This window comes from Ursus americanus, chromosome 18, assembly GCF_024610735.1.
Source record: "Ursus americanus isolate L20-20 chromosome 18, mUrsAme1.1.p, whole genome shotgun sequence".
In the NCBI taxonomy this organism is placed as follows: Eukaryota; Metazoa; Chordata; class Mammalia; order Carnivora; family Ursidae; genus Ursus; species Ursus americanus.
Genome location: NC_142144.1, coordinates 3,763,262 through 3,977,569, shown reverse-complemented (window position 1 = coordinate 3,977,569; position 214,308 = coordinate 3,763,262). Strand labels below are relative to the sequence as shown.

Sequence of the window (214,308 nt, the reverse complement as noted above, 5' to 3'; positions counted from 1 at the left end):
ATCCCTGTGCCTTGGGCTCGTTCCGGAACGAGGTATGAGGAACGCAGGGGGAGGTGATCGGGAGAGCAGCAGCAGGACGTGAAGCTATGTTCTCAGCAGGGAAGGAGCATGTGTTGAGTTCCTCAATGAAGTGCGGATCCGGCCTTTCCGCAGGGGTGCAGTGCGGAGCGCCGCCGGGGAAGCGGGACCCAGAGCAGGATGAGAAACCGAATACCCCCCTCGGAGTAACAGCACGACTGCTCGAAGTCACAGGCAAAGACAAAACTTGTAAGCAAAGAAAAATAAATTCCCTTGCAAGGAGCGGGAGTAAGACCCCAAGGAGGACTTCCGACGGCGACGGGCGCAGTGGGAAGGCTGCTGGCGCGGGAAGGAAGGAGCCGCCGCGCTAGAAGGCGGAGCACCGCCAAACGCCCCTCAAGAGTGAAAGTGACGATTTCGGGCGAGAGCGGGAAATAACGCGTCACCCGCAGACCAGCACCAGGGGAGATTCTAAAGGGCAGGTGGGTGGGCAGAGGGCAGGTCTGAGGAGCGGGGAGCACCGCAGGGCGAGCGGGCAGCAGCTGCGGACAGCACACAGGACACGCCTCGGGGGCTCGGCGCTCTGTTCCCTAAACGCCCGCATGGCCTAGGAACAGGAAAAGCGAGTCCACGAGACTCCAAAGTCTTCTCCAGGGTCGCCACTTGAAGAATAAAAGGGTCTATCATTAAGCTAATAAAGGGGGGAAATTAGAGCATAATTTTAAATAACCCAAAACTCAAGAAAGGAGAACAAATTAACATAGACTAGGCTGGGAAAATGAAAAGCAGGTAAGGTAATGGATTCACACCCAAACCCAGCACCGATTACATTAAATATAAATGAACAAGCAATCCCAATAAAGCAAGGGTTGTCCGACCGATAACAAACGTGCTGCTTTTAAGTGATCAACATAAAATACCTAAAAATTTATAAATATAAAAAATCCAGAAAATTTGAAAGAATGGAAAAGGAAGCTGATGTCCATTCGCGTCCCCAGGCTTCATGCCACACGGGCACGGATTTCTATCAACCCGACAAAGGTACTGTGTTTTAAACCCTCACTTGCCTTCGCCCTGGCAGCCGTGACAAAATACCATGGGTGTTCGGGGGGCTTACAAACACCCGAGCTTTATTCCTCACCGTTCTGGGGGCTGGGAAGGGCAAGGGCAGGGTGCCAACAAGACAGGTTCCCGGGCCCGTGGGTGAACAGCCGCAGGCCTTTACCGCAAGGGCCCCACCTTCGTGACCATCTAATCTTATCACCTCTCATCACATTGCTGGTGATGAATTTTCTCTGCTTTTGTTTGCCTGATAAATGTACTTTATTCTCTTTAAAAAAAAAAAAGTGGTTTATATGCAGTTCTTTCTCCAGTCTCATCTTTGGAGAATATTTTCACAGGATATAGTGAGGGGGAACAATTCTATTTCTCCCGCACCCCCCAGCACATTAAAATTCTAGTTCCACTGTTCTCTGGCCTCTATTGTTTGAAGTTATTTCCTCCCTACATGTAATGTCTTTTTTTCTCTCTGCTTCTAAGATTTGTATTCCTACTCCTGTCCCACTTGTCGGCAGCTCCAGGAACCCAGCGGAGGGCCGGCAGTGTAGCTTCCTGCCTCGGCCTCCATCGGCATCTGTGGCCCTGAGGCCGCTCTCCAGCTGCACCCAGAGGTGGGGGGGAGCTCCGCCCCCAGGGGGCTCGGGGCTCAGTCTCATGGCCGTGGCGTTTGTGGCTGCTCAGGCCTCCCTGGCATGAGCCAGCTTCTCAGACGGGTAACCAGCTATTCACCCCCCCATGTCCAGGTCCCCCCTTCCCCGCCTCACCTTTCCCCCTCCTCTGTGCTTCCTCAGAGTGCCCCCCAGACAACCTGCCCGCAGGGGAGCCCTTGCTCACAGCCTGTCCTCCGGGGAAGGAAACCGGAGCGAGCGGGCCAGAGGCGGCCCTACAGAGCCGGCCGTTGAGGGGATTCCGGAGAGACACAGAGGTCAGGGGTGGTACGGTGCCGGCGGTCTCCTAGCCTCCAGTCAGGCTCCTGAGACGAACTCAGGTGTGGGACGGGGACTAGAAAACGCCGGATGCCCAGATGCCCGGATCCCAGTGGCTCGCAGTCCCGTTCGTGCCCTGGCCAAAGGAGAGGATCTCCGATGGCCCGGAGGCCACGCTCGGGTCACCTACAGCCTCCCAAGATGGCATAGCCCCTCGTCTGGGCCCCCTCCCCCCTCAGCCCCTCCAGGCCAATACTAGGGTGAGTTTCAGCCTGGTCCACGTGGGGAGGGACAGTCCCTGCCACGGAAGGACAGCACCACCTCACCACGGGGCCTGGGACTGGTGCTGACAGAAACCAGGGGGTTGGGCCGAGAGGGAGAACAGTAGCCATGACACGGGGAGCCTATGTTGTGGAAGTGCCCTGGGGGCCTCGGGCGGGGACACCTGGATGGGTCCTGCGTAAGGATGACGACCGACTGAAGCCCGCAGACACGGCAGCCTCAGCGCTCAGCGCGGAACCACCTCCCCGGGAGGGCAGAGTCGCTGGCGCGCTGGGACGGGTTCTGCGAGGCCGGAGCCCACCAGCGACCAGCTCCCCAGGAGACCCCAGAGGACACTCCTCGGGCTCAAGACCACGGCGGGGCCCTGGGGCCAGTGACTGTCCCCTAGGCCAGGAGGGACTGTCGGAGTTGCTGCCAAGGAATTGGACTTGCTGGCATCAGAGAGGGTGGGATTCGGGCAGAGCGGAGGCCCGCCCGGCGGGTCGAAACCTCGGGAACTCTGCTTACCACACCCAGCAGGTGACAGCCTTGTCACACGGGCTCCGTGGCCATGGCTCATGGACCAGGAGGTTCTTACGGGTGAGGCAGCTGTTCAATGAGGGTAGGGTCTGATACGAACCAAAAATGCCAAGCCGCTCTGTGGTCCTTTCCCCAATCCCGGAGCCCACCTTCAGGATGGATCTCCTGAGCGGCAGCTCTCTGCCCCCTGCAGCTGGGCCAAGCTTCTAGAAGGCCCTGAATCTGCTGCCTCCAGCCGAGAGGTGAGACTCACCGGAAGCCACACGGAACTCTGGTGGATCGCAAGCGTGACCGTCACCCTAACGACGTCCAGGCGGTGGCAGTGGTGGAGGCCCGAGTCAGGGGTGACGCTCCAGGGACTCCAGCTCTGCTTCCCCGACTCTGCTCCTCTGAGCTCCACCCTCTGCACGTGGCCGGAAGTGGGGCCCAGGCCTGGCTGCGCGCACGGGGGCAGGAACTCGGGGCGCCAGCTGAGCCCATCAGCTCCTGCTGCCTCGTGCTGCCACCCCGCTCACGGGCTGCCACCGCACTTCTCCAGGTGACCCGGACCGGCCTCCACGGCGATGGCACCTTCCCCACCCTCCGTAGCCCTGCCGAGCTTCCTCCGCTCCACGTTCTCTGTTCTCCCAACAACGGGCTGAGCGGTCTCCATGTGTTGAGCTGATTCTTCACGTTTCCTTCTGCAAAACACCTGATTGCGTCGTTCTCATGTTTGTCTCGTCAGTCACGAGTGTGTTGCTACTTAAGCCGATTTCAAGTGTATTCCATGTTAAACATGAACATGTAACATCCCGCAGAGGCCACAGACCGTTAAGTGTGCGGCTACGATTTGAGTGTGACCACTACGCACCGTGACAGACAACACGGGCCTCACCCCAGGCGGCCCCTTGGCGTCCGGCCTCAGCCAGGGAACCCCCACGGGTGACTTCACTGTTTCTGATTTCTATTGACAATGGAGGGATCGAGAGGGTACAATGCTAAGCAGGATAAGTCAGTCAGAGAAGGACAATCACCCCATGATCTCGTAGGTGGAATTGAAGAAACTGAACAAATAGGCAAAGGAAAAAGAGGGAGAGACAAACCAAGAAACAGACTGTTACCACAGAGAAGGCCCTGCTGGTGACCAGAGGGGCGGCAAGAGGGGGAAGGGAAGCAGGTGATGGGGACTCCGGAGCGCACCTGTCGTGACGAGCGCGGGCGAGGTATGCAAGTGTCGAATCGCTCTGTTGTGCACCTGAAACCGATAGAACACCGGGTGCTGCTACCTGGGATTGAAACTAACACAAACCAATCGACAGAGACTTGTGTTGTTTCCAATTTGGGACCACGAACCTCCCTGCAGGAGACTTTTTGTGCTGTTCTCCTGGGGACAAGGGGACAGGAACCGCGGGTCTGAGGGTGGGCACATGGAGCAGGGAGTGGGGGGTAACAGCCTCACACGTCTCCAGACCGGCTTTCCCTCCCACTGTCCAGTTACCCAGTACCTTCAAGAGAGTTCCCTCCACGCTTTGCGGGAGGTGGGCTTGCGGGCAGAGCGGGTCTCGCTGTGATTACTGAAGAGTGTGAGCTTGTTCCCATGTTGATTGGCCGTTCCTGTTTTCTGCTAACTACCTGCTCCTGTCTGTTCGCACTTCTCTACTTGGCTGCTCGGGGTTTGGTGATCTGTAGGAGCCCCTTACCTATTCTGGGCCCCCAGCCCCGCTGTATTGAACACATTGCAAATCTTTCCTGCCCCTCTCTCTCCTGCCTGTGGGGACTCCGCGCTGTCTCTCCCGGCCTCCCACGCAGAGACCTTTTCTCCCGCAGCGGCTCCAGGCCACCAGCTCAGCAGACACATCCGGGGCAGCGCTGGCCTCGCCCGTCTCGGGATCGGTACTTTCTCGTCGCCTTCGGTCTCTATATTTCCAGTTTTTCTTGCCACCTCGGTTATAATTTTAGAAGGGTTCCCCCGCCCCCATATTTCGTTCAGGGTATTGCCACTAGGGCTTTACGAGGGGTCATCGGGACATGTCATCTGCCACCTTGCCAGAGACCGGAGTCTCCAGCTTCGTTTGCATGTTTGTGTTCTGTGACGATCTCCTAGAAAAGCAATGCAGCGATCCTCAAGGGTCGGGCCCACAGACACCGATCAGCAAAGGGATGTCTGCTGGAAAGACGGGTTTCCAGGCCTTCCGCACACCTGCAGGATCAGGCCGTCAGGGGTGGAGCCCCGGGCTGTTCACTTTAGCCCGCATTCCAGACGGTGGCCAACTGCCCTGCACAGGGCGCCCCTCCCAGGGACACGCAGCTTCTTAAGTGAGAGAGTGAAGGGGGCTCCTCCTCACGCCACACGGCACAGTTAACTCACGACGGCCCACTGGCCCAAACGTAAGAGCCCAGACTACAGAACTCTCAGGGGAAAAGAAGAGAGTAAAGTCTTTGTGACTTTGGATCCAGCAAAATCTTCCCAGATGTGACACCAGAACTGTGAGTGACAAAAAACCAAACAGAACCTGTCAACGTGAATTTTTGTGTGACACACAGTAGCCCATCCAGACGGGGGCAGACAACGCAGGAGCAGGAGCAATAGTTCCACGTCCTACATCTGATAAGGGACTTAGATCGGGAACATTTAAGGAACTCATAATTCAATCATAAAGACAACTCAGGGGCACCCGGGGGCTCAGTCGGCTCAGCATCTGCCTTCGGCTCAGGTCACAACCCTGGGATCCTGGGATCGAGCCCCACATCGGGCTCCCCACTCATCAGGGAGTCTGCTTCCCTCTCTCTTTCTCAAATAAATAAAATCTTTAAAAAAAGCTCTGAAGACCAGCTGTACAACTCACAAATACTGTATTGTACACTGAAAAATTCGTTAAGAGGGTAGATCTCATGCTTAGTGTTGTTACTACAATTTTTAAAACACTGGTGTTCATCCCCACCTATCTAGCCATCCGCCCACCTGCCCACCCACCTGTCCATCCATCCACCCACCCAAACTTCACTCAACTTATCTCTGGTGAATGACAATCAAGGGTTTTATCGTGGCAAGGGTGGGACTGCACATCCTATGTGATATGCTTCTCTTGTGTTGTTTGGGTATTTTATAAGTAACGTTGCAGTAATAAAAATATTTATAATTATTTTTAAAATGGAAGTATGTTCCATGGTCAAATATGTCACTGTCCCCGTTCCGGTGAATCCTCATATGAGCCTCAGCTCAGCTTCCGAGTCCCCTTCACCTCCCCTGGGGGGCTGCCCCAACCTGGCTTCATTTAAAGTCTCCCCTGCCCGCTCCACCAGCTCCTGGGCACCCGTCTAGTCTAGTCCTAAGCACGTGGCTACGCCCGAGACCCGGGTCTGGCGCCCGAGGCACAAGAAGGGGAGCATGCTGGGAGGACAGGGCAGAGATGGGGCTCAGGAACCATGGGAAATGAGATGGCCTCTCTTTGCCTCTCGTCTCTCTCTCTTCATCTTTGTAAAGCGGAAGCTTCGCAGTGGCAGAGTCCATCCTTGTGTGCTGTCTCCCCAGAGCCAGGCACGCAGGAGGCGCGCGCTACTGGCCGAGTGCACGAGGCGGTCGGGGGCCTGCCTCACGCTCTGTTGCCCCGCTGTGCTGTGCACGTGCCAGGAGGGCCCCATGCTCTCCCTCCTGCAGCAGCAAGAACAGTCATCAGCTGCCCTTGGTTCTCCTCCCAAATTCCCGGGACAGAGAAGCTGGCTGCCCGGCTCAGAGTGCCCAGCAGGTGTAAACCTGGTCCACCAGTAGAAGGCCCTGTGAAGGCTGCGGGTGGGGCCGGCAGACACCCCAAAGGGGCCTCGGCACCTCTGGATCTCCATGGCCAGGGGAGTATGGAAGGGAGGGGACAGGCACAAAGGCAGACCTAAGCCGCACTGGGAGCCGAGGGGCAGGGAGAGTCCGCGGTGACAACGTTCCGATAAAAGAGACTGGAAACCACCCCAGCAGCTACTTTAATGAAGACAAGGTGCAAAGCGATTTGTTCCCTGGCAAGTTACCGTTAATCGGACTCCGTGGGTAACTTCAAGCACAGCCACTGATCTAGAAATCAGCCAGCTGTTTGCCCTCCAGCTTCGGGACTGGGCCTCTCGGGGCCGGGGAGCCCCAGACCCAGCATCGCAGGGGCTGGAACTCGATGCTCACACACTCCAGGCCGGCCGCGCAGTTGGTCTGGGGGCTGGAGCTGAGGGCTGGTTAGAGGGGCCGGGCCCGCGGGCAGCCTCGCAGCGAGGAGCGAGGAGCGGGGGAAGCTTTGTATGCAAAGCAACACGAGGGGCGGCGGCAGGGAGGGGAGGAGGCCCTTTGCTTCGCTCACACCGTTTCCGGGGGAGCGATTTACACGAGCCCGAGCGTGTTGGGCCGACCCCGCGCTGCGCCCCAGCCTGCCGCACACCCGAGGGGCATGCCTGGGGCCCGCATGCCAGTGCATCTCAATGAAGCCCGCACTGTCCCCGCTGTCCCACAGGCTCCGGAGGAAGCCAGGATGCTGACGGGCGCGGGAGGCCGCAGAGACTGCAGAGACCAGCACAGCGATCCTGGTCCCCGTGGAGCCCCTCTGTGCGGCAAGCCCTGCGGCGACAGCACGGAAAGCAGGTGCCTACCCCAGGCTCACGTGGAGTTCAGGGACCCATAGGGCGCACTTGGGGGGCCGACCCCTCGCTGCCACCTGCCACGGGCAGCCTTGGGCAAGTCATTGAACTCCCAGCCCCAGTGTCCTCACCTACGGGTAAAACCAGCACTGACCTCTGGCGGAGTTGTGAATTAGGTGAGACAGAGCCAGGGCCTTCATCCTGCACGTACTCTGTGCCCTACCCTATTTTTGGCCTTAATCTGCATTAAGTAATCCCGCAATACTTCCTCAGCATTGCCTAGGAGGCAATGACTATTTTTCTCATCTTACAAGGATCCAGAGAGGTTAAGAAACCTGCCCGAGATCACACAGCAGCATGGGGACCCAGGCTGCTAGGTTCCGCGGCCCGGACATCTCAGAGCAGGCACAGAGCACGCAGAACCGCTCTGATGGGCAAGTGGCCGGCGGCAGAAGAAGAGCTAATGGTGTGGCCGGGCCCAGACAGCCGGGCGTCCACAAAATGAGCATTAATACGTGAATACGTGAATGTTTTGTGTCTTTGGCTAAGGATTTACATCCAAATGTTATTTCATGGGAGAGTTCTGGTAAAATGAGACCACGTTCTCTGGGATGCGAAACGACAAGCAGAGGAGTAGAGTGGGGGTAAGGGAAGCAATCCTAGCCAGGCCAGGGCTGGCCACCTCCCTGCTTTACTGTCTCCTCCAGTCTGGGGGTGCCGGGTATGAGCGGGCAGTCTCCTCACGCGTGGAGTGCTTGCAGCCTGGCCGTGTGGTCTGCAACTGGGACGACGGGCAGGAGCCCACTGTCAGGGAACTTTCAGGGTAGACACCCCCTTCCCTGCGGGGGTTGGGAAGAAGGGGGGTCTGGGAGGGGAAGGCCCCTGATGGAGTTTCAGGAGGTGAGACCCAGTGCCTGAACGGGGCAAGAAGAGAGGATTGAGGGCTGAGTCACCCAGCAGAAGGGAAGCTGCGGAGGCCAGGACACCACTCTGGAGAGAGGCCAGGACACCTGTGAGGCCTGACGGGGCAGGTCTGGGCTCGCCCTGCCTGCAGGAGCAAGAGAGCAGGCCCTGGGGCTTGGCTCGACCCCCACCAGCTGCTGGCTGCTGTGGTTACTGGCTGCCATGGCCGGGACCAGGGTCAGACCGTGGCTGGAGGGGTTTGGGCCACCCCAGGCTAGAAGGGGCCTGAGGCCTGCGGCCCAGAGTACCTAAACACCCTCAGAGCCAAGAGGCTGGAACCACAGTCTGGGGCCGGTCCCTGCCGAGGCCCCACAGGCAGAGTTCCAGAGCACCAGGTTCAGGGGTCGCGTGCATCCAGGGGACCTGAAGCAAGTCACTTACCCTCTGTGGCTTCAGGGTCCTCTTCTACGGCTGGGGAGATCACCCGGGAGGCGGGAGGAGGGGGAGCTCACGGATCAGCCGAGGATGTCGCCATCCTATCCCCCTGCTGTCCACGCCCGTGTACTGCAAACTCTGCAGGCCCCAGAGGCGCTGTTTCCCTGGGACCTGAGAACAGGCTTCTGAGTGGTTCTAGCACATTCTTTTTTTTAGAGAGGGAGAGAGAAAAAACCTTAAGCAACGCGGGGCTCAGTCTCACATCCCTGAGATCATGACCCGAGCCGAAATCAGGAGTCGGACGCTTCAGCCACCCAGGCGCCCGGGTTCCAGCACATCTCAAGCAACAGTTAAGTGTGTTGAGAAACGCGCTCTCCCACGCGGCAGCCAGGAAGCCACCTGTACCTATTTATATGTAAGTTAGTAAAAATTGAGTGCAGTTTAAAAACCATCTCCTCGTGGCGCTGGCCACGTTCCAAGCGCTCAGTAACCCCTGCGGCCCAGGGGCTGCGGGCTGGGCGGTGCAGGGAGCGGGCGTGCCCAGCACTAAGGGACGGGGCTGCTCGAGAGAGGGGGGCTTTTAAAAATTTCTTGAGCGCTTGCGTGTGCCTGGCACTGGGCTGAGAGCTTTCCCTGCGCCCCATGAGCAGGGACTGGCATGACCCCTGCTTTGGTTGTAAGTGAGGCTCTGAGGGTCCATTCGTCATCCGAGGGCGCACGGTGCGTGGGTCCCGGCGCCCTGCTGCACTCCGCTGCCTCCCTGGGCTTGGTCCGTCCCGTGGTCCCAGACCCCGAAACAAGGCCACCTTCTCGCCACCTCACCTTGAGGACACGCAAGACTGCACCCAGCACTCTTTATTGGCTCGGCCGAGGTTCCGGGAGGTTGGGGAGGGCACTAACTTTGCTTCCCTGCGGGATGCTCCCTGCTCGGAGCCCATCAGGGGACTTTCTTGGGCAGAGGGTTAATGATCCCACTCTCTATGTATTCAAACACTGTGTACGGGTCCTGGTCCGCGTTGACGGTGATGGCGCGCTTATAGAACTCCTCCAGCTCCACGGAATTCCGGTAGAACAGATCCATTTTGACCCTGACTTGCTCTTCAGTATCCTTTGGGTTCTGCAGGAGGCGGGCCTGGATTTCCATGGTTGCAGGGGGCTTGTACATGAGGTGGTACCTATGAGAGAGCGGGGGAAGCAGGTGACCTACGGTCTGGCCCAGAGGGCAGGGGAAGAAGGGGCCTTCCGTCCCCCTGTTGACCCAGTTGGTCACCGTCCCCACCACCACCAAACATTTACGGTACGCCGGCTGTGTGCACGTCCTCGGCCAGGCCCTGGTGTTCCACAGACGCAAAGCATGGCCCCTCCCCTGGGGGAGGATGCAGGCCAGGGACAGGTGGACAGAATAGAATATATTAAGTCCCCAATTCCTTTCTTTCTTTCTTCCCCTTCCTTTCTCCCTTTTCTTCTTCCCTGTGAAGAGTATTTATCAAGCATCTGCTATCTGTCTGAATTATCTGCTCCTGGCAATGCGAGGCAAGCAAGACAATGTTGGCTCTGTGCTCCTAGAGCTTGCAGCCGAATGGGGGAGTGGTCCATAGTAACAGCGACTGTGAGCAGAGAGGACAGGAAGGGCCACAGACGGTCACTGCGGGAGGGACCCCAGGGGCAGGGCGGCATGAAGGCCATTGCACTTGATTTGGGTCCGTGAGACCGTCCTTGGCAGCAAGGACGAGAAATCAGCCTCTAGTTTTGAAAAATCCTGGTATTTCTTTTCCCGCCCCTCCCCGCTTCACTCCTGAGTCCCCCCCCAGAAACGTGGCCCTGGGTGCGAGAGGATGGAAGCTTCTACATCGTGGGGACGTCCGACGGCGCTGCAGCCCCGACACGGGGACTGTACTTGGTGGGACTGCAGGACGAAACTCCGAGTTCGCCTTGTGACTCGGTGGCCCCAGGCGGGCCGGTTCCCACGCGGACCTTAGTGCAGCAGCTACGTCGGCAGCGTGCATCACCTCGAGAGGTGTCCGGAGGCACCCGCCCACTCCGGCCACGTCCCATGCTGGGTCAGCACTGCCGCTTTCACCTCGGACGTTCATTCCCTGGCTACTCTTCGGGCAGAGGGTCCACAGACACTGGCCAGAGAAACGGACTGGAGGGACCCCCTTTCTAGAGTCTTCTGTCAGCGTCATCCCCAGACCCATCCTGCTGTGGCATCATCAGTCAGCTGGACGGACGGGGCAGGCTCCCCAGCAGGGCCGGAGCCCCAGGGCCCTCAGAGGGCCAACCCCCGGGGCCGGGCACAAACCTTTCTCCCGTGACGGGATCGACTCTCCTCAGGGTCAGCCGCTCAATGACAGAATCGAATGGCACATTCAGGAAAAACACCCTACGGGGAGAGAACAGCACCACGTCAGCCGGAGGGGACCCTGGGCTGGACTCTGGGCACCCGCGACCAGGGCCGCGTCTTCCCCGCACAGGGGCGGAGCCTCAGGAGTCTTTCAGGGGCTCCGGGTACCAAGCTCTCCAAGGTCACCGGGGAGAGATGTAGGCAGAGGCCTCCCTGCCGTGGAAGCTCGGGTTAGACTCCACCTCCAGGGGTGCCTGGGGGGTTCAGTCGGTGAGGCGTCCGCCTTCGGCTCAGGTCAGGATCCCAGGGTCCTGGGATCGAGGCCCGCATCAGGCTCCCTGCCTGCTTCTCCCTCTGCCTGCCGCTCCCCCTGCTTGTGCTCTCTTTCTCGCTCGCTCACTCTCATTCTCTGGCAAATAAATAAATAAAATCTTAAAAAAAAAAAAAAGGAATCCACCTCCACCACGGACTTGCCATGTGGCCTTGGGCCACTCACACAGCCTCTCTCAGACTCAGTTTGCTCAGCTGCAAAATGGGCTAACGACAGTTCCCTGGTACTGACGATCTGAAGACAGGAGGCGCGGGCCAAGCCAAGTGCAGGGCCTGTGCACAGTCGGCGCTCAAATGCGGCAGCTAAGGCTGAAACATCATCCTTCTTGTCACAGGACAGCCTTCCCGAGAGTTCAGGCCCCTGGCTGCCGTGCCCTCCCGCAGAGCTGGGGTTGTTCTCAGCTCCCCCACTTTCTCTTTCACAAAGGAGCCCCGGACCCAAGGGAGCAGGGCCTTCAAAAGGAAACAGCGCAGATCAGAGCCCAGCAGGAAAGACACAGTGCCCACTGCTGACAACCCCGGTCTCTCCTAAGTCCCTACTGCAAAAGGCCAAAGCCCTGCTTTTTGGCAACGGGATCCTTTTTTCATATAAAACTGGAGGACAGGGATTCTCGATCGAGGGTGATTTTTCCTCGAGAAGACATTCGGCAATCCGTGGGACGTTTGTGGTCGTCACAAGGAGCTGGGAGCTACAGCATCTAGCGGCTGGAGGTCAGGGATAATGCGCAGCACCCTAGAATGTAGGACAGTCCCCGCGCAGAGAATTACAGCCCCGATGTCAGTGGCGCCAGGGTCGGCAGATGGGACAGAGGAGAAGGGCGGGCCCTCTGGGTGGGACGGGTGGGTGGGGGGTGAAGGGCCAAAGGTTCACGGCGCCTCTCACATGTCTAACGCAGGCCGTGCCTTCTAGTGTGAAACCATCCCAGAGTGTTTTTAAAGAATTAACTTCTGCAATATTCCACTGCTCGCTCACCCGCACTTATTCACCCTGTGATTGACCATACGTGCATTCATTGGATGCCTGCTGTGTGCCAAGCATTGCAGTAAGCTCCCGAGTTCACCGCCTGCCATGCGGAACCGACACACAGGACTCAATGGGGTCATCATCACGGACATCTGGGTTCGATGACTGATGTGCGCACCCTCCACTGGCGACAACATCAGTGACGACGACACCAGTGACAAGCACTCCCCGTGAGCCCTAAGCCTGTTCGTTTCACTTCCAAGTCAGTAAACCCAGGCAAGAAGCAGCTCTGAGTGCGCGAAGAACGCACACAAATGAGATTTCCGGCCTTCGCTCTCGGGGTGGAGCCCCCTCGGGATGGCTGTCCTGCCCCGTCCGAGTTAGAGAACAAAGGCGGCCTTCACCCCGGCCCAGAAATGCTGATTCGGCAGGCACTGGAGGGAGCCCAGGATGCCCCCGAGCCTGGGACCCGCTGGCTGGGGGAGCACCCGGGCCAGGGACTCCGGGCCAGGCACCCCTCCAGGTCCCGTGTCCCCTCGGAATTAGATGCAAATGGTTGACCACGTGTATTTGCTGGGAGGGGATGGCTCCATGGGTCTCAGATTCTCAAAAGCGGGCCATTTTTTAAAAATACGTCACTTTTGGGGCGCCTGGGTGGCACAGCGGTTAAGCATCTGCCTTCGGCTCAGGGCGTGATCCCGGCGTTCTGGGATCGAGCCCCACATCAGGCTCCTCCGCTATGAGCCTGCTGCTTCCTCTCCCACTCCCCCTGCTTGTGTTCCCTCTCTCGCTGGCTGTCTCTCTCTCTGTCAAATAAATAAATAAAATCTTTAAAAAAAAAATACGTCACTTTTTAAAATTTTTAACGGACGCATAGTTGACACACAATGTATTTTAGTTTCATGTGCACAACGTAGTGATTCGACAATTATATATGCATCATGAACCGACAATTATACATGCGTCATGAATCGACAATTACATATGCGTCATGAACCATTCCTACGATAAGTGTAGTCACCGCCAGAAGTGATCACAATACTATTGACTGTATTCTCTATGCTACACTTCTCATCCTGGGGCTTATTTATCTCATAACTGGAGGTGTGCACCTCTCAATCCCCTGCGCCCATTGCGCCCATCCCCCACGTCCCTCCCCTCTGGCAACCACCTGTTCGTTCTCTGTAGTCATGAGTCTGCTTCTGGGTTTTGTTCGTTCATTTATTTTGTTTTCTTCTGTTTAGATGCCACATATGAGTGAGATCATATGGTATTTGTGTTTCTCTGACTTACTTCACTTAGCATCATTCCTTCTAGGTCCATCCAGTTGTCATGAATGGCAGGATTTTGTTCTTTTGTACGGCTGAGGAATATTCCACGGCGTATCTACACACCACGCCTTCTTTATCCAGGCGTCTGCTGGTGGACACTGGGCTGCCTCCGTATCGTGGCCACGGTAAATAATGCCGCAGTCGAGGGCTCCCCTTTCGCCGCATCCTCGCCAGCACTGGCTGTTTCTCATGTTGTTGATTTTAGCCATAACGGCAGGTGTGGGTCGTATCTCACTGTGGTTTTGATTTGTATTTCCCCGACGATGAGTGATGTGGAGCGTCTGTTCATGTGTCTATCCACCATCTGGATGTCTTCTTCAGAAAAATGCCCATTCAGGTCCTCTGCTCATTTTTAACTGGATTATTTGTTTCTTTGGTGTTGAACTGTGGGCGTTCTTTAGACATCTTGGATATTAAGAAGGCCTGCCAATTCTTTTTTACTTTTTTTTATGATTTATTTATTTGCTTGAGAGAGAGAGTGGGGGATGGGCAGAGGGAAAATATCTCCAGCGGACTCCCTGCTGAGCATGGAGCCTGATGCAGGGCTCGAGCTCACGACCCTGAGATCATGACCTGAGCTGAAATCAAGAGTCGGTCCCCTAACCAACTGAGCCACTCTGGTGCCCTGAAGGGGTACCATTTTTAATTTTTTTAAGATCTTATTTATTTGAGCGAGAGAGAAAAAGAGCATAAAGGAGAGCGAGCACAAGCAGGGGGAGGGGCAGAGGGAGAAGCAGGCTCCCCCTGAGCAGGGAGCCCAATGTGGGGCTCAATCCCAGAACCCCAGGATCATGACCTGAGCCGAAGGCAGATGCTTAGCCGACTGAGCCACCCAGACACCCCAAGGGGTGCCAATCTTTAAAGATGGTTCTGGGTCACTGATGTGAGTCAAAGCTGCCTGTTTTACTGAGATGAAGGACATGCCGTGGCCGCCTGAGGAGGGGGCAGCTGGCCCGCTCCACGTGCTGCACGCAGGCACTTGCTGCTTCCCTGGGCTTACAGAGGCCTGCTGATGGTCCTGATTCCCCCTGGGAGCCACCCTGGTCCTCTCTCATCCCTGTGACATGGTTGAAGTTAACCCACCCCAAGGCTGCAAGGCTGGGCATGAGGAAGGCCCGAGGGGCGGCCAGTCTGAGTGCCAGCTCCTCCTGCCCACAGGAATTGGATCAGGAAGCAAGCTGATCCAAGCCAGGCCAATGAGAGGCTGCACCGTGGCATGCCAGAAAGGAGCTTCCTTTTTGCTGGTGCTGCTAAGCTGATGGTATGGGACCTGGTGCTGGCTGGGGCCTGCACCCAGATAAAGCCTACCTGAGAATGAAGCCCACCCTGAGAGAGAGGAGAGACACGGTCTGGGGCCCTGGATCAAGCTGTACCTGATGCCGACACAGCCCTCAATGTTTCTCTGACATGAGTACATAAATCTCTTCTTTTGCTTAAGCTGGTTTGAGCTGGGTTTCCTGCAGTTGTCCCCCAAAGGACACCTAATACTTCTCCTAGTCTCTTAGATGCCGCTTGCTTGTAGAAAATGTGTAAACTTTAAAAAACTGTGAGTCCCTGAGCCAAACACTCTCTCTCCTTCAAGGCAAGTTCTCCCCCTGCCTTTCGTCTCTCTGCCTCATTTTGCCCACACTGTTTGCTTAGGTTTGCTTCTGCCCAGCTGCCAAGAAGCCCCTCGCTGGTTCCTGATGAAAGCCGCAGCTGCCCCTCCACGGAGCGCGCGCAGTGGCTTCCCCTGCAGCCTGGGGTCCAGGAGCCACGAAAACCCACTTCTTCCTGCACATGTTCTTGATAATGATTTCCATTCACAACGTGCTGCAAAATAACAGCCACCGAATAAAACATGCGAGATCGGGGAGCGTCTGAACAGGGGAGCACAGGTGTTTCAACGAGCTTTTATCCCTCGAGCTCCAAACACGCTGGGCCCCCCCTCCCACCCCCGAGACTTGCGAGGCCCAACAGCAACACCAAAACACGGCTGTCACCGCGGCTGGCGGCGCCACTCCGGATGCAGACGCCAGTAGAAAGGAAGCCAGTTTGGAAATCCCTGATAATTGATGCTGTTTCGTAAACAAACAAGCCCCAATTGAAAGATTTTTTTAACCCAGCATATCAAGACTGCTTGTCGTCATTCAAGGGAATGGCTTGTGAAAGGCTGGCAGGATCAGAAGCGCAAGGACACCAAATTGGTACTTGAAACACGTCGCTGGGAAAAGCCGCACTGGAGAAGGAGCTGTGCTTCCACGCTGGAAGCTTCTGATTAGCCGGGCTCCTGGAGCCGCGGTGCCAGAGCCGGGGGCAGGGTGGAGTGGGGAGCCTGAGCAGCCCTGCAGAGATGCCCGATCCCATGAGTGCCTCACCTGGCCGGGGTTTTGCATTCTGCTCTCATTGACACGGTTACACAGCCAGCGGAGACAGAGTACGGAGACAGCAAAGACGGCCAAGACTACCCAAAGCAGGGTGGCAGGCAGCAGCACCCCCTGCGGGGAGCGCGGGGCTGCTAGGACTCACCAGGGGCGAGGGCTACACCTGCCTGGGGGCTTGCAGAGCTTCAGGCCGACGGAGGCCTCAGGAGGGAGGCGGAAGGCCCCCTGGGAGGCCTCTACTCCCTCGCTACTCAAAGTGGGGTCCCCGTTGAGCAGCACCAGCACCACCTGGGAGCCCAGCACCCACGGAACTGGGAGTCTACACTGTTACCAGATCCACAGTGACTCCTACACACGACCAGGTTGAAGAAGAGCTGCCCCCTTCCCATGTTTTCAAGATGTGTCTGGTGTTGAGAATCATGGGGAGGACTTGCCTGAAATACAGATTCTGGGCACCCCTCTCAGAACTATCAAACCAAAACCTCCAGGGGCAGGACCAGGAGACCCATATTTGTAAATCAGCAGCTCAGGTGACCGAGTGCTCAGGCGGGGGTGGGAACCAGGGCTCTAATCCCAGACGTCACCCTTGGCCACATCCTGGAACCACCAAAGGAGCTTCGGGAATACTGAGGCCTGGTCCCTGCCCCCTGGAGCTTCAGCTATAATTGGCCCAAGATGAGGCCTGGGAATGGAGACGAGCAACTACAGTAAGTAGTCAAGGCCGAGAACCAGTGCTCTGATCCGATCCGCTCAGTGTACAAGGGGGGAAACTGAGACCCAGAGAGATCAGGGCTCATACTCCGCCACCCAGGGCACTGGTGCCTGATACCCAATGGCAGCTGGGATCTCTTGACTCACCCTCATGGTGCCCCCTCTGGCCACGCTGCCTGGGGTTCTGTTTGGGGAGCAAAGGAAACCTTTCTCAAAGGCCTTGAAGCTTACCACCTGCTCCAGAACTAAATTCTCTGGAAGTTGAGGGATGGAACCTTCTCTGGACCCACACATGGATTTGGTAAATTGAGAGATACGATATATAACTGACTTGAAATAAAAATGGTTCCCACTACTGCCCAGAGGCAGGGCTCTGCCCTTGTTAACCCCTTGCAAGCCTCCACTAGGGGCAGAACCCTATGCAAAGCACCAGGGCATAACTACAATGAGACCACTTCACACTCATTTGGACGGCTGTTATAAAAAGCCAGCAAATAACAAGTGCTGGCGAGGCTATGCAGAAAGTGGAACACTCGTGCATTGCTAGTGGGAATGCACTGTGGAAAAGGCCGTGGTGGTTCCTCGAGAAAGTAAACATAGGGCCCTACGATTCAGCTATTCCACTTCTGAGTGTACATCCAAAACGAGGGAAAGCAGGCACTGGAACAGACATTTGCCTACCCAAGTTCACAGCGGCATTATTCACCATGCCGAAAGGTGGAAATAACCCAGATGTCTATCGATGGATGACTAGATAAACAAAATGTGGCGTATACACACAATAAAATATTCTTCAGCCTTAAAAGGGGATGAAATCCCGACAGCCGCTACGACGCGGATGAACCTTGAAGACATTGCACTAAGTGAAGTAAGTCAGACGCAAAAGGTTGACAATTGTTTGGCTCCATTTCTACGAGGTGTCTAGAGGAATCGAATTCACAGAGACAGAACACAGAACGGTGAGCGCCAGGGGATGGGGGGTGGGATGGGGAGTTAGTGTCTAATGGGGACAGAGTTGCAGATGAGGAAGATGAAAGAAGTTCTGGGGATGGATGGTGGTGAGGTCGCACAACACTGTGAATGTACGTACTGCTACCAAACCATATACTTAAAAATGGCTAAAAGAGTAAATTTTACATTAAGTATATTTTATCTGAATAAAAAATAAGTGCTATGGTGTAGTTTATAGACATGATGGTAAAGGCAGGGGGAGGGGTGGCTCTCTGGCCTTAAATAACCTTACAATTTAATGAGGTTCTTAATATACACATGTGTACAAATAAATGGATAGACCAAAGAATATGAACCATAGGATAGTACTAATTCTAAACTAACTGTAATGCCAATGCTACACAAACGTTCAGAAGACAGAGGAGGAGAGAATAGAATTTACCTTATTAGGCAGCCTTTCCCTGATATCCAAAACCAGACAAAGACACTACAGGAAACCATAGACCAATATCGCTCAAGAATGCAAAAGCAGGGGCGCCTGGGTGGCACAGCGGTTAAGCGTCTGCCTCCGGCTCAGGGCGTGATCCCGGCGTTCCGGGATCGAGCCCCACATCGGGTTCCTCCGCTATGAGCCTGCTTCTTCCTCTCCCACTCCCCCTGCTTGTGTTCCCTCTCTCGCTGGCTGTCTCTATCTCTGTCAAATAAATAAGTAAAATCTTTAAAAAAAAAAAAAAGAATGCAAAAGCAAAAACACTCAATAAAATGTTAACAAACTGAATCTAGCAATGTATAAAAAGGATAATACATTACGACTAGGTGTGGTTTTGCCTGGGAATGAAAGCCAAAACATGCAAAAATCAATCAATGTACTCTACTATATTAAAGAAGAAAAACTATACAATCATCTCAACAGATGCAGGAAAAGCATTTAACAAGATTTTATGTCAACTCCTGATAAATACTCAAAGCAAAGTAGAAATAGAAGGTAACTTCCCCAACCCAATAAAGGATATTTACAAAAAAACTACAGCTAACATCATATTTAATGGTGAAAGACTGAATGTTCCCTTAAGACTGGGAACAAGGTAAGGTTGTCCATTCTCACCACTTCTATTCAACATCCTACCAGAAATCCTGGTTAATGCAATATGACAAGAAAAGGGAAAAACGTGCATACAAATTGAAAGGGAAGAAATAAAACTGTCTCTATTTGTTGATGACATAATCATCTAAATAGAAGTACCAAAGAATCTTCAAAAAGGTTACTATAACTAATAAGTAAGTTTAGTGAATTCACAGGATACAAAATCAATGTACAAAAAAATAAATTGACTTTCAAGGTACCAGCAACAAACAATTAGAAATTGAAATTTTAGAGGGCGCCTGGGTAGCGCAGTTGTTAAGCGTCTGCCTTCGGCTCAGGCCATGATCCCGGCGTTCCGGGATCGAGTCCCACATCGGGCTCCTCCGCTGGGGGCCTGCTTCTTCCTCTCCCACTCCCCTGCTGTGTTCCCTCTCTCGCTGGCTGTCTCTCTGTCACATAAATAAATAAAATCTTTTAAAAAAAAAGAAAAAAAAGAAATTGAAATTTTAAAGTACCATTTACAGGGACACCTGGGTGGTTCAGTCAGTTAAGTGTCTGCCTTCAGCTCAGGTCATGATCTCAGGGTCCTGCGATCAAGCTCCATGCTGGGCTCCCTGCTCAGTGGACAGTCTGCTTCTCCCTCTCCCTCTGCCCCTCGCCCTGCATTCTCTCTCTCAAATAAATAAATTAAAACTCTTTTTCAAAAAGTACCATTTACAATAGTATAAAAATGAAATACATGTAAAGCTAACAAAATAAGATCTGTGTACTGAAAACTATAAAACAGTGATGAAAGAAATCAGATTTAACTAAATTGGGGAGTTATACCATGTTCATGGACTCAGAGATTCGATATTGTTAAATTGTCAGTTCTCCCCAAATTGTAGATTCAGTGTAATTCCAACCAAAATTCCAACAAGGTTTTTTTTGAAGATTCTACACCAGTTAACTCTCAAAGTTATATGGAGAGTGTTTCTGGAAAAGAACTGGATTCAGTAAAACAACGTGGAAAGAGAACAAATTGAATGCAAGGCTTACTACAAAGCTACAATAGTCAGGATAATATGAGTGTTAGTGAAAGGTTAGACACATAGACTAAAGGAACAAAAGAGAGCCCAGTAATAGACTGTCACAGATATGGCCAATTACTTTTCAGCAAAGGTGCCAACACAACTCAATGGATAAAGGTGTTTTTTCACCCTGTGGGGCTGGAACAATTAGACCCCCAAATGCAATTAATGATAATAATAATCTTGACCCATACCTCATACCATACACAAAATCTAAGTCAAAACAGATCACAAACCTAAATATAAAACCTAACACTACAGAACTTCTAGGAGATCTCTGTGACCTGTGTTAAAGATTTCCTATAAGGACACCAAAATCATAACCTGTAAATGAAAAAAACTAATGTCAGATTTCATTTAAAATTTCTGCTCTTCAAAAGACATTAAGAAAATGAAAGATCTACCATAGACCAGGAGAATACATTTGATAAACGTATACCTGGATAAAGGATTTGTACCCAGAATATGTAAAAACGTGAATCCTATACACAACAAGTGAGATAAGGAAAGAGCCACAAATAGATCCCCAACTGCCCTGTTATTTCCAAACGTGAAGTTGAAATTGGGAAAGTCTGATCCAGGAAAACAGTTTCCTGAAAAAGGCTCAAACTGCCCCCTCCTTCCGCAATTCTTTCAGAGCCTGGAGGGCTGTGGGGAGCCCACCGGAAGGCAGTGGTGCTATTCCAGCTTCACGTGAAGACCTGGCCTCTGCCACACGGAGCTTCTTTTGGGGGCTGGGACACTCGCAGAGCTCACGCTTCTGTGTACGCTGCAGCGACCCTGGGGCTTCAGTATAATCGGGGGGGTCCTCCCTCCGGGGGGACTGTGCAGTGGCCACCACTGATGCAGGGAACCAGAGGGAAAAATGCAAAACGGCACCACGCATCAGCACTTGGGATGGTCTGCTCATCTTTAACTCGAATTTGCGCACATGACACCCAGAGAGGGCACACAACACTGACACTGTTGTAAAACAGTCCTTGTACAACAGCAGCCCGCAGGGCGCTCGTAGGGCACAGAGCGGGAGTGACCACTTTTTATGGACTTGTCGGGACAAGACCTCCTGCCAGTCTAAGGGTGGAGAGCAGTGGCATCCGTGTCTAGAGACAACTGCATCGGGGGCTGGGGAGGAGGAGCAAGTGAATTATGCACAGACTATCAGGATATAAAAAAAGGAAATTTGGGCCACCTGCAGGAGAATTCACGCCGCGGAACACGGGAGGCGGGAGCTGTCTGAGGACAGGCGCTGGGGCTGCCTTGTCTGCATCCTTCGTGCTAGACACGTGCTAAGGGCCAGGTAAGCATACAGTGAGCGGGCGGATGTTGACCGCGATGCCGGGGGAGGCCTGACAGAGAAGCACCCCAGCATGGGGACCACTACCCCCCACCAGATCCTCGCGGCAGGTCCTGGGCCACAGGTGCAGGCTGCGGCTTCCCGGCACAGCTGTCGTGGAGACTGTGTGCAGGATAGCACGGTGCCGGAGAGAGTTTGGACGCAAGCCCTCCCCGGAGTCTGGAACGGGCCGTGGCCAGAGCTGTACAATTTTCACTCTGTGTATTTTTTACTCTGACATGTGTCCAATTTGAAAACTAAAGGCCAGGCCTTGCCGCCTCATGTGAAAAGCCCACGCATCGTGCCTCCTGCCCTCAGGCAGCAGCCGCCGGCTTCCCTCGCTCCCCGCTCCCCACTCCTTAAAAAAAGAGGCTCCCGCTGGCCATTTCTTGTTTAAAACTGTGCATAATTGATGATGGCAAATCTACCCTGGCTGGCTCTAAAATCTCTCCAGGGGCAAGAGGAACTCTCTCTGACTGTCATTAACTGGTAAATCAGCGGGCTCTCCTGGCAGTTTACCAGGCGCCGCACAAAATGCAGCAGTCTGGTTTGGGGAGAATGACCCAGGGATCAAATTCCTGCATAATCGGTCTCCATTTTAAAGTCATCTTAAAATTTCTGCCTGCTTCACCACTGGGAAGAAAGAGAGTCATTCCTTTGCACACCACCACCCAGACACTCCCTCGACATCATGAAATGCAAATCACCGGAAGCCAGAAAGTTCTGCAAACTTTTCCCAAAGAGAAAGGCGAATGAGCTGAAGGCAAAAATGACAGGAGGCGAGTGGAACGCTAGTGGGAGCGATGTGACAAGACGGGCCGGGTGTGTCAGGCCAGGACACCCTCCGGGCTAGCAGCTCTCCGCCTGCAGACACACAGACGCGGGAGCTCTCCACGGGGTCCCTCCAGCTGCAGGCAGTCCCCACGTCCAAACTCGTCCCGACGCTGCGCACACACCCGTGTCACCTGTGCCCACGCTCTCCCAGCCAGTCAACCACCTGCTCCAGGCACGCAGTGTGACGCAGCCACATGGGTCCACACAGATCACCCCCCTCCCCCCTGGCCGCCCTCCAGCTCCAGGTCTGAGTTTGAGAGGGGCGGGGCTCACGACCCAGCTGGTCTCCTCCATGCGCTCATGACACGAAGTTCCTGAATGTTCCTGGAAACGCACAGTCTTCCTCGGGCACTAGCCAGCCACACCACACCTTCTAGCTCGTACCCAGAGTGTTTGCTGGCCACACCAACAGCCTGCTGGCTCAGGGCCCCTCTGACGGTAGGAACGCTGGTCAACACCAAGCAGCACCAAAGTCCGCCAGTGTGGACACCCGTCCAAATCCACGGGTCAGCAGCAGTCCCGAAAGAACATCTGAGCTGGCGGACACTTCGTCAGTGGCCGTCGCGTGGCTGACACACAGGCGCTCCATCAGATCTCCCTTTAAGAAAGAATCTGGCTCAGTCGTAAGGAGTGTGGTCGGCTGACAGCCTCCAGCTATAAGTATCTTCTGGGACTCGAGCCCTGTGTCCATGTTTCTGACATATTTACTGAGATATAATTCACCCCTTGATGATTTTGACTATATTCACAGAGTTGTGCGACCATCAGCACGGTCTAAGTTTAGGGCATTTTCATCCCCTGCAAAGGGAACCCTCTGCCCACAGGCATCCCTCCCGTTCCCCTCCCCCAGCCCCTGGCTCCTGGTCTGCGGATTTGCCTACTCTGGACATTTCATATAAATATAACCATACCGTACGCAGCCCTCCAAGTCTTCATTTAGGAGACTAGAGAAAAACGAGGAGTACCCCACAAGGTTGTTAAACACGATAACCCAGATCCAGCACGTCAAGCACACGAATAACAGATTATCACGTGGGCCTGCGTGCCTGGCACCTTCCACGCAGCCTAATGTTCCCGAGAATCCCCGCACCGCAGCGCGCCTCAGAGCTTCATCCCCTCTTATGGCCAAGCGGTGTTCCACTGAATGGGCAGCTCTCGTTTTGGGTAGCCTTTCACCACCGGATGGACATTTTAACCCCAGCTTCTGAACAAGGGCATAGCGTTCTGGGTCTGGCTGTCCCGCCCGGTGCAGCCGCCCGCTGTGGGTGAGCCTTGCTCTGGAGCTCCTGCCGGGCTGGTGGAGCCCAGGTCGGGCCGGCCTCCTGACCCCACGGCTCCCCTGCCCCATCCCGCCCCAGCCCCTTGCCCTGGTTCAGCAGCTGGCTCCATATCAAGCTTTTGATGCTCCTGACTCCGTCTCAGTGTCTGCTTCCTGGAGAACCCAACCAGTGACATATGCCCTGCAAGGTATCAGGAGCCTTGAAGTCGTCAGTCCCCTCTGAGTGGCAGCTTCCCGCTCCCACGTGTGCCGCCGCCAGACTGCTAGTTCCTGGGGCAGGAGAGAGAGGGGAGCAGCAGAACATGGGCTCTGAGATCGGAAAGATCTGGGTTCAAATTCTAGCGTCATCTTCTGGGTCACCCTTTTACCCTCTGAATGTCCCTGTATGAGGATTACAAGGAAACAGGACCTCCCAGGGTTAGTTCACGGATTAAATATGATAACCCATACCAAGTGCTGAGCGTACGTAACAAGAGACTGTCCACATGCGCCAACATGCCAGGCACTCTTCTAAGCCCGACGCACCTGAGACCAGCTTCTCATCACAATCTTACAAGGGGGAACATTATCCCGTCCACGACAGCTGCTGAGAGAATGGAGGGACGGAGAAGTTCCGCGGCCTGCCCAAACTCACCAGCTCCAACGCGGCTCTGATGGTTGACTTTTTAAAAAATATTTTATTTATTTATTTGAGAGAAAGAGAGAGAGGCAGAGGGAGAAGCAGACTCCCTGCTGAGCAAGAAGCCCAATGTGGGGCTCAATCCCAGGACCCGAGGATCATGACCTGAGCCCAAGGCAGCTGCTTACCCAACTGAGCCACCCAGGCGCCCATGATGGCTGATTTTATGTGTCAACTTGAATGGGCCACAGAGTATCAGATATTTGGTCAATCATTCTTCTGGGGGTAGCTGTGAGAGTGTTTCGGAGATTAACATTTACATAGCTGAACGGAAGGCAGCAAACTGCTTTCCCTGCTGTGGGTGGGCCTCATCCAATCAGTTGAAGGCATGAATAGAACAACAAGGCTGACCCTCCCCTCAGCTGGGGAGACTTCCTCCTCTCTGATGGCCTTCGAGTGGGGATAAGGGCTTCTTCCTGTCTTCAGATCTGATGAAGTGGGGGTGGGATCAACATTTATACAACCCCATCCTCAAGGCTCTCTGGACCTCACTTCAGAATAGTTCAGACCAAAGCCCTCCTGTCTTCTGGCTCTTCCTGGGTCTCAAGCCTTCCAGCTTTTGCTAACTCACCCCACAGATCTTGGGAGTTGCCAGTCTCTCTATTGCATGAGCCAAGTCCCTAGGATAAATCTTTTTTCTCTGTATACAATATACATCCTATTGGTTCTGTTTCTCTGGAGAGTCTTAACACAGTGGCAGAGCCAGGACTCAAACCCAGGCAGGCCGCTCTGGGGTTGGTGCAGCTGACTGCCTCAATCTGCTGTGAATTTGCTAAAAGAGGAGAGAAGGATGGAAGGATGGAAGGGAGGGAGGGAGGAAGGAGGAAACGGAGGGAGGGAAGGGGGATAGGTAGGTCTTAGCCTACCCCCTCCTCAGCACAAACCACAGACTCCCACGTGTGGTTCAGCTGTGGCTCTCTGGGGTTGGGCTGCGCAGAGTCCCACAGGTTCAGAGCCAGCTGGAGTCAATGGCATCTTCTCCACTTCAAGCAGGCCAGCTCCAAGGGACTTGAATCAGGGAATGCAGCAGACAGCAAGGGGGCCTCCTCGTGCGCCTTTGCTCGCAGCCCAAACTGCCAGCCCCTGGCACTGCTCTAGGAGCAGGAATTTGCTTCAAGGACCAGAGAGCAGGGTGTGGAAGATTTGGACCCTTGGACCCCCTGGGAAACGAGTGCCTCTCCTTGTCAGCAGTCCCGAGACAGGGAGCAGAGGGAGGGGTAGGTGAATTCATTTCGAGGTTCCCTTTCTCAGAGCCACTCTCCATCAGTGACAAACGCTGTGTTAGAATGCATCCCTGGTGAAGCGTCCTCAGCCTTGCCGCTTCTCTGCCCACGGTCAGAACCTCCATTCTGGACTTTTCCACCCTATGTTTTAAGGGGCTACAGGGAAGCTTCTGTTTTAACCCCCTGCACAGCTGGGGTTTGCCTCCATGAACCTCTCCTAAATATGGTTTACTTCGTGGCTTCGATTTTAAGCCTTTGGCTCATATTAGCTACGACCCCCATCACCATTCCGGTCCCTGCCAATGTTTACGTACTTACTGCATGTATGAAGCGTGTTACACACATGTGTTGTCCCATGTAATCCTCGCAGGAGGCACATGACCCAAGTCCTGTGATCCTAACCATTTCAAGGGTGAAAACCTCTCAGGCCCCCGGGAGGTTAGGTGATGCCTGCAGGCTGGGCTCCAGGTCTGGCCACTCTAGGACCCTCCTTCCCACCCTCCCGGCTGCCTTCATATTTGTAAAATAATTCGGCTTCATGCCCTGTGGTTTTAGAGCGTCATGAGGCTTCTGCTGAGAATCAGGGCACGGGAAAGTGAACCCTGAAGCAATTTCGAAGAGCCAGTGCAGTGAGGTGGGGGCGGCGCCCCAGCCTCCAGGCTCGTGGGACCCCGCCTCAGATCCCCCGTGGGCGGAAGCCACCACCTCCTCTGTGTGGCCACCCGGCTCCCCAGGGCTGGGACCCCCTCCTCAGAGCCTCGCGGGGACGCCGTGCACAGCTGCCTCTCAGGGTTAAACATAAATCACGTGGATTCCAGAAGCTCCTTCATCCCCAATCACAGCTGCCTTGCCTAAGGAATCCGCCACCGTGTTTGTTAAACCCACACTTTAATTACTTCAAAATTATGTTAAATCCTTGCATAAATACTGTAGTGGCATCTCCCGAAGAATTTCATTACAGTAAGCTGGGCTGCTGCCAGAGCTCTCGGTTAAAAAGTAAGAGGAGAACAGACACATGCAACAAAGATAGATATTGTTTTCAAGATAAAAAGGCAAGGGGGTTAGCTTTGTCAGATCGCCCAGGTGTCAAAGAGACACAGACTCATGGGAGCAGAAATCTCCCATTTTACAGACTGAAGGGGAAAACCAATCCCCTTCCGCCCTCCAATCTAATAGGTGTTTACTTCTCGAAAAACCTAAATCTGATTAAATATTAATCACCAGTGGTATTAATTAACGGGGAAAAGTCCATCAAGAGAACCCCAATATGTTTACAGTGTCCTCGGGAAACTGGGAAAATTCACAATCAAGTGTGTAAATGTTCTAAAAAAGCGTCCTGAATATTTTATGAATATTTGTCATAAAACAGAAATAATAACCACTGTGCAGAGCTATTAGAATTAATATTTATGCTGCCCGCCATGAAATATTCATGGGGACAGAGAAAGGGGGGCCCGTAAGACAAGAATTAATTTACATTGGGCTCGGTTTACCCGCTGGCTTGATGTTTAAAGACGGTTGACAAGCCTCCGTATGAATCCGCCAGTCACTTCCCGCAGTCGGTGGAGTGGAGGGGGTGGGCGCCGGGTCCAGGCTGCTGACAGCTCACAGATTGAGTTTCTGACAGCCCTTAAAAAACCTAAACGGCCCCCCCACCTTTTTTTCCTTATTCCATTGCCCAAGGCGCTCTGTTCTGCCACCGTTCATCCGATCTCCCCTTCCATCTGCTGAAATTAACGAATTAATGAGCGCGATACGCTTTACAGTGGGGCCCTATGAATGTTTACAGGCGATTAAATTATAATGCGGGATGGCTGTATAATTCATGAACCAATTAAAGGAAGTGTTAGTTGATTTGATGGGATGAGGACGTACAAAATGCATTTAACTAATGGGGAGCCACGGGCTGCCGAGGGCCGGCTCCCTCTCTCGGATTACGCGGCTAATTGCTGCACTTTATGGGGCTGTCACTGATAGCCATGCATATTTCATTGTTCTCAAATACTTCAATTGTGTGCGTCCGTGTCACGGCTGTAATACGGAGAAGCTGGGCCAAACTTGGCTGTAGTTACAGTGGCCTGGCTGAGGCCTCGCCTTGGAACCTGAGCCCCGGCGTCGGATGTCCCCGCCATTAGGTGATTAAAAGGGCTCAAAATGCGACCAGCTTTTGTTTTACTTACAATTCCGGACGCTGGCTTCATGGCCATGGCAACACTGGGGCCCTGACCCCCTTCCAGTGGGGGAGATGGGAGGAGAAGTCTGAAGTCCCCGTACTGTTCCCATCATGCCCGTGTCCCGGGTGCAGGGCCCCCAGGGTCCCGCAGAAGGTGAATGCCCTGGGGGAGTCTGGGCCTTCTGGGTGACCCGGGGGCCCCTGCATCCTGCATGTGGGCGCGAGCCAAGGGTTTCCTCTGGGCCAACTCTGTCCACCCGTACAAGGTGACCACGCAGGGCTTCATTAAACACAGTGGCCAACTTGGACCCAAACTTGAGCTCTGCTCTCAGAGGTGGACGTGTAATCAGAAGGAAATTGCCGAGAAGAGGGAAAGAGGAGTGAAGTTATCCTGGTGCTCAGAAAGACAGAGTGTGCTCCATGATCCTGTGGCCGAAGGACAGAGAGGCGACCGCGCCCGACTTCCCAGCTGGAGCGGCGGGGTGTCTTGTTCACAGAGATAGCCACCTCATAGCAGTAACCCCGGTTACTCAGCAAGGACTGGGCGTACGTCCCCCAGCCCCCCAGATGGTCAGAGCCCTGCCTCAGTGGTCAGTGGATCTCAGTAGCCTGGCCGCCCGGCCAGTCCTCTGGAACGGCTCTCCTCTCTCCTCCGGTTTCGCAGGAGCTGGACGCACACACAGCGGCTAACACTGGCAATCGTTCACCGGGTGCCTCGAAAAGAATCTTTCTGCTCCCACCCTGGCGCCAGCGTTGTGAGGAGAGAGTGGCCAGTGACCACAGGCCACACTCCCCATCGACACCCACACCCTTGCTCCGTGCTCCGTGCCCCCGCAGCCTGGGCAAGCCTCAGGTTCCCCGTCGTTACACTGGGGGCGTGGATTAAAAGCACTAACCCGTGTGCTTAGTATGCGGCGGGCATGTAACAAGTGCTCACGTTGTTTTAACCTGTACTACCACCATGTGATCTCAGAGGTTCCGTGTGTCCATTACGGACTCCAGACTCACCCCTTCTCTTCCTCACGGCGCTCGGGGTCAGCCTCCACCCGCAACTGCACGTTGGGTGCCGAGCGGTGGCATGGAGCTAGCAGTGAGGTCTACGAGGAGGCCTGTGGGGCCCGCGGAGCCTCTTGTCTGAGGAAGAAGGGCTGCAGGGAGCACGGGGGAGAAGAGCACCCAAACTGTCATCACTTCAAGGATGGAAAAGGGCCAGTTGTAGATTAGTAGAAAGTAAGCTAACTGAACACCTAAACTATCCCCTTGGGGCCTAAGCTCAAACATGAACTTGCAACGGGTAGCTGAGCCGGATTTAATGCATTCCGGTTTAAAATGAACCCAAAGTATCATTTATCAAATGCCTACTATGTGCAACCAACAGTCCTAAGTATTTGACAGATGTGATGTTATCTTATCTCACAAGATAAAAATTAGTATTCTCTGTGCACAAATGGGGAAACTGAGGCCCAGAGAAGCCAAGCATCTTGGTTGAGGAATTTCTCCTGAGTAAATGCTAATGTAATTGCAAAGATAGGCAGGCAAGATTTCCTGCTGCTGAGTTACTTCTAACAGAAGAACACTGGACACCATGTAAATGTCCACAAACAGAAAGAGAGGAAGGCTTAACAAATCGTGGTCTACCAACTGTCTGCAGCTTTTAAAAGAAATAAGGTAGATCAAGGGTGTTGATATGGGAGGAAAGGGTAAGACACAACCTTAACTCAAAAAAAAGTTACATAACAACTCATATCATATGAGCCTATTTACATTTAACAAGAGAAATAAATCTAGAAGGATATGCAACAAATTGGCCATAATGATTATTTTGGGGGAGGGGCCAGGGGAAAGAAAGGTGGGCTTTACTTAGTATATGTCTGCATTTTTTTTACAACGATAATGTACTATTTCTATAATTAAGAAAAACACTACTTAGGTGGCCCAGTTGGTTAAGCGTCCGACTCTTGACTTTGGCTCAGACCATGATCTCGTGGTCTTGAGATCGAGCCCCACAGAGGGCTCCGTGCTCAGCCAGGAGTCTGCTTCTCTCTCTCTCTTTCTCTCCCTGTGCCCTTCCCCCCGCTCATGCTCTCTCTTGTCCTAAAATAAATAAATCTTTAAAGAAAAAAAAGAAAGATAAACACTAATTATAAAATCACAAGAACCAAGGTATTTTAAAAAAAGAAAAGCATCCATTTTAAACTACCAGACCAGTGTCACGGCGACAGCACATACGACTGGGCCAGACTTTCTCACGTGGCTCACACGATGCACCGAGGATCGTTTCGTGCCTGAGCCTGACCCCCCCACAGCATCACGGAGTCATCAGCACATTTCACAAGTGGGCAGACGGGGGACGGGGACACGGCAGGTGTTGCCCCTGAGAAGGACACACGGCAAGGTGACCCTGTGTATAGACTGCCCCTCTTACCCACAGAGCAGCCCTCCAGGTGCCCCCGTGCGAGAGGAGCCAGGCGACGGGGTCTGAATAGCAAAGCCAACGCCTCTGGTTTAGGAAAATCAACCGATGTTCATCATGCACTCAACAAATACCGACCCAGTCCTCCGGTGTGCCAGTCACCACTGTCGTACATACGCGGATCTAGCGGTGAGCGAGCCAGCCATGTCCCTGCCCTCACAGAGCTTACTCTGCACATCCGCGTCCATGTGGGTAAGGCTACCTCCGCGGCACTTGGGGTCGATCCGCCACTGACAGACGAGAATCTACAACAGCAAGGAGACGACATGCAGGAGTGACTTGGTACACGCGATCTGGGCAAGGCAGGAAGTGCACCCTAACGTCCCGGCTGGAGTGGGTACGTTTCCAACGGCAGGGCTGTCATTAATCAGATACTATTCACTGTGTTTGCTAGGGGTTAAGCACACTGTATACGGAACGTTATCCAGTGGAAGCTTCTCCAGTATGAGGTGGGTACCACTCTTAGGCCCCATTTGACAAGTATGGAAACGGGGGCTCAAAGCCATTAGAGAACTTCTCAAGGTCCTGTCCGTAGCGAGAGCAGACTTTGTAAGCTCAGGTGGGTGGAACGCCCCGGTCTGAGCTGTGGCCGCTGGGTACACTGCCTCCCCGCACACTCGTCGGCAGAGCACCTCGTAACGAGTTGTGGCACCTCACACAGTCCGGCCTGGCCTCACACCGAGCGCGTGTAGACATCACCTCACTAATCACAGCAAGCTGGGGACGTAGGTGTTAGCGGCATCCCCATTTTCCAGATGGGGCAACTTGCTCCCTGACCAGCTAGTGAGTGACCCAGACGGACTTGGGACCCACAGCCGCTGGACTCCAGCATCCAGGAGCATTTGCCAAGTGCAGGGACTTTTCTAAGGGCCCCACCCGTATTATCGTATTCACTCTTTTTCCGGAGGCAAGTTTGTTCATTTATTCTTAATGTTTCAATTGAGAAATTCACAGAACATAAATTAACCACTCCAAAGTGTGTGATTCAGGGGTATCTGGGACGTTCAGTGTCGTACAACCATCATCTCTCTGTAGTTGGAGAACGTTTTCATCCCCCTAAGAAGAGATCCCGTATTCACTAACTAGCCACTCCTGATCCCCTGGGTGGCCACTAGTCTGCTTTGTGTCCGGTCGATTTCCCTGCTCTGGACATCGTGTTGAGGGATATCACACCGTCTGCGACCTTCCGCCACTGGCTTCCTCACTTAGCATCATGCTTCCGAGGTCACAGTTTCTCTCATGAACAACCTTCTGAAGCAGTTCTGTAACTTGTGACCCATCTTACAGATGAGAAAATGGGCGTTGCGGACAGAGGAAGGAACTAGCCCAAGGCCATGATGGCAGTCAGGAGCCGAGCCAGAGTCCAACCAGGAGCATCTGGCTCAAGAGCCCATAATTCCACCGGCTCCATGATAATTTCTTAAAATGATTTTTTCTTAAGGTGATTTCTTTCAAAATGGATTGACTGAACATTTGCACATGCTTAGCTCAGGTCCTGGGTGTCAGCTGCTTGCAGACCTCGTCCCCTCCCATGCCCCTTGCTCCTGACTCCCCAGCCACATGGCCTCCTTGCTGCCTTGGGGTCCACCCTTTGCACAGGCTGGCCCTGGGCCTTGAACGTACATCTCCCCGGTGGCCACGGGGCAACGCTCACTTGGGTCAGGACTCTGCTGAGATGTCTGCTGCCAGTGCCCCCGTAAGGAGCGGCACCCCGGACTCTCACACGTCCGCTTTGTTCTCCTTGAAGCCCTCTTCCCTGGGAGACCATTATGTTTATTGTCTGACCCTGAAGGCACGTGATCTGTCCATGTTGTTCTCTGCCCTACTGTCAGCTCCTAGAACCACGCTGGCACACAGCTGGTGCTCAATAAATGTTTGTTGACTGAATGATGTTGTCCTCAAAAGCCTCACCCTCAGAACGGAGGGAGACTCTCTGAAGGGAAGGCTGGAGCTGAGGACCGTTGGAAGGGTGAGTGGGACGGCCGCTGCTGAGGCCACAGAGAAGCACCGAGGACAGGCTGCTGAGGAAGGTGGTCACGCAGGGCAGGGAGGGTGGGCCTGGCAGTCGCCATCCTTTCATGCCCTCCACGACCTACTTCCTCCCCTTCCTTCGCTTGCAGCACGACGCTCAGTTGAGTTTTGCCGCTGTGCGCAGGCTCCTGGGCCCCTCCTGGCCCTCCTGTCCCCTCCGCAGCTAGCCTGTCCTCTGCCTCTTCTCAGGGCTTTGACGGGCCTCCACCCCCGTCATTTCCTCCAAGTGTCTTTCTCTCCAGCATGGAGCTGCAGGATCTCTGCAGCATGGAGCTACAGGAGACATCTCTGCAGCCTTCCAGACACAATTCAAAGGACTTTCCAGAACATTCCGTCTCAGGGAAACCCTCTCTGAACTACAGTCCAAAAGGCCACTCTCTCTTCTCACATTTCTAAGGATGATAGCAAGTTCTTCCTTGTGGGCCAGCAAAGACAGATTCAGGTCCTACCACATCACATAGACTCCACCAGGTAAATCCATGGTGACAGTCCCGCCCCCATGCGAGCAGCTTCAGAGAGGGGCTTCCTCAGACCCCAGACCCTCCCAGATCCGTACCTCCCTTCCAGCTGCCTCCAGAGACGCCTGACGAACGCAGCTTAGGTACAAACCGCACCCGGCCCTGACCGACTGCAACTGGAGGACACTGCCCTGGGAGCCCCCCCAAAGGCCAGCCTTGCGGCGGTGCCAAGAGAAGACTCCCCTAATTGCCTACTGAAAACAAAGCCAGGGTTAAACTGTTTATCTGGGTACGCTCCTGGGTTAAACTTCCTAACGAACCTACCTAGGAGGTGAAACCTGAGTTTCTAGATAAAGCTTTTCCACGTCCTTGGCAGGGGACACAGGCCTGCAATTTAAAACTTCTGGGTTTTGATAGTTGTCTATGAATTAAATCTGTTATCCGAGTCCAGAAGCCTACCAGTTCTGCGGTACTCTACCCTGAGGGCATCGCTTGCCGTGATGCCGTGGCCAGGCGCTGGGGCTGACGGGTGCCAAGGCCCTCAACGCAGCGCTGAGAGCCGCTCGCATGGGGGCTGGGAAAGCGTTTGGGAGCGCAGCCGTGAGCCCTCCTCCGAGGGGCCTTCCCCAGTGTGGGACCTGCCACCTCACCCTCCTCCCACGCTGCTTTGGAGCTGTCCCTGGGCTCCCACGGAAATGTTCCTTTCCCAGGATCTGGGCCAGTGCTGGCAAAGAGCGGCCCGCAGCCAGTTCTTGTGCAACAGACAAAGCAGCACGAGTCCCTCCCTTGTTTCTCGGACTGGGCTCCCAGCCTCCTGCTCCACCGCTTTCCCGTGAGGAAGGAGCCAGTGTTCTTTTCCTCTTTTAGCCATGAGGAGGTAAAGTCACCTGCAAAGTCGCCCCCCCCCCCCGAATGCTCTAGTCCTTACCCCCTTACCCCCTGGGCCTCTCTTCATCTTGCACCTCTTGCATCTCTTGTGGAAACCCGCCAGTGGGACAGCAGGCCCGGCAGGACAGGATGGGAGCTTGCGGGGGGGGGGGGGGGACAGCACCAGTGGCACCAGAAATTCTATCCAGGAAGGGCTTCGGGTTGTGGCCTGGTTAGAAGTGCTCACGGGTGTGTGCAGAGCTGCTGGTGGCTTGGAACTCACGGAAGGAGGGGGCTCAAGCCATCTTCGAGTCGGCCCCAGGTGTGCTCCTCCTTGGAAGGTTGGAAGGGATGCGCCCTCCATGGGCTCCAGGATAAGTGGTCTCCTTGCAGGAGGAGAGGCAGTGACCCTCAGTCAGGTGGCCCATCGGAATGGGAATAACCAGCCTGGGTGAGTGCAGCTGAGAAGGGCTCCTCTCTTTAAAGGACCCACCGCAGGCACACTTGGTTTATGGCTCCCTGGGGACCCACCCAGCTCAGCACAAAATTGGGGAAGAGGGAAGCAAAGATATGACGACGCATCTCTGTGGCACCTGCTTCTGAATGGCCAACGGTGGGGGTCAGGAAATGCGAAGCGCTGAGCAGGTTACGTTCTGTGATGTTTCTGCAGGACCTGGGCCACCAGCGAGCACAAAGATGTATTTCAGTTCAAAAGAGCAATGGCTATTTGCATTTCATTCTCTTTGAGCGGGATGGCAGATACAAATGCCCCCCCCCCCGCCCATGGCGGGAGGTCCGGTCACTGCCAGGTGAGCAGGAGGGGTGCCACAGCAGAGGAGGGGGCACCCAGCTCCCTCCATCTGCACCGACTCACCAAAGATTCGGAATAATGAGTTTTTCCTGGAAGCTCAGTACACATGCAAATGAGGCATCCGCTTGGGCCGCTCCCTCTCCCTGATTGGACGCCGAGTGTGTCATTAGCCCCGCCCCCTTCAGAGCAGGTTTCTGGCTCCGGTCAAGGTTTGACCCCGGTCACCCTTGCCACCGCAAGCTCTCGCAAGCTCTCGGTGACCACTGCCCACTCCTATGGCTGCTGCACACAGGGAGCCAAATGCAGCTTTTCCTCTCCCTCTCCAGACACGCCGGCTCACACCAGGGTCCAACATTTTCCAGTTTGATTCCATTTTTCTCCAACCACTTAAGGAAAAAGGCCTTATGGCCAAAACATGACCACTGACTGATTAGCCATTCCTTGCTGATATTTTTATCAGCATCTGCCCGTCTTCAGCTGACAGGAGCCAGCGCTCGCAGTCCTGCCAGGCTCTTTGGATTACAACCCGGTTGTCTGAAATATTTAACAGGTTTTCCTATTTTCCATGCGTCAGGGAGCTGAAACGCCATGGTGTGCTCAGCACCCCCTTCCCCTCGACTGTTATCTTGTCGGGGGTGTCTCCTGGTGTTGCATGCCCTACCCTGCACCCCAGAACCTCCCCAGGAGACACTGCTGTGGTCAGCATCCTGGATCCCCTTCTGAAAGGGCAGACCTCAGGGGAGGGACCGCAGGAGGCAGGACCAGCCGCCACTCATCTTGGCATCTCTCGAGCCTCCCCTTGTGCACGTAACACCCATCCTAGGGCTGAACCAGAGTTCGCTGAGTGACTGGATGACCTTCCTGTTTGCTGAGATGCACAGACCCCCGGCTGTGGGAGCAGCAGCCCTGGGGACGGCTGCAGTGAAGCGCTCCCTGGCAGAGAGAGCCCAGGGCACGTCAGTTCTGCGGGTGGAATGGCCTCGGACAGTGATGGGTGCCACCGCTCAAAGACTGCCAAGGAGAGAGGTTTATTCCTCAGTCTCCTGTGGCTTTTTCTCTCGTGGCCACCTTTACAGACTCGACAAAAGTTCTTTTTGTCTAGACTCCTACTGGTCCATTTAAATTGTTTCCCTTTGTGTTCCTCTCATAGGAAATACCAAAGCAGCGGCTCGCTCTTGTGTAGAAAAGAATCACGGTCCCTAAAAGAAGCTCCCAGATTCTAAAAAGAAAGCTTCAAGGCCGGCAGCTCAAGCCGATTGCCTTCCTCAGCATCCACACAAAGGATGATGTTCAGCACGGTTACTTCTAGAGGGGTCCTCAGGGTGTGCAGCTCTGCTCCCAAAAGCAGAGCAGGGGTTGGGGGGAGGGGCAGCCTGAAACCTACAAAAACGTTTAAATAATTTGCATACTTTAAAACTTTCACTGTTCTTGGTAACAAGTTCCTTCTAACCCCCCTCTCCACCAACCACGAAGGCATGTCTTGCCACAAGGAGGACGGGGGTAGGTGGGGATCAGCTGCCAGGGGCCACACTCCAAAATGTAAATTGAACCTCAACCACCCTCTCACCGGACTCACGGGCACCCTGCTGACGTTGATTTCCAAAATCCTGCTGGCCAAGCGAGAGGGTGAAGATCATCCCGTCTTTGGACTTCTGTGCGCACTGGACGCTTATCGCCTAATTTATTTCTCACCACACTCACACCACTGTCATCATGCCCACTCTGTACGGTAGGTAAGTGACCTGCCCGAGGTCCCGTAAATGGCAAAACAGGATTTGAACCTGGCCAGTCTGGGTCCCTAACGCCTGTATCTAGTGGGGGTGGGGGTGGCAGGGGCTCTTTCTTATCCACGCAGCTGCCGGCCACAGGGATCACAAGAGATCAGGGGTTTCAAGGCATGTTCTCCACCCAGGCAGCCTCCCCTGCATGTCCCGGTGCACACGTGGCTGCTTGTGGGCTGACTCAGTGCTGTGTTCCACTGGTGTCCAGATAGGCCAGTCTGACCCATTCCCCAGCCAGCCGCACCTCTGCCCCCTTGCTGTAGGCATCTGAAGGGCAAATAGCTCGAAGCCTGGTGTGATGCAGTTACCCAAGGCGGGGCAGCCTTGTGTGCATGCACTCATCAAATTAACATCTGCACACCCATAAAACGGCTCACTCAAGATCATTACTGGCCCTACATATATAACTCACCAGATTGGTATCTGGAGAGTTCTGCCTGGCTGATTTTCTCTGTTCTCCTAACTACTCCACAACTAAATGTTTCACAGAGCCATTTCCTCCCCCAAATATTTATGTTCTCCAATGTTTATTAGCCTCTCTATCATGATCAAGATTTTATGAGCACTCTATACCAACTGTGAACTAAATACATAATTTCAGATCCATCAAATTCCAGTTTGGTGCTACATTTGTCTCTGATACACCATAGCAGTTGCTGTGGGCACCAAGCAAGCGACAGCTGACCACGTGTCCAGGGACAGCCAAACTGACGTACCACCGTGGGCAGGAGAGAAATTTTCATAGCTCACTGGCATAGTGGGAGGATTCCAGAGCAAAAGGCAAAACTCAAGAGGGCCTCCCCACCCCCCGTCTTCATTCTTCCAATGAGACTGTCTCCAACCCACCATCTCTGGGAGACAAGGGACCACCATATGAGAAGTCAGATGGGATAAGAGGAAAGACTGCCTTGGGGCGCCTGGGTGACTCAGTTGGTTAAGCGTCTGACTCTTGATTTTGGCTCAGGCCATGATCTCGGAGTTGTGGGATCAAGCCCCATGTTGGGCTTCGTGCTCAGCAGGGAATCTGCTTGAGATTCTCTCTCTCCCTCCCCCTCCATGCTTCCCCACCCCCGTTGGTGAAACATCTGCCTTCAGCTCAGGTCATGTCCCAGAGTTCTGGGACCGAGTCCCACATCAGGCTCCTTGCTCAGCGGGGAGTCTGCTTCTCCCTCTGCCTGCTGCTCCCCTTGCTTGTGCCTTCTCTCGCTCTCTCTCTCTCTGACAAATAAATAAAATCTTAAGAAGGAGGAGGAGGAGGAGGAGGAGGCTGAGGAGGAGGAGGAAAGACTGCCTTGTCCTCTGATGGGCAGTCCCGTCTCTCTTCCAGAACCACGGGGCTGTGCCTGGGGGCCTCCTCTGCAAAATATAGAGAGAACAGTTCACCAAGCCTATAGCAAAAACAGTCTATTACTCACATCGACCTGTACTCCCTCGTGGGACCTAATGGTGACTTCACACCATGTATGCTATCAATTCTGCTTTGCAAATGAAGAAAGGTGAAGTGACCAGAAGGAGACGGAACTACTTCCTGTCTCTGGGCCTTTGCCCTTCTGCTCCCTCTGCTTCCTCTGAACTGCTCGCAGCAGCTTCCCATGCACCTGTGGGGCCTCAGGGCTCAGTAAAGCGGTCTGTGTTATATCAACTTGTTTCCTGTTCATCTCCCCCTCTAGAGCAGGGCTCCTCCCCAGAGGCTAAGCTGCTGTCTTGCTCACTGTCCCAGCACATAGCACGTGCTCACTGATCAGCTGTCAACAGACACCAATTCACAAACTCTTGTCTCTTTGACCCCAAAGCTCCTGCGTTTAGCACTGAACCACCATTTCTAGAAAATGCTATGGCAATGCCAGCCAGCAGTTGGTCCGTGGAGAACTGAGTGGACCTGCTTCCCAACGGGGCTTGATGTCCGTGCTCTTCCCAGATGCGTATCTGCTCTCACAAAGGATGGGTGATCCTGGCATGCTTCTCCCACCTGGCCGCAGGACGGGCAGCCTGAGAGCCAAGGGCAGAGTATGCAGGGACCTCTCTTCCTAAAGGCTAAATGTCTGGGCCCCACCCCCGTCACAAGGCAGCTCTCCACGTCCCATGCGGCAGAGCTGCTGAGATACGTTGGCTTCCAGCCTCTTAAGGCAGCTTGGGTCTTTCGAGAATGACTTTCTTTCATGACTGGCCTTTATGTTCGTTCCTAAGCCTGTCATGTTTGAGTTGTGGTTCAAAGCTAAACACTGAAATAATTGTCATTACTTACATACTCTACGTGTAAATCAGGAAGTAACTGCTGTGGGCAATACAACCATTCTTAGAAGGAAACATTTAGGCATATACTTCAAATCCATTACTGATCCTAAGAAAAACATACGCTCCCTAAGAACTCGGTTACGTGATGTCAAGCATTTTCATAGCAGGTGCGTGGTTCACTGAACTATACCCTGAACTTGGGCGCCTCCAGAACTCCCGCCCATGTTGCTGTGTAGGTGCCCCTGGAGTCCCAAATTTAAATGAAACCTTGTTTCTTGGATGGCCTAGCTGTTCCCAAAGCACACGCCACCTTTGGCCATACAGTGTCTCGTCTCCACCCATGAATTAGGAGTTCTCGGGCACTTTGGTAGCGCCCACTGAAAATAAGTGCAACTACAATTCAGCAATGCCGCTTCTAGGATTTTACTCTGTAGGGAGAGTCTTCCGAATACACAGAGCCCTATACACATTGACTGTGGCACTATTTGCAAAGTGAAAGAAAGAAAACAATCTAAATGCTTTTTAGCAGGGACCTGGTTAAAGAAATGCCTGCATAGTCACAGGCTGGAAGACTACATGGCCGTTAGAAAGAATGAGGAGTGCTAGATGAAAAAAATCTCCAGACACAGCATTTAGAGAAAAGACAGTAAGTAGAGTGTGTAGCATGTTTCCATCTATAGAAAGTAAAAGCATATATTTATCTCTTATCTACTAATGCAGAGAAATTTTCTAGAATACCCAACAAACTATGAACAGTGGTTGCTTCTAGGGAAGGGAGTAGAGGTCTGAGATGAAAACAAAGCTTACTATTTCCCCATTTTTTTATACTGACACATTACATAAGTTACGTAGCATATAGTCATTCAGTCCACAAATATTTGTTGAGCACCTACTCTGTACCAAGCATTATTATTTTAGGAGCCTGAGATATATTGGTGAATAAAACAAGGACTGCATTCCTGAAAAAATTTCTATCCTATATTTATTAAAGCTAACCCCATGGGGGACCTGGGTGGCTCAGTCAGTTAAGTATCTACTTCTTGGTTTTGGCTCAGGTCATGATCTCAGGGTCCTGAGATTGAGCCCCCCGCATCGGGCTCCACACTCGGCAGAGTCTGCTTGAGATTCTCTCCCTCTCCCTCTGCCCCTCCCCCCATTTGAGCTCTCTCAAATAAATAAATAAATAAATAAATAAATAAATAAATAAATAAATAAATACAATCTTAAAAAAAAACACAAACCATGAACCCACCTAAGCAATGCATCACTCCAGTACTGATGAAATGCCCTACATGCTCCTAACCGATCCCATCTCTCTATTTCGACACCAAAGAAAACCACCATCATGAATTATTAAAGACGTATAAGGGTACCTAAACAATGCATGGCTTCACTCGCTTGTGTTGCTGTTGTGCTAAATACGTTCTTCTTCTCGCCTTTGCACTCCACGTTATTTTTCTAAGATCCCTCCATGTTGATACGCACGGCTGTAGTCCATCCCCTTCTGTGGCTTCAGTGTGCACTGCTGTGTGGCTTGAGGCAATTCACCCAGGATCTTCTTCACCTTTGAGAAGGTGGTTTGCTATCCCACCCAGTGCTGCCATGAGTGTTCATGTGCAGGAGTGTTTGGGGTAGGGGAAGGTCTCACTGTTACGATTCAGTGCATGGAATAGTTATAGGACCAACTGGATTTTCTATTTCTTCTTATGTCAATACTGGCAAGATTTTTGTTGTTGTCATTGTCCCCCTTTGGATTTATCCATCTTGTCCATGTTTCTAGACTTATGGTCACAAAGTTGTTCATAATATTTTATATTTATGGTTATGTCCCCTTTTTATGTCAAATGTTGTTCATCTGCACCTTCTCTATCTTGCTGGAGGTGTGTTGATTTCATTGATTTGGTCAAACAACAAACTTTTGGTTCTCTTGTCACTCTGTTTTCTACATTCCTAATTTCTATTCCTCTGGTCTCTTTCCTGCCACTTTTGTGTTTATTATCTTTCTAACCTAAGTCAGAGGCTTAGATGATTAATTTTCAGTTGTTCTTCCTTTGAGATTTCTTTTTCACTGGCTATCCGCTGGTACGCTCTCAATTTCTGACTCCTTTCAGTTAAAAAATTAAAACAACTTTTTAATTGTGCGGACCCTATGGCCTGGCAATGCCATTCCTTGAATTTTTCCTAAGAAGACCAAAACAAATGGACAATGGTTATGTCTGCTGCTTGTCGCTGTATTGTTTGTAACAGAAAAAAACTGGAAAAACTGTCTGCCAAACAGAGGGCATTTAAATACATTTGATACATCTGGACTATGGAACAGTGTATACAAACTGTTACTATGTAATAGTTTGTAAAATGTATACTTTACATTTAATGAGTTGTAGCTTTATGTAATGGTAAAGATGTCCAATATTTTATTAAGTGAAAGAGAGCAAGTTACACATAGATGTATACATGATTTTATTTTTTGTTTAAAAAATTATTTTTTAAAGATTTTATTTATTCATTTGAGAGAGAGAGCACGAGTGGTGGGGAGCAGCAGAGGAAGAGCGAGAAGCAGACTCCCCCCCCCCCGAGCAGGGAGCCCAACGTGGGGCTCGATCCCAGTACCCCAAGATCATGACCTAAGCTGAAGGCAGATGCTTAACCGACTGAGCCACCCGGGTGCCCCCAAATTCTTTGTTTTAAAATTCACTGGAGAGCAACCTGGGTTTTAGTCCAGCCACATATCACTTTCATGGTTCCTTAGTTGGTTCAACACCTAAGCTGTGAGCTAAGTGCCCTCTGCCTCATGGAGAAGAAATACAGGCCAGCGGGCAAGTGCCATGAGGGAGAAGTGGGGGCTGGGAAGCATGTGGGAGGGGCTCCCAGGCAAGTTCCCCCTGGAGATAACATTTAAGAGCTCAGCACACCATCCACAGGGGTAGAGAGAGGGGCCGAAAAGGCAGAGCAGTTCTGGGGGCAGGGGATGCGGGGCACGGCCAGTGGCACCCATGCCACCCCACCACTCCCTGCCGCAGGACGCAAGCTCCAGGCTCTCAGCCTCTCTGAGCCCCCATTCTATGGGGGTAAAATAAGGGACCTGAAGCGGTGATCTCTACGAACTCTTCAAAGTCTGAGATTCTCTGCTGACATTCACCAATTGCAAGGGTGACACCAGGCTGAGTCCAAAAGCCCTGGGGGCAGCTGGGAGCCTCTAGCCAAGTGGAACCCACTCCTTGAACACTCCCGAGGCAGGGGGCCCAGCCTTGCTCTGGGGAAGCGCTCTACATGTGAGTGGAACGAATGGAAGAGAGAGAGAATAAATGATAAAGCGAGTGAAGGAAACGTGCAGGGAGTATGTCAACAGAAGGGCCTGAGCAAGATTTTGCAGGAAGAGTTTTCTAAAATGGTTCTTCAAGGCGATCATGAGCTCGCCTCTAACACAGCCAAGTGCTGGGAAGAAAAATCAGCAGACAGGGCCCCCAACTCCCATTTGTGACAAAGCCGAGCCTTTCTGCCCATTGCCACTTGCCACTCCTGCTAGGTAATCAGATCGCTGTTAATTAATAAAGCTGTCAGGTGAACCATCCTCTCTGGTCATTAGTATCCTTCCAGAAAGAGAATCCTGCCGTCGCCACCCCATCCGCCCCTCGGCTGGCGGCTCAATTAACTTAATGCTATGCAAATGAGAGGCTCTTCTCGTCATTAGCTTATAGCCCACGAATGTTAATCGCATAATTGGGCCTTCAACAGGGTAATTAGACACGATTTCGTCCATTAGTCTTACAAGGCTAATTATTGTTGAGAGGAGAGGGGGTGCTCCCAGAGCTCCGCAAGAAGAGGGGCATCTGGTTGAAGCAATCACGGGGGGAGCTGCCGCCAGGTACACGATAGTCGGAACCCAGCCTCCCAAAGAAAAGGGGACCCTGGGAAGGCTTAGGTGCTGGGCAGGACGGCAAGGGGGCAATGGCTCACTGCCCTGGTGTGCTGGGATGGGGAGAAAGAATATGGCATTTAAAAGAACACAGCATTAAGTAAGACAACAGCTGGCCTGGGGCCAGGACGCCTGGTTCCAGGCCCCACTCACTCACAGAGAGACCTCAGTCAATTTGCTTAGTCTCTCTGGGCCTCAGTTTCTCCCTCTGGGCAATTTGGAGGATACACTAGATGGTTGACAGGGACCCCCTGGGTTTGACTTGCACGGTTTTGAGAGCACAGAGTTCTGGCCAGTCTTGGGGACACGGGCAGGAGTGATGAAAAACCTTGCCAAAGAGTGGGAGGGGGCACTGGGGGGAAGCCATGGGCTCCTTGAGCAATGCCTGGCTGTTCCTGGGGTGGCCACAAAGATGTGACTCAGAGACCCCCTAGGAACCTGGGTGAGTTTTCTTGGGCTGCCACAGCACAGGCCTCAGGAGGCTGTCATGGGCTGAGTGTATGCCCTAGAATTCCTATGTTGAGCTCCAGCCCCCAGTACCTCAGAATCTGACTGCATGTGGAGACAGGGTCTTTATTACTTTTTAAAAGATTTTACTTATTTATTTATTTAAGAGAGAGAGAGAGAGAGAGAGAGTAGGGAGGAGCAGAGGGAGAGGGACAAGCAGACCCCGTGCTGAGTGTGGAGCCTGATACGAGGCTCGATCCCACAACCCTGAGATTATGACCTGAGCTGAAATCACGAGTCAGATACGCAACTGACTGAGCCATCCTGGCAGCCCGAGACAGAGTCTTTAAGGAAGTGGCTGTCAGGGCGGGCTCTAACCCAGTCTGGTGTCCTACACCAGGAGGAAACGTGGACATATCCAGAGACCCTGGGAATGCATGAGGACAGAGAAAAGACAACGTGAAGAGGCAGCAAGTGGGCGGTCTGCAGGCCAAGGGGAGAGACCTCAGAAGAGACCAACGCCTTGATCTTGGACTTCCAGCCTCCAGAACGCAGAGAAAATCCATTTCTGTCACTGAAGCCCCCTGTCTGTGGGGTTTCGTTATTGCGGCCCTGGGACACTTTCACGGGCTCCTAACAGGCATCTCAACCTTCCCGTGCTCAAAGCCGAGTGAACAGCTCCTCCCCAAGCCCGCTGCTCCCACAACCCTGATCAGCAGACAGATGGCCCGTTCTTCCCAGACGCTCCAGCAAGAACGGCAGAGTTCTCCTTGATGTCTGTCTTTTCTCGCACGCCCTGCATCCAATCTGACGGCAACTGTTCTACCTTCGAAATATAGAGCCTGACTACTTCTCTCCACCTGCCCAGCTACCACCCTGGGCCACAGCGCCAGAATCTCTCAGCTGCTTCTTGCCAAGGGCCTTCCACCTACTGTCCCTGCCTCCAGCCTTGTCCTCCTGCATATCGTCCGCTATCTACCCACTCATCTGCTCAGCTCCCCCAGTGCTCCCACCTGACTCTGAGGAAAAGCCCAAGACCTCAGGGGCCCCGTCCATCTCTGATTACTAACTTTCCACTCTCCCCCAACTCCTTTGGCAGCAACCGCCATGATGCCTCCTAAGCTTGCCAAGCATATTACCACCTCAGGGCCTTTGCACTTGCTGTCCCAGGCCCGTACTGCTCTTCTCCAGGTCTTCGCATGATTTCCTTAAGCCTCTGCTAAAGTGTCCTCTCACCAGAAAGGTCATCCCTGACCACCTTCCACACAACACACCATCTCTTCCCCTCCCTTCCTGTTGCCAATCTTCCCGACTCCCCTTTACCCTGCTTTACTGTTCTCCCTGGAGCCCAACCTATTATGGATCTGTCAACTGTATAGGGCTTTTTTCACCCCAACTAGAACATGAGCTGCGTGATCGCAAGTGTTTAGCGCTCATTTCCTTCTGTGTTCCTAGAACTTCAGCTGTACCTGCACGTAACGAACATTCTGCGAATACGTGTTGCGTATCTGCACAAAGTCACACCATCTTGCACAGGAAAAAACTGACGCTCACAGACAGTAAAGGCCTGCCCAGCCTTACACAGCCTGAAAGGGGCAAAGCCAGGCTTCTAGAGCCTCTTGCTTAGGCACGATCCTGTTAAGCTGCTTCCTATCACGAGAACAATGTACAAAGTCCCAAGAAGGTGCGGAGCAAGGAGAAGCATCAGGAAAGGCTTCCTGGAGAAGGTGGAATTTGAGCTAAGCCTCGTAGAAAATATTTAGACAAAAACCCGTGGTGCTCTGAAAGAAGCCACATCATGAGCAAACACTGAGTGTTTAGGAAATGGAAGGAGGCAGGGGAGCTTAGGGCATTCGGAGCATGAATACAAGGGGTGGGTGGGAAAGAGAGACGGATCCCTCCCCTGATCCCCACCTTGCCTCTGCTCTGTGAGCAGGAGTTCCAGGCCTGGCAGTTCTCTTCTCGAGGCATGCAGCCCTCTCCTGGGATCTAGAATCCATGCTTCATGAGACAGAGGCCCAAGAGAGAAAGGTGGGGCAATGTTGGGGCCCCAGGATGGAGGCTCTGCCCAGGAGCTGCAACAGGGTGTCGGAGGGGGGATCCAGTGCACCTGACCCCGGGGGGGGGTGGGGTGTGGGATCTGGAATCTGCAGAAACCTCAAAGGCAGCAAGGCAGTATACCTAGAGTTTCACAATCTCGGAAAAAAGTAGAGCTGAACTTCTATTTGTAGAAGACTTTCTTTAAAAGTTTTCCTTTAATTAAATAATGTCCATGATATTTAGGAAGGAGAGCTTCAAGCTTTTAGACATCTGCCGCCTGAATCTGGCAGAGGCCCAGACTTTGACAGCACAATGCAGGTTCACCGGTTCAGCACTTTATTTACGCCTCTAAGGAAGATGGAAAATTGAAATACACTCTGATGTCTCCCAAAGTCTCCTTTGGGTAAAGAAAAACAAACATGATTTCTGCAAGTCATGCCGGCATCTAGGCCTCTTGCCTTTCTTGGGGAAATGACTTTAAGCTTCCGGCCGAGCATCGCACCTGCCAAAAATGGGGGCGTCTCCATCAGAACCAGACTCAAATGCCAACTACCCCGGGCTCTGCTCTGTTAAAGGTCACCTGTCATTCTCCACCCAGGCATGGAGATTGTCCCAGATCTCTGATCACCGTGGCGGGGAAGGCATGTTTATCTTCTCTGATGTCTTATTCACCACTGGCATGGGCCCGACTGTTACTGGTTGTGTAAAACCCACCGGACCCCTAATAAGAGCTTAGCATCCACAGGTGAGAAAGATTGAGATGTGCTTTGCCAGTGGACAGTAAGCCTTGACGCGGCTGGGGGAGAGCTGGACGCGAGGGGGGTTTTCTGGCCATGAAGGTTATCAGACGCTGAAATAGGAAACGGAGAGAAGTTGTCACTTTCTCCCAAAATGACACATTTACCTGGAACACTGTGCTAAACCTGGCGGGTGACAAACCGACCCTGGAAATCTTTCCTCGATCTCTTAGGGACAGCAGGGGATCTACCCGACGCTGCAGGCATGACCGAACACTCTATGAAAATTCTTGGAAAATTTTTTACCTGCTTAATAAATGAAGGGAATTTCAATATACTCCAGTAAGACTGTTACTGTCCGTCTTTAACTAACTAAATTACCCACCAAGAAAACAGCACGAGAACCCTGGTTATAGGTCTGCCCTGTCTCTTCCTAAAGATCTTCAAACACCCAGCGCGGACCAGCTCTCGACGGCTCCAGGCTTGAAGCTCCCTGGTTTCTGGCGGCCCACACAGGCAAGGTGCCTTCAGAATCTCCAGCTGCCGCCCAGGACAGCAGAGCCACGCCTGCGGTTGCCTGGGCTCACGCTCTCTCTGGGAATCACTGTATTTTTATCCTCCGAAAGACCCCGGACGCTGCAGGCAAAGGGTTCAAAGGTCATGTACATTTTTGATGTCGTTGCTTCAAAAGTAATTGCTCTTATGCTCTCAAAGACAGACGACAAACCTAGTAACAGACTGTCATAAACTAAGTTTTAACCCAGGAAGAAAGCAGCGCCGACCTTCCACATTTGCTCAGAATCATTCTCACCAGACTTTCTTACACAAACATTGGAAATAAGTGGTAAAATGTCAACAGTCCCCAGGCAGGAAAATAACGGGACAACCTTCCTTTTTCCACTTCAGTTCTTATTTCCCGGAAGATTAAAGTCTACAGCTGCAGGGGCTGTGGGCTGTGGCCCCGGCGTCATCGTTACTGGCCACGACCTGGGGCTCTAGGCCCAGGGGTGCACCTCCTTCCTTGCTCCTGGCCGGTGAACCCAGCCCCTGCCTCACGGGGATCACTGCCTGAACTCGCCTCCAACCCCAGCGCGGCCCCCAAATCCCCAGCACCCTCTGCGATTTTGGTGTGCTTAAGGAAGCACAGCCCTGCTCTCAGAGCCGCTGGTGGGCACGGTGCGCCGCCGTGCTGGGCGCCAGTGTCGGTGAGAAGCACCGTGGAAGATGACGCCTCCGTCGCACGGGGGGCCTGGGAGGCATGGGGGCGGGTGGAAAAGCCCGCGTGGACGAGGCGGTTCACTGAACAGCCCCAGGAAACGGGGCGCACTCAGGTGGTGCTTTCAGAGAAGCTGGCGGGTCGCCACACGGTGGACGGTGGACGAAAGGCCCACAGGGGTGGCTGGCCTTTGGGCTGAGCCTCGACCTCTTCAAGTTTGTCTGCAAAAGTGCTCCTCGACCACAGAAGATGGAGAAGGCGGAATCGGGCCAGGCTGGCCTGGTCAGTCCACCCCACACAGGACAGGTGCGACACATGTCTCACAAGCGCTGTCTTGACCCAGTTTCGAAGTCGTGGCTAGGAACTCTTGATGCCCTGCAGCCTGCTGAGCCCCCACTCCAACCATTCCCCTTGCGGGGCTCCCACGCTCCAGCTGGGGACAGCCCCTAGGCCCCAAGCCCCCGGGATTGTTTAAATTAGCCAATTCACAGAGAGCCTGTAAAACCCAGCTACCCCACCCCTCGCCATATGGGAGCTCCCTTCCACGGCTCAGCTGTTCTCATCTGTCCCCAGAGGGCAACCCCCAGAGGGGACCCGCGTGGCAGCCACCTCCTATTGGGAACTGTAAGCGACAAACGTCCTGCCTTGTATCAGAGTGTCACTGTGTTACGTCCAGCCATCAAAACAATCTTTAAATCGTGGAAAACAACAGGGGACAGGTGATAATGATCCCCATTTTTTTCAGGTTGGTTTCTCAGCTCCCATACAATCTGCCAAGCTGTTCTAGCCTGAAGATCTTCCTCTTTGCTGGCTCTAGAGCGTCTCCAATGAAAGTGCAATTTGTCTTTGTCTATTTGCTGGATCTTTCTCCTGCCCTCCCCCCACCCCGCCCGACCCCGTAGCGCCGGGGGAACGAGGAACTACCTTCCCCCAACCAGAGGGAAACAGTCCCTGCAGAGCAGACAGGGAGCCAGCCGGGGCCACAATGCCTTGCACCTGCTATTTTGGCGAGCCCCCATCTCTCTTCAGAAGCTCTGATCTCCACGGACAGGCTCCGGGTCCCAGGTACATTAGGAATCAGCACATACGGAGTCCCTGTAAGGCCAGGCTCTGCGCACAGTGCTTTCCTGCACCATCTCATCAAACTTTCCCACCCGATGCCCTACAGACCACTGCCCCTGTTGTCAGTGGAGGAAGCTGGGGCGCAGAGATGCTGCTGCGGGGAAGTCAGGTGTCGAATCTGAGTCTAGGGCAACATTATCTTGGCTGTACAGAGCATTTTCCGATCCACAGACCCCTTCCATCCGCGTTTTCTTAGCAAATACCTACGTCCAGCCAGCAGAGGGTGAGGTCAGAGGGCGGGCTTATTACCCCATCTGGCAGTGAGGTTCAGAAAGGTTAATTAGAGCGCCTGACAGCTGGCCTGCGAGCGGTGAAGCAGGGTGGTCGGAACCACGCCTCGAACTGTCAGGCACCTTCAGCAGGAAGGATGGGCACAGAAGAGGCAGCTGCCCAGTGTCGCAGGACAGAGAACAGCCACAGAGGCAAGGCTGTGGCCCGCCCCTACTCCCACCCACGCATGCCACTTTTTCTTTTTCGCCCTTGAACCCAGACACCTGGTTGAGACCACCGCTACTTCCTCTAAAGCTGTGGGGCTTGAAGCTAAAGCCCTAAAGCCAAGTGGCTCCCGCCTGAGGGGCAGGTCCTTGCCGCACCGCCCTCGTGAAACAAAGTCAGCGGGACCTGGGGACCCCGGTGCGGACAGCTGCGCAGCGACTCCGCTGCTAGGACGGGTCTGGAGGCTGACCAGTCTTTAAGGGAGATCTCTCTTCCAAAAACAAAGGCGCCCGCAGAGCACTCGGGGATGATATGTATTCCAGCCCATGTCTGGTAAACTCTCAGACTACGGCGGAGAGGCGGGGTCACTCGGGTTCTATTAGCTCAATTAATGAGGAGTAAGATAAGGCTAACATCCTGCTCGTCGGGCGGCTCAGCACAGAGCTGGAGTAATGGAGTTATTAACCTCAGTCAGCCACTGAATTGTGCTGCTGATTCCAACTCTATTTCCTGGTTCAGGCCTCCATTAATGGGCTGTTTATTATCCCTAATCCACGGAAGGATCAGCTGCAGTGATATGAGAGCTTCCTGGGAGGACCAAGTGATGATAAAAAAGAGAGAGAGCGGAGGAAGGCAAGAAATCCCCTCTATCTCGCATTTTAATTGTTTTCGGGTCCTACTGCTGTCCCCCCCAAGAGATCGTAGCATCCTTCTCACTTTGGAACACGCTAGGAAAGGCAAAGCCATTATCCAAGGGTTTCCTTGTGCTGTCCCCGAGCACAGAGTGTCACATGGAACTCAAAAGAACAAGCTTTGAAATCAAATTAGAGAGCTCCGGCCGAGAAACGATGTGCCCGTTCAGTTTTTTACTTTCATGACGCCATCTTATCCCATCTTATTCCATTCTCTAAAATTTAACATCATCAAAACCGAGAAATCAAACCAGCATTTGGCAGAACAGTGTATCGACAACGTTAAATGCCCCAACCGTGATTCTCCAGCTTGCCTGGTCCAACGAGGGTCTTCTGGACAAAAGAGAGACTGTGTCTGGGTCTATTTCAGGGTTGTTCTCCTATCCCACGTGCCATCAGCTGACTAAGGACTCACCTTCCCCGAGTTCAGCCCACCCCGACTCTTTAAAAGGTCTTCCATGGAGAAGAAAAGCAAACAGATTGCTATTAGAGAAAAAGCATTGTTAGGTAACAGTAAGTTGTATGTACCAGCCCGTAATGAGTAGATACAGCAAGTACTCCCTGACTGTCATCCCTTCCAAGGATTTTTGCCATTTTGGCTTCTTACGTAACAGGAATTTAGAGTCACACGAGTGACTCTCATATACGTTTTCACACCTCTGACCGTGTAGACGAGCCTGCAGCACACCCATCTGGGGTGTGTGTGTAACACACTATGTGGGAATGGAAGGGGAGACATATCCTACATTTTGAATGAGAGTTTGCCCCACCCAGAAAAGCTGTTGGGGACCACAGACCTAGCCAGCTCACAGCAGCTTCCTGTATCCGACCAGCACTTTCCAATTATAAATCACACACACAGACACCTTCCATTTACTCTCTAAGACTGTAGTGCCATAAGGTTGAAAGAGTAGAGTTTATTGCCCCATTTGACAGAGAGGAAAACTGAGATTAAAGGTAGCTTTTTCAAGCAAGGCAGCTGGGATAAATGCCAATCACACGCAGAAAGGATACAAAGTAACAGTTCAGAGCAAAGAGCTGGCTCAAGCCTGGTCTCTTCTAAGTGCTCCGACGCTTCTCCATGCCAAGTGCCTTTTACTGAACAGGCCTACTTTCTGGGTCTGTTGAACGGGTGAAGTGAGATGTAAAGGCGACACATAATATAGGCAGTCGGACATGATCATCATTCTTGTCAGGATGAGGATGACAATCCAAGACGAGGGGCAGGAGAACCGGGAGAGGAAGAAAGAAGGGGATTCTTGGCAGCGCCGGCAGCGGCCTGGGACCAGCCTGAGCACTGAGCAGAGATGTCCTGGCCAGAGCCACCAGGGCTGGCTTCGAGCGCCTGGCCCCCAGAAATCTGAAAAGCTCCCAGAGGCTGCACCTGCGTGTGGGATTCCCGGCGCCCACTGGCATGGTGCTGGTGTTTGCCAGCCTGCTCCCCTCGGCGGCCTGTCCTCCACTGCCTGGAGGAAAGGGCTGCGTGTTCAGCAAAAGTCGACAACACACCCAGCACCAACTGGGAGCCAAAGGCAAGGAGTAGAGATGGGTCGCTGCCTTCCCACGGACAATTGAACCTCCTCTGAGCTCCTCTGGACATGGGACACCACAACCATCTAGTTTAAAAAATAATAATGAATAAAAATCCTAAGGCACCGCGCTCTCAAAGGAACCCATGCAGCAGTTCCAATTCGCACAAAACGAGCTGGGACACAGAGGAGCTACTCAGAAATATAGCCCTTGGGTGATTTCTTTCTAGTCTCCGAAGTTAGTCCCCTAAGATAGAGGAAGAGACAGGCTGAGCCAGAGTCCCCCCTTTACCCTCTTCCCCAGGGATTTGTGAGAGATGTGGTGGCAGCTCTGACCTCTGGCAGGCAGTGCCGTGGGACAGGACAAGACAGGACAAGACAGAACGGGGACCTTGGCCACCCAGCCACGGCGGGGGGGGAGGGGGTGTCTGCAAGGTCAAGGCCAGAGCTTGCCCAGCCCCTTCCCTGCGGCACTGAGAGGAAGGAGGGTGCAGAAAAACCCAGCCTGTCTGATACACTGCAAACTTCTCAACATCAATCAGAATCCTATACTCCCTCTCTATAGCGAACATTAATTTTAAAGGGAACGACGGTGCTACAAACTTGCCACATGAAATGAATTATTTTACAGCTGGGCAGAGGGCAGCTTTCTGGATGCAGACTGGGATGGTTCCTTCTTTGTTTCTTTCTTCTTCTTCTTCCTTTTTTTTTTTTTTTTACTATTATTACGTTTTAACAAACTTTATAGCCCATTTTATTTGTTCTCAAATAACTTTTTCTCCTTCTTTGCAACACATCAATTACTTGGTCGGCTTCCCTCACCCTGTGATGTTGGAATCCAGAGATTGATACTGCTCGGCGGAATATAATTTAGTATTATGTGCCATGGGTTTATGAGGTAGGAGTCAAACAAAACATTGCTTTTGAACACTATCCATTCATTAGCTCTGAGAAGAGATTTATATCTGACAAGGAGACAATAACTTTGTTTTCTGATAAGCCAGAGAGGTCTATTTCTGTGTCCGACACAGAGCAGCTTCTCCTTCTCCAATAACTCTATTTACTAGCATGAATATATTTTAATAATAAAATTGATATATATGTAAATTTATTTTAATCTAATTTCATCGAACCCTCCTAAAAAAAAAAAGAGCTTTTGTAGATTGTTTTCATATCTGAATTATAGATTTCTGTATCGTATTCCCAGATTGATTTCTAGGCTATAATTCTGTCAAGATTTCCTCCTGGTGTCAAAAACAGCAACACCACAGCTCGAGCGCTTTATAATTGGCTCACAACCAAACCAGAATTACAGCCCTGGTATTCATCCCAGTGCCGGGTGGGCTCATTTTAGAATATTTCTCACTTTCTTGGCCTATATCTGGACTTGAAGGTTTATGGCTAAAATTACCTTCTGAATTAATCATAAAAATGTTAATTGAAAGCTAAGGTGGGGGGAATGGGATAGTGGGATGCGAGGAGGAGGAGAGAACATACCCTCGGTGGCGGAGGGAAATACGCAAGGTGAGAAAGGTGATTAAAACAGCGCGAGATTAAATCTATGTTGTAAACAAACATCTTTTTTCCTCTGCTTGTCCTCTGCCCTGGGGTCAAATAAATTAAATTGGCATTGTTTACTAAGTCTTTAGAAACTGATTTTATTCCATGGTGAATGGAGAAATATTTACTTGCAAGACTGCCCTAAATCAAAGAGGCTCTTGAATATTCTTCCCCATTTGCTTCTGAATAAACACCCCGCCCTCCCCTGTTGGTGGGTCTGCAGTCCTGGCACCGTGGGGAGGGCCAATAAATAAACTGCCGTTTTCTCCCTCAGGGCTCAGAGAGATGGAGCCCTGGATTCTCTCCTCCAACTGAGTCAGTGGCCCGCCCCAGTGGGTCACGGACTGTCCCGCATTTTCCCAGAGCCTTCCATCTTCAGGTAGATGGTGAGCATACACGGAAGCTAACCCACTGACACCGGAGTCTGGGACGTTGCCAGAAAACAGAGGGTGGAAACAGCCTCGCAGCCCTGTGGTCCCTGGAAATTTGCAGGCAACACAGGCAGTAAGACAGGAAGCTTGGGTCCTCTGCCCTTGGACTAGACGAATATCTCAGCCTGCCAGCAGGAAGCTCTCTGGCCTCACCTCTAGGGGTGGAATGAGACAGAGTAGAAGAGAATCTAGACGTGGAGGACAGAAGAATGTCCCCCACCCAGACGGCCAGCCCAGAATCTGGGACTATGTTACCTTACCCGGCAAAAGCGACTCTGCAGATAAGATTCAGAAAAAGACCCCGATATGGTTGGATGATCCCAGACTTTCTGGGCGGGAGGGCGTCCAATTGAATCACACTGGTCCTTAACCTGAGAAGTGTCCCCAGCTCTGGCCAGAGAGGGGACTACCGAAAGGGGTCAGCGTGTGCAACGTTGCTGGCTTTGGAGATAAAGGCATCCAAGACCCAAGGGTGGCGGGCAGCCTGCAGAAGCTGAGAGGCAAGGAACCGGATTCTCCCCAGAGCCTCCAGAAGGAGCGCGGCCCTGCAGACTATCGATTTTAGCCCCACGGCGCTGGCTGACGATCAATCTGCGTTATTGAAGCCACCAAGTTTGGAGGGATTTATTCCAGCAGCCACAGAAGCAAAACTAATACAACTCATGCCATTCTTAGGCAAAAGACAGGCCTATTATTCAAAGACAAATGGTTTGCAAAATACAACCATCTTGGGACCCACAGATAGACGTTGCCAAAAAAGGGTCATAAAAGTCAAAAAAAGGGGGGGGAATAGAAAGACAATGAATACGCTTTGGAAGAAAAATTACTCCAGGAAACATCAGCACATTTCCAATAAAGACTTATCAATACACTGCACATCATTTAGGAAGAGCAGTCTCTACGATGTAAGAAATCCGAGGGGAAATGAATGAAAGCTGAGAGAGTTAAGGGGCAAGGTGAAGGGAAATGTAAAAGCATCACAGAAATGAAAAGCCAGGGGCAGCGAGAAAGTAATGCAATAGAAATTAGTTGAACTTATGATAAAGGACAGACAGGAAAAAAACAAGAAGTAAAAGCTACTAGAAAAAAATCTTAGGGGCACCTGGGGGGCTCAGTCGGTTGACTGTCTTGACTCTTGGTTTTGGGTCAGGTCATGATCTCAGGGTTGTGGGGTCAAGCCCCGAGTCTGGCTCTGTGCTGGATGTAGAATCTGCTTGAGATTTTCTCTTTCCCTCTACTCCTCCCCCCCACTTGCGCACTTGCCCACACACACTCTCTCACTCGCTCAAATAAATAAAATCTTAAAAAACATATATTTTGTTTATTTGTCAGAGAGAGAAAGAGAGCGCACACATGCAGGGGGAGCGGCCGGCAGAGGGAGAAGCAGGCTCCCCGCTAAGCAGGGAGCCTGATGTGGGACTCGATCCCGGGACCCCAGGATCATGATCTGAGCTGACGGCAGACACTTCACCGACACAACCACCTAGGCGCCCCCAAAAATAAAATCTTTAAAAAAGAAAAAAGAAAAAAAATCCTAATTATGGAAAACAGATGGTAACTATCCAACATACACATAATTGGTTTCCTGGAGAAGAAAACCAAGCAAGTGGATCAGGAAAATAGTAAAGTGTCTACTAGAAGAATATCCTCCTGAAGTAACGTTCCAGAGAAAAGTCATCAAGAGAAGTAAGACTAAGGCCTGCCGGAGGCGCCTGGGTAGCGCAGTCGTTAAAGCGTCTGCCTTCGGCTCAGGGCGTGATCCTGGTGTACCGGGATCGAGTCCCACATCAGGCTCCTCTGCTATGAGCCTGCTTCTTCCTCTCCCACTCCCCCTGCTTGTGTTCCCTCTCTCGCTGGCTGTCTCTCTCTGTCAAATAAATAAATAAAATCTTTAAAAAAAAAAAAAAAAGACTAAGGCCTGCCGAGCACAAATGAACTTCAGGGGAGAGAGAGAGACCTCACGGGCACTCAGACAGAGGAAGCATACGAGCCACGATGGAAGAGCATCTCCCCACCCCCCGGCATTGCTACAGCCTCAGAGACATCAGAGGACGGTGTGGAAATGAGACAGGAGGCCGACGGGCAAGAAATGTGATCGAAGGGGCTTCACTTTGCTGGATGTTGTTCACAAACAAAGATAACAGAAGAGCTTGGCCGTCTACCAATGGGTGCACCCCAGCTGAAATGAATCAAAGACAGTCCTTCCAGAGGAAAGAGAAGGCGCGCCTGGGTGGCTCAGGCGGCTCAGCTTCCCACTCTTGGTTTCAGCTCAGGTTGTGATCCCAGGGTTGTGGGATCAAGCCCCACATCGGGCTCTGCACTCAGTGTGGAGTCTGCCTGAGATTCTCTCTCTCCCTCTCCCTCCGCCCCTCCCCCAGGCTCTTAAAAAAAAAGGAAAGATGAATCAAAATTGGTGAATGGGGAGGTTGAATTCTATAAACAGCTGGTGTTGAAATCTGAATCCATTTGAAGAGAGAGAATTAAAACCTCATGGAGTGTAGTAATTATTGCTAAAAACAACATAACTGTTATATTTTAGGAAGAAATGCTTAGTAATCTTAAAAATAAGAATATGTGTCAAATAGACTGGGACTAAACAACCTGAGAACGTGTCTGTCCCTGCCTCCCCCTCCCCGCAGCAGAGAGCAGACAGGCAGGGGGCGAGGAGGGAGCACACAGGGAGCACGTTCTCCTTCCTCTTCCATGTGACAGAGTCAAGCTACTCTGTTTCATTTGAAAATGGACAAATTGAGAAATACAGCCCAACCACGTATGTGAAACACGCAAACCGTGCTGGAGACCAGCAGGACCAGAGCCAGAGCACCTTCTGCATGGACTGGTGGGAAGGGGAGAGGGAGCAATCTCAGCAACAGAAGTCAAAGGAAACACAGACCAGAAAGAGAAGACGGGCACCGGCTGGCTCAGTCTGAGGAATGTGCGACTCTTAATCCTGGGGTTGTGAGTTCAAGCCCCGGGTCGGGTATAGAGATTACTAAAAAATAAATAAACTTTAAAAAAAAGATGGAAGACAAAGGAAACCATAATTAAGCATAAAATAAAGTGATAAAAGCAAAAATAAGTGGGATAATTTCAACTGCTCAAGGAATAAAAAAGAGTCTCAAAAAATTTACCGCCCAGGCAACCCTTCTCGGGAAGCTACTGATGGATGTGCTTGACCAAAAACGAGGTAGTAAACCAAGAAAAAGAAAATTGGGGTGTGTGGAAACAATCTCCCTCATGGGAGAGAGGCGAAGGGAATCTTTGGCAATTATTAACTTCAGGAAAGGCAATAACAGAAAGAAGGCAAAAGAACCCCGAAGGAGCTCCTTCCCGCACAGCTGGCCCCGAGGGCAGGTCTTCTGGCAGAACCACACGGTCATGTGCGTGCATCTCAGTGGCCAGGACCTTCTGCCGTCCCCGTACGGCTGCGCCAGAGACTGGGACACAGAATCGGCCTCATGGGTACCAGCGGGAAGTGTTGTCACTGAGGAAGGGAGGCACAGAGAACGTGATGAGTAACAGTTCCACCACGGACAATCACGCCCGTCAAGACGACTTTCCACAAGGAACACGTGGCTGACAGAAGCCTCGAGGAACTGCATAACCTGGCACCAAAACATATGGAGCAGAAACCGCAGGAAGTAAGAGAACAAGAGGAATTCATAAAAATACAGTCTGGGGGCACCTGGGTGGCTCAGTCGGTTAAGTGTCCGACTCTCGATTTCCATTCTGGTCGTGATCTCAGGGTCCTGAGCCCGAGCTCTGCGTCGGTCTCCACGCTCAGTGCGGAGTCTGCTCCAGATTCTCGCCCTCCTCCCCTCCCCCACTGGCGCACATGCTCTCGCTCTCAAAACATACATCTTTTCCAATACCTACTGAAAAATCATCCACAGAATGAAGTTCGATCATTTTTTTTTAAATTAGAGGTTGTACTTCAAGTTCTCCATACTTTGCACTAAAATAAAAAACGAATAATGAGAATTGAAATAAACAATGAAATGCCAACTACCCAGAAACTTAAAAATTCTCCTAAACCAAATCACAGTTTCTGCAACAATTAACCCCAAACAGCCAGGAGCCGTCCAATAACCAGCAGTGTCAGGTTAGGACCAACCAGAGAAAAGTCAAATGTGCTCCCTGGGCGGAGAACACAGGGCATCCCGCTTCCAGGTCCACTGCCCCAGGTCACAGCCCTGCGGGGCACACCCGCCACCGCCCCCTCGGAGCCCCTGCCAAACCCAAGTGATGCGGCGACTCCCTCCCCAGAGCAAGCCCTGGCTAAGTAGCCTTCACTTGTTTTTCTTTGGGTCTCCTTCGCTTACGTCCACAACATACACAAGGATAGTGTGCTCTCGAGTTCAAGTTAGCGGAAGAAGAGCAGAATATTCCAGAGCCCTAGACACTTGTTTTGGAACAAATGGCCAGCCGTTTAGGGAAAAGGTGTTCAGCTCATACTGTTTACCTACACGAAAACGACTATCGGTGCACTGAAGCTTCCGATGTACGAAACGGAAGTGTGGAAACAGTAGAAGGAAGCGTCCATTGACTGACTGGCACAACCATCCCGAGGAGGGCAAGACTGGCTGGACTGTCGCTCACAGGTGAGGAAGCTCAGGGCCAGCCATGCTCTGAGCCCACGCTTGGCTCCTGGTGCACAGGGCAGGGCGGGCGGGTGGGAACGGGGGCGTCAAGGGGCCTTCCACTTGAAGAGCATGGGGGCTTCTCGTAAACCGCAAGCTGTCAGAGGACTTCGTCAGCCGAGCCCCCGGGGAGAGTGTGCCAGCGGCAGGGACCTTCCGGGAGGCGGTGTGGGCGGGGCTGCGGCCCCCTGGAGGGTCGGCTTACCTGTTGGGCTGGTAGCCCAGGCTGTTCAGCAGGTGCGCCTGGTCCAGGTCTTTGGGGAAGCCGTGCAGCACCCAGCCTTTCTGAACGCAGTCCTGCTGGCTCAGGCGCCGGCTCAGCACCTTCATAATGATGCTGTCAGGGACTGCAGAGAAAGGAGGGCAAGCGGTCACTCTGTCACCCCGGCACCACTCCTGACCCAACAGGAGTCTGAGGGCGCGGTGACGGGCTGTGGCCCATGGGTTTCCAAACGCCCTGGACTCTGGGTTGAACTGGTGAAGAGTAGGTTTAGGTAGACGAGGCTGCGGGTGCCCAGGTCCCTCCGAGGTCCCAGCAATTGGAGGAATGTGGCTGCCTGAGAAGGGAATAGCATTGGGTGACCTTGACCCTTCCCCGACCTTGACAAGATACCTGCCCCTCCGGGGCCAGCGTAGTTCCCAGCCCTCCAGCAATATGTAGGCAGTCCCTGTCCCCCCAAGGATCCAGTTTTTGCAGCAAAAGACTTTCCTGGGCAGCACACCAGGCCCTGGGGGGAGGGTTTAGCTTTCCTCAAATGGGACCCTGTTGGTGCCCTGGGTGCTCTCTGCTAATCTGCAATGCACAAGCAACACTTGCTTCCCTCCTTCCTCCAGTTCTCCCCTCCTTGACGTCTAGAATCAAATCTCAAGAATTACAACTCGAGTTATAACCAGAGACTGAAATAGTCTCATGGAGGAGATATTGAGAAGCTTCTTGTTGACATACCGCAATTGACATTTTCCTGAAATTTATATCTCTCTTCTCAGACTCATTAAATGTCCTAAGTTGCTGATGTACTGCGTTTTAGCAATTTGCACTGCATTTCCTGCACTTTGCACTCATTTTTCAAGAAATACTTGGTAAATATTACCAGTGTTTGCTATGGATGTGGCCCCGACAAGCTGGTTTCCTAGAGTTGCAATGAGGGTATTTGGCAGCTTCTCTGGAGAGGCCCGGCCCCCCTCCTGCCAGCCACCCAAGGGTTGGGCAAGTGGCACCGGTGCACACATCTGAAACCTTCCAAACGGCCCCGAGGCCAACAGCCACATGAACACAGGGGTAAGAGGTGCAGAAACAGCTGCTTTCCTCCGTGGCAACGATACCCTGGTTACTCCCTTGTCACCAAAGGACGATCAACCTTATTCTGAGCGATTTGCATTTCCCTGAATTTGTTTTTTCTCAAGGCTTTCAGCCTTTCTTCACTAGTCTCGAGGAAAGAGCAGAAAAGGGCTTTTGTTCTAATGAGAATACCTGGCTACCTAACATGAGCGAGAAGTTGATGCAGCCAATCCTGTCTCCTCCCCTGCTTACACCTGCTGTGGCTCCCCAGTGCCGGGAGAATAAGAGCAGTCACCCTCCCCACAGCCAGCAGTCCCTGCGGTCTCTGACTCCTGCCTCCCTCCCAGTCCTGGTTCTGCCCCAACCCGCTCTGACACTCTGAACTTCGGTCTCTTCTGCAAACTGGGAAGATAGGTGGCCGTGCTCTGGCCGGATGGCGAGGAGAAGGGGCTACAGAAGGATTTGTGATACAGCTGCTCGTATAAGCAGTCCTTAGAATAAAACCCAGAAAACTCAAACACACCACTTAGTTCCCCTGGATTCCTTTCGCAGGGCAAGTGTGAGCTGAGAGCTCAGTGGACTCTGCTTGGCAGCAGTGGGACCTCCCTGAACCTCAGGGTCCTCCTCTGTGACACCTGCCTCACTGGCTGTTGTGAGGCCAGAAGATGGACTCATTAAAGCAGCCAGATCCATTAGCGGTCTTCCGAAGGGCTGGGTGGGTGTACTTTTAGTCCCTTCCCAAAGTTTATCCAGACTCCCATCAGATGACTGGGATGAGCCTCTGGCAAGAATATGTGACCCTTAGGTTTCAAACCTTTCAGATTAAATTTCAAAAATCCAACGCCTGAGCTTGAACCTGACTTTAGGAGAGTGCTATAGATTTGAGATGGGCTTGCCTATAGAGGAGGTCCCCTAGGTGATGGGCTTGCTGACCACTGATACCCTGGGTGCATTAAGGCCTCCGTTGTGGGGGGGTGAGGGCTGGATTGGGCCAACATTTGTTTCTCCAACAGTCAGGCCCTGTTGGAAAGCAAGCTATGCTCCAGTGAGGCCGCACTGCTGAATGGCAGCCTTCTTGGGGCAACAGGGGGCTTGCTCGTGAGGCTCGGAGCACTGGGGATTCGCAGACGGAAGGCCCTGGAAGGTCATCCCCTTGACCTTTCTGATTCCAAAGTTGAGAAACCAAGGCCTAAAAAGGTCGTGGCTTAAGAGACTTCTGTGACTCGAGGGAAAAATGGAAGACCAGATGGAAACACAAGGAGACTTTTCGAGGGGGTCAGTAGGGGCACGGGGAGGGGGGTGCTGTTTGCAAAGATTTTTAGAGGGAATTTCCCAATTTGCATTAAAAGTTAAAATGTAGGGGGGTGCCAGGGTGGCTTGGTTGTTAAGCGTCTGCCTTCAGCTCACGGTGTGATCCCAGAGTACTGGGATCGAGCCCCACATCGGGCTCCTCCGCTGGGAGCCTGCTTCGTCTCCCACTCACCCTGCTTATGTCCCCTCTCTCGCTGGCTGTCTCTCTCTCTGTCAAATAAATAAATAAAATCTTTAAAAAAAAAAAAGTTAAAACGTAGGGACACCTGCGTGGCTCGGTTTGTTGACTGTCTGACTCTTGATTTTGCCTGAGGTCATCTCAGGGTCATGAGATCGAGCCCCACTTTGGGCTCCACACTCAGCACGGAGTCTGCTTGGGATTCTCCCTCTCTCTCTGCCCCACCGCCCACTCACATTCTCTCTATAAATAAATAAATAAATAAAATCGTAAAAAAAATTTTTTTTAAAAAGTTTAAGTGTACATGCCTTTTGACCCAGCGATCTCATTTATAAGAACTCACACCTAAGATACAATTGCACAGACAGGAAGAGGTGTGTGCACGAAGACGTCCATCTCAGTGTCCCTTTCACTGGTGACGATCAGAAACAAGGTACAATGTCCGTCAGCAGAAAACAGGTTAAATAAAGGACGGTCTGTCTATGCGATGGGATCTGATGTACCCTTCAACAAACCATTTCTACTTTTACTAACTTGGAAAGAGGCCTCTGACAGAAGATCAGGGGAGAAAGCAAGTCAACATACTGTGTGTATGATGTGGTCTAATTTAAATACATACAGACACACGTATACACACAGCATACACACACCCACACATACACACACTCCACACACATGAGAGAGTGGAGGGGCCCCCTTACGCCCTATGAATCAGACCCGATCCCTCACAGAGCTCAGGGCCCTGGAGTCCAGAGAGGCAGGGACCCGAGCCGGTATCCCGGCCGGAAAGGCAGAGGACTCAGGAGACACAGGAAGTGCTGAGAGCTCCAAGGAGGGGAAGACACACATTTCCAGGAAGAAGGTGGAGGGCATACCGATTCTGACTGAGCCCCTCTTTTCAGGAGTCAGGGAAACACAGACCCTCAACTCAGCACTTCTCAGAAGGGCTCACTGTAATTTCAAACTGCTAATTATTGGTGCGTATTTGTTTGCTGCCTGTGTTCCCACCTTCACCCCATCCCCTGAGAGCAGGGGCCCCAGTAAAGTCAGGCACTGTGGAGAAAGAAGAACCCTCTTATACTTCTGGTGGGAATGCAGGCTGGTGCAGCCACTCTGGAAAACAGTATGGAGGTTCCTCAAAAGGATAAAAACAGAGGTACCCTATGACCCAGCAATTGTACTACTGGGTATTTACCCCAAAGATACAAATGTAGTGATCTGAAGGGGCACCTGCACCCCAATGTTTACAGCAGCAGTGTCCACAATAGCCAAACTATGGAAAGAGCCCAGGTGTCCATCGACAGATGAATGGATAAAGAAGATGTGGTATATATATACACAATGGAATACTACTCAGCCATAAAAAAGGAAACCTTTCCATTTGCAAAGATGTGAATGGAACTAGAGGATATTATGCTGAGCGAAATAAGTCAGAGAAAGACAAGTATCATATGTCTCACTCATATGTGGAATTTAAGAAACAAAACAGAGGATCATAGGAGAAGGGAGGGAAAATAATATAAGATGAAATCAGAGAGGGAGACAAACCGTAAGAGATGCTGAACTCTAGGAAACAGACTGAGGTTTGCTGGAGGGGAGGGGGGCTGGGGGATTAGGGTAAGTGGGTGACGGGCATGAAGAGGATATGTGACATAATGGACACGGGTGTTCTATGCAACTGATAAATCACTGAACTCTACCTCTGAAACTAATAATACACTATGTCAATTAATTGAATTTAAATAAAATAAAATTTAAAAAATAAATAAAGTCAGGCACTGTGCCAGCACGTGGCAGGTACTTAATAAACACACTGAATGAATAAATGAATGGATGATGATCGCAGGAGCCAGTGAGTGGTACCATTTCCAAAACCAGAAGGTTCTTTGGTCCCTTCCATGTTTGTGGCAGAACAAGGGATTGTCCTTTGGAGCACAGAACCAGGTCCCAAGGCAAGGGGAGACCACCACGGCCGGCTCTCAGCCATGCCTTTGGGCTATAGCACGGCCCAGCCTCAGATCAAGTAGGGAGGCCCGAGAATGTGAGCTGATGTCTGGGATATTTCAAAATAAAGTCCTGTCGGGGGCGTGGCGGGGGGGGGGGGTCTTCCAGGTGGGTTCAGACACAACTAGGTGGCATGAGCTTGGGTGGGTTCATGGCACTGGGATGGGTCCCTGTAGCTTTCTTTTTTATTCTCTACTTTTTACAAATGTTTAAAGGTTAAAGGCTTCCATTCAAAAAGTAAGGTTTTGTTTAAAGAAAATTATTTAAATGCCTAGAGGAGGTTGGAATGGCCACTGGGAAAGGCCGTCCGAAAGGGACAAATGATGCAATCTCCCCGGAAGGCCATACTTTCCCCCATTAGTGACTCTCCCTTCGGGGGGACCAGGGTGCTGGAGGGAGCCTCCACCCTCCCCTGTTACTGTACCAGCTCCCTGGCCGGCTATTTGCCCAGATCTGCCCTTCTCGGGTAATCTGGGAAGTTGCTCAGACCCTCCCTCCCAAAAGGCCGGCAGTCTCTGTCCCTCAATCTGGAGGAGCTTTCGGAGGGTCCTAGTGTGGACAGAGCTGCGTAAGCCTAAGGGTCTCCTCTACAGAGATGACGGTGCTCCCCCAGTGGGGGCTGGGAAACGCAGCCAGCCCCTGGAACAACCGCCTCTGGACACTGCCTCCTGGGCCTCCACCTGAGCAGCCCTCCCGCCAGCTGGGCAGGCCCTGAGTGAGGGGGGGGAAGCCCGCAGACCCCCGCCTCCAGCGCCTTTCCCGGGCCCACCCCTGCGCCCCCGGCCCCGTACCTTTGTTTGGCTGCTACCTTTCTTTTCCTGAAGGCTATCGACTCATTTTCCCAAACCCACAAGGTCTGACCAGCCAGTTCAGCAAAAATGCAGCTTTTCAGAACAGATCTCGCTGGCTGCGTTCCGCTGGAAGTTTAAAGTCTCCTTGATAATGCTGTCCATTTACCCTTTATCCTCATCTCAGACAGAGATTTTCAGCACGGTCTAAAGTCTTTCTCCACTGAGTCAGGCGCCTCAGGCTTGATTTCTGGGCTTGACAGTTAACATCTCACCCTGCCTATAAGCTACTGCCGAGGGCTACCTCTCCGGAAGGTCCTGTCAACCCTAAATTTAGCAAAGTGCAAGATATGAATATCCCATTATTTCATAAGGCCACACCACATGGTTTCAGGGTGTTTTTTTGTTTTTTTTTTTCCTGAAGATCTTCCATAAAAGATGGCAGTTCTCACATTGACCTAGAGGTGATTAAAATCTCAATCCATTTACTCCCTGCCGGCTGGGCATGCTTGGCACAGGGGTTGATGGGGAGCCATGGTCCCAGGTGAGAGGCTCCCCGGGCCCACACGGGTCCTACTGGTCCCCCACCACTTGACTCAGGACAGAGGGCCCACCCTCTGTCTTGAAAGGCAGGCATTCCTGTTAAAAACCCAGCCCAGCTCAAGCTCCCTATTGCACACCAACCCCCACAGGAGGACAGGAGAGAGTGGTAGTCGAGGAGGGGCCCCCATGAGATGCCCCCGGAAGGATGGACTCTTCTTCCCTGGCTGGGGGTCTGAAGTCTGTCATCATCTGTCAAGTCCAGCACAGAGAGCTGCTGAGTGAGTCAGGGAGGGCCTGGGGAGAGCACCTAGGCCACTCAAGATTTTCCAGGGGAAACTGGAGCCGAGCAAGGGGCAGAGGGACTGGCTCCAGGCCCTGCTCCATCCGGGCCCTCCTGCTGCGCCACACTGCCGCCTGCTGTCCTCGTCCTTGCATTCCTGCACTCACGGGCATGAGGGCCCGACCTGGGACTCAGCTGGGAGGGGTGGGGGGCACAAGGGGGCTGGGGCTGCTGGAGCTGGCCCAAAAAGGCCAGGGCAAAAAGTGGAGAAAAGGAAGTTGCTCCCTCAGTCAGGGCTCATAAGGGTAAAAAGACCCGAGACTGACGGATACGCCCAGAATCAGCTCTTGACCCTCCTTCCCCAGCAGGGCAGATCAGAAAGAGCTGAGGGCCTCATCACTCCCCCTACACACCGCAGGGACACAGCCTTATACCCACGCTCAGAAACCCACTTCTGTCTCCCACACACCCCCCTGCATGCACTCTACACACACCCCTACACAGACACGCTACACACACGCTCACACACTCACCCTACAACACCCCTACACCGCCCACACACCTATGACATGCCTCACAACCCTGCACTAGACACGCGCAATACACCCACTACACGCACATTTACACACACTGATATGGACCCCATGTACAGCACGTACACCCTGTACCCCACCCCCATCTACACCCGGTACATTGCACACCACCTACCCTTGCCTACACGCACCCCCCACAACTACCCCGTAGCTTCTTTCCTTCTTCAAGCCCCCCCCTTGAAATCGAGGTAAGGTGATATTTGGCATTTGTGGAAGACTCAGGATGTACTTCTCTTCCCCCTTCCGGACATCCCAATGTAGCTCCTGGTCCTGCTAGCTGCCGAAGAGGGCAGGTGGAGGGGGTCTTGGAAAGGAACAGGACTCTGAAGGAGAGGGGCTGCTTTTGTTTCTGATTTTCGTTTCCATCTCCTACGAAGGCTTGAAAGAAATGGGGCTCCCACCTCCCACATGCATTTCTTGGCCCAGGACGTGGGTGGGGCCCCTGTAGGCCCCAAATTACTATCACTGTAATTCAGCAAAACTAAACTGCCATTTCCAGGTGACTGTTGCCCGCCCACCCCCGACGGTACTGATTCCTGGCGGCCAAGGCCTGCAACCGCCCCTTGTTGCCACCACCATACCGGAAATCGGAGCCTCTGAGAAAGACCTGCGGCGCCAGCCCCGCCAGGACCCGGGGCCCTGTGTTCCGTTAGTGATGCCGTTTGTTTATTATTTACTGCCACCTGCTGGCCGATCGTGGAAGCTGCGCCCCAAGTGAGCACTTACAATGATAAACAGGACCTTTCCAAACCCTGCATGGGAAATAATGAGGAGAAACAGGATTGTTTGAATTGGTCACACCCTGCAAGCCTTCAGCAGGGAGCAGGCCCACTGGATAGTTTGCCTCCGTGGTAAACACAGGTCACTTGCTCCAGACAAGCTCTTGTCTTGGTGGCCACGAGACGGAACAGACATCTGAGACCCCTTAGGTTCCCAAAGTCCATACCCTAACATCTACACTGCTTAACAACAGCCTTTAAAACTGCTTGGCAGACAGTGATGCCAGGAAATAACAATTTTTTTAATATTGGATTTTTTTTTAAAGTCCGGAGAACTACATTAGCCCTGGGGGCTCTTACCAATCAGGAAGATCTCGCACACTCTTCATCCCTCGAAGGATGGCTGCCCCCTTTCTATCACTTTCTATCACTCCCCTCTCTGCCTGTCTACTTGGGCAAAAAGCAAAGGCAAGATGGGGGCGCCCACACCCCACGGGTGCATCACGGCTGAGAGGCACAGCCTCCCACAGTGCATACAGTTTGTCTACTGAAGTTGTAGATGAGAAAAAAAAAGACCATTTAAAAATAGACATTCCTCTATGAATAAATGGTGCTTCACTTAGCAAATGAATAGGAATTTTAGAAAATGCTCACTTAGGCACACTGTGGATAACAATTTGATAGTTCACCATTCTGATCTTAAAACACACTTTTATGTCTTTCAGTAGAAAATGCAAGTACCCAGGAAAACGAGGAGAGGCGATCAGTCTATACGGGGACTGGGCTCTTTTAAAAGTGCAGGGGTGCCTGGGTGGCACAGCGGTTAAGCGTCTGCCTTCGGCTCAGGGCGTGATCCCGGCGTTGTGGGATCGAGCCCCACATCAGGCTCCTCTGCTATGAGCCTGCTTCCTCCTCTCCCACTCCCCCTGCTTGTGTTCCCTCTCTCGCTGGCTGTCTCTATCTCTGTCAAATAAATAAATAAAATCTTTAAAAAAAAAGTGCAATGTACTAATATTTACCAAACAGCAGATGAAGGGACTTAAGGAACACAGTTTTCCTTCCATTGTAAAGAAGCCGGGGCTCAGAACCAGCTCTTTCCCCCACATCTCACGGAGGGGGCAAGAATGCCATTACCCATGTGATCTGTGAGAGCAAAATCAGCAGTTACGGAGAAATCGGGAAACAACCATGAACCCATTTTTCTGGGATGGAAAAGATACGGCGGGCACATTAATTAACAAGCATGTGAGCTCGGGTCTGTCTTAAGCATGTATTTGTTCAAATACAAGTACTAATTCACGTGATCTTCCTAATAGCCCCATTTTGTGAAACTGAATTAGCAAACTGAAGCCCAGAGAAGTCGTAACTTGCTCAAGGCCACACAGCTCATGGCTGAAGGAGCCCTGATTTAACCCCAGGCAATCTTGCTGAAGCTAGGACGTTTGCTCAATCTCTGCTCTTTACCCGCCTCTCAGGGGAAGGAGCAGCGTGGATTCTGCCCTCCGCTCTGCATCTCTCTCGCAGTGTGCCCTCGGGTGAGTCGCTTTATCTCCCAACTGGGGTTTCTTCCTCTTTAAAACAGAACTGGACTCTAAGGTCTCTGAGCGATCTGCAAGCTCCTACATAGCGACACGCTACCGCCCAGCTCCTGGAGATCTAGAAGGCTGTCTGCTGCACACAGTCCTGACAAACGGCAACGCTCAACTCAAGCCTCCCCCAGCGTGGCAGACTAGCGATGCCCACTCCTCCCATTGAGAGGTAGGCGCTAGTCTCTCCTCTTGAACTTGGGCTGGTCTTATTGACTGGCCTGATGAACAGAATCAGGTGGAAGTTCACTCCGAGACCTCTAAGGCTGGGTCATAAGAAGCCCCGTAGCTTACCCCACCCTCCACGCCTACCCTGGACTCCCTGGGACGCTCGTTCTAGGAGAAGCCAGGCACCACATAAGAAGACTGACCAACCTAAGTCTGCCATGCTGTGAGGAAGCTGAGGCTAGCTGTGTGAAGAGGCTGCGTGGAGACAGACGCCTGACCAGCCCCCCCTGCTCCCAGGGTCCCATTCCAGGCACCAAGCAAGGGACTGAGGACTCTGTCTTGGACATACCATCCCCAGCAGATGCAGGGAGAAGAACCAAGGAACCAAGCTGACACCAGAACCGAGAGCCAGCCGCCGTGCTTGGATGAGCCAGTCCAGTTAGCTCCAGCCATTCAAGCCACGCCAACTGAGGTCCAAGTCAGCACCGAGTGCGGTCATGCCCTCCCTGAAATCCTCATCCACGAAATCAAAAGCACAATAAAGTAGTCATCATTTTATGCCATTAAGTTGTCAGGCAGCTGGCAATAGATACCTGGAGCACCAGAGGTAGGGCGAGCTGGGCCTCTGCTGGTTCCTGGTTACCGCAGGGGCCGGCCCCCGAGGCTGGCAGCAGTCACGGGAAAAGAATATCCAAAATCCACCTACGAAACAGACGTGTGTAGCCCACGGATCTTGCTCCTACTACCATTGCTTCCAGTACAGGGGCGATGGCAACTGCTATCGCTATTGATACTAATATTAATTAGCTATTATTACTAATAGTAAGTATCCAGCATAGACACAAGTCCATTTTATATAGCCAGCAAACCCACGGCTTTGATTCTGTGGAAAGCTGAACCTACAGATGAGGGCACCGTGGCTCTGAGTGACTTGCCCAAGGTCACGCAGCAGGGAAGTGGCAGAGTCTGAACTGGAGTCCGGTGGTGTGAGTCCTGAGCCTGCACCCATGGCAGCTCCCCTGAACCATCTAGGAGTGACCGTGGCTGAGCACCTCTCTGGAAGCCGGTCAGGCTGCCTGCTGCCTTCTGCCACCTGCTCTCCCCTTCGTTCCTCCAGACAAATGGGGTCTCACCTAAATGGAAATGCAGGCAGAGAAGCTTCTGGGCCCCATGCCGTCCAGGGTCAATTGCTGTGTGCTCATTCATTCATTCATTCATAAACATCAGCTGAGCTCCTACTATGAGCCATGCCAGCGCTAGGGACTGCGGAGAAGACCACTGGCCAGGCAGAGAGAGCTGCTGGGAGGACAGACACTGGGGTAGGGAGAGGTCCCAGACGGGCCTCTTACCTCCCCATCCTTCAGCCATGACCAGAAGGCAGGGGTGTGAGAACACAGCTCTGGCAGCCAAGATCACAGAGGCAAAATCAGATGTGTGCACTCAAGGTCTGAGGTGGGAGGTGAGGAGGAGAAAGGCGTCTCTTCCCTCCCCTGCCGCCTCCCCTGGACCCCCTAGGACAGTGGGTGGGGACGGAATAGGTGGCCATGGGCACTTTCCTTTGTACTCTTCCGTCACCGCTCACCTCCCACCTCTCTGCCCCCACCCCACCAATCCCTTCTGTACCCCCACCCTTCTGCCCCCTTCTCAGCAGCACAGGTCGACAGGTGCAGTCCCTCATCTATCACGGCAGTGCAAAGCTCCCTGTGGGGACACCTCAGCGCGCCTTCTGGCTGACAAACCCCAGCAAGTCTCATGTCCCCGATCCGTTTCAGGGATGTGGTGACTGTCCAAAGTGTAGGACCCACAGAAGGTCACTGGGGCAACCTCCCCCTGGATGCCTCAGGTCCCACTCAGCCCGAGGAGAAAGAAGCCAGTGTCAGCTCCCCATCGAGCACATTCTGAGAGGGAAAGGGGCTTCTAGCTGCACCTGCCTCGGGGGTGTGAGTGGCCGCCCAGACGGCTGCACTGGGAGACCTCCTGGCTGGAGAAGGCTGGGGCCTCCGGGTCTGGCCTGTCGCAGACAATTTCACAGCTGAATGGGTTGGAAGCCACCGGGGCTGCCCGTGGAGGGGAAATGCTTCCAGAAGCTCTAGTCAGAGTGCGAAGGACACCATGCACCTCTGGGCTCACCTCAGACTTCGCAGGCATGTCTGGGTTTTGTTTCACTGCATTCTGTAATCTGGATACCCAGCACATCGCAAGTGCTGGATGAACACTCCGGCAGCAAAAACATCTGTGGCTGTCCCTCTTCGGCGACACAGCTAGGTGGTAAGAACGGCGCTGGACAAGTCCCACCCCTGGTGGGGAGAGGTTTTGTTGAAAGGATGCATGAAAGGGGAGAGCCCCTCGCTGCCTCAGTTTCCCCACTGGACCAGCCATTGAACAAAAAGCTTTTTGACCTTTTGGTGACAAACCTTTTGATGATGCCCTGGCAAAGCTTCGTTTTCATAACGTGGAGAGCCAATACACACTTCTGCAATGAAAATCCAGTTTGAAAAAACAAGGAGCCGGACCCTCTGGGGGCACGATCCTGTTGATAAATGGGAGCGCCGACCCCCTTTCTGGCACCATCCTCACCAGTGGGCCCTCTGGCCTCCGAATGCAACCACACTTTGAGACCTGCTGCTCTGTTGGGCTACCTCGGCCACGGCTTCCTCTCAGGCTGAAAAGGCTCCTACCTAGTTTCCATAAGGAAATCTTTGTAGCGGTCCCAGCGGAAAAGTCAAAAGTTTGACTTGAAAAAAGGAGCTACTTCAAAAGCATTGTCAGACCGAGGTGAGGGTTCCTTTAAAATGCATAAATTACAGGGGGCGTCCATTAATCCACCTATAGGCAGCCCCCAGCGGGAGAGCTCTGGGTGGGGGTGCCACAGGGACTCAAGGGGACACATCCGGGGGAGGCGAAGTGAATAAAATACACGCTGAATAAAAGAGCAAATTAATGTGTTTATTACTTCCTGCCTGGACTGCGTGCATGCGTGTGTGTGTGTGTGTGTGTGTAGAAAAATGAAAGAAAAATGCAGAGTTTTTTTCAATAATAAAAAGGGAGTTGCACCGCGGGGCCCCTAAAGCTTGTGAAAAATTAAACTCGACGGATTCAAACTGTCCTATTTCCACTTCAAAAGAGATGAGGCACTGAGCTCTTCCCAACTTGTCTTCAAACGCCCAGCACCCTAGAAAGTTTCTTTAAAAAAATAAAGGCTCCTGCTCCCCCAAGCACTGTACCGGTTACTGTACCCACCGTCTCTTCCTCTTCTAATTATACCCCTGTGAGTCTATTAATCAACTGGTAAATTATTTAGAGAGCCGCGCGCTGTCTTGAGCTGGTACAAACACGCCGCATGCACAGCCCTGCTGCATCGGGCAGAGGTCCCTGGGGTCCCGCCTCCGCCCGCCGCAAGGCTGCGCTCAGCTCGCCCAGGCTGCACCGAGCAAAACAAGCAATCCCGTTCCGCTTACCTCCTCAGACGGGAAGATTTACTTTGTCTTTCAACTCAGCAACTCCTTGTAAGTTTGTAACAAAAGAGAAAAGCTGGTCTATTGTCGAATCTTTAGTGTGCATTTAGTGCTGAGAATATTAATTCCCCCTAAAAAGGGCGGCAGTTTGGCGGAGCTCTGATCCGCGGCCCCTGGGAGGCGGATGCGTGGAAGGCTCCAGAAACACTCGTGATCATGCCGATTTGCGGCCGGTTTGGCTTGTGTGTGTTACGAGGGCTGCGTTTGCTGTGGCGAGGGCTCATCACCAGTAAGGGTGCAAATGAGCCTCGAATTGCCCCCAAATCTCCCGCCTCCGCTCGGTTCGCTCAGGCCAGGAGGGACCTCCTCCAGACAGCAGTGTTCAGGAAAGAGGAGGGCGTGTGGGAGGGGGCACAGGGAACACTCGCTAATGATCTGTCTTCCACGTTACTCTCCCCCCCACATCAGGACTGGCACTCTTAGGGGAAAGTTATTATACCAATTAAATAGCTGTTTTCTCACCTGGAAGTCAGCGTACGCCTGGCATGTGCACCAGGGAATTTGGGCCTTCGGGTAATTGAACTGCTTTAGCTGCTGGGGGTGCCGGTGGGGTGGGTTGGTGACAGAGGTGATGGGACTTAGGATCCCACTGTAATCTGACCCACAGCCCGGCGGGCAGGTGTTGGAAGGCACGGTTCTCTGTGCCTCTCCCGGAGAGCCTCCTAGAGGCTGCCTCAAATGCCACCACTGGGGACACACTCGCGCTGGCAGTCCCCTGACCTGACAATCCCAACAGGTTCTGAGGGCAACGCGGTCAGGTCAAGGCGAACATCTCACACGCTTAGGGCAAAGACTGAAGACTACAAGGACAAGATATGCCTTTGGCTGTTTCTACGCTCTTCCCTGGGTAGCTGTTCTCTAGAGAAAGCCCCAGCAACATTGGAGAAAGGAAACAATGATCAGAGCCAGGCGTAGAAGGCAGCCCTTCTGAACCAAAGAGTCGGTCGTGTACCACTAATTAGACCCAGCAATCTGGAAGGAGGTCGTATCTCCCACCCCCCGCACGCCCAGCCTCTGGACCATGAATTCTGGCTGAAATACCCAAGGAAAGGGGTAACAATAAAGCAGTGCAGGCTTCTTGCTGATGCCTGTTGAGGCCGGTGAGGAAGGCTGGTTTCCACGTGAAGTGAAAACTGGAGAACGGACCTTCCAATGGGCAAAGACGGAACAGGTGCCTTCCTTGGGACACTCAAGGCATCCAGAATGAAGAAATCCCACCCTCCACAAGACCCTTTGGTAGGAATGAAACCCCAGGGAAGGACCTGAGCACCTCATTTGGAGATGGTGACCACTGTCAGTCACCACCGATTTAGACAGGGTTGAGATCTCAGGGCTCCTTCTCCTGATTTCGGGGAGAAAAAGACCATCGGCACACATTGGCACCATACACTCTGGCTATGGGCTCCATCAGCAGCAACCATCTAATTTTAAATGGTATATAAACAGCTGAGAACTGATTTTTTTCCAAAACCCCAGAATAGTTTTTCCTTGTTTCGTACCCATGTGAAAGTGACAGGAGCTTCCCGGCAGCTAAGCCTGCATGATTTAAGGCCTGGCCCCACGTGTCGTGCGCAGCCCAAACTCCCGCCGCCCGTAATGGAGGTTGCCTGCATAAAGAACGCGGCGTGCAGAACCCTGGGGAATAAATTTGTTCTGTTCGCTGCAGCTAGAGTCGGGATGAGTTTAGGAGGTCAGACCTATATATTTCAAAGTCCGGGACACAGAGGAAGCATCTCCCCAACCCTCTGTCCACGGTGCGGTCTCCAAGAGCCTAGGATCAAGAGATTTAGGACGGGCTATGATGGGCCCTGGAGCCCTCTGCCCAGTAAATGTGGAAAGACGGGAAAACAACAGTTATTAATTCTGCTGCTGATTCCAAAGAAGGAGGTGTTGGCAGCACCTGTGAGGACGGAAGAGAACATAACTAATCTGCAGAGGTCACGACTGGGACATAACATCACTAAGTCCCGCAGGGGGGACTAAGAGGAAGTGGCTCCGTGGGGGGAAAGATGACATATCTGGATCTACTCTGCTGTGCTGACGATGGTGGTGACGGTGACCGTGAGCGTGGCCGAGATGCACCACCATCGCAAAGCTGCCCGTCTCTGGGGGCTGCAAGCTCCAAGGTGAGCACAGAGAGAGGGCAAGAGCCTGTGACGGCAGGGGTGCCAGTGAGAGCCGGGCAGGAGGGCTGGCAAGCAGGCCGGCAGTCAGGAGCACAGGGCAGAGTCCCCAGCGCGGGAGGTCTGGTACCCAGAAGGGTACTGCCCGGCATGCAGGGGTGGTGACATCTGCCAGCCCTGCCCCAGGGTGATGGGGCCTCTGAGCCCTTACAAGAATCTCCGCCCCTTCAGCCGAGCTCCCTGAATCTTCTGGATATTGCATGTGAAAACACATGCAGCATAGTGGCCAGGCACTCTCCCTGTTCCCAGGAATGCTGCTGACACCCAGGGCAGAGATATCTGAAACACATCTAGGCTTGTGAAGACAGACGTCCAACAGTCCTCAATAGGCCCCCAAGAACAATGGAGGACCATCACTACCTTGCTCTGCTGGAATTCTGCCAACGAGCTGCAAGTGTTGGGGGGGGCTTGTTGCTCTCAGTGTGGAGGGGACACCTTCTGAGCCCAGGGCAGCATGCTGGCTCCCCTGCCCTTTGCCTCACTCTTCCCCCTAGAGGAGAGTCATTGGCTACACTGGTCCCATCCCTCCAGCTCCCGTCCTCCAGCTGGCTGGCCCTCACCCCCAGCAGGGTTGGCTGCCCTCCCCACGCCAGCTTCCACTCAGTCAGGGTTCTTCTGGGGAAGGTCTGAGGCCGGTCTCCCTGTCCCCACCATTAGGGAGTGGCCATTTACCAGGAGAAGATGTCTCCACTAGCTCGTCCCCAGGCCTAGACTGGGAAGCCACGTCAGGAAGGCCAAGTGTGCCCTCACAGCCCTGCCGCACTTCCACCCGATGCCCCCAGAGAACGCTGGGTCCGCCTCCCACTGGGCTCAGAACTCAGGGTGCAGGGAGGTGACCTGCACCCCGGGCCCAGATGGATGATGCTGGACTCAGCCTCAGGGGGCCTCGGCGGGGCTGCCAACTGCAGTGACTCACAGATAAGCAAGGCTGTGGTGGGCTAAGCAGAGCCTCAGTGTTCAGTCTGACCTTCCCTTCAAAACCAAGTCCGGTCAAAATCATTTACATTTTCTTTCTGTTTCAGCTGCTGGCAAAGAGGCCCCTGCCAGACCTGGGTGGCTTGGGCACCCCTCCTGTGCGAGCCCCTCGCCGTGGCTGTCTCAGCAGCTTCTGCGCGGCCCATAATGAGACCCCGTTAGTGGCTATGAATGTGAATGCACTCTTTGTTATCCCTGCGAGACCGGAGATCGGGATTAGTGAAACGACAGAATTTATTGCTTCTGTTAGGAAGATACGGTAGTGGTTGCTGTTGTGTCTTTAATTTTGTGGGAAGTGCAGAAGCACAGAGCGGCAAGGTCAAGTAAGCGACAGGGCACAGAGGAGACAATGGAGAGCAGAGCCCAGCTTTACGGGACCGGTGCCCCCAGTCTCCTTTGCAGTCACCAAAGAATGTAAAGCAGAAACCAGTTCTGCCTCTTGCCCACCACTGGAAAGACCCTGGGGTTTATTTTCAGTGGTCGGGGAGCCAGGGATCTGAAGGTGCTCCAGTGCTGGCTGTGGAGATGGAGGAAGGGCCTCTGGGAGCTGGAGGGGGTGACGAAGCAGCCGCTCCCAAGAGCCTCCAGAGGGCGCACAGCCACACCTGGAACCCACACCCAGGGGCCAGAACCGTCAGGTAACAAACAGGGGCTGTTTTCAACCACTGAGCTTGTTGGGCAGCGACAGAAAATGAGAGATGGCGGGGACACGGAGGACAGCATCCAGCGCACCATGCAGGGCCGGCTCTCCCCCGACCTGCGCTCCACCGACCCAACCTACCGCGTCAGGGGTGTTCGCGAGCCGGTGCAGGTACGAGGGGACTCATTACGGTGTTTCTAAGGGAGCGCAAATTGGGAAACACCTAAATGGTTACTTCTGGTCACTCTTCATTTTGAAAAAAAAGTCAAAAGGACAGAAAAGCTGCAAGAAGTGTCAGAGCTCCTGCGTGCCCTTGCCGAGATCCGCCGGCCGTGAGCGTGGCCTCCTCTGTCCGGTCACGGTCTTTCTCTCCGAACCACTATGTGCTTGTTAGTGGGGAGATAAATTGTCCTCCAGTCTGTGCAGGGGACTATTTTGCAGCAAAATTTAAAATGATATAGATCTGTGAACTTACTACATTCACCCACTCATTCAACAAACGTTCGTTAGGGTGCCAAGAACCAGTGGCACCCACGCTCGTGAGTGGGGGGAGTGGCATCGAGGGAGGGAGACCGCTCGGGCGCGCTCGGGCACCAGGACTCTCCGACAGCACGCTTGCTGGTCCCCAGGTATGCACACCACGTCCCGCCCCGTGGGAACCCTGTGACCTAGGGTCTCCTATCCCATCTCACCGCGGAGAGGCCTCAGGCTCTGACAGGGGCTGCACGGCTCACGGGGCGGGGTGGGGCGGCAGCTCCGGGATCTGAACCAGACAGGGCAGCACCGAAGCGTGCACTGGCTTGCAGTCCTGCCTGGAGCTTCCGGCTTCCGCCGCCTTCTAGTTACACCCCCACGATGGAGGGATGAACAGACTCGCTTGTCCACCTGCCTCAATGCAGATCACTGTGTCCAAAGGAGCTGACCGCGCCTCGCCTGAACGTCACGCTGGGGGAATGGAGCATCTTACAGGGGGCTTGGGAGAGCCAAGCCGGGATATGGTCCCAGGGGGCCGTCAAGCTATTGGGTTCGGACAAGCTGGCTGCTCTTGGGCGCGCCCCCCAAAGTGCTCTACCCAGAAGATGGTAGGAGAAGACAACCAACAAGGGCTCTGCTGGGGGTGTCTTCATCAAGGCACGCATCCTCTCCACGGGGGGCAGCTTTTGTTCGGGGTTTTCTCCAAAAGGATGTGTTCACATCAGACTTGGTGACTGCACAGAGGAACGACAGCACTTTAGATAGGAGGGGAAGATGTGGGTGTGTGCAGTGCACTGCCCGGGGAGGGAACGCCGGGTCCAGAGGGGCTCAGATGTGAACCAGCCGTACGGCCTCAGCAGCCCGGCCCCTTCTCCCTGACTCATTTGTGGCCTCAGGAAATTGACCTAGAATGACCTCAAAGGCGCCCTTCTTGGGGGTTGACAGAGAACGCTTTCAGACGGTAGATCACAGAGGGGCCTGGAAGGAGGATGTGGCCCAGCCTCCCTCCTCCAAGTCCACTCAACCAGCGGCCACTCAACCCTGGTATCTGCAAAGCTGTCTGAACCTTCTGGCTCTTGACTTCTGATTAAATCAGAGTATTTGCCCACAGTACTTTTCTATGCCCAATAATCAAGGATGTGGGCAGCTGTGTGGCCTTGTGGCTCTCAATTTTAAGTGTTCTCAGTTATGAAAAGCATACATTCTTGAGAAACAGAAATACCTCAGCCTCCAGGAATAACACAGCATGTCTGCATTTCCCCGGCTCGGGACGGGGCTGGAAGCCAAGGGGCCCTGACAGGGAACAAGCGCAGAGCCTCTGCTACCGGGAAAGCCCAATCTCCATTTCCCAGCTACCGTCCCCGGCCAAGCCCCCCGGTGCCCGGCGAGCCTCACACGGAGCGATCTGCCCCCCGGAGCCCATATGGCCATGGCTGCTGAGCAATGTGTGGCCTACCTGCCATCTCCTTCTGAAAATAGGGCTGGATGAGCTCGCTGAATTTTGACTTGTCTGCTACGGCCTCTTTCAACAGTTGCCCACAGTGGACTGGGGGAGAGAGGAACAGAAAGACACCCATTAAATTTTAAACAGAAGGAAGAACAAGAAAAAAGAAGCCCTAGTGCTGCCTGCTGGGGGAAGAAAAGGTCACTGAAAAAAATATAAAAGGGTTTTTCTGAGTGTGAGTGTGTGTCCAAGTAAAAGCAAATATCAAAAAGGACCTGGGGAATAAAGGAGCAGCTGAGGGGGAAGGTACAGAATGAAAAGGAATGCATTTGGCAAGGAACGGATTAAAAATGGACGGTGCAGGGAGGACACCGACGAGACGTGCCCGCAGAAGAGCTCCCGCGGGGCCCCGCTCAGCCTGGAATCCCGATCCCATCTCTGGCTGGGGCTGAGGAGTGACGCGGGGCGGGGGGGGGGGGGGAGAGCCGCCTGTGTACTCGTGTCTACGCCATTGTTGCGCCAGGGAGACCGGGGGAGCTTGCTGTCCCCACAGCCCTTCCTGCAGGCCAGGTGTTTCCATGGGATGCTGGCTATGTTACAGGAGAGATGGACACACTCATAACTAAGGCAGCTCGCAGGAGCTGCCCAGCCAGTAGCCACTCACCCTCTTCGGGTGTATGGCCTGTGCAGATAGGAGTCTTTCTATCGTGAGCCCCATGGCATCACCAGACCCCAGCCGTGGCCACCACACAGGCACCGGGAGCCAGCGCGGCTGAACAAACCCAGCCTACACTGTGAGTCCTTGGCGATGAGCCGCTAAGAGCCCAGGCTGGAAGGTTTGGCTACATATCCATGAGGGACTGACAGCCCAGTCTTGCTCTTCTTAACTTTAAGACCAAGGGGTTTTCTTCATATATTAAAGAAACCAAACACTCCTAAAATTAAGTGAAAACGGTGAGTGTTTAAGACAATGACCATCACCAAAGACCTACCCCTCAGGGACGATGTGCTTCACTCACTGTGTGAAGGACAGCAGCGATCATATCGAAAGCGGCTGGCAGCGTCCCTCACTAGGGGAACGTGGGGGATGATGAAGGCCGATGGTGACTGAGACCTCTCCACACGCCAAGCGCTATGCTCAGTATGCAAAGAGCTAGAGCAACCTGTCCCAGGTCACAAAACCACTGGGTGGCCAACCCACGTCTGTGTGACATCAAACCCACACTTAGCTTCCAGGTCTCGCCAGATGTCATACGTAACTTCTGTCATAAAAAGCTACAAAACTGACCAAAATATGTGAAACAACCCTTTTCAGGCCTTGGACCGCCAACAGCATGGGGCCGTGACCTTGAGAGAAGGGAGACACCTAAAGAGAAGAGTCCCACCTTCCCCCTGGATTCCTACCTACAAGCACTTTTCAAACCACAGCACAGCACAGGACAAGGGGAGCCAAACTCAGTGCAGCGGGAAGCAAAGACTGGATTGAGAGCTGGGATTTGGGGAACAGGGTGATGGAGAGAAGGGAGCTGTGCAGGGAAGTGGCTTCAGAAATCCTCACGGGGACTCCCTGGGGTCTTCAGTCAGTGCAAAGCTGCACACGTGGCAGGTGAGACCGCCCCCCGGCCGAGGAAAGCTCCCAGGAGGCTGTGAGCTGAGGGGGAGGCACAGAGTGCAGGGAGATGTTGGCACTCAGAGAGCCAGAGCGAGAGGCGGTGCCGGGTGCCCCGTCAGCTGAGACTCCGGGCGTGGGGCACACGAGCCCGAGAAGATGCACGCTCTGGACTCACCCGAACAAACACTAGAAATCAGCCTCCACGGGATCAAGCTGACCCTACAGCAAACTGACCACCTGTTAGAACTCAACTCAGCACAATATTCTTCCAGCAGAGCCACACAATCCAGGCTCCCAGCAATGTGAGAACCACAATGTCTAGTGTAGCCTACACAACTACTCGAGATGCAAAAATCAATCCATCAGTCGGGAAAGTGTGACCCCTACAAAGAGAGAAAACAGGCTACAGAATCAGATCAAGAGATGACATGGATGTCAGAACAAGCACACGAGAACCAGGCAGCAGCTGTTCTACATGTGTTTAAAACTGTAAAGGAAAAGATCGTTAAAATGAGTAAACAGCTGGGGAATCCCAGCAGAGAAATGGAAACTATATAGAAGAACCAGATGCAAATTCTAGAACTGGGAAATATAATATCTTAAATGGAAAACATCCTTGGATAGGCTGCCATCTGTGAATCTGAAGACGGGAAAACAGGCCATAGAAAGTATCCAAACTGAAGCAAAGAGAAGGAAAAGGGAGGCCTAGAAAGAAAGAATAGGCCCTTAGGTACCTGGTGGACAGTATCAGTCAGCCTCACATACGTGTAATCGGAGTTCCAGAAAGGAGAGGGAGACAGAGGGAAGGAGAGAGGGAGAGAGCGGGAGGGAGAGGAGAGAGGGAAGTGGGGGAATGAGGGAGGGAGGAGGGAGGGAGTGAGGGAGAGAAAGGGAAGGAGTGAGGGAGAGGGAGGGAGACAGAGGGGGGACAGAGAGACAGAAAAAATATTTGAGTAAATAATGGCAAGAGAGTTTCAAAAATGGAAGAAAACTATTTCAAAATGTGATGAAAAATATCAATCCACAGATCCGAGAATCTCTGAGACCCGAGCAGAGTAAACACAAAGTAAAACTCACCTTGATACTTCATAGTGAAATTTCTGAAAACTAAAGAAAAAGAGAAAATACTGAACGCAGCTGGGTGGGGGAGATGCTTTGCATGTAGGGGAACAAGGATAAAAATAATCCCTGAGTTCTCATCAGAAGCAACGCGAGCCGTAAGACAATGGGATGACATGTTTAAAGCGCTAAGAGAAAAACACCTGTCAACATAGATTTCTATGTGCAGCAGACGCGTCCTTCAAGAATGAAGGCGGAATAAAGACATTTTCAGCAGATGAAAGCCGAATTTGTCACCAGCAGACCTGCACTACAAGAAATGTTAAAGGAAGTTCTTTAGGCAGAAGGAGAACGATATCAGATGGAAACGGAGATCTAAACAAACAAGTGTCGACATGTGTGGGTACCTAACAGAGCCTTTCCAACTTCATTTCCTCCCTTAAAAAACCAAATGACTAAAGCAAAAATAATTGCGATATATTGTAGAGTTTATAACATGATAGAAATAAAATGTATGACCAAAGATAGCACACGGGAGAGGAGCAAGGTAAATGGAAAGACGTCCACTGTGGGTTCTCCTGTTACTGTATAAACTCAAGGCCCGCCGAGAGAAATAAATGAGGCTATGTGACCCCTAGAGCAACCACTAACAGAAGAAGACAGAGGGATACAGCTGCAAAAGCAACGGAGGAGATAAAATGCATTCCTGAACAACATCTGGTTACTCCAACAGTTGGCAGGAAAGGAGGAACAGAGAAGAGGTAACCGAAGGCAAAAAGCCAGGATGGAGGCTTGAAACCATACTAAAAACTACTTAAAGTGGAGACGCACTGAACCCTTCAATTAAAAGGCAGAAGGTGTCAGACCGGATTTTTAAGAAAGCAAGACCCAATTATAGGTTGTATACAAGACACGTATTTAGAATACAAGGCACAGATGATTTAAAAGAAAAAGGGCAGAATACATACCATCCAGACACTAATCCTAAGGGAGCCGGAGGGGCTCTGTGACTATCAGAGTACCTTCAAGAAACAGTGCTACTGGAGAGACAGAGGAGCATTTCCTAAGGAGAAAGGGGTCATTTCATCAAGAAGACACAGCAGTCCTCAGTGTACATGCTCCCAGGAACATGGCTTCAAATGACATGTGGCAGAGACTGGCAGAGCGGCAGACTCGCCACAATCAGAGCTGGTAACTGAAATAATAGCAGTGAGAAATCATAAAGGACAGGGAAAAACTGAACACACCATCAAACATCTCACCCTGACACTGCTGGAGCCCTATATCCACCAAGGCCAGAGTACGTATTCTTTTCAAGTGCACATGGAATCCGCCGATAGAGACCACATGCTGAGCCATAGAAAAGTGTCAATAAATTTCAAAGGACTGAAATCATATAAGGTATGTTCTCTGAGCACAATAGAATTGGAAATCAGTACTCCGCCCCCAAATCTGGAAGATTCCCAAATATTTGGAAATTAAGCAATACACTTGTACATAATACGTTAAGTCAAAAAAGAAGCCACGATTAGCGTCTGACTCTTGGTTTCAGCTCAGGTCGTGATGTCACGGTCACGGGACCGAGCCCCACGTCGGGCTCTGTGCTCAGCGTGGAGTCTGCTTGAGAGTCTCTTTCCCTCTGCCCCTCCCTCTCATGTTCTCTCTCTCTCATAATAAATAATAATAAATAAATAAATGTAAGAAGAAGAAACCACGAGGCAGATAAGAAAATATTTTGAACGGAATGATAAAAGACAACAGATCAAAATTTTGTGAGATGCAGCTAAAGAAGTGTTTTGAAGAAAATATGGAGTGTTCAGGGCCTATATTAGGAAAGAATGGTTTAAAACTCCTGCCTACAACCACCTTGCTCCACAATGTCCTATGAAGAAAACACTATAACAGTCTCCTCTCTAACGCTTCCCAGCACCAAGGCTCTGGACACAGTCAGACCTGGACCTACACTGGGATAATCTCATCTCATCTTGTTCACTTCCCCCCGCCCCCGAGCCTGGCCGTGCACCTGGATCCTACATTCTTCTGGTTCTTTCTACACCTTCCCTGCACAGCGTAGAGCAGGCACTCAATGAGGACGATTACGATATATATGTATAAATTTAATTTTAATTTAAAAAATAGTTTTAAGTAACCTCTACACCCAACGTGGGGCTCAAACTCACAACTCCAAGATCAAGAGTCACGTGCTGTACTGACTGAGCCAGCCAGCTGCCCCTATAACTATGATAGTTTAACAAAATTCTTCATGGTTGTCTCGGGTTAGAAAATTCAGGCTCAGGGGTGCCTGGGTGGCACAGCAGTTAAACCTCTGCCTTCGGCTCAGGGCATGATCCCGGCGTTCTGGGATCGAGCCCCACATCAGGCTCCTCCGCTATGAGCCTGTTTCTTCCTCTCCCACTCCCCCTGCTTGTGTTCCCTCTCTCGCTGACTGTCTCTATCTCTGTCGAATAAATAAATAAAATCTTTAAAAAAAAAAAAAGAAAGAAAATTCATGCTCATTGCAATAAAAAGCCAGAGCTGTATAACATGCCCTGCACAGAGGTAACCATGGCTTCTGAGCGCACACCAACACACTTTTTAAACAAAAATGAGATCATCCCCTGAACACTGTTGAATGACTGGCTCTCCACCCCCTCCCTCATTAAACAATAGATCACATACATCGAGTCACTCTATGGATTTCTTTTTAATAGCTGCCTCTTCATTTTAATTAATAATGACATAATTCGTGCTCTAGTATATGGGTTTCCCACAGCTTCCCTAACCATCCCTCTTATTAAGAGAGTTTGGGTTGTCCCGACTTCGTGAGGCACCCTCGCATCTCTTGTTCAGGGTCCGAGTGTTTCGTAGAATCAAATTCACACAGGGAAGTCACTGGGCCCCAGGATTTGCGGGGTTCACACCAATGGTGACTCTGTCTTTCAAAAAGTGCCTTTTTATATTCTCACCAATCGTAAACACAAGTCTTCCGATCAACCTTGTTGGCGTGAACGTTGGGTTGCTTGCTTGTTCGGAGCTGTTTTCCTGTCCCCGAAAGATCCATAAATGGGGAGATGGGAGCGGAGCCAGGGGGTGGCCACGGGGGAGCAGGCAGCTGCCGGAGCTCTGGGCGCACACAGGCCTCTGCAGAGAAACCTCCGTGGAAAGCGCCTCTGCCAACCGGAGCTCCCTCAGGTGGGTTTACTGAATTCTCGCGATGTCTTGTACTTACCAAGAACACCTTCGAGAAATGTGAGCTTTCTGAGTTAGCTCAATTCCCACGGCCAGTCTCCTCGCCCTTGGGGCCACAGTCCCCTCCATAAACACGTGCAGCAGCAAGCAGATGGGTGCTCACTCTTACCAAAGGAGCCACGACCACAGCTGCAAATTCGGCCTTATAATATGGAAGAGGTAAAACCCAAGGAAGGCGTTACCTGAATCATTCAGTTTACATTTAAAAAAAAAATCCGTGCAGGCAAAATCCTTTTTCATCCTGAGGTGTCCAGAGTGTTTTTCCATAGTAATCGAACCAGAGTACTACTATTTAGTATTTTTACTACTAATACTACTAACAGGACTATTACTGTTTTTCATTACTAATCAGTTCCCTAGCTTCACATTATGGGTACAATTTTTGTTCCTGATTCCTGGCTGGCTAGTCTGTCCATGGCTTCGGGATTTTATATTGGAGGAGACCCACTTGAAAAGTATCTTTTTTGAAAACTTGATCCCTCCGGGGTGGGACCTACATATATTCATGTGTGTTTGTATTCACATGTATTTGTACGGTGTACCCGCAGAATTTGCAGGCATATATTTTTACAGTTGGGGCACAGGACTCCTTTTTCTCATAACTAGAGGTGACTTGGGCTTGCGGCACATTTCCTGGCAGTGGTGTTGGTGGCCAGGGTGGCTCTGGCGCTCCCTGCAGCCGCCCGGTGTGTCTGCTCCTCTTCTTCCTCGGTTCCCCACTCCTAGCCTCCGGAAGGCCGCCTGGCGTCCCCGCCCGCCTGGGACCACCTCGGGACAGGCCTGGAGAACTGATTTCAATATGTTCTCTCCTCCCGGTAAAATATTTATTGAAACTGTACGAGCCAGGAGTCCTCCTCTGGTTCAGAAATCATTTGCCTGCAAGCACGCTGACCTGGGCTGGGGGGAGCCAAATGGGACCGGAGAAAAGAAATCAACAGCAGCTCCAGATTATATAAGAGCTGTGGCTTCCAGGGAGGCCGCGGGGGCTGCAGGGGCGTCCCCCGTGCACAGCACAGAGCAACCACTGGTGCCAAGGCTAGAACAACTGACGACTGGAAAATGCACTGGCTCTTTGCGCTGCAGACACACCTTTCGTGGTTCATGTTTTTAGGGCCACGTTCTTTGTGAGGAACCAAGCTGACCCGTGCAAACATGGACTACCTGCACGTTGTCTGCCAGCAGAGAGCAAGAACAAGAAGCGAGGCTGATCTCCTCGCCACCCCCATGAGGCGGGAATGCCTAGGAGGGCAGGGGGGCCGGGCAAGGCTCCGGAAACAGGGCGCGGCTGGGACACTCACCGTTGACAAGGCCGTATTTCTGGGCCAGGAGGGCCGCCTGCAGACTTTTCCCACTGCCCAGGGGCCCGCAGAGCAGCACCCGTGGGGTGAACGGGGCATTAGATCGATGGTTGGTTTGGACATAGGTCAGAGCTGGAAAGAGAAGATGTGAGGATAGTAAACTCAGGTCCTTAAGAAAGGGAAACCAACTTACAGCGCCCATGCTCAGGCTCTTTCAAGGGCACTGATTTCTCTTGCTTGCAGCTGTGTGGAAATCCTCTGCGGGGCGGCTAGTGGCCACGGGCTGAGGCTGTGGGGAAGGGGAAGGATTTCCGCTTCAGGCCTGGGCATGAAGGCGAGGGAGCAGTGGACCCAGAGAAGCCACCCTCCGAGCCCTGTCCACTCTGCACCTCCCTCCTGATTGAAGGGGGGCTGGGTGTGCTGTCGGGGGGCTGCTCCCAGGACGCACACTCTTAGGTTGGGATGTTTCCAAACTAAATCCAGGCTGCACCTCTAGCCTGAAGCCTGGGACCAGGCTGGTCTCCCAGGATCAGATGCAGACTTTGATAAATGCATCAGGCCTTGCGGGGGCCTCGCGCATGGGGACTTCGAAAAGACTCGAGAATTGGTAGAGAATAATTTCAGCTGCGCTCCAGTGACACCAACTTTGTTGCGAGTCTCCAAAAGGCAGTGATCAGATAGGTCCCAGGAGTGGGCCGAGGCAGCCGCGTACCTGGCCTGTGGTATGCCCCAGCATTTGAAGAACAAAGAAGGGGCACAGGGACCAGAATCCCCAACACAGAGGCCACTGCGCCATGGGGGGCGCTGGATGCCAAAAGCTACGGAACATCCAACAGGTCACCCTCCCCTGAGCACGGAGGAGGGGCTGGGTGAGCAGCTGAGGAGGTCGTTACAAGGCAGTTGCTTGGCACCTGCTGAGGCCGAGGGCCGGTGCCAGCTTCCCAGCCGCTCACATCAACCATCCTCGCCTCCTGCCAGGGACCCAGACCATCCTGCGCAAAGTCAGCCATGCACCGGCCTCTGATGGCTGTGCTGTCCTCGGACGGGTTCCGCCCTGGCAAGGGGCTGAGCCACCAAGCCACCTTCAGGGACCCGGCTCCCCTGAAACAAGGGACAGGAGCTGCAGGGTTTGCCAGCCTCACACCCGGGACATCTGGGGCACATCCACCAGGTGCCAGGAGCACGCTTCCGAGTTGTGACAACCACAAATGTCCCCAGGGTGGGAGAGGGGGGCAAACGAGAAGCCCTGGGATGGTCTCTGTCTGGATTTTGACCTCCCAAATCTTTGTAGGATTTTTAAATTGGGAGGATCATTATAGATACCACAATCCCCCTCGTCTTCAGAACTCAAGGCACAGGTAAGTTAATCGACTATCTTAAAGGTTGTGCTACTGACCGTCATCATCATAACGTCACACACACCAGCTTGTGTTACCTGCTCAGCTGAATACTCTGTGGGCATTATCTCACTCCACTGGGGCAACATTCCCCCGAGAGATGGACTCTTCTTGCCCCATTTTGCACAGAGCTGGCAGGGCTGGGGGAGTCTCCCAAACCCGCTACCTGGGTAACATTTTCTGCCCCTGAGAATAAGCTGGGGGAAGCCGTTCAAGCCCCTCCATCCTCAGAACTGCCATGATGCGGCACATCGGAAATGCACATGCTCTACGGGCAAAGCAGCCTGCTTACAAATGATGCTTAATTTATAGTAAATAACTAAGTTAATTAGAAGTAATGATCCCCCAGACAGTCTCAACATCTAATTATTCTTTTTAAAAATATGTGGTTGCTGGATGCACTGCAGAGAGATTAAAAAAAACAACAGAGAGAATTTTGCATTCCGATTTTCAATTTATCTGTCTGCATTATTAATTAATAATAATTAATATGCAGACGCTCACATTTTTATTTACAATTCCAGGCATGAATTCTTTATGAACGATCATATGAACTTTTAAATTTAATTAAGTAATTTGGAAGTAATTAATGTGTAAATTCAGAATCATGCCATAAGATAAATGTTGTGGTTGTTTATCTTCAGAGCCCAGCGTCTGCTACTAAAGACCCTTCCGAGATGCAAAACCACTGGAAAACGGTACGGCATCCACAGCCTGGCTTGTTTAAAGTAAAGATATTTTCTAGACATCCCCCCGCCGGGTGACTGGCCCCCTCGGGAAGTGAGGCTGGGCCATCCCTGGGCTCTTGGTAAGGGGAAGTCACCAGCAGATGGGGGCGAAGGGGATAGCCAGGCCAGGGAGCTCAGAAGACCCTCCCCACCAAAACAAAACTTCTCCTAAAGTGATGTGAGAGAATATACCAAAAAGGGCCATTGCCAACTGTCCAGTGTCTTAGACATCTGCACCGGCATTTCTATTGTGTTATTTACCTGGCATTGCATAGAAGGGGATCACTGGCTGTGGAGACAATTATAATTCAGCCGCTCCGGGATAGACTCACTCTAACTCTCCCTGGCCTTTTTGGACAGGACGTTGAGTCCCAATAGCAATGATGTCTGACCTTACTGAGCTCTTCTCTGTACAGCTGCTGGGCTCACGGCGGTGGAAACATGATTTGCAGAATCCCATGTAATCCTCACCCAAGGTTTGAGGAAAACACGATTTTTGTTCCCATTTTAGGGATGACAAAACTGAGGCCAAGAGGGTAAGAGAGTTGCTGGAGACCACACAGCTGATGTGTGGTGGGATGAGATTTGAACACAGGGCCCCTGGCTCCAAAGTCTCAGGGCTCAACCTTTACCTACACACACACACACACACACACACACACACACACGCGCACACACACGCGTGCACAGGCACCTGCTCCAGCCACTTTCCAGAACCTTTGCTATTGCTCCAACGACAGTGCAGTGGCTGGAGTGGGGCTGCTCTAAATGGACTCAAGACCCTGAGATGTGCTGCGGGTTGACACTGGGATGAGGAGGGTCGAGGTGCACGGGGAACCCCCTGCCGTTTGTGTTTACCCTGGTAGAAGACGTCCACACACGGCTGGTCAGCATTGATGACTTTCAGGATTTGGGGGTAGGCGGGGAGGATCCTGACAATGTTCCTGTGATACTCCAGCAGTCCCCGCGCCGTCTCCAGCTCCGAGACGCCCCCCGGCACTAGCAGGCGGTTCTGAACGTCAGATTCGGAGGGCCAGTCAAAGGTGGTGTGGTAGATCTCTGCAAGGGGGAGAGGCACGTGGTCAGTGAGCCGCCCAGGGGCCGCCAGGCCACCGCTGCATCTGGCCAGAGGCGTGCCGTCTGCGGCCCGAAGCCTGTGCGAGTCGTAGGCGTCCTCACCCACCCTAAGCCGTGCCGGATGCGCTCTGGCTCTGGAGCTGCTCCTACGTCTCTATTAACAGCAACAAAAGGATGAGGGGCGCCCGCGTGACACTGTCGGCTGAGTGTCTGACGCTTGGCTTCGGCTAGGGTCATGATCCCAGGGTCTGGGGTTCTCTCTCCCTCTGCCTCTCCCGCTCGTGCTCTCTCTCTCTCCAAAATGAATAAATAAATCTTTTTAAAAAAGAACAAAAGGATGAGGATTCTCAGCACAACAGGAAGGACGGCTGTGGTTTTGAGGGCTCACTCTAATGGGCCATCTGGAACACACTTGTCTTCACAGCAATCAGACCACAAGGTACTTCTCACCCCAGGCACAGGTAAGGAAACCGAGTCTTGGAGATGTTGGGCACGTCTCCCACATCACACAGAGGGAAAGGGGCGGGGCCGGGGTCCATAAACCAGGGCTGTCTGCGGCCAAAGCCTAAGGCCAGAGGTCAAGGGCGCCGGGCCCCTGCTGAACTACCTGGTCTTCGCGAGCTGAGACCCAGCTCAACATTGCCAGCGCTCCTCCTTCAGCCCCTGAGGCCCCCAACTCCTCCTCTGCTGGAGTTTATCATCTCCCAAGTGACTTCCTGCTCCAAGCCCAGCCTGCAGCCTCTGAGCCTGTGCTGGCCTCTGTGGCCCCACGGGGCCCTCTGCACACACCCCAAGTGCAGAAGGGTTCAGTAAATGGTGGGCGGGCCTGTTACTCCAATGAGCTCTGAAACTCCATGGAGTGGGATGGGGGTGAAATGGCATACCTCCTGTTTGAGGGTCGATTCTCTTCCCCAAGTTTCTCTCAATCAGGACGGTGTCTGGAGCACTCAGCACAACTGGACAGAGAAGGAAGACAGCACAACCAGGCATGTGGGGCAGCAGGTCCCAGACATCTGATCTCGTGGGCCAATCACTCGTCTTACGTCTCTCTTGCTGTGGAATGACACTAACACAACCACCATTTCCCACCCCCAAGAACCCCTTAGAGTGGTCTTCTCAGCACCAAACCACGAAGACACAGTGTCAGGACAGCGGGCAGCCCACACTCGAGCATCCCACCTAACAATTTTCACTGTAATAACACTCCGAGGAACGTCTTTGCGTGTCATGCTCTTGCCATATTTTGGACTATTTCCTAAAGAGAGTTTCTCAGATGTGGGATTCCTGGATCAAGGAACCACCAGGGTCAAAACAAAACCCCATTTTTCTAAAAGCAATCTCCGAATGCCTTCAGCTTTATGAAAAATTCAACTATGTTGCCCTCCTCTCTCCTCCTGGGTCTGGGTCGGCACAGGGCTGAGGGTGGGTGCTAGAAGCCGGGGATACAGAGCAGGGTGCTCGCTCATGGGGTGTGGGGACTGCAGCCCGTCCGGAGGGCCCTTCACAGGCTACTCACTGACGTGTCTGGGGGTGATCCCGAGGGTCTGGATCATCAGGGCCTGCTCCCGAGTTTCAGGGATGCCATCCAGAATCCAGCCCTAGGCACAGAATTTGGAAAGGTGCTCATCTATCTTTACTTTTTAGATTTTTTTTGGAATTATAAAAGGAATAACATAGCTTTATAGAAAAACTAGAACTTTTGGGGCGCCTGGGTGGCTCAGTTGTTAAGCGTCTGCCTTCGGCTCAGGGCGTGATCCCGGCGTTCTGGGATCGAGCCCCACATCAGGCTCCTCTGCTAGGAGCCTGCTTCTTCCTCTCCCACTCCCCCTGCTTGTATTCCCTCTCTCGCTGGCTGTCTCTCTCTCTGTCAAATAAATAAATAAAATCTTAAAAAAAAAAAAAGAAAAACTAGAACTTTTAAAACAAAAGAAGTAAATGTTTCTAATAGCCACATCACCCAGCTTAACGCTCCATTATTAAGCACTCTCCATTATTACATTCCCTTCTGAATCTTACATTTATGACTATAATCACAACATACATGTTCGATGTCCTGATTTTTTCCATTACACATTAACAGCTACCAAAACACTTTCTCATACCGTCACGCCTCTGCACTACCGCAAGTTTCAGCGTCTACATAACGTCCCACCCAGTGAGCCCGCCATGGTTGCTTAGCCACTCCCCATGATGGAACATTTCAACTGCTAATAATTCTCGTGATCGGAATAGCGCTGTGATGAACAGCTTTGTGCGTACGGCTCTTTCCATGCTGTGGAGTATTTCCTAAACAGAGTTTCTTGGATAGGGGATCCTGGGAGGAGGAACCACTTGAGTCAACATGAAACCCCACTTTTCTTAAGAACAAACCTCAGGGCGCCTGCGTGCTCAGTCGGTTGAGCGTCTGCCTTCGGCTCTGGTCATGATCCCGGGGTCCTAGGATGGAGGCCCGCATCGGGCTCCTTGCTCAGCAGGGAGCCTGCTTCTCCCTCTGCCCCTCCCCCTGCTCATGCTCACTCACTCTCTCTCTCAAATAAATAAAGTCCTTTTAAAAAAAAAGAGAGAGAGAGAGAGAGAGAGAGAGAGATCTGAGTTCAAATTTCTGTTCTGTAGCCAATTTGTTCCAGGGCTGAAATCCCTCAGGCTTCAGCCCCTTCTGGGTACAGTGAGGAAACTGGTCTAGAATATTTATTTTTATTAACCATTTAAGTCCAATTGTGAAGGAAACACATGATCACTGTACACTATGTGGAAGACACTGGAAAGCTGAAATGACTGCCCAGTCACTGGTAACACCACTGGCCCAGCCTAGCCACAGCTGACACTTTGCTGTAGCTCCTTCCAGCCTTCACATATGGGTATCTTTCTCCTGGGGGGGAACAAATCACGCCGTGCATACTACTTTGTAGTCTGTACTCTTCATACAGCAAAAACATTTCCGGAACATTCTCCCATGTGACAAAATGCTCCCCTCCTGGAAGCTTCCACCGCTGCCGAGCACCGCATGAACTAACCTGACAAACGTTAACCAGTCCCACATTGTTGTTCATTTAGTTTTCCACCATTATTTTAAAAACTGCTGTAAGTACATCTTGATGCACACAGAAGGAGAGAGGGGCAGAGGGAGAGAGAGAATCCCAGGCAGACTCCCCACTGAGCGTGGAGCCCGACCCGGGGCTCAGTCTCACAACCCTGAGATCATGACCTGAGCTGAAATCAAGAGTCAGACGCTTACTCAACTGAGCCACCCAGGTGTCCCCCCTGAAAACAGATTCCTAAAAGTTGGTACCTTCTTTTGTGACTCTTGATGCATTCTGCCATGTTGCTCTCTAGAACTGCCCTGGCCGGTTTATGGAGCCAGCCTCAGATCACTTGCTTCCCTGTACCTTTGTCAAGGTCAGGCGTCATCTGGGGGGAAAATCTACCCAGCACGGCAGAGGACACCACTGCTGCTCTAGTTTACATTTCTCTGATCAGTAGTGAGGCTCCACATTTTTTCCACGTGTTTATTGGTTATTTGAATTTTTTTCGTATCCAAAATGTCAATGCGTACCATCTATCAAGATTCCTCTTGGGGTTTTGTCCTTTTGTTTACTTATAAGAGTTCTTTACATAAAAAGAATTAACCCATTTTGGCAAACGCTACCACAGACCCTTTGAGGCAAACAACGTTGCCAGCATTTTCTGCAGTTTGTCTCTGACATTCTAATTTTGTGTAGGGGTGTTTTTAACACAGAAGTTTTGGGCCACATCAATCCGTGCCGTTTCCTCTTTGGGTCTGGCACTGTGTGATGTACAAAAAACGCCTGTCCCATTACAAAGGCGCTAGATACTCACTTGCATTTAAATCGTGTTGTCTTATGATTTTACTCTTTATGTGTAAACATTTAATGGAGCCACATTTTATTTTGAACATGACACAAGGCTGTGAACTGATTTGTCACCTGGTGACCCACCAACTGTCCCGATCTCGTCTAGGAAACACCTCTCTTTTCCCCCCGAGTGTCATTCCTGTCACTGTCTGAATGCTGACACCATGTGGGCTCTGGCATCTTCCTGCCTGTAGACTCTAGAATCATCCTCATGCCATTTAAAAAAAAAAAATTTTTTTTAAGTAAGCTCTACGCCCAATCGGCAGCTCAAACTCACGACGCCGAGATGAAGAGCTGCACACTCCGCTGACTGAGCCAGCCGGGAGCCCCCTCACACCATTTAAAATGTTGTTGTATAATGTTTGTTACATCTAATAGGATATGTTCCTCCTTCTTTTTTCTTGTTCTCAAAAATGTGATCTTCCAAGCAAGCAGCAAAAATATTTTGCAAGTTCAAAAACAGAAATTCTACTAGAATTTTGGAATGACATTACATGTACGAATGTATGAAGAATTGACATTTTCACAACTCAGTGCCTTACCTTCCCGTTTGTTTAAGTCGATTTTTGTATGTCTCTCAGCAAGGTTCATATTAAACAATTTCTAAAGTCCTTTCAAGTGTCAGGAGTCTAGCGTCACACACACACACTTTTTAACCGTTCAGATTTGATGTCCAGATACATTAGGTAAAGAGAGCTTTGCAAGAGCGAAATAAAGCAGCCAACAGTTTCAGGTCTCCCCTCTGCAGTGAGGCGGTCAGGTGACTACCCGGGAAGCTGCGGACTCTGACATTGGCCCCCAGTATGGGACCCCCCCAGCCATAGACCCCTCCCTCGAATCATCAGGAGAACTTAGTTGTTTTAAGGTCATAGGGGTGAACTCAGATTCAAGGTCATTTATATAACACCTGATTTACAGAACACCATGTGTTCCTAAAAAGGAGCTAACCAGTAAAGGGCCTGCATTTCTTCAATATTAAAATATTTAGGTTCCAATGGCCTCTACTGACAGTTAAAAAAAAAAAGAAAAGCTAAACAAATTTATAGAGTAAAGAGTGTTGGAAAAAGCAGGCATGCTTTCATTAATTTCTTAAATTATGCAGGAAAACGTGCAGCCTACGGAACTCTGGTTTCTAGAACTAATGAAGCAAAAGTGCAAAAAAAATTTTTTTAACAGCCTTTTGCTCCCTCAAGTCCTTGTTATAGCCAGCCTGAGCTGGGCTGCCGCTCTTAAGACGAGCAAACACCCACAGATGTGCACACCACCGCAGGAGCCGGGAGGCACCACATCTGAGAGGTCCCCGCTCGCGGCTCCGGAAGCCAAACCACAACTTTCTGAACTTCAGCTACATTCAGACCCGCTTGTTTTTTCTTTATTTGGAGGGAGGGGCTGGGAGCCCACTGATTGCTTCTGGTACCAGGGCTGGGGATTGTCTCGAGTTCCTTTTTGAAGCTGAAAGAAGGTTGGAACTCCGTCTCCACTCAGCACCGAGACAGACCTCCGCTTTTAATATTGCATTAAGGAGCAATCATTATCATCTCGCCCATAAATTGCAGCTGATATCAGTATGTGGTCCAAAGCTTTTAGAACTATTCAGGGGAACAGCTCTCACCGACTTCTCGCTGGAGAAAGCAGGCCTTCCAATTACACAGGAAAAGTGCAGCAAAATGAGGAACATCTCCCTAATTAGCCTGGCCTCACTCGTGCATCATTCTGGTGCGGACGTGAAATTTTTAAAAGAAGGTGGGGGGCTCTGAAGTGAATCCCAAGCCGCTGGCTCTCCAGGATTGCTCTTTCAGACTCCAGGGGATGGTCTGATCACCCAGGTACTAAGTTCCCTTGAGGGACCCCTTAGGGCAGCACTCACGCCCTGTTCGCGCAGCCCACGCTTGGTGGGACAGACAGCCACGCAGATCCCTCAACCCCACACGGGCCCAAGTCAGTCCTCCTGGGAAGGAAGGCTAGTGACCGAGGCCTCTGCAGCAGGGAGCGTAGGTCCCGGGACATCCTTAAGATGGAAGCACCAGGCTTAGCGCTCGGGAAGAACCTTCCTTCCCAGAGTTCTGGCATTTATACAGGTTGTGTGCAGCGATCCGGGTGCAAGATGGACTGCACTTTCGAGGGAAGACTGCAGTTTTGGTTGAAAGCAAGTGAATGGCTGCAAATTCTGGCAAAGCCAGAAGTCATAAATCAGTAAGTAGCACGCAGCCAGTGCCATGGTGGCACCCCCGTTCGGTTCTGGGTCTGACTACCAGGAGTGGCTAGATGCAGAGGTATCAGTCAATCCCTAATTAGAATACATTATCCATCTTCCTGACACTTCAGTGAAATGTCTATTCCACTCTGGAGCCGCAGCTTTGTTCGGAGCAGGTTAATTGATATTCTGATGCCTTCGCTCGCCATACCCCCGTGGCTCGGTTCTGTTTTATCACACATCAAAAAGGCCGTATGCTCAGGGCACTCCCTGCACCCGCGCAGAGCTGGAGGTCTGCACAGCTGCGAGGGGTATGGTATCACAGGAGGGACAAGCACCGAGCAGATGTCACAGATGAAAAAAAGGGAAAGAACGCAGCCAGCCAGCCTAGGGAACTTGGCGAGGCCCAGCAGAGCGCGGCCCGACGCGGAGCGGGCTGTCCCGCTCTGTGTGAGCACTGGCCTCTTCTGCCCTCCTGACTGTTATTAAAGCGTAATTAGTAACTTCACGCCGTAAAACTCTTGTCCTCTGGGTCCTCTGCTTTCTGATGCATTGCCCCTGGTCTCCTCCCCTCTCCTCTGAAGACCAGAGTGGGGTGCTTCCCCCGGGAGGCCCCTTTTCTGGCTCCCAGCTCTAACTGCAGACGTGGGAGCCTCCACAGCAGACGTTCCTAGGAGCCGAATGCTGATTCCTCGCAGTCCTGAGGGGGCGATCTGAGGCTGAAGATTTGGACTTGACGAATCGGATTCCCTCAGCTCAAGTCCGAACCCGGGGAAGCATCCCAAGACGCACCATGGACCCACCAGCTATCCCTCTTCTTTCTAATGAAGTATTCCCCCGTGATTTCCCAACACAGACAAGAAGGAAAAAAGAGACATGTTACCAGCCAGAAATGCATCTGAAAAGGTCGAGTTTGGCAAACCAACGCGTTGTAAAGGCAGTTTGTGAGAACAAGGAGGCTGTTTTGATAAGCACGCAAAAGTTGACCTCAGATTGCCCCAGTTGCAGTTCCCTCAGTTTATACAAAACCACGGACACTCAGCCTGCCAGATCATCTCAGGGTGCCTTCCGTGTCCAACTCACCCGAAGGATGACCTACAAGAATTTTTATTTCAAAGTTTAACTTCAAACAAAATGCAACACGTGCCGGTGTTCCTGACCACACTCAAGTCCACGAATGCAGCACGACGGGTCATCCCTTAACTCGCTCCTATGCACAGGCTCCGCAGCGACAAGGCAGCCCCGGGCTCTGCCCCGCCTTCTGGGCACAGCCTAGCAGCCGTGCGCCTGCTCGGAAAAGGCTGAACATGCACGAGGGACTCCTGTCAATGACCAACAGGGCTGAGCCCCACTCTGGCTCATCCGTGACACAAGCATGGCATTCCATAAAAACGTACAGATCCAGGACAATCGGTACTCCTAGGTCTGCGGGTCAAAAGCCTAGCGAGCACCAGGGTGTTAAAATGTGGTACAGCACAGATGTGCATGTTTCCAAATAGCTAAAATATATATATATATATATATATATATATATATATATATATATATATATATATATATATATTTAAAGTCAAATTCCCATTCAATGCCTCTGGTGCCCCCGGAGCTGCTCTGCAGAGGAAACCCCAGTTTGAAGACCACCCGATTCTGTCCCCAAATGGACCAGTCCCTTCCCATCTCCGAGGCGGGGTGACACCAGATAGCCCACGACAGCGATAACACACTTTCTGGGCTAACAGCTTGTTCTCAGGCTCACACACAGTGGCTCTGGTTGGAACTGAATGACACGGACAATCCAACAACATCCAGATAACGGAGTCATTCCTCTCCAACATTTCACAGCGTGTCTGCCGTGTGGACCCACCTCTTCAGAAACAAGACTTGCCCTTTAGGGTGTCACATTATCTGCTGGGGAAAAGCAGGGGGTTGGAATCAGCCTGTGCTCCACCCGTCGGGTGACTTCCCACCAGTCACCTCAGCTCCCCTCCACCGGCCTTGCTCTCCTTATCTGCAAAGTGGGGCGATAATATCAGTCTAGCCCATAGCTGTTGGGGTAATTAAATAAGGACCCCAAGCAAACACCCACAAAACAAGTATAATGTCTGGCAACAAAGAGGTGGCTAGTTTTATCCTTACAATTTTGAGAAAGATGAGCTAGGTTCTTTTTCTCTACCTACTTGCAAGAAGGAATCCTTTTAAGTTTGTACAACTTTTTTGAAGATTTTTAAAAATATTTATTTATTTATTTATTTATTTATTTATTTATTTGAGAGAGAAGGAGAGAGTGCGCACAAGAGCTCGAGTGCAGGGAGGGGCAGAGGGAGAGAGAGAGAATCTCAAGCCGACTCCACCCTGAGCTGGGAGCCCAATGCAGGGCTCGATCTCACGACCTGGAGATCATGACCTGAGCCGAAATCGAGAGTCAAACGCTCAACTGACAGCCTCCCAGGCATCCCTTTTTTAAAGATTTAATTGTTAAGTTCTCTTTACACCCAAAGTGGGGCTTGAACCCATGACCCTGAGATCAAGAGTTGCACACTTCACTGACCAAGCCAGCCAGGTGGCCCAAGTTTGTGGAACTTAACATAAGGGGTTCATGTAGAAAGGTGATCTCTTGGAGAGAGGAATAACTGGCATTCCAGATAGGAACTGAGGAAAGCTTTCCAATTACAGAGGACTTGGGGAAAACACGTTTGGATTAGAATGAGGGGAGTCTGGTGAGTGGCCTCAGCTACAGTAGACCTGCTCCAGAGTGCTCGGGGCCATTTGCCATCGCCTGGCCAGGGGGCCCTCCCCCAGGGCAGTTTGCGCCTCTGGACACGGGCAGGAGCCACATGGGCCACAGGTGGGGGTCCAGCACGTGGGTAAACAGTCATCATGTTGTTACAGCGGGGTAAGATCCATTCACTTCTTCACTGCCCCATTGATTCATTAATTCGTGGGAGTGTTTATCCACCACGGACAGGTCGGAGTGTCTGCACCTGGGGGGCGAGCTGTCACCTGCAGCCCTAAGCCTTCTTACTCATCTCCTCTCCCAGCTGGCCCCTTCACTCGTACAAGGCATTGAAAATCCTCTGTGAATCAAGAGGGATGGACCAGGTGATCCTGAGTAGGGGAACTGTTGAGATCTATGGTCCAACAAAGACAGTTTAAGAGTGACTAGCACATTAACAATCATGCATGAAAAACAGCATCAACAGGACGAGTGACTGGCCTGCCTCTGACAATCTTCGAACATTACCACGTAATTTACTTCCAGCCATGCAGCCTGCTTCTACACGGTTCTACCAGCTCCCTAAAATCAGGAAAAGAAGGGGGGACCCCCACGGGGCAGTAGGGGCAGCCACTGGGGGATGGGCCGACAAGGAACCTCAGTCTGATGAACAATTAAAACCACTCCTCTCTGGGGAATTCCCGAGTACAGCGCACAGGTCGAGTGCTGTATCCGAGTTCGGGTACCAATGCTGGCAGAGCCCCTGCCCTCAATCTCACAGGCTGCAGGGTCCCCCTCCCCCCACGTCCACAGACCCCAGGCTCCTCGGACCTCATTCCTCCCTCTCCGTGCCAGTCTACTGAGCCAGGCACAGCCGCACACCAAGGTGGCCAGCCCTTGTTCCTGCCTCCCCGCAAGCTGGAGCTCTCCTCTTGTCCTGGGACCCCCACACTGCCCATCTGGACCCCGGGCAGGGAAGGCACTGGTCACGGATGGAGCTGTGGCTGGGTCTGAATCTTGGCTCCAACCCCACAGCTTTGTCATCTCAACGAGCTGGCCCAAGTCTCAGTGCCCTCGTCTGTACAGTGGGGGCAATATGACCACCCACGAGAACGTCACTGAAACGACGCACGAGGTCATCGATAACAAGTGTGATAGTTGAGTACCTGGCCCCAAGGAGGCGTTTCACACACACCTGCTCCTTCCCTCCCCTACCAGCAATCCAGGTGCTAGGGCAGCCGTATTTCCACGAGACTTAGAAAGGCTGAATCCACAGAGGGGTGACTTTATGAAGCTGTGAGGCCAGGTCCCACAAGGTGGGCAGCGCCCTGCACGACACAAGGCTGCACCTCCACAAGGAGCCGCTGTCCCTCCGGCTCCCCCACCCCCCTGTCCCCATGGGGTGCTGGCCCCTCTGTCCTGTCTCCCACGTATCGGTTCGCTTCCTCAAGAAAGTACCTTCCCACCTTTACTCCCTCTCTCCCAGTCAATGCGTCCTTCTCCCTCAGCTCACTTCCCCCAGGCATCCACTCCCAACACGCAGGGAGGCCGGGACCACTGTTCACGTCCTGCTAAACTCCTCTCATCTCGGTCCACGATCTTCCGCTTCCAGAGACTAGACCCCCTTCTGCTGCTGCAGGAAAACCTAACCAATTGTTGCAAAGGAAAATGTGAGAACATCTATCATGTCTGCAGAGAATGAGAATTCACCAGTCTTGATACTAGTGAATGCCACCAAGTGACAGTAAAGAAAATGCACACCAAGGAAATACACGCTTGCTCCTGTGTTCTGACCAATACCCTGACGTATCGTTCATGGTAGAGGCAGTCTGTTAATTCAAGTTGGGGGTAGTGACTATGCTACAGATCACAGCTAAAAACCACCCGCGTGACTTTCCACGTGTCTTTCAAATCCTACTGACTGACAGTATTGAGCCAGATGGGCACCCTGGGACCCCCACCTCCCAGCTGTGCGACTACTTCCTGTCTGCGATGCAGGCAGAGCTGGGAGCGCCCGCCCCGCTGGTGTCTGGAGTTAGATGCGACCACGCACACGAAGTGCTAACACGCCGTCTCACGGACGCGGCTGCTGGAGAAGTGGGGGTGCCCAGCATGTGTTCCCGCCTCTGGCACACACCACGCTGCTCTGAGTGGGAGCTCACTGAGGAACCGAGGAGTGAAGAGCTTAGGAATGAGGGCACAAGGCTCTGCCGCCTTCGGCTCTGCCCCCCTGGCCAGCGTTTCCCCACTCTCGGGAGGCGGGTCTCCGCTCCCCCTCGGAAGGGGCGCTCCACCCGGCCCAGGTGACGTGCTGGTGGCTCCACATCCAGCCCTGTTTCCAGCATTGCCGGGCCTCCCAGTACTCTCTGCTGGAGCCAAAGTTGGGGCTACTCAACATCAGATTCGGGGCCGCATCCCGTCCCGTTTATCCTCCTGACTCCAGTGAGAGGGATGGTCACCTGCACCTGCCACCCGCAGGCCACCCGGGTGCGGCTGCTCCACGGGCACACAGCTGGGCCCTGCACACCATCAGCAAGCCCCGCATCACGCCAATCGGCCAACCTCGGCCTCCAGCGAGGGGCCAGAACCCCCTGGATGAGGGATCCCTGCGGGTGTCCGCGGCGGCTCCCTCGGAGCCCTGCCTCGCCAGGACGCACGCGGTAAGTTTTCCTTCGACGCCCGGCAATCCTAACCGCCTCCGTGTGAGAGGGACACGCAGCCCCGGGCCTCCGCAGAGCTGATGATCAATAAAACCGCGCTCCTCGGAGGATGCCGTGACATCCATAAACCCGTGAGTGTCAGAACAATGGCACGAAAATCCTGCGCTCCTCCCGTCAGAGGATGAAAGGTGGGTGATGAATGGCAGCCCGACGGCGCCGCAAGGAGAAATAAAACAAACGGCCCGTGGTCCCGCGGCCCAGACTCGGGCTCGACTCCGCCAGCATTTCCACTGTAAATACTGACTCGCGTTATGGGCAGGGAAGCATAAATCTGTGCCTAAAAAGGGAGAAAGGAAAAGGCACCAGAAGCCTGCCAAGTAAATCCGAAACTTCAGGGTCCACGGTCACAAGTACGCTGCCTCATCCCCTCCTCTCTTGCGAAATAGCTCAGAGCCTCCAGGACACGAAATGAGATAAATTAGAGGTCCCCCTGGGAACACAGAGGAGAATTTTGCATTTTGTGTGCGGTGAACACCCCCTGCCCTGCCTGGTGCTGTTCGGGGCGGGGCCGGGGCTGTGACCTCCTCCCCGAGTGCCCAGATCTTCTCCCCAACTGGGAACTTGGGGAGCGAGGTCAGCGTTTGGCGGGCCAAAGTCTGGCTTCTGATGACGACACCCTCTCCTCAGTCCAAGGAGGGCGATGATGTGGACCCAGATGTCTTGAACGTGACGGACTTCCAGAAGGTCTGTTTTCCTTTAGACAGCACATGTTTCCTGCTTCTCGATCCACAGCACGTTTCTGGGGCTGTGGCCTCCTTTTTGGCCAGAGGGGAGGATTGCAGCGCTGGCCCCCCACCTGCACCGCCAGCCGCACGCCCATGAAAGGGGGCACTGTTTCCTTTGTTCTATTTTGTGCCCAACATGAACACTGAAAACGGGTTCCAAAGCACAGTAGGTGCCCGTAAGTCTTAGTTGTCGACACCTTCATGGGACAGTTGTGTGGCTCCCATCAGAAAATGCCTCAGAGCTTGGTACAGTGTCTGGAACATACCACGTGCTCCTACGTGCTGGCTAACCATTATTTGTGTCTTTACCTTGATGGGCCAGTTCCGCTCTCTGCTGCCGGTGCTTGGGCTTCGTTTTTACTCTTCCTGATCTCTACTACCACAAGACCACAGGCCTGATGAGCCATGGGGCAAGGTGATACTTCTGGAGCTCACTGAAGCCAAGGCCTGTTTACATCCCTTGTGGCTAACCACACGTCCTAGTGGACAGGCGCCGGTTTCCACTCTGGGCATTTGGTGAGGGCATTAGGAAGACCTGGCCAACTGCTGAGGACTGGGCAGAGTGGGCTAGAATGCGGTGACCTGGGTGCGGATGGGGTGGTGTCCCCGCAGGCTCCCCTTGGGCGCAGCAGGGGCAGACACAAGGATGTTGAGGTCTAGTGTCCGTTAGAGCACAGCGTCCCGTTGGCTGGGGCTCCAAGCATCCTGGTTTGGGAAGCAGAAAGACCATGCTGTGACACAGAACACGAATGGGGGACACCGACCCGCTGAGCCCAAGGGGGCCTGTTCCTGCCTCGCTCATGATAAAGATGCCTGCCCGACAGCCCAGAGCAGCCCTCAAGGGGGGAGTTCCGTGTGCTTGGCTTCTGCTCGGCCTCATGCTCTGCCATCTTTTGAGCTAGTCCTCACCTCCCGAACGGTAGAACTCCATCCCAAGTGGAAGCTCACAGAATCAAAGAAAAACCAAGGCGCATGGACAGAAGCAGAGATGGACTCCAGCTGATTTTCAAATTTCATTGATTTTTTTCCCCTCCGGCCCTACATTTAAAAGACTGCTAATTCTCATCCAGGCGGGCAGTGGGGATGTTCCAGAACTCATTTGAGTAATGATGCCGACGGCAGGCTGGGCGGCAGGTCACGTGCTGCCCCCAGAAGCGCACCGGACTCCAGGCGGTGAAGTAGGAAGGAGCAGTCTTCTCCCGCCCATACGTGATCTGTTTCCACCTGCTCCTCTTGCACGGGGAACACTGCCTGAGTGGACCTCAGAGCCAGGCGCAATGCTGAGCACTTTAGGATCTCATTCAATAGGGAGAGCAAGGCAGCCCTTTGGACCCCAGAGCGCACGCGACCTGCCTGTGACCTCAGGGAGCTCCACAAGGAGACGTGCTAAGGCCTGGGGGGCTCTCCCCACTGGGTCCCTTCTGCCTTTTTCCTAGCTGCTGACCCCCCAGCCCAGACATGCCAGGGACAGCTCCGGCCAGCAGAGGCGGACACAAGCCATCTGCAGAGCCCATAAATCACATCCCTGACCTGCAGAGGCCTCTGCTTTTTCTCGGGTGACAAACTCCCACTGTCTGACAGGCCATGGTAATTGGGTACAAGGCTTTCCCTCTCCACCACACAGCTGGGGGGGATGAGGGCGACCATACATCAAAACATTTCTTCTTTTTCTTCTCTTAACCAGATATTTTCTCGCCCGTGACCTTCCAACTTAGTCTGGTTCTGGTAACGCAGAAGTGCCTTTGTCAACGGGCCTGGCACGATATCAGAGACCCCGGCGGTAGCCGGGCCTGTCAGAACCTCAGTGTGGCAGGGGCTACAGTGTCCTGCTGTCCTGGCCACTGGTCCTCTGACTTTAGTTAAGTCCCTTCTTTCATCTGGGCCTCAATTTCTCCTTCTGTAAAAGGTTTTAGGTAGGATGACTTCTAAAGACAATGTTTTTTTAAAAAAATTGATAAGACGAATTGGAATTCCTCCACAAGGCACAGTCACTTTCATGATAAGCCTTCATTCAATATTTTAAAATCCAGCATCCTGGTGGCTGACCCTTGTTCCAGCTGATGAAAGAGATGACGAGGCAGGACACAGGAAGTCTCGGCAGAGGGCACCAAGATCGAATTGGAAGATGGTTCTCAAACCTTGAGCCCTGGGGTCTCAGGGCACAATGCTACTCTTGGGGCACAGCAGTTGAACCCGTGAAGCTGCAGGGGACCTTGAAAGCACTGATAATGGAGAACGATTTTGCAATGCGATGAGGAAAGGCACTAAACAGGTCTCCCCACCGGTTACATAAAACCATGCCAGGGCAACCATCAAAATATTTTCCCCAGAGAAGCCTTGGGACAAACACGTTCCTGTTGTTGAAACCGTCGTTAGGATGTTGGGACTCAACTGCGCAGTCACATTGTACTTTCCGCATCTTCCCCTCCTTGAGACAACAGTGAATGAGGATAGGATTTCCTTGCCCTGGTGGTACAGACTGGGGACTCATCCAAATGGCATTCTCTCATTCATGAATGTCATGAATATTTCCCGAGCTTGGCATCTAAGCCAGGTACCACGTGAAGAGCTGGGGGTTCTGCGCTGATTGGGACAGATGGGGCCCCTGCCCCCACACCGTGACTGTGGGCATCTGGAGGAGCAGGAGAGCAAGAGGCCGTGAAGGCACGTAACAGGGCACCCAGCCTCCCTGGGGCTCGGCAAGCTTGGGGACCTCCCTGAGGGTGTGACTCTAACCTGAGACTAAGGAATGAGGAGCAGCTGCCCGGCTGCGTGGTGGGGGCCCCAGGCAGTGAGAAGAGCGTGTGTGAATCAGGTTTCTATTGCTGTGTAACAAATGCACAATCTTAGTGGCTTAAATAGCACATATATTATCTCAGTTTCTGTGGAGCAGGAGTCTGCGTGCTGCTTAGCTGGTTCTCTGCTGGGGTCTCAGAGGGCAGCAATCAAGGAGAGAGTCGGGCTGCATTCTCATCCGGATGCTGGACAGGGGAGGAATCCACTTCTGAGCTCCTTCAGGCTGTTGGCAGAATTCCCTTCTGTGCTGCTGTTTGACTGGGGGCTCTGGTTTCTCGAGGGCTGGAGGCTGCCCACGTGGGCCTCCCCAACACAGCAGCTCACTTGTCAGGCCAGCAAGGAGACTCTCTCTCCAGTCCACCCAAAGTCTTAGATCATGTAACATCATCACAGGAATGACCTGTCTTCACATCTGCCCTCTTCTGTTGGCCCTAGTCCCACTCAAGGGGAGAGGGTTACACGAGGTGTGGACACCAGGGGAGGGAAACTACTGGAAGACCCTCCCCTCAGTGTGCGGAGGCCCTGGGAGGGGCCACGCAGGTGAAACTGGAGGAGGTGTGAAAGACAGCAGGCACGAGGGGATAGAGGGACAGAACTGGGCAGCCAGGCAGGGTGGGAAACAGTGAAGGTTCTCAGAGGGGAGGACACCATGGCATGGGTTTTAAAAAGACAACCACCTCCATAGACATAAAATAAAAACATCCTTCCGAGGGGTGTTCTTTCAAGGGAGCGCTAACATCAGTTGCCTCCAGGAAGGGAGTGGGTGACTGGGGGGCAGGAGGGTGAGGGGCCTTGGGCACCTTTTGGATTTTGAACCATACGAATGTACTGCAGTCAAGAAATAAATTCGTTCATTTTATGTTAAGCAGTCCCTGCGGCAGCAATATGAAGAAGGGGCCGGGAAGAAAGCAGGGTAGCTGCGAGGACGGATTAGGGCCAAAGGAAGGAAAGGGACTGCAGTAATCCAAACCCTGGAAACCAAATGTGACTCTGGAGAAGTAAGACTTAGCATCTCTCTGGTATTAGAGCCTTTTCCTCTCAAATTTCCTGAAGCCACTGCCTCATTTCTTAGCTTCCCTCTGCCCTCAGAGACGTGGTCTGAAGAGCTCTCAGATGTCAAGACCTTGGCTGTCGGGGCGCCTGGGTGGCTCAGTCGTTAAGCGTCTGCCTTCGGCTCAGGGCGTGATCCCAGCGTTCTGGGATCGAGCCCCACATCAGGCTCCTCCACTGGGAGCCTGCTTCTTCCTCTCCCACTCCCCCTGCTTGTGTTCCCTCTCTCGCTGGCTGTCTCTATCTCTGTCAAGCGGATAAATAAAATCTTTAAAAAAAAAACAAAAAAACAAAGACCTTGGCTGTCCCTAAAGAAAGGCCATGGGTCCCCAACAGGTAGAGCCCACCTCCTTTTCATCGTTCCAATACAAAGGGCTAATTTCTCTTTCTCTAACGCATTTGATGGTCACTTCAAAGAAATTCTTCAAAGAGATTGCATTAGACCAAAAAAAAAAAAAGGAAAAGAGAAGAAAAAAACCCCAACATTAACTACAGAATCCTGATGGGTTATGATTGCATTATTTTTCCCTGAACGCTATTCCCTGCTTCCTTTTTGTGCTCTAAATTACCAATTCTAGTCCCTGTGTAGCTAAATAATAATAATTACCATATAAATGAATATGCATATGTGTCATTTTTCTCCCTAAAAGCAAGAAAGCCTGTTTATTTTGGATGAGGGTTTGTTTTGTTTCTGAACAACCAAAGCACATAATTAGGAGCCTCACCTCTTGCTCTTGAAATCCTGTCTCCGCAGGGAAGAGATGAAAAAGGTACTGGATGCCCCTTGAAGCTCAGAAGAAATTTTACAACAAATTAAAGGAGATATTTCTCTGCTCCGCAGGTAACAACGGCCTGGACAGGATCCGAATCAGAATGTGAGGCCAGAAGGGGCTTCAAAGCTCAAGCCAAGCCTGTCCTTTGACGGACGGGAATGGAGGCCTCTTGGAGCGAAGCACTCCCTGGAGGGACACCGTGTGCATGGGTGAGACAAGAACAGAGTGGCCGAATCACGACCCCGTGTTTGCATTTCTGCTCTGGGACTCACCGTGGGACCCTGAGCAGGACACACAGCCTCTGCAAGTCTTAGATTCTGCAGCCCTCAACGCAGTGAGGGCAGTGCCTCCCCCACGGGGCTGCTGTCAAGATACATGAGGTCACGGATGCGGCCCTCAGCCCTACGCCCCCACCGCTGGTACGACTGCAGACCATCGACAGTACGACTGCAGCCTCGATGCCTAGGGCCCTGTGCCCTGCAATGTGGTGCAGTGAGCAAAGTGCCAGGCCAGGCGCCCCAAGTCCCTGGGGTCCAGACAACATCTAACCATCATAATCAACGTAGTAATAATGATGATCATTAATCTCATTATAAATACTAAATAAATAGAATTAAATCAACCAAGAGTATTACTTATAATGTACAATAAAGTCATACAGTACAATATAATTAATAATATCACTTACAATATAACTAATAACAAATATTATTACGATCTTGATGATGGTGGTAGCTATTGGCAGGGACCGGGGATGCCTGGTCTCACACTGTCACACCGCAGGTGCACTGTGCAGAGAGGCTGAGTGGACCAAACTTTTAGATAAGTTCAAGAAGGTTTAAGTAGCTAAATGCATGTGTCAGAGACTATTCTAGGTCACCGGAGGCAAGTTTGGGATGTCTAGTTGAAATCCCGGAGAGAACCACCATCTTTACCCCAGAAACCGTGACTTAGTAACTCACAGAGAATTTTAAAAGTTACATGAATAAACCAGCCCAGTCCAGCTGGATCCTGTGTCTGGATCCAGTGTCTGGATCTCTGAGGCATGAGTTCCAGGCAGTTCTCTCCCCCGTGGAATGCACCCAATGACCCAACCCCATGAGTGCAGGCCTCTGAATTCCAGGCTGAACGTTTACGCACTAGAAACATGCAGCAATTCTTGAAAAGCACTTACACACAATAACACTGTTCTGTATGTCTTAAGATTGGGTCATGGGAGGATGGGGTAAAGCCTAGCCAGAAGCCAAGATGAGGGTCTGAGTCGAGAGGCTGGGTTCCCCCACCTGCCAGACCCATCGCCTCTCTTGTTCCCGCGCTCAGCTGGCTGCAGCTCTGGGCCTCCCCTGCACCAAGTGAAAGCCAACACTTGACCTGTGAGCACAACAGCCAGGACGTGGCAGTTCAGGCTCGAGCTCCTGGATCATGAGGGCTTTGATATCGTAAGCATCTTAAAAGGAAATCTGAACCAGGCATGGGGAGATCCTGCAGCCTTTGGTGACACCGAGACGGAGCATGGAGCCGCCCCCACTGGGGCAGTGGCTTGGCCGGGCTGCGGCTGTGGCTCGTGAGTAGCCCACAGTCCTCAGGGCAAGCGAGATTCCTGGGGCAGGAACTGAAGAGTTACTGCGTTTAGAGCCACGGCTAACAGCACGGGCAGTCCTGGTTCCAGGAGCTCTCAGCCTACTGAATTTGCCTCACACAAAAGGATGGCTGTGTCTCTCCGGCTCTGCCCTTTTTTTAAAGATTTTATTTTTAAGTAATCTCTACGCCCAACATGCCGCTCGAACTCATGACCCTGAGATCAAAAGTCGCATGCTCTACTGACTGAGCCAGCCAGGTGCCCCCCGGCTCTGCTTTTAAATGCAGCCCCCATCCTGCTGGCAGGTTCCAGTCTGGGTGACTTGGGTACGCTCATACCAAAGGAGTAACACTTGATATTTGGCCAAATGGGACGAGCACTGCTGGTGAAGAGAAGAGAAGCAGACCCAACTGCTTCCAGCCTGGTGATCTGCAATGCACGAGTTTAATCTGACTTGGCAAACTCATGATCAATTATGGATTAAGGCATAGAGCGTTTTGTACGGGAAAGTGCCGGCCCATTTCCAGTCACCTAGGAGGCTCTCCCCTCCCCCTTTATTCCTGACAAATGATCATTTCTGCATCTCCCAGATAAAAGAGAGGAAACCTTCAAAAGGGTAATCGATTGATGGGTCAGTTTTAAGAAGAGTTGATCAGAGATTAGTTGAACTGAGTATGGAAGGGAGCCTGAGCCTCATTCTGCCTGCCATCCCCTCCACCTAAGACAGCCCCTCCAGAGACCACCCCAGCCCCATCCTGGAGGCTTCTGGAACAACCTGGCTCTCCTGGCCTGGTTAGTGGCCCTCATGGCCCAGCTCACAGCTGGTCCTGCTTTGGTCATGCGAGGCTGTCTCCAATTGCAGATGGTAAGCTCAAGACCAAGGGACCACCTCGCTTGTGGGGGGGCTGAGGCAGGGGGAAGGGTCCCAGAAGCAAGGACCATGCAGTGCCTGTAACAGGTGCCTGTGGCAGAACGCAGAAATAAAGTCCCAGCTTTCTGGCCAGAGGACCAAAAAGAGGAGCATCGGGGACCCAGAAGTCACCACGAAAATGGCAGAGAGAGAAGCTCAGGCAGGAACCAAATGAAACCGTTTATGGACTCATGGGCTCCCCCCCAGTTGTGCACACAAGGGTGTGATGACTGCAGACAGCTTTCTAAAGATGTGGAGAGATGAAGGAGAGCGAGGGCCGCTACCCAGGCCCCGCTGAGCAGCGCACACAGCGCAGAGCGCTGCACAGAACTCGCCAGGGCTTTGAAGACAGAAGCGAGATGGGAGCCACAGCACAGAGAAGGTGGCTGGAACTTGCGGCCTGAGCCCAAATGAGTCAGCAGTTGGCGAAGACAGAAATACCAACATCCACCATAGCATTTAAACAAGACCGGAGTCTCACAACAATATGAAAAGTGTTACATGACATGAAAAATGATACAAAATCATGCAACGCAAGGAGAGCTGGGAAAACCTCAGCTCACATGGGAAAGGACCTCAGGCATCACCGCTGACGTGACTCAGCTGTTGGAGTACCAAGGACTTGGAAGCAGCTGGGTTTTTTGTGTTTTTTTTTTTAAGCAGGCTCCACGCCCAGTGTGGAGCCCAGTGTGGGGCTTGAACTCATGACCCTGGGATCAAGACCCGCGCTGAGATCAAGACTTGGATGCTCAACTGACTGAGCCCGCCAGGCACCCCACTGAAGTGGCAGGTATTAAGACATAATAATAACAACGGAGCTCAGACAAGTAAATGCGTGGACAAATAGAAAGTCTCAGAACGGAAGAGAGCAAGAAGAAACACATGGAACTTTGAGAACTGAGAAACAGCAATCCAAATTAAAAGTTCACTGGATGGGCCCAACAGGAGAACAGAAACAGGAAAAGAAGGCCTCAGTGAGCCTCACGGAGCTTCAATGCACATTATCCGATCCACGACAGAGGGGAGAGGAACAGAGAATGGGGCCCCAGCGACCACGGGGGGAACCACAGAGCGAGTGCTCGCGGCTCTGGAGCCTCAAGAGATGGGGGAGAGAACGGCGCAGAAACTATTTGAAGAAATAATGGCCAAAAACTGCCCAAGTTTGGAGAAAAACATAAACTTATAAATTCAAGGAACTCAACAAACCCACAAAAGAAGAAATCCGAAGAATGCATGCCAGACATATGGTGATCAACCTGCTGGAGACCAAGAACAGGGAGAACAGTCTCCAAGGAAGCTGGGGGGAAAGGGACACGCTACTTGGGCGGGAGTCTGGGCAGCTGCCCTTCCACCAGACACCACGCGGGCCGGAAGGAAGCGGGACGCTGTGAGGTATGAGAAGAGCGAGCTGGGGATCTAGAATTCTGAATCCGGGGACAAACTTCCTTCAAGAATGAAGGCAATAAGACATTCTCAGCTGAAGGGAAACCACGAGAGTTCACTGCTGGCAGAGCTGCCGGGAGCTCCAGACAGAAGGGGCCACACGCAGCGTTGGGAACAAAGGGAGAGCATCAGCAATGGAAAAGCCTGGATAAACAGGTCAGACCGTTCTCCTCCTGAGTTCCTTAAAATAGGTTTGATGACGGAGAGCAAAGCTGATACGGCTGCCTGCGGGGGTTTTCAGTGTCCGCGCACGTGACACGCAGGGCGGGGCACGCACTCGAGGAGGGGAGGGGACTCTTGGACATTCTGCTCCAGATGGCACAGAAGTGACTCTAAACAGACTGAGAAAAGGTAAGTCTGTATACCGTCGATAACTAGAGCATTGCTTAAGAAGAAGCCATACAGAGATATAGTTAAAACACAAGAGAAAAATTACAATAGAATACTTTAAAAATGTTCAAATCATTGATAAATGGGACTGCATTAAAATTAAAACCATTCGCTCTGTGAAGGCTACTGATAGGAGGACACTAAGACGAGCCGCGGACTGGGAGAGGATGTTTGGGAATCACACAGCCAACCCTCTGTAACACCGGGGAGCCATGATGTTCACCCAACGGAGTTCCTCTGGGGACCCAAAGAGTCAGGGAGTGTAAAGCCCTCCCATGGCTCCCATCGTTCCTGCTGCCCGCTTTCTGCCCCTCCACCCCCTCCGCACCCCAGGAGGCTGACCTCCACAAATGGACTGCTTCACCTGGACACACTGCCCTCTGGCTTCATTGGGTTTGGCCAAAGGGGACGCTGGCAGGAGATCAAAGAGTGGCAGGAGAGAGTTTGGGGTACCCCCCAGTTCTCCCGCTGCCCCTCCAGGTCCAGGAGTGTCCAGCTCCCTGTGGGGCTGGTCTCAGCTGCTTCAGCAGTGCGTGTGGGTTGCCTCAACTACCCCTCACTTCTACAACCGCCCTTTCCTTAAAAGAACTCCTGTCACCCCTTGGGACAGGCCGGCTCTGTCCTGGGATCCGCAATGGATACCCCAGATTCCAGCTGGTGATTTGGCTCCATCCAAGGTGAAATCCACATCCATGGACTGAACTTCACTGAGATCGGGTTTGTCTGTTTTCCCCTTTTCTGCAGGTTCTGTGCTAGAACCTGAACCCAAGCCCCTCACCCTCCCTTCATCTGGTGACAGAGCCCCTCTCCCTGGGAGCCCCCGAGCCGCCGCACGCAGGCTTTCTTACCCGCCTGACGCAGTCCTCCTCCTTCAGGCGTTCCTGAATCAGTTTGACGAGCAGTGTGCTGGACAGTTTCTAAAGGAAAGACGACATGCAGAATGAGGGTCTCAACTTGCATACTGAGCCAAAAAGGACATAACTGTCAGGCCAGGGGGCTCAGCTGAGCACTGAGGAGCTGGCTGTGTTGACAGGAAGGTTCCCCAGTCCCCGACTGATGTCCAGTGGCCTCTGTAAAGCCCAGGCCCACTTTGCAGCCCCCACCCCTACCCTGAGCTTCATTCTGCACCAACCACCCCTTTGACGGCTCCTGACCACACGTGCATACCAACCTCCACACTTGCTTTATCCTGTGCCCCCGCCCAGATGCTCCCCCCACCCCACTTGAGTGACTCCAGGATCCCTCAGAGCCTTGGCCCAAGCGCCACCACCTGCAGGCAGTCCTCCCTGACCCTCCCAGGGCTAGGCTGGGGGCTGCCATAATCTTCAACAGCAAACTGTTATTGCTCTAACCACAAGGCCTTCCAAGGGTCTGCTCACGTGTCCAATTCCCCAGGAAGTCTCAAAGTTCCTAGAGGAAAGGGACTGAGTCTAACTTTGTACCCCAGACAGTATGCAGGAGGGAGCCATGGTGCCCATCTCTTCCTAACTCCGCACTCAGAGACCTCAAGGGGGTAGCTTGAAATCAGCCATGGGGGGAGTATTTATACCACGGAAATGGGCGAACGCCGCAAAGACGGGCTTTTTTCCCCAGAGAGCTGGTTGTTCAATATTGGCCAGCACACCTCTGCCCCAGGCTCAAGTCAGTGTCAGGGAAATAGGATGCCCTTGCCAGCTGATGAGTTAATGAAACTTCATGTTCCTGAATACGTTCAATAAATGGTAATAATGACCTGTTGATTATACCCTTTGTGCTGGGCACTGTGCCCAGCTACATTGTTCGATGTTTACAACTCTGGACAGTCTGTACTATTTTTATCACCTTTTTACAGATAGGGAAGCCGAGTCTCAGAGAGGCCAAGCCCCCTCTCCTGGGTCATACAACCAGGGAGGAGCAGAGGCAGAACTTGAACCCACGCGGGGCAGCCAGAGCCCTGCCTCTTAAGCACTCCGCTCTCCCTGGCCCAGCAAAGGCAGGTGGGGGGGGGCACAGGTAGGAAGTTAAGGATGCCCAACCTTCTGTCTCTCTTCTGAACTCTCTCTGGCCAGAATCAACATTCCGATTTTCACAACCAAGTCTGATTTTTCTAACAAAATCTCGAACGCCCCAGAGCTCATGCCTGGAAAACTCACTCCCACGTGTCCCCTTGACCCAAGATCACTAAAAGCTGGTGCTTCTCCACAAACAACCCCAAACAGTTGGTCAAAGCAGACTCCCACGCCAGCCCTGGACAGCACATCCCGACCTACGGCAGGGCTGCACCAGCCCCCGGGGGGGAGGGGCTCCTGCCAGGTGCAGAGGACGGTCCGTGGGTGTGCGCTGGCTGCACACAGAGGTGCCCAGCTGAGGTGGCGGGAAATCTACCTTACGCTCCTTTTCCCAAGCTGGGGACCCCAGAGTGGGGCCATGTAGGCCTGGCAGGAGGTGGGGGGCAACTTCCCAAAGTATCCTTAGGGCTAGTGGTGGCCCTGGTAACATTTTAGTGACACTGGAGACAAGTCTGGGTCTTTCATTCTAGAGCCAGCATCTGTAAGGCTTTAAAGACCAGGTCTTGCCTTGGGAATGCTGTCACGTCTGCCTGGAGTGCTGTCAGAGCGCCTAGAGAGAACGAGAGCCGGGACACCAGAGCCCCTCCAACAGGCTGCACACTGTCGGGGCTGGCTTAGAAATGGTGCACACGGCCGGATGTGTCCATGCCTCACATTCGTTGCGTCCTGGCAGCGCGGGTGTGGGCAGTGGACAGAGCTCAACCACTTTTGACTATGGCTGTTCGCCATGTTTCAGTGAATGGGCTTAGGCCGGCTCTGCCACAGAGTAGTTCAGAGACAGGGAACAGGGTGTGGGCACAGGCACAGAAGCTGGGGGTGGGGGAACAGTCCCCAAAGGGGCTCAGCGCCTGTGTGCTCAGATCCACCCAATCTCTGAGGTAGGGTTGCTGACGGGGCTGGTCCAGGGACGACATCTGGAGAACCACTGTCTTAAAAGCAAACTCAAGCACCCAATCCCTCCCCCACATGGGAGAGGTTGCTGGAGAGGGTGCCTTTCTGCCCTACCCCTATCCTCCCAGCTCTCCTGGGAAACTTCCCCAGCTGGTGAGGGAAGGGGGTCAACAGGGAGCAGCCCTTTCCTGTGCCCTCATGTTCCCTCCTGACCCCAGGCAGAGCTAGCTGCCACCCTGAGTCCCGCTTCCCTTCAAGATTACTCTCCTGTCCCTGCCAACACCCATTCAGGAGGCAGCACTCAAACAGGTACTGGGATGGGCAGGGGTGGGGTTGGAGGGGAAGTTGGGGTGCGGGGGTGGGGGAGGTGCCAGCCAGTCAAAGAACACGGTTGAAAGGAGACAGGTCCAGGTGGGGTACAGCACCCGCCGGGGTCTGCCCTGCGGGGGACAGGCCCTTGACTTTGAGCACAGCCCCTCCCAGGTGCACCCCGCCGCTCCCCGCCTTGGCGCTGTCTCAATGCCAGCTTTGATGTGTCACGTCAGCAGCAGGGCTTCCAGGGGGTGCCTCTCAGAGTCCTGCCAAACTGTCTTTGTAGGAATCAGGCTCCCTCCTCCCAGAGCTCCGCCATGCTCTCCCGTCCCAGCCCCACAAGGCCTGGCTTTGTGGGGAGAATCAGGGACAAACCGGTAAAGCCCGGTGATGCCCCCACTGGTCACAGAGAAGGCCCAGATCAGATGCAGGGCCCTGGCTCCTCGTCTCCCTGCTTCCTTCTCATCAAGGGCAGAATCGGCCGCATCGGCTCCTGTTTGGACTCTCTTCTCCATCCAGCTCCCAATGCCCACTGGTCTGCTGACCTCAGAGCTGCCACCCCCACTGAGTGACACGCTGGTTTGCTGCCATGCATAAGCAGCGGCAGGTGGAACCCTGCCTCTGCCCCCCATCCCCGCCCCGGCACCTCCCTTCACTTCTCGCACCTGGGCTTCCTCACTGGGATGACACGAGCCGGACTGGTCCCATCACCAGGCCCCACTCTCAGGTGCCCTACTGTTCCTGCGTCACCTTGGGTGACACCTGCTCAAGAGGCAGAGGGCATTTTGATCTCCAGTATGAACTCCCACCTGGAGCGGAGTCAGGAGGGGAACAGTTGAGACTCCTGGTCTGCCCAGTCCAGCCTCTTCCTCCTACAGCTGCAGCTGGTGGGGGTGGGGAGCCTGAACTTGGACTTGAGCTCGCTTAAGAACTGGTCAGAGAATCTTTAAAGGCAACTCTCATTTCAAAGTTCCTACCATTTCCAGGACTGTCAGAGCAGATCTGGATGGCGGGCACGCTCACAAGTGCTGAAAGACAGGGTCCGGGCGACAGGAGGCAGGAGGAGGGAGAGAATGGGAGACGAGGCGTTGAAGGAAGAGCACGGCCCAGACCACATGCCACACAGCAGGCCCACAGAGGGAGGTGGCTCAGAGGAGACCCTGCAGTGGGAAAGGCCAACAAACTTTGCAGGGAGAATGGTCCTCGGGCTTAAAGGTCCCTATGCTGGGCCGCAGGCAGTACCTCCACTACCCCGAACCTTCTGCAAGGCCCGTTCACACGGCCGCCTGGAGGAGCGGAAAGGGGACACGAGACAGAGGGAGGGCTTCAGCACCATGCACTTTGTCTCAGTGTGGCCTCCAGGACATGGAGCAGCAAGCCTGGAGAGGGCATGGCTGGAGCAGACGGAGACCACCCACAGGACTGGGGAGATTCCAGAAATCCTCAGCGACACTGGAGAGCCCTGTGTGTACCCGGAGGCAGGATGAGACGGACAGCATAAGTTCTTTTCCTTGGATGTTAAAGAAAATGGTGGCCCTGGCAGCTGGGCACTCGGGTGCACTGGGCTCCACCAGATTTTAACTTTGTCAACAGAACTGAAAGGAGTAAATGACACTGGAGCTGGAAAGAACCCAGCTCTGGCTCCTTGCTGTCTGACCGGCCTTCAGAGCCGGGGTCACTTATTCATTCAATAAACACAGGCTGTGGTGCCCTGATATGACAGCTGCATGCCCAAGAAACCTTGATTTGGCGACAATTGGGCTGTAGGAGTAACAACCACAGTGAGAAGGGGAGTGGCGGTTGGGGGGCCGGGGCCACATTAGAATTCCCTGGGGAGCGTCTGAAACTCTCAACGCCTGGCCCTACTCCCAGGGACTCAGACTAATCGAGTCTGGCAGGGCCCAGGCGAGTCCTGTATGCCACAAAGACTGAGAACTTCTGGGCCAGGCGGTTTCTCGGGTATGTTCTCCCTGCAGGGATTCAATAATAAAGTTCTTTAGAGGTAAAACATCCCAGAGCAATCACACCCAGCTCCTGCTGCAAAGAAACACCCTTTCACCAGGGACCCTCTTCTCCTTCCTACCACCTCCTGTGTGATTAGAAACCCAGAGGACTCGGTTTTCCCCAACTCCAGCAGGGCCTGGACTCGGGTGAGGCTTTCCAGAAGCCCTGGGCCAGAATCGAAGGAGGCACGGACTCTCTGGCTCATACAAGTGCAGGGTCAGCACCTGACAGCTGGTGTCTCCTTCACTTTTGTGCCCTGGGCTCCTGCTGGCCTCCCTGTGCTCCCCACCCTGCCACCAGGGCTCCCCCACCCGGTGTTTGTGACAGCGGATGGGGGCGGGCTTAGGGAATGGACTAGAGCCTGCAGATGAGGGAAAAGGATTTGACGTAATAGGATAAACTGAGAGCAAATGTGGCCTTGGTCAAGGCGGAGAGGAGATGAGAAGAGGAGAGGGCCCTGGGGCCTGGCGGAGTGGGCGAGGGGCTGGAGGACCATGAGAAAGGTGCCTGCTTAGGGAGAGGTGTGGTGTTTTGTTTTGTTTTGTTTTAATTTATTTATTTGAGAGAGAAAGAGAGAGCATGAGCAGGGAGAGGGGCAGAGGGAGATGGAGAAGAAGATTCCCCACTAAGCAGGGAGCCCAATGCAGGACTCAATCCCAGGACCCTGGGACCATGACCTGAGCCTAAGGCAGACGCTTAACTGACTGAGCCACCCAGGCGTCCTTGCTCAGGGAGAATTTAACCCTGACCTGATACCAAAGAAAGACTGGTGAGTTTTCTAAGTATACTGTGTGTGTGTGTACACGCGTGTGCACGCGCCTGTGTGTTTAAGAGAAACGAGCCCTTATCTTCTGGCAAGTGGAAATAAATGAAGGCCAACCCAACGAGAAGCAAAGGCTACTTAGCCAGGGCTTGCTCTGGGGAGGGGTCATCGCATCACTTGGGTTTGGCAGAGGCTCCGAGGGGGTGGCGGAGTGGGAAAGCCTGGTGGTGTGGTGGACCAGCAGCCGATGGCAGGCGTGCCCTGCCAGGGCTGCGGCCTGGGGGAGCGGGAGGCAGCCGTCGGCAAGCGGGGCGTCCTGCGTGTTTGGCTTCCTCTGCTTGGCCATAAGCTGGAAGTAGGGACAAAATTTGGGGAAGCTGTCCACGATGAATCAAGTCCTGGCCACATGGGGCTTACTGTGACGGGGTTAACACCGGCTTCCCGAGCTGGTCACGGGAGACATCGAGCTGGTTGCCTAGGCATGTCGCTACAGGTTGTGGGTCAGAGCTCCATCTTTTTTTTCTGATTTTATTTATTTATTTGAGGGAGAGAGTGAGAGAGAAAAAGCACCAGAGAGGGGAGACTCAGAGGGAGAAGCAGACTCCAGGATCGTGCCCTCAGCCTAAGGTGGACCCTTAACCGACTGAGCCACCCAGGTGCCCCAGAGCTCCATTTTTATATATGGTCGGGTCATTGTGTATTCAGTGTCTCAGCAGATAGAGACTGAAACAACTCTGGATGAAATGAAATGCCAAATGGGTTTGCTCCCATAAACCGGCAGCAGGGAGGTGCAGGGCAACACGCGGAAGGAGGCTACTGTGAGCCGATGCTGGTTGAAGCTGGTGACGGGCCTGTGAGGGTTCTAATGCCTTTCTCACTGCCTCTGAGTCACATTATAATATTTCATAATAAACAGTAAAAAACAAAAAAGCTGGTCCAATCCTTCCCTGCCCACATCGTTCTGTGGCCATTTGCCTGATTCTGGGCTCTTCCACATCGTGAATCCTGCAGTTAGGCTCTCTAAGAAGGCCTTTCCTAGCACGACTGCATGACTTGGCCCCACCAAGCCCCTGAATCTTGCAGTCTGCTCTCCCAGCCGCGGGCCAGCGCCTGGGAGTCAGTCAGTGCTCAGAGAACACTTCAGCGGGTGAGTGACTTAGTCAGCCAAGGCTTCCAGGCCCCTTAGCCTGGGTACCCCCACCTGCCCTGGAGTTCCTAGCGGCCAGGAGAAAGAGTTCATCTTTGGGTCTCCCGTGGCACTGCAGGAGAGCGCAGGGCACACAGGAGGGGATGAGGGAAGTATTTGGGGAACCGTCTGGAAATGGCTACAGGGAGGAGGTCTTGGTTAACACCAGCAACCTTCTCGGAGAGAATTCTGAGTAGGAAGGCAGAGCCGAGATTAACCGGAGAAGACTAGGGATTTGAAGGTATTATTGCTACTTGCATAAGAGCTGTAAAAGGCTCCAAATCTGAGACGATTTAAAGACAACCCTTACCGAGAGGCCATGCCTGGCGACGGCCACCTACAGCCAGGCCACGCGCAGCCGCCCGACGCACACCCAGGCTGGCTTTTCAGAGCCTTTTACTCCTTGATCAGCCCTGATGGCCTTGTCTTTTATCTTCCCTCCCCCGTGTTTCTGAACCACGGAACCCCATCCAGACACCCTTGAAAGCACTTCGATGTGATCTGAAACATGCTAATTAGAGTAATGAAACCCAGGAGGAATTTCCTTAAAATCCTCCCCTGTTTAATTCAATAAACCTGATAAAAGTATCTTTATCCTAGAAATATGCCTGCCTCCCCTGCCCTGCAAAGCTATCTGAAAACGAGAGAACCACTTGCTTTCTGAAACCATGTTCCCTCCCCAAACGCTGGTGTCCCCCAGCCATAAGCACACTTTGATTCCTGCAGGACTGCAGGGCAGGGGGCAGGCGGGGCGTCACTTGCTCCCCGGAGCGCCCCCGCCAGACAGTGGGGGGCAGGGAGTGCTCTGGACTGAGCATACTCAGAGTCGCTTCACCACGGCCGTGGCCGACCTCGCTCAATGAGGTCTTCCTCCCATCAGGTTGCCGTAACCGGCCAACCTGGGGCTGGGAGTCCCACACCGCATCCCTGAGAACTGCCCGCACCCCTGCAGGGCCCTCCCAGCCACGTCGGTGCCCAGCGGCCTTGCCGAGCCCTCTTCGCCCACCCCTCACCAGAGCTGCCCGGGCCCCGGGGACACCTGACCAGCTGGCCCGTGCAGAGCCCCTTTCCTGAGGCCTTGGTGCCGACTCTGTGGGGGGCTGGAAGCAGGGAACAGGGTGGGGATCAAGAAGGACAGAAGAGAAACCTCGGGATGGAAATACAAGAGGAAGTGGCCTCAAAGAGTCAGAGAGTGGCCATAGGTGGTGCCCGATTCTGGCTGCAGAGCCAAGGAAGAAGGTGCTGCTTCCATCCGGGCCCCAGGCGTCACTGTGGCCCCCTCCCCCACCCACAGCTCCCCACCCCAAATGCTGGCCTGGCTCTGGGTTAGGCCTGAATCTGCCCTGGCCCTGGGCGGTTACTTAACCTCCACAGGCTGGGGAGGCCGGCACCCGCACACTGTACATGGAGGTCACAGAGGTTACGAGGTAAGGAGGGAGGCCTGGAAAAGACTCAGCAAACACAGGGATTCCTACCCTTCCCAGCCAGCTTCCCTCACAAACAAGAGGCAGCGGAGTCTCCATAAAGAACGTCCAAGAAGGCACATGCCTGCAGCTATGGTCTGAATGCTTGTGTCCCCCAAATGCACATGCTGAATCCTAACCTTCGAGGTGACAGTATCGGGCTGGGTGGGCTTAGGGAGCTGATTTGGTCATAAGAGCAGAGCCCTCGTGAATGGGATTAGTGCCCTTAAAAAAGAGACCCCTCTCCACCACGTGAGGACACAGCGAGAAGACGGCCCTCCCCAGACACCACATCTGCTGTGACACCATGACCTCGGATTCCCAGACCCCAGAACTGGGACGAATCAGTCCTGTGCTGCCAAGCCAACCAGTCTGTGGTAGCTTGTGACTGCCACCCAAACACACTAAGAAATCCGATTATAGTCCAGAAGGGATTATGAAGAAACATTTCGAAGTTTCTATTTGTATTAAAGAGAAACAACATAATCCAGCTCTGTATTTCCTATTTTAAAAAAAAACTTTCAAATATGGGGTTAGTGAGATTTTAGAAACAGAGCACTCAATGCCCTGGGATGCCACCCACAGCTGTGTGTAAGCAAGACGGAGGGGATGGAGGGCAGCCCTAGCACTACTGAGAGCCAAAGAGTGCCACAGAGTGCCACAGAGCGCCACAGAGCACCAGAGCACCCAGAGTACCACAGAGCTCCACAGAGTGTCACAGAGCTCCACAGAGCGCCACGGTCTGCCGGAGGAAGCCCCAAGGTGCAGAGTGCTGGTCTTTCCATGGCAGAGACAGCTGGAGGACCGCCCTTAAACCCCCTACCCGTCTGGATGGGGGCTCCATCATCTGTGGGTGGGATCCCCTGGCCCCGGGCACCCATGTGATGGGGATGACCCTGGGAAGGAGCCCAGGCCACTCCCTCAGCACAGAGTGGCCTCCTTGCTCTATGAACGACCCTTTCTGCCACAAAATCCTCACCTCCATCCCCACCAGGACACACCCTCCTTGAGAGCTGTCTCCTCCCTTCCATCACACTGTGCCTGCATCTCATCTGACCCTAGCACCTCCCTCACTTAATCCACAAGGAAAGAGAAACTAGCAGGAGGTGGGGGGAGAGGGGGAACCTGTAGGATCTGTCACCCCGTCTCCCCTTCCTGCCCGCCACCCCCCGCCAGGCCCCAGGGCCAGTCTTACCCTCATTTTCTGATAATGCTTCCTGGCAACTGCAGCCAGCGAGGAAAATTCTCTGGCTATCAAGTTCTCCACCGTGAGAAGATTGCTGCTCAGATGTTTGCACAGCCACATTGCCTGAAGAGAGGAAAGAGGACAAGAACGATTTAGTGAAAGCTGTAATGGAGGGAACTCCATTCAAATGCCCAGGTCCTTCCACATTCTACTAGAAAAGGCCAGTCACGGGGAAGCATAATGATTTCCAGAGGGGAGGAGGCCACCAAGGGGGACAAGCCCATAGGGTCCCTCCCAGCCCAAGAATGCCGTTTGAATGCTCTCTCCTCTTCCAGCAGCCAGTGACTACACGGAGCTAGAAAACCTACAGACAGGCCATGCCTGTAGCTGCCCTTTGGATGCCTGTCCCAGCTCTGCGGGCCTCGGAAGGTTTACACCAGGAAATGCAGGGACAGGACCTAAATATGGGTCCCAGCCATACTCGTTCATTTTTCCTTAGATCAGGACATGACCTAGTCTAGCCGAATGAATGTTTAGCTCATTGATGGCTATGTATACTCTACAGGGATGAACACCTTGTAGGGAATAAGAATGCAATAAAACGTTCTTAATGCCAAGATTATACAGATGACCATTCCAGCATCGGGATGAGTCAGAAGGCCCTGAAGTCCCCCGGGGCAAGTATGAACCTTAAGTCTCCCTGTTGCTCGTGCTGGGAGATGTCAGTGATGATAGCCCTTCAGGGCTCTGTCTGGATTTTACTGTGTATCATCTTCCTGCAAAATTAGAGTCTGTGTGTCCCCAGGCAGCGGTCGGAGGCAGGGATACTGAAGTCACCAAAAGGCTTGTAGCTCGAACACCAGCCAAGCGCTGTGGGCCCTGACCTCACCAGGAGGCAAAGTCAGCTGCCTCAGCCACGCTGGGCCTTGATGAAAGAAGTTGTCTGTGTTCACAGCGCTTCAGGAATTCCACCCAGCAAATTCGCCAGAGGTCAGGCCAGAGCCAGAACTGGGGGTGAGCACAGTGGGCCCAGAGTGCCGAATGCCTCAAAGACAAAGGCCCTTTGCCGAGGAGACCCCTCACCCCGAGTGACCTGGCTCAGCCTTACCATGGCGTGTCTGTCTAGTGCAGAAGCTGTCACCCTGGGAGCGGCTTCTAGGGGCTCCCTGGGCCTTTCCCCAGGAGACTCTGATCAGGCAGGTCTGGAGAGGAGTCCGGAACCTGCATTTTCCAGAGCACCCTGGTAATGCTTGCGACTCCCGGGCTTGGGAGCCCCTGGTTTCTAGCTGTACAACAGCAGACAGATCCTGAGGAGTACGGTAGAAAAACTACAGACAGACTGACAAGCAGAAGGCTAGAGGGATGGACAGATGGTTGGACAGAGAGACAGACAGAATGCTGGGATATAAACGGTGCCAGAGTATAGCAGGTGCGGGTTCGCTGGGGCAAGGCTCGCCACTCAGCTCCTCTTTTTGTTTTTTAAAGATTTTATTTATTTATTTGACAGAGAGAGACAGCCAGCGAGAGAGGGAACACAAGCAGGGGGAGTGGGAGAGGAAGAAGCAGGCTCCTAGCGGAGGAGCCTGATGTGGGGCTCGATCCTAGAACGCCGGGATCACGCCCTGAGCCGAAGGCAGACGCTTAACCGCTGCGTCACCCAGGTGCCCCTCGATTCCTCTTCTTAATACAGCAAAGTACTAGCTCATCCAGGACGAGTTAACTGATGTTCACTAGCCAGGCCTTTAAAAGACCGAGTTCCACCTCAGATGATAGCCATTTTCACAAGTGTCGACACTTACAGGAGGTTAAGATCAAAACTGCAGGGGCGCCTGGGTGGCACAGCGGTTAAGCGTCTGCCTTCGGCTCAGGGCATGATCCCGGCGTTATGGGATCGAGCCCCACATCAGGCTCCTCTGCTATGAGCCTGCTTCTTCCTCTCCCACTCCCCCTGCTTGTGTTCCCTCTCTCGCTGGCTGTCTCTCTCTGTCAAATAAATAAATAAAATCTTTAAAAAAAAAAAAAAAAAAGATCAAAACCGCAGGCAGGAGCCGGTGTACCAGTGTCAGGACCGGGGCTGGCTCCAAGGAAAGACAAGGAGGAGTGAGGCGGGATGACGTATCTGCTGTACCTTTAAAGTCGAGAGAGAATCATCGAAGCAAATATGGCCAAATGATAAATTCTGTAAAATCTGGGAGTTGGGTCCTTGAGTAGCTCTGGCGCAGTTTCTACGCCTTTGGGACTGAACTCTTTCGTAATTAAAGCCTTAAGAGTGAATCTGAAAAGCCCGTGTCAAAAGTCTCTCGACCCTGGTCTGCTTCTAGAAGCGTGTCCTAAGGATGTAAACTAAGGGTGTGCAAGGACGGTGTCCGTGCAGCCCGAGAACACCCTGGAAGGTATATCCCAACTGCTAAAATAATGCTCGTCCCTGGGTGGCTTGGGAATGATACCGTTGTGTTCCGTGCTTTCTAGGTTTTCCACCAGCGCGCATGCCGCCTCTTGAAATAAGAAAATAAGTTAAGAAGCAGGAGCGGGAAGGATGAAGAAAAGCTCAGTGGTGCTGAAAACCCGCTGAGGGGCGGCCTCATGCCAGCTCCGCAGGTAAATAAGATATTACGGTATTACAACACTTCACATCACGCACTTACTATGGTTGTTTTCCCCGAGGCCGGTGGACCTAATATCACGATCTTCGGCACTGCGGAAGACAAAGATTTGAATGTCACCACCCGCTATGACAGAGCAACCTCCCGGGCCTGCAGTGCTCTGGGGGTATTCATTTCCTTCCTCCCCCAGATTTCATTTTCTGCGAGTGACACGGTCGTTTGTAACCCAGGGGCTCAGAGATGCTCTCACCATGGAACGTACTCTCTATGTTTAGAGAGGTAAGTGATCACTGAGATGGTTTATTTTTCCGTCTCCGAGGGGACATGGACACGGTAACTTGTTTGCCAAACTAATAAATATCAGGAACAATTGGAATTTCAAACACCATAAAGCATTTTAAACAGGGACTTTGTCTTGGGGACACGCTCTCAAATAAAGCTGTATTTTATGTAAATCGACCTTCCAAGCTTTTTTTATATCTATATTTATGCCTTTTTATTTAGCAAATTGTATTCCCCGTCATTTTACAGAGGGAAATAATGGGGAAAAGCCTGGCGCGTATAGGCCAGATTTATAAGACCCCAGATAGGAAAAGTCTTTGTTTTCAAATGTGGGCATTTCTATGCAAATGGCCTGCTTCTGTGGGAGACTGCGGGCTCAGGGAGGTCGTCGGCCCCACAGAATTCCTAACGCGGCTCCTGGACAACTGAGTAGGCGCCGGCCCCCTGGAGAAGACCGGACCAGCATCTTTGGAAAAGCGCTGGAAGGCCTGTGTTCTTGGGTCCAAACAGGACTCAGAACGTGGTGTCTAGACAGATGAATCCATGCTGATTCCTCCAAGCAGCACCTTGACTGAGCCCACCCCCCCACCCCTAAATGTGGGGAGCCAGGAACACGGAACAGACATCGGGAAAGCAGACCTCTCCCCTCACCGCTATTGGCCTGACCCTGAGCCAAGCGGACGGTGAACAGGTGTGTACTCCAACTCACTTGAGCCTCTGATGTCTACATGCAGAGCCCACTCCTGCCAGGCTGCCAGGACGGGACCTCGTCCATGCAGCGGACGAGGGACACGCAGGACCTTTTAGTTTGGAAGTGGACACAGAGAAGGAGCTAGTGTCCATTTGGCCCATGATTTAATCATCAGCACATCAATGACCTGGCCAGGCTGCGTGGGTATAAATATAGACCTTTGTCCAGATTCACAGCACCTTCTCGTTTTCAGGGAAAACATGGAGGGAAGGTTTCAGATGATTCACTGATTCACTCATGGAGCACCTCGTCCTTGCTCGGCACCCGGAGGGACGCTGCCCAGCAAAGCAGGGTGGAGCATGGGTAATTGCGTCAGACGGGAATTGAAGGGGAGCAGCCTTCCTCCGTGCCCGTCCCCAAATGGGGAACTGCTCTCTCCTCGAGAACATGACAGCCTGGACACATGTCATGGCTTTCCACTGCTGCTTTGATTTTTATGTGTCCCCGACTAATTGCTTTAGAGCACTGTTTTTTCCTATGTCTCTAACACTTATAAACCTGGTCCATAGCCCGGATGATGTGTGAACTTGCTTCTGAGAAGCCCCAAATCTTTCCTGTTGGTGGTGAGGTGAATCGGGGATGTGGGGGCAGGAGGGCTCTGGACAAGCCAGCACCAGGGGCACCTGCTCCAGCCCGGGCTACTGGCCTAATGTTGCCACTCTCCAGCTCAGCAACCCCCTACCTTCCTCTCCAAGGCAGGCTCAGCTGGGGTGCTTCCCGCCCTCCCCGGTATCCTGTGGGCCAAAGCCACAGGAAGGGAGCAGCAGGGGGACCGGTCCAGCTCCTGGCCCTTCGCCCAGTGGCCTCTCTGGGACTCCAGCCACAGGCCTTGGCTCAAGTTCCTCAAAACTCAGGCCAGACCCAACGGGACTCAGGAGCTGGAGCCCGAGGAGAGGGGGCGGCACCTCGACAGGAACATTTGGAGAATGAGTTGACTCCCAAGTCAGGCGTTCATCTTGACAAAGTCGCGGGGCTCGAAGGCTGCTGAGGGAACCCTCCCCTTCCAGGCTCCAGTAAGTGGCGCCCAGACTGTACGCATCTATGAAAATGCTTTAGAAGGGGAACATCCACGGCCTTTCTCCCCACCTAATTTCTCACACACATTTAGGTGATTAATTTCAGTTTCTTAAAATCTAACACCTTGAAACTCCAGCTCTGCTCATGAGTAATTATTTATAAACAGTCATAAAAGGCTGCTTGACTGCCAAGAGTAATCAACTTCTTCAAACCACTTCAAAGGAAATCAAAAAACCTTTCCATCCACAGATCCTTTTGAGGTTTAACTAGGAGCATGATTTAAAATTCACAAGAAAACCCTTAGGTATTGGAGCTCTAATACACAGCTTTCTTGGACAAACGTTTGATAAAAAACGCAACATACCATTATATACACCATCACCTGCTTTAATATTGCCCAGGGCTACTGTAAATGCTCACTTTGTACTAAATCTGCTTTTCTCGAGGCAAAGGGGCTGCCAGCCATGTGCCGGGGGCTCCCCTCATTCCTTCCTGTGCGTGCTCACCGGGATGAGTCTGGAGCCTTCTTTCCCTCTACACCAGTCACTGGCCATGTGAGCCACTGCCCACCCCACACCATGCCCAGTAAGCAGCAGCGCTGAGCGCCCAGCTTCCACTAAACACAGGCCCGTGTGGCTGGAAGGAGGTGAGACAACCTCACTCACTGGCCCAGGGCAGCGGAAATGCTCACTGGACTTCAGAGGGCCTCCCCTTGTCCAATGCCCTCTTCCAGAACATACCAGGGTGGGGTTAAACTGTTCTCGGCTTCCTCTACTCCAAGAAAACTCATGAAAGCATGCTCTTCTGCCCAGCCTCCCCTCACTTCCCCCAGGTTTTGCTTCACTTGTTGGCAGAAGCCTGGGCACGGTGGGGGGATGGGGAGGGGGCACCTCGCAGAAGTCCCTCTCCACTCTTCATTTAGTGGTTCAGACTGGAGCAAAAGGGAAAGGTGTTCCAACATCCATAAGAGCGGCCAGCCCAGGGTCTGGGAGAGGCGGTGGAGGGCTGTGGGAACCAATCAACCCCCCAAAACAGTGGTTACTGGGATCCAATGCCTCCATCCCTGAGAGAGAGTTGGGCCCCAAACCCTGACTCCAGCTCTTGAGAAGGCCAGGAGGCCAGCCCCAGCTAGCGCCAGACGAGGCAGGTCCGTGCTCTGCACCCCGGCTTGGGAGCAACAGGGCAGGTTCGGCCCAGAAGGAATCAAGGCTCATGGCAGGTGGCCTTGGAAAGCAGACCGTGAAAGAATGGAGGGGATGCTAAGGAGGATGGAAGGAGGTGAAGGGAGAGAGAAGGTGGCAGAGGTGGTGGCAAGACCAGCCCACAGTGTCGTCAGTGGCACTGAGTCTAAAATAGACGCTGGGAAGTGGGCAGTTTGACGCTGAGAATCAAACCTGCACACAGAGGAGCGAGGCGAAAGCATAATGACAACCAGCCTCAAATTCCAGCTCTGGAATTTCCACCTGGGGGCTGGCTGAGCTTTGGGGCTCGGGGTTGGAGCACGTGCGGCCCGGGATGCATACCCCAAAGCAGAATGTTTCAAACCAGCAGGATGAAGTGGCCCCCGCCGCCACCCTCCCCGGGGCCAGGCACCCTGACTGGCCAGAGCCCCGCCACCTCCATCCCAGTTACCCAAGCACGAAGGAGGACACCGAGGCCCAGAAGGAGCCATGCTCGCTGCTCAGGGCTTCTTTACATTCTGGCAAGAGTGGGGACACGCAGTGAGCCGGAGGACCCCCGGTGGTGGTGGCCTGGCAGGAAGGGGGCCCTTCACTGAACTCAACTTTGAAGCACGCTTGCTCTTGCATTGCTCCTGTTTTACTTTTACTTTGCTTTTTAACTTTTACTTGACTTTTGCTTTGTTTTTCCTGTACTTTGGCTTCTGCTTTCACTTTGCTTTGCTGTTATTGGGTGCAGTACGAGACAGCAGCCCATGGATAACAGCAACGCTGAGCCCCCAGCCAGACTCAGGTGGAGGAGGTGGGAAGGCAGACAGACACCTGTGCCTCCAAGGCCCAGTGCATTGGCGGGGGGGCAGTTGGTGAGCTGCAGTCTGCAGCAGGACCACCAGGAAGGAGCGTGGCCACCTTGCACCCCCAGGTCAGGTAATAAACAGCCAATCAGAGAACGGGGGCCTCTTGGAACCCCACCACGAACACAAGGAGGCCAGGTGGACAGCCGAGAAGGTGGTTCTCCCAGCCCTCTGTGCTCACGGCTCCATGTCCACGTGGGGCATATGGGCTCACAGCCCACATCAATTCTCAATTCTGCCTGACCAGAGGCTCAGAAAGGGGCACAGCTGTGCCCTCCGTGAGCCACTCTGCTTAGGTTGGTGAAATGGCCCTGGGACCCAAGAAGCCCTTCATTCTGATGCTCTGCAGCCGAGCCTGAGACAGGTCAGGATCTGGGGGCGGGGCACGCCGAAAAGGCCAGCTGTGCCCAGTGCACCTGCAGGCCTGGGGTCTCCTCCTTCTCACCTCTCCTTGTGGCTGTTTTCTAAACTGCTTAGTGTCCTTTCTCATCTTAGGCACGCGAACCCCTCCACGGGGCATTTCGGCCCTCTGCCCCTCTCAGCCGCGCCAAGTGCTAATTTCACTGGTGTGCTGGTATCTCCTTCAAAGCGGCCGGTGCTCCAATGAAAGAAACATCAAAGCTCCCAGATACCAGTTCTCCCTGACAGCTCGCACAGGACGGGAATGATCCTCCACTTGGCAAATCGACCGTGGAATGGAGCACCCCTCCCTTCTCCCTGGCTCTGGGCTCTGGCTTTGGGTCCAGCCGACCTGCATTTGAGCCGAGGTTTGGGGGAGCTCTGGCAGTCACTAACGGGCACCAGTCATGAGACCATCAGGAAGACCCAAGTGCTGTCTGTCTAGACAAGAAACCCAATGCACACCTGACAAGTGGAGTCATCACAGAGCTTAAACCCAACAGGCGAGATCAGATGGGACCCACGAAAGCATTAATAATTGATTCCATGGGCCGTTCGGGGGCTTTTGCTTTACTAACTTGGCAAGAGAATCTTTAAGCTGTGCCCCCCAAAGAAATTAAGGCATTTTTCAATCAGCCACGACCCCAAGTTGTCAAAACCCCTCCCCACCCTGTCCAGCCCTCCCTTCAGACACAGGGAGGACAGAGTGGTTCATAGCTGTCAGGCAGGAGGGAGGGAAGGGGGAGAAGTCCCTTTTGAATGCTCACCGTTATCGTTGTCTTGTTGTAGGTGACTGATCATGAAGGGGATGGGGTCCTTGGGCTGGTGGATCAGGAGTTGCTCCAGCAAGTTCTGTGGGCACAGAGCAGACATCCAGATGGTTAACACCTGCATGGGCATCCAGAGCCCCGGGCTCAGGTGGCCCAGCACCCTGGTCACTACCAATACCAGTTATGGGGCACGATCTCTCCATCACACCCACCAAATGCCTTCAACTTGGGATCCAGCCCCTGCTCCAGCTGCCATCTGCTTGGGTCCCCACGAGCAGAGGCTTGAGGGAAGAGCTGTGCGGGTATCGCTGGGGAGTCACCTGGAGGGACTGCACCCAGGACTCAGAGCAGGGAGGCCCAGGGTCCTCTCCCCTCACAGTCCCTTTGTGCTTCCCAGACCAACCTTCTCTCAGTTTTCCTTTTGCCCCATGTTCATGTGCCCCTCAGAGCCTTAGCAAATGTTGTTCCCTCAGCTTGGAACACTTGTCCGAGTCCTCCGGTCTCCACGGAAACATACATTCCTGATCGCACTCACTAGATAAATCCTGTCATATGCTCCTGCAGTCCCCATGTGTCCCTGTTATTGCCTCACCCTCTTCTCAGTACTGGGTATCCTCACAGTAGGTGCCCAATGCCAATGTCTGCTGGGGGGTATGGCCATCACCACCACCTGTGTCCCTCCGGGATGGGACAGAATATTTACCAGCCAGGTATCTAAACAGTCCTGGGATAGTCTGGCCATTTAATTCCAAGGAAAAGCAGCATCCGTGGTTCAGAAAGGAACTGGGTAGGTGACAGGAGCTGCACGGGCACAGTAAGAAGCATCCTTCAGGGAGAACCAGGGAAGGGCATTTGCCCTCTGCGGGGTGGGTGTGTGTGTGTGGAAGGGTAGAGCACTCGGGGCTGCGAGAAGTCCTAGCTCTGCTCTGTGCCTCACCAGCAAGTCCCTTCCCTTCTCCAAGCCTCAGCTTCCTCATCTGGTGGAGGGCCCGACCGGCCAAGGCCTCTTGTCAGCTCTCACTGCAGAGACAGCATGAGAAGATGCTAGCTGGTTCAAGATGAGTGTTTCTAATTTCACTTTTAAACAGTAGTGTATCTCATGTGTATTAGGAAACCTAGAATTTCAAGGATATTGCTTAGAAAGAGGTAAAACAGGTTAATTTTTTTTAAGTGGGTTGATTTAAAGAAATGACTAAGTGAAAGTGGAATTGTGGTGGTGGTTGTATGAATCGATACATGTGATAACATTTCATTGAACAGAAAAAAAAAAGTGCAGGTAAAAACGGATGAAATCCAAATAAGGCTTCCATCTGGTTAATTGTCTTGTACGACTACGAATGTCGAGTGACATTAGATGGTCTTAGCAGGGGGAGCTGGGGAAGGGTACATCAGAACTCTGTACTATCTTGTAACATCCTGTGGGTCTAAAATTATTTTTAAATAAAAAGTGTAAGAAATGAAAATGGTAAGCTCCATGGAGGGCACACACACACAAGACTAAGGACTGGAAATACTAGACTAAAAGCTTCTGCGGACGGCTCGGTCCAACAATCACTCTGAAGTACAGCAAGCTCTCGAGAGCAGACCACAGCGCCCCCGGGAGCTGGCCCCATCCTCCCCACCAGCCGATGACTTACAACTCAGCTGGCCATTTTCTTTTCTTAGACTGGCCCCTCGGTTTTAGAGAAACCTTTCTCCCTCTCTCTGCCAGTTAACACTTTCCGAAGGAAGCATATGTTTACTGGAGCGACGGCCACAGTTTAGAGTCTGAGCCCTGCTCTCACATGCGTAGGTCAGAGGCTCAAACGAGCACAGGCGTCACCACAGGGGTGCCTCTGGAATTACGGTGGACCTGGAGGAGCAAAGGCTCTGGAAACGGGTTCCAGCTTCCCTTTGGTCCTCACAACCTCTGAGTGGCAGAGAGCTCTTTCGGTCCAGCTCCTGGTGCAGAAGGGCAACCAGAAGGGGCGGGGCTTTGCCAAAGCGCGCACAGGGAGAGAGGGCCCAGTCAAGTCAGACACCCAGGAGGAGAGGTTGGGAGCAGCCCGAACTCTGGGCCCTAAAAAAGAAGGGCCATGTGGGAAATACTGCTGTCTGAACCACAGGGCTGCTGTCCCCGGGAGGCAGCTATCTCAGGGGATGGTGATGTCACCTTGCACTCGGACACTCCCCAGCTCAGAAAATAACACTGCAGACAGGCTGGGGGGCTGTCAGCGCGGGAGGGGCCCCCTTGGAGACCAGCTCTTGCAACCTGGTATTTCACAGCTGCCGGACTGAGAAAAGAATGGGACTTCGGTCCAGGCCATTGAGCGGGCCGGCCCAGAGCCATGACCAAATCCTGGTCAGGTGGCCTGCCCTCTTTCCTCCCTCCTGGGTCCGCAGGGCAGGGACAAGGGGCGTCCTCCGACCGAGGCATCTCTCGCGGTCCTGTGGGTACAGGACTCGGGTACCCCCCAGCTGCGGGGTCGCCACCGCGCACCCTGCTATCCCGATGGAGGCTCCCGGCCGGCGCCGGGTGTCGCGACAGAGCGGGGCTGCCACGGTCACCTGCATCAGCTCGAAGACGTGGTACGTCTCCCCGTACTGGGGCATTTCCGGGGGTATGTGGTGCGGGGCGGTGGTCGCGTCCATGCCGCGGTGCTGCGCGCCCGCTCCCTGGAGACAGCCGTCGCTAGGGCCGGCGCGCCGGCGCGTCATCAGCACGCGCCCGCTGCCTGGAGACCGCAGTCGCTAGGACCGCCGCGCCGCATCATCAGCGCGCGCCGGCCCGCCAGGCTGGAGCTGGGCCGGGTCCCCGGCTCTTCAGCCCCGCGCGCTCAGCCGCCGGGGGTCAGGCCCTTCCCCCGGGGCAGGTGCTTCCCGGCGCCGGCCTCGCTCCGCAGTCTGCACGTCTCGGCTGGACCTCTCAGGCCTCTCCAGCTGTGGCCTTCTAGGACCAAAGGTGCCTCGGGAGGGCCCCCGGTGCTGGGACGCCCGGGGTCACGTCGACCCCCCCCCCAACCGTGGGGACGGGAGGCGGGTCCTTCGCGGGTTCAGCCATCGCACCCCGAGCCGGGCGTTGGGAGCTCCGAGGGCCGGCCCAGCTCTGCTCTCTGGGCCTCAGTTTCCCCATCTTTAAAATGAATAGAGGTTGGGGAACGGTTTGAAAAAGAAGGGGAGTCCCTCGGGCGGGCGGGAAGGCCTAGGCTCATGGGGTGGGGCGGGGCTGCCACGTGACCCGATTGCTATGGCACCCACGGGAACAATCGGGTCCGCGGCCCCGCCCCTTCTCATCGACCTCCCCACCCCACCCACCCGCCTCCCCAGCCCTGGGAAGGGCCTCCCCGCCCCTCTGGGGCCCCAGACACCCTCGGAGGCAATCCAGCTGCGGGGCGCTCTGTAAGTGAAGGCCGCTCTAGGACCAGTAAGGGTAAAGCGGGCCGGGACCGGGCCAACCCGAACCCTGGGGGTTGGGGAGAAGGGAATGGAGAGGACTGCCGCTGGTGCCCTGGGACCGGGGTGGGGTGGGACATGGTGGGGGGAAGGAGCGCTTCGAGTCGCGCCAATCCCCAGTGGGACAGGGCATCCTGGTATCAGACACAGCGCTGAACTGGGAGCTCTAGCTTTTGTCTGTTGCCATTTTTAGGACGAGCTACTCCTGGTTTTGAGCTCTCAGTGTTCTTAACAAAAGTATGGGGTTTGTCCATTATAAACAGGACGTCGGGCATTGTCAGTACAGATTGCTCAGAGTTCAGCTCCTGGCTCCACCTAGCCTTGTGAGCCTGCTCTGTGCCTCACTTTCCTCCCCTGTGAAGTGGGGCTTATGGAAACATTCCATGAGCTAATATTCCTGAAGTATTGGTGACGGGCACGTAGTAAGTGCACAATGCATTGCGGCTACTATTGGCCATATTATCTCGTTTAATCTTTGCCCCAGCCCTGAGAAATAAGTACCTTCATTCCCATTTTACAGATGAGAAATTGGAGGATCAGAATAGTGAAAAGTAGTCGGCTGAATGACTTAACAGCAAAAGTAATTTTCCTTTTCTGGGCCTCTTTCCTCATCAGTTGTTGATCGTGAGGCATTAAAATCAGAAGTCCCCTTGAAGATCTTCTAATCCAAACCCCCTGATTTTACCGATGGATAAACTGAGGCCCAGAAAGGGGGAAATTTGGGGCCAAGTTCACTTGTTAAGCAAAGGCAGAGCCAGGGCTGGTGTCTTGACTCCTAGCCAAAGCCGTTACTGCCAGCCACTCGCCCAGAAACATGCCCTCCAATATAGAAGGCTGCAGTTCTGCCTCTTCCCCTCAGAGCCGCCTCCTCAAAGCGTGCGCACCTTGGTTGGCTTGTGAAAGCCAACTGCAAAGACGGCTGGGGAAGAAAAGGAAGCTGCCTCCCCGTGAGCAAAGAACACAACAACCAGACCCGCAATTTGCACTGAAGAGGTTCAGTTTGCTTTCTGGACATTTCTGAAATGACTTGCCTTTCTCCTCATTTATTTTAAGCCTTAGGCACTTTTCATACCACGATTTAATCTTCTTTAGCAGCCTGGAAAAATACAAATCAATTAAAGCCTAAAACCTATTGGGTAATCATTTTTTCCTTCCTCCTCCCCCAGATCGAGAAGTGCCTGTACCCTGTGCCTTTCATCCACACTAATTTGGCTGCAGTGACTCGTTCAAGGGACGATCACTTTGGATAGCTTATTACAGCTCTTCTCACGACATTCCTGGCGCGCATGTCACAAGTCGCTAGGATCAAGAACCAAGTCAGTTTTGCTCTCAGGGGCTCTTGGGGCCACCAGCCAAGGTAGTGCCATAGCCTTAGAGAACTTGACAGCCCCAGGAAGTCCCAGGAGGGTGGCAGGGAGTCAGACACACAGGACAGCCCCCTAGGGGATGGGGAACAGAGAACAGTCTCATGGGAGTAGAAATGAGGCCCAGGGGTCCAGCCAGTACACGACCCCTGGGAGGGTTCAGGCAGCTTTTCAGGCCTTTAGTATCCCCTCCACCCCACCCACCCACTCCCAGCCCTGGTCAGTCTGATGTCTGGCATGTCTGTCTCTATGGATCATCACAGAGGGAGCTATCTGAGAGCACAGACTTCATAAAGTCAGGCAGAGCTGAGTGGGAAATCCTGGTTTGCTCACTTCTAGCTGGGTAACCTCAGCTTCGTCATCTGTCGTGGGGATAATCGTGGTACTTTCATAGGTGAGGACTTAATGCATGACCAGGGTTTTCCTAGGACCCCATGGAGAGTAACTGCTGTTAGGAGGGTTGGGGTGGGTGTTCAGGGTCTCCTTGAAGGCTGGAGCATGGCTCTAGTTCGCCCTGCCCTGCACCCACCCACCTCCTGCAAAGGCCCTCTTTCAGACTGAAGCCCTTCATCCCGACATGCCCGTCCCACTGCCCTGCTTTCTTTTCTCTTTAGCAATGCCCTTATCTAAAACGTGGTTCGTTCACTCATCCATGTTGTCTGCCTCCCACTCTGAAAGATGAATCTCTCCAGGGAAGGGGATCGTGTCTGTTTTGTTCAATGCTGTGTATAGCCCAGCACTCAGGATGGCGTCTGGCACATGGGAGGCATTGCAGAATGAATGAAGAAACGAACAAATGAACACGTGACATGCTTCTTAACGCTTTTGGCCTTCAGTGGTCCTCCTAGCTTTGTCTGGCACTAGGGGTCCCTCGGCCTTACCCTGTCCACTGCCTTCTGTGCTTGCTCACGATATTCCCACATAACACCCTCCCCGCCTCTAGCCAGGGGCCCCAGCTCTCTGCCCACCCTCCCCACATCTCCTCTCCCGAAGGTCAAGCCCTCAGCAGTCTCTGCGGCTTTCAGGGTGGACGCCGTGCCTGTCGTGGCACGCTCCTGTGGCTGTGTGCACACCGTGTAATCACAGAAGCTCTGAGTGCCCTGACAACAAAGTGCTGCACGTTCCAGGCCCTGGCCCCACACTTGCCACCTGCCACCTCACACAGTGCCCACCCCAAAGCTGGGAGGCTGACCCTGTTCTCTCCTGACAACGTGTTAGCATTCGGAGGCTCACCCCAAGGCCGGCAAGAAGTAGTGGGACCAGGATTTGAACCCGGGACTATGGGACTCCAGGGCTTGGGTTCTTAACCACCCACCCCAGCCCTGAGCGTTAATGGGGGAAGGCCTGCGCTCCCCCTCCTCCCCAGAAACCCACCTGTATGCTGGGCTCCCACTTTTCTAGGCCTTCAGCCCCCCTCATCACTTGTAAGCCCTGGGCCGAAACTAGGTGAGGCCAGAAAGGCAGCTGCCTTGGCACAGAATGTGAAGGGGTGCCCCAAACCCCCGTAATCGGGATGAGTAACATTGAAAAACATCAAATTTAATGCAAAAAAAATCCATTGAGAGTAAACTATTAAAAATTTAAAGACAGGATCAGTATGACTTCTTCCTTTTGCCTCGGGCTCCAGGACGGTGAAGCCCCCACTGGATCCCCTCCTGTGTTTACTTAAAATTCAGGTACTGCATGGACTTTTTGGTATTAAATTTATTTCTTCAAATAGCGCGTTAAATATTTTTACCTGGCTCAATCGCTGGGTTTTGTGGTGCCCCCTTAAATTTCACGCCGAGTGCCTCGCCTGCCTCACCTGCCTGGTAAGCCTGCGCCATCGGACGCACAACCCGAAACCTGCCCCCCTTTGCCACATCCGCCTCTGGGCCTTGGCAGGTGTTCCAGGTGTCTGACAAACAGTGGGTCCCCACTGCATCCCCACAACGCAGGCTCCCCTTCTGGCTGGCCTACGGTGGGCAGGGGACTGAGTGGGGAGGACACCGGCGCCCTGCCGGCCCTGGCCCAGGCCCGCCCCCAAGGAGCTGCAGTTGCTGTGAGCAGACAGGCTTCCGGTGGCCAGGGCTGGGCACTGCTGCTGAATGTTCCCTCGACCCACTGAGGTCCACGTGGTGCCATTGTCAGGGCCCATCCTGGCGCGGCTCAGCTCCCGGCCCTCCCTAAGTCTCTGATGTGCTGCCCCCGTCGTGTCCTGGAGGCCACCTTCTCATCTGTTCTTCCTTTTCCTTTCACCCCTCTTCTTGCCATGGCTCCAGCCCTTCTTGCCTCACTGCTCCAGCCCTGCCGTGGGCCTGGGATGCTGAGGGAGACACAGCAGAGAGAAATGCCTCCTGTCTCCCTTGGGCTTGGCTCCTTTCTACCTGGGGTCTGCCAGGAAGCCTGGAATGTCTTCTGCCCCACCCCGGCCTAGCAGCGACTCACTCGCACCCTAGCTTGGCTCAGCCTCCCCTGACCCCCGCTCATGCAGGGCGCGTGAAGTGCGGGTGCCTCGAGGTAGAGACACGGTGGCTGGGGCAGCTTTGAGGACTCTAGTTAGATGTCAGGAAGCCTGGGACCTAGGGTGTCTCCGAGAAGCTCGCTGTGACACCCTGGAGTTCGGTTGTCCCCCCGGGAGTTAAGGGGAGTTCACCGACGAGGTCTCTTCCAGTTCCAGCATTCCGTAAATCTGGAACGTGGCATTTTGCACGGGCTCGGCAAAACTGTGATGTCACAGAGAGCAGAACCCACAGCCTTCCCTGCTCACAGAAGATTCTAGACGCCTTGTAGACTACCTGAACCACACCAGGGACAGTCTGTGAGGCACCAAAAGAGAGCAGTCCCTATGGCGTTAATGTTTCCCATCTAGCTCATTCCTGCAGTGGACGTGGGAGGCAGGGAGGAGTCACCGAGGGCCAGCCCCTGCCCTGACGATGTCCCAGCCTGAGACCGGGGCTCCTGACCCAAGCACAGAGCAGGAAACTGCATCTGCTCACTCTCGGCGATCCAGTACAGGCGCTTCCGCTGCTTGGCCCACTGGAGACAATCCCTAGACTTTCCCACCAGTTGCAAAGAGGCAGATGATTTAAAATGATTTGGTCCAAACTGATAAAAATCAGATTTTATTTTCTGTGACATTTTCCGTGATCCCCTCTGTCGCTGGCAGCACAGCAGGGCCCTGGAGGCCGTGTGTGTGTGTGTGTGTGTGTGTGTGTGTGTGTGTGTGTCCACGGTCTGGCGAAACTGAGGACCAGAGTAATCCCTGTCCACGCTTGAGGGAAGGAAGTCACAGTTGATGGCAAAGAACGTGTCCTTCGGGGGTAAAGGGACCTGGGTCAGGCTCTACTCTGTCTTGGACGGCCTGGGGGTTCCGGAGTGAGTGTGGTGCTCCCCTGAGGGGCCTAGACGTGCTGGTCTGGGACTCCAGCGTTGGGTCTGCAGTCTGTGCCCGGGCCTCACTCCTGCACTCTTCTCCCCGTAGATCCGTCTTCTCCTGTGACTGCTGAGGAAGACAATGAATGAGGCGAAGGAGTCTCTTCGAAACATCGAGCAGAAATACAAGCTCTTCCAACAACAACAGTTCACCTTCATCGCCGCTCTGGAGCACTGCCGGGAGAACGCCCACGACAAGATCCGGCCCATCTCCAGCATCGGACAGGTGGCGTCTCGTGGGCTGGCGGGCGGTGGGGCCGGGCGCTCAGGGGCCTGCCAGGCCCACAGATTCCTGGCGACATCTTGCCTGAAAGATGAAGCTGAGGCCCAGAGGGGCCAAGCACCTTTGTGCCAGAGTCAGGACTCAGAGCCTAACTAGCGGAAGGAGCCAGGTGTCCCCTCCCCAGATACGTGAGTCAGGACTCAGAGCCTAACTAGCGGAAGGAGCTAGGCGTCCCCTCCCCAGATACGTGAGTCAGGACTCGGAGCCTAATTAATGGAACGAGCCAGGCGTTTCCCCCCCCCCCCCCAGACATGTGAGTAAATAACAAAGTGGTTACAGACATGGGCTGGAGACTGCCAGCCAGGGTTCAGGTCCTGGCTCAGCCCCACACCTCCTCTGTGACCTCCGGCCGGGAGTCACCTGTCTATGCCCCAGGAGAACCTCCGGGGAGTATGAGGATTTAGGGAGATCATGAGGGAGACTCTGAGCCAGCGTCTGACCCCTGTGGTCCCGGCTGTCGGATCCTTCTAGAGTCTGAGAAACTACGAGGTGCCAAACACATTGCTCCACCCCCCACCCCACCCCCTTCTGCAAACATTTTCACTTAACCCGGGTGTCCTCGTGAGTGAGCTGCTATCCCAGTTTGCTCTGCAGAACTTGGAGGCCTCGAGACCGAACACGCCTTCCAGGAAGGGGCACACACCTAGGTGGGACCCTCCCAGCTGCAGCCCTACTGCGGGCCCACGGAGTCAGCTTGTGGAAGGCTCAGCTCCCGGGGTGGGGCGGGGGTGGGCCCCAGAGCTCGGAATCGCTTAGGAGAAGCGCACGGGCCCACACAGAACAGCACCCCTGCCAGCAGCATCCTTCAAAAAATCCCTTCTTCTAATATATGTAAAAGCCTCTCCCGGTTTTTTAACTTGAAAACTTTTTAAACCTTCAGAAAATACCCTCTTTCCCCTGAACTATCAGGAAGTCAAATTAGTTACATCCTTTTTCTAGCCCATTCCCCAAGGGCACTGGACAGGTTTTCAGTATCAGGAAGGAGATTCTGAGACACCCCCCCCCCACCCACGCACAAGGGAGTGGCCTTCTCGCCTTAAGCCCAGCAAAGGCTCTTGGTAAACAGCGGCCCCAGGGTTTGAGTCTCCATGGGAAGTGTTGATTCTCGGCCCTCACCCTGCCCTCCCTGGACCTGGGTTATCCAGAGGTAACCGGCACACACACCAGGTAGCCCAGTGACTCTGCTGTGTTGTAGTTACACTCCGGGCAGGCCCCGCCTTGGCCTCCCGGTGCGGTGCCGCAGCTGCAGCCAGTGTGGAGGGTGCCAGAGCCCCTCCCCCCCATACAGAGCTGCTGTCCTCAGAACCCCTCGGGTCATTCGGGAAGACGTCCCCTAGCAACAGAAAGGCAACCAGCAGCAAGAAAACCCTGGTTTAGACTTAGAACTTTCTGGCTTTTAGAGGAGGGAGCCGGTGCTTCTGGCCACCGGCCCGCCACGGGTCGGGCCTGCGTTTGGGAAATGGGCCAGTGAATCCTGCCTGGACCAGAGCCAGTTCCTCCTCAGCCCAAGGCCAGGCCTCCCGCCTTGTCTGACCTCAGATCCAGAGTGATGGGGGGAGGGCAGCCCGAGGTTGCCTGGAGAGGAACAGCCCAGGCCCGGGAAGGACCTCCATTCCCCCCAAGGAGCGGGGTTGAAAAGTGGATCAGCCGTATCACCATTCTGAACACCTTTAATGACTTGAGAAAGGTGTCCCTACTCCTGCATCTGGAACACGTTCACATGGGAGCTTTCGTTTTGTTTCGGCATTTAAGCTCTTCACCCTAGAGCTGATGTCGGTGTGTGGTGTGAGGTAACGACTACCTTCTCTTCTGTGGACGATCCCTCTCCCCAGCTCCCCGGCTCCCCTCGTCCCTCCTTCATCTACCTTGGAAACACAGGACAGTGAAACTTCAGAGGATTCTAGTGCCTTCTCTTTGCTCCTGAGCGGGACTAAGGCATGAAAGGTCAGGGAGCAGCCCTCTTTGCTTTAGGTGTCAGCTGAGGTGCGTGGGGCCTGGTGAGGGCTGGGGGCTCAGAGCCCTGAGCTGGGGGTGAAGTCCAGCCTGGCCACGTCCACGGCGGGCCGAGCAACTTATGTCATCTCTCTGAGCCCCTGCTAGTCATCTGCAAAATGAGGACTTGGAAAGGCACCCGGCGCGTGGGGTTTAGGTGAGCGAGTTATGAGGTGTGAGGTCCCGCCTGCACCGCGCTCGGCACGGCGCCTGGGACACCCCACGACCATAAGCATACGTGGGGCATACAGGTGCCTTCAGATGCTTCGGTGTGGCTGGCGTCTGCCCGGGACTTGGCGGGGGTGGGCGGGAGGAGCGGGGCGGGGGTGCCTCCCGAGCTCCCAGTGTGCGGGCCCGCAGGTGCAGAGCTACACGGAGCACTACTGCAACAACTCCACCGACCGGCGCACCCTGCTCCTGTTCCTGGACATCTGCGCGGAGCTGAGCAAGCTGTGTCAGCACTTCGAAGCCCTGCACTCCGGCACGCCGGTCACCAACAACCTGCTTGAGAGATGCAAATCCCTGGTTAGCCAAAGCAACGACCTCAGCAGCCTCCGAGCAAAGTACGTCGCTTCGGGCCCTTCCGGAGGCCCCAGGGCCACAAGCAGAGGGCAGCGGGGCGGGGACGAGAGGAGGGGCCCCGCAGGAAGGAGCCCACCGGGAAGCCCCAGTACCGCCAGCAGGGCTCCCTGATTCTGCGCCCGGGCAGCCCTCAGCACAGGTGCCCGGATCTGGAGCACGCTGTTCAGTTACGGGGGGAAGAAGAGTCGCGGGGACTAACCGGCAGGTTTTGGAGCAGTTACAGCAGGTTTCCAGGCCCCTGATGCGGGTTTCTACAACCCCAGGCGAGTGGTTCACAAGTCCTGCCCCTCCCGCCCGGATCAGCCAGGGCTCGTGGGCCGCGTGGAGTGCGGCCCTAAGCCTCCCCAGGGGGTTCGGAGGGGCGGTCAGGACTAGAGCCTGCCCCCGGTCTGGACAGAGCCCCTCTGGCCGCCCCGCAGGTACCCTCACGACGTGGTGAACCACCTCAGCTGTGACGAGGCCAGGAACCACTACGGAGGCGTGGTCAGCCTCATCCCCATCGTCCTGGACCTGATGAAAGAATGGATCGCCCACTCGGAGAAGCTGCCCCGCAAAGCCCTGCAGCATGTGAGTGAGCCCCCCGCACGCCAGGAAGCCACCGGGGCGGCCGCTCGTCCTCCCTGGGCCAAGGGCGCCCAGCCTCGGTTAAGAGAGCACCAATGTAGGCGGCTTACCAAAGACAGCCCCAAACCTAGGGGGAATGACACAGGCTGCTCCAAACCTCCCTGGAGACCACCTGGCGGGAAACTGTAACTCAGAGCCGGCAACCTGCTGCGTCCCGCACGGTGCGTGGTCACTTAACTTGGCCTCCAGCGGCTGAGCCATTCTCTGGCGCCCACAGTCCCCGCCACAGATGAACCCCAAAGGGGCCTGCCCAATACACTGTTGAGAACCTCGCTCCCTCTCTTTCACTTCTAAGCTCTCCTCGCCTTTGAGGGTCAGGCTCTGTGTCAATGAAGAGGACCCCCACTTCCAGGGCTGTTGGGGGGGGTCCCGGGGAGGCTGCTGAGCGCTGGGGCCACTGGCCTGCCCAGGTGCTCTGGGAGCTCCCGGCCCGCACCCTGCCAGGCCCCGCCACGCTGCAGGTCTGGCTTTCTGGGCTGAGCCGCCGCGCCGGAGGCCTGCCAGCTTCCTTCCCGCCACAGCGGCAACCATAGGCAAGGCCCCGCTCCCTGCGAGGCCCGGCTGCTCGGCCTGCCAGGATGCTGAGGGCCAGCACGGCGTGCTTCCTCAGTGTGATTAGGTTTCTGGACCAAAACCCAAAGGGGAACGAACCTGCCTTTGCTCTCCTTTACTTGGGAGAGGGAGACCATGACAGAAGCCGGAAGAATTCTGATTTTATGGCTCCTGTGCAAGGACCGTTTCCTGATTTTCACAACACAGTCAAGGCCCCGACATTTTAAAATGTGTCTTTGGCTTCTGAGCTTGCTGGAAATTCTGACTGTTGGCTTTTCCCTTCACAGGGGGCGACTTAGCTTCTGTATTCTTGCTTCCTCGGGGGCGACCGTCAAGAATAAAAAGTGTTCTCCCACCTCTCTGCCTGGCTTGGTTTCCTGGGAGTTATCCCTTAAAGAAAACTACATTTATCCTAAGACCTCAGAGGACACCATCCAGTAGCCTCACAAGCAAAACCACGAGCAAAGAGCAACCGCTGTAGACATTTGCTCTCCGGGGTCCAGGGGTTCATGCCAAAGACCCAGAGGCCGGCTCGTAACTGGCCTTCCGTAGTTAGAAGCCATTCAGACAAGAATCTGAATAGACATCTGAATTTTCCAGACGAAATCAAAAACTGCCACCCCTGAGTCTTTCTCTCAAAAGGCTGCTTCCGCCATGAACATGAGCAGAGCGCCCTGATTTCCAGGGGCAGCTGGAAATGTCTGTTCCAAGGAAGAGACAGTGAGGCGGGGCTGGATCCAACAATTGTTTGAGGTAGTTTCCTGCCTTCCTCCAAACCCCTTGATGACATAACGGAAGGAAGGTGGTGGGTGCTGGCTGCACTTCTCCCTGACACGCTCACAGAACATGCCCCGTAAGCTCTCGATGACCTCGGTGTCACCTGGGCGCCACCAAAAGGACTGTACTAAATAAAGCCAATGGCCAGCCAACCCATAGGGAGGTGAGCACACTCCGAGCATGAGGCAGGACAGCAGTGCAGGCCGCGCAGGCCGTCCGGCTTGAAGAGTCACCCACCCCGTGCCACCAGGCCACCCTCGGGGGGAAGGCAGGAATCAGAGACAGGGAGAGGGAGGATCTGTGGCTGTGGGCCAGAGAACTGGCTACAGCACAAAGGGCTTAGAGAGACGAAAGCCAGATCCTATTTGTCAGCACCTCCTCCGGCCACCTGGGGTAACCAACCAAGCCAGGCCGGAGCCTTCTGCATCCATGGATGGGTCCCTACTTTGCCTAGGAGCCCCTCAGGGGCCAGTGTGAGTCACTCCATGTCAACACAGCAGAGTAGTGCAAAACAATAGATTTTTATTTGTTCACAGTTAAACACAAGCAACTGCCTTGACATTTTAGAACATTCTAAGAAGGACAGCAAACCCTTTTGATTCCAATTCCCATCCACTAAGATTGTACCATTTTCTCTCGCAGTTCTTGTTTATGGCGTCTGACGTGGATCGTTTGACATGCGTTTAAGATCAAGGTGGGAAGGTTTAAACCTTTTGACAAGAGAGGACTTTCTCAAATTTAACTAAAAGCAGTCAGTAAAAAAAATCTTTTTTTCACTGATGGGACCCCTTTAACCTGCAAGTTAGCCACGTGTGGCTGATCCATGATTGAGTTACAAAACTAGGTTACGTCTTAACAAAATCTGTTCCTCCGTCATATACTTATTATGGTCCACAGAAGTCTTCTGAAAAGTGATCACTGATTCTCCCTAGTGCAAAATGCCCGGCCGCCTCTTTGATCAGAGTCTGTGCCGCCTCCAGCAGCGCCGTCCCCTCCTGTCTAAACACTGCAGCGAGGTGGGGGGAAGGGAGGAGGGGTGGATCTGGGGGGTCTCAAACTCTCAGGGGTCTCCTCTAAAACATCTATTCCAATGGTTCCACTAGCCTACTTATCGCAGATGGACAATTCGGTGGCGAAGGGAAGGGAAGGGGGGCAGAGGGCTGCTCTGCAGTCGCGGGCGCAGGGGCTCACTACCCCGGGCAGGCTTCCCTTGTCATTACAGCCCCTCTTCTCTCAGGTGAGCACGTACAGACCGGAGCACGGCGTGGAAAAGACGGGAACCCACTCTCCCTGCGCACATCAGAGTCACAGATGGGGACACGAGCCACATAGGGACAAGAGTCACAGCAGCAGCCTCGGGGCTGGGCCCCGACCTACATTTGCTCTTTGACCTATAAAGAAAATCATCGAGGGCAGCCGATTCCTCTGCGGTGCCAGGGGCGTGGGGGGAGGGGCGGCCTCACATTACACAAGTCTGGGCAGAAACAGATAGACACGCTGGGGCTGGAGACGTGGCATTTTCCAGCGTGCACCTCAACAGTGGAAAGGAGCAGAGGGAGCTGCACCGATGGGGGTCATTCCACGAGCCCCTCTCTTCCCCGCAGGAGACATGGGTGGGACCTCTGGGTGGGATCGGGCTCATCCCAGGAGCACTCTGGGGGCTGGCCTCTCTGAGCACATCCCCAGGCGGGTGGCCCTCCACCTGGACCACGGCTCGGAAGCAAGCCTCCGCTCCGCCCACACTGTCCTTAACCTGCGCAGCTTCCTCCCACCTGCTCTCCGTCAGAACGGCCATCTGCACGTGGCACTGCCTCTCACTCGTTCTTCCGTTTTTCTGGCTTTAAGTGGCACGTTCTAGTATTTGGTACAAACTCCCACTGGCTAGTCAGAGCACATGCTATATTCTCTACACAGAAACACTCAAGTTTTCGTTCAGTCCTACGCCCAGCTCACGGGGATCCCCTCATTGCAGCCACCGTATCAGCCACCCTCTTCTACACAACCATGAGACTTTGGCCTTTTGTGACAAAACCACGGGAAACCACATGGGCTATGGCAAATGGGGACGGCCCAGGGTCTAGATAGAGTTTTGTGTCTTGGACCACGGCGGCATGGTGGGCTCGCCGTCCGTGTCGGTGGCTCCCAGGTTCCCTGCTCAGAAGAGCTGGCCCTTCCCCTCCACAGGGCATACGCATTCTGGCTCACACAGCTGCTGACCTACTGCTCCTCTCTGCACTCACGGAGTCTGGACAGAACCCCCAGCAGCCGAAACACTCTGCTGACCAAGCTACGGAAGCCACCGCCGCCCACCGGCCTCCCACAGCTGGGCCTAGCACTCGACTGCACGGAAGTCTTTAAAAATCTCCTGACCCAAGAGACGACCTGTCTCCTGCCTTTGGATTCGTTTTCTTACTCATGACTAGATACTTCTTCCAATGCTACACTAACAACTTCTGTAGACTTTATGGCAGAACCCTGTCAAAAGCTTTTAAAAAATCCCTCAAAGTGCTGTCTGAGAGAGGTCCACGTGCTTCTGTCGGGCAGCGGACTCGGGGATGTGCTTTCTCTATGGAGACCACGCTGCCATCTCCGCCCGCCCCTGCCCTGCTGCCCCCCGTGACACCGTAGTGCTCCTTCTGAAAACAAATTTCATGCTCCCCAAGAAGCAGACCCCGACCCCAGGGTCTGTGCTGACTCTGGTTAGTGTCGGGTGGGGATCAGAGCAGGTCACACACACTGGCCACTCGGCTCTGAGGCAGGAAGGCTGCTCCGAGGGGCGGGGCAGAGGCTGGCAAGCCTGACCTGTGTCAACACCACGCTGGGCTCGAGCGTCTAGAGACAGGCCCTGCCCCGATGCTAGCTGTTCTAATACATTTGCCCTGCCGGCTCCCAGACTCGAATCCTCTCTCTAGTGTCCCTCTACTATCACCTTTCCATCCTTAAAAAGACTGGCTGTAGTGCAATCAAGTGACCTGTTGACTCCTGGCAGGTTCATTGTTTTTAAAACCAAACTAAACCTTGCTATTGCCTTGAGTCCTTTGCAACATAAAAGCCTAAATGTTTAGGCTGGGTAACTTCACCACTCACCAGGCCTCAATCCCCTAGCCTTGGCTGAATAAAAAGCCTGACCCCCTAGAACCCAAAGGAAGCTGAGCGCAGCTCCCCTGGGTCGGCCGCTCCCCTGGGTCTCCGTGGTGGTCAAGCTGAGCAGCCGGCTGGCCCGAGGGATGTGCCAAGGGCCCTGAGCCCAGAGACCTGCCCACGGGGCCTCCGGCGCAGCCCACGTCACCACACTGCCTCCTCCTCCCGTGTTTTTACAATCTCATGTTTTTAAACATGTTTTTTTCTTTCTTTACACTGGCCTCGGCCTTTGCCAGTTAATCAGGGAAAAGGCTTTGATTTAAACGCCGGGCGTCTGTTCTGTGGCACAGGTCTCTTGGGCTGGGGGACAGTGAGCATTCTGACCTGGTTTCAGTAGGAATCCAGTTGACATTTTTTTTCCTTTCTGAGTTTGTTCGTGTTTTCCTTTTCTGAAACTGAACTAGGAAATAGGACATACTTGATTTTAAGCTTTCCTTTGGACAAAGCTGAATTCACCACATGGGGTTATCGCTAGTCCACACAGGACATCCAGCGGCCATTGCCGGGCCGGGCACAGTCGGGCACACCCGAAGATCCTGTCCTGACGAGGCCTCGCGCCAGTGTAGCCGTGCTGACACAGCATCGCGTGACCCAGCCGCCTCTGGCTAGGAGTGCTGGAATACTTACTGCAACACTAAAGAGAAGAGACCTTTACCCTCACGTGCTGCAAGCCTCTGTAAGCAGTAAGATTTCGTACCATTACAGTCTGTCTTTTCCCCCCTCACGGCTGAACCCTCGTATACTTTTAACTAAAAGAATAAAAGAAAAACCAAGTTCATCAGCTCTTTCCGACCAGTCTCTCCTTGCCTCGGCTGGGACACTAAGCAACCACTCCTAGGCTTCTAGCATCTACCTCCGGAGCCTGTGTTGAGTTCAGATGCTGTGCTGGGGGCACCTCGCCTGAGCTGTGTGTGGGCAGCCCAGGGTGCACGTCAGACCACCTTTGTCAACGCTCGCCAGGACTCTGCTCCAAAATGCTTGGCCACTACTACCGTGCGGGGGGGAATAGCATCGAGCCCCCTGGAGGGTCGGCCCCGGAAAGTTAGGCGGTGTGAGAAAGCTGTTACCTTTCTGGTGGTCTAGAACCAGCAACGCGAGGCGGCTCTACCAGCCTGAGAAGCAATGGTCATTTAAACACTGAAGAAACTCTTTGGACCTTCGGAGCCTTTCTGCGGCAGCATCACCAAGAAGCTGACATAAACGAGAGGCTCATGGGAACACGAAGGGAGAGAGGCAGACAGACCGGGGTGGGGGTGAACCCCAAGGCTCAGCTAGCACAGCCCTGCCTGAGGGCAGCTCCTCGTCCACAAGGGCTTCTCGCGCAACTGCTCAAGCCACCGACCTCCCCTCCTGCAGAGAGCGGGTTTTACTACCCCCACGCCAGCCTGGTCGGAGCAGTCCCAGCTTTCCAGCAAACACCAAATAAATAAGAGGTAGCGGGGAAGGAGGGACAGAGCATTGCCAAAAGGGAAGGATGGTCTCCGCAGTGCCAGCTCCAGACTCCGCTAACAACAGACGTTTGTTCACACAGAACTTTCTAGGAAGCTTATCAGAACCGCCAAAAGAATGTTAAGGGTGAAGAAACCATTGTTACCCTAGATCTGCTGCTTGAGGGCCCACACTGCAGAACCAGAAAGCAGTGACAGTCTCACGTGAAAACCTCCCACATGAAGTCGACCAGCTTCGCAAGCTACATCCCCGTGGAAAGGGACAAAACCAAACTTACCTGCAACACCACCAATTACTCGGGCTAACGGAGAGCCAACCCATTCTCTGAGTTTCAGGAAAGGAGAGAGTGGTGTGTTAGACTCAAAGATTCAATTTGGCCTCATATTGCACAGGTTCGAAGGGCGCAGCCATTGTGGAAGGAAGAAAACACAGCTACTGAGGAGCGCAGACCGGCCCTCGGATTAGTCCACACCGCGGGGGAAATGAAAGACAGGCCGGGAAGTGGGCTTAGGGGAACGTTAAGAGGCATTTCAATGCCAGATCCAAAAACCGTTCTGCGTTCAGTCAACTGTCAAAAGGACCTCCATCCCATTTCCACCGCATGACCTAGCCACCCAGACCCCAGAAAGAGGAAAGCCGGGCGCGTGCGCTCACGCCTCCCGTTCTACGCCAACAACCTGCGAGTTGACCCGGTCGGCCGTCACCCTTCGCTGTGCTCCTGATGAGTCTCGTCGTAGTCCATGATGTGCAGCTGTCCAACACTGTCCGGGCTCGGGGGGGAGGGCTGTGGGCCGTCGAGGTGCAGGGGGGGTCTTGGCTTCTGCACCCGGGTCTTTGCCCAGTTCTGTCTTTAGCGTCTCAGAAAGGCTACTGATGGTCACACTGTCCTCGTCACACTGGCTCTCGCTCTTATTACGAAATAACTCTCGCGCCTTCATGCCTAGGAAGCTTTTTGAACTGGGAAAGGAGCCGACAGTCGTGGGGATGCTGGTGGCGGACTCTCCCACGGTAGTTTCCCACCGACTGCTGAACAGGCCTGCCCTCTGGGTGGGGGGTTTCTCCGGGGTCGAAAGCTCGCTGCCGCCGCCACCCCCTCTACTCGCACCGCCACCCCGCGCGCCACCGCCGGGTCGGGGGGGCTTGGTCTCGCCATTGTGGCCAGATGCCTCTTCGTTGTGCCCTGTTACAGAATCCGAGCAGCCGTCCTTGCAAGAGGCAAGCCTGTAAGAAATCCAGGGAGAAGAGGGGTGGTGTTGGCAGGGCCTGTGCGTGTGGGAGGCGTGCAACTACACTGGCTCACGCAGACACCGAGCTCTGCGCTTTCGAGCGGGGAACCCGAGCCTCGACGAGGGACGGGAGATGGAGATCGCACGTGTGAGCACTTCCTGTGACCACGGCCCGCGACTTGGGGCCAAGGACAAGGACACAGAGAGATCCCTGGGTGCCATGAGCAAGGGGGAATTGGAGTGCGGCAGCCCCGCCTAAGCCAGCGGGGATGGCTTCTCACACCCCAGATGCGGGCCCTGTTCTGCCGCTGGCGGGTCAGGGACAAGGCTGCTGCTCCCACCTCTTTGCTCCTACCTTTCTTCTGCCGCTTCGGCCGCTTCTGCTTTTTCTTCTTCAAGTTTCTTCAGGAGGCCATCCTTCTCCAACCTGCCGTATAAATCTAAGATCTCCAATTCAAACACTTGGGTGATCCTTTTCTGAGCCTCATACCTGCTCTCTGCCGCCTGCAGCTGTCCTCTGAAACACAGACCACCCCAGAATATAAGAAGCCCCACCGACAAAAGAACCCCTCACTGCAGAAACCCGCACCCACTGGAGTTACCTTGCCTGGACTTTGACATCCTCTAAATATTTCTTCTGCTCCAAAAGAAGGTGGTCTTTCTTGGCCAGGTGAGATTCCAGTTCCAAAATCCGTTTCTGGGAGGTATCGAGCCTCTGATTCTGCTGCAGAACGTGGCTTCTGTTTTTTTCTAGTTCTTTCCGACACGCAGCTTTCATCATCTCTACCTCCTACAAGAGGGGCCGGAGTTAGTCCCCGAGAAAACGAGCGTGCTACCTGCACTGGGCGAAAGCAAGGCACTAAGCCCTGAGAAGGCCCTTCAGGGCACTGCTGCTGGAAATCTGACTTTGCACAACTGGCTGCGAGGTAAGCTGGCAGGAAGTACTCATTTAGTAGCCCCTCCTTGAAATCTGCCCCTGAGGAAATCATCTGAAACACGACTACATTTTGGCACAAAAATAATCACTGTATCATGTTTAGAAGGGCAGAAACCCGGAAGCATGGTGAAGTCTACTTCCAGGAGAACAGCTGAGTTAAAATACATGTTATAAGTTTTTAGTAAACTCATAGTTTACTAAACTAGGGCAAGTCCTGACAGGTTCAAGGCAATGACTGAGCTAGGGATGGGCACAAGACACAATCCTGGCCAATAGCGACGGTGGGAAGCCTGGTGGAGGGCTCCTGGCAAAGTTTCCTCACTGAGAAAGACGCGTAGAAAGCGACCTCTCCTCTCCCAGGGGAAATTGTGGTGTCTGTCTACCTGTGACCGCCGTTCCTGTGGCACATACCTTGCAACCACCGGCACAGCTAGCCGGAGCACGGGGAGCCGGGGGACAAGGGTGCCGGGACAGCTCAGGTGGTACAGGAGAGTGGAAAAAACTGGTTTTTTTTTCTTTTAGGTAATCTCTATGCCCCGCATGGGACGTGAACTCACAACCCCGAGATCAAGAGTCACATGCTCCTTCCTGTCCGTGCTCTTGATCTCAGAGCTGTGAGCTCAAGCTGTACATGGGATACAGAGACCAATTAAATAAATGTTTTAAAAAACTTAAAAAAAAACTTTAAAATATTAAACAATTTCTAAAAAAAGAGGGGCATGCTCTACAGACTGAGCCAGTCAGGCACCCCAAAACTGGGCTCCTGGATGCTGTCCCTAAAGTGCTGACTTGACCAGCCTGGAACTCACCTGCTGTGGGACTTGTCAAGTGAAATAGCAACACTTTTTGTTACGCCGGGTTAGTGGCTCTGCAGTTCTTGCTTACAACCGTAGGCATCCTAACTGCTACAAGTCAGGGTCATCATGTCCATTTAGGGCCCGTGAAGCAGGGCCCGAACAGGTCAGGTGGCTTCGGCAGGCCCCAGGAGTCCAAGTGTTCCAGCTGAAGGCAGCACCACAGAGGCCAGCCCAGCCGACTTCTCTCGGGAGACGTTAGGAACGCATTTCAGTCAGCATTTTCAGAGGTTCTCCTATCTCTTAAGTCTGTTTTCCCCTCGTTGTTTTCCAAACCCATTACACCTCCAAAATGAGTGCTAGCTGGTTTCTAGAAAGTTCTACATTTAACATCCTTCTAAAGGGAGTCTGAGTCTGAGCGCTGAGAGGAGCTGAGAAATAAGGAGTAACTCTATTATGAAAATTACATCTCTCCACTTCTAAGACTACTTTCTACATTGGGCCAAAAAAGAAGCTTTACAAAGCACAAGCCCAAGAAATCCTAAAAAGAAAGCCTGTGTGATGGAGAAGTTAGTGACAGGAAGCATCTAAGCATTGACTATTAAAATTCCACCCCAACTCGTTCCCAACTCATTCACTAACATTACCCGAGGCTATTTATAAAGTGACATGAAACTTCTCCCTCAAAGCCACTGGTGAGACACTAACTAGTGTAAGATCATCCCGATGCTGGCCTTGTTGCCAGGACTGAACCACCATCTGCTGAAATTAAATTCAATATTAAAAGGAAAGAAAAAAATGTATACTAGTATCTACCCACAGTCCTGAGAGTTATGTTCAACAGAACGGGCTCCCTATCCTTTGTTTCTCTGTCTCTCTCTTGAAGCGGGCACCAGTAAGAGAAGACAAACCCTTTATCAGCTGCTCTGTACCAATTACCACGAGGTGCTTTTACTTACCCCTGACTTCATTTCAAAGCAAGCCAACGAGGGGAAACAAGCTCGCGCGATGGCTGAAGAGTGCTCATCCACCAGGCCACATCTCGGGACACATTCCGCGCGTGCCGCGGACGTGCTGCCTGCGGCCTACGGGCTCCCCGCCCCGCACTGTGGCTCCCTGAGCCCCCACATACCTTTGTGGTGTCTGAGTGCTTGCTCTGCAGTTGTTCCAGATACAACTCGTTGACCTCCCCAAGGACCAAGAGCTGCCGGTTCAAGAACTCCATCTGCTGCTGGACCGACTCACTGTTTGAGAGCTAACCGAGACACAGGGCGGGCAAAGTGAGGGCCCCTGTGGCACACATCTGGCAGATGGGCATACACAGGGGCCGGCTAGCAACTCAGGGTTTCAGTGCTAGGGGACAGTAAACTCCCACGGTTTCAAATCCCCTAACACGACGGCTGGTAGGGAGGAAGGCGTCCAGGGACAACGACAACGCACAGAAACGCACTTCAAAACGGTGCCGTGCAAAGTGGTGGCAGTGGGGACTCACTGCATCAATGTGGCCACCCACAGGACACCTGCGGAGGACGGGCATGTGTGACCATGACCGTGGCGACAGGAGGTCCAGGGTTAGAGCCCAGGAAGCCTCACTTGTTCATACATCAACTGTACAGAGTGCGGTGAATCCCAAAAAGGGAGGGATCCTAGCTCAGAAGATTTTGTGAACAAACTTCCCACATTCATGTAACCGAGGATTTCAGAAAGAGCTCCCTGGGGCGCACACAGGCCTGGGTGCAGGCCGGGAGTTCCTTGCTGCAGAACCCGTCCTTGTGGGGCATGTAGCTGCACTCAGGCCCCCGCCCACTCCATGTCAGAAGCACCGAAAATGCCTCCACACATTGCTCCTTGTCCCCCGGGGGGTGGGGCGGAGAGGCCGCCTCACTCCTGGTTGGGAACCCCAGCCGGAGGCACACAGGTCACGCACTCGCCCCATCCGAAGGAAGAACATCAGCAAGAGGTTTGAGAAGAGGCTCAGCCTGCCCCGTTTCTTACCTTCTGGGACACCTGACTGAGCAGCAGCTCGGTGTGACACACCTTGCTGTTGGCCTTCTTCAATTCCAGACGCAGCTCTGCGATCATGTTCCTGCAGTCCTCTAGCTTTGTCTGTCCAAAGACACACGCCAGGAAGTTACACAGCAACCGCCCCCCAACCCCGGCCAGGGCACCAGCCCACCTGCCCATCGGCCCACGGACAAGTGGGGAAGCCCAGTTTCTCAGTTGCTGTACTCTTCTTGGGCCACTAGGATTTAGCTTCTTAGTTTTAAAAATTAAGTTATGGCTGATTTCTGAGTTCCTGATTTGTTTAGCAAAAGAACAAAAAGATCTTAGATCCACCGTCCCCAAACCGTACATCAAAGCCCTGGGGCTACACAGCCAACTCACAGGGGAGCCACAGGGAGATATTAAATTTATGAGGGAAACACAGCGACACCTGTCGGTCATCATGTGAACTGCAAACTGGAGGCAGCTGACGTGAGGCGCAGATGTGCCAGCGCGTGGGGACGATGTCTCCACAAACCAGGGTTCCGGGGTTTGCTGGGGTACAAACCACCACGTGAACACCCGTGTGAAACGGGTGACTCCAATGTGACTCCAAGGTCTGACCTTTGTGCAGTGCCCAAAGGGACACATACAGCACTGCTAAGTCACTGTGGTCGTTTAAAAACAAAATCCAAAGAAACCTTAAATTTATGTGTATTGTTTCCAAACAGCTGCTGAGCTGTCGGGACGTAAATATGAAGTTGTTTCGATCTGCTTACCAAGCACAACCATCAGGTGCTTCTTTTGGCTACAGAACGCCAGGGAAGTGACTGAAATGCCATGGGAGCTACGTACAACCCGAGAGAGCTGGGGGACCTCTGCCCTAAACGCCATCTATGTGCCGCTGCGTCCGAGAGAAAAGCCCTTCGTGTCCACCGGGCTGAGTGAGGCGCTTCCATGCCCTCTCCTGGCTGCCTGGGCCCGGGGCCGCCGCCCGTACCTGCAGCTCCTGGCTCTGGTTGTAGAACTCCTCCCGGTCGTGCTGCAGCTGGCGGATCTGGCTGTGGAGCTGGGTGACCATGGTGTCTCGCTGCTCCTGCAACTGGCTGTACCGGGCCTGCTCCTTCTGCATGCTAACCTTCCAGATCTGGATGTCCTTCTCTTGTAACTTCAACTGGTCTTTCTAGCAGAGACCAAAGATGTGATCATTTTAGCTGCCTTCCGAGGTGCCAGCATCACCTGTCCTGACAGTCACACACCGCCCTGAAGCCATGATGGCAGCCCCTGCATCCGCCAGCCTATGGCTGTCCAGCTTGACTTAAGGGCAAGGGTTACCAATTTCACAGTAGCACATGGATCGTAAGCTGCTGGAAGAACTTTTCTCGGCGCCAATTACTCCCAACACCTTCCACAGTCCTAACCACCAGTGCTGGCCTAAGACCTCTATTAAATGCTATCCATCCAGGTCACTCAAAATGAGGAACATTTACAGGCTGCCTACCCAGGGGCTGAGCAAGTAGTCACGTGACTTCTTTGGGCACCAGGGTTAAAAAGTGGGTGCTGCTGTTATTACAGAATAGGTAACACAGGCTGCAAGAGGCTAAGTTATTTTCCTAAGGTGAGAAGCGGCAGAGCCAAGGTCCAGCCTCCGGGTCTGACTGGCTTCTCCACCGTGCTACAAGATTTTTTGCCATAAAATAACTTCAGGGGAGCTGGTTTCGTATTTGGAGAAACAAAAGAATGCCTCTGACTCTGTGAACATCGTAGGCAATTACAAACACACCTGAAAATCCCTTGCCCCACGGTTTCCAAGAGCAGCAAGGCCATTCGCAGAGCCGGCCGGTCCCGTGACCCTCAGAGACTGAGCCCCCACCCCGAGCCGCAGCAGCGAGCAGGGCTAGGACTGAACACCTGGGCCCGACTCGGAGGCCGCTCCTCACGAACGGTCACGCTGGCACCTTCCCGCAGCCCCCGCGACACTCACCATGGCCGCGTTGTGCTCCTCCAGGGCCGCCGCCCTGATCACCCTGCGGAGAAGCCGCCTGTTCCGGAGCGCGTGCTGCTGCCTCTTAAAACGCTCATAGAGCAACTGGTTGTGCAGTAAAAGCAACTGGTTACGGAGGGTGCGGATCTCATCTGAGGGAGGAGAGCCTGATTTTAAAGCAGAGGGAGGGTGGCAGAGAGGCCTTTTACAGAGGGTTCCATCAAGACCCTCCCACGGTCAGCTAGCTTAAGAAACACAATGCTCTTAGAAACAAGTCACCACTCCTCTTGCAAACAGTCACCTGGGTCTCAGCGATGGTCATGCATCAGGAGAGGGGGAAGAGGATTTACTACCTAGCTCCCCTTTCAAGGAACACAAATGGCTAGAACGTGGGAGGACTCCTGAGAGCTTCCCCGACTTCTCCCCACAGACCCAAACCATATGTACGGTTACTCAAGGCTCCTTTCTCCCTCCCATGCTGTGTCCTCCCCCAGGAACAGCTCCAGCCACTGACCTCACTGGGGTCTTTTCTAGGAAAGCCTGGCACGAGGTTGGCACTTTCTGCACTTCCAGCCTCGGGCACCTGCTACGTGCCACTTTTCAAAAGTACAAATGCTGGCTTTGCAACATTTGAGATATCAGAGGCCAAGCAGAGACGCTGGCTGGAGCAGCAGCAAAGGGGGGACCTGTTCCTACAGGACACGCCTCCTTGGAGGACAGAAAAGGTGACAAGCACTCAGGACCCACACAGGCTGGTCTGGAGCACAAGTGACAACTTTACCTCCAAAGTGGGTCCAGTCGACAGACTTGCTGGGTAAGGACAACCTAGGAAGAAACGTTTGGGGGAACAAAGTTACCGAGCTCGCCTGGACAACCTTCTCTGGACTGTTCATTGCCGCAAGGCTAAATTACTTCCTTGAGGTCAAAAGCAGCAACGGCGTAAGAAAGTTTCAATCCCCAGGTCCATGGGGAGTGAGAGGAGGCAGCAGGCGTCGGACGGAGGGCCGGCGCCCGCACCAAGCATGACCGGAGTCTCCAGGGTGCAGTTGCCCTCCCTCGGAGCTCCTGCCGGGGCCGATCTTTGCTCGGCTCTCTAAGGCGATGGAGTGATCAAACATACTGCCAGCTATTTCCAGCCCTCTGCACTGAAATACACAGCGGGTAGCCAAATTTAAGGAAAAAGGAGGTACTGTACCTGAGCCCATTACACCAAATCTCAGTCAAAAGGAGAAATCTCTGTCACATTCCACCTGAGGTTATTACATTGAAGAAAAATTAAAACCAAGACCTTGCTTAGCAAGAGCCGAGGATTCGAACTCTGGAACTAGCGATTCCCTCGTCCGCCTCCTAGATAACTGCTGAAAAGGGCAGTACAAGAAGGGTTGGAACAGCGGCTCAGATAGGGCTCTTGGAGGCAAGCCTGTGTGCGAGCGCACACAGGGCATGGAGGAGGGGCAGGCCCCTCTGGATTGCCCTGCAACACCGCTGACTGTGCTTTCCATCTGACGAACTACGTTACCTAAACAGAAAAAACCTGTAGCGGAGAAGGACACACCAGCGCAGAGATTCCTAGGTCCCCTGAATACCATACCCTCACCCTCACATTCTCAGCGCACGTGTGAGTGCGCCCTTGCAGGACAGTAGCAGGGGACTGGCAGCCGCGTGCAGACACGCACAGCCACACGTGTGCAAAGGCAACGGCCGCAAGGCCAGAGGGGAGCCAGCTGCCTCCGTGAGCTCGGAAAACGAGTCCCGATCCCCTCCTGCACTTGCCGGATTTCATGCTGAGGGAGTGTCGAGGGAAGAGACAGGGCCTTACTTGTTCAGCTCCTTGCTGTGCGCGTCTGCTCCCTGCTGGATGAGTCTGTCCAGGACTTCCGCGGGGGAGGTCGAGGGAGGACAGTCTTCCTCTGCGTTTCCTTTTGCTTTCTTTAACAGTTCCTTGGTCTTCTTGCTGACAAAATGATGGGCGGTCTTTGGCAATGCCACCTCAAAAAGATGATCGTAAGGGGGAGGCTGCCCACTTCCAAACCCCACTCCCCTCTGAGGCGGAATTTTACAAGGGCTGGGAGTGAGGATGTCGGTCTCCAGCGCAGTCTGGCGCTCCCTGCTCCCGGCAGGGCTCTGGTTGGCGCCTCCACAGGGCGGGTCTATGGGAGTAAAGGCTTGCTTCGGTGTGTCAGGCCCAAGCTTGTCCAGGGAGGAGTTTAAAGGCTCAGGGTTCACACTGGCGCCCTGAGCACCAGAGGCGGCCGAATGGTTCTTGCGAGGGCAGCCCGGGAGACTGTCCCGGTAGAAGGGGGAGTCAAAGCCTCCTCGAGGAACCAGGGGCTCGGTGCCGGCTGTCGTGATCTCGGAGAGTTCTTTAGATATCGCCGCTGGGAAGAGGGAAGGAGACAAGAGACACCGCTGTGAACAGGCCATCTGGGTAAGGGCAGGCCGTGCAGGGCTGTGTGCTGCCAAGGGCCACCCCTTACCCTGGCACAGGACCCAGAATAAAACTCCCACCTCCTTCCCCCAAGAGAAGAAAAGCCAAGCAAGCCTGGCGAGAGTTGACACTAAATCCTGGTTTCAGGGTGCAACAAGGGCTTTACCGTCTCATAGCAATCTCAAACAAGCCCAGAATCCCACACACTACCTTCTTCTTTAGCTTTCTCAATGCTATCTTCTTCGGAGGCCAGGTCCCCTAAAAACCCTGGAAGGTCACTCAGAGGGACAGAACCTTTGCTGCCAGGTAACTCTTCTAAAGAGAAACAAAGACAACTCCAGTCAAAGAACCACACAGGTAACCCCCACGACTGAAACCACTCGCCCTGCAGTAGAAGGCATCCGTATGGGTTCTTCTGCTGGGGAAAGAGAGGAGGCTAGAAACGGCTCTCCCCTGAAGCGACCCCAGAGAGCGAGGCTACCACAAGGCGTCTAAGTAAAGGCACCAAAAACATAATCCCACAGAAAATAAAATCCTCCATTCTTAACGTCTCAGAGAAAGATAAACACCACAGTCTGACCGGCTCAAAACACAGGTTACGGGTACATCACTGCAATAGCTTAAAAGCTTTTTTTGATGTTATTATCAGGTTGGTTTTTAGAATTAACTACACCTCATTATCTCTGGGCTTCATCGTTTTGTGGTGTTCCTGAATTTTCTCGTTTGCACACATAGCTAAGAGGAGACAAGCAAAGTCGGGGGTTACCCAGAGACTTTACCTAATCCTCTGTCGTTCGGGAGATGGTGCTGTCTGTGTAGACAGGGCCTTGCTGAATCTGTTTTCTCTTCCTGCAAAGAGAGGTACCATTTACATCACAAGGCAGGAAATTGTGTATGTGTTCTCTTATATAAGAGACATATCCTAAAAATCTAAAATTTTAACACATTATAAAGGAGTTTAAAGTTTAGCTCAGTGGTTCTCAAACTGTTTGGTCTCAGGGTGCCTTTAAAGTCTTAAAGTCTTATAAAGTCTTACAGTCTTAAAAACCTAGAGTCCATGAGCTTTTATTTATGTGGTTCTAACTACTGATAGTTACATTAGAAATCAAAACAAACGTTTTTAAAATACTAATTCACTTAAAAACAGCAAATCCATTATATGTAAACATAAATGATACACATTCTTATGAAGAATCACTACAGTTAGAAAACAATAAAAACAAACTTAGAGGAAGAGAGGCATTGTTCCACATTCGTGCTACCTCTTGCGTATCTGGCTCAATGGAAGAAAGCCGGACGCTCAGATCTGCCCCGCTCTCAATCTGCTGCAATATGTTATTTTGGCTAAAGTATAGAAGGAACTTCTGAGCCCCAGCGTTGGGTTATAAAAAGACTTCATCTTTGATGACCTGACAAGGAGTCATTTCCCAGAGATTACCATGTGGAATGTGAAGCCAGGGCGCTCCACCTTTCACGCTGTGTTCGAGGCCACCGGTGAACTCTGTGCCCTGCACCCTTTACCCACGGCGGCTGGGGAACATCACACTGGACATCTAGAAGATACCGGCTCGCCACGTCGGGCAGGGCTTCCCAGTGCGGAAATACTCACCGCATGACATCAAAAACTCGATTATTCACCCAGCTCCCCAGAACTTTTCAATCTCTTCATAAAAGTCTTGGGGATATTATCAAGCTCATGGTGACAGAGATCAGGTTTTTCATATTCTAATTTCACCTGAAAACTGAATTTTACCACCGGCCGCAAAGACTGTCCACTGTTTATTGTGAAGTGGCATCTGGTCATGGAAGCAGCAGCCTACCCCATTCCCGGGTCTGAATAAGCATCCTTTGTCAGTCAGTTGTTCCCTCACATCGAACTGGCACACCACGAAAAATGCAGCTGGCCTAGCAATCAACTCAAGTCACGGCACAAGGGTTTGTGATGGATCTCCCATTTTATCTCAAAGAATATTCAACATGTATGTTCTCAAGGAGCGCAGTATAATAAAATGAATCATTTTTATTGCTTTCCATGGAACAGTCGTAAGGTACTGGTGTTTTGGGTTTTTTTACCTTTAAGCTGAAGACACACGTCAAGGAAGAAGGCGGCATGCACCGGACAGTCTGGTGCCGGCCCTTCTCCCCCACATCATTCTGTACCACGAGTGCAAACGCCAACGTGGTCAAGAGGGGAAGAGCAGGTTAGTATTATGACAAAAGCAGTCCAACTCCTGGGTCCCCAAAAAGGCTTCTGGAGCCCCAGGGGTAAGCAGATCACACTCTAGAGCTGTTGGCTAGTCTATTTTCAGTTGCCCAGATCCAAACCCATCACATCTCAGGTCCAAATTCCAGCTGACCTAACGAGCTTCCTTCCCACAGTGAGGCCGCACGCAGGTCACCGTGCTGGGGCAGAGGGAGTGCAGACACGCCTGCACATACCTTCTTGGGGGGTGTGGCTGTGGCCTGCCGGAGGGAAATGTGCACGTAGTCGTCTGAGTGGCAGAGCGGGGCGGGAGGAGGAGACGTTGCTGGGGTTCCCAGAGGAGTTCCTTTCCCACCTGCTCACAGGCAAGGACAACATATATACCATCACCAAGCCTATTAGAAAACTATGAACTTTTTCAGCCTGCCTAGGACAATGAAGAAAGCTGCTACAGTGAACCTTCTAGGGAGCTTGAACCATCTTTTTCTGGGGGGGGGGGGCGGGGTTCACTTTCTAGGTTCTGAAAACCCCAGAGTTTTGCATGAAGTGTCGAAAATAGGCTGACTACAGTAAGCAGCCCCAAACTCACTGTTGGATCTAAGAGACAGTTCCTTGTCATATACTGCGGGCCCAGACCAACCCACCAAATACCACCTCACACATACATACCAGTTGTACCAAAGACTTTACTGTAAGGGTGTGACAGATCAGGTGGGACATTTCCAGGAGAAGTTGGCGGAGTGGTCATACCACAAACCATAGACGGGCTCCAAAGAGTAGCCTGGGAAGTTAATAAGACATGTCAGCAATGAGAAATGAACACCAAATCATCCCCAAGGCTTATATCAGAATGGAAAAAAGCATCTTATTAAAGCTTCATTATGAGACAAGATGCTTTTTGTAAATCTAGACTCCAAGAGAAACCCAAGTGGCAATAGTAACTAACCTTCCTAATACCACGTATCCTTAAAAATAACTCCTAAAATGAGCAGTGTGAGATTTTCCCAACCATATGTTAAATCCAACCCAAACAGTCAGCTTCCCCAGAAGCAGAGGAGCAAGCAGGCACACTCTTGAACACCATACTTGTGGCGGCTCAGTCAACAGCCGTGTCGATGGGGGACTCAGAGACTGAGGTGGCTGCCCGGGTGTACTGAACAATGTCAGCCGAGAGCTGGAATAAGGGGTCGAGGTAGCACTCCCTAAAATGAAAGGGAAAGAGCACGTGAGATTAGTGTGTGATTTTACGTTACTCTGGAAAAAATAAAAATTACGGCCCTCTAAACCACTCGATAATGTTCATATTTCAAAAAAACTGAGGGGACTCCTGACATCCCAGGGACAAAGTAACACCTGAATGGCTCTTTGGGAATAAAGTTCAGTAAGGTTGTTTATTTTGTTTTGTTTTTTAAGATTTTATTTATTTATTTGAGAGAGAGAGCGCGCGCACGGGGCAGGCAGAAGGCAGAGGGGGAGGGAGAGGAAGAGGGAAAGAATCTCGAGCAGACTCCCCGCTGAGTGTGGAGCCCAGCACAGGACTCAATCCCAGGACCCTGAGATCATGACCTGAGCCGAAATCAAGTCAGACACTCAATCGACTGAGCCACCCGGGCTCCCCAAGTTCAGTAAGGTTTGATGTCAAGTTAAGCTTCAGGATAACCTGAAAAAGTGCAGCCTGGATGACACCTTTAATGGATACTACCTACAGATAAGCCTGCCTTTTCTAGAAACCAATTCTAAATTGTCCAGACTCACGCAAACTCCATCAGTGAGTGCTACAGCCTGGGGACCTCACTGCAAGCATCTGAAACATAGAAAGACTCCCCAGTGGGGTGCTGCCGGGAAGTCGAATACTCGAGTCCATATTCCTTTACCTGCATTAAAAACCCACCCCCGGGGGTGCCTCGGTGGCTCAGATGGTTGGGCGTCTGCCTTCAGCTCAGATCATGATCCCAGGGTCCTGGGATCAAGCCCCACATCAGGCTCCCTGCTCAGTGGGGAGCCTGCTTCTCCCTCTCCCTCTGCTGCTCCCCCTGCTCGTTCTCTCTCTCAAATAAATAAAATCTTAAAAAAAAAAAAAAAACCCACCCCCAAGTCTGCTGGCATATTGTCAGGTAGGAGACCAAAGATGCAGGGCTCTGAATTAAACTGGAAAGAGGGGTTAATCAGGAGAAACTGTAGGCAAATTCTAATTTTCAACATTTGGGAAAAGTTGCTAGTAGCTGCAGTGAGTCTTATCCCAGGAAAAGAACATAAAGTTGACACAAATGAGCCATGCTTTCCAGAGACGAAGGTGCGAAGCAGGTAACTGCCGATGTTACTCTTACCACAGCTATTCTGCATGTCGACGTAAGGGCTGGCGGCCACATCAGCCGCACGATGAGGAAAGCGCGCTGACACCTGCGGGGACACGGAGTCGCCATCTTCGTACGAGGCTTCGGCGGGGTCCAGAGAGATTTTGGCACACTCTATGACAACATCATGTGTTTCTAATCGCTTCCACCTGGAAGAGGCAACGACAGTTAAGAAAGGCAAGCTGTAATCCCTGTAATCAAACAGCCGAACCCTTAAGAACGCTAACAGAAGGCCAGGCACGGAACTAGGATTAGCGAAGGACAAGGCAGAACCCTGCCAGCCCGTATCAAACAGTACTGGTGTATTAAGAATCAGCCACTCATTTTACAAAGCTCTACCTTCCCTATTTCAATTGGTCATGTCAGGTTATCAGAACCTAATCTGAAACAAAAATGGCATCGACAAACGACTGGGCATAGCCGCCAAAGAGCGCACGCTACGCCAAGCAGTCACCAGGGGAACTTCTCCCTCAGAACAAAGGTAATCAAAGAACAGGGAGGCCTGGAAACTGCTGGGTAGCTGAGGTGGATTTAAGGTCTCCTATCAGAGCCTCGGGGGTTCTAATCCACCTCTAGACCGGAACTACGGCGCAGAAGGACTCAACCCTAGAGAAAGCCCACGAGGACATTTGTTACATCGGCCAAAGATTCCTGTCATATGATCCACAGTTCCACCTAAGATTCAGCCTGTGGAAATCGACGGACGTCACGACGGACGACAATGCTCACCACAGCTTGTCACAGAAAAAAGAAAAGAAATAACCCAAAGTCACACCGAAGGGATATACGCTATAGAAGAAAAACTGCTACACCACCATGAATGAGCACGCGCTCAGGTCACTGGCTGCCAGGTGTCAGGAAGGAGACTGCCCGCAAAGCACACGCAGGAACCTTGTGGGCAAGGACACGCTCTTTATCTGAGTGTGACTTTTGTCAAAACTGAACACAACTGATGAATCTTATTGTATGTCAACTATACTTTCCTAAAGCTGATTTTAAAAATCATGTTTTCAAAAATTCAGCAACGTAAGATGGTCAGGGTATGAGCGTCTATGACAAAGGATTCAAAACTACTCAGAGATACGCCCACAAAGAGAGATGACGACACTTAAGTGTTCGAATCAAAAGAACTGAAGTTACGGGTGATGTTTTCTTTCTTCCCTCTCCAGTATTTGCCAAATGTTCTACAAAGCCCTCATAATTAATACAGCATGCACCTGCTCGAACATAAATTTTTAGACAACATAATTTCGCTGTCCAGGTTTCTAAGTAGGAATCCAGCAAGACTGGATCCAGCAAGATGAGAGTCTTCATGCTTCAGATTTCACAGAAAAACAGCCCAGCACTAAGGGCACACCATGGGTTTACCCCAACAAAACATATGCTCCTACACAACTGTTCTAGAAAACTCATCATTCGATCTGAGATGCTGAAAATGTGATATCAAATACAGAACGAGAGAGCCCCCAGGGCAGCGGCAGCACCCGAGGGGAAAGCCCTTCGACAGGAGCACGGCACCTGTGGTCGGCATGGGTGCTCGCTGCCCAGGGTACCTGTGTGTTAAGGGCAGTAGCCTCCCCAAGTATTCTTGGCACAACCGGCAAGGGCTGAAGGAGAGCAAGGGTCGGGATGCTTATGTACACACAGGAGCATCGCTTTTAGAGAATAAAGTGAGAATCACAATACAGCGCCAATACATTCAAATGTCTGATTTAATTGGTAACACATGTACTTAAGCTATTTCCTTGATTCTTAAAAGGACTTTTCACATTTAATCTCTCTGAAACTGGGAAGTCCTATCTAATCCGTGTGTGTTAATTTTTGTGGCATTTTTTTCTTTCTCAGACGAACATAAAATAGAAGTACTCCATGGCATCTTGCATTTAATGAAATATGGTAGTTTAAAAGTCAATTAAAAGGTCCCTCCCATGCCATTCCCCTCGACCACTTTGGCAGCTGCTTCCGATCTGCTGGCGGAACTGGTACCCTGCCTGCATATTTTAAAGAATACGCTCTATGCTCTGAATTTCCCAATATACAGACTGTACCCATCACCTACTGACTTCCATTACGGTCAGTGAGGATGTAGGCCACTTCCGTATATCCTTCTCCCTCCTCCCTGAGCTCTCAACAGGCAGGTATCATAGTTTTGTTTTCTTCATAATCCGTTTTCAGTGATTATTATGACTATGTACATACTATGCATGGCTGAGCCAGAGTGTGCTAATAGATTTCCTTTTCTGTTAGATTTCGTTTGTCCTGGAGTTTGGATTTTTCGGTTTCTTTTCCTCAGTCCTCTCTGTATCTATTGTAATTCTTCCTAAACTTACTCTAACAACAATGCCTGATATAATTTTTATGTAACGATATGCAAATAAGCTACTGGAATTACCCACCGCCCCCACCCCAAACTAGCTCCCTTCTGGAGCCCTCTCCCACTTCTGTCGAGACTGGTTTGTTCTGAGGGCTGCTGTGCAGTGTTACCGAAGACTGCCCGTGTCCACGATCCTAGGCCGGGTCCCCTTGTTTCCCGGACTCTGTCTCACCGGATCTGCTCTCATTTTGGTGGGACACATGCCCCAGTAGTTAGCTGAGAAGGGGTCTATGGGAAGTAAATGTGAGTCCTTGCATATCTAAAAGTGTCACACTTGACAGGCAGTTCGGCTGGTTCTAGAATTCTATGTTGAAGACCTTTTTGTCTCAATTAGTTTCAGAAGCTAAGACCATTCTGACTTGATCCCTTTAAGCACTGTGGTTTTCTCTCTAGGAAAGGTTTACCCCCGGTGTTTTGAGATTCACCACACTGAGACTCGGTAGCATTCTCTCTCACTGACAGAGGCTGGGCGCCAGGTAAGCCCCTTCAATCTGGAAATGGGTGTCCTTCCATCCTCCTACTGTTATATTTCTTTGTATTTTTCACACCTATATTGGAAATTTTCTTCTATTATGTCTTTTACAATTTCTTCCCCCAAAAGTTTTCTCCTTTCTAAAGCTCTTTTTTCTTGGATGTTGGACTTCCTAGACTAAGTTTCTTATCTCTCTGCTCAGAATACTCATCTCTATCGTTTGATTCTGCTTTCTGAGATAGTCTCAACTTTATCTTCCAGTTCTTTTGTTGAAGTCTTGACTTTAGCTCCCATTTTTCATTTTCAAGGTTGTCTCTGAATGTTCCCCTCCATGGCACTGTGACCCCTACATGTGCTCAAATGCCCCATCTCAGGGGCTACTACAGATGCTTTCCTCCTCTCTCTGTATTATCAGTTTCTTTCTAGCTCCATTTTCCCTCTTTATGTTGGTCACTTTTTTTTTTTTTTTTTAAGATTTTACTTATTTGAGAGAGAGAGAGAGCGTGCGCGCTCACGAGCAGGGGGGAGGGGCAGAGGGAACAGCAGATTTCCCACTGACAGGGAGCCCAACATGGGGCTCGATCCAGGACCCTGGGATCATGACCTGAGCCAAAGGCAGACACTTAGCCAAGTGAGCCACTCAGGTGCCCTTATGTTGGTCTCTTGTCTTTTGGGTCAGAGCTTTCTTCAAAAGCCAGACGACCTCTGCCTAGCCATGGGAAGCGAGGCTCTCTGAGCCGGCCTGGGAGATTTCCGAGTTAGTGTCACAGACTGAACATACACACCCAATTGTGTAACCTCCCAAACCTACCAAATCTACAGTAATGGATTTGTTTTTAAATATAAACCTATGAGAAGGAGAAGAACGGGGGAAGACAGAACGGCACTACAGACTCCTAAAACTAGGAAGCAGACAGGCCAGAGGCAACCTATGCGGCAAATCCAAGAAAGCAGAACCCTAAGCTCCCCTTGTTTCAAACCTAAAAGTCAACCTTTTACTGCAGAATCCTTTTTTTTTTTTTTTTAAGATTTTATTTATTTATTTGACAGAGATAGAGACAGCCAGCGAGAGAGGGAACACAGGCAGGGGGAGTGGGAGAGGAAGAAGCAGGCTGATAGCGGAGGAGCCTGATGTGGGGCTCGATCCCAGAACGCCGGGATCACGCCCTGAGCCGAAGGCAGACGCTTAACCGCTGTGCCACCCAGGCGCCCCTATACTGCAGAATCCTTAAAACGCTAAAAAATGTTTACACCTCAAGTACTTCTGGAACTGGAGACGAGTGACAGGTAGATGAGGACAGCTAGCATCAGGAAGACAGGGTGAAAACTATTTGAGGGTCAGAGTCCCAAGGTCCCCTCCCCTACTCTATGCTCCCGGCAGCAGAAATCTGGGCTATTCTCTGGAGAGAGTAAAACAGATTTTCGGGACTGAGCTACTCCAGAAATAGTTGAGGGCATGAGTACCATTCAAACAAGGGAATTAAGTAAGCATGTACATTCTGAATGCCAAGACCACTAACCTCTCTCACCACCAGCCTCTTCCCTCCAGCAGCAGCCAGACCCTCCCCAGGCTGGAGAGTAGAAGACCCTTCTCTACAAAAACTTGACCAGCTCAGGAGGAACACAATACTGACATCAGGATCTCCAACAGACGTTCAGATACACACACACACACACACACACACACACACACACACACACACAGGAAGCACAGAGGTGACAAGTCCTTGTGAAGAGAGCTTTTTGGTCTCCCTACCCAGACACAAGTGGATTATCAGATTTTTGCAGAATGCCTCAAAGACTTCAAAAGAACAACAGTCCATGGATTACACGGGGAACAAACAACTCTCAGCATTCTCAAAGATGTGAGAGGTTGCATCTGTGAAACCCAAGACAGGCTACCACGAAGAGGAGCATTCAGAGACGCATAAAAAAAACTCTTAGATGCTGAGAACACAGCCCTAGGAAGGAAACTCACAACAGCATTAAAAGCTAAAGATGAGAAAACCTTCAGAAAGAACAAAAGAGCAGAGAGAAAAAACAGTGGAGCAAAGAAAAGCAGAGGACGCTCTACGGCCTCTACATACCAGCAGTTTCAGACAGACAGACAGACACAGTGGAAGGAAGGAAATCAAGCACAAGGTAATTAGAGAAAATTTCCTAGAGCCTGAAGATAAGAGTTTCCAGATTAAACAAGGAGAACAGATTGCGACTAGGCAATGTCAGAATATGAGGAGAACCAAGAGGGGGCTCTACAGGCTCCCAGAGAGAAAAACACAGCAAATACAGACGTGAGAAGTACAAACAGCTTTGGATTTCAACAGCAATACTGGCAGCAAGACGCAATGGAATAATGCCTTCAGGCTGCAGAATGAGGGGGACTGGAAGTCTGTAACCAGCCACCTAACTGCTTCCTTTCTCTGAGAGCTACTAGAGGGTAAACTCCACAAAAACAAGGGCAAACCCAGAAAAGAGACAGGAGACACGGGGATGGGAGGTCCTGCACGGGAGAGACGCAGAGGACCACCGTGCACAAGGCATGGATCTGAGAAGCAGGCCAAGAGACAGGCATGTGGCAGGCTCTCACTCTCGTCTCCACTGGCACCCCACTATCTTCTTAATGGAGGGACGCAGAGTGCAGGTGACCCTGGCCCAGATACATTGTCTGTGCTCAGTCTGTCCGGAGTAAGCAATGATAAAGGCCCCACTCTCCCTTCTCCGCCTGGATCAGCCCCACAGAGGGACCCTGCTCTGGATCAGACCCACAGGAGGGGCCCTCCTGGAAGTGGGCCACCACGAGCCGAGAAGCAGCAAAGGAGCAGTCTTCGTCTCCTGCCACGTTTCGGCAGCACACCCAGAAGCCGGCCTCGCTCCAGGCCCTGCCAGAGGCTCTGCCTGGGGTGAGCATTATGTGTCCCAGGTCTCACGTGTGAATGACCTTGCCCACTGACACCTCCCCCCCACCCCTGGGGCTCCTGTAAACTCTCAATGAAGGGAAACCCGATAAAGATGCAAACACTGGGCCCTTCCCCTTGACTCCTGAGAACCTTCATCTAAAAGCGACAAGACTGCCCTTTCCTTAGCCTGGCTTGGCTCCCCAATTAGCTTTCCAAAGCACAACAATACACATGGTAAAACTCTAAAAAAAAGAAAGAACGATTAACGTAAAAGCAAGAATGGTAGTTTCTCCCAAGTGGACAGGGAATAGGGAGAAAGATGTGTAGTAATGTTTCAGCTGAGAAGCTGGACAGCAGCTGCGTGCACAGGTATTCGTGTGATGTTATTACACTTTACAGGCACACTTCGTATACCTCTCCACGTACCATCTCTCTCACATGAAGTTGTTTTGAGCCAACTGAGGCTCCGTGTGACAGAGGGAGGGCCCGTGAGGTGAGAGCGGGCAGTGAACCAGCCTTTTTAGTGGGAGATACCCAAATGTCAGTTATCTGTGGACTGGTTTCCCCCAAAAGGGTTCAATCCTCTGCCAGGGGGAGCATCAGCCTAGCTGCCAGCCACAGAAGGTGGAGGAGGGAGCTTCGCTTCTCACAGCTCCATGCAGAGAACTTCATTCCCTTCTCAGCTCCGCCCGCCCCACGCCTGGCATCCTCGAATAGGAAGCCTGGCAGGTGCACTTCCTCCAGAGAATAAGCCTGGAGACTTCTCAGGGTCCCCTGGAGGACGGCCGGCCGTCGCCTGGCTACCTGCAGGGGGAGGCTCACCACCCGACATCCACACTTCCCACAACCCGCTTGTTTTCAACCACACGCTGCTCGGCCTGCCTCAGGCGATCACCAGTACCACTGAGCCGGACGCCTTTCTGGGGCTCTGCGAGGCAGGTATCTGCACTGCCACCGCCTCCGCTCCCCTGGAGGAGCTGTTAATTCTCGGGCTGCAAGGAGCAGGTTTCAGACTGTACAAAGTTCTAGCTGTACGAGTCCTTCAAAACAGAGTGATTCTGTAAGTAGAAGAACCCGTATCCCCGAACAATACCTCAGCAGGGACATCACCTAGATCACATTAATCCGTCAAGAGACACTGTAAAATCCTGAGTCGCCAGCCCCATGTCTATACCTTCGCGGGTCCAGTTCGTGGTCTTTGGATCCAGTCACTAATTCCGGGTGAATCCGCACGTGCTCCATCATTGGCTAGAAGAGTTTGGGTTGACAAATCATAAAAGGCTTAACTTCCGTGGCATCTCCCCACAACAGCATATTACTTGACAATAAAAAGGAATGGAGTCCTGACACCTGCTACAGCACGGATGAACCCTGAAAGCTGCCACCAAGTGAAAGAAAGCAGTTACAGAAGACCACGTACTACATGAGCCCGTGTCTGGGAAACGCTCATCAGGAGAGGGAAGTCTACAAAGGCAGAAGGACATCAGTGGTTGCCTAGGGCTGGGACTGGGGGGAGATTTCAAAATACACGAATACACGAGTATTCGGACTGAATTCACGAGTCCACCCACAGCCTGTGTGCACGGTGTGCGGGCTATCAAAGGAGCAGTCTTCACTTACCCTGACAACTTCTTCGAAAGTGTCCAAGTTCTCCTTCATACTGTAGTGAGAGCGTAGAAAGGAGACAAAGTTGCAAGGGTACATTCCGTAGAGGCGATGAAAGAGAGCATAAACACTGGCATGGAGATGGACAAGATAGATTTCTGTCACGTGGCCTAAAACAGGAAATCACGGACAGGAGACTCAGCCAGACACAAGATAGTGTGCGCAAAGCAATCGTGACCACGTGGCCGCCAGCACGACCCGCGGTCGACTGCGTCCACCTCGCGCCACAGATAACGAGTTTTCTCTAAAATGCAAATCTGAACACACCAAACACCCCTCGTTAAAATCCACCAGTGGCTCCCTACGGCCTTTGGATAAATTCCGATCTACTTAGAACGACCCATAAAGGTTCCTACGCATCCAATTCTCTCTAGTCTTCACCTGACACTCTCACCATACTGACCTTTCTCATGACACTCTCCCTAAAATTTGTTCTTGTTTTTTATTATCTTAAGTAAACTCTGCGCCACACATGGGGCTCAAACTCATAACCCTGAGATCAAGAGTTGTATGCTCTACTAACTGAGCCAGCCAGGTGCCCCCCAAAAATCTGTAAAGATCCTTCTCCACTGTCCTATTCAGCATGAATTTCTTGAGTATCTTGAATAGCACTGTCTTACTCACCTCTGTACCCTTAGTGCCTTGCACGGTGCTTGGTGCAGGACAGGCATTCAAATATTTGCAGAACAAATGGGAGAGAGGCTTTTGAAATCAGTGTGTAGTCTTAGCTATGCAGATTTGTGACTCAAGAGTGAAAAAACTATCATCCAGAAACTAGCTTAAGGAGCTGAGAGTGGGAGAAACTGAACACGTTGTTCATCGAGCCTCACCCAGACCCCACGGAAAACCCCCGGTCCACAGGATCCATACAGCTCCTCCATAATAAGGGACGGACCACTCCTTCCTCCCAAGAAGAGCCTACTAAGTCACCAGCAGCACGTGGGTCCTGCACTTGTTATTTAATCCCGTACAGGAAGCCACAGTACCTGGCGTGACACGGCTTACACGCTTCATCTTTTCAACATGAAAACATGCCAAATACCACGTGCTTATAGCTGTGGAATCATTTTGCTAAGAGCCGGACTCCCTGCCAGTATGGGGGGAAATCCCAGCACGTTCAAAACAAGGACACTAATTAGGACCCACTGCATTTTCCCTCCTCCTCCAGGAACGAAAGACAGGTTCTCGGAGCCAGAGGCTGGTGTTCGGTCACAATATGGTAAGACAGAAAGGTGCCCCAGGCCTAGTCCTATATCGCTACAACACGGATTGAAGGCATTTTGATAGACTGAAGTTTACCAACAATTAGGAAGTTTTACAACCCACCAGCTTCTCTGACAACTAATCCTCTTAAGCCAACACAACGAGGAAGCTATCCAACAGTCACGCTTCTTATTTGTGTTTATAGTGAGTACACCCAAGGAGTCCTCACCCGGCTGGTGACAACCACCCATTCCAGCTACAAAATTCTACACAACCTTCCTTTACAGCTCATGACCTGTCAATCACTAACGAAAGCATTCACCTGGTAGGGAATGACAGGTATATAAGGACATCTTTACCTGGTTTCTTCAGGCACCACGATGAAAGACGGCCAAAAATATCAAAGAAATCATGAAGGTGCTGCTTCCCCGACTGTGGAATCATTGGTAGCATGGTTATCAACACTAAGACACCTGTCGTGAGGACGATGACATCGGTGTCCACCTGTGGAAGGAAAGGTCAAGCACGGAGAAACACCTGTCAGACACAGCATCGGGTCAGCACTATCAGCACACCAAGAGGCTGCTCTGAATTCTAAGGCAATCACAAGTTAGAGGTCCCCTCAGAGACTCACGTCCCTAAGCCTCAGGTTTGGGGGAACAACACGGATCAGACTCGACCATAGTGAATCTGCGAAGACCACTTCTGCTGCCCCCAGATAAACCTATCTGGGAGAGAAACTTCAACTTGACCTGGGGTGGCCAAGTCCTCCAGCCAGAGGACACTCTAGGTATGGCACTTGGACAGAAGCATCATGAGCTGCCTCTAACAGAACAAAGCAACACGACAATTTCTTTCTTTCTTTTTTTTTTTTAATGATTTTTTATTATATTATCTTAGTCACCATACAGTACATCCCCGGTTTCCGATGTAAGGCTCGATGATTCATTAGTTGCGTATAACACCCAGTGCACCATGCAATACGTGCCCTCCTTACTACGCATCACCGGTCTATCCCATTCCCCCACCCCCCTCCCCTCTGAGGCCCTCAGTTTGTTTCTCAGAGTCCATAGTCTCTCATGCTTCATTCCCGCTTCTGATTACCCCCCCTTTCTTTATCCCTTTCTTCCCCTACTGATCATCCTAGTTCTTATGTTCCATAGATGAGAGAAATCATATGATAGTTGTCTTTCTCTGCTTGACTTATTTCACTTAGCATTATCTCCTCCAGTGCCGTCCATGTTGCAGCAAATGTTGAGAACTCGTTCTTTCTGATAGCTGAGTAATATTCCATTGTATATATGGACCACAACTTCTTAATCCAGTCATCTGTTGAAGGGCATCTCGGCTCCTTCCACGATTTAGCTATTGTGGACAATGCTGCTATGAACACTGGGGTGCATAAGGCCCTTCTCTTCACTACGTCTGTATCTTTGGAGTAAATACCCAGTAGTGCAATTGCTGGATCACAGGGTAGCTCAATTTTTAACTTTTTAAGGGACCTCCACACTGTTTTCCAGAGTGGCTGTACCAACCTGCATTCCCACCAACAATGTAGGAGGGATCCCCTTTCTCCACATCCTCTCCAACAATTGTTGTCTCTTGCCTTGTCTATTTTTGCCATTCTAACTGGCGTAAGGTGGTATCTCAGTGTGGTTTTGATTTGAATTTCCCTGATGGCTAATGATTTTTGAACATTTTTTCATGTGTCTGAACACGACAGTTTCTGTTCATTCAACCAAATCCTCAAATATTTACTTTTTGTTAATCAATTTAAAAAACACTACACAGGGGCGCCTGGGTGGCTCAGTCGTTAAGTGTCTGCCTTTGGCTCAGGTCATGATCCCGGCGTTCTGGGATCGAGCCCCGCATCGGGAAGCCTGCTTCTCCCTCTCCCCCTGCTGGTGTTCCCTCTCTCACTGTCCCTCTGCCAAATAAATAAATAAATAAAATCTTTAAAAATAAATAAATAAAAATAAAAAACACCACACAAGTAATGTCAAGTAAGTCAGTATTTTTTAAAGGATTACAACAGAAGTATAATTTAAGAAGAAGTTAGCAGAACGCTAACAAGTCTCCTTAACGGCTCACCTTTATAGCAGCATTTATAGATCAGCAAAGAGAAGCAGATATGGTGACCTCTGACCGTGTATATAGTTTAAATATCAAGTCATATAACTTCAGGCTAATTGAAGATACTTAATACCCAATGGATAATGAATCAACTCAGGACAGCTACAGCAGCTCACCTGACCCATAATTAAATCATGAATGTTTGCCAAGTAACTGGAATTCAGATTTAAGAAACAAGACATTAGGGGCGCCTGGGTGGCACAGCGGTTAAGCGTCTGCCTTCGGCTCAGGGCGTGATCCCCACGTTATGGGATCGAGCCCCACGTCAGGCTCCTCCGCTATGAGCCTGCTTCTTCCTCTCCCACTCCCCCTGCTTGTGTTCCCTCTCTCGCTGGCTGTCTCTATCTCTGTCAAATAAATAAATAAAATCTTAAAAAAAAAAAAAAAAAAGAAAAAAGAAACAAGACATTAATCAAAAGACTACCACGCAGGCTAAGACGTTCATTATTACTGTTAAAATAAAGGAAATCTACAAGTCTGGAAATAAAGCCTTAAATAGATTTAATTTTTACGTTAAGCACTAAGCCTTTTGTCACGGCCGACATCTATCTAGTAAGAAGAACGTAAAATATCGGTAGGAGAATTAAGAACAAATAACCAGTTCCAGTAAAAAGTATAAACCCTAATTTTGTTTATGGTAATATTCTAACCAATGGCTTGGGTAGCAGTCCATGAGTAATTGCCAAAGTTCACCAAGGGAAAAAGGGAGTGTTTTACAATCTGAACTGAATTGTGTGGCCTCAAAATTGAGTTATATTCTCAGCAATCCATTCACTCAAAATTAAGTTGTTCCAATTGTTCCTGTTTTTTTCTCAACATTGAATGCATGTTTTTATGATGCCCTCCCAAATGGGACTCCCACCTCTAGGGATAATGAAACAGCTACCCTTGCCGGCAGAGACAAAAATCAGTTTGCAGGGTGCTGTACCAGAGGGCCCAGAAGCACTGCCATCCTGCAGCAACTACTACTGGGTATTTTCATGTCTCTGTGAGGCACAGGCACTTAATATTAACCACATTTTCTTATTTTATAGATGGAAAACAAGTCCAGGAATTAAAGAGATTAAGCAAATAGCCTGGACTATTTCAGCGAGCCACTGTCAAAACTAAAACCATGAAGTTCTCTTCAGGTTTTGACTCACTGTGTAGAAAAATACTCTAAATTTAGTGCAAAAGTCAGAATGCGATTCAGTAGGCCTTGTATCAACAAAACCTTAATTATGACTGTAACCAGAACATGCTCCGAAATGGGTGAAAAGGGCTGTTAGCCATTTTTCTCCCACCTAAGAGAATCTGGGCTTCCCCCAAGGAGAAACCAGATGTTTTAACGGAGGGAAAACTGGACAATGATGGAGTCAAAGAGGGTGGGAATAATGTCACGTTGAACATGACATGAACAAGTATTTGCTTGGACAAAAGACACTCGCCAGTCACCAGGACGCACTGAGACTTTACTAAGTACCAACTCGGGACATGACATTAGAAGAAAGCCAAACACTAAGCTTCTAAACTCTCAAAGTTCAAATCTAGCTTGCTTGCTTTAAAGTTACCCAGAATTTCAGAAATGATATCCATAAAGGCATTTCATTCAAACCCTTGCAAACATCATACCTTGAGACATTTGAGTAAAGAAGGCAAAAGAGGTGCTTGAGAGAGTTTGTGCTTCCAAGGCGGCTGCAGCCTGATGACGTGCCCCAGCAGCGACAGCGCGGGCAGCCGAGAGGCGGCTCTGCCCATACAGTCATTCATTTTGTCCAAGAGGTGCTAAACACATAAAAGAACAGGGAAACACGTCTCAGTAAGGCTGGGGGAAGGGGGAGGCAATCCAGGGAAATCCTTATGAGAACGCGGCAGGTGACACAGAGGTAGCGATGATATATGCCAGTCCCTCGAGTCGCCATGGACGTGAAGCAAAGGCCATCCAGGTAAAGAGATCAAACAAAAGATCTTTAAAAACCAACCGCGCTGACACAAAAAACACTGTTGCACTGGGCCCGAGAGAGGGCAGCCAGCTGGCAAGTCCTGAAAAAGGATCCCATGATACACATGGCGGGGGGGAGGGCAGACTCCCTCATGGACCCTCTTGTTAAGTACACATAAGCCACTTCTTCCAATAACCACTGGTCTCAAGCCTGTGGCAGGCTGTTGAAGCTGTGAGGGGATCCTCCTAGAAGCAGGGGCTTATTGCTACCATAGCCCAGTCTACATTGTTTGGCCCCAAATACAAATCAGGTAGTCAAGAAGTTAAAATCCAGCCTAGAAAAACAACAGAACAAGATATGCTGGAAAACGCACGTAGTGGCAAGGCCTTCAAATCCTAGTGAAGCCACTAGTATTTAGAAACTCAACACTTAACCAAAGTATGCAACTACAATGCTTTGTGAGTTTTTTACCACCAAGAAAAATAAAACACTAGGGAGCCCTTCAAGTGCCTGGTGCTGGGTAACAGGACTCGTCAATTAGTCCCATTAGCTGTCTGGACATTCAGATTTTCCCACATTGATTAAGTCTAAAATCCTATTCAAAGCATGGATTTAAAGACGGGCACCTTACGGGTCAAACTGTCACTGTACAATGATAGCACTGGAATTACAGGATTTCTTACAACAGCAAGAGCTTAAAAAAAAAAAAACCCTGGAATACATTTTATTTTGTAAAGTTTTCAGGACACCTGGGTTCCGCAAATTATTTTTCTACGCAGTTGCCATCTGGGAACAGGATCATCTGTGGCACAGAGAAGCTGAGGGAGCACGCTCTCGACACACGGCACAGGGCGTGTGCACAGAAGCCAGCACACCGGCCGGGGCCCGACTGAACGGCCCAGCGCGACGTTCCAGCAGTTACCTTGTCGTGCGGCTCTTGCAAGGTAGTCAGGATGTGCAATACCGGCTGAGACTTGGTTTCCAGGTAATAATCCACCAGGGTGTTTACGAGCATCGGACCACGGTCTGAACAAAGGAAAGGGAAAGAGTTATTTCCTTAACATTCTAAACTTACTTCAAACGGCTGCCGGTCACGAAATCCAGAGAGAGTTATTCTATATGCTCCCCAAAGTCACGTGAAGCATTCTATTTCTACCCTTCAATCCATTTAGGTTTAACAATAGGGTAATACCAAATTAACCTGCCTAAATACCCAGAAAAGCACTGAAATGCTATCTTCTTTTTTTTATTGCTTTGATTATAAAATTGTAACCATGTCCACTCAAAATGATTCAGATTATGTGAAAGCACATAAAATGAAAGTCCTCCTCACTACTGGCCTCTCTCAAGCCACTCTTCAGAGACAAGCATCCCTGAGTTTGGTACGCGTCCTTTCAAATCCTCTCCTACTTGGATAACCACACACAGAGCCCCCACACCCACATACACGCAGTCTGTGTGTGCTTCCTTCCCCGTGACGTGTTGTAGACACCCTCCCGCGTCGGCACCTCTGACCTTCTTCAGTCTCCTCACTGACCTGGTGCCCTACTGCTCGGCTCAACACGACTCCCTGAACCTGTCACCTACAGAAGGACACTTGGGTTTTCCCAGTTTTCACTAGACTTCATTCAAGGCTATGATGAAATGCAGACTCTTGTCAATGGGACACACGGTACATGCTTTTTAAAGGATGATGGATACTCCAAAACAGGCTGAGTACCGGTTTATTCTCCCGCCAACAGTGCCCATTTCTGTAATCAGTATTTGATTTTTGTCATCCTGGTAAGCAAAGAAAGGTACTGTTGAAACTCCTGTTTCTCTGATTAAAGAGAGGTCACGCATTTTTATTCCAGAAATCACATATGTGATTTCCACATAGCATTTGCTTGGAAATACTTGGGTGGGGGGAGCAAGGGAGGTGAGATGAAACAAGAAGGCAGTGACTTTGAAGCTGGGTCGTGGGTTCACTATGTGATTCTTACTTAATAAGTTTGTGTGTCTATTTGAATATTTCCATCATCAAAAGCTTAAAGCACACAGACAGAGAATCTGGCAACAGATGCTTTTTTCTCAGTGGCTTCAGAGAGCAGACTGCTGTCACCCCCAGGTCAGTCTCTTCTGACGCGCAGCCGAGCGAGACAGGAGCGGCCCTGCTTACCAGAGCTGAGGTTCTCTTTAAAGACAGCTGTCACCTCGTCGCGCACACTCAGCACAGGGGAGTCCAGCATGGACAGGAGCTCCCCGAGGTTTGCTTGCTGGGCCATTATCTTACACGACTGTGCTGCGCCGGGTCCGGGACGCGCACTAGCGACTCTGCAGGCTCTTCATTGGTGCCACTACCAGACTGAGAAAAAGGAAGACACACAGTGTGACAAAATGGCCCCACTTCTCCCCATAAAAAATGACCTGCAAAGACAAACAAGCGCATGTGTTCAATGCAGTGAAAAGCCTGTCTGGAATTCTGCAGATGAAAGAAGCTAAGGTGTGAGAATAATTCTACATTCGACAAATTTGTGAAGACGAGGTCTATGGAACGCAACCACTGGAGAGAGACTGGAACACTGCTACCAGGCAGAGCCATCATGGCAACTTCATGCCAGGACCAAAGCAAAGTGTTTATTCTTATTCCTACCGCTGACTCTGCCTTGGGTTTTGGCTGAGACTGTGTCTACGTTTCAAATCATCGATCTAAAAAGTAGATGAGGGATGCCTGGGTGGCTCAGTCGTGAAGCGTCTGCGTTCGACTCAGGCCATGATCCCGGGGTCCTGGGACAGAGCCCTGTGTCCGGCTCCCTGCTCAGCGGGGAGCCTGCTTCTCCCTCTGCCTGCTGCTCCCCCTGCTTGTGTACTTTCTCTCTCTGTCAAATTCATAAATAAAATCTTTCAAAAAATAAATAAATAAAAAGTAGATGAACTATTTTCAGAAGAAGAACTAAAAACAAGCTATTTTCCTCTTGACACTCCCATCAATGTCTAAAAGCTGGTCTAGCTTGTTAGGTCACAAGACCATACATTCAGTACCTCATTTGAACCAGGGACCGTGTCTCGATTTTTCATACAAACTCCTCCTCCCAGACATCTGCCACACTCAAATGCCATTGGTCACAGGCAAGAGGCACGAAGTGGGGGCACAAGGGTGTATCTGCCCCCTTCAAAGACTCCATTCCTCCTAGTGGTAGAGCCGCTGCCTTATCTTTACATATTAAAAAAGCGGCTCATTCTCCAGGTGTCACTATCCACATTTACAATTATTTCTTTCTCTCCACTTGGGTCTCTAAAGGTGTATTTTCAAAAACAAGCAAAACCAATGATCACTTAAGAGGCAGGAACTGCACACCTTTTACAAACATCAGTGAATACAGTCCTTAGACCAGTATCTTGCGGTTGGTTCTTCTGCCCCATTTTACCGGGAAAGAAACAGAAATGAAACCATTTGCCCAGGGTTGCAAAGCTAGCAAGAGGCAGAACCAGAGAACTGAAATTTGAACCCAGATCTGCTCGACTGCAAAGCCCTGAGCCCTTCAGGGTGACATCAAGAGAACTCGCGGTTTGATCCTCGCAGCAATTCTGCGAGGTAAGCAGATATCCTCTTCTACAAATGAGAATATGGAGACTCAGAAAGGATAAGTAACTTTGCCAAGGTCACACGGTAAAGCAGAACTCAGATGGCTCAACTCCCAGGCCCATGGCTGCATCTGTCCTTGGCGGCCATGTTGCTTCCTCCACAGGGCTTTGAGTGGGGGGAGTAGCAGCCCCCCTGCTTCAGTGTGGACCCAGACCACCCAGGGTGCCTCTTAGAAATGCAATCTCCCGGGCGCATTCCACCGCTGACTTTGGGGCTTAGGAACCTGCATTTTAACAAGCACCCAGGGAGGAAACATTATGCTAAAGAAAAAGTCCACTAGAGAGTTAAGCTCCTCCTGCAAGAATGCCAAATGGAAGCACCAATGGCCCCAGAAACTGGTGAGTATTAACTATTATCTATGCTCTCGTTTAATTATAACCCGGCAGTAGCCACTGACTTGGCTCTTGGTGAATAGAAGTTCCTGAGCCAAAAAAAAAAATCAATTAAAATGTCTACATGCATTTTTGATAGCTAATCGTGATGTAGGAAGTTGCTGGCTCACACCTGTGAATATAAATCTTCTAGGTAATTCACGAAGGGAGTCCATTTCGAAGGGCTTACAACTGGTTAAGATTTTCTTGTAAAAGAGTTCAGAGCTGAAAATAGAAACAAATTTCACCTTGTGAGTTGGATTAAATTAAATTTACAAGTGAAGAAAATACCAAGCAGTCAGGATTTATCGTCCATGGAGAGAATTAAATGAGGGAACATATGCATACACTCGGCACAAATAAATACTCCCTGAGCAGTCCCCATATACTATCAAAAAGAAAACTAGTAAAAATCTTGGGGCCATCACTTTCAAGATGACTTTTTTTTTAAAGTTTTATTTATTTATTTGAGAGAGAGAGAGAGAGCATGAACGGGGGAGGGTCAGAGGGAGAAGCAGGCTTCATGCTGAGCAGGGAGCTGGATGCGGGACTGGATCCCCGGACTCCAGGATCATGACCTGAGCAGAAGGCAGTTGCTTAACCAACTGAGCCACCCAGGGACTTGTCAAGATGAGTTTTTAGTAGCATATTTATCTGACTGGCCCTCACATTCCTTTCTACCTCAGATAAATCACAAATGATTCTCAGGTTTAAAAGCATTTTTGTCCCTAAGTTTGGTTTTGTTCCAGCAAAATTGCTACCCACCTAGTCTCAGTCTAGTGAGACTCTGAGTTTATATTTTGTGTATTCAGAAGGCAGTAACATCAGAGCTGGTTCCCCAACTCCAGGCAGCCCAGAACACATGACAGGAGTTCAATTCCAAACAAAGATGGCGCCTATCCAGTCAACTTGGCCATAGTCAGGGCTGACCAGCTTGGGCTACCTCATTGGCTTTTCAGTTTGTAAATGTCATTTTAGGTGTCAGAGTCTGGTTTCTGGAGACTGCTCCTTCCAGATACTTTACAGAAAGCAAAAATAAGGTTTCATTCTAAAACACATTAGTACATTTCTCACAACAAGCTTTCCTCTTTGGTTCTAAAATTCTACCTTTCAATCATATTTTTTAATCCTCCCCAAAATTATAAATCTTAGGTTTCATGTGAGGTTCCTCATGTAAGTGCCCCAAGTTCAAGGATTCTGACATTCAAAAAGGCCCTCCCAAGAGTTTAATCATGAGCTTCAAGAAACATTCCCATGATTGGAATATCTCTTCTTTTAAAACTCATTCAAATATTTCTCGGGGGGCTACATGCAGGGTGCTGAGAGGGAAGAGCGACTTAGCACTCACAATGGAGAACGGACGTGGGAGGAAAAAGTGGGCAGGGCTCAGTGGGTGCACCGAGCGGGGAGGGGGCCAGCCCCACCTGCACGTGGGGGGGGCAGGTGAGGCACACCCACGTTAGACACACTTTCCAGCCCAGGAAAGATGGGCTGGGCAAAGTCACGTGAAGGTGAGCGCCACAGGCACAGGCAGCATCGACTTACAGCTGTGAAAGCCTCTCTTCCATTCTGGAAATACCCAAGTATAGAACACAGGGGTCAGGAGAAGCCGAAAGTCAATACCTAGGTTAGTACAGCTCTGAACCCTACGTGCCAAAGCAGCATTCCACTTAGGTGAGTGTCATCGTCAGTGGCCGCGTGTCACAGTACAGTGCTACAGAGGACACTATTCGCATAGGGAGCCACGACTTTCAACAGCCACTCCCACTCCAAAACCTGTCACTCTGCTGGTCTTCTGGATCGCAGGAAAACACACGAACATCAGTCTACAGCAACACCGAGCCGACGTCCTCGACTTCTCCACAGCTCTCACCCTCCTCTCTGATCTGTCAGCAAACCCCCTGGTTTTGCTATACCCTTTGTTGGGGGCCCAGTCCAAGCCCCATCACCTCCCATCCTGCTCCCCTACGATGCATTTGCCACCAAAACACCACAAAGACTCTGAAATATGGAAATCAGAATCCATCCGTCTCCTGTTTAGAATCATGCAATGGCTCCCCACGGAGACAATAAGAGCCGAACCCCCAAGTGGCCTAAAGGCTCCACGTCCTTTGGCCAGTTGTAAACCCCCCAAGCCTCCATCTGCTTCCTTTTGAGCCACTCTGCCTCATCATTTCTCTGCTCTAGTCCCAGTCTCCCAAAAGCCAGGAAAACTGGTTCCTGCTCACGGCCTCTGCCCTTGCTGCTCCCTCTATCTCTGGAATGCTCTCTCCCAGATCCGTGCGCGGCTTACTGTCACTGAGGTCTCTGCTCAAAATGTCACCATCTCTAAGAGGTCTCCCCTGACCACCCAATCGAAAGCAATTGGGAGGTTGCTGGCCACCACCCTTGACTAAAAGAAGTTTCGACTTTACAACTGGTTTTCAGATTCAATTGAACAGAATACTTAGTATGATCTCAACATGCACGGAAAATAGGGATTCATGCAAGTTTGATTTTAGTCTCTATATTTGGCCAACATCTGGCCTTAGTCTGTAGAATGTTTGAAACTTGAACTGTCAACTGCCTATTTCAGCAGCCTCTCTAGCACCCTGAGTGTGTGCGATTAACAACTGTATGTCATTACCAGGATACCTAATCTACACGACGTCTGTAATGTGGACAAGGCATGAGTCTAGAATGATCGTTAAAAATCTGAATATTCACTTTTGAATAAAGGTAAAACACTCCAGCTGTAACATCCAAGTTTTGTGTTTTATAAGTTGAAACTCTGTCAGTTTAAGTACAGATGTATACTGATTAGGAAAAATAAAAGCTCTTTAGTGGATCAATGTGACTTTTATGTTCAAAAACAATCAAGAACTTTCAAATGGCTAAATATGTTAACTAACAATATGAATATTTAAAGTAGATTAGATAGATAACTTTACAAATAAGAGCAATTACTCTTTGAGCCAAATGTTTATAAAAATTTTAATAACAGATGGCTAAAAAGAAATTAAATTATAATTCTAAATTTTATAGAATTGTCTTGTAGCATTTATTACAAACAAAATAACCTGTTAAAACTGCATTTAACTTATAGTCTTAATTAGTAGTCTGTCTAGAAAAAGTCATATTTGGGAATACTTCACATGTTGTGAGAATAATTAAAAAATAAAACGTCGACCTGTCACCTCAATTTTATGACATGAAAAAATCCAAAATCAGAGTCAACAGCATCCATGATAAATCATCTTTGAGCCAAACCTTGTAAAGAATATAAAAAGTATAAAGAAAACAATGTTAGTGAAAAACTGAAATCCCCTAACACATTTTACAGTCACCAAATTTCAAAACAGACCTTACAAAAATGCTTTAGGAAGACAATGTCTTGTAGTTTTGTGTCTATGAAGGCTAAAAATGTAAACAAAAAGCTTGTCAAAATGATGGCTACAGGTTGCCAGCAATTATTAGTAGCTAAAGACGAAGGATCTGTGAGGCTTACTCAACCTCTGAATCCCAGATACAGGTTCCTTCTAGAAAACATCTACCGGAAACTTCCCTAAATTAAAGGTTAGTGATGGGACTGCCCACGGCAGCCGGAGACGAGTGTCTCTTCAGCGTCACACACGTGACACGGTGACCACAGGAGCAATCTGGCTCCTAGACCTAACAAAGTCATTTTCCTACATTAAAACTCCAAACTTTCCAAATCTAGCTACCAAAATGTCATACAACTGCAATTCTGAAAATGTGAAATAAAATTTGAGATTTACAACGTGTGTTATTCAGCTTGGGCCTCGATGATATGAACACAGCCACTGGACGCTGGGTTCAAATTCACATCCTGCAGACTTCTAAAGAAGGGACAGTGTGAAGCACACAGGAAAACTTTGAGGATGAAAAGTCACACTCAGAATGCTTTCTCTCCTTGTAGGAGAACGCTGCTTGAGCCTTCCTGTTAGACACTCTATAGGCTGTACCAAGTTTCTGTGAACAGACATCGATCTTGAAGGCAAAAATCCCTACTTTATTTCACAATTCCTATGAGGTAAGGTGAGGCAGGCAGTGACAGAGTATAGTAACTAGCAACCAGTGACCCATTACATGAACCCCATTAGCTAAACACATACAGAGAGAGCAAACCAAACACCTTCCCTATCTTCCCCACACCTTCCCACAGACACACAATGCTGCTGCGTTGGGCACGCTTACCGGCAAACTCAAAATCACAGCTCAGCGATAAGTCACGTCACTGAGACCAAATTCATATCCACGAAAGTGCCAAAGGCTCAATATTTATGAAGGAAATATTCGGGACCTTGAGAATCCTCCAATTGCTAGAAACTGTCACAGCATGTAATTCATCCCAAAACGCTAATTAAGACAATTAATAAATTAAGCCAGGTTAAGATATAAATGCTAATTCCCTAGCTCAGGGGCTCTCAGCCCAGGATGTACATTAGAATTACCTCTACAAAATCCTGAAGCTCAGGCCCCACTCCAGAGCAGGTTAAGGGGTGGGGTCGAGAGAGCACATCTGGTTCCAAGTGCATTTCCACAGCCACGGTTGACAGCCTCTCTGCACTAGTCAAACGACTCGCTCCAACACAAAGTCTTCGATTTCATTTAGTGGTGAAAACCACACCTCACTGCTGGTCAGAACTGATCTGAGTCACAGGTCCACCAAGTGCAGCTATACAACCTCAGGAAATTCAGCTAATATCTCAGAGCCCCATCCCTCACCTGTAAAATGGGGCTACATCAGAAGTGTGGCTCTGAAAGAGAGAACGAGTAACACACACAAAGAAAGCACTTAACGGTGTCTGGCACTGACTAAGCAACTAATAAATCACGGGTGATTTACCGAATTACTTCGTGCCACAGAGGGACCAGTTCCTAGCAAAAACCAGAACCGTGAAATCCTGAGTGCAAAGAAACACACATACAACCGTACAGGTGAACAATTCCCTTCTGTCTCCCCCCGCACTGGACTGAGTTTGTACCTTACCTGTTCTGGGGACAACTGGTACTTCGGTTTCCAGTGCTGTCAACCTGGTGTCTCTCATGGTCACTAAAGGAAAAAACACATATAATGTATACAATAGTCTTACAATGAAGTGAAATCCCAGATGCACCCAGGGGGAGTTTAGGGTTCACCTGGTTCAACCTCCTTCCTGCCCCAGCCCTGACAGGTGGCCAGCTAGTTTCCACCAGAATGAACACTGACAAGAGTGGGCGCACGTGCCTCTCCCTGTCTACATTTCTGAACAGCTGGTTGCTGGAAAATTCTTTATATTGTGCTGAACTTGTAATCTCTGCCTTTTGTTAGCTGTTTACAGGAGCTATAAACAAATGGGCAGGATGGGCTCTCAAATCCTGGAATTCTGAGGTACGATCCCAGCTCTGCCACCTATTAGCTGGGCCACTTCTGGCAGTTTCTCTCAGGCGTCTAACGTCTGACCTTGTTACTTCAACTGGAAAGTGAGAATAGCGGCCTCTACCTCAAGACGGCTGTGTGGGGTTACACGAGACGATGCATCCTGGAGCCCTGACACAGCACGGGGCACAGGGTCATCACTCAAGCAGCCCTGAAACGCACGCCCCGACAGCAGGAATGGTCCCGGGTGCAAAACACTTAGTGGGCCTACATCTGGTCGCCCCCCATGCTCCTCTCCCTCCCTCCAGCCCTGCCCCTCCAGCCTCTCCACTCCCAAGCTAGGCATTCACCCCTAAAATCTCAGCTTAAACATCTGCCCCATCACGCCTGGGTGGCTCAGCTGGCTGAGCATCCGACTCTTGGTTTCAGCTCAGGTCGTGATCTCAAGGTCATGAGATCGAGCCCCACATCGGGCTCCAGACTCAGCAGAGAGTCTGCTTGAGATTCTCTCTCCCTCTGCTCCTCCTCCCACCTGCGCACGGGCGGGCACGCGCACTCACTCACTCTCTCTCTCCTTCTCTCTCTCTCAAATAAATAAATCTTAAAAAAAAATTTTACCCCATCAGAGAAGCCTTCACTTCCCTCCACTCCTGTGCCCCAGACTAGGTCAGGTCCCCTGTTATATTTGCTTAGCAGCCTATATTTCTTTGTGTCACTTACCGCAACCCAATTAAATAAGCGTAATTAGTTACTGAACACGTCTCCGTCACTAGAACAGAAGCTCAGTCGGTACCATAGCTCTAGCAGCAACCACGGTGTCTGGTACTTGCTGACTGCATGGAAGCCGTTACAATAGTTCTTAAATAAATGTATGAAGCTGAATCCTGCCTTCAAAACAGCATGACCTTAATCTGATCCTTCCACAGGACAAGCGTAAAATATTTGTGGACAGCTATCATTTCTCTACCTTCTTCGCCTCTTTACCATACTTTCCGTCTGAGTGACCTCATACTAAATAACCATGTTAAATATGAGTCTCTACAAATACATTCCAATTTGCCTTTAAAATGTGAGCCGTCAAACTATATTTAGGTATCATCCGGTCACGAGACGGTAAGTTCCTCGAGGACAGGGACCATCTGTTTGATCCCCCAGTGGACACCCCAGGCCTACTGCAGCGTCTGGCACTCAAGAGGCAGATACGCTCTGTGCAGGCCAGCAAAGGTTTCACCAACGTCCCTGGTCGCCATTCCAGGATGGGATGTAGAGTATGGAAGCTGAGACTCACGCACTGTGTCGGTCTAGTGAGTGAACACGGGAAAGCTTGCCAACAACCCTTCACCATACTCTGATGCTCAAAGTCGAACTTGTGGACGGAGCAACTCCCTAGCAATTAAAATCTCTTGCCCCAGACGACCGGGGAATTATATCTCCTTGTGGAACACATTCTAGGCATTAAACCCCAACGGTCCTCGGCGGCATACTGCAACCGTGCGTCCACTGCTAGGAGGCGGGCTGGCCTCTCAGAAAGGCCAGCCAAATCAGTCAGACGGGGAGTGCCTGCCTGGCCACAGTCAATCAAGAAAAGAACTGGAATTAAAACACAGACGCCTCTAATACTCAGAACCTTAACAAAAGCTGTCAGTCCAGTGAGTCATATAGACTTCCTCTTAAAATTAATCCTAGTTGAATCTTTTACCTGAAAAGGAATACCCAAGGCAAGGGTCAAGTTGGAATATATACCAGATGAGCTCTTGTAGCCACCCAGCCAAGATCACTATCCTAGACAAAGGCACTGGCACAGGAAAGCAAAATGTTTTTTTGTCCAATGCTCAACATTAAGACTTCTTAAATTCTTTATCGTTAGGCCCAAAAATGGTTAATGGTAATAAACTGTCATCAATCTAATGCTGGCTTGTCAAAGGCTACTTGACGTTATTTATATTTTTAATTGTTCATTTACTCATTCATTTCTATTTAAATCCTGCCCTATGGAGTACTACTAGGTAAACCCTTCCGGTCAGTCAAGTGAGATATGACCTGTGAACTTCTGATAGGAAGTGAGGAATGAAGAAGACCCCCTTCAAAGATGTGTACCCCAAAGGGGTGTGGATGGATGCACTTGTCAGGGCATAACAGCGTCAATCCACATTCTTATCTTCAAGAGCCAAATTAAAGAAGAAACATGTCCCCAGATCTAGATTTTTCCTCTTTCATATCTGACCCAAAAGCTGTGTTCTCATCTAAAAGCAACATTGTGATGGCATTTCCTATGAGCAGTCTTTTTGAAAAAAAAAATAAATAAAGGTAAGTCTGAGGAAGAAGAGGGCTCTGCGCTGTTATTATTTTGAGATTAAAGAGAAAGAGCACAGGTCAATTTCACCTTAATTTCATTCTTAAGGTGTTTGCAGATAGATAGATGGCTTATATACCTAGGATTACACATGAACTCTAGCTTAACAGCCACGGACAGCTGTCATTGGCAGGACCCATACACATGTTTTCACATCTCTCTGCCCTAGGCAGGATGCATTACAAGCCGTGAGACGGCTAACAGCTATCGACCCCTTTATGAAATGCTAGCGGCAGGCACCGAAAATGCCTTTAGAAAGTATTTTATCTGAAAATATCCGCTGAACATTCAGACTTTTGGAAGGCCAGTACTGTGTGTGGCCTTCTATCCTAGGACTCCTCGGAACTGCAAACCACATCGCCCGAGACGATTTCACGCACACCTGTCTGTGATGTATACATGCAGGCAGATGCCCTTCGCTGTAACCGGCTGACCATACTCAGGTTTTTCATCTAAGAATTCAAAGACAATTCAGAAGCGCCTGGGTGGCTCAGTTGGTTGGGCGTCTGCCTTCGGCTCAGGTCATGGTCTTGGGGTCCTAGGATTGGGACCCGCATCGGGTTCCCTGCTCAGTAGTCTGCTTCTTGCTCTCCCTCTGCTCCTCCCCCCTGCTAGGGCGCGGGCGCGTGCTCTCTCTCTCAAATAAATAAATAATCTTTAAAAATAAAGAAAGAAAGAACAAAAATTAAAAGACAATTCAGATACGGGTTTAGTCACAGTCGGACTGTTTCAGGATCAAGTACAGTACAGGTAGAAGAGAACCGTTACACCATCACGTTAACAACAAAGATAAGAGTAATAATCAAACACTAGGACACTATTGTGTTCAACTCTGGCTCAGTAACGGTCTCAGATGATTTCTTAGAACAATATTCTTTCAAGTGAACAAAGCTACCTTCAGCACAAACACATCCAAAAAGGACAAGATACTAGCGCCGATTCCCTCTTCCCACGGACACACAGAAGGAAGAAGGGGGTAGGAGACACTACTTTGTATGTCAGAGCGAAGCAGCTGATGGCAAAACCTGCCAAAATGTGTAGTCGTGGGTGACTTCCACGGTCTCGCAGCTGCAGGCCCTCTCAAGGTCACATGAACTGGGGCAGCGGAGCTCCAGATTCGCCATTCAGAATTTTGGCCATTAGGGACCTTGAAGGACAACTTGCCGAAGCTTATACCAGATTTCAAAGGTGAATCTTGTCATACGTGCCTGTAGGGACAGAGCTCGATTTCAGTAAGATTTCTCTCTTCTATAAATACTGTTTCTTTTAGCCTGAACAAAATTATTTACCAAGAAAATACTGGTCAGACAGATACCATGTATGTTTCAAAGAAACTCTACAGAGCTTCCCCTAAAAGAAATCTGAGCAAACTGTTAAGATTTAAGTTTCAAGTTCACAGAACTAAAACAGAAATACCCCAGGGAATAAAGGCACAGGGTTTGACTGACAGTCTAGGACAGTGGTTCTAAGATGTGATCCTCACACAGCAGCATCACCTGGGCATTTGCTAGAAATGCAGACTCTCGGGCCTGGCACCACACCTCTGAATCAGAAACTCCGGGGGTGGGGTCTTCTCAGTCATTCTGATGCCCACTAAACGTTGAGAACCACTGGTCCAGGAAGAAGAAGGATGATGCCAAGAAACATTAAAAACATATATTTAATACATAATTTTATAAATACTTTGAGGTTCAAAGGGAAAACAATACGTAGTGCATAAACCCTGGAAAAAAGCCCAATGGAATTCTGCCAGGTGCTAAAGGTACCAGCACAGACCGAATGCCAGGCCTGACAAGCATTTAGCAAGTTCCATACCTGAGATCTCCACTTCTGATTTTTTAAAATGTGGCATTTAAGGTTGAATTCCCACGGAAGTGTAAAGAATCTTTCAATGTAAAAATTTAACAAGATGATTTGTAACACAAACAGCACACAGGTCCATCTTTAAAAGGCTTGGGCCTTTCCTACCTACCAGTTTAAAAAAAAATGTTTTAATAAAGCCCAAGTCCATTTTTAAGAGGAGTAATCTATCTAGAATAATCAGTTGGGCTGCAAGATGGGTCCCTAAAGTTCCTGAATGAATCTGTATGAACTGTTTGGTAGTGATGGGACAGGAAGGGATATTTGGTCCAAAGCTTCCCACAGATTTTCAGAGGGGAACTGAGGCCCCCCAAAAGTTAAGAACCACTGACCTATGAATCAGTTTATGAGATTAGCAGTTCATGTCGTTTATCAAAGTGAAAGATGAAATATTTGGGCTCTGAAGTCAACTAACAGGGTTCAAATCCCAGCTCAGAAGCTGAGTAAGTGACCTTAGGCCTGTTTCCTCATCTCCCTATCCTGTCTCCTAAGGCTGTGGGAAGAGTCCACAGGGATCATGCAAGTCAAATACTTAGCACAGTACTAGGCACATAAGTACTCACCAAATATAAACTTGACTCTAACAGTACTGCTACTAAACAAAATGTATTGCTGGGTCCGTAAGGCTTAGCGGTCTCTCCATGTAACAACTTGTATGTGAAACATTGATAAAACCATTCCATAACTAAAAATGGATACACTTCCAGTTTGCTACTGTGCTCTGTGAACCATTCAAAGTAGCACAGGTCTTACCAAATGCACGCAGACGTTAAGGTCACTACATCTGTTCTTCCTTATCACTCCCTACTGGGCCTTCCATCACCGACAGAAAGACAAAATTGTCCCTTGTTACTCAAATACTTCATGCTCTCTTTACTTTAGAAAGTGACCTGTGAGTTCTAGGCCAGTAACTACCACGCCTTGTTCTGTATCAAAGCTAGGTTTTTAAGGCACTTTACTGGTTAGATGACAATCTGAATTCATTCATCTGTTACCTTTTGCTACTTCCCTGGACAGAACAAAAGTTAGCACTGCACAAGGGACAAGAAGAAGCTAGCAAGGTCCTAACATCATATATCTTTTTTATATTAAAAAAAGGTATTCATCCTTTGGGGGGGGCTCTTTTTTAATTTATTCACCCCCTCAAAAAAATAGACATTAGATATTAAATGACTAATTTCTTGTAACTATAGGCTTTAAAAGTAAATCAGAAAAAGAATAATCTCAAATTGCTGATGGTAGACCTTTCAGACCAATTTAAATGACAAAAAATGAGTATTGTCATGCAAACCAAATTATACTAAGCACTGAAGGAAGAAACTCAAGTGTGAATGTATGCTAATTATACACACATTTTTTAAAGCAAAAAGCTACAGGTTTGAATGTTACTGAGTACATTTTGCTTTCATGCCTAATTTCAGCTACTTACCTGACAAACAAAGCTAATATAAATAAAACTAATCTTTCAAAGAGAGACTTATAATATAATGAACTTATAGGGAACTACCTTTTTAAAAATCATGTGATATAAAGGAAAGGACAAACAAGTCATCACTCGATGGGTAAGGCTAAGAAACACCAATTTGCTTAGTTATTATAAAGCCATTAACACTTGGATTCAATCAATTTAGTCAGAATGTTTAGCTGAAGCCCCAGGAGGACTTGAAATCCCAGAAATGTATCAGAAATCCTCTAATTCACAATCCAACTCTCTTATTTCACAGATGAAGAAACCGAAGCTCAGTTTCAGAACTTCAATGGCTTGTTAAAAGTTGAAAGCTATCCGATTTTTAGGAAAGCTTAAAATGGTTGATGTGTTGTTGTCTTTGGCTCATTTGCACCCAAGAGTATACAATTAATTCCAGGAAAAGCTAATTTTAGTCCACTATGGCTCTGGAATCCGAAAAAGAACATCCCTGTACCCTAACAACTGGTACAAGAAGACACAGCTACAAGATCAAGTCAGCTGTAATTCAGAGCCCAAAATTCACCCACCACTACCCACACCAGAGGTTAGAAACTATTTTAGGAAATGCCTCCGCAATAAATTATACATTAAAGGAAAAATAGCCAAATTGATACTTGAAGCCTCCGGTCTTCAATTTCTGGTGTACATCTGAATCACCTATGACTTACTCCAAAATATATATCCAGAGTATCCCTGAAGACCAAATATGTAGGTCCACCTACTGTGAGGCTGGACATCTGTGCATGGAGGTTCTGATGAACAATACTGCTTGAGATCTCTTGTTCCCGGCAATTTCATTATTCTGTAAACACTCCATAGACAGGTATATATTTGATTTGTCCTAGTAAGACTCTTCAGTTTCAGCTCACAACTGAAACCAAGCATGCACAAAAGGCATCGGATTACACCACAACAGTAGCAGTGTGGGATGTCTTTGCTCTTAGCCCAGCGAGGGAGAGTACAACTGAGTCACAGGATCTGAGACACTCCAACTTAACCGAGATAAGTAAGAAGGCTGGTAGCCGCCTAAGAATCTGTCTAACTAGGAATTTAGAAACATACCAAGTCTTTATGACACCAGGAAATGCATGAAGTGAAGAAAGCTTACATCATCTACCCTTCCACGCACGTGATGTAAGAGTGTTTTGGATAAGATATTAACTTTAGTAAGGGGATATTTTCATTTTACATCTTCTATAAATACCCCTTAAGTTTACACCAGGTGGTTAGAGGAAGATTCTGCAGCTCCCCAGGGCAACAGCAAAGAATGTTTCAGTGTTTCTGAGGAGCCTCATTTGCCTGATGCATGACTGTTACAGGTACATTTCCCTGCACAACCCTAAATCAGCTTTCACATTTGCATATTCCAGGTTTACTCAGGAATGTTCAACTTAAGAATCACAGGTGGTTGCTCAGTAAATCAAGGGCTCCCAGAAGATTCGGTTTTATAATGCTTCTTGAAATTTACAGCTCCACTTTGCCAGCATGTTTGAATTCAGATGACTCCAAGTTGATCCCAAAATTACAAATCAAAGTATCTCAGAAGAGTATTATTCTATTTTAGTACTTTTACAGCTTACTCTATGTAAAGTGAAGTGCTATTTCTATGCTTTCTATAAAAAAACCAGCAAGGATTTTAGTAGGCCTTCTTTCTGCAGTAAACGCATCAGTTTTATAAAAACACCAAATACTTGCCAGCCTAATTTAGACTAACATATTTACGAGCACAGCACTACCATGCCAAACAAGGCTGAAGTGTATATGCACTTACAGCTATGCACCTATACAGCTAAGGTATACCCCTCTTCAAAATTAAACACACACACACAGAGGCACTTGTGCACAAACTCTGGCCAATCAATTCATTCTAATCACTTAATTAGAATGACAGGCTGGCTTTGGTCAAATAACATCTAAATAAGAGCATAAACAGATGAATGTAAGGATAAATAATGACAGGAGCACAGTCTTGGAACCCATAGCAGAGTTCTAGACCCCAATTCCAGCCCTGGCTCAGATAATCCTAGAAGTGTGACCTTGGGCAAGTAACCCTAATCTCTCTGGGCCTCAGTTTCTTCACCAGGGAAATGGAGGTATTAACAGTGGCTGCCTCTTCCCTTTGTTGCAAGGACTAAAGGGGGTGATGACTGCAAAGCACTTCCATAGTGAGTACTCCATAAACTGAGCTGTTGTTATTAGGGGGACCGCGCCCCCTCCCAAGCTCCCCTACCCCCAAATCCAAAACACACGAAGCAAAACTCTTTAACAGGAAACACAAAGAGCTTTAATTCTAAAAGGTCTCTCAGACTGCGGGCTCTTCATCCTCCAGTTCCTCAAATGAATGAATGAGCGTCTAGGAGTGGCTCTGCAAATAGCTGTCTCTTAAGGTTCACCTCCGCTCACTTTAAGGTAACTGTCTTTCACCATCAATTAAACACCCACAAGCACACCCGGAGCGTGGCACCCTAGTCCTGCAAATTTCAGCGGAGACACCGAGTCCAGGCGAGTCCTCGATGCCCACAGGCAGCCTCCATTCATTCTCCTCCCCACCCTTGACCCCTCTCCTGAAGCCCCGGGACCAGCCGCCCTCCCCCCACCGGCCCTTCCCCTCCGGCCGAGGATCTCTCCCCTGCCCTCCGCACCCCGCGGGAACCTGTCACCCCACCAAGTGAGGGGCTGGCGAAGGGGCCCACCTCACCCCTGCCCTCGGCACCGAGCCCCGGGGCTGCAGCCGTCCCCTCCGCCGCCGAGGAGGGGCGAAGTGCCGGTCCGGCCCGCCTCTCCTCCCCAGGGACTCGCCAGCTCTGCGGGGCCCCGCCAGAGATAGCGCGTAATAAGAGGGAGGGGAAAGCTCTCCGAACACCCCTTCCCGGGGTTCCCTCTCCAGCAAGTGAGCCCCTTGCCCCAGCCCCTCGGGGCCTCCCAGACCGGGGTCATGGTGCCAGGGCTGCCCCGAGAAGCCCCCATGAAAAGGAGGGGGAGACATCCCCATACTCACCCACCGTCTCCTCCCCCTCAGCTGTTTACCTCACAGTTCCTCCAGCCTACAGGGCGCCGCCATCTTGGACGTACAGCACCTCCCCCCGTCGTGAAATGTCCACGGCCGCTGCAGCCTCCGCCACGAAAAAGAGTGCCCAGTTGGGTCTCGCCTCCCTCTCGACCCCAGTGACAGATGACCGCGGCCGGCAGCCCCGTTGGACGGAAGAGGCTCTCCTGCTCATTACTGATGATGCGAGCCAGTCGAGACAGGACCCAGGAGAGTTTGGAAGGTAGGGGGGCGGGGACGGGCGGAAGGATCCCGAAAGGAGGCCGCTGAGAGATCTTGTGACTCCGAAGGAGGCGAAAAGAAGGGCCGGCGGGGCGGGAGGAGCCACGCGAGGGAGCGAGGGGCGGGGCTGAGGTCACGTGCCCGGTCCGGCGGGAGGGGCCGTGCGAGAGGCGTAAACAAGGTGGCCCGGCTGGGTGTGGTTGGGGTGCCTCCTGCCTTCCCTCGTGCCGTTCCTGCTCTTGCAGACCCAGTGACCCCCTAGGATCTCTCTCTGCCCCGCCACAGAGCTGCGATCATGTTTCCCAAAGAGCCACGGGGGCCCGCGTGGGTGAAGGGTCCGCCTTGGAGGAGTGGCAGCTCGCCCAGGCAAGGAGGGAAAAGCTGCACCAGGGCAGCCTTCTTTCCTTTGCAGAATATTTGCAAAAGCCCACCTTGCTGACACTACGAACATGGTCACGACAGCTATGAGAAACCACCCTAATCAGACCAGACAGCTTTAAAAGAAGCAGCCTTAATTCTGTTCCTTCTACTTTTAGCTATGTGAACCTAACAAGTCTTGAAGTCCTCTAAGCCTCCGTTTCTTCCTCTGTGAAATGGGCATAATAGCCTTCCTGAAGTGAGAATTCAAGTCCCCTGCATAGTAAATGCTCAACAGGTGATGTTCTTCATCAAAGGCGGGTGCAGTAAGGACTATGGTACAAAGAGAGTGAGAGAGCAGAGAGTGAGATGAGTCTAAGGGTGGATTTTGAAAGGTTTTTTTGAAGGCAGTTTTTTTTTTTTAAAACGGCTTAGATTTTCAAGGAAAGATAGGTTTTATGAAATAGAAATGGAGAGGTTGGAAGGAAAAGGACATTTCAGGCCAAAAGCACCAAGGAAGCAAGATCCTGGAGGCAGTAAATGCTGGGTGACTTAGGGAAAATAACAAGTTTTGTCATGGGAACCAATTGGGTCACAATGCAAGTCAGCCTATGATTTAAGGGGCCAGGTGTGTGAGTGGCCAGCACGTGGGTGCTGTCAGAATTCCAAGGGGCCCAGAGTGGTCCCAAGTAGGGCTGCTGCTAGCTTATATGGTGCCTTTGTAAGAATTAGAAAGAGACACCCCTTCTGGGCCCACAGCCCATGTGAGCAGAGCCCAGGGTGTATTTCAGCCCCTACCCTCCTACCCCCAACCCTCCTGGGGGCCCTTGAGCAGTGCACAACCTTTATAACCATGCTGGCTCATGGAGGAGGTGGGCATTGAGCTGGGGATTCAACCAGTCTAACACGGGGAAGGAGGCAGTGGGGGGAAGCCAAGAATTCTTGATTCAAATGGATCAGAATTTGAATGCAGGCTTCTGCCATTTTACCAACTGAGTTAGTGTTAGTTTCCTCATCCACAACATGGGGAATAATAATGCCTATGTAATGGGGATTTGAGGTTGAATCAGTGAAACATTAAGACATAACTAGGGTAAAGCCTACTTCAATAAATGTCACTTTTGTTACTGTGTTAATTGTGCTCTTGGGCAGCCTCCATCACTCCCAGGAGCTGGTCCACCAAATGCTAAATTCTGTGTAGCTACCCAAACATGGTCAGCTCGGGGGCCAGAGATGAAAAGGTTGGAGGAGAATGGGAAGGATCTGACTTCTTCCAGTTCCGCCAGTCCACAATCCATTTCACAGGAATGGACTACTGCCTTTGCATTCATACCAGGGCAGGGACCCAAGTGCATTCGCAGATTTCTGAGTCCAGTGATTGGAGTGCTCAGGGTAAGGGGTGGAGTCGGGGGCCAGGCACTGCTCCAGAGCTCTGACCCAGGAACTTCCCTCCCTACCCCCAATTTCTCTTGGCTCTCTGACCTCATCCAGCTGGAATGTTCTCCTCCGTGGAAGGGAGCAATGATCCATGGAGCTCATCAACTGCTGGCCCTCAAGGGGGCCATAACCACATTGTTACTGTTTATACAGTGTCTGGAAGAAGAATGGTAATTGTTCTCTCGATATGGACCACCAGGGGCTTAAGAGAAGAGGCCAGAAAGAACAGGCAGAGGCAGCCGGGCCACCATCCTTGCCACTCTCAATTCAGGCTGCCCAGATATTTCCTCCTTCTCTGGCATTAAGTGTTGTAATTTGCCTAATAGATGTTAAGGAGACCACTACTTTCCAGACACCACCCTGGAGCCTGCTTGTGGCAAGAGCTCCCCATCTGGGCTTTCTCCGATAGTCATGGTCCACCTGTCTGAACGTGACAAGAAACAAAGGAGCCTGTGTTGGCAGGTGGTGCTGACTTAATGTATGCATTTGTCTGTGCAGCGTCTCCCCCTCCCCTTCCTGGGGCAACAACAGTACCACGCTCAAGCCGCAGGCACTGGGCCCAGCCTAGCCAATCCCAGATTCCCATCATCTAGCCAAAGTCATAGGCCATCGGACATGTGACTTGGGCTGGACCAATCAGGGTGCTTCCCTGGGTCTATATATGGATGCTGAAAGAGAGATTGTGTCTTTACCCTGGGGTCACTAAACTGGGATGAAGGAGCTGTGACCCTCCACCCTCCCATCTCCTACATCAACTCTGAGAGAAGTCCAGCCAAAAGATAGAAAAGACCTACCAGACACAGAGAGGGAGATGGAAAAAGAAATATAATTTGTTATCTCCCGGATTTTCAGAGTCCCTGCAGCCAGATTCGTGCTGGCTTCCCAAGTTCCATGAAGCAACAACTATTTTTACCGATGCTAGATTTGGTTATAGGTCTCTCTCTTTTGCAAACAAAAGGCCTTCCAGATGCAATGAGGTCTGAAGGCCTTTGGAAGGACACCACTAGTTCAAAATACTTCTCCCTCATCCGTTCGCGGGGTCCTCTTGCTTCGGCTTTCAGCTTTCCGTATCGCAGTCTCATGCCAGTGACCTCCCGCCAGTGGCCACGCATCTCCTGCAGGGCCAAGCCCATGTTTCTGGCAGGAGCCTCCACAGCCCTGGAGCCCGCTCTCACCAGCGGCCCCTCGCTGTCTAGCACTATGTCCAAAAGACAAAGATGATATATGTCTACACTACATACGTATACGACTATATACATATATATGCATGTACTTTTAACTTATGTAAATGGCTTATGTCTCAGATGGAATCTGTTTCTTACATTTTTCCCCACTCACCATTATTTTGAAGCTCCGTGCACGTTGCTTTGTATTCCTCTAGCCAGTAGCTTCTAACTGCTTACAATTATTCAATGATGCAGACCTAGCCTGATTCTCCCAGGGAATGACACCCACAGTGCCACCAGAAACAACACTGTGAGAAACACCACTGTCCTGTTCCCTTATGGATACGGCTGAGAATTTCTTTGGGTTGCATATCTGGGAGTAAAACTGGTGGACTTTCTTTTTGGGGGGTTGTTTTTAGAGAAATTGTTTTAGCTTTATTGGGATATAATCGATATACAAAAAATTGCACACATGTAATTGTCCATATCTGGATGGCTGTGAATATACGCATACCACCCGTGATGCCATTGCCACAACCAAGATACTAAACATACCCATCATCTCCAAAAATTTTGCACAGACTTACCACCACATTGTTCCCCAGAAGGGCTGCCCGAGTCCACTCCCCACGAGAAGTCCACAAAAGTGCCCACATCCCTGCCAATACTTGGCATTTACTAGCTCTTTCATTTTTTTTTTTCAGCATAATAGGGCTATAGTGACATGTTCTTGTTTGAATTTACCTCTATTAGTGAGATAGAGCGTTCCTTCACATTCTTGTTGATTTTGTGGGTTTCTTCCTCCATAAATTGCGGACTCTTATCTTTAGACCATTTTCGTGGTAGGGTTACTATCTTTCCCTTGTTGATTTGTGGAAGCACCTTCTCTGCTCTAGCAATGTGCCCTTGCCGACTACAGATATTCCCAATGTCCCCCCTGCCCAAGTCTGTTACCATCCTAACAACTGTATTGTGCTTCATTGGAAAGGAGACGTTACTCCTGATGTTATCAAATTCATCTCCTTCTTTTTTTTCGGAGACTTACACGTTGGCTTTTTGAGGTTTTGTTTACGAATGCCCTTCCCAACTCTCGTCTTGGTGAGAAAGGAGAACTGGCCGCAGGTGTGCAGCGCACAAGCCAGGTTGTCCAGTGAGGCCAGAGAGCCCCAAAGAGTTGGGATCCTGGATCTACAACCCAGCCGTGTGGCCTGGACGCGTCGCTGAGCAAGTTCAGTTTCTCCACCCGGAGAATGGGGATGACGCCCATACCATAACCACCTGATTCAGAGGGTTGCTGGGACAGTGCAGCGTGAGACACAGAGCACCTGCCACCGTGTGGGCGTCAATAAACATTGTTTTTGCTCCTACTGCCATATGAGTGTCCTCAGCTGCCCTAACAAATGACCACAAGTGGGGCGGCTGAGAACAGTAGAAAGGAATTCTCTCACTGTCCTGGAAGCCAGAAGTCTGAAGTCAAGGTGTGGGCAGGGTTGGTTTGTCCTGGAGGCTCTGATGGAAACTGTGTTCCATGCCTCTCTCCTGCCTTGGGATGGTGCGGCCGACTTTGACGTTCCGGGGTTTGTAGCTGTGTCGCTCATTTCTCTGTTTCTGTCTTCATGTGACCTTCTCCCTGGTGTCTTCACATGGCCCTCTTCTCAGTGGGTGTCCGCTTCTCTTCTTATGAAGTTACCCGTCATTGGATTTAGGGCCCACATGAATCCAGCCAGTATGATTTCATCTGAACTGCAGGATACCTGTAAAGACCCTATTTCTAAATAAGGTCACATTTTGAGGTTCTGGGTAGACATGAATTTGGGGGGAGGACACTGTTCAATCCCCTGTGCCTGCTTTCAAGAAGCATAGAATCCAGCAGATGAGTTGGAAGAGGGACCAACCATACTGTGACTCAGAGTAAGGTCCAGCCCGAGATCAACCTGCAAAGTGCTACAGACAAAGAGTTCATACTCAGAGTGACGAGTGCAGCTCACTGGTGGGTGTTTTGCTTCTGGTTCAATCAGGAATTTGCTAAATGGTGATGGGGCAAAAGGGTGGTACAGGAGGAAGACCCAGCTTGAGCAAAGGCATTCCAGCAAGACCACCTAGGGCTGTTTGCTACATAAACGGTCAGATTTAAGATATGCATGAAATAGAAAATAAGGAAGTCAGCATATGGAGGGCCTCAAGCTAAAGAAGAAAACTGAATTATATCTGGAGGCAATGAAGGGCCGCTGAAGGTTTGAGAGTTGTCTGTTGAATATTGTCAAAGGTTTAATCTTGACTTAATGCCTGTTAATTTAACTGAAATTCTGGGCTGGCTGTCTCCTTGGGCAAATCCCCATCACACATCCATTCATCCCTTGCAATGCAATGTGCAGGGCCACATTCCAGAGTGTTCCATGTTAGTCTCATGGTCACCATGAGACACCCCCCACTGTGCCCCACCAAGCACAGGCATTCACAATTAGAGGTTCTATGTTAGTTGTGCCTCCTCTGAAGAACACGCAGTGATCATTTGGAAAATGATAAATTTAGATCCCTACCTCACACCCTATGCCAGAATAAACTCCTAAGGGACCGGAGCTCTAAGTGTCAAAAGTGAAACCATACAAGTGCTAGAAGAAAACAACATGAGGGGATGCCTGAGTGGCTCAGTCAGTGAAGCGTCTGCCTTTGGCTTAGCTCATGATCCTGGGGTCCAGGGATCGAGTCCTGTGTCCGGCTCCCTGTTCTGCAGGGAGTCTGCTTCTCCCTCTCCCGCTGCCCCCCCCCCGCCCCGTTCTTGTGCTCTCTCGCGGTCACTCTCTCTCTCAGATGAATAAATTAAAAATCTTTAAAAAAGAAAAGAAAAGAAAAGAAAACAGCATGAGTGAATTTTTTGTATTTAGGGGTTAAAAAAAAAAAAAAAAAAAAAACCTTTCTTAAAATTGTCAAAAAGTCAGAAGCAACAAAAGAAAAGGCCAACAAATTAGATGACCTCCCAAAAGGAAACAAAACAAAACATCTTTTGCATGGCAGGAAGAAAATAAGCAAAGTCAGAAAATAAGCTGACAGGGGCGCCTGGGTGGCACAGCAGTTAAGCGTCTGCCTTCGGCTCAGGGCGTGATCCCGGCTTTATGGGATCGAGCCCCACATCAGGCTCCTCTGCTATGAGCCTGCTTCTTCCTCTCCCACTCCCCCTGCTTGTGTTCCCTCTCTCGCTGGCTGTCTCTATCTCTGTCAAATAAATAAATAAAATCTTTAAAAAAAAAAAAAAAAAAGAAAATAAGCTGACAGAAAGCATTTGCAACTTGTAGCACAAGCCTAATATGTACAGAGAACTCTTAAGAATCTTTTAAGAAGGGGCGCCTGGGTGGCTCAGTCGTTAAGCGTCTGCCTTCGGCTCAGGGCGTAATCCCAGGGTCCTGGGTTCGAGCCCCACATCGGGCTCCTCTGCTGAGAGCCTGCTTCTTCCTCTCCCACTCCCCCTGCTTGTGTTCCCTCTCTCGCTGGCTGTTTCTATCTCTCTGTCAAATAAATAAATAAATCCTAAAAAAAAAAAAAAGAATCTTTTAAGAAAACACAATTATTTCATAGCCAAGAAAAGGGCAAAATGCACAAACAGAAAGTTCACAGAAAAAGAACTGTAATTGAGTTCAGACTTCTGGCCTCCAGAACCAGGGAGAATAAGTTTCTGTTGTTTGAAGACACTCAGTTGGGATCATTTGTTACGGCAGCCCTCAGAAACGGATACACTGACCATAAAAAGGAACTCCTGGGGCGCCTGGGTTGCTCAGTCCTTAAGCGTCTGCCCTCGGCTCAGGGCGTGATCCCAGGGCCCTAGGATCGAGCCCCACATCGGGCTCCCTGCTCAGCGGGAAACCTGCTTCTTCCTCTCCCGCTCCCCCTGCTTGTGTTCCCTCTCTTGCTGTCTCTCCCTGTTAAATAAATAAATAAAATCTTTAAAAAAAAAAAGGAGTTCCTGTAATTGCATAATACGTTGAATAAATAAAAACCACTGATTTTATAGTGACATTCAAACTTAAGGGGAAAAAAGAAGAGAGAAGAGCAAAGAGATCAAATTATGCCCACACCTTATGATGAAAATCAACAATAAATGAGAAAAGAGTAATCGTTTACATTCTCACTGTTGGAAGAACTGTGGTTCATTCACAGCTCACGAAGGAAAGCTCTTCTTCACAGAAAAAATGCCAGATAACAAACACAGGAAGAATGGTAGGCTTCAAAGAATCACGATTTGCAACCTCCAGTTAAGGGACTGACTCAGGCAAGGACCAGCAATGGGTACCAAGGCCATCTGGGGAAGGAAGAGGATGTTGCATAAGGACAGTCGTATCCCACAGATTGCTTCTCAACTCACCCTTACGATGGAGAGAACCGGCTGCCACCGCTTTAACCAGCTGACCAAACTGCGCGTCATTAAGCGGGGACAACCTGACGTTAGGGTCGTCTGATACCACACAGCCCACAGCATCGCGGGGGAAGTAGCCACACCTAAAACATCCCATCGGAATCTACTCAAGCCTTGGCCCCGGCTTCCAGTTGGCATGGCGTGGGGGTACAGGTTAAATGGCACCATGAGGAATCAGACAAAGCCACAATGCAGGACCTTCCACCAGACTGGTCTGGGCTCTTAGAGGGAAAAACGAAAACCCCCAAAACAACAACAACAACAAATCAATGTCAGAAGAAAGGGGTAGTGGGCGCTGTGGTGTCACAAAGGAGACTAAGGAAACAAGCCAACACAGTCCTTGAAATTGGGCAGGATCCTGATTCTAAAAGAAAATTGGGGGAAACTGCAAAAATGCGAACATGGGCAGAATATTCGATGGGATTGGGGAATTACTGATAATTCGATAATTGAATTATGTGATGCTGCAAGAAATATCTGTTTTTCAGAGATACACACTCAAGTATTTACAGGGGAAGCATCATGACATCTCTAATACACCTTCGGAATATTTTATCAGAACAAAACGTATTTAGACAAACATACATATTCAACTAGAGAGCTAAACCACACGCGGCCAGCACAACTCCTGTTGAAGAACGGTGGTGGTTATGTATGTGTCCATTAGACATGCCTCCTTTGTTTTCCTGTTGGAAATTTTTCATCATAAACACTTGAAAAAATATTTGAAGATCAAAAAATAATTGGAAAAGGCAGTGAAGGAAAATCTGTGATTCTGACGGTGAAGTCCTCTGGACTCCATGTCTGTCCGGACCTCCCTGCACCTCCACTTTCCCCATCTGTGGAAATGAGGGGCTGGGCGGGATAGCTTGTCCATAAATTGTGTCAAAATGCACATAACACAGCATTTGCCATCTTAAGCCCTTTGAAGTGCCCAGTCCAGCGGCACGAGGCGTAGTCACACTGCTGGGCAGCCACCAGCACCGTCCCCTCTCCAGAGCTCTTTCATCTTGCAAAACAGAAACTCTGTCCCCCGTACACACGAACTCCTCCTTTCCCCTTCCCCAGCCCCTGGCACCTGCCACCCTGCTTTCTGTCTCTATGATCTTGACTTCTGTAGGTCCGTCAGATGTGTGGAATCCTACAGGATTTGTCCTTCTGCGTCTGGCTGGTTTCCCTCAGCACCATGTCCCCCAGGCTGATGTGTGCTGTCACGTGTGTCAGGATCGCCTTCCTTTGAAGGCTGAATAATATTCCACTGTATGGAAAGACTCTGTTTATTTGTTTATTTTTTTAAAGATGTATCTATTTACTTGCCGCTTGCAACAACGTGGAGGGAACTAGAGGGTATTATGCTGAGCAAAATCAGTCAATCAGAGAAACGTAATTATATGATTTCACTCATACGTGGAATCTAAGAAACAAAACAGAGGAGCGTAGGTGAAGGGAAGGAAAATTTAAACAAGACAAAATCAGAGAGGGAGACAAACCATAAGAGACTGTGAACCATAGGAAACAAAGTGAGGGTTGCTGGAGGGGAGGTGGGGGGCAGGGTAACTGGGTGACAGGGATTAAGGAGGGTATGGGTTGTAATGAGCGCTGGGTGTTGTGTAAGACTGATGAATCTGAACTCTACCTCTGAAACCAATTATACTACATGTTAATTAATTGAATTTAAATAAAAATAAAACCATTTTTAATAAAGAAACAAAGATTTATTTATTTTAGGGGGGACGGGCAGAGGGAGAGGGAAAGAACCTCAAGCAGACCCCTGCTGAGCAGGGAGCCCGATGCAGGGTTCGGTCTCAGGACCCTGAGATCATGACCTGAGCTGAAGTCGGATGCTTCACTGACTGAGCCCCCCAGGCGCCCCATAGACTATGTTTATTGATGCACCTGTGGTCGATAGACGCGTGAGTAGTGTCCCCCACTTGGTCGCTGTGAGTACTTCGGCTGTGAACATGAGTACCATAGCTCTGGGAGTCCCCCACTTTGCATGCTCTCAGGTATATACTCAGAAGTGCAACGGCTGGGTCTGGGCAGGGTGGTTTGTAAAGAGCCTTCCCTGCTTTCCAAAGGAGGGCATGTGTGTGTGTCCTTTTTAATCTACAAACCACTCATCTTGCAGAAATGCGTGGACATCCCACCTTTCAAGGACATACTGTCTGAGTCACAGGGCACTGGGTCCCCCGCTCCACCCCGCATCTAGATGGCTTTCTTATAGGCCACTTCTCTGCAGGCTCATGGGGTGGTAAGAAGCAACGGGAGGAGAAGAATGCTGGTCCTTCAGTGGGCTCTGATAAAACGGTAGCTTGAACAGCCAGCACATGCAAAATAGATGTAAACTGAGTGCCAATCCCAGGAGCTGGAAGCCTCTGTCCTGTGGCTTCCACGCAGTGTAGCCTGCAGCACGCTCCAAGTGTGGAGGGGCCGTGGAGAGAGGGTCTTTCCGAGACCAGTGTGAATTTCCAGTCCTCTGCGAAGGTGTGTGCCTGCTCCCGAATGTCTTTCCTCTGTCTCCCTGCTTCTGTGCTCCCTGGAGGCTTTGCTTCTTGCGTCTGGAGGCTGCAGCAAGGCCCCCAGCCCCAGGTAGGGTGTTGGGGGGAGACAGGGCCTCTCCTTGCTCAGCAGCCTCGGCAAGCTCCTCTACCCGGGCAGCAAGGCCGTCACTTGCACAGGGTGTTCCTCGCTGGGGCTTGACTAGGGAAAGGAGGACCCACTGGGAGCTCGTCACCCTCCTAAGGCTGGCTAGTGGACACACACACACACACACACACACACACACACACGGCTTGCACAGACTTGCATTCGTGCAGCCCACGCTTAATGATCCTGTGATGTGCCAGGCGTGGCACTGGGGAAACCCTGGGGAGTAAAAGTGGGGGGTCTGTCCCAGTGGATCAGACACATCGCCCCACTTACAGCTTTGTGGACTTGTCAGTGGTACCAGCCGCACCTGGGGGCTGGTTCTCGGTTTCCCATCATCCAGCCAATAATTCCAAGTGGCAAAATGCTCCCCCAGACTCAAGGGCCAAGGCTTGTGAGGCCCCTCCACTCTGTCTGGCCCAGGTAGATGCTCGCAAGCTCTCATCCCGTCCTCCAGTCTGCAGCCTCTGAGTGAGCTTCCGGCCAGCATCAGGGGACATGAACGCGGAAGTCATCAGGAGTTGACGGAGCAGTAACCAAACGTCAGGTGTTTCATTAATAATCAACGTGCCATGTAAATTAGCACGGCCCACCTGATAGCCGCCAGGCTGACACTGCCCTGTTTTTCTTTCTTTTTTTTATCTTTTCTGTCCCCAGCAGCTAAGGCTGCTCCTGACTGTCTCATTGAAGAGAGAAATCGAAGAATCCTATCACCAGCTATTAAATATTTCCGCTGAGAAATGATAACTCACAGCTATAGAGCATTTTAACACTTATAAACGTTTTTGCATTATTTGCTACCCACAACAACCCCAAGGAAGCACTGTCCTTAGCCCCATTTCACAGATGTAAAGTCTGAGGCTCAGGGGAGGGTAGTGCATGTCAAGGCCAGGCTGCCATCCCAGGTCTGGACGCCACATGATGCTTCCATTTCACCCCAGGGACTGGAGAACTAGACATCCTCTCTGGAGTTATGTTTTACAAGACACAGCTAACACACCTAGCTTGGAGGTGAGGAAACAACGGTCCCCGTTATCAGGGCTTCCAAGAAGATTGGGAGGCCAGGGTCCCACTTCTGGATCTGCTTCTTAGGGTTCTCTTTGCCTCAGTTTCCCCTTCTGAAACTTCAGGTGGCTGAATGGGGGGATCTGTGGTCCCCCTGCCTCTCCAGTCCTCAGCACAGGGTTTCACATTTGCTCGAGAGGAATTGTTGGAAACTTTCTGAGGCGTCCCGGTGAGAAGTCACCACTGAGGTGGATGGAGTGGGTGGGCTTCTGTCGTCTGTTATTTCCTAAACCTAGGAACGGGGTCCCCACCTACCCTGTTTGACATCCCTGCCAGGGTTGCTGGGAGGCACTGGGCAGGAACTCAGGCCCTCAGGCTGCTCGCCCACACCCCCTGCCTAAGCAGGGCACCCGGCCTTCCGTGCTTCTCTGAGGCCAACCGACTGCCCTGTGAAGTGAGTGCACCCCGAACCCGGCCTCATGGTCTTCCAAAGGGTGTGTCCGGACCCCATCATGAGATTCATGGAGGCAGGACGGGGGAGCTCACAGATTGGGGGAGGCATTGCCTGACTGTGTGGAACTCAATAGCAAAGGGTCAGTAAAGATTTGTTCGAATTGAAAAACATGATAGGCACATATGCATTTGTGGAGAGGGGAGAGGGAGCCTGGAGGTCCAGGTCAGAGAGAGAGGGAGGGAGGAGGGCGGGGGAGAAAGAGGAACCAAAAGAATACACATCAGGGCCAGATGAATACTCTTTTACTTTTTTCTTTCTACTCTGATCGTATATCACTCTTGTAATTTAAGCAGTAATTAGGTGGTTGTGGGTGGAGGGATGGATGGACTGACGGACAGACGTTTTCAGGCTGGTTTTTGCCGAAGAAAAGGGAGAAAGAGCGCCACCGTGTGGCTATGTGGTGAATTGCTTCCTCCGGAAGCGCAGGGGTACCTGGGTGGTGGGGTGGTTGGCCCTCAGGGCACTGCCCTACGCCAGGGCAGTCTGCGTTTGCAAGCGGGGCTCCCGCCACCTCAACTGCCTGCAGCTCCTGGCAAGGAGCCTGGGCTGGGAAAGAGCTCCACAATCTCCCCGGAACGACTGAATCGCTGCAGGGCAGAGAATGGGAGCTTTTCTGGTAGAAGAGGATCGCCCTGGGGCGCAGCGGCCCGCTGGGCGCCCCCAACCCCAGAGTAAGGGCCACCCAGTCCATCCTCATGTCCCGGGGTGGGTGGACTAAGCTCATGTGTGTTGCATTCTGCATTCTGTGGCCATTCTCAGCCAAGGCCAGAAGGGTACCCAAGATCACACAGCTACCGCCCGCTGGAGCTGGGACCTCCGCCTGGACCCCGCTGCTGCCCACCCCCCCACCTCCCTCGCCGCTTCCGGAGCCCGCCTGTACTTGCCTGGGATATCTCCACGGGGGCAGGGGCCTCTGCACACTGCCAGGCTCTAGCAGCAGCTCTCCCTTATTCGGCCACATCCCCGAGGTCAGTCTGTGCTGTGCCCTGCCCGCCCCCCCCCCAGCACTCCGCAGCGTTCCTGCCCGTAGTACTTGCTGATCCCAGCAGGCAGCAGCTGAGTGCCCCCTGACAAAGAATCCAAGGGCTGTCCTGGGTGGCCCCAGAGATTGCGGGCATCTAGGAAGGCTTCCTGAAGGAGGTGAGAGCAGAACTGGGCTGCAAAGGAGGACGTTGAAGACAAGGACGTTCTGGACGTTGGGAATAGGAAGGGCAAGGGCAGGGGCTGGAATTCGGTCTCCAGCAGGAAAGAACGCAGTATGTTTAGGTGACAATAAGAAGACACTTGGAAAGTGGAAAGTGGAAGCCATGGCCCAAACACCTTTCTGGCCTTACTCATGTGGTGACAACTGCTCTTTCCTCCCCAAACTCAACCCTGCCTCCTCCAGGTTTGGGCAGGAGGGTGAGCCAGTCCTGGTCAATGAGAGACCCATTTCCCTCCCACCGGCCACCATGATTGGTGCAGGGATGATGCCTTGTGACTGGGCTGGGCCAGTCAGAGTCCATCTGGGGCCTCCCAAGATGGAGCTTGCTTTCCACTGCTGTTTCTAAGATGATAGACGACAGCTGCCAGTGTTTGTATCTCAGCCCCAGAGCAGAAAGGAAAGCTGAGAGATGGAGACAGAGAGAGATGCATGCACGGATTCATTCATTCGTTCATCCATTCACTCTGTAGAAACATCACTAGTGCTACCATACACTGCTGTCAGCCTTGGAGACTTGGCTGTGAGCCAGGCAAACTCCACCCCTGCTCCTGTATGGCTTACGTTCCGTGTGCACAGTCAGGACAAACAAGAGACCAATAAAAAGGTAATAAATCAACAGGCCGTTTTCAGATAATTATGATTGCCAAGAAGAACAAAGGGTAGGATGATGGGTCCAAAAGTGGCTGGGGTGGGAAGGTCCTGCTTTAGTTAATGGCCAAGGAAGTCTCTCTGCGGAGGTGACATTTCAACTGAGACCTGAATGAGTCGGCCATGGGGAGATCTGGAAGTTAGGCCATCCAGGCAGAGCGGACAACAAATACAAACGTCCTGAGGCAGGAACGAATGAGATCCAGACTATTATCTGAGCATCTGGATCCAACCATGCCTGAAGCTGGAACTTTTCAGTGACATGAACTAATTGTTTTGTTATTGTTATTAAACTAGTATAAAGTGGGTTTCTGCAACTTGCATTAGAAAAAGTGCTGTCAGGGGCTCCCAGGTGGCTCAGTTGGTTAAGCATCTGCCTTCAGTTCAGGTCATGATCCCAGGGTCCTGGGATTGAGCCCTGTGTCGGGCTTCCTGCTCAACAAGGAGTCTGCTTCTCCCTCTCCCCCTGCCAGTCTCCCTACTTGTGTGCTTTCTCTCTGTGTCAAATAAATAAATAAAATCCTAAAAAAGAAAAGAAAAGAAAAAGTGCTGTCATTTGAAAGAGGTCTGACCCTGTGAAAAACACTGAATGCTGATCTCTGAAGCTGATTTTGTGTCCTGTTAGGTAAAGGGGAATCACTGAAGGTTTTTAAATCAGGAAGGAATCTTCCTGATCACGCTCCTTCTTTCCTCTGTAGGATCATCTCTCGCTTCCCTTCTTCTGCCCTCCACCATCCACCGGTACTGAACTTGGCTGCTGTCAATTCCCCGAAGGTCCTGCCTCCAGCTCTTTGCTCATGCTGTTCTTTTTAGACATTCTTCCCTACTTTCCGTCTCCCAACTAAGTCAGCCTGGCATCAACCTAGATGTCACTTCCATTAGTTTCATTAATTCTCATTACTCTCCAAGTCCGAGTTCATTTCCCCACACTCCTTTGCATACCATGATTACATCACAGCACTGATCAGTCCGATTTGTAAATTTCAGGGTACTCCATCCCACCTGCTAGACCAGGACGGCACTCACGATGGCTCCCATCTGGCTCTTGTTGGAAACCCCAGCATCGGGTACCTAGCAGGCACTCAATAAACAAGTATTAGCTGAGAGAGTTAGAGACTGAATGTTTTTATCCCCCCAATTTCATGTGGAAACCCTAGCCCCCAGTGTGATGGTATTTGGAGGTGAGGCCTTTGGGAGGTAATTACGTTAGATGAAGTCATGAGGGTGGGGTCCCCAGGATGGAATGAATGTCCTTATATGAAAAGGAAAAGAATCCAGAGCTTGAGTTCTCTCTCTCTCTCTTGCTCTCCCTCCATCCCTCACTCCGTCCCTCCCTCCCTCCCTCCCTCCCTCTCCATCTGCTTCTCTCCCAAGTGAGGACTCAGCAGGGAGGCAGCGGGCTACAAATCAAGAAACTCGTCCTCAGCAGAAGCAGAATCTGCCAGCACCTTGACCTTGGTTTCCCTGCAAGAAATGTTGTCGAAGTCCCCTGGCGTGCAGTATTCGGTTATGGCAGCCTGAGACGACTAAGACAGGGAGGAAGGCAGGGGGCAGGGGGCAGAGGGGAGAAGGACGCTGGAACAGGACATGTACCAGTACTAACTGGATTAAATGAATGAATGAACGGGCACAAGGATGCTGCAGTGATTTCGCCCTTGGGAAAGGCTAAATGAAGGCACTTCTTCTCCGGGGCTGCCTACTAAGGGGAGTGGTGTTGGAGGGGACCCCAGGGCTGGGAGGTTTCAGGCTGCCAGGGCCTACCTGCTACAGCATAGCGGCTCCAGGCCGCAAAGTCTGGAGGCCTGGACACTGCCTCCCGCAAAGGGGTCCCGGTGGCTCCAGAGAAGGCCCGCTTTCACTGCCAGGCTGGGGACCTGGTCTAGCAAGGGAGTCCCTGCATCGGTTACTAAAGGAGGAAGATAAAGACCCGAAGTGGGATCACAACCCTGGAGCAGCCTGTACCCAATAGGGCAGCTTTACCCCAACCACGCTATTCCCCAAATGACGAAAGTGGTTGTTAAGGCAAACCATGAAAAGCCGAAATACCGTTACATATGTTCATCAAAGCCGCAAGATAATCTGGGAGGTACTTGAGGAAGATAACAGCCAGTGGAAAAAGAAAGACCCGAGAAGCAAGACGTGGATGTGCCTGCATAATGGAGGGAGAATGGGAAGAAATGGGAATTTTTTCTTAATGTCCTTGGGTTCTGAGTTTTCTGCATAATGATAAAGAGTTCCGGTTGGCTGTTGGCAATGTGGAAGATCCAAAGAATATTCCAGATGTTCCCACACTCTCACCACCAAGGGGAGTCCAAGGGCCGAGGGCCGAGGGCCGAGGGCGATGGTCGATGGTCGGGACCCACGCCCCAGCATCGCGCAAGCCCCGCCCACCTCCAGGCTGGGCCCGGCCCCGCAGAGGAGCCTCGCCCGAAGCCCCCTTTCTCCTCGTGTCGGCCCGGACCTGCAGTTTAACTTGGGGCTTCCGGTCGCCAAACTTGTTTTCTTGATGAGGGAAACATAATCTCTCCAGCGCTGGGCTGCAAGAGCATGCAAATCAGCCTAACAGTGCTCTGTTCTGTGAGTTCTCCTCTCATGCAAATCCTCCTGAAATAAATCAGGCTTGAGGGGCAAAGGAGGGGAAAGGTGGGGGGTCGGGGATGGGGCTCCGTGCCAAGTGGGATGTGATGTCCGATCCTGGCTGTGCCAGTTTACCCCGTGACCGACCGCGGGCCTCCCGCCGCCCCCGTCTCCTCTGCGGCCGCCAGATGGCGGCACACGCAGGGCCTGGGACGCGAGTGCACCTGCCGCGGGCCTGAGTGCACTGAGGGCTTGCGGACGCTGGGAAGCACCTGGGCACGTCTTCTGGGGTCAAGGCTGGGGAAGCGTGAATTCGGCTCTTCTTCTCAAAGGTCATCTCTGCAAGAACGAGAGGGACCTCTCTAAGAGCGGTCTGCAGTGGCTTTGAAGCAGAGTGCCGCTGGCTCGGGACAGACGGAGACAGACAAACACAGAGACAGAGGAAGGAAGGAAAGACTAAAGAAAGTTATGAGTTTATGCAAAATCAGGTATACAAGTGTTTTGTTTTAAGTTTATAAACAGACTGATTTAGCCCGTCCTTTCTCTTCCAGGAGGCGTTAGTTAGAATGTCCGGGCACAGAGCGTGGCACCCAGGGTGGAGGGCTGGCAGGAGCCCGAAGTGGGAGCCCCGGGAAGCTTTGATAAGCAAATGCAGCCCAGCACTCGGGCGCTCTCTATTGGCTGTTTCTTCACCGCCAGATTTTGACACAAATAATCAGATTGAAAATCAAGGAGGGGAACAGAAGAGGAAAAAAAAAAAAAACCAGAGAGAGTGAGAGAGAGAAAAAAAAGGAGAAGTATCTATTTGAGCAGAGAGTCCGAGGTTGACAGAGTGGAGCTGATCCCCAGAGGCTGGGAGGTTCCCACCAAGACCAAGACGGCGTCCAGGACCAGACGGCGGAGCTGGGGACAGGTGAGTGCTGTCATCCCAGCTTCTTCTTCTTAAATTTGCATGTCTGACTTAGATTGTTTCCAGGCAGGTCAGCCGGGCCCTTTGGCAGTTACAGGAAGAGTAAGGTGGACTGGGATATCTCTTCCACAGGATGCAGCTTTCAGCCCTTGAACCCAGCGGAGAGGAGGTGGTGGGAGGCAGAGCCCTATAGGAGTTCCGCCCTCCGGCAACTGTGCATAAACGGCCTTTCTAAAACCGGGTCGGGTCTGATGGGGATCACCTGTGTGTGCGAGGTCATACCTGCAACCCCAGCTCTCCCAGGGACCTGGGCAGAGCGTGGGGTGACACTCATTCACACCCCTGGCTTAGTGTGGTCCTGTCCCCCCATCACCCTGAGCTTGTCTATAAAATCGGAGTGAAATTGAGAGACGTCGGAGGGAAGTTCTACCCCCAGCATCCCACACTCCCCAGTGCCCTTCACCCAAGTCCCTGGGGCACTTTGAGAGTGAGTGCCCTCCCATCCAGAGCCCCGTGAGGGGAGAAGGGAAAATGCGTTGTCCACCACCCCCAGCCCCCAGCCTCCAGAAACAAGAGGGCTGCAGAAGGGCAGGTGGGATCTCAGTCTTTTCTACCTAATTTAAAAAAAAAAAAAGGCCAAGTTGAGAGTCTGGGCATCTGGGGCGAGGTGCCCGCTCTAAAGTAAGGCTTGTTAAGGGGGGGGGGTCTATAGAATAGCCACGGGTACCTGCTTGTGTACGTTTTTCTGCGGGGAAGGTCTGCATCTTTCATGAGTTTCCTGGAGAGGGCAAATTAATTTGCAGGCTCCGGACCTGGATCTCGCTAAGCCATGCCTGCCCACGGGGGCTCACACCTCCTGAATAGTTCTCAGGAGGCAATGAACAGGTAGAAGATGCCAGTCTTAGTGAGGTGGCGAGTTTCTTGTCTTCCGAGGTGGTGCCCAAGGGACTCTTTAAATAAGGAGATGTGTGAGGTGTCTTCCGACAAGAGTGCGGTCCTGTAGATTGGGGGGTCGGTATGCGGGTTTCCCTGCGGAAGGTGCCTGGGGAGCACCAGAAAGCCGTATCTGCCTTGGCTTTGATGCATGGAGTTACTCAAAACCGGTGCAGAACATTTTCTCGAGGTTTTCGGGAGGGTGGGTGAGGTTGGGGTCCTCTTGGAAGCCGCAAGCACTCCTGAAGGTTCTGGGACCTGATCGCCCCTGGGAAAACAGCCTGACCACGTATGATCTCGTCCCCTCTCAGAAACAATAGAAAACCTTACCCCTCCTTAAATTAGAGGGAGTTTTTTTTTTTTGTTCATTTGTTTTCGGGAATTCAAACCAATGGGAGCTGCTCCAATTCAGAAATGTTCAGGAAATGTTTTGTTCACTCATTTTTTTTTAAGATTTTATTTATTTATTCGACAGAGATAGAGACAGCCAGCGAGAGAGGGACCACAAGCAGGGGGAGTGGGAGAGGAAGAAGCAGGCTCACAGCGGAAGAGCCCGACGTGGGGCTCGATCCCGTAACGCCGGGATCACGCCCTGAGCAGAAGGCAGATGCCCAACCGCTGCGCCACCCAGGCGCCCCTGGTTCACTCATTTTTTATTGTAGCAAAATACACATGACAAGAAAGTGACCACTTTAATCATTTTCAAGCGTGCGCTTCTGTAGCGTGAAAACGCACTTACAATGTTGGGCAACCGTCACCACCATCCATCTCCAGAACTCTCTTTATCTTCTCAAACTGAAACTCTGTCCCCATTGAACACGAACTCCCCTCCCTGTCCCGTCCCCCGGCCCTTGGCTCTCACCGCTGTCCTTTCTGTCTCTATGAATCTGACTTCCCTGGGGACCTCATAGAAGTGGAGAGTCCTACAGCATTCTTCTGTTTGTGCCTGGCTCCTTTTGCTTACATGGTGTCCTCAAGATTCATCCATATCGTGCCATGAGCCAGCACCTCCTTCCTTTTTCCAGACTGAATAACAACCCATCGTATGGATACGCCATGTTTGGTTTCTCCACCGTCTGCTGATGGGCCTCAGGTTGTGTCCTTCTTTTGGTGATTGTGGGTCATGCAGCTGTGAATTTGGGTGTTCAAATATGTCTGAGCCCCTGCCTTCAATTCTTTTGGGGGTAAACTCAGAAGTCGATTCACTCACTTGTGACATTGCAGTCTCTGAACTCAGGAGGAGACATTTGAGAACTGCTTGCACATTTCGAATAAAAATAATGACCCCTTTCTGCCGGGGCCCCTAACGTGAAACAGGCCCATTTCCCCTAACTGCTACATGGAAAGGGTTTTTTCAGTTTGTTTGTTTGCTTGAGTCACGTCTTAAACATAAAGGAAGTCCAAAGGGTCCTCTGTCACGGACTCTGAGAAACAACGGAGTCTTACCCAACCCTCCCAAAAAGGGAACCCGAGTGATGAGGTTCTTAGTCAAGGTAGGTCAGTCCCGCGCTCAAGGTCAACAAACCGTGCATGGGATTTTGGAGCAAAAGGGAAGTTTAGAAATCTCTTAGTCCAACGGTCCCTTTTGAGAGATAGGAAAACCAAGCCCTAGGTTGGAGGCCGACGTGGTCAAGCTCAAGGTCACAAAATCAGACTCAGCCCCACGGGAGGCCGTGGCGGGGCCTCGTTGTACGGAAGTCACCAGGCTGCGACTCCATGTCCACCTGGACGTGGGGGTGCGGGGCCGAGATTCTGACTCGGGGTCAGGGCACCCTCCATCGGGATGGACGGTTTTGGAAGAGATGTTAACAGCAAGTCTCTTTCCGGAGGCCGATACCATCGAGGCCTCTGTTTCATGAAGAAATCTTAGGGTTCTTTCACAATCTCTGCTCTGAGCTCTTTCTCAGAACGGTTCGTGTGAATCAGAACGGTGTGGTTGTTGATTAACTGCAGTATAGGTGATTGGTTCCTGTTTTTTTTTTTTTTTTTCACTGTGCTAACAGGGGCCAAAAGGAAGCTCTCCTGGTGTGTCTGGCCCCCACAGGGAGCTTGAAGGCTGGGCCATGGGGTTGGCTGTGCCACTCAGCCGGGCTTGGTGGAGGGAACATTCTAGGGTGGGAGGGAGGGGGACACTGGGGCACTGGGGGCTCTGAGGGGATCCCGAGAGTAGGCCCTGAGTGTTGCCTTCCTCCAGGCAGGGACCCCGGAAGCTGGGACCCCTTGCTCATGAACTTGTGTTGTCCTGACGCCTAACCAGTTGACCTCTATGGTATCCTCAGGCTCTGAGACCAAGGGAACACCATAGCTTATAGCTTCCTGAAGGAGGTCTTTCTTTCCACTCAGAACTCTCCGGGAATCCATGTGGAGCTTCTGGGTTCTAGAAAAGACAGAGATCAAAGGAATTTGATCTCTCCATCATCTTGCCCCACCAACCAGCCTTCTCTCTCTGCCCCGGGCAGGCCGTCTTCATGGGTGTCCGGGAAGACCATAGGTGCTGATGGGCAGAGCCCTGGGCCAGGAGTCAAGTCCCAGCAGGACAGGAGCGCGGGGTCTGGATGAGCCACTTTCCTCCCTCAGCCTCAGTTCCCCCTGTAAGCCTGGAAGACAATCACTGCTTCCCTTGCCCTCAGTGGGTATCAGTTCCGTGGCATAACGCACACCAGGGAGCTTTAGACACCTCCCTTAGCATGTCTGCGCACTTCCCTCCGCACCAGGTGCCCACCCCGTGGTCTGACAGTCGAGAGTCTAGAGGCCTGGGGGACAGCCTGGGATCTGCCTGGGATCAGGAGCCAGTCTCCAAGCCTCGTTCCTCCTCCGTGAAATGGGGCAGTAGCCACTCAGCTCCCAGGTCCGAACTCACGGAGCTAAGGCTACGCAGATCCTGGCTACAAGAAGGATCTCCTGGCATTCCAGCAGTTTTATGCCTACCTTTGGTTCTCTTTGGCTTACTGCTAAAATACTATGTAAAAAATAGTAGATCATCTTTGGATAGAGAGACCGTGGCCCTCGGAGGCTCCCCCAGAACAAGAGACAAAACAACGCAGTCCCCGCCTCCCCTGGTGTGTGTGGGTCTCTGGCTCTGCCCAGGGTCTGGCCTCCCCAGGGGATTCCTGGAGCCAAGAGTTAGAAGGGGGAAGGAAGGGGGGTGAGGGGAGCCCTGGGGGAGGGGGAGCAGGCAGAGGAAGACTGCCCCTGGCAGATAAGGCCACCGTGGGCTTCCCGACAAGCCTGGGGGAGACAGCAGGACAGGCAAGCCTTGGGAGGGCAAAATCTGACAGCTGGACTGGACCCCAGAGCCTTCCAGTCCCACCTCTTCATTTCAGATCCCAGAGGGGAAGGGCCTGGAGCAAGTCCCTGCTCCTGGTCCCAGGCTCATCCCTGTCCTCAGAGCGAACCTGCTTTGGGGGCGGGGGGGTCCTGGGGATGGAACCACACAGGACAGGACGTGGGCTGTGCCTGCCTCCCTGAAGTTTCTTCTCCTGCGGGCTGTGATGCCACCACCTGCTCGGTGCTCCTGCAGCCCCAGCACTACACCGAGCACTTTGCACGCTTGTTTGTAATAGAGGTCCTTTCTGCTCCAGCAATCGCAGGAAGGTGGCTTGCGGTCCCCATTTAGCAGATCTGGACACTGAGGCCTACAGTGGGGAGGGCGGGACCTAGGATTGCCCAGGGTGGAGTGGCCTCACCAGACTCCTGATGCCCTGGGGGCTCTGGGGAGGGGCAGACAGGCCTGGGTCCAGCTGGGGTTCCCTCTCCTGCCTGGCTTGGGGTCACGCCTGGGGGAAGGGGTGACTCCCTGGGCCTGCTCCAAAGGCAGGGCTCCAAGCTGCCCTCTCTAATCTCCCTCCTCCCAGCCGGCTCCTCGCCTTGGCCTTATCACCCAACCCTGGCTGTTGTCGGAGCAGCTGTAATCCCTTTCCCGCGCTTGGCCCTATCGTCCCTGCAGCCCCGCGTGGTGGCTGGCCTGGGGAAGGGGCTCCTGCTCCGAGGCCTGGAAATGGGACCTGCAGAGGAGCCGCCGGGAATGGCATTGGCGAAGTATTTCCTGTGCTCCTGCCTGGGGATGGCCTAGGGGTGGGGTGGAGAGAGGACCACTCAGATGTTCTCTGTCTCCCAGGAGCCCTCAGGGGAGCCTCACGGGCTGAGCACAAGGATGGGAAACATCTGGAGAGGGGGCAGGAGATGCTCTCCTCATGCGAAGCCAGGAGTGTTGAGGTGTTCTGGCTGGCTCTGCCATGCCCCGACCCCTGCCCAGGACCAAGTGCAGGGCCCTTTCCTGATTTGGTCCTCTGTGTCTTCCCCCACTCCCTGACCGGTGGGTTCGGTGACGATGCAACTGAGCTGGGCTGCCCACTGCTTAGTTCTTACAGTTGGTGGACATTGGCTTTTTCCTCCACGTGCACAAATGCCCTCTGGCTTCCCAGTGGGGTGGCATGGGGGTCCTCTCGGACCTTGAGCCCCACATGCAACTCCAACCCCCCCTTCACCCCACTCAGAGACAGAGAGAGAAGGTTCCTCCGTCTCTGGGCACCGGACTCCGGGCTGGGGCCACGGACAAGGGGCAGCCCTGCTCTGGGAACATCTGTGCCGCAGTAACGTGGCTTTGCCATCGAGGTGCCCCCCATTGTTGCAACCTGCTCCCCACCCCCCACCATGATAAGAACTGAGCACATATGATGCACTCACTGGCACCAACAGCCTGGACGCTGCACCTTCCAAAAAAGGGAGTAGGCCCAGAGAGGTGAAGCGTCTGCCCCAAAGTGCACAGCGGGTGAGCTGGGATTCGAAGTGAGCGTCTGACTCCAAGACCTGAGCTCAGACCACCCCTTCCATGGCCTCCGAATGCAGATCCCACAGGGGCACAAAAGCAGTTCTCAGGATGCGGGGTCAGGAGTGTGTCACATTTGGAGACACCCCTGTCCTTTCTTCTCTGCTCCCGGTGCGACTCAGGGCATGTGGGCCGGAGCAGACTGACCCTGGGGGTTTTCTAGAAGGTGTGTGTATTAATTTCCCAGCAAGGGAGCAGTGGGGGGAGGTTAGGGTTTGTAGCCACTGTGGCAAACTACCAGAAACCAGGTGGCTTAAAACAACACAGAATTTATTCGTTCAAGGTTCTGGAATCTAGAGATCCAAAATCAAGGTGCCTGCAGGGTCAGTTCCTTCTGGAGGCTCGGTGGGGAGGGGGTCTGCCATGTGCCTCTCTCCTGGCTTCTGGGGGAGCCAGCGATCCTCAATGCCCCCTCCCATCTCTGCTCCCACCTCTGGACGGTGTCCTCCCTGCGTGTCTGTGTCTGTGCGCCCAAAGTTTTCTCTTCTTATAAGAACCCTAGACCTAGTGGACTTGGTGTCCAGCCTAACTCAGTATGACCTCATCTTGGTTGGTTAAATCTGCAAAGACCCTATTTCCACAGAAGGTCACATTCACAGGTTCTGGGTAGACATGAACTTCTGGGGGACACCATTCGACTCAGGACAGTGGATTCTGATGGAATCTAAAATACAGAGGCTGCTGTCCTCTTGCCCTTCCTAACTGTTCTCTCCCTCTCCCCTCGCAAGTGTGGGGCACACGCTTACCATGCCGCGCTCCTTCCTGGTGAAGAGCAAGAAGGCTCACACCTACCACCAGCCCCGCATCCAGGAAGATGACCCGGTCTGGCCTCCTGCCCTTAGCCCCGGTGAGTCAGAGCTCCCCTTCAGCACCCATCCAGGGCTCCCTGCCCCCGGTGTTGGGGATGCACGGTATCCCTTCTGTAAGCAGAAGCTCAGTATATGTTGGGTGAACGAATGAATGAATGCACCCATCTCTTCTGACCCCTTGGATGATGGGAGCATCAGGACTGGAGCTGGTCCTCAGCAGCCGACATGTGGGTCCTAACCAGACTCAGAAAAGATCTAGGGCTAGGGTCGGGCCCTCCAAAAACTAACACTGGTCCAGGAGTTCTCCTGGGTGGGTGAGGGGGTTCCTTTCAGCCTCCACCCTGCTCCCGCCATCCTGGGCAGGGCCCATGCATGCGAGCAGCTGGGGACAGCAGCAAGTGCGTCTCTGGGTCCCCATCCTCCTAGGAGCTGTAGCTGATGTCTCTGATGATCTTGTCTCCCCACAGGGGCCAGGGACCAGGTCCTGAGCAATGATCCTGTCCTCAGCACCCTGTTCCCAAACCAGTGCCTGACCTGGACTGACCTCAAACGGGAGCCAGAGCTGGACCTGGACCAGAGCCTGAGCAGGACGGCCCTGGTGCCAGGTACCCAGGCCGGAACCCCTGGCCATCCCCCACCAGCCAGTGCGAGTGGAATGAAGGGTGGATGGGCTCATGGAAGCAGGGATCCTTGGAGCTGTGGAGTCAGGAAAGATCAACAAGGCCATCTAGATACAATCTGAGCTCTCCAGCTTCTCCTTGGGCCCCTCTAGGACGGGGAGCTCACTCCCAGATGAGAGCTTCTATGTGGCGGGTCAGAAGAAGCAGGTGGGCAGGCCGATGCAGTGGGTGAGGTGGGCGCTCTGTTGGTGCTGGGGGCCTGTTTCCGGGCTGAGAAGCCGAGAAGCCACAATGAAGACCCAGACCCTCCCCCACAGTAAATATTTTGGGCTACACACCACAACCCTCAGCAGGAGGTCTCTAGGTGGAGAGTGGTGGGCGCGGTGCCCTAGTTATCAATGAGTCCCCACCAGACGTGTGTCCCACTCTCCACAGAGGGCCCTGCTGTCATGCCCCGATCCCAGGACCGGGACTCCAGCTCACCCCCGTTCTACAAGCCCAGCTTCTCCTGGGATGCCCTGGCCTCGTCCTACGGCCACAGCTACCGGCAGGCCCCCTCCACCATGCAGTCTGCCTTCCTCGAGCGCTCCGTCAGCCTCTACGGCAGCCCTCTGGTGCCCAGCACTGAGCCGCCCCTGGACTTCAGCCTCCGCTGCTCCCCAGGCATGGATGCATATCGCTGCATCAGGTGCAACAAGGTGGGCAGCTGGGGCGTGGGTGGGCTCACGGGCCCTGCCCTGCGTCCCCTCTCTGTTCCCTGGCCGCTGGCTGCTCCCTGTGCTGTGAATCTTGGGTCGTCTGGTGGGGTCGAGGGTTTAGAATGTTCGTCCTCACCATGGTTTGTTGAACCCCGGCTGTGTGCTAGCCCCGTGCAAAGCACTGGACATGCTTGAACCCTAGGAAGTGGACAAAAGGCTCAGGGGGGTTGAGTCATTGGCCCAAGAGCACACAGCAAGTAGACGTCAGTGCCAGCATGCAAACGTGGCTCTGGCAAATTCCTGGCTCTTCACCACTGGGCTATTCAGTCTCTAGCCAGGGCCAGGAGGGGCCTTTTACATGCTCCCACGGCCCCCATTTTCTAGACGGGAAACCAAGCCACAGAGAGGGAAATTGACCTTCCCAGGACACACAGCAAAGGCCAGCGGAATCGGCACTCCCGTGCTTCTCCTGCTTTATGCCCATCTGTGCCTGGACGTGGAGGGGTGGGGGTGGCCTTGGGACCCCAGGCCCATCTCCCTCTCCGCAGCTCCCGGTGGCCTCACGCTCTGCACCCTGCCTGCAGGTGTTCTCCACCCCACACGGGCTCGAAGTCCATGTTCGCCGCTCCCACAGTGGGACCCGGCCCTTCGCCTGTGACGTCTGTGGCAAAACCTTCGGCCACGCCGTGAGCCTGGAACAGCACACACACGTCCACTCCCAGGTGGGCAGCTGGCCGAGCCCAGGACCCCCTCCTCCCACTCCTGCTCTGTGCCTCCCGCAGGAAACCTAGGGGCTATGGCTGGGTCTCTCGCCCTGCCCCTGAGGGTGACACAGATTGAGGTCCTTTACTCCCTCATCTGGGTCCCCAAAACCCTCTTTCTAGAATTGTTATATAATACATACTTTAATGTGTTTTGATAACGAATATTTGTGGTTTAGTGCTAGTTACGTTATAGTTTTCCCGACACCCCTCCCACCCCGGATGGACCGAATCAGCTTCGTGTGCCGTTGGGAGAGGCTCCTGGCCCGGTGGAATTTGGGGGGCAGAGAGTGGTCTCTGATGCTCAGAGATGATCCTGCCATCCGTGTGTCAGGACAGGCGTCCTCAGCTTTGAGGCTCTCGACATTTAGAATCTTGGGGTCAGGCTTAAGTGATCATCTTGTCCCACTTAGCTCTTCTTGAATATTCCGTTCCAGGGAAAGTACCCGAAATGACCCACGGTGCTAACACCAGAGTCAGTAAAAGCTGAGGTGGGAGAGCAGGATCTGGTCGTGAGAACTTTCAATGGTGAGCTCACGCCATGTGCCAGTTACTGCCGGCTCGGCTCTCTACCCTGTGAGCTCATTACTGCTGTTCTCACGTACAGATGAGGAAACTGAGTCTCGAGAGGTTAAATGACTTGTCTAAAGTCACGTGGCTTCTAAGGGGCAGAAGCCAAAATCGGGCCCCAAAAATACAGACTCTTAACCAAAGCACTGGGAAGCTGATGATCATGCCCCAGATCAGTCGATCGATCAGTCAGTCAACAAACGCGTGTTGAGGCTTACTTCGACTGGGGTACTGTGAAGGTTACAGGGAAAACTCCACAGGAGGCATCTCATGCCCCATGCCTCAGCCCCACCTTGGGGTGCAGAAATGGGGGCCTCTGGGTCCTGCTCCTCCGGGACCCGTTCTCGAGGCCGCCCCCCCAACGAGTGTCCTGTTCCTCAGGGGATCCCGGCAGGGCCCGGTCCTGCGCCCAGCGTGGCAGTCCCGGGTCTCGAGGCCCCGCCCGCGCCTGACCCCCCGGGGCCTCGTTTCCTCCGGCAGGAGCGCAGCTTCGAGTGCCGGATGTGCGGCAAAGCCTTCAAGCGCTCGTCCACCCTGTCCACACATCTGCTCATCCACTCGGACACGAGGCCCTACCCCTGCCAGTTCTGCGGCAAGCGCTTCCACCAGAAGTCGGACATGAAGAAGCACACCTACATCCACACGGGTGAGGCGCTCCGCCCCCCCCCCCACGTCTGGACCCGGGGTTCCCCGGCCACGCCCACACGGGCCCAAGCAGAGCCGCTCCCCGCACCCCTCCCTCCCACTGCTAAAAGGTCCCAACGTGGGCTTCGGACAGGGGTGGGGTCCCGTTACAAAGAGAGGGGCGCTCCCCTCCACGCGGAGAGCTGGACGCACTGTGACTTAAGTACACACTTAATGCGTAGGAAAAACACCGGGAAGGAAAGAGCCCAAGTGTGATCTCTGGGTGGAAGTGAGACTAGCAGGTGGATTT

At 52.0% G+C, this 214,308-nt stretch overlaps 4 protein-coding genes across 13 annotated transcripts in view; 2 read left to right on the top strand and 2 right to left on the bottom strand.

The window, feature by feature from the left end:
• Positions 1-5,619: 5,619 nt before the first annotated feature.
• On the bottom strand, positions 5,620-127,488 carry AK8 (adenylate kinase 8). 2 transcript variants are annotated; one of them, XM_045771027.2, is made up of 13 exons: positions 127,339-127,488; positions 124,789-124,873; positions 119,583-119,632; positions 116,947-117,060; positions 107,933-108,001; positions 87,436-87,517; positions 86,804-86,875; positions 85,701-85,901; positions 82,718-82,849; positions 75,512-75,601; positions 57,025-57,166; positions 11,032-11,112; positions 5,620-9,904 (listed from the first exon to the last, which is right to left on the bottom strand). In XM_045771027.2, exons 1-13 carry the CDS (start codon positions 127,486-127,488, stop codon positions 9,667-9,669), a joined length of 1,506 nt encoding a protein of 501 aa, XP_045626983.2. In that variant the 3' UTR covers positions 5,620-9,666. The 2 variants fall into 2 exon arrangements, with proteins under 2 accessions (XP_045626983.2, XP_045626984.1); XM_045771028.2 differs by lacking the exon at positions 75,512-75,601 and having other exon boundaries at positions 127,339-127,477.
• Positions 127,489-127,542: 54 nt separating this feature from the next.
• Positions 127,543-137,391, top strand: SPACA9 (sperm acrosome associated 9). Of its 6 annotated transcripts, none has more exons than XM_045770962.2 (5): positions 127,543-127,732; positions 133,051-133,227; positions 135,637-135,839; positions 136,278-136,425; positions 137,322-137,391. In XM_045770962.2, the coding sequence occupies exons 2-5, from the start codon at positions 133,084-133,086 to the stop codon at positions 137,331-137,333; spliced, it is 507 nt and encodes a 168-aa protein (XP_045626918.1). In that variant the 5' UTR covers positions 127,543-127,732; positions 133,051-133,083; the 3' UTR covers positions 137,334-137,391. The 6 variants fall into 6 exon arrangements, with proteins under 6 accessions (XP_045626918.1, XP_045626917.1, XP_045626914.1 ...); XM_045770961.2 differs by having other exon boundaries at positions 136,278-136,643; XM_045770958.2 differs by adding an exon at positions 129,390-129,539 and having other exon boundaries at positions 136,278-137,391.
• A 922-nt stretch (positions 137,392-138,313) lies between these two features.
• TSC1 (TSC complex subunit 1) lies at positions 138,314-187,120 on the bottom strand. Its single transcript, XM_045770956.2, is given in 24 exon segments — positions 138,314-143,209; positions 143,211-143,622; positions 143,983-144,144; positions 144,230-144,417; positions 146,491-146,613; positions 147,354-147,464; positions 148,342-148,524; positions 149,326-149,492; positions 150,107-150,150; positions 151,145-151,703; positions 151,964-152,068; positions 152,533-152,602; positions 154,193-154,311; positions 154,626-154,737; positions 155,043-155,158; positions 156,284-156,459; positions 163,228-163,301; positions 163,674-163,828; positions 165,281-165,425; positions 168,666-168,818; positions 169,899-170,002; positions 171,135-171,320; positions 177,966-178,028; positions 187,014-187,120. Coding segments are annotated over 22 exon segments (3,492 nt in total). The 5' UTR covers positions 171,241-171,320; positions 177,966-178,028; positions 187,014-187,120; the 3' UTR covers positions 138,314-143,101.
• Positions 187,121-204,025: 16,905 nt separating this feature from the next.
• GFI1B (growth factor independent 1B transcriptional repressor) overlaps positions 204,026-214,308 on the top strand; it is an 11,377-nt gene continuing 1,094 nt past the window's right edge. Inside the window, exons 1-6 of one of the 4 annotated variants that reach the window (XM_045771257.2) lie at positions 204,026-204,158; positions 210,645-210,763; positions 211,193-211,330; positions 211,781-212,043; positions 212,628-212,765; positions 213,855-214,020. In XM_045771257.2, coding sequence (XP_045627213.1) covers positions 210,664-210,763; positions 211,193-211,330; positions 211,781-212,043; positions 212,628-212,765; positions 213,855-214,020 — 805 coding nt within the window. In that variant the 5' untranslated portion in view covers positions 204,026-204,158; positions 210,645-210,663. Of the gene's footprint in view, positions 204,159-210,644; positions 210,764-211,192; positions 211,331-211,780; positions 212,044-212,591; positions 212,766-213,755; positions 214,021-214,308 lie in introns of all 4 variants that reach the window. The other 3 variants (XM_045771255.2, XM_045771256.2, XM_045771254.2) reach the window with 3 other exon arrangements.

Excerpts from the sequence above, each read along its gene's own strand:
- SPACA9 (XM_045770961.2), top strand. The coding sequence starts at position 133,084 with ATGAATGAGGCGAAGGAGTCTCTTCGAAACATCGAGCAGAAATACAAG. Across the intron at positions 133,228-135,636 it reads CCATCTCCAGCATCGGACAG|GTGCAGAGCTACACGGAGCA; the intron begins GTGGCGTCTCGT and ends GCGGGCCCGCAG. Across the intron at positions 135,840-136,277 it reads CTCAGCAGCCTCCGAGCAAA|GTACCCTCACGACGTGGTGA; the intron begins GTACGTCGCTTC and ends GCCGCCCCGCAG.
- AK8 (XM_045771027.2), bottom strand. The coding sequence starts at position 127,488 with ATGACGCGCCGGCGCGCCGGCCCTAGCGACGGCTGTCTCCAGGGAGCG. Across the intron at positions 86,876-87,435 it reads GATCACCCCCAGACACGTCA|TTGTGCTGAGTGCTCCAGAC; the intron begins GTGAGTAGCCTG and ends TTCTCTGTCCAG. Across the intron at positions 57,167-75,511 it reads TTTTCAGAAGGAGATGGCAG|TCCCTGACAGCATCATTATG; the intron begins GTAGGCCACACA and ends CTTTCTCTGCAG.